The 275,476-nt window shown below is 40.1% G+C and overlaps 4 protein-coding genes and 3 long non-coding RNA genes across 21 annotated transcripts; 3 read left to right on the top strand and 4 right to left on the bottom strand.

The window, feature by feature from the left end:
• Nucleotides 1-13,519: 13,519 nt before the first annotated feature.
• On the bottom strand, nt 13,520-17,120 carry LOC138109159 (uncharacterized). Of its 2 annotated transcripts, XR_011150318.1 has the most exons (4): nt 16,877-17,120; nt 16,188-16,364; nt 15,754-15,886; nt 13,520-14,790 (listed from the first exon to the last, which is right to left on the bottom strand). It is a non-coding gene; the product is annotated as an uncharacterized lncRNA (long non-coding RNA). The 2 variants fall into 2 exon arrangements; XR_011150317.1 differs by lacking the exon at nt 15,754-15,886.
• A 17,187-nt stretch (nt 17,121-34,307) lies between these two features.
• Nucleotides 34,308-40,200, bottom strand: LOC138110016 (uncharacterized). The gene is made up of 3 exons (XR_011150758.1): nt 40,043-40,200; nt 39,851-39,947; nt 34,308-39,742 (listed from the first exon to the last, which is right to left on the bottom strand). It is a non-coding gene; the product is annotated as an uncharacterized lncRNA (long non-coding RNA).
• A 104-nt stretch (nt 40,201-40,304) lies between these two features.
• Nucleotides 40,305-44,809, top strand: LOC138109158 (uncharacterized). Its single transcript, XR_011150316.1, has 4 exons — nt 40,305-40,530; nt 42,400-42,584; nt 42,830-43,010; nt 44,088-44,809. It is a non-coding gene; the product is annotated as an uncharacterized lncRNA (long non-coding RNA).
• Nucleotides 44,810-47,314: 2,505 nt separating this feature from the next.
• ZFYVE28 (zinc finger FYVE-type containing 28) lies at nt 47,315-197,853 on the bottom strand. 10 transcript variants are annotated; one of them, XM_069014601.1, is made up of 14 exons: nt 197,553-197,853; nt 130,339-130,479; nt 110,237-110,374; nt 107,534-107,736; nt 105,710-105,799; nt 103,228-103,317; nt 100,343-100,444; nt 91,127-92,491; nt 79,568-79,672; nt 64,388-64,542; nt 63,705-63,821; nt 62,030-62,134; nt 50,761-50,864; nt 47,315-49,824 (listed from the first exon to the last, which is right to left on the bottom strand). In XM_069014601.1, exons 1-14 carry the CDS (start codon nt 197,589-197,591, stop codon nt 49,693-49,695), a joined length of 2,886 nt encoding a protein of 961 aa, XP_068870702.1. In that variant the 5' UTR covers nt 197,592-197,853; the 3' UTR covers nt 47,315-49,692. The 10 variants fall into 10 exon arrangements, with proteins under 10 accessions (XP_068870702.1, XP_068870703.1, XP_068870706.1 ...); XM_069014602.1 differs by having other exon boundaries at nt 64,388-64,539; XM_069014605.1 differs by having other exon boundaries at nt 197,659-197,853.
• A 552-nt stretch (nt 197,854-198,405) lies between these two features.
• Nucleotides 198,406-253,605, top strand: CFAP99 (cilia and flagella associated protein 99). 2 transcript variants are annotated; one of them, XM_069014595.1, is made up of 16 exons: nt 198,406-198,497; nt 201,144-201,271; nt 212,295-212,439; nt 214,442-214,536; nt 218,711-218,823; nt 220,963-221,143; nt 225,705-225,785; nt 228,876-228,941; nt 229,875-229,934; nt 233,926-234,014; nt 236,291-236,495; nt 238,242-238,383; nt 239,524-239,675; nt 245,530-245,735; nt 252,678-252,837; nt 253,438-253,605. In XM_069014595.1, the coding sequence occupies exons 2-16, from the start codon at nt 201,152-201,154 to the stop codon at nt 253,603-253,605; spliced, it is 1,983 nt and encodes a 660-aa protein (XP_068870696.1). In that variant the 5' UTR covers nt 198,406-198,497; nt 201,144-201,151. The 2 variants fall into 2 exon arrangements, with proteins under 2 accessions (XP_068870696.1, XP_068870695.1); XM_069014594.1 differs by lacking the exons at nt 198,406-198,497; nt 212,295-212,439 and having other exon boundaries at nt 201,207-201,271.
• LOC138110012 (uncharacterized) lies at nt 252,239-259,930 on the bottom strand. Of its 2 annotated transcripts, XM_069014596.1 has the most exons (4): nt 257,677-259,930; nt 256,127-256,295; nt 252,649-252,741; nt 252,239-252,438 (listed from the first exon to the last, which is right to left on the bottom strand). In XM_069014596.1, exons 1-2 carry the CDS (start codon nt 258,857-258,859, stop codon nt 256,177-256,179), a joined length of 1,302 nt encoding a protein of 433 aa, XP_068870697.1. In that variant the 5' UTR covers nt 258,860-259,930; the 3' UTR covers nt 252,239-252,438; nt 252,649-252,741; nt 256,127-256,176. The 2 variants fall into 2 exon arrangements, with proteins under 2 accessions (XP_068870697.1, XP_068870698.1); XM_069014597.1 differs by lacking the exons at nt 252,239-252,438; nt 252,649-252,741 and adding an exon at nt 253,511-253,596.
• Nucleotides 259,931-260,013: 83 nt separating this feature from the next.
• RNF4 (ring finger protein 4) lies at nt 260,014-274,952 on the top strand. Of its 3 annotated transcripts, none has more exons than XM_069014600.1 (9): nt 260,014-260,025; nt 265,088-265,168; nt 265,514-265,677; nt 266,130-266,250; nt 266,996-267,075; nt 268,351-268,360; nt 269,468-269,633; nt 271,791-271,839; nt 272,183-274,952. In XM_069014600.1, the coding sequence occupies exons 3-9, from the start codon at nt 265,669-265,671 to the stop codon at nt 272,330-272,332; spliced, it is 585 nt and encodes a 194-aa protein (XP_068870701.1). In that variant the 5' UTR covers nt 260,014-260,025; nt 265,088-265,168; nt 265,514-265,668; the 3' UTR covers nt 272,333-274,952. The 3 variants fall into 3 exon arrangements, with proteins under 3 accessions (XP_068870701.1, XP_068870699.1, XP_068870700.1); XM_069014598.1 differs by lacking the exon at nt 260,014-260,025 and adding an exon at nt 260,041-260,373; XM_069014599.1 differs by lacking the exons at nt 260,014-260,025; nt 265,088-265,168 and adding an exon at nt 260,041-260,373.
• The last annotated feature ends 524 nt before the right edge of the window (nt 274,953-275,476 follow it).

Here is a 275,476-nt window from a genome sequence, read left to right as displayed (position 1 = left end):
TTGGGGGTCAGAGGCTGCGAGCAGCTGTATTTTTGGAAAGAAGTCCTGTTCTTAGCTGGATTCAAGCACAGAGCAATCAGGACAAGAGCTTCATAAATTCATTTCCTTCTACCTACCTCACTCATCACGGACTTGTTCCCACAATTTTTGGCAGCCTCTAGCACCATTTTTCTTCTCCCCACAGACTTCTGTGCTGCTTCTGTGCAGAGGTAAGCTGCACAGAAAGAAAGACAGAAAGAAAAACAAACTTCCAAAGTCCATATTTTAAGAATTATTGAATACATTCTGGTATCACTTATTTCTTAGAACAAGAAATCATTTGTATATGTCAAAAAACTAAAGAAAACCCTGAAGTGCTGAATCTTCCCTTTCTAGCATAATAGTTATTAAAAGAAGTTACCATTTGCTATCTGCTTCTTACAACACTACACCCAGGTGGTCTTTCCACTTGTCCCAGAGTTTGTCCTGAGGTGCTGCTGTGCTTTGCTCATTACTGCTAATGCTGTTGTTCTGTGGGGTTATGACAAGATGAGGCAACACAGAGCTTTTCAAAACCAGGTTTCAGGAAAAGGAGAGACACATATCTCTCCAGTCTGTTGGGGAAAAGAATGAAAAATAAATTGCTCTGGTGATCTGCAGTTGCTGGCTATTAATTCCTTTGAGGATTTTGTATTGCTTCCAAGGCAAATACAAGATTAGCTGATGGAGTAATGGAGTAGTATGGGATACGGATCACATGGGGGTTCTTGTAACACAGATGTTGTTTATTTAGCCTATGCAGAGCAAACCTACTTACAGATGTAATTCTGTATGTTCAACACGATGTCTATGTGCCCAGTAGCTCCCCACTATAACCTGAGAAGTCAGGGATCCTGCCTTTGTGAGCCCCCAACTCCCAGGCAGGGACAGCTGCCCTTACACCCACCCCTGCTCGAGCGGGTGCCCCATCAGGGAATCACTTGGCAAAATGCAGAAGTGAGCAGCTAAAAAAGCAACCTGGCTGCAGGAAGGCAAGTGGAAAACAGGTCTCAGTCACCTGAAAACTTCCTGCTGATTCACCCAGCTGCAGGGGCTGCTCATCCCAGCTGCACCAGTCAGTGGTGGTGCTTGGAAGAAATGCTGCTGCTGCTGTAAGAATGCCTCTATTTTGTAAAAGCATTTTCAGGATCTTCCAGTGCCAGATATCCAGACGTGCTAATGCAAAATGCATTAGCCCAAGCAGCAGGAGCTCCAGGGCTGCTGGCGCCATTGAGTTCCACTCATTTCATCTTTATTATAAATACTGCATTGTCGTCTCATTCTTTTCTCTCATCCTCTCTTTAGAAAAGAATTATAAGGCTCTAGTTGACTGGTCCCTTTGACTTAGTACAGTTGTTAAACCACAGGCAGTAAATACCTCTTTCAATTGTTTAAGGCGGATGTATTTATTTAATTGGAACAACCGAAAGAAATCTGTAAGAGCTGAAGAATCCCCCCTTTCACGGCAGCTCTGCTTTTCTACCTCTCAGCTGAATGCAAAAGGAACTCTTCCTTAAACCTGCCGCGTGAAATCAGCCCACCTTCAGGCTCCCCACTCTCAGCTTAGTTTATTGTGGTTCAAGAAGTCTTGCAGCCTCCAAAGACTCACCGCCTACTTGTAAATAGTGATCTTTCACCAGGCAGATCTCAGCTGACAAATGTTAATTGTTATGCAAACTATCCAGAAGATGAGCTCTTCTCCCAGGACTGAAGGGCAGCCACCTCCCAGATGAAACAAGGCAGCTGTTTAAACAGTGCGGGGTGCGCTGCCCCGGCTGCCAGAGCAGCGGGAGAGCCGAGTGGTGCGAGCGGAGCTGGAGCTGTGCCATGCCACCATGGTTAACACCCCCGCTTTTGTGGAGAAAACCTCCACAGCACAGCTTGAGAACTTTAACTGACCCCACGCCACCAGGAAGATGATGCTGTTTCAGTGGAAAACAGATATAAAAAGTGTTTCTTTGGGCTCGTGCTGGGATGCTCCCCCCTTCAACCGGTAAAACAAATCGTGATTGTTGGGGCAGCATAGGGACGGGAGAGCAACACTTTTCCCGAACCAGAGGATTTGAAAGTGACCAAGGATGCTGAGAATGCCATGCAAACCTTGTTCTTACCAGGAGGCAGGTCCTTGCCTGAGGCAGGTGGTGCTGTTGGGCCGTGGCTCCCACTGGACTCCCCTAGGAAACTGGGAACCAGCTCCCCTTCTTCTGAAAGGCTCCATTGGTGCTGCTCATAACTCCACCACAGGCTGAAAGGAGTTTTGAACGTGCTATCAGCTCATTTTTCCTTCCAGTCCCATTCCCTCCTCCACTGCTTCTTCCCTCCTCCACTGCTCCAGTGCAGGGTCCTTGGGATCACTATGAAGAATAAGAGTCATCCCAGAAAAACAGAGGGACTCACCACAGCTTGTAAAAACTGTCCTGACAGGGCTGGTGGTAACTCTGTGAGCAGCAAATCTTGCCCTTTGCCTGTGCCTGTCCAGCCCACAGAAAGCACAGCCCCAGCGCTAAGGAGGTGGTTCAGCAGTGCAGAACAGCTCCAGGAGTGCACGGTGCCACTTGCTGTTCCCATGCCTTGGGTCAGGCTGGCTGCAGAGAAAATTTACATTTCAAGCCCTGTATGAGCCACGCATAGAGACCGCTAGTGTATGTTGCCAATTTATCTGTTATCAGCCACATCATTGTGCTTCTGGGGTAAAAACCCCACTTTTCTGGCCACCAGATAACGTGGAAAAATGTTTATTCCCTGGCAGTTACGTAGGATAATTTTCAGGGGTTGCTGTGTTCCTGATGAATACATGGAGAACTACTTCTCTATGTGGCTTTGCTGAATTTCTGAGCACTGAACCAGGGCTTCATGCCATCCTGTATTCCTTGGAGTGGTTTCAGAGGTTTTGTCATTTGTTTGTTTTCATTTTAAAGACAGTTTTGTACTATTGCAGCAGGGAGCTTCAGTTTGGTTTTGTTCAGTTCGGGGTTTTTTAATAAATAAAATGCTTTATCCCTCCTGTACCTGCATTGTCTTCAGCTGTATAGGACTTCATGAGTTTGGCCCAGAGCATTATGGGACAAAAATACATAGAAAGGAAGAATAGAGGAAGGACTAAAAGTTGAAGATTCAGACAAGGAAAAGTTTGCAATTATTCTTACTTTCTTGAAATTGAATAGCAACATTTTCATTTATTTCAGTGGCAGCAGGACGGCAGTCTACTTAAAAGGGAAAAAAAAGGCATTTAACCAAAAAAAGCTGTTCCCTCACATCTCCTTCCCTGTTTTTGCATCAGTTCCCAGTATCAGGCTGAGCCATGTGCTATTTCCATGCTCCACTTTGCCCTTCAACAGCTCTCTTTGGCAACTTATTTTACAAAATATGGGAAAACTCCTTCCCCAAAGGGCTGTATAGTCATGGATTCAGTTGCCAGGGCAGGCCACCCATTCTTCTCAGCAAGGGCACTTGGCTCAGCTCACAGTGTCTATGGTTGTTTTCAACTGAGACTGAGCTGATAAGGGGATTTCCTTTCAAGTGGAAAAGCATTAACTATATTTATATGCAGATAATTTCCTATTTGTTGGGTTTAGCTTAACAGGCTGAATTTCTGGCCTGTCTCTCCAGTGCTCCCCAGCCACATGAAACATATTCACAATTGTCCGGGTGGGAGTTGTTTTGCCAGAAGCTGGAGAGATGCCACAGTGCAGCTGCTGTGGAAGGCAGAGGTGGAAGGACATGGCCAGTCCTCCTCACTCTGCTTTTTCTGTAAGGAAGTAACACAGAGCACAGCACCTGCCTAGCATTTGCTACCGTGTTCATTACAGGCACTTGTGCCACTGACCCATCATTTGCCCATTATCTGGGCAAAGTATATGTATTGTGATCAAAAATTTTAAAAGAGAAATCCCTGAAGTATAACTAATGCCTGCTGAGCCACCTTCAGGCCTCAGTGATTTTGCAGGCAAGTAGGACCATGCTCAGCTAAGGAACAGGAGAGATTTCATTACATGTGTAGTAGAGGAAGGATCTACTGAAAAAAACTGGTAGAAGATTCCCAAACTATTAATGCCCAGGAGGAAGGGAATATCAAACCAGCAGTACTTCATGTTCACCTGGGAAACCTACTCCATTCTTCTCTGCAGGGATTACCAGAGGATGAGACCCAGTTCACAGCAAACTGATAATTATTAGTCTTCTCTGTATCCATTTACATTTGCAAAACACCTCAGAATCTCTCCCTGCAGGAATTGTTCATGTTTATTGTATTATCTGGGGGTTTTATATTGCATTCAGTTCAGTGACTGCCAGGGGAGTATGCTCTTGAGGTTTAAAGATTAAGCTTTTTATTTAAATATAAATTCCTCTAATGTTGTACATCTGGTTTTGTTTAAACTCGCTTTAGAAATCCTTTGTTTTCTGGGTTCTTTACTGCTGGTCCATCTAAATCTCAGGCTGTGGATGTTACCAGCAGCTCTACCTGAGCCAATGTCCTTTCCAAGTTCAGGATTCTTCCAGTTTCACCCTCCTGGGAACTCATGTGGGGTGGATCAATGTACACGAAGGTTTTGCAGAGGAACATCCTAAAGTCACCTTTGTTTTATGCTCTGAAAGTCCAGAAAATAATAAAAATATCTCTGAAAAACAATAAATACCTGAATGCCTTACCCTTTCTGGGAACCCTTAGTGCTTCTTGAGTCCTTTGGATCGGTGTCCTTCATGAAACTGCACATAGCTCTGGCCCACCCATCTGCACACAATCTTCATGTTCTAGAAAGAGTTTTTTTCAGTTTTGGAGTGCTGCCTGTGCCTTCTGAAGTAGGATCTTGTCTCTTTATGTCTTTCAGTTTTGGAGTTTTCTGTTCTTTTCTTTCGAAATAGAAATGTTGTATGAAACCCCAAGAGCTCTGAGGACAGTGCTGATGGTCCTTGATGGGTTGAGTTACAGCTGAGATAATTCCTGTGCTGTGAAACGGTCATTCATCAGCCCTGAAAGTTAAAGTTAACAGAAGAAGTCTTTAGAATTCAAATAGAATTTGTGCAGACATAGGCAGGTCCCCTTGTGTGTGTATGTACATATAAACACATATGTATGTACTTACATATGTCTGCATACACATGGGCAAACATGAATGAAAAAAGTATACATGCTGCATTCCAGCAAGAAAAGTAAGCATCAATATAGAAAGTAGTATCAGAAAAAATCCAGTTACCATCACAGAAGAGACCATCTTCCTATTCCTGCCCACTAGAACTGCATAACCCTGACTCTATATAGGAATTTAAATGGTGTAAAATAGCAACATTTTTTTAGCTTTTGGTTTTCTGGGAACTTTTCTCTTCTAGAGTTTCTCAGCTTGAGAAAGTGATAAACCACACAGTGGATTCCTGTACCTTGTGCAGCCATGCAAATTACATCTAGTTTTCCCATGCCCAGTTTGAAATACAGTTCCCATCCTACTTAACCATGTCCTGCTGTGAGACAATACAGTATTGAGAAACACTTGAAGCTACAATAGCAGCAATGCAGATCTTTTGTTTTATCATTAAGTGGAATGAATCCCTGAGGACTCAAGAGAACTCCACAGAAGCCTGATGTATGCAAAAAGAGGCTGGTTATGGTAAACAAGGTTAGAGGTATGTGAATAGTCAAGATGCATGTTCACACAATGAGTAGACAAATGCCCAGTATGATGGGAATTTTGGTGAGGGAGCCTTCCTTCTTGCCTGTAATAGAGACAGAGGGATAATATCTATCACTGTTTATGAGATCTCAGGTGGAGGAAGGTAAATATATCAATGCTCCATCCATTTGAGGCTGCACATGGACCCTGACTGAGCTACAGCAGAGGCCGAAGTATTTCACCTTTAGCATGTGAGATCTCCAACTGAAAGTCAACTGTATTGAGCCAGGTAGATGTTTCTTGTTGCTCCCTGGCCCTGGTGAAAAGTTTGCAGAGGGGAATAAGCATGTCCTAACAGTGAGAGCTGGCTGGCATGAGAGCTGGGGACAAGCCTGGATCCAGAGCTCTGCACAGGAAAAGCAGCAAAGGGAGGTGGCATTCCACAGAGCTCTTAGAAACAGGCATGGAAATCCCAATAATAGGACCAAGGTGGCCACATTCAGGCAATCAGACCAAGCACAGGAGCAAAACCAGGTCCAGCCATAGCCTTTGACATGTCCTTTTTGAGGATAGCAGGCTCGAATCTTCTGCATCGACATCTGCAGTAAATATGTTTCTTTCTAAATGTCTGCAGCTCAAAAACAAAACCAGTCTACAAGATGTCAGTGCTCATCTTCCGTGAGAGGTAGATCAGTCAGGTTGTCAATTAAAAGCATTCATTGAAGGTGAACTGTGGATAAATTAATCTAATAGGAAAGCTCCATAGGTCAACAGCTTCCAGTCAGGGAGGAGGGAATGTCACAGCACATTGCTTGTGATTGCACATGATGGTAATGGTGTCTGTAGTCACCTGGAGGCAACATCCCTGGATATGTTAATGACACCTCTGCCTGCAGCCTGCGTGGTGCTGTGGTTCAGCATGTTTGAGCTGAAGGTTTGTTTCTGTACTGACCAAAGATCTTGTGCTACAGAAATGCCTGCATGAGCATCCTGGGTGGCTGTCTGTGCTTGGGAAGCATCTCCTCCTCATATACCAGAAGAGCAACTGTCACACACCCAAGAGGAGATGAAAATGGGTTGTTGTGTAGACTACTATATGGAACCAAGCTTACAAGCAGAGAAGATGCAGTCTGACACAGGACATCACCAAAATACAAACTGCTGGAAATCCTCACAGAGGTCAGCAGGATTCGGCAGTAGTTGGCTAAACCTCCAGGGATTAGTGGGTCCTGCATGCTCTGCAATCTGGTCCAAAAGCACCAGCTATGGACTGCGAGCTGCTCCAAGGACCACACAGCCTGAAGAGGTGGACTCTGACCCTTCACAGTGAAGCCCTGCCCTCTGAAGCAGAGGTGGCCCAAGATGACTGAAGATCAGTTCACTGGCCGGATGTCCAAATAAGAAGTAATGAAGATTTCCTGTCACCTCTGAAAAGCAGCAAAGGTGGAAAAATCTCAGGTCAGAAGCAGCAGGGTTTTAGGCATACTTGCTTGCAGTGATGCTTGAAAGTAGAACTCATTCTTCCAGCCACAAGCAAGATAAGAAGACAATTCACATCAAACACAGCTGAATTTGGGGAAATATTCATATGAGTTCGCAGGACATAATTTGAAACTACAGGACACAAAATTACATGATCACACACGCATGATGTGGGAGAAGCAAATCTTCACACAACCTACCTCAGAACTTCAGGAGAAGAGATGCAAAAATCCAGATACTCAGAAATACTCTGCTGGACACATGCCTCAGATGATGTTTTGTTGCTTAATATAATGTTTAAAACATTATATAATTGGCTGATGTTCCTCAACCAATCAATTCACATCTGGGTTTTTTTGTAAAACTACTTCATATTTATCCTCCCAGAGAATTTCTAAGCAGTAGTAGATGTTTTCAGAGATGCAAAAGGAATTCTGGATTCATTTGGTTGGGGTTTTTTTCAGGATGAAGAGGATTTTGAGAGCAAAATCAGTTTACATTTACTCACCAAGGTCTTTATTTTATAATATGGATACCAGAAATGGGAGACATGAATACAGAAAAATAATAATGGTTTCTCTTGTGAACTGAAAGGTACCTTTTATCCATAAAACATCTCAAAACAATTACAGTCAAGTAATGAAAAAAATCCTCGAATGGGAGACAACGGGTTTGTCACAATTCAGACAAATACTTGTTATGCAAAAGCAACTCTTATTTTAAAAGGCAGGGCAGGATATTTGGGAATGTTCTCAAGAGCTCTGTTCCTATCTCTGCAGAAATATAAAATGACATATTTTGACCATTTGCATCACAGCAACGGGTCAAGCACTCTGAAGGCACCATGGCTGGGTGCAGGAGCTGCTTCTGCCAGAAATCGTAGACATTTTACGTCATGCACATTCTGGTGTTTCCCGTTACTGTTTTCTTTCAGTTTAGGGATAATCCAAGATGTATGTGTCTTGCCATTTAAAACCAAGAGAAAAACCACAACAGTATTTTCCATGTAAGCCAAAATGTTTCACATGTGCCAACTGCCAAAGCAGACAAAAGAGCTTTGATCATAGTCAGACACCATAACTAGCTACTTGTTTTAATTACAGAAAGTTTTAGCTATTATTACATGACAGGCTGGCACATTCAGCACATGACATAATTTTATGAAAGCTTTTCATTTCTCTCAGCACAGCTCCAGCCCTAGGCTATTCCACTCACAGCACAAGCATCAGTTTGAATGAAGCCAGGGAGATACCAGACCAAGACCTACAAAACCCAACCATACACCAACCCCACTTCCAGCTGGGTTGGGAGAGCATAGTTCTCAGTGCCCCAGCCAGGGCAGAGCTGTGAAATGCCTAAAGATTATGTGTTTTCTTTTGTTCTTTTAATTTTTCAGGGTGAAACAATTCTAAATCTCTAGTTTTTTGGGATATATTGCCTATTGCTTTTACTTGATGTTGTCCTTCTATTTATAGTACAGTAGCTGTTTTAAGTGACTGATGAGCTAACCCCCAAAATATTGGGTGTTTTTGTGCCTGAATCACTGTCAGACCACCAAAAAAAATCAGCCATAGCACAGGTCAACCCAAACATTTTTATAGGTGTTCCTGGGCTACCACATGTTTTCATCTCTCTTAGCAATGATTGAATTTTTGGCAAAGCTTTCTGTGAACAAACTTGCAAGAGCACTGATGAACAGCAAATCAAAGGGGCTGTGACGGTCCTAAAAAAGGCTCTGTGATTTCTGTTTGAACAAATGCCTATGAAGACTCATTTTCTCATAGCTCTGGAGCTCTAATCCTCATCTATTCAGCCCATTGGAGAAAAATACCAAATCACATCCCCTATCACTGCATCTAATTTCAAATGAAATCAAATAAGCGTAGTAAAGAGAATAAACACAAATAATTAGTGGCAATGATAACATAGGAACTGGTTTGAAAGAATATCTTTCCTTTGGAAAACACTGGAAAGCAGTGTCAGAGTTTAATTTCAGAGATTTCTGTTTAATGTCAGAGATTAATTTAACAGCCATTAAAACATCTTATTAACTCAAGTGCTAATTGAGTGCTTGGCAGGAGTAACAGAGCACTGCCAACCATACACATAAAAATGGCTAGAATTTGAAGAAATTCTGTGGTTTAACATTTTATTACTGTTATAACTTGCCGTATATGTTTAGCTGGCTTAGGTGGCCTTACCTACCTCCTTTGTACCTGTTTGGAAGATGCCATGCTCTGATGGCACAAAGTCTCAGCTGCCCTTAGGAAAAATTAAGTCCATTTGCAGTCCTTTTGGCTGAGATCTTCCAGACTGAGCTGAAACACAAGCTTTGCAGTGATGCCAGAGTTTGCAGGCAGAAAGGTGCAAACTGCTGAGCTTTGGGAATTTTCAGTGCCATGACTGCTGACACAAAGGGCACTGAGGGAGGGAAGGTGAGCACTGGGGGAACAACTGCCCCAACTGTTCCAATAAAGGATCCATGCTGACCACCACCCTCCCAGGACTGGTACTGAGTTCCAGAGTACCACAAAATTTTATATTTCTCATACATGGAAATCTGCACTCTGTAGGGAGGAGTTAGACTAGCAATGCTCCTTCCTCTGTATTTGACCCCCAACAATGATATTTTGTGGTTGACACATGTTGCTTCCTGGGTCCTCTCATCTCTTGCACCCATAGCCTGTGAAGGCACCCTATCATGGCTTCAGACTGAGAGAGGATGGCCACAGATTGCTGTATTTTGCTTTTGCAGAAGCAGAGATCACCTCCACCCACTTCTCCACCAGCACCCATGGCGGGAGGAAAGCAAGTTTTTCCTGTTCGAGAAAAGCCAAGGCACCATATAGCCTGAATTTTGCTTGAGACCTCAAGGGAAGTATATCCTACCACTGAAAGTGTTACAGGGACACTCACCTCCAGACCTCTCCCCTTGATGATGGCAAATGGAGGTGGGTGGTAAGGACTTTACTCCTTTAGGGCAAGCCCAAACTTCAAGTCACACCATGTAAATTGAGCACAGGCAGGACATCATTTGAGCTCAGCCCACCCTAAACACACAACAGATACTTTGAGACCAAGTGAGAGAAAGCAATACAGATGAAAATTTAAGGGTCATGAAGTTTGTCATGTTTTAAAACACCTTAAGTGATTTTCTAGCCCTCAGCAGAGACACAGTCCTAGCAATTTGTGTTTAGATACACAGAAAGCAATGGATGAAGCCCGGATTTATGGGCAGGCCACTGGCTGACCCAAGCTCCTGACCTGTGTGTGGCTGCAGCACATGCTCCCAAGCACTGGGAGTCTTTGTTGTGATTGCTGTACCTGCAGTGAGCATGGCTTCCTCCAGCTCAGCAGCTGCAGCGATGGTGGTTTCACATGCAGCTGCCTCGAGCCTCTAGTCAGTAGCCCCTGAGAGGTTATTTAGCTCAGGCTTAAAAGCTGCCCTTGATGAAGCTCCAGTGAAGAATGAGCCAAGCAAGAGTGACCAGTGCAGGGCTGGAAGCTGTACCTGCGACAACATTCAGGTTGCCAGTCTTGCACAGGTACCCAGCACAGGTTATAAAGTGGTTCAGATTGTCTATAATCCACTGGAAACCCTGTTCAGAGGAGGGAGGGAGGTTGTGCTTCATGTCATCTTCCCCAGCCACCTAGATATGACCAGCCACCAAACAACTAGTGCTTATTAATAAACTTGCTTAAGGAAATTGGCTGGAGTCTTACTTTGCATTGTGCTGAATGAATTGAGCTAAATATAATCCAGAGCTCGTTTTGCTGGGTAACAATGCAAGAGAAACTTCCTGTTCTAGCAGAAATCCCTGAGTTTAAAAGTAGAAGCTTCTCTAGGCTGGGCGAAATTCTTCAAATCTCAAGAAACATTGAGGTCATTCTAAATTCCTCTTTCCTCCAAATGCAGATATTATTTTAATACTCTGTGTGAGGAGTAATGTAGTGTCTCTCTTAGAACCCAGCTGAAAGCACAAGTTGTTTTAATCAATGAGCTCTCAGATACAAAGGTACTTCTTGGCTTAAAACCCAAATTCAATAATTATTTTTTCAGCTGAACTGGAATAAAGGCATTATTTAAACATGTATCTGTCATCTCACACTGCCTGCGGCTGGCTGTTGGATATCTATTTCTCAGCAGCACCGTGGCAGCTCCTTATGTAAAGGGAAAAAAAACGTAACCATTTCCTCACGTGACTTCATTTTGGGATTATACCTCCTTACTCCTCCTTCCCTGGAGCATCCTGTCAGGAGACAGTTTCAGATGCTAACAGAGCCCATGGTGAGTGTGCAAGTGCATGCTGGTCTTTGAAAACAGGCCTGTTTGTGTGGCAGATGTGCAAAATAAAGGGCCTCAGCATTTGATTTTTTTGCTCAGTGCAAAATGAACCACAGGCTGGTTGGGCTGCAGGAGAGAGGGGATCACTGGAGAACTGGGAGCTCAGTAGTGGAACCACAGCCAGGGCTAGGATTCAGGAGATTGAGCCCTGTAAAAATACTTTAATCCTGCCAGGCTCCTCTTCTTCATTTTGCCATTGGTTACATTACCGACCCATCAACTTTCTGATGAGTTTTCCAGGATCAGCTTTGATCCCACAGTACTGACAGTGTGGGATCCTTGCAAAGACCTGTGCACTAGGAGAACAAGGACCTGATCTGTGAGTCCTTTTTTTAGCTCTGCAGGTGCAAAATCTGGTCTTTTCCCTTTGTGGCAGTGCATGCATAATGGACTTGAACTCAGTATTGCCAATAAATACTGACTGTTCTTCTCTTCTCTGTGTAGCTGCAAGATGGTGTTGGACTGCACTCAAGCCCCATGGGGCTGTTGTTATTCCCTTAGAGGAGGAGGTCAAGGTCGTCAGGTGAACCACAGTTGTTGTGGGTGGGGTACTGAACACCTAATGGATGGTAGACGTTTTTAGGAGGCTTTAAAGCCAGAATAAGATTTGGTGAGGCCCCTGGGCAGAGCCAGCTTGGTCCATTTACTTCACACACCTGGGGTCAAAGCACTGGATCAAGGGGCACAAACAAGGAGGAGGCAGAAACTGGTGGGGTGAAAACAGAGATGTGTGTTGCAAGTGAAGAGCGAGCAGGAGGCTGTGACCTCAGGGTAGGAGTGAAAGGAGGTGTAAATAAAGAGACACACTGGATACCTGATAGGGACCTGCCAGTGATCTCTTGGATGTCTCCTGTACAGTAAAGTTCCCAGGAGGCTCCTGGGAGGCCATGGGCTTGCTGTGCTCCTGTGCCATATCTGTAGGGCTTGCATAGACAGGTAGGTGGGTCTGCAAGATTTAACCATGACCGCAACAATGTATTTGCTAATCCTCTGCTTCTGAAGGGCTTCAGGTGTACATAGACAGATCACCAGCAAGATCTGCAAGATCTGAAGCATTGCTGGTCTTTTCAAGGCTGGGTGACAGCCACGCTGCTGTGGAACAGACTTAGGGGAGAAAACACCTCAGTAGCCTTCAAACCAAGGCAGCAGCACTCGGGTGCAAACTACTGCCTTGAGCACAATTCCACCTGAGCTGATCCTGCAAGAGAAAGTCAACATTATCAGTTTCAGTTGCTCCTGCAACACTGGTGAGTTTCATAGTTAGGAGCAGCTTTCAAAATCTGTATGTGTGCTCTCTCTATCACCTGTCCACCAAGTGGTGCTTGGCCTTTCAGCCTGGAGCAGCATCAGGCAGCACTCTCCCTCACTGTCCCATGGCTGTGATTCTTCACAGGGGACTTTCCCCACTGTGGGGCTACCTCTACCTGCTGAATGATGAACACGTAGTCTGGAGCTTGGGCTCCAGACAGAGCCTTGGACAGAACCTGAGGTGCTCTGGCACAGCCACAGTCCCTGAGTGTGGATACGGAGCTTGAGAAAGACAGGGCTGGAGAAAGACAGGGCACACTGCTGTCCATGAGTAACTGAGATGGCTTTTGTACCCCAGTCAGGCCCTGCAGAACCCCCCGAGCTGTGGCGAGTGGCTGGGGGATGCAGGAGCAGATTTCGTGCTCTCGCCCTGTGCTTTGATGCTCATGGCTAATGAGTTAATCAGCTGCTTGTTGTCATGCCTGAAATATAAATAACAATCAACAAGCAGAGGATGAACTGGTAAAATAAAAACAAACACAACCAGAGGATGAACTGAAAAGAGCAAAACATTTTCTGGCATGTGCTCCTTTGACTGCAACATCAAAGATCATATTAAGATTTTTGTAGAAGGTTATTTCTCTGGGTTTCTTAGCTCCAAAATTACCAGGAGTGTCAAAATCCATTTGCAAGAAGACCTTCTGGGGAGGAGGATGCTGCTAAAAGGGCAGAGATGTTTAATATTTCACGAAGGGCATGCACAGACTAACACACAGTTCTCAAAACATCCTCATTAAAATGCTTTAATTAACATTGGTTCAAACACTGGCAGACTTGGAGCTTCACATGTCTCGGATACATTGGGGGTGCTGTGCACTGCTCAGGTCCCAGTGGGAGCAACCTTTCCCTCTGCCAGGGGAAGGGATGCATCTTGACCCCCCTCACAATCTCCTTCTATCACCACATTGAATTTCCTCATCTTGAAGGCCCAATAAATATTTTTTACCCGACCACATGCCAGCTGAGTAACCATTTATGCAAGAGCAAACGAAGTCAACAGTGTAAAGGGAGCAGCAGAGATGATCCTTTCCCTTTCAAAGGCTATAGTTTCAGTTCCCCAGTGTCAATAATCTCATTAACCAACTACCTGGCATCTGGACATGGCACCCCCCTCCTCCCACACACACACAGGGAGTGCTTCCCAGCCTTCGGCCACCTTGTCTGTATTTTGGAGAAAGGACAAGGAGAGGGCTTCAGACCAAGCCAGACAACAGAAGAGCAGGGGGACAACCCCATTTACATGAGGTCTTTTTTAAAATGGAGAGAAGATGCTTGTTTTCTCGCCCTTAAGAGACAGAGTGCCTTACATTTTCTAAAAAACTGAGTTAATTCACGAAAAAAGAGATGTAAGGAAATGTGGGTGGAAAAATATCCCCAGTGCTTATTGTTCCTTGGGCGAGGAAGGGTTTTGGGGCTCTCCAGGGCAGTGCCCTGCTCCAGTGGTGTGAGGTTATGCAAGAGCTGAACATCCACAGTGACTGTGGGATACCTGGTGCTGCCCACCCCCCATCTGCATCATGGGCGCTCACTTCCATCCAGGAACTCCAGCCTGCCCTGACATCTGCAGTGGCACAGACCACAGGGAAAGGTCAGGGAGTAAAACGGCCAACAAGACCAGCCAAATTTCTTGACAGCAGCAGCCCATGAGGAAGTGCCCTTTGCCACCAGCCAGTTTATCTGTGCAGAGATAAGAGGAAGGGGTCTGCTCTCCAGGCAGGCTGCTGCCCTTCCCAAGCACTGCTGCCACCTCACAGCAAAGCCATTGAGGAGCTGGGTAGCAGCTTGTTCTGCATTGCCTTTTGCAGTGATTTTTAACCCAGGCTGGGGTCACATTCCCAGCAACTTCCTTTGGTCAGCACTGACCTAGCAGCAAGCCATGGTGAGTCAGGTCTGCTGAGTGGGTGCCATGAGGGCACACGGATGGGCTGGAAGACACCATCCCTGTGCATCAATCCACTGGAGGATGCCGCCCCTGCTCATGGATCAGCTGGAGGATGCCATCCCAGCAGGCAGAGGAGCTTGCACTTCAACCTACAATAGATATGAATTTCCACTCTGGAGAAAACACATTTTAATTATGCAAACTCTATGCACATTTTTAAAACATGGAAAGAAAAACAGGACCCTGTTCTTATCTTTTTGTGAAATCATTATTCATTTGAAATACATGGATAATTAACCACATTATCATGCAAATTTAAGTGAATTGAGCTGGCTGAATTAAAGAGACTTCACCTACCTAACCATAAAAATTGCAACACAGAGCTGTCCCAATGAAGCTCTGAGTGCTATTTTTAGTGCAGCACTGTAAGAGAGGGCCTGTGGGAGGGCATCTTCCAAAGGAATGCAGACGGTATCTTTTAGGAGGAGTTAATCCTTAGGAAACCATTACTAGCTCTCACAAATGGCCGAGAGATATTTTTCTGGCTGGACTGGAGTTTATACACAGAGAGCCACATCCACCAAAAAAAAATCATGACTCATTGAATATAAGGAACAATTTACTGAAGCCAAATTTTCAAGTGCTCCTCCCTCTGCTCCTGCTCCCGCTCCCTTGGCTCGCTGTCCTTGGGGCACACCAGCCCTTTACTGGTGACAAAAACTAAGTTAAAATTTCTTATTTACTGCATCTGAATGAAAGCTGTTTAGCTTTTTCAGAATTACAGTTCTACAAAGTGCTCATGCCATACTTTTATTCACCTAAAATACCCAGCTACTGAGACCAACCTCTTTCCATTTCCTGTGGTTTTACAGCATTGCATCTTTGACTACCAGGTCTCAGGCACCAGTGCTTGAGGAGGACATGCACATCTTCCCCTCATCAAAAAAGGAGCATGTTAAGGGTCCTTGAAAATCCAAAGCAGACCCTGAATGGTGATTTTTCCAAAGATATTTTTGTTCTGGTTTGGTTTTTTGGTTTGTTTTTTTTTTTTTTGCTCGTCCACAATTAAATTTGATCTCTGTAAGAGTGTACAGATCATGCTTAGGAAATACCTTGGTTCTTGTTCAGCTGCAGCCTTGTGTGGGGTACCCCTTCCTGGTCATCCTTCCAGGACACCAATAGGTATTTCTAGCACAATGGCATTGCAGAATCACAGGGACACAACATAGTGGCCGATTGCAGATGCTGTGTTAATGAACGTTGTCCTTAGATGTTCACAAACAGCTAAACCTGGCTATCTTTCCCCCAAATACCTTTAAAGACACAAACTGAGAATAGACCTGTCCAGGCTGATATGTTAACACATCTAAAGCATCAAAATCATTAAATGAGTTACATAAGCTCACATTTTACTGGTAAAAAATACTTAGCAGCATCACCTTTGAAAAATGTCACAAATATCATATAAATGGACATTTTGAGATAAAGTTTTTTCTGTGTTTTTAGATGCACCACCCTCACCCTCTTCCTCCATTGCATACCTTACCTCAAAAACATTTGACCCCAGATGCAGTATTCAGGAATCTTTAGATGAAGGAGCAATCAACATGCTTCTTCTTACAGGAGGAATCCAGGGGTTCCCATCTTCCTGAAAGTGACTGGGACTTCGGTTGCCCAAGTGACTTCAGCAAACAGGACTTCAAAGCCTTTCAAAATAGTACAACTGAAAAAAAAATAAAGTTTGTAACTAGCCTAGAATTTTCAAATGCTTAACGACTTTTTTTATGGAGCACGTTTGCACTTATCAGCCTTATCCAACACTTCAAAGGGCAAGCACTGGTGGTCGGCTTGGCTGCCCATCCCTAGCACCAGCCCTTCCTTCTAATTTTGCCTCCTGCTTGTTGGAACTTGTTTTCGATTGCACATCTATGGGGGAAAGATTTACATTTTCCTGCATGTCTGCAAAAGGCCTGCCACAATGTCTGAGCCCTCTAGATGCAATAATAATAATAATAATAATAATAATAATAATAATAATAATAATTACGAGCACGATTCCCAGTGTGCGCGGTGTGCAGCAAGGCAGCTGAGAGCCCGACCTCCAGCAGCTTTGTAGTCTGACATCTAATTACCAGCAAAGGAGAGGGTGGAGGAAGGCCAGCTATAGCAGAGGACAAGGGAAAAGCTCTAGGGAGAAAACTGGAGTGCTTTACAAGGTGGAGCTGCTCTACTCACCTGTGCTTAATGAAGATGCTGTGACTAAACACTTTTAAGGTATCACTCCAGAGAAATCCCTTTGTTTATGTTGGGAAAGTTTGTCTGGGTGAATTTGAGGTCCTTTTCTGCTGCTTAGGGAATTCCACAGGCTGGCATAGACCACAAAACACCCCTAAGCATCAGGAGAAATCAAGGAGCAGCAAACGAACAGGGATTGGCATGCCATCAGGGAATGCCAGTGGGTGGATACAGGCTGCACCAAGAGCAGGCACAGGAAATCTGCAGAGTCCCAAACCCCTCTGATTTATTGCCCCGGTGCAAACCATCTGCCCAGCACATGGTCAGTCAACCTGATGCCTGTAAGAAATCCCACCTGAAACCCAGCAGGCTGAGACATAGGGCAAAAGAGACCTCTTGGGTCATAAATACAGCTCTGTGTTTCTGCAGGGAACTGAGCTACATATTTCACTCAGAATGGTGAGCTGGGAGGGATATGGGTTGGGGTTTTGTTTTATGGGAAAAAATCTGCAATTTTGGAATTTGTTTTCTACTTCGAAGCAGGTAATAAATTTGTCAGGGACTGCAATTCCAAAATGGCTTCACATGAGGTACATCAAAGTGTTTGGTGTCTATGAAATCTGACATAGGCCTTTAAAAATCATAAATTATCTTTTTCTATAAGACAGAAAGACATTGAACCACAACATTCCAAAATATAGAAAAATCTGGAGCAATTTGAGTTTATTTAATTTTTGTCCAATTCAAAGCATTTCTTCAAGTGAATTCTTTTCTCAACACATCAGCATTTCCACTGGTCCCAATATTTCCCATCCCTGGTGTTGTTATTGCACCTCTGCCCAAAAAGCCCTAAAACTTTTGAAGCCAAAGAAGACAGCTCGTGCTGGCAGCAGCTTTGGGGAATGGTCCCCATGTGCTGATGTGAGCCCTGCTTGGGACATGCTGGGATCGCCTGGGATACCCAGAGCAGACACCCAAGCATTCCCCCAGAGCCTTGTCAGCCAGGCACACGCGGCCAGCTGGTTTCTCCCACCACAGGCGGAGCCGGAGGGCACCGCACACGCGGCTGCCTCTGCACACAACAGCATCCCGCCAGGCATTTTCTTGTCTCAACAAATTACCCTGAAGTGCCTTAAAATATTCAGTTTGCTGGAAGGAATTGGAGAAACGTGAAGACATAGGATGCGTTTTGCTGAGCTGAACAGAAAACTCTTGCTGCAAACAGTGAGGGCATGATACAGCACGGCAGCAGAAGGGGAGAGGGAGATGACAGCCCAACAAAGCAAATGTTTTGCAGTGGCATTTGTCCTGGAGTGTAAATTAGGAGCTGGAAGGGCTCAGTGACAGTCCAGCACACACCAACAGCAGGGTCTGCGGGTGCATCAGGAGCCAGAGGCGACAGCCCAGCCTGCAGGACCAGCTGCCGAGGCAATGCTAAAGGTAGTCTAAAAATAAAGCACTTATCAGGGTGAGAAGGGCTGAGTATTTCATCACTCTGCCTCAATCAATGACTAGCAAAGCATGAGCAAAGAGGATTTCTGTTTTCTTAGGAGCTGTGCTCTGATTCAGAGTTTGCTGGGCTTGGGCAAATACCTTCTGTTGACTTAAGCCTTGCGAGAACGTTGTGCGAGCAGTGGGCTGCACCATCCCCCACCCGCTGGCATCTCTGCTCCTTATGGTGCAGGACACCAAAACCGGCATTTTTATACAGAAAACACATAATACACATGGCCAGCCCAACACCTGTAAGAAGCAACAGGTTTGGTGCTCAGCTCTTCTTTTACCCACCTGCCCCGTAGGGAAAGCCAAGCAAACCTTTCCCTGCTGGGGGAAAAAAAACGCTTCACCCCATCTGAGTGACTTGACCAACTCTGCCCTAGGAGATTTGTTATTTAAGGGACATTTCACTGAGCACCCAGGTAGATTTGATTCTTAGGGCCTTGCATCCATGTGAGACAGGCTGGGAAGGGGCAGGGAGAGGAGCCTGGCAGGGGCAGAGCATTGGCAGGGCAGTGCTGGTGGCAGCAGCCACTGCTGGACCCACGGCGCCGGGCCCCTCTCCGCAGGCTGTGGGCAGGCTCTGAGCTGCACGGGGCAGCTTCACACCCTTGTCCACACGCTGGGACAACCTATATACAACCGTGGCATCCAGCATCAGCCACTCCTGCAGCACGGATCCTCGGGCTGCTTTCCTGCAGCTAAGCCAAGGAAAGTTCTCCAGCCCAGCGGCAGCGGGGCGCGCACGGACGCCGGGGGATGGCACAGACACGGTGACACGCTCAGCGCTGCCCTGCGAGGCACGCTGCCGCCGCACCGGGAGCCCTCGCCGTGGGAAAGCCTTTGATCTAACTACATCTCCCAGGGCCGCCTGCCGGACTGCGCTTCCACTTTGGTACCTGCTCTTGTAAACATCGGCGCCGGCGCACGCAGAAGCCACATCCTGTCATCCCCTTGTGCAATCTGCAGGGCCATCGCCTCCTTGGCCACAGCGCAGAGGGGTTGCGACACGCAGGGAGCGACACGTCCGTGTGGGGCAATGCAGGGCTGGGTCCCGTCGGGGCGCGGCCCCGGCTCCTGCCACCCGCACGCACCCGGCCTTTTATTTTTTAAGTGACCAATACAGGCTACGTGCATCGGGAGATGGTTTCTGCAAGTAATTCTCCTCTCCACAGGAACATATATCTGACTTTATAATTCATGCACGCCTGGGAAGTTCAGTCCAGTCCCACTGGAGCAGCAAGCTTGGCAGGAGTTTATTTATATAAAAGAGTGCATGCAGTAGCATGGAGAAAAAAAAATCAAATCTATCAGAAACCATAAGTCTTAATCCTAAACCAGCTTTGCTTTTCTTAGAATATGGTCTAGAGAAACTGCTTTTTAAATGTGGCTTCCATGTAGCTTTGGCTTTAATATTGCAATCCCCGCAGAATAGTGTTATAGTATAATAATTAAAACATTTACAAATGAAGATAATCTATGGCTGATCCAAGTTTCTATGGAAATTTGGAGGCTATGCTGTATGCAGCTGTTCCCAACTAATGCAAAGGTTGGCTGTAGCTTTACTTCCAAGCCTGTTTGTAACTTGGGGGATAATTTATCTGTTCTGTTTACACAGTTCTCAGCTTGCACAGCCCTAGAGTGTAACATTCCTATGATTCCCAAGCAAAAGGGTGCTTTATCCTCCCAGCTCAGGCTGAGCAATTAATGTTCTTAGGTTTAATGAGGCAGCTCTGCTGAAAGGTGTGGGTGCTTGCTCTGGTGTTGCAGATATTGCACTGCATGAGATCCACCAGAACAGCAGACACACAAGGGGTGGAATGCAAATCCCTGATCATGCTGGCCTGCTGTATCCCCAGACTTGGCAGAGGCTCTGCCAGATGATGGGCTGTGGGTATGGGCCCATCCCTGTGCCCTTGCTCCTGAGCTGATGGTTCCTGTAAATGGGTTTTGGTGAGCCCATGAAGGGTAAACACAGACCAGAGGATGCTGAAAAAAGGCAGTTTTCCCCCAGGATGTGGCTGGCATTTTAAGAGTAGGAAAGTATGTCTCTCTAAAGTTATGGGCACCCTTATACCTGTCACCCTATTAACACTTTCACAGACTCACACAGATCAGGGGAAGCTGTTGGATGACAAAGAAAAAGGGAAGAAACACCCGAAAAAGGATCTTAAATACAACGATGAAGGACTTTTGGGGCTTATACATCATAAACCAGGCTGTTAAAAAGCTGGACAACCTGCAACTTCTTGTGGGGGAGCAGAGAGCAGGCACTTGCTACCCACTCATTGTCGTGACATGATTATGTTTTACATTCACAAACCTATCTCCAGTTAGTCTGTGGCTGATATAAGTAGTTTTCACTTTGCAATGTTAAATTACTAATGAAGAAAGTATTAATAACCTCTAAGCAAAGAAAGTTCGCAGAGGAGCAAAGCTCTAGCAGCTACATGATGGCCCCAGGGGTGTAAAACCTTCAAGCCTCATTGAATCAACAGCATGAAAATCTGCTTTTTACAAAGAGAGAGAAAACTCTGCCATTCAGGAGCGCACAGAAGAAAATCTTTCAGCTGAAGTAAGGCCGGAGGTTCCCATCCTGAACAAATATTTAGTACCATTCACCAAGTGAATCCCTTAGCATTAGTTTGAACTCAAAGACAGAAAGTCATAAAGCTTCACAGTGGGAATTAAAAAAAAAAGCCCAAACAACTAAAAATAAGCCAAAATACACACAAAAAAGTCCCAATCCCAGTATTTTAATTCCTGGTTGTATTTAGCCACTGCAGGGCAGCTGAGTTACAGCTGGGATGGAGGTGGTGATGGCTCAAAAGTGTCATTGATTTTAGAGAATAACTGTATCCAGCGGTCCTCAGTCACTTCTCAGTGAAAATCATTTGCAAATAAAAATACATATCCCAAGACATTAAAAAGTCTGTTAAAGGGGGCCTACAGGAATGCTGGAAAGGGACTTTTGACAAGGGCATGTAGTGACAGGACAAGGGGTACAGCTTCAGACTGACAAGAGGGCAGGTTTCGATTAGAAGTTGGGAAGAAAGTCTTTATTCTGAAGGTGAGGACAAGAGATTTGAATACACATATTTGGTATTGCATAAGTATGTAAGCCAGGCTGAGATCAGCCTGAACTCCTCTGGTTTCCCAAAGGGCAGGATCAGTTCAGCCCCACCAGGCACAGACTCTGCTCTGATGGAGAGCAATGGCCTGTTCACCCTCTGGCCTCTCTGACTTGTGTGTGGGGAATAAGGAATGGGTTTTGATGTAACACCAGAGTGATTTCCTAGAAGACAACGAGATTTGCTGAGCTGCCTGTGCTAAAGGATTGTTTGCAGAAGCACAGGTCTCTCTGTGTCCATGCCAGGGTTTGCAGCAATAAATCATGGGTTCACTTGGATGCATTCCTTACTGCCTGTGGGAGCCCTGTTGCTAAGTCACACAATTATGTCACTGTGCAGCATCTATGATTTTTTTGTTCCCCAAAAGATCTTCTGGGCATGCAGGTTTCCTTAAGACAAAAATCTTAAATTTCCAGTTACATATTACCTAGATTTTGGTCATCATTTTACCTGCAACCTAGACAGCCCATGAAAATATGTCTTCATATGGTTCTGTGCTGGGTTATAACATTGGCCACCTCCATCAGAGCTGCTCACTTTCCTTTTCGGACAAAATAGATAAAATATTATGGGGTTCAGTAGTATCTGTTTCTAGCAGTCCTACGTCAGTTCCTGATCATCATCATTATAAACCATAACAATACAAAAATGGAACTAAGATTTATCTGAGATTAAGAAACAGGTCTCCTTCAATACCTTAAGAAATCCATTTGAAAGCAATTTGCAGTCTGCTTGCTTTCTGCCCAGAGAAGCTGTGGATGCCCCATCCCTGGAAGTGTTCAAGGCCAGGTTGGACAGGGCTTTGAGCAATCCAGATTAGTGGGTGGCATCCCTGCCCATGGCAGATGATCTTTAAGGTCCCTTCCAAGCCAAACCACTCTGTGATTCTGGTTTGCAGGACACCACCTCTCTTACTCTAATGGCTAGTTTTGTTGTTTCTATTAATACACTGTTTTAAAGCCAGAGCCTAGAAATTTCTGCACATACTTAAATCTCTCCCTGTACACATAAAGGCTTTGGATTTTTTAAAAAAAATATTTAGATTCTGGTATTTTCTTTGTGACTGCTACTGCTACACACATTAAACCAGCTCTGAAGTTAAACAGCAATTAGAGCAAATGTTAAGATCATCAGCCACTCAGGTCTATTAAAGCAGAAAACTATTTTTGAGGCAATCCAAGAAACACAGCCCAGCCAGCCAACAACAACACACCTTCCTCGTAAAGGCACAGGTTTTGGTGCAGCCAACGAGCAGCTGCATCTGACCCCTGAGCTCAGAGGAGCCCGAGCGCCAGCTAAAAATGCAGCTGCAATGTAGATACATCCTGGGAGCACATTGCCCTTCAGCTTCCTTTCCCAAAAAAGGGGGGGAGGTGCATGGTGTCCAACTGTGCTGTGAGCATGCCCACCTGGACAGAGAGATACAAGAGAAACCTGTTAAAAAGAGCAAACTGGAGCCAGACCTGAAACTGTGACAAGATGGTGCAAACTGGGATCCAGGAGCACATGAGCTTCTCGTGCAGAACCAGTTGTCCTCATCCCATGCAACTTTGGTTTCCACTGACAGGGAAGATCCTTTTTCTGTCATACATAGAAGACAGAGCACATCCTTCATCAGGCTTCAGCACTTGCATGGCAGAATGCATTCCTGATTAGAAATAGGCATAAACTTCCAATTAATTAACAGCTAAAAATTACTTTAAAGAGGTCTTTAAGATTCCTTTTTTAAACTTCCTCTGGTCCCCTTGAAATTTAATAACAGAAAAACCCGTGTGAAACTTCTAAGGTGTTTTAATTCACTTTAATTCTCAAATATATTACAGATTTTAAGAATAAGGGTTGTTGCCTAACGTTCACCCCGATGGAAAAGGCACCTTTCAGGCCATACTCCAAACTGCAAGGGTCCATTAAGGAGAAGGCTACATGAACACCCCTTCTCTCGTGTGGCTGCTTTGCTATGGTGTTCCAGGGATCCAGAGCAGAGGGGTGGGAGGGCAGGAGCCACCTGGTGGAAGCCTCTCAGGATCTCCACTGGCATGGTGGGAGCATGCAACCATGGTGAAACAAAGGAAGGGTTTTGGTAGCAAAACTGACCTTTATGAATACTGCTGGTATCATAAATATGTCTGCAGACCCTCAAAAGATGCCTGTGGGCAAGAAGGAAGGAGCAGGACATGGTGCACACATGCAGGGGCACACCAGGAGGCATGAGAACTTTAAGCACCTGCCTTAAATAATGCAAACCATGTTGTTTTCAATCCTACCTCAGGCAGGCTTCCAACGTGCTCCTGGCATCCACACACCAGCTTCTCAGGGTTTAGTCCTGCAGTCTGCATCCATCCTTCTCTATCCTGTTTAATCAACAAGTTTGTAAAATGCTGATTCTGCAGGGATTTTTCCATTTTTCTCTGAAATGACGCTGTCACATGGAAAGGAGAACTCATCTATTGTACCAGTGTGTGAAATAAAAAGGATGCCGATTGCAGAACAGAAAAATAATAATAAAAACAAAAAGACACCAAGGCCATCTTTAAAATAGAAGCAAGTGATATTGAGTAGAGAAGAGCTAAGTACCTTGTTTATATACATCTCAAGTGCTTTTCCTTTGTGGAGTAAAAAAAAGAAAAATAAATATATCTGGACATTCATACTCACATGGGGACATTACAGGTTCATTACACTTGTAGACTTTCTGTCTTCCCCAGTCCATTAACATCCCATCCCCACAGCTCAAGCAAGATTTCCCTAGAGATGTCACCTTCCTTCATCACATCTAATATTCAATAAAGACATAAGAGAATTTAATAACAGACTGCACAGGGGAGACTTCTGTTCAAACAGCCAAGGTTGCAGCTGATGGGTTTTTACTACAGATGCTGAAGAAGTATGAGTGACCAGGAAACCATAGGATGTTTAGTTTTGGAGGTCATGCCAGTGAAGCTACTGGCATCACCCCAGCCAACCCAAATTTGTATGAAACAAGATATAAAAAGCTTGTCCAGCCTTTCCAGCTTCATCTGATAGAGTCCAGTGCCCTGTCATTTGGCTCTATACATTTACGAAATTCCTAGGAGAAGTAATGCCTTCTCCAAAGGATCCTGAGACAACACAGCAAGTAAAAGAGACCAAAGTGGTCAAAGTGAACTTGTACCCATCTTAATCACAGTTCCTGAATTTAACAGAATATTCCTGGATTGCTTAAAAAAATCTGCTGCCTTACTTGAGAAACCAGCCCCTAGTTGGTCTTCTGCTGGAATAAGTACTTACATGAAGAGCATAGTGTTTTATGGCCCCTCTCTCCCAGCCCTGATATAGTTTCCACAGCCAAAATTTTCAGGAACGACTATTGGGTTTGGGTACTCAAATTGAAAAACCTTGAGAAGCTAATGCTTTTATGTTTTGGATCTGGAAGTGAGCAAGCATTGCCACAGCAGTAGTCTTGTATAAAACCATCTCAAAAATTCCAGAAAAACTGGGAAATGAAGGTTACAAAAATACCACATCATTTCTAAAAATTGTGGCAAGCTAAACTAAAGCACACTAACCTGAGAGCTGGGTCATGAGGTTCTGTATGGCTTATTCATGCACTGCCTGCCAGGTTCTTTGTCATTCACCTTTTACAAATCCATGTTCACATATTCATTTTGCAGAGGTGTACTGGAGTGTTTTCTATAAATGCTTTTGCTGCTGGAGATGGGCAACTGGCTTCATGACTCTTCTCAGGTGTGTGTTTAAATGGAGAAGGGAACAAGCCAAGTATAGACAGATGCTTGGTTACAAATATTATATATGTACTACAAGGTAAATATAGGTTAGAAATGGAAAATGTTTATTTGCTGAGAGCTGAGCCAGATAACCAGAGGCAATGCCCTTAAGAGTTAAGCCTCCAGTTTTGCCACTGGTTTGCTGAGGAGGACAGATATGCAAGGTGTTGATGGTAGCTGAACCAAGGTTATTATTAACTAAAGAACTCAGGACCCTTTCACTCCCCCTTTCTCACTAAATCTGTGAATTTAGTATTTACTACACTAAAAACATCTCAACTTTTTATTTTCAACTATTTAATGTAAATTGACAGATTTCTTGCATGCTTCAGGAGATTCCTTCCAAAATGGAGTAGGGTTGGTATTAATTTCTGGGCTGTTTTCTCCCAGAAACATCTCTATTTTTATTTTTCCTTCACAGGCTCAGTGATTCCCTCATTCTGGGCTCCCCACACTTGGTGCCCTCATCCTGCTTCTGGAGATCTGTCCTCACAGACCTGGTGCATCACACACTTGTGTGTCGCCCACTTCTGCCACCCCAGGGAGTCCTCACTGTTTTGCTGCCAGAGCATTGAGCCACAGGGAAGAAGAGGTTTGTAAGGTCCAGAAACAATCTTAGGGAGAAGAAAGGAAATGCTGAGTGTTGGCTACTTGGCAAAGGCTGCGCGTCTGCTGCTGTTGTGGAAAATGCCTGGGAGGCACCATTAACCATTGCTCTTTGCTACGGGCTGGCTTGTGTCCACACCACTAAGGACCAGCGCTCTCTGAAGGGCAGTGGTTACCTTCATGCTGTGCAGCACTTGGCCTGGGTCTCCTCTAAGCTTCCTGCAGAGCCCCACAGACCCCCAGTCAATAGTTACTGCATTGGTGATGGTTTTTTAAGTTTGAAATGGTGAAAGGAATGGGTGGCAGCCTGCCAGCATGATGTTTTTCAGCAGGGTGTGAAGGCATTTTGGGTTCTACAGCACAGCATGGAGGACAGTGGGCATGAGGTCTCCTGGGATGGCTGGAGGACTGTCCAGGGTACAGTCTGGTCCAGCTCATGCCAGGCTCTTCTGTCTGTGCAACCTGAAAAAAAGCCCTGTCAGTCATGTTGAGGTTTCTCCTTGGGAGAAACCAGTTGGTTTGCTCCAGAGCAGAGACAGGAGGGAGCTCATATGCATGCCATTGAGACAGCCGGTGAGCAGAGCCCGGGGGGAACAGAGGCAGCCAAATTGGCTGTGCAGACAGAAGGTGCTCTCATACCCCCACCATGGTCTCACCCAGCAAGATGTTAAACACAGAACAAACAATGCAATTTTTCCTGACCATCACCTGCAGGATCAGCAGCGGGTCCCTCGCTGGTCACTGTCACAGCCATCACTTTGGAGGTGACTCTGGCATGTACTTCTTCAGCCACTATGAACTCCTTGAGCTTTGGCAGATGAGGCCAACCTTCGTACCTTTGCTCTGCAATTTTTAAAGGTCAGTGTGACTAAACAGCAATTCTTCTGTATCTCTTTCAATTAGCCTTTAGTTTTGGGCCTGTCTTGGGGTTTAAACTCAGTCTTAACCTTAAGATGTTAAGATGCATGAAACACCTAAAATCAAATTAAACGGCACACAACTGGTGGATTTCAATATCCCCCCCCATCCCATTTACAGTCCATGTTTGCAGTTGTGCAGCTCTGGCTGAAACCAGTATGAGACAACGTTATTCTCTATCATACACAGTCTATTTACAGCAATACATGAAAATGTTTACCTTAAAATATAAATGTAATTATAAAGGTCTAATTACAGATATGCCTGCACCTCTTTGAGCCACCTCAAATTACAGTTTCAAATTATAACAATAAAAAAGGATCAAATTAATGACCTTGATTAATTTCATTACAGAGCAGAGCGAGCGCCACTCAGCACAGGGTAAGCTTACACTGCCTGACCTCATTTCATCCGGCCTCTTCCCTGCAACACAAGAGCTCCTGATGGCACATCAGGTGAGTCGTTCCTCCCAAAGACAGTTGCTAAGCAATCAGCTGCAGGGTTATAAATGTTGAGTGCTTGATATACAGCACAAGGGGGTAGAGATTAACTCTTTATTTTTTTCTTTTTCTTCCCAGGTATTAAGGGAACCAGGGTGGCTCACCTGAACTGCACTGGAAGAGTTTGGAATCAGAAATCAACCCAGATTTAAGGCAGCCTTCAGTGTTTGTGTACAGATTGAACTGATTTATCGTGCGTGCTATGTGCCGAGTTGCAAAACCTTGCTATATTAGTGATTTAAAAGCAGGAACAATTTGATTTGTCATTACTAATAGGATTGTAACTAAATTAGTCTCCCACATACTTTATGCTGATGAGGTCTTGCTTAGATTTCCCTTTGTAGATTTACATCCTCACTAGCTTTAATCACAGCTAAGAAATATATTGTATGAGTAATACTATTATGAAATACTGAAGTATTTTCAGAGGGGTTTAGAAACCCAAGAAAATCATAGAAGTCAAAATCAAAGGTAAGCTTTAATATTCAGTCCTATGTTGTACATTTGATTAAATATTAATTCACAGCAATGTGTTGGGTACTTGCAACCAAGCTCTCTTGACCCACTTGAAATGCACAGTCACGTATATAAACTTGGCATTTGAAAAAGGACAGGTCAACGCTGTAGATCCCACTTAAATCTTTTCTACAGTTCTTGCTTAATTAGTGGTCTAATCCTACTCCTATAAGTTGAGGAATTAGGAAAATATTGCTGTAAGATAGATATGCAGGCTTTGGGAAAAAAAAAGTCTCTCTCTTTAATACTTTTTTTTAGTGTTTTGATTGGTGTGGGGTTTTTGGGTTGTTTTTTTTTTTTTTTCTTTTTTTTACCAAAACAATAAGAGATGAAAGGAAGACAACCAAATCCTGGTTTAGTCAAAGAATATGACTTCTCCTACCAACAGCAGAATGTCTGGATGGGAACATTAGAAATTGGGCTGCTTTCTGGTTAAAAAGAGGAAAAAATGAAAAGCCACTGGGTAACTTCCTGAACTACTTAGTGGGTTACAATGTGAGAAAAGAATCAGGAGGCTCATTGTGCAAGCTGGGAAGCTGAAACATCTAGACTACAGCAAGACACTTCAGCACTTGTCTTCATCAGTGAAGCTGGGAATAGATGGTGCAGGTTAGCAGAGTGCTGCCTCTGCCCTGCAGCTCAGGGGGACATTACAGCCTTGGCCATGGCCAAAACATCTACAACTATCAGTGAGCAATTTGCTACTGTCAGCCCGTGCTTTGATGACCAAATAAATTCAGCACTGGGATGGAGCCACCTTTTTTTTCCATCCACAGTCATTCCTCAGTGCCAACTATCTTGCATTGAAATTTCTTTAAGGTTTTTGCTTGTGTGAAACTGTTAATAGCATTTCGTTTGGTATCAAAGCTTTGATCTCCCCACTTAAATACCACATTAATGCAGAGCTCCCCTGGGTGGATGAGTTCACAGTATTAGTTAACCTCTTCTGCTGGAAGTCCCAAATATGATTTAGAAATAATTCTGTGCATTGTGACAGAAACAAAAACTCATCCTTAATTAAAAGTATAAATAAAAGGGATTTCTATCCTTAGACTAACCCGAATTCAGACAGCAGCTTTGTGCTGCCTTTTCACTGCATTAAAGGAAAATTAAAATTCTGCATGCTCAGCTCGGGAGTCTAACTTCTGGTCAGAAAGCAGGGCATTTTCCTGAATAGCGTAAAGCACCTGTGAGCAATAAACTAGCTAAATCCTCAAAACATTTAGATTTTGATCCTTCTTTTGGGAATAGAAACTGAGCTGCGGATTTTTGGGAACACCCAAGTTTCATTACTGCTGTCAACTTGTAAATGTTTTATTGCTATTTAAAACCCCTTTAAGAAGAAGACCTTCAAGGGCTGTTGATTTGATAAACAAAGGGATCAAGCTCAAATTTTGCAAGGAGCCTCTCAGTCGCTACCCACAGATTTCTGACTTCTTACTGGGAATGTGCTTGTGGGTGCCTGACCACATAAATGCTGGTGGAGCAGAGCTGTCTGCAGCCTGAGCTTTCCACCTCTCTCTTCCCAGTAGCTGTTGGGTGTTCTCAAGCACAAAACCAAGTTTATGGGGACTTTACCACGCAGTGCTAGAAGTCTACTTTTTGTTGCCAGTAGCAGTCACTTCATTGCAGGATCCAGTCTATGCTTCTTGGGGGGGGGGAATGGTTTATCTAATTACATTTTTATGTTATATTTCCAGGTTCTGACCTGTAACCAGTCAATTGAATGCTGCAATCACTAAGAGCTGTGCTCATCCTTCTGCCCATGTGATTCCTGCCAGCCTGGTCCTGGGCAGCACCAAGGCTGCTGTGGAGGCTGCAGGGTCAATCCTGCAATCCTTCATCCCTGTGTATGGGCTGACAGAACCCAGAGCCCACATCTTCTTGTTTGGGATGACTCCTGCAGGTGCTGTATCATTGTATGAAAGTAAGAGCATCGCCACTAGCACATCCAGCAGTGTCCTACCACCGTGCTGCTAAGGTGAACTGAATCCCAAGTTAATTCCACCATCGATGTTCCTTTGTAATTTCAAGGGAAAAGCAAACCCCTGTTTAGAGTGGACAGGGCTGCCACCTGGAGGCACCCCAGGTTTCCTACATAGTCAGTGGAGAGAGGGAAGCGTCTGTGTAAGGCGACTGCAGCTTCAGAGATGTCTGACCGGTCCCGTAGGACATTTATGCAGCCACGTTTTGCAGCTGGGAGATGTCAATTTTGGCACCGCAGTTAAGCAGAGGCTCTATGCCAGACGCCTTTCTGGAGTTAAGGATTTAATCAGGGAGCACAGTGGTTATTTTGTTCCTAAACTCAGCCAGAGCACTCTCAGGGGTTTTCTCTCCAAGGCCCCCGTTCAGGCAGGACCCAAACTCCCACCTCCCCATTGATGTAAAACATAAATAAACAAGGAACCAAAGCACTTCCGTCTTCCCCAGTTACCTCAGGCATCTCACAACCCCCCTCATCTCTCCCTGATTCTCTCTGGTCAGTACCAGACTGTTTTCTTTCCCAGCAGAGCCTTGCAGAGGCAGTCCCGGGTTCCCAGAGGACGGGCAGGAGCTAAGCAGGGTTGCGACAGGGCTTGTGGCACCGCGATGCTGCGTCAGAGCCCGTGCTGGCCAACGTCAGGCGGTTTGAGCAAGAGGAAACAGCTTCAAAAACCTCAAACTGCTGCAGATTTCTTGAGAAGTCAGGGGCAAGAAAAAACAAAAATGCAACCAAGTACCCAGAAATTGGTCCCGTTAGTATATAGTATGACCTTCAGCCCACTCCCCCTCTCCTGCTCCTGCCCAGGCTGGGGGATGAGTAGTTTTGCCTTGCCCAGAGCAGGTTTTTTTTTTGTTTGTTTCGTTGGGATTTTTTTGTATGACATTCTGGGCAGCGAGGAAGCAGCAGAGCAAGGAGGTGGAAGGGAGTGGTGGTGGGGCTTGCTGCTCCTGCCATATCACCTGGCGTGTTGGCCGAGGTGTTTTCTCCACCTATATGACCACGGTTGTGTCCTGGTCCTTTGGCAATACCTAGAAGTGCAGTTCAGCAGCAGTAAAGAGAGGGGCAAGGAAAGGAGGGAGCCTCCCAGGAGAACACAGGAGGTCTGTGACAGGAATGAGAAACCCTTCAAACATTCCTGTCTTACCAGAAAGTCACCATCAGCCTCTGCTATTCAGGGTCATCACTGGGAGACACACCTGTGAGCTGCCACCAGTGAAGGCTGTTCACACAGAAATGTGTCTCCAAGGGTTTTTTTTCCCCTAAGTAACTGGTGTAGGGAAAAGGCCAGTGTGACTGTGCGAGTTCCAGGGTCCATGGAAACACCACCATTTTGGCATCCAGTTTTGTTTCATGTGCAACATGGGGAAGACAGAGCCTGATACCGTCGCACATTTTCGGCTGTGCCTTACCCCACAGGTGACATTTTGGGCACTGTCTGTAAGGACATGCCCCAAATGAACAGAGGTGCTGCAAGCCATCATCTGGCAAGCAAATGAATGCTCACTTCTTTGTTTGCTCAAAGAGAAGATTTATTCCCCCCACCTCCAAAATATTGATGAGTACAGGGTTATCCTCAAACCTCACAGTTAGCAGGACTCCACAGGGACCCATTTCCAGAGGAAAGGATGTTTTAACCCATCTCCTCCTAAAGCCCTCCCAGCAGGAGGGGTAGACCCCCATTACGTTAGCAAAAACTAAGAAAAACCAAACCAACCAACCAAAAACCCACAAAAACAAAATAAAACAAAAACTGCAAACCCAAAACAAAACAAAAAATACCTTTTTCCAAACCTGTTTCATTTTCATTTTTCAATATAAATTATTAAGGACATGAATTTATAGGCAGACATCAAGTGAATTCACTAAACTGGTTAGGGCCTCCCATCTATCTTGCTTGCCTTACCTAGAGAAAATCTTACCTTTTATTGTCCTTGCCCCTTGCCTTGCTACTAGTTTTCAATTGGCTCCGGTTTCTCCAACCATGTGAAATTTTCTCTCTCTCGCAGGGTGGGTGTCCTCAGTTTGCCAAGGCTTCTGTTTCTTGTGCTCTGTGCTTTGATGTTGAAAAATTTATGTGGAGATCAAGAGCTGAACACAAACCAGCAACATCGTGGGGCAGTTAAGGACTCTGAACCCAAATCTTATTTGAACATTCACCACCACATCTCCTCCCACAGCAGCAAAGACCTTCTCTGGCAAAATTGCTTCTTGACATCCCCGATTTGTACCTCATCTGAGGAGGGTCAGAGCAGGAGTCAGTCTGACATGAGGGAACTTCAGCTGAAGTGGAGGACAACAAATCACAAGGTCAAACAGCCTCCCCCAGCTCAGCCACAGGTCAAGGTGACAGCATTTCCCATTCCTTGTAAATGAAAGGTAGGACTGTACTGCACCACAGAGCATCTACACGCACAACAGCAGAGTAAACTGCTGCCAGCAGGATTTTACCCCCTAAGGTTCATGGAGTGTTAATGTACAAAACTCATTTTCTCCAGTTTGTTTGAAAACATTCAGTGCCTTTGGTTTTGTTTAATTTTTAATTATTATTTAATGTAATTTGTGGCTTGCTCCTCACAGCTCTGCTCCAGCATCTCCTTGGGCCTGGCTCCTCTCCCATCACTGACAAGCACTGTCTTTGCAGTTGGGTCTTGGAGCTAAAGGAAAGGCAGATTTAAATTCCCCTTCCACCTCTCTGAAGATGGAAGATTATGGAGGTATAGAAACACACAGGGATTTGAAAAGCAAGTATCAAAAGAAATCTTATTCTGAAATGTATTTACTGAGACTTTCTTTTAAAAGGAATGAAGATTTCTGTCCCATAAGAGCTTTCATTCAGCCCAGACTGGCAGCAGCCTTCTAAGGGGAAATCAGAACATAAATGGCAAAATAAATAATATTTCTCCATTCAAAATAGGTCAAAGATAAGGAAGTTATCCTTCATCTCATCCATGCAGTAAAGGTGGGTGCCCAGCCAGTGCAGACCAGTATGTTCAAGGGACAGTTGCGTCATTTAACTTGGCTGAGCTGGAGGTTCAGTCATTTCTCAGCAAAATCGGTCACTTCCATAAAATAAAACAAAAGAGTAAAAAAAAAGTTGTCATTTTATTCCTGAAGTAATGTAACACTGCCAGAACAACTGCCCTGGATTTTGTCAAGAAGCAATTCTGTCATCCTTTCAATGCCCTTTGGGGTCCCTGGGGCGATAGGGCCACATCAGGACAGTGCTGTGGGACAAAAACCCTACTGCTATTCAAACACACTGTCTGGAGCAGGGTTTTTAACAGGCAGTTTTCCACCATTTTTAGCTTGGGCATATCCACAGGTGTTATGAAAACCTGTGTGAAACTGTCCTTCAGAGGTTGCTGCCAGCCTAGGCCATCCATGCTCAGAGCCCTCACTGCAGACATCTCTCTCCTGTTGTCTTGAAGCGGGTGGGCTCCCTGCTCTTGGTTTTGATAGGAAGGAGGAAGAGAGGATGCTCTCCCTGACATGAGCTGGGAGATGTGCCTTAGAAAGGGCAGCTGCAATGACCTTCAAAGAGTTTTCTGTTTTTAAATAACACATCAAGATACTTTTTTTTTCATCTCTGTCCCCATTTTCACAAGAAATCCCAGTGTAATTTCCATGCTAATCAGATGAGAGCTTGCAAAATACGTTTCCTTCAAGATGTAGGGGAATGTATTACATTAACTCCAGGTGACCTGTGACTCTGTCAGTAACACACACTGTTTAAATCCATGCAAATGAAAACCTTGCCCACGCCACAGGCAAATACTTGGCTTTTCCCATGCTGCTCACATGGAGCTGGAAATGTTCGATGAGTGAAGTCTTAGTGATGCATTTCAGCAATAATTCATACGCTATACATAATTTAGGACCTCACTGCAGTCCCCTGTAACACACGCCGTACAGCATGTACACACAGGGCCAGACGGCAGCTTTAAGGAGGCTCCAGGCATAATCCACAGCACGAAGAAGTTTGATCCATCCCCAATTTGCACCTGCCAGATCATGAAGGGAGCTAATTGGATTAAAATATTGTAATTATCATTTCATTTACATGCAGTAAAACCTTAGGGAAACATTTTAAATGGCAGAAAATTTGAGGACGCAGTCTCTGAAGTCTGCTTCTTAAAAGCCTAATGCTCTCTTGTTCCTTCATTGCCTGAGACTAGACTTTTATTCCCAGGAAAAGGTGAGTTTGATGAGCTGCTGATGCAGTGTGCAGACCACAAAACACTGCTTGGTTTGATCACAGTCATATTTGTCAAGGCTACTTGGATGCTCCTGATTTCACCAGTCCATGGTGACTGTGCCCAGCTTTCCCTGCTGCCCCCACTCAGGAAAAATCAGCTTTAAAACACCCATAAAGGACTTGACTCTGATGTCCAACAGACATCCAATTGCAGGGGTGACTGTGAGTCCAAAGGAAGAGTGGAAAGTCCCTTCCTTGGGCTATAATAGCAGCTCCCATTTCTTCTCCACAGGGAGACAGTCCTGTGTTTTGGAGCCATGTACCTGCCCTCGGGGGGGCAGTTTAAAGCCAATGAGGGTTAAACCAGGAGCAGCACCTGGCCCCACAGACCTGCCTCACAAGTGGGACACATGTCCCCCCACAGGGCTGGACAACCACCCACCTCCTGGCACATCACCCAGGAGGGCGTTGAGCAGGTCCATGGCAGCCCAGCACTGCTGTGTGCTTGGAAGCAGCAGGGAGCAGAGATGAAGTGCTGAACCTGTGCTGGTGCTGTCACCAAAGAGGAGGGAGACCACACACATGGTGCCAGACAGTTCCAGAGCCTGATGAAACAGAGCACAAGAAAGGCCAAAAAGAACTCAAACCCTTGTCTCCTCACACCTAGTGGGTGCTCTTTAGTGGACATTACTTTGTGTAGGGCACTAGATTCGCTTGGCAGATTTACAAGCCAGAGCTGGGCTTTCTCCACTCCCCCACCAGCTGAATACCTCAGCCTGGATCAGGTGTGAAGCCACTGTTGCCTGGGTGCTCAACGGAGAGTTCGGTGTCAGAGTAAGTCTGATTAACTTCTGTTTTTCTTCTGGGACAGTGATTCAGGAATAAACGATCACAGCCATGATGAGAAAAAACATATAATGTTACAATGCTCTTGTTCTCACAATTGCCTCAGGGTCTGCCCTGTCTCCTGTGGAGCTGACACGGAGCTACTGGTGGAGAGCAACTTCAACCATCACTGAGCAGCCAGGCCTAAGCACATAGAATTTGATGTGCTCATCAAGAGCAGAAAGGTGGCAACAGGAGAACAAATTATTACCCTGATGAGGGATAAAAAAGGAAGGAAAGTCCCTTTTAGGGACTGTATTAACCCTTCACATGAGGACACAAGGATTTGAGAAGTCTAGTCTGTAATTGAGACCCCTGCTCATGCCACCAATGAAGCACGGGAGCACACAAGGGCAGCTTTAGCAGCTGCCTCAGCACCTTGCTGTTGGCAGCCTGGAGCCTACCATGGACACACTTACCTGGTCTCAGGGTTGTGGTTTCTTTTTTGGGACAGTCAACTCGATATACAATGCATGGATCTGATTTTCAAAGGGCAAGCACCCCACCCAGTCTGGAAACTGGAGACTTTTTAAGATGTATCCCATTAGACAGGCAAAAATCAATGCCTGCTCAGTCATTAGTCATTCTGGAAACCTCCGCCTTGGTGAGTCAGCCTGGTATACCTGGCAAGCTGCAAGGGAATCCAGTTTCGGGAATATTTTCTTTTTCTGCCACCCCAAAGTTTCCAACTTGATCTGCACAGGCAGAAGCCAACCTCCCTGGGAAACTACCCAGCTGGGAGCACAGTGTGAAACTCACTTCTGGTCTCACCACGTCATATCCAATGCATATAAAAATATTTAGCTGGTGAGTATCCCTTTCTCCAGAAACAGAGCAAACAAGCAATTCTCACCAAAGCAAATTATTGGATGATCTTTTGTTAAATGCACAAGCCCAGGGAAAAAGAACAGAAGTCTGAAAAGTAGGATTTGCTGTTACCTTTTTGTGGCTGAGATACCACCACGAAGGGCAGCACCAAAGGTAATTGTTCAGAAACACAGCAAACACAGCTGGATCAGAAACAGCACTGCCATTCAAGCGATGGTTCCTTGAGGCTTTAAGTCAACCATGACAGTTCTAGCCTGGATTTCTGGTCTCCACCTGGCCATCTCAGAAAATCATCATGTCTGCCCATTTCCAACAGGCACGGTCTGCTATGGACTGCAACAGAGAGTTAATCAGTGTAGTTCTTGTTACCAGAACAACCACAGCTGCTGTGGATGCACATGATATGTAAAGGCACCTTCAGCTGCTCACAAATGAATTTCCTAACCTTAGCTGACACCATGGGAGAGCCCTTCCAGGTTTAAGCCACCAACACACCTCTGAATGTAGTCACTGCATCCTCCCAGGGCTGGGGCATTTTGCATCCCCACTCTACAGGCTTTTGCCAATCCTATATCTGACTCGTGCTACAAATGTATGTTTGGTCCTTCAGGTCTCCACACTGGAACAGTGGTGATTTAAAACTGACTTTGCTACAAAAGACAAAGCAGGTCAATGCAAATAAAGCTTTTCAACATCTAGCTGACTTGGCAATGAAACCTCTCCACCTACTCTCCTTGGAAAGTACCAAGAAGACTCCCAGCAGATTGCTTCCCCAACAAGATGCATTTATATGGTCACCTGTGAAACGTGCCACCTTCTTGTGATGGGACAGGAAAAGGAGGTGGCTGCAACTGGGGCATGAAAAGGATATTCTTTAGCATAGGAAGGAAAACATGACAGCTAGAACAAGACTTAGCTTCTTCCTAGGGGTATGCCCAACTCCAAGCTGCATCAGATTCCTGCTCTTTCCAAGGGGAGACTTAGAGGAGAATGAAACAGGAACATAGATGGCCCAGTCTGGTCCTCTGTGCTTTGGAAAGGACACAGACATGACGAGAGAGCTGCTGTCTGCCACCCCGCACAGGAATTTTGCTTGTGGTGTGAACTGTCTGCCTGAGCGCTGCGGAACAGATCGCTCAAGGTTAAATTGGATTAAACTGTTACAGTTCCACTTTCCCACGTGTGGTTTAAATTTAAACTCTATAAATTTCATGGTGAGTTATTAAAACCTTCTTGGCAAGGAGAACTCATCTCATAGAAAAAAATTTTCTCCACGTTTGGAAACCCACAGGGAGGCTTTAAGTCAAGTTAACAGTGAGATTTCCAGGTGGAGGGGAAGGAAGAGCTGAGGCATTTAATCAGTGGTGTGCAGGAGCCCTGCAGGGCAGCCTGGCCCCACTCTGCCATGTCAGCTGCTCACCAGGTTTTCATGGTCAGCGCCTTGGTCCCACGTGCTGTGCCCAGCGGCACAGATGCTTCTGGAGCAGAAGCTGAGCACTGCGCCGTATGGCACACTCGGAGACAGCAGGACGTTCTGGGATGGATGCATGGAAATTTTTGTAAATACTTGTCAGCATAAATTAACAAACAAGTCTTGGGAGGCCTTGAAATGTCATTCTTCTAAGGAGTTTCATCCTGCCAGTTTCTCCTGGTATCACCCAGCCATGAAGTGATCTTTTCATGGGGTGGATGTAAAATGCCATGCTGAGTTTCAGTAGAAGCCATGCAAAGATGATCACAAGTATCACACACAGGGATGGCCAGTTCTGCATGGCTACTGCTCCTCCCTGGGCTGTGGATGCTCTCCAAGAGGAACCTCTTGCCCTATTGCTCCCTGAACCTATGAACCAAAAAGCATGAGGCGGACCCCTGACAAGTGCAGCAAGAGAAACAAGTGAAAACTGTAAGGAAAACAGCCCTAGACCAATGATTTGTGACAGGGCAGCAGAAAAGCAGAACTCCTTCCTGCTTCCCACCCCAGGACAGGACATTAAACAGCACCCTGGCAAGGACAGCACAGCAGACACACTCCTGCACTCTCCAAACTCTAAATCAGAGCACCACACTGCAAATCATTCAGAGCTGGTTTCTGTTCTCAGCTGTCACAGCACTGCAGGAGCAACACCAGCCCAGGCTGTCCTGTTCCACATGCTTCCAAAATTTGCCTTGGATATGATATTGTAGACGTTCACAAGGTGCTCGAGTCTTTCCAGTGGCTGAGTGGATTTTTTAGCCCAAAGTCTCCACCAGGCTCCCACATCAGCTGAGGTGGGCACTGTTGTCATCTGAGACGGTGAACTGCAAAGCTCCTGCCCTCACCCTACACAGCCAGCAAAGGGATGAGGCAGCCACACACACGGCTGGCTCCGGGCACAGCCAGGCCACGGAAACCGAACAGCGGCTGCTCTGGGCACTGAGTCTTGCCTGAACAACCTCAGCCGCCCACTTCAATTTCAAGATGGCTTGAGAATGGGAAAACACTAAAACGGCCTGTCATATCCAGCTGCAATTCCAAGGGGATCTGGAAGCCTGGTTCCATGGGGCTTGCTGGCATTTCCACGGTAATTGGCAAACAGCGCTGGAGCTCCGGCCGGTGGTGAGTGCCCGGGCTCAGGGGCTTGGAGGGGACTCAGGCCAGGAATGAGGTCTGTCAGCACTGGCTGCCCGGAGCTGAGCCAGCTGGGCGGTTTTGCTGTTTTTGTTGTTTTCTGCGGTTTTTTTAGTAGGGCTGGAGATTAACGGGGCCGCAGCCCTCCGTGCCCCCCGGGCCGCGCCCGGGCCCCGCAGGCCCCGCTCGCGGCCCGCACTGCGCCCGGCGGCCGCACGGGGTCACACCGAGACTGCGCCGCGCCCGCCGCCCCGGCCCGTCCAGGCCGCCCGGCTCCGGGGACAAGCTGTCTGCTCCGGGAGCCGTGCCTGGCACAGGGGACAAGCGCCGCTGCCTTCTGTCCCAGAGGGCTTGGGCATGAAAACACGAATTCCTGCTCTTACCCGACCTGGGGAAGCTGCGCCCGCCCCGCAAGGCTCGGCGGTTTCACGGTGCAGCTATGGGCTCACGGAGCATTGAAAATCTTACTTCTCACTTGAGGCAGGGGGGCAGCGGAGCTGGGACCTCCCTCGGTGCCATCCCGGGGGATCGGGGGCTCCGAGGTGCTGGCTCTGGTGCCAGACCCCGACACCGGGGTGCCAGCTGCCAGCGCCCGCTGGGAACAGGGGCCCCGGAGGACAGCGTGATCGATCCCTGCCACTGTGCCAGGTGGGAAAGCTTTCAGCACTCGAACAGCTTACATTTGACCCAAATATTGTGCTCTACGTTGGCTTTAACGCTTCTGCGTGACAGCAGAGCAGAGGATGGAAGGACTCGGTACTCACCCCCCCAAACACAATCGGCTTCCACGCAGCTCAAGCACTTGACCTAAAAGTCCAATGACTCGGCACAGCCAGAGCCCGGTGCTGGGACAGCAGGTAGAGCAGCCTGGCTTGTGAAAGTACTGCCCGCTCCCTGTCCCGCGCGGCTGGGACATTAAAGATGGGAAAATTGTGATTTGGCAAGAAGAATTGGAAGGAATAGCTTTGCTGCATTTTAAATATGTTTGTTTGGGTGGAAGGTGACTTTAGGATGCTAGAACGTGCCTTAAAAATACTTACAAGTCCCAGTGAAGAAAAATAACCCAACCTTGTAGCTGTTGGATGTAAAGGCTGCAATGTAGGAGCAACAGTTCATGCTTCATCAGAGCAGGGGGACGGGGGGCTATCGGTGAAGGCGGGAAGGAAGGGAAATGTTTCAGCACGTGGCAGACTTGGAAGGGCTTGTGCAAATCAGTCACGGCAGAGCAGAGCCTCCGCACGGCCGAACAGCCGGGACAGCGAGGAGCCGCAGTGGGGATCACTCAGCACGGCTGCGATGCGCTTGACTCGGCAGCAGCAGAACCTCCTGGTCCCGCGAGTGCGGGGCCACCCGGGCGCGGTGCTGTGCCAGGAGGAGCCCACGCCGGCACCGCTCCTGCTGCCAATCGCTGCACACAACATTTAGCACAGAGGGCTGGTGAAACAAGGAGAGAAAACGTGTTTGGAAACAACAAAACAATCAACAAGGGAGCTGGGAAAGCTGAGCGGCCAGAGATTTGGGTGATGGCTTGGATGTACTTACACAGCCCAGGATCCGCGGGGCAAGCCTCTGAAATATTTCCCTGAGCAGCTGGGCAGAGACAGCCATTACAGAGTGCAATTAACTGCTTCATTACCACCTAAGCAAAACAAACTCATCAATCTCTCCTGCCTTACCAAGAGAGACTGATATCAAGATACAAACACTGTGCTCCAGACTGCAGGCATGACTCACATCCTTCAGCCTGACATAGTAACTCTGCTCCCCAGACAGTCCCTGGAAGCAGATTTAGATATCCCACACTATTTCAGGTGTGCTGACACACACCAGTGAGCCAGCACTCAGCACCCTCATGAGCTGAGCTGCCCCATGGTGTTACAAACACCTGCTGAGATGGAGCTGTAGGCCCAAGTGGGAGTGATGGAGGTGAGAGTAGAATTTAGCCTTCTAAGGTCCACCTTAACCACTGGCACCTGTGTTTGATGCATCCATCAGGTTTTAACAAGTGAAATGAAGGCCAGAGACTCCTTTTAGACAAGAGCAGACTACCAAAGGGAAAGGGAACCTACAGGGCACTGATCACTTTCAGAGGATCAGGAGAAGCTGTGATTTTCCAGCTGAAGCCCTGAGCCACCCCAGGAGCCAGAGCCATGCTCAGTTTACATGGCACAACACCCTTTACAGCAGCATAGACAGCTCTCTTCTTCCCACCAGACACATCTGTAAGTAAGGCTCCAGGTGACAGGCAGGGAGCAAAGGGTCCCCTGGCATGCAGGAAGGACAGGGATGACTGACTTTGAGATCCAAGGTTAAGCTTCAAAGGACCACTAAAACATCGGGATCTGGAGACTTCGGCATCTCTAAAACCCTTGGTCCACTGAGAAGATTAAGGTCTGAGTACTCTAAGAAGAACTGCACTTACCTCTGTGATGAGATACAAGTGATTTATGAAAGGGATTATTCATGGATGCTTGAGATAGCAGGACAGGATGAGCTGATCTTGTGTTCCTGAGTATTTTAATAAGCTCTTCTGTAGCATGGAGATAACATACCTACAGCAGTGTGAGGGCACAGCAACCAGTACTGGTACTGTGGTTGGCAGGGAAAGATCAGGGGCACTGTGCACTGTGCAAGGTTGAGGAAGGAGTTACTATACAAAATCCTATAGACTCCACTGTGGCACAGTATTGCAACATCTCTGCTGTGGGGATGCCCAAACAAATGCTCACAACAGACCCTTCAGCCTGAGCATCTCTGAAGGGATGGACTGGGACGGGGGCTCGGTAGAAGCAGTGGGGGCAGAAGCTGCTTCTCATGCTCGGGCAGAGGAAATACATGGCTCCCCCCTCCAGACCTTCACAGCTGATGTGGTCTGCTGGGTGAGGATATGAATAAATCCCTGTGGTGTAAGAAATTTCCTTCCATCTTCTGTTGTACCTCACTGTAAGGTCTATGCAATGTTGGCCACTGTGTTCCATGCCTGATTCCTCAGGCAAGCCTGCTGCTCTGTATCCAGCAGTTGTGAAGGAAAAAAAAGCAGAAGGATCATTTCTTCTCTAGCTGCAGGCAGGGTTTGTGGAAGCAGTGTTTCTACACACTCAGCCATGCTCAGCTTCCACACGTGGCACACTGACGGTACCCAGAGCCCAGCCTGGCCTGTGCAGGAGCAATGTGTTCAGCATGACACCAGTATTGATTAGCGTTGCGGGAAATCACAGCCAGTTCACAGGGACAGGAGAACTGCTCTTGGCAAACTGGGAACTGATTCCTTTAGCTGATTGGGAATTGCACATAGGGAGATTTCTGTGGTCAGGGATTTTCCTTCCCCTCCTGTAGACACTGGGCTCCTAAATGGCAGCACATTTCTCCCTGCATCCTTCTTCCTTGTGTTTGATCCACTACCTTTCTTTTCCTGCTGCTTGTAACAGTCCAATGCCAGTGTGACTCCAGCCCTGGTACAGGATTAACTCCGGGGTGAAACAGGGAGATGGAGAGCACTGGGTGGCTTTGCCTGTGCCACTGCATCTCTCCTGCACAGCAGCCCACAGAGAAATCCCTCCTCTTGGTAACTTCCTGAACCAGTTTATAAACTGAGATGACCAGGACCCTGACCTCTGTCACAGGACAGCCCCACTGAGTGCTTATTTCTGTCTCAGTCCCAACACAGGTGGCTCCACCACTGTGCCTGGAGGAAGCACCTGATGTTGTGTTTGTTAAAAATACTTGTGATCATAGGTATAGAGTTCACCACAACTATCAGCTCACTGTTCAGCAGCTGGTTATGCACAAGATTTACGCTCTTCTTTCTCACCTGTGTTTGTTCAAGCTGGCTCAGCTTCTGGCCACGCGTTCCCTGTGGACCCCTGCCAGGAGGAGCCCGGCTTCCCAGACCTGTGCACCCAGTGTAGGCATTTACTGATGGTGTCTGCAACCATTATCTCTGACACATTCAATGGATTGCAACTCCAGACATTTCCAATCCCTTGGTCACTCCCGTGGCTTTTCCTTCACAGCAAAACACACCAGGAACATTTTAGCAGGCTGCTTGCTCAGCACCTTCCCCCATTCAGCTCCATCCTCCTTTGTGCCAGGTGCTTCAGCCACCTTACAAACATCACAAATAAAAGCAACCCTGCAGAGGCTGATGGAGCGAAACACCAGCAGCACAAGAGCACAGAGCAGCCAAGAAGGTACAATTTGGCAAGAACAGACTTCCTCTGGCAGCTAGTGCTGTGACAACATCTGAACCTTGGGAAGGCACTGGAAAGCACACAAGGTAGAGGGTTTTATCACATGGCACTGGTGTTCTCAGTGGCTTCTGAGCAATTTGTTCTCAGAGCAAGTGATTTCATAATTGCTTGATTTGGGGTTAATGATTTTTCTGTTTAAAAACAACCTAATATTATTTAATGACGGGTATTTATTTGCATTCTGCAATTAGAACACATTATGAGAATTATTTCTTGCATGAATGGGAATTTGAGATTTTCAAGTGAGTACTTTCTTCATTTCTTACTGCAGCAAGCAAGCAGCAGAAAATACACATAAAAATATAATCAACAAGCAAAAAGACAACAGCCTCTCTGTCCCCTCCACCTGCCAAGGAACAGTGAGTATTTCTTCAACACTGGTTGGGAAGAGAGAAGTAGCACACCGAATGGATTTTTCTCCAAGCTCCTTGAAAATACCCTCAATGCACTAGGTAAGATAACACCTTGCATTCCTCCTGGGAGTTGCTTTTAGCAAAACAGTCGGGGAAAAAAACCCTTTGGGCAGTGTCCCTTGGGCTGTCAGCTCCTTGGCTTCTCCCTCCAGCCTGCACAGGTCCCAGGTCCCCAGGTCAGGGCTGCACCACCTGCAGGCTCATGCCTAGCGGTGGCAGAGGCTGGCTCTTGTCTTGGGTACTTTCAGTAAGCACTCAAGATACCCTTAAGCTTTCACACTTTACACCAGCCTGAATTTTGGATTCTTTACTGCTGCATCTACTTTGTTCTTGTTCCAGTGTAAGTCAAAAGTTGCGTGGAGGGAGCATCTGGATGCAAGTCTGCATCCTCAGGTTTTCACAAAGCACCTTTTTGCGACAGACTGTAGACACAGACATATTTCAAACGCTCCCTACAGGAAAGAAATATGGAAACATTTTCCCTGAGACTCGGTTTAGAGTCTAACACCAATATCATTCCTTTAAAGAGGAAAAAGCAAGAAAGGGGCAGAAAGCAGAATGTGAGAAACAAACATGACAGAGGAAAACACCTGTTAGGGGTAGAGATGGGCAAGGTTTTCCTACTTTGTTCTCCAAGCAAGGCTGATGTTCTATCCTGAAAGAAACTCTGAAAGACATGGCAGTGAGAGGGTATAACAAAAGTTACTGAATGAATTTGTGGTAGCTTTATATTTTATTCCAAGACACTTGGAAAAAATTAGTTGAATTTTCTTATTTGAACAGAGCTTCTTTACATGGGAAGTAGAGCAATTTCCTTCCTTATTTTTTTAAATTAAGGAAGAGTTATTTCTAGACAAAGAAGTTACAATCATTGGTTCAAACCTGTAAGTTTTTGGTCCCCAAAACCTGTAGCTTTCCACCAGCTACAAGTCCTCCTAGACAAAAGCAGATGGTTTAGAGACGGACACCCAAGACTTTTGGACTACTTGGGGTTCAGTTTTTACTGTAGAATTTCCCAGTGTTTGAGAGCATCATGGGGTAGTTTCTTTTAAATATATTTATGAACTTGCAGAAGTGATTATTTTTCTGTTTATATCTTCAATTATTAATTTCCAGCTTTCTGCAGATAAGCCAAAGAAAGTGAAATCAATTAAAAAACCAAAACAACCCGAGACCAGCAGGCTTTACTGCTGCATAATAAACAGAAAAGCTGCTAGTGAAGCAGCAATCACAAATGGTCCTGACCAGAAAAAAGAATTATCAAGTGCCTCAAAATTTGATCTCAGAGGCTCCCCAAACACAGAGGAAGATGTCATGGTACAGGTTCTTTGGTAACAAAGCCAGGACAGTCTCAATGCTCTTAACATACCTGACAGGTGCCTTCTCATGACCAAGGGTCTGACTGGGACAGTCCATGCAGAGCCACTGGCCCTGTCCTGGAATGCTGAGGGACAATTTCTCCAAACTGTCCAAAAAGGCTGAGGCACTTGTGCATCATTTTCAGACACACCTCTTACGAAAGACAGACATTTTTAACATGTTTTACAGGACATCAGAGAGGTTACCAGCACAAATGCTGTTCAGGACTAGTTCTGATCATCATCATCTTCCACTGTACTGACAATCCCATTGGAACCACAGCTAAAAACCTGAAAGCTGGCCACTGCTGAAATACTATGCATTTCAGAAAGCAGTTTCCTCAAACACTCTCCCTGCTGCTGTTTTATATCTTTTTTATTAACTCTGTGAATAAAAGTCATGGCAGTAACACCAACATTTTATTGCCCTATGAAGAACTATGTAAAAGTGCAGAAATACATAAATAAGACTTTCTAGAGTAAGACATGAGTTTAAAAGTGCTTGCTTAAGTGGTGTGAGTGCCTGGCCTGGGATTATTTTCAGAAAATAAAATCTCTGTATTATGTGAGGTCGTTACAGTTCAATGCTTGCTGGGTCTGCCATTCCCAGGCACAGCAGTCCCTCATATCCTGGGCTGTGTCAGACACCTCATGCTCATAAGAGCAGATGGGAGCATCACTCAGCAGCTGGACACGAGCAACAGCCCCTCTGCAGTCACTTGTGCCCACAGGCACCTCTCAGTGCTCCTCAGGGGTGGGAGGCTGGGAGGCCCCACTGTTGGCTGCTTTGGACACAGGACTTTCTCTTTTGCAAACAAGCTCAGTCAGAGCCCCAACAGGCTGGTGACTGTTTGCAGAGAAAAACTAAGAAGAAAAATCAGCTTTATGCCTTTGAGTGAAACATGAGGGAAAATCATTCTTTACACTTCAGAGCCTTCATGTTTAGTGAAAACAAGAAATGAAATGAGTTCATGAAAGACTAATTGCCCAGTTTGTTTTATGCATGAGCACCAGCATTCCTAGCAGATGCAGTTACAGCTTGTTTTCAAAGAGACCAATTACTTCATTAAAACATCATCTTCACACTTCCAGGTCTGCTTTAACAAGTCTTCTCCTCTTCATCCTTCTGCCCTATTATTTTGCCATTTTTTGGTTTAAGAGCAAAGAAAAAAAGAGCCAAATGACAATATCTATAATTTATTAACAGCTATTAAAACCTGAGAATTAAGATCTATCCTTTTTCCTCCACAAAGGAATACCGCAGAACTTTAAACACTTTGGTGCAAGACCCATGGCAGCTAAGGCAGACAGAAAGGACCTGTGTGGCAGGATGCTACTGCAGGTACAAGGATACCAAGTAAAGGTTTGAAACAAGCCTGTGCCTGGGAACTTGAAGGCACAAGATCAGGAAGCAAAGAAGATGAAAGCTCTTTGAGTTGTCTTAATATTTCACAATGTGTAAGATATGCACGGAAGCCACACAGTAAGTCTAGTTTATACACAGCAGAAACTGAAAGCTGAGTGATGGGGTGGGGTAAAGGGTAAAAGAGGAGAAGGAAAAATAGCTAAACCCCCCTCAAAAGTAGTCAAAAGGATGCCTACAAAGATGATTTCTTCCCAACAAGCAACATAAAACATAATTCAGTGAAATGCTGTCATTAGAAAACAGAGTTCACAGTAAGCATTTGACTGCAGTACAAACCTTGGTTACAAATGAAGATGTTTGAGCTATCACAATCCCTCTGACGAAGCAGAAGGCAGGAGCCTCCATGCCTGCCTGTGCAGGAACAGAGTGCTGCAGTCTTGGCACTGGCAGAGAGATGCTATCGGGGGTTGCCACAGAAACCGGCAGATGCAGCCCCAGCAGCTTTGACTTTGCATGAACTGAGAGTTCAGCGAGGCACTGAGAGCTGGTGGTTTGCTCCAGCTCCAGGCAGGGCTGTGATGGGGCTGTATTTGAGGCTTTCCTACAGTCAATCTCCTGCTCCCACAGCCCCCCTTCCCATCTCCCCACCCAAGTACAGGTACAACCACACACGGCCTGTTTCCCTCCTTTCTTTCAGCTCAGACAACACACACAGAGGTCACTTCTCACCCATCACTTCCATCCAGGTTCCTCCTCACCGAGATGCTGTGTGACAGCTTTTCAGTCTGTTTTGAGTGTTCTGGACAGGGGTATTCCCTGGAAGTAGAGGTGTTTTACTGAAATTCCTTTCACTGTGAGGAAGCCTTGATATCCACCTGCTTTTACAAACTCAGAGAGAGCCAGAAACACTGTACAATTTGTACAGACCTAGAAAGGATCACTTCAGAAGTATTTTTTTCCCCTGAAAACAGCCGTGATTCCGAAGGGAATTGCCATACAGGAGAGTCCAGCACCAGGTGAATTATTGCGGCCTTTGCCAATGCAGCTCTTACCTTATTATCCTGTTCACTCCCATTGTGATATCCCCAAGAGGAAAACTGCTGTGGGACATGTTGTATTCTGGAGAAATCTCCTTTTTGATTAAAAAGTCCCTTTAGGATAAATTTCTACTGTTCACCTATTCATACACACATTATTTGCCCATAAATATTATGCATGTTAATTCAAATGCAATCTTACATTTGTGTCCAGGGTTCCCATAAAGTTTCCCCGTTGTTGCACCACTGAAGCCGAGATGTCAATGTCATGGAACTGTAATGTTTTCTGCTCAGTGAAATGGCATCCCAAAGCCATGCATTAAGTCCTCTGGAAATGAAAATTAATTCTCATAAAACCTTTAACAGCTGTGTCTCATACAGGGGGCAGAATAAAGCAGGACTGGGCATTTATGCTTCCCAAGGATAACTGTGCACGGAGATCCAAGGAGCGCTGTTTTCATTGCAGACTTGTATCCCCCACAGAAAAGATTATTCAGATGTGACACAAGCAGATCAAACATGTCTGATGTGTGAAGAGGCCATTGACACAAGATATTTTGGGAAGGGAGATTTTCAGCTGGTGGCAAGAAATAGCACAAGGCAATGCTAAGTGACAGGCTGGTATTCCAGCGTTGATTTACCACCCCTTCACTGTATGGGTGACTTCCCTTTTCAAATTTAAACTAATTTCTTTGGTGTTATTTGCGAAGTGAGAAAGAGTTAAGGCCAGTTTGTTTGACAGGATGGCAGCTGTCACTCCATGTAAACAGACCTCAAAATGAAAGAGCAGTCCAGCACATGGAAGTAGAAAGTCCTGACACTTTAATTATCTGAAGAGATTACAAGATGAAAGTCTTCCTTGAGGCAAATGTATATTAGTATCGATATAGTCATTGTGCTTTTCAGTAAGAGAAATAGGAGTCTGTATTTACATAAGAAACTATAGTGTCTGAGATCTTTAAATATCATATTTATGGAAATGATTCTGAATTACAGCATTTACAAAATAAAAACAAGCTTAAATAAATATTCAGTCCATTAAATAAGATTTTTTTCCACAGAAGCAACTTTTTGTGCATATTTATTTGACAATTGAAGTTTGTTGCAATTTTTTTACCCTATAAAAGAAGCATTAAATTTCTTGTGTGTTTTTTTTTTTCCTAAAAATAAAACTGCAATAATCATTGCAATGTGAAGCCTGAGATTTAAGCCTGAATAAGTATCATTGCTTGCACCGCATTACCCATGTCCCACCAATCACCCAACCCCATGCCTTTCCAAACTCTGCTGAATACAGACACTCCAACCCAAGGATTTTATGAGAAGGATTTCAGGGAAGTAATAATAATAAAAAATATAAATACGGTGAAAATAACACATCAGAGCTGACATTGTCTACAAACAGCATCATAAGGCTTGTGCATTACACATAAACTAAGTGAAGCTGTTTCATCTGAATCAAAATGACAGTAGTGCCAAACTGTAGCACCCTTATATGGCTCATTAACACTGAACAGTAAACCACTGAGCAAAGGGAATGTCCCCCCAAAAATAATTACATTTAAAAAATAAATTAACACTGGCCAGTTTTGCCTTACCATTTTGAGTGACAACCTTTCTTGAGCGTGATACCACAAACAACTTCCTCATCCATTTTTGTATTTGAAACACAGTGTGTAACACCATGAATCAGGAAAGGGGGCACAGCAAAGAGCTCTTGATCTCGTTTCCTCTGTAACCACAGCACACACTGTCTTGCTTTTCATGTGCCCAACTCAAAGCATGTCCAAATGCCTTTGAAACCTCAGTGCTCAGGGAGCTCTTACTGCAATAGTTCGTGCAAGATCATAGCATGAATCTGTGTGAGTCTTATTTCTTTCCTCTCCAAGTGGAGATAAAAATTATTTCCTGGTGTTTCAAATAAATACAAATGTCTTCTGAGTTGTTAGCATGAGTGAAGTACCAGTATGCACTATTTTACATGGTTACTCTGCCAAATGTGGACAACAAGTACCCTTTCTGACTGACCGTTCTGTAGGACCTTTTGGATACCTCATTATATATTTGCCTTTTAAAAAATACTTTAAAAAATCTCAGTATGGGAGAAATAATTTGTCTCATCTACTAAATTTTGCTGCCAAACTGTAAAAAATATCTATTTTAATATTAATTAATTTATTTGGTAACCACTTCCTCTGAAGTTTGTTAAGTTTTAAATGCTGATATAGAAACCAAACCTCTGTATTAGACTTTTACTAACAGGATTTAGCATAAATGATTCAGATTGTGAATACCTCCAAAACTCCAAACTATGGAACTGGAAGTTGTAAAAATTTTTAGAAGAAAACCTGGAGTTATTGCTCTGCTTGGTAAATGAAAGGTAAAAGGAATTACTGTTTTAGGGCCTTCAGTGCTTTCTATGGGATTAGCAGAAAATTTTGCCTTTGTAAATATCGAATACAGATTTGAAATAGATTTGCTTTTATTAATTCTAGCATAGGTAGCAAAAATCTAGTAACGGGGAAGTTAAATGGCAGCAGGTGGGAGAGTGCTGATGCCCACAGCCATGCTGGAATTCCAGTGGGCACAGGAGTGTCTGAGCTTTGGGACTGATCCGCTGGGGTGGACTAATTAACTGGCTACTCTGTTCCTAGCATGTAAGATAAGCAGCAATTCTCTGAGCCCTATTTCCTTCCACACAGTGCATTTGTTCTGCATATGGCATCGTAACATTAATGTTATAAATTTATGGAAGACTGTACTGTAGCCTTAGAGCTACAGACGCTTCGTAGTTCCCTTTAGCAGCTTAGTAAAATGCAATAAAAACTGTCTGTACAAAATTTATAATAATGGATGTCAAAGCCTACGTGCCCTCACTGGGTCCCTCTTTCAAGTCTTGGCTTGGGTCAAATGTATCAGTCCGTGTAAGACTCCAGAAGACACACCAGTAGTTTAATATGTCAGATACCAGCTCTGTCACTATAGAAAGGAGTGACATGGAACATGTAACAGTGAGTGCAGACACGGACAGGCTTCATCTGGCCATAACGAGGTAATGGAGCAGAGTGGGAGGAACAGCGGGAACAGAAGATCTGAAAAACAAGAGGGAAATTTCTCTTCAGTTCCTCTGAAGAACAGGATGGGACAAAATTGATTTCAAAGGAGGGGAGAGAAGATTGTATGAGCTGGCACCACCACTGTCCTCAGCACAGCAAGCAAAGGGCCTCTGCAGGCAATCCCTGCCCGATGACCAGTTTATCTGGCCAGGCTCAGTCCCTCTGGTGAGGGTTCCCAGCACTGACAGTAGCCAAGGCAGACCTGACCACCTCTGCAGGTCACAGGGGAAGGCAGTTTCATCAGAGGTGCAAAGAAGCATCTCTCCCCTGGTTTTAAAGAAAGACTAGGGGAATATTTGTGAATATCTCCAAATTTCATACTCCTGCAAGTCTACTACATGGTTAACAAAAGCAGCATCTCTACCCTTTTCCTTTTTAACTGGGACACCAGCCAGCAAGTGAAATGGGACTGCAGATTTCTGGCTTCCTGAGGTACATGACTGCTTTTTTTCTTCTTCACTCCCTCTTCCTCCCCCACAAACTTGCAAAGCAGCAGCCCTACACACCACAGTGATCCTACAAAGGTTTGGAAAGAAAGCAAAGGGACATACTGTCCCTGCAGCTCAGCTGTGTGCGCATCACCCCTGGCAGTGCAGGCTGCCCTTGGCTCATTAGAGCTTACAGCAGTAGCCCAGAGTGACTCTGTGTTCGGGTGGGGAGTGTTCTAGGATCTCAAGAAGGGAATTCTGCCTTCAGCTTTACACAGCTTATTGCTGTATAAAAGTCAAAACCCTCCCCAACCCTTTGTGAACGTAGGCTGAGAGTTGGCAGCCAAGGCACACAAAAGCACCTGCGAACTGAGAACCCTGGCTGAGCATGCACATTTTGCTGTGCAGCTGAGTTTCTGTGGTCCACATGAATTTGCTGCTCTCTTTGGTGGGTACTTCCTCACATGTTTGACTGAGTCATTACCTTGCCACAGCTCCGACAGTGGTGCTTCCTGCGAATGACTGTGAAAGGAGCCTTGCATGCAGTGCAGTAGCTGCAGACTTCATCTGGAACCCAGTCAGGAGGATCTGTCAGAAACACAGCAACAAAAGGGAACATAAATCAAAAGGGAATAAAACCAAACGTGTGATTACCAGATCCTCAAGGAAGTAGGGAGAATAAAATGTAACAGCAGCTGCTTTCATCTGCATTTCTCCAGGTGCTTTGCAAACAGCAGCTGAGTGAGTTCAGAATGCCCAGAAGGGCTCAACTCCCCCCTTCTCTGCCAGGCACCCACCTTTGGGCAGAGCACATCAGGCACTAAAATGGCCCATGAGAGCTTTGGAATCAAAATAAAATCTATCTTAGTCAAATGCAAGTGGCAGGAAAAAGGAGATAAGTAAAACAAAGTAAGAAGACAAGAGATTATTAAAGCAGAGCTGGATCACAGGTGTTTTTGTCAGTGTCACCCAAAACAAGCTTAGAGTGGAGATCATTCCCAGCCTCTTCAGCCTTCTCTACAGAAAGGCCAACTGCTTTGCTGCTGTTAGGCAAGTAACTATACAGGTAATAAACCTGAAGCCTGATTACCATCTGCTAAATTATCAGGACTCTTAATGGAAGTCACCAGTAACTACAGCAAAACCACAAAATCAAGTGTACATGGCTTAGCAGAGAAAGAACACACCCATTATCATGAACAGCATGTTTCAGTTGTTTGTCTCCAGCCTCCCATAAAAGACAAGCAGGGAAATTATTTGATTTTGGCAAGGCAGAAGGTATCGGGCTCCCTTCTGTTGAGCTGTTTCTGCTCACAACAGGCTGACATGACCTCAAAGAGTCTGGAGTTACAAGTGTAGAAATGATGAAGATGACTGCTTAATTAAGTTGGTAAAAATCTAATGAGGGCAAAGCAAGTTGTATCCAGAAGGAATCCATGGACACAGTGAACATGAACTAACTGCTAGGTGCATTTACCCAAGTTCCCTGTATGCAGCTTCTTTCTGAGTATTATTTACAGTTTGCAAGCCATGCAATTGCTGATTTATAAACCTGACAAGCAAGATCCCTGCCTCAAGGAGCATACTATCAAACAACAAAATATATAGTGCAGTTAATGCAGAGGTTAAGAGGGCTATAGCTACAGGCAGAAAGAAGATAATTAAATGAAAATCCACTCTTTTGTTCCAACATAACCATGACCAGCTTTCATGTGTTTGTCACATTGCAACATTTGTCAAATTAAAAGTACAAAGGATATAGCATTCAATGCAAGAAATTGCTCCAAAAGCAGATTAATAAAACCAAAGAGAACTTAGAATTTGACTCAGCTTTTACAGGCTTCTCTGAAACTACTTTAGAAGTTGAACTAGCTTAAGGAAGCTATCCTTCACTTAATTAACTCATTGGTCTGATACAAGTTACACCTACAGGGCCAGTAACCCAAAACCAGAAGTTGATGTGCAGAGAAATGACCAATGTGGTGAAAAAAAGGAGATTGCACATAGAAGCCTTCACCTCATCCCTGGGAACAGTTCACCAGAAATGTTCTGTGGGGACACAAGGCTACAAATTCCTACTTCAAAGGCAGGATTCCCTTCAGCAGCAGGGAGATGTAGGACTGCCAGCTTAAGTCAAGCATTAATAACAACGGAGCCAAGAGATACTCCTTTCCAATGCTTTTCCTTCTCTGCAATCTTCCTTAGACACTACATGGATCTTGCCCAGTGAAACTTACTCCTAATATCAGTTTATGACGTGGCTTTTGAAAATATGGTGTCACTTTCTCTGACCTGAAACCACGGCAAGCCTGATGGAGCATGCCCACGTTCTCCATCCAGGAGGCTCCTTGGGTTATCACTTATATCCGAAACAAAAAGTGAAAATATGAACCAACAACAATGTTCCTGTTTAAAACTTGTCTCTACAAAGATTGTGTTTTCAGAGAATTAACTGTCCATTGATTCTCACTCATTTTGAAGACAGCAAAATGTAGGAAGTTATTCAAGCTCTGTGCCACCAGGTCTCCCTCTGCAGATCTGGTGGAAGCAGGTTTGGTAAGATGCCCAATTTGATACTGATGCTTTATCAACTGTACTGCAGTGTGGGCTGCCAGGTTCAAATAGTTACTGATTTTAATATTCACAGAAAAGCCACTAAGCACAGGCCCTTTCTGCATCCCCTGCAGCATCCCAACCTGATGTGCCACTTCTGCAGCAGCTGGAGCCATCATCACTCCCTCCCTTAGATCACAGGTAGTCCACAGACATTATAAGCCAACACAACCTCCCCACAAGGACTCTGGAACTCATCAACAGAAAGCAGCTTTCTTATCAGCTGTTTAATTTTTGGTTTGGGTTTCTTTGAGGGGCTTTTTTTGTTAGTTTTGGTTTTTGGGGAGGAGGGACAGGGTTATTTTCTTCTTTTTTTTATTCCCTCTATTTTTTTCTGTTGTTGCCCTGTAAGTGCAATGCTGAAAAAGTTATTTCTTAATTAATCTTGCATGGATTTGCCTCCATGCTAAATAGAAAGAATAACTGAAAAAAAAAGCCAAAAAACACCCACCAAATTTTGATAAATAACGACTTTGAATTAATAATAATCATATGATCCATAATTCATGGTTACAGAATCACTTGACTGACAGATGAATTAATCTGAAAACTTTGTTTTTGTAAAAAATAATTCACAACTTATTGGCAATGTACAGAAACAGTAACAACCCTCTCCTCAGAACACTCTCCCGCAGCAGAGGGACTCTCTCTGCCTCCACGCTGGTGTCATGTCAGCTGATTCACTAAATTAACGCATCACTACAGTGGCTAAAGGGCACATTTTTCCCCAGACAGTGACTCATCAGCAGGGGTGCACAGCCAGTCCCGTGCCCCGTTGCCTCAGGGGTTTAGTGCCCTCCCAACATCCCAACTGCTCGAACCAGGATCTGCTGCACTGCAGCACACCCCCAAATAGTAACACTTGGTTATGTAACAGCTTTTAACATTCAAAATGCTGTACAAATGTAATTGCTTTAATCCTCATCACCCAGCTACAGTCAGTGTGTGGGGAGAAATCAGGAGAGGGATGTCTTGCACAAAATCATACAGTGGTGCAGCACTGAAATAACATTCAAAATAGGGAACTTTGGGCCACTACCCCAATGCTGCCTTTCCTTCCAGCTGACTGAAAATGGCCTTACACTGACTACAAACACAAAGTTGTGAGACTGTGCACTTAGAAATAAAATGCGATCCTGGACTGGAGCCAAAGTGCTCACCCTGGCAGGAAGGATGAAGTCCTGATGACTTGATCTCTCCGAGCCCATACAAGCCCCGGTGGCAAGAGGATCCCACCCCTTGGTTCCCCTCACCAGCCTCATCTCTCTCAACCCTGGGAGCGGCCTCTCTGACTTACACACATTAAGGATTGAGTCACTGGGCTTTTTATAGAACAAGCTTTTGAAATACTCTCTGAAGAGCACTCTCATGAGGGGATAAAGCTTCAATGCAAGGAGCAGAGAGTGTGTTACACAAATTAAACCCCGAGCATGAGCCTGAAGATGTGCTGGAAGCAGGGCAGCAGCACCGCATCCACAGGCTTTTTATGTTACAGTCCTTCTCCAGGCTGTGCCGCTCCATTAGCTCTGCATGCTGCAGCAAATAGCAACATCCAGTCTCTAAAGCATTATCTGCCTGTGCTTCGGGGATTTGGACAAGGAAGGGAGGGAAAACCTTGTTCGTGGGCTAATTGGCCCGGTGCTTTATCATGCAATGAGAGTTTGGAGAAGTCTGCTGGGAAATGGACGAAGTCCACAGCACAAACATCAAAGAGGAGGAGGAAGGGAAGGAAGGGATTAATGAGACAGACTACAGAAATACATTTTAGAAGAAAACATTAAAAGCATGCACAGAAAAAACAGCAGAGAAATGAAGAGAAACAAGTATTTAAATGAATAAGAAACAAGTTTAGAGAAAGGAAAAGGCAAAAGATAAAATTAAATAGTGTTAAGACTGAAAAAGGCTCTTAACTATTCAAACATCTTGCATTACAATTTCTCGTAAACCATGCAATTTTACAGTCTATTTATTTTATGTTGTAGCTTTTAGAATTCACCTTTACATGTCTATGCCATCTCATTAGCTAAAAACATTTTCTGCTCCTAAAGTTAAAAGTCAGATCAATCCAAGATGCTGAAGCTTTAAGAAAACCATAATCATGGATAAAAAAATCACAGACACTGTAAACTGTCAAAAAGAACACATTAATTAATTTTGCTTAAATATGTGCAATAGACCTAACGCAGTCTCATCTAATCTTAGAAAACCAAGATCGTCTCTCTGTCTCAGAATACAAGAGGAAGAGAACCTGGACCCGGATCCATCAACTGCAATGACTGAAACATTAAACCAGAAAGGTGAAGTTCATTCAGTGGTGCTGAGACACAGGAGACCGATGCAGAGAGAGAGAAACAATCCCCAAAATTGTTGGAGACTGCAGAAGGCCTAAGCTAGCAAATCTGTCCTCTGGTAGGAAATAAATCAGAAACATGACTGACTCCCAGAAACAACACCATGACTCCCTGTTGAAGAGCAGCTGCTCAACCCTAAGCTTGTGGTGGTGTTTGTGTTACAGTCAAACAATTCAAAGAAAAGACCTCTTTCTGCATCTTTTGTTTTTATCAAGTATTCCTAATGTAGAACTCCAACTGAAAGCTCCTCCTGCATTGATGTGTGTTGGATTTCAGAACACATCATGCAAAATAACCCTGATTACACTTCTACCAAACTAATCTGAAGAGGGCTGCTCCTACAACAGCCTGTGGAACTGACCCCGCTGCAGCCGTCACAGTGCATTAACCTCACAGCTGAAAAAAGGGTCAGATGGGTTTGCTGGAGCTCTTCTGATGAAAGCAGGATTGTAAATTCTCATGGTTTTAAGCACAGACAGTAGAAAACTAAGGTGACTTGACTTTACCCCTCACTTCAACTGCCACAGTAAAATGAACCTTTTTTGTCTATCATCACACCTCATTTTCCACACATCATTCTGGGCAATCTCTGACTCTGATGTAATATTCCTAAGAGGCAATTGTACCAAAGTAATCTTTGCCCTTGCTCAGTAGATTCAGTGTTGATTACAGCCAGCTTGCAATTAAAAAAAAAAAAAAAAAAAGAAAAGCATGCTTAATATAATTGGATGAAAATTCTGGGAGTGAGGGGGAAAAGAGGTACAAACTTCTGAGCTCAGCTCTTGTCAAATAGCTTTCTTAGGATGGAATTTCTATGCAAATCTAGAAAATTTTCACCAAAACAGAGCTTTGCAAACTTGGGCTCAAGCCTCTGCTCCCTGCCTGATTCAGTATCACCTTGAATGATGTTGTCCTGTGTCCATTCTGTCCAGGTACATGATCAGCAACTGGTTCTTTGGGCAAAATAATTATTTATACAAAATGGAGCAACTCTCATAGAAAACACTGGTTTCCATTGAGATATGGGTCAAATCTTTAAATAAGACAGAGCAGAGACTTGGATCTTCCAAATAAAAATTAGTAGGAATATTCTCTGTAAGACCTACCAACCATTATAAAATAACAAAAAACTTGATTATTTAGATTTACATACAACATACCAGAACACTCAATACATGTATTTATAAGACAAAAAGTTTCAAACCTAATCAAAATCCCAGTTATGATGTTATGGAGTTGAATAAGCCTGTGCTTTACAGTATTTAGGGGATATTTTCCTGTAAGTACTGCAAGGAAGTCTCAACAAGTTCCACATAGTGCCAACAAGAGGAATAGTCTTTGAGGGGGAAAAAGGGAAAAGGCTCTGAGCAAGTTCTTAAAACCTAAGTCAGATAGAATTATTACATTACAGCCTAAAACCTGTAAGAATCCTGTAAGTCTACATGCATGATTAAATATGTTCAGTTGATTATAAAACATTGCTTCTGTATGGAAGTTTGATGCTAGATTCCTCTCTCACACAGTGTAAGCAGAGCTGCTGAATAAGGAAAAAGTGAAAAGCAATGTGGACAGAACATGTTTGGCCACTGAACTGTGCAACAGTTTAATTTCTTTCAATCAGAAGGTGTTGCTGATCATCATGATAAGTAACAGAGTAACCATAGGCACATAAAGGACAAAAGAAAAACTGAAGCATTCAGCTGGGGCTGACAGCTAATTCTAGAGTCGTGGTGATAAGAGTCTGCACATACAGGAGCATGGGTGGGTTTTCCTGACCTGGTGACTTCTTACTGCAACAAGAACAAGAGCCTGAGCCTCAGAACTGTGAACTTCTAAGTTGTGCTTGTGCTGCTGGTTAGAGAGCAGTCAGGGCCTATGACTAGACAGGAGTGGGTGGGCTGGCAAGGGATCAGGGAGAAATAGTGTGTGTTGTGCAGCAGATACTAACACTACTTGGCACAAACAGGTATTTGTACTGGCAGCCACAGCAAATCCATTAATGTCTGGAGTTATAACTAGGTGGTTGCAAACAAGGCAATTCTGTGCAGATGCTAGAGGGATAAGGAGTGAAAATACACGTACGGCTGCAGAGAGCTGAGATGCTACAGCAAGTATTTTCATGGAGCACCAACAGCTTCATAATGCTTGCTTGTTTCCCTTGAGAAAAATCTTCAGATTTCTAGATATCTCATGCTTATTCTACAACAAGAAACATAACTCACTTTCTTAGCCTGCCTTTAACTTCATTAAATGGATAATTATAAATATTCACATTTCCCTCGGTTGTAACAGATCAATTCTCCTGAGTAGTAAGTTAGCCCAAAAATACGTGTATTAAAACTCAGATTTTCCTAAGTGTAGTATTAAAATCAGAACACTCACAAGGATAAATGTAATGCTCCCAAATATAGCGAGCAGCATCCCACTTACACGTGGTCCCATAAACAAACTGATAAATGAAAACATAAAAAGGCAGTAATTTTGAAGCCAAAGAAGTTAGGAAGATACTCTGTGTGTGTAAACCTATGTATATACATGGGAATCTGCTGGGAAATACAAAGCAAGTTTTCTGTTAGGGCTAGAAGTATGACACCAGATGCATAAATGGCAGGAAGACATCAAACTTCTACTTCCCCAATGTTTGGTCTTTCTAAAGCTGTACTGCGCATTAAGAACGACACAGCTCTGTCCTGACAGGGATGCATTTATACTGGAGTAAGAGCAATTTGCTTACCTTTTCAAACACAGAGGTTTCCTTTACATTGTGTGTGACACATGCTGCCCACTCTCAGTCAGCCTGTTATCCAGCAGTGGTTTGTCCAAGCTGGAGCTCAGGAACTTCCCAACAAGCTTCTTCCTGTGCTGGTTTGTAGCTCACCGGGGCACAGGGAGAAAGGCAGTACTATGGAAGTTCCCAGAACACAGCCCCTGTCTGCTGTTACTGCAATTCAGAGAAAGCACCACTGGCAGCCAAGAGCCCAACCTGCTCCCTTCTGAGCATCTGCCACTACAATTTGCTTTGAGTTTATACACAGAACTTTGTCCCCCCCCGGCCATAACCTCCATTATACAACCAGGACAAGAAATTTTACTGTATTTAAAAATTACTTATGGAATATTGCATAAATTAATATTCTACTATAGGAAAATAAAATTTGTTTTACATTCTCTCCCTATAAATAGATATAATTTTTTAATACTCCATGAAGTATAAATGTATATGCTTCGTGAAAAAAATCTTAGAGCATTAGGACAGCAAAGATTAACATACAGAGCATAGGCCCATGTTTTTGTTTTGCAATGCCAATTAATCTGTAGTTTATTGTATTTCAACCTTCAGAAGGTCACAGGATTTAACTCTTATACCCTTGCCAATGTCAGTTGGCTCATAATAAACATTCATATTTGTTTTATGGCCCAGACCAGCTGGTGGGTTTTATATACAATAAGAATGAGAAATCTGACAAAAACAAGTGATACATCTTCATAATCTGAATAGAGGTTGAAACCTTCAGTAGAATCTCAAAGCCATTTATTTGTTCAGGTTGCTGGGCTTGCTTTCCATTTTTGGGGTTTTTTTAGTACCATTAATTGAATACAATCTTAAACATTTGCTACATTTGTTTAGAGGGATTTATTTGATAATAGGGAAGAGCTTTCCTGGCAGATAGTTGGCTGGACCTTCTCAATTTGATACATGTTCTGCCACAATGGCAGAAGGAGGAGCTACTGATGTGCTCCTTTGCTTTAAATTGCTTTCATATTCAGCTGAAATAACTGAATGACTTGAGGTATAGAATTGATGTACAAAAAGGAATTAATTAACTTTGATGCAAGGCTCTCAGACGTTGCGTTGAATCCACTTACAGTGATAGCTGTGGTGTATTCCTATACTCCTGTTGATGGCCCATGGCCCATATTTGGCCTGAAGGACAAACCCACCAGGCTTACTGCAAGAAATAGGGCACAACGTTCAAGCAGCAAAAGTTGCCTTAACCACGAGACATCCTCCACCTGCACCGAAACATCACCCAAAGTCAGGGGCTGTTCCTTCCACAGTGACCAGCAACAACAAGGTACATGGGGAGGTGGTGTAAGGGGGAGAAGGCACATGGCTGCTGAGGTTAAAATCTTGGTGGAAGTCTGTGCCTCATACTGCATGCCTCAGGGATGGCAAAACCATGTATCCCATTAGCTATCCCTGCATACCTCAGAAAAAAGTCTGTACAGTGTTGCCAGCAATGACAACTTGTGACCTGGAGGGACAAGGGGGTTCGGCGTGTATCAGAGATGAGGGGTGTTTCTAAAGTTCCCATAAATTCAACAGATTGACCCACTTCAGATGTCCCTTTTTGTAGACTTCATGTGACTTCTTGTGTTTTGGAAGGTGGAGCTCATCTCCATACTCCCCAGCATCCTCTGTCTCTTTGGGATACATAAAACTCCTGCCCATCAGGAACAGAGCCAAGTCACAGCACAGTACACTCTTCAGTTTACAGTCAGAAGAGCTGTACTGGTTTGTACAAGTAGATATTTGCAGCATAACCACTTACACAGAAGCCAAGGGAGGCTCCCAGAGAAAGCCTGCAAGGAGACTGGTGCCACATGGCCAAGCCTTCCCAGGGAGCCTGTGTGGGTACCAAAAGCAGAATACCTGCAGGAGCACTGGCTAATTGGCTCTGTTTAGAGGATATGTTAGCATGGGACAACATTGGGCCAAGGTAGCCAAGCTCATTCTGGCATCCATGTCTACTTATTCAAAAGGGACTCGGTTTTCCCACAAAGATCTGCTTTCTACCACACAGGCACACATAGAACATCTGCTATTCTGGAATAAAGGTGCAGGCACGGGGTTGTTTTTGCTGAAGTTATCTGCATATGCTGTAAATACTACAGATCTGGTTTTGCCATTCACTTAGGGCAGGGACATAACTGATTCATGCTGCCTGGGTGCTGCAGGGACTTTTGCATTTTCAAAGATTCCCCTTAACTGCACTGGCTGTAACATCACCTAAGTATCCAGACTGTTGTCCTCTTATTTCAGTAAATAACATCCCAACTCACTTCTCTAAACATAAAACATTCCCCGTGCCAATAGCAGCTGCCATGAAAGGCTGAAGAACCTTAAAAGCTGAGCAACATGCCAGGAAGAGAAGTGACTTCACTGTGACAAAATGTACATCCACTGTGAGAGGGTCATTTAGCATCCTGCAGTTCAGAATAACTGGCTTTCAAGTTCTCTAAGTCAAATTCACCGACAGCATCAGCATCGATCCAAAACAAAAGACAATGAATTGAAATGGTAGAGAAGGAATAATCTCACACTCTTTTGCAATATAGCCTATACACAGTAAGGATTGTGCTTAAAGATTTGTTCCTTCCTGCACTTTCTGTGACATTCTGAATTACAGCACAATAGAAAAATCAATTAAAATGACTACTGAATAGTCCTTTATCTGCCTCCAAACCATCTTCCTCCAGAAGAGATAATATTTCTACAGTGCATTATACATGAATTAGCCCTGCTGTTCTAAACAGATTAGATCCTTTAGCCTGCAGCTTCAGAAGAAGGGTATGCAAGCAAACCATGGGTTTTATATAAGCACAAAATAAGTCATAAATATGTAGTATTACTCTAAATTCTAATCTTTCAGAGTTCTTTTTTTTCCCCCTGTGATTTCTGATTTTTATTACAAATGACATGAACCAGTAGTTCTTTTCTGTTGGTCACCACCCTCCACATACAAGCAGAGGCACTCACTGCTTATCACCCATATCATCCTGCATTCCAAACCTCTCACTGGCAGGACAGTAGTGTACATGGACAAACACATAACAATACATCAAAGTTTTAAAGCCCAGGGAAATTACTGCACACTAGAGTTTCTGGGAAGCTCAGATACAGTTTCATAGTTGATGGTTGTCTTGTACTTCTCACTTGACCACAGACATATTACTGCTCTGATAATTGGGCTCCTGGTGTGCTGAAACCACCACTTAGCCTTGGAAGATCAAAGCTGATTGCTTTCTTGTTTGCTCCATCTCATATATCTCTTCTCTTATTCTTTGACTGCAAGTGCTCTGAGATTTTTTTAATCCATTTTTTATACTGTATTTGCCATAATAGGACTTTAGCCTATAACTAACTCCAAAGAAGCTCAGATTAATAAAAGACAAACAACTCATGAGCTTTCAGAATACTGAAACCCCAAGCAGAACCTGGAGACTTACATGCTTTTTTCATTCTTACCATGTACTCAGAGAGATTTGAGCAACCTCAGCAGATTTACCTAAAACTGTCCTTTTCTTCGAAATAATGTGGTGAAGAATGTGGAAATATTAACCAAAATATCTTGATCAAAGACAAAAGTAAAGAAAATATGAAAGGTACTTCTACCTTGGGATAAAGCAGCACATCCACATACAGCAAATGATACAAAAACCCTCTCAAGATTTGTTTGAGAAGACCTTAGTTAGGGCTTTGCATATCATATAGCCCTCAGAAACTCATCAGATGTAACCTCATACACTGTATTAAAGCCTTTAATATATAGACCCTTTCTACACTGATACAGAGGAATTCATACTGAATATGACAATGTGTAGGTAAGTTTCATGAGGCTGTAAAGAAACATGCTCAGTTTACCTTCTGACTTTGTCTCTAAAACATAGCCTGACAACATTTTATACTCACCTTCCAGAGCCAAACACTAAAAGACTTTTCATTTTAATGATCACTTTTTACACATCAGTGTTGTCTCATTTTAATTCTTAGAAAAAAGAAAATACCTTCAAAGTCCCCATCTCTGGCTTTTGCTGCAAGTTCTGAGGATGATATACTTTCTTGACATAAAGCACAGTCTTCCAATGCTGCATTCCTTAAACCATGATTAACTGTAAAACAATTCAAAAAGTACTTGTATTTTTCCAATTTTCACTTGAAAGATTCATGTTAGAACCTCTGGGATTAGACTACAGTAGCACCTTCTTAGGCTTCTTGCTTTTTCTTTACCCTGACACAAACAGTGATTTACAAGTCTCCTATTCTTCTTTGGGATGACAACAGAAATGAAAGATGCTGTTATTACAGTACATGCAGTCCTCTTACTTCTGCTAGTTTAGCTGCATCCTACATTTTATTTCCCAGTTCTTAACTTGGATCCTTTAAAGTAAGTAGATTTTGAGAACGATGAGAGATTCCCAAGGTGAATCACACTCATCAAATCACATATATCAAAGAGAAACTTCATCCCAAAACTCCCTTTTTTCCCTGCTCATTTTGTTTATGCTTACTTTTGTCAATACCATCTTTTTTAATGCAAGAGTTCATCCATTAGAAATTATATCCATCCAAGTACTATTGACTAATATATATTTCCCAGTGATAATTCTTTACAGCTCCAGTTTCTTTATTACTCTTATTTGAAGGCCCAGGAGATCTTGTGTTCTCTCTAGCAATTCTGTCTAACCCCATTTATTTATTTATTTATTTAACAATAAAAAACCCCAGTCTATTGTCACATCATGACAGGCTGCCACCATAAAACTGTTGTGGAAGTTCCAACCAAAAGTAATAGAGGACTGTAATGCATGTTGTGCATTATCCCACTGCAGAGTTGGGACTGGAGTGTAGATTTTTTCTGCTAACTTGGTCCAACTTTTAACTGTTTCACATAAAAACCTCAATGCTTTTAAATGAAACTGGAGAAAGAAAACGTTTTCAATCTGTAGGAAAGGAAGTAGGAAAAAAAATAGAGCTCTGATCACTTTCATATGCTGGTAGTTCTAATCATAACAAAGGACAAAGGTAATTGCAGCCTTCCAGGGATGACATGGTTATTCTTAGAAAAGTTACCAGACTTGCTGCTTAGAAAAGAAATAATAAAAATGGTCATAGAGGAAAAAAAAAATTTCGTTGGCTCATGATCTAGTTCTGGTTCTGTTACTTTAATTACCAAGAATTCAAATGCGGTTATTTTTCTATTTTTTAGCCACATTCTTCAATTTCTTCAAGACAGGACAGATTTCAGCATCTCAGTGAACATTCCCATCTTATAGTCTGCTCTTTGGTAACTTAAAACGTACCCAAGTGTGAAACAAATCGGGGGGTGGGGAATAAATCAACAAAGTCCAAACCCCACATAGGTTATGGGCTATAAACTATATGGGCTACACACACAGTGCTGCTGTAACACACAGAAATATGTGAGCAGCAGATGGACTCTGAAGACTTTAACTCTTTAGTATTCACCTTAAGACTAACTCCTGCATTCCTATACAGTAACTTCAACCTGTTTACAGTCTGTTTCTATAACTTCATTTAAACTTAGGTGAAATCACTGTACAGTGAGTCCTGTCAGAAAGGTAACAATATGTTAAGGAAATTCTTGTCAAATAGTTTATGGAGCCCCATAGGGCTGCCAGCAGAAATTTGCTATAGAAAACAAATGTTTAGATCTTTTACCTTTCTTCTGCTTTTCCTTGTCTTCTGTTTCAGGTTTGGTTGCCATAACTTCAAACAAGGTCTTTAAGATACTTCTCAGATCACTAGCATAATTTGTCTGCAGCTGGTCAGCAACACCTTAAGAGTTTGAGAAAATGGGTAAATCATTTCTAGACTATTACACCATCCTTAAAAAAAGTACTTAACTCTGCCTGTTACTACCAGTAATGGCCTCACTTATTTTTAGGGGATCACTTGCTCACGTTAGGAATAAAAATTGAACATCTGAATAAACTAATTCTCCATAATGGCCAAGTTACATTCTGTTTTTTATGCTACCTGCAAGTCAATACATATCTTTCTTATCCTTTGGCAGGAAACACTGAGAGATTCATTTTGCATGAAAATAGAACTGCTAAGTAAAATTTCATTCCTTGAACACAATAAGGCATCACCAGGAAAAAAAACCTGATGTAAGTCCAAATTCTTCAACACTACAGGTCTAAAGGCATCAGCATGTCTGGCATCTCTCCTTCTGTAAGCTCCAAACAGGTAACAGATCCTTCTAAACCAGATGCAACTTAGGCCCCAAAAACAGAGTCTTCCTGAAACTTCCTCTCTAGTCCTTTCCACCATAACTTGATGGGCAAAAACTCAAAAAGCTCCCACCAAAAATCAGCTTATGCATTTAGTATTTCTCATACCTGAGATACAGACAAAAAGGCGGTGAATAAGATCATTACTGCCATGAAATCTAGATCTGATCTTCTCTCGTGTGGCAATTTTGGCAGCCTGCAAAGCGAGCTGGATTTCTTCCTGATCGATGTCATCAGATGAACAAGAACTTGTCATTAAACTGCTGTCAGAGAAAAAAATAATGTAAAGGAAAGTAATGTAAATCTTCACTCAGTTGTTCAGGATGTTCAGCAAATCCTAAGGGATTTATAACTCAGTCAAGACCCTATAGTACCAGAACTAATTGCTGTAAATTCTTGTTGAAGTTAATCAGCATGTAACCAATCACCATCACATTTGATTTTCACTCTGTGACAGCTGCAAAAAAACTTTAAGCAGAAAATCACTTGTCTGTATTTTATTGCATTTTTCCTTAGCTATTACAAAGTGCTGCACCATTTTTCACACTAAATTCTTCTAAAAGCTCAGTCCTGAGACCGTAACTCCACCAAAAATCCTGAAGGGGAATATCAAACTAAAAATGTGAAGGTGAGTTCTGAGTCAACTTAGAAATTTATGAACGTGGAAATTATTTGTAAAAAAAAGAAATTCTGAATTATGTTACCTTAAAATAGCAAGAGTAGAATCTAAATATAACTTCACCAAAAAATGGAAAGAGCAGCAATAAAATATGATTTACACAGTAGAGGTAGGTTAATTCCCTTATAAATTTAACAGCAGAAATTGCTGAAATGTCAAACTATTGTAAAGAATGGCTCATCAACTCTAAAGAGATTTAAATGTGTCACCAAATGTCTACTCAAAATTTAAATTTTCTTTTAAAAACCAGGTGCCAGACATTCCTGCACCTTCACCACCACCACCACTCCTACCACTTCCCTCTTACAGAGAAGAACATTGAAACAACCTGAGACAGCAGGGGAGGTCTGGGGGGAATTTTCAAATATCAGGAATTACCTTAAGTATTTGTAAATCAAGATGTCTTCTTTAAAACAGCAAGTACTTAAGGGAAAAGTAGCACTTTACTCCTAAAAACCCTTAAATGCGAGGAGAGCACAGGATGTAATTACACTGAAGTCCTAAGGATTCACTGTGCTGACCAAAGGAGACAGGAGCCTTCTTACTCTACTACATTCAAGTCAGAGGGAACACTAAACCATTTTTCTCCACATACTGGAAAGAAAGGAATATTGCAATTATTACAAAAATCTAGACTATTTCACTTATAATCATACTTTTGCTGTCCAAAACTCCAGCGCTCTTCACTTTGCAGACAACTACCATGTTAAAAAAGGAGTTAGTAACGATGTAAGTAGCATGTATAACAAAAGAAGTAATTTCTAACACATTTTGAGTTCAATCTGCTTTGTTCAGGTGCAGAAACATTCACCATCTTGCAGATCCCATCCTTATGGCAATACGCATGAATAGTTATTTTGGGGTAAGACACATAGGTAACATAATTATTTATAACAAAATTTCATAGGATATACTTTTCAAATTCTACCTGCAGGTTCCACAGGTAATCCTTTGAAATATAAAAGAGAAATAATTAGGCCATGCAATCTTAAAAGCCCTAGGAAAAACAGACTGAAAATAAATAAGTACTGGACGTTAGTTATTCATAGAAATATCGATGGAAGATGTGTAGCATGAGTATCTTAATTGGCCCCCCATTCTTTCAAACAGAGTGAAGAGTAGTCTTGCAGGAGACTCATTTTGTTCATGTTATCTACTGCTACTAACAAAAGAAAATTCTTGTAAAGAGATGTTATTTCTATGTTTACACTTCCAGCAGCACCATGACTGACTGGGCTTATCAGAGACACTGAGAATGAAGTGAGAATTCTCTTTCAATTTTCCTTTGCTTTTCCGTAGGGGATACAGTAGATATTACAACAGCAAGCCTATCAGCACGGAAAGGCCTGTTCAAGACAATGAAAAGGTCATGTACAAATGTGGCTTACGAAGGAATAAACTGAAGGCAGCAAGAGCCAGGAAGCGATTCCTGACTCACAAGGGTGTGCAGTCAGACGACTGCCTGTTCACACAAACCCTCTCACATTTAGATAAAGGACTGTGCCCTGCAACATGGCCAAATAGCCTCTACTTTTTTTTTATTTTATATAAGTATTTTCTTAGTGATATTGACATATGCACCATAAATTGCTCTCCAAGGTGAGCATGGACCTCCTGACAGAGCCAAATGCAGTCTGTGTAATTATATAACCCCAATACAAAGGTCTCTTCGAAACTCCCAATACACAGAAACCTTAGTGCAGGGGAAAGCAGGGCTGCTGAATCAAAGATGAATTTTCCCTCCAAATCACAGCTGAAGAAATATTTTGAAGTAAGGTGCTAAGTGGGCAGAGAGCTGTGAAAAGTGCTTTTCAAGAATACAAACTACTTGGTCCTTTGCCATTTTGCAGAAAGGAAGAAAGGCTCATTCCACAATTCTGACCAATTTTACTAATAATGTTTGCCTTTCTGAGCCTCCTCCAACTAGAGGAACACAGTTTTACCTACTTCATTCAGGGAACGTGGTTTGACCTACTTCTGTTGCAGACTACTCTGTTAGATTTGTAGTGTGTCATTAAGACTGGTCATGTCACCACAGGACTGGCTGGGACTGTTTTGTCCTCAAGATCCCCAGCACAGAGCACATATGAACTGCTCCAGCACTGTGGGATGGAAGGTCAGCACATCTGCACATTCCCATTTATAACATACTTCCATATGCATACTCACACATGAAGTACAGTACCCACATACAGGAGGTTGAGAAAAGAGGATATTTTGTACTTGGATTTGCTTGTGCTACTACAAAGAAAAAAAATGAATGCTCCAGAAAAATTTAAAACTGGACCTAAGAATTGCAACAGAGTTAGAAACAATTACTCTGCCTTTACCAACACAACCGAGTCTGACTTAGACAAAAATTACTCTCAAAGAACAACTAACAACCATCTGTTCTTTAAAGTATACCTTCCTGTTGAAGAACATAGCCAAAACCCCAAAATTGTATAGATAGTCAGAAATACTGTAAGAATAGAAACACTGCAATTGTTTCAGATAAACAGCAAAAGAGCCAGCTTTTTTTTTATAACAGGGTGTCCCAAACAGCAGTCATTGCATCCATGCAAATAGATTCTCATTATTTTTTAAATTGATATTATAGAAAACACACCTGAAATGTGATCTACAGGGTTCAGCCTGCTTTGTTTTGGTTTTTTTTCTATAAGGAACACCTTTCCTACTTGGCTTATCTAATACGGATAATTTGGATCAACATTCTCAGCCAATACCAGATGTTTAGGAAGTATTTCATTAATGTCAGACTATGCTTGGATCTGGAATGTTTCACAGCCAGTATCTGCAGAATCATGTCTCACTGCAGAATACAAACAGCCATCCTACTGCTGGAGACAAGTCCTCATTTTCTCAATGTCTTAGTTGAAGGGAACCCTGAATTACCCAACTAATTAAGTTACAAAGAGATAAGACCAAAATACACATGGAACTCCCCTTGTGAAATGTTTATCACATACACAATGCTTATCATGTATTTATTTTTCAGACTGTAAAAACATTGCAAAGTTAACACATCTGAAGGTGAATATTAAGAAAGAAGATGTTATGTCAAAGGTTGATTCCGAACAGTAAACCTGCTTATACCTTATAAAGGAACAGATACCCTGTGGCAGATAAATTAATCGGCTTTTTGCTTAACTTGGCTGCAGCTCCCCATTTTAAAATTACACTTCATTTATTACATTAGAAGAATAGTAAGACTCTTTCAACACTTTCAAGATGTATCTCTAGAATGGTTGCCTGGTCTCAAGGCTTTACTGTGAAATTTAGCCAAATATGTACATGCAAACAAAAGCCAATAATGTAATTGTATGTAATATCATCTTTCACCTGTGAAAACAATCTGCTTTACAGCTTTTGTGTTCCAAAGGACACTTCTGCACCAGTTCAAGTAGTAGTATGCATACATAATGGAAAACAGGACAGTGGAACAAGAAGGTTATGACCGACATTTTCAGAAGTGGACAGACATTTTAGGTAACCATCTGTGATACTGTAGGCTTTTTGCTGTGTCTGTTGGTCATTGACACTCATCCAAAACCAGTGAAAGCAGCAAAGTCTAAAACCAAACAACCAAAGTCAACTGATTCAAAGATGGTCCAAATTTAAATATTTGACATTTGTGCTCAAAACACACTCAACAGCTCTAGAAATCTGTCTGCTCACAGATGTCATCTTTCAAATTCGTCTGTTTGGTTCTTTAAACCTGAAATCTGCTCAGAACGAATGCAGAATGTATGAGATTCTCTGGAAGAATTTCTCATTATTCACAAACAAACCCTCAGAGTATCTTAAAAGATGCATTAAATATACAGCAGTGACAGACAAAAAATTTAAAAGCTGTATGTATCAAACACAATGATTACAAAAAAATCAACTGAATTTTCATGTTTTCAAATTAATCAGAAAAACATTTTTAAAAGAAATGCTTTAGTTTTGTTTCTTTGTCTTTCAAAATCTTGAATGAAAAGCAAGAGGGGGTCACTTCTTGCAAAGGAGAAAGCCCAACAGACCCATTCTACTGTATATCACAGAATCAGGGAATGGTTAGGGTTGGAAAAAGAACTTAAACATCATCCAGCTTCAACAGAAATATATTGATACAATTATGTCACCAAATCTAAAAGGAAATCAAGACCACCCTTTAAGTCTCTGATTTCAGGCAAGGTCTTCAATAACAACTGATTTTCAGGAATAGGTTTCAGAAAGTTGTCATTGGTGCCTGTAAACAAATAGGGCTCAAGTTTCAGCCACACAAACCCATCCCAACTAAGTTTAAGAGAAAAACTCTGTAACAATATTACAAGTGTTTACTAGAACAGTGTTAATATGTAATTCAGTGATTAACCTTACCATTTATGTTATCGAAATACCTGCGACATCAGGGATTCCTATTCACTTCCTCTGAAATCTCCAGCCAACTACACAAGCACAGGCAGAAGTACAATGTAATTCTCTGCAAGAAAACAGGTACCACCCTCCTGCTGTAGTGTGAATTTAAAGCTGGTGAATCCACTTCACAGTGAATTCAAAATCCATGCATTACATGGTACCATTCTGATGCAAAGACGCATTTTAAGACCAAGGTGCTCTCTAGGAAAGTTTGATAAGTGCTGTACAGTAGCAGGTGAGACCCTTGACAAGAAAGAAACGTGAAAACTTTGCAAAAAGTTTTCTGTGATTTCACACATTCCTCATGTTCTACATAAAAGGACATTACAGTTATAAACCATGTTGAAAGTTTTTACAAAGGATCAGTAGCCCAATTCTTAAATATAAATTAGAGTTCATTTAAAAATTTATGAAAGACTGTCCACAAACTATGAAGCAGTGCAGTTCCTTGGACTTAAATGATATAAATTCATTTGCACTAGTTGGCCTTAACAAATCTCTCATGTCCATTATTTAATGCCACATGTATTGAAAAACTGAAGATATATACACACGTAGGTGTCTCATGTATGTGAATTTCCCATATACACAGGTACATTTAGAATATTCTAGTTCTTACAATATTTCTCAAAACACATTACCATGAGCTCCCCAACTTCCATTTTTTTGCTCATACAGAGTTTAGCATAATGGCCACTTTAGGCTCTGTGTACAGTATCAATAACATACACTTTTTAGCCAATCGTCAATATTTAAGATTCTCTCTCATTTGAATTTTTTCATACTTATGGTAAATTAAAAAAAAACCAAACAAACAAACCAAAATGTTTGCAGGCAAGTCTATGTTATGGATCACATACAACTTCTAAAACAACTTCAGCAAGCTGGTAATTGCTCCCACTGATATTTTTGTAGGCTATAACAGGAAATCTCACCACTAATCTGTCAGCAAAGCTACTACTCTTACTCCTCTACTTCAGAGGGCTGTAGTCAACTCTGGGTTCCAATTTGCTAAAAAGAACAAACAACAACTCCAAAGGCCATGTAACGGATCAAACATGATAATTCAGGAAAAACAAAGACAAAGGTTGCATACATGAGGAATAACAAGAGGAAAATTAAAGGGGTTTAGGTAAGAGAAATGTAACTCCCATATCAGTAAGAAAAAACTCCAACTTACTTTGCATCTGCTTTTTGCAGTACCTCTAGTGTTTCTTTTTGGATACTCTCACACAATATGCTAAAACCTGTTGGTTTCTACCATGCACTAGTTTTGATATGGTTGGAAGAAAAACTGTGAAGACATGGCATCTTAAAATTATTTTAAGTGAAGTGGGTGGCTACACACTCAATTTTAGAGTCATTTAAACCCAAGCCAGAACATGTCCTAATATTTAGGTAATAGCATGTAGTTTTTTAGCTAAGGACTATGTTTTAAGGAATGACCCCAGAACCTACATTTAAAACAGACTAAAAAATGCTTTAATTCAGAACTTTATTTCTTGACTTTTAAACCCTAATATTTTATTAAGTCAAGAGGGTTTTAAAATGTAAACCCTTAGCTATTTCCCCTCTGTTTTAAGAGAAACAGCTAAAGACAGTGAAAAAAACCCTCCAACCCACCCACCCACCCTTAAAGCACACAAAGGCTTCAGAACAAATAATGTAACTGCATGCAAATCCCTCTAGCTAGAAATCACCAGAAGAACTGGACTTGACTAGGTAACAGTATTATCACACGTATGAGCAATGCCCAGCTCCATTCACAGGACATGTGCTAGAAGCCCCATCTGCTGTCAACCTTTTGAATTCCTCAGTGCGGGGGGGAATTACTTTTCCTACCCTGAAAGATTTACAGAAGCCTGTTCTTAGCTTCTCTTGTCCCTTTAGGGGTGGGCAATCTGAGGTTGGCTAATTAAAATAAGAAATATGGCTAACAGGATTATCCATACATCCCAGGTGGTATCTTCAGTCAGGAAAAAATCCTGAGCATTGAACTCTACTGATTTTGAAATCAACAGCAACTTCTGCTCCAGACTCTGGCAGCTTCTGAGCTGCCCACTCTGCTGGAAGAACATCTTGATTGTTTCCTCAGCTGTTCAGACCTCTAACTGCAGAGCATTTTCACTTGGACTTTGCAAAAAACACAGCTGTTTAAGTAGCATCTTGCTAAACAGATCCACTCTAAGAAACTCAGCCTAAGAGAACTTACAGCTTACTCAAACTCATTAACACTCTGGCCTGGGTTTTCAGATGAATGCAAAGATACAGTATTTCAAATGGAAATTAAAATAAACAGCATTGCCCATGCAGAATTTATCAACTTTAACAGTGCTCTCTCACAAATAGCTTTTTTGGTCATTATAGATAAAACTTCTGTAAATGTGCATATGAACAAATAACTAAAGAGCATTAGTAATCAACAGTGCTGCTTTCTAACCATCAAATTTAATGTCAGATACTTGCAAGGTACTGCATTTATTGCTTTTCCTAAAGTTTAAACCGAAAAGGGATAAAATCTGCAAGATAAAGTTATTGTAAAATTCAAGAGAAAATAGAATGGAAAAACCAAGAAGTTAGAACATTGCTTGGGTTGTACTATGACTTTTTTCAATTCCACCATGCCAATTTTTTCCACCACTTCCTTGTAATCAAACTTGCATTTAAAGCTCTCAAACATTCACTCACACTGCAAAAGGATAAATAAAATGAGATTAGAGAACAGAAATATATAAACTTCAAAAATATATACTGGACCGGAAAAATTGAAAGTGAAAACCATAGCCAGTATAGCACTTATGATGAAATGGTACATGAAACCAGCTCTGGTATCCAAGACAGGGACAGAGATACATCAGTCCCAACTTTTGCACTTTATCCAGGACTTGACAAAGGACAGGCAGAACTTGGATACCTGATACAAATATTTCAGGGCAAAGAGCAAATTCATACAGCTCGTCAGCAATGTCCTCTGCCATAGGCAAGCCACAGCTCGGCATGGCATTGCAACAAGTGAATTAATTTAGCATCCAGTTCCCGCAGATCCACTCTTGACTTGCAACTCCTGTGTGTGGCAGAAATGGAGATGGAGAAGCAGCCTCAAAAACACTTACCAGTACGAGGAACTCAGAGATAGGGAAATTTATTAGCACAACATTTACATATTGCTTCCATCTGTTCCCTCAAAAAATAATACAGAACGAGCTGCAGAAGCATTAATGTATCCTAGGGTCTAGGAGAATCCCACAGAAATTCAGTATCCACACGTGGGAGTCAAAGCTGAGAAAAGCTAATTAAAGTATTAGGTGGAATCTTAAAATTTTAATTAGAGAAGATCACTTTCTCTTTATTTTTCACCTTCAATGCCGCTGTAAGTATGAGGAAATCCTCTCTTTTTTCCTCCAATCTAATCGTGGTTTTACAGTGTATCTTTAGGCACGGACAAAAACTCTGTACAAACTGCAGTTACTATAGTGATTTTAATTACACATAATCTGAAAACTCCCAAACATGCTATTCTAAGGGTTTTACTGGGGACAAAAAAACCCTAATCTGTAAAATAAAACCTAATTTCTGAAACCTAGTAATTTTGTTCTATTACTATCACAGGCAACACCAAGTGACATTCAAAACCAGATTTTTCACACATCACTAAAATGGAAATGATTATAATTGTGGCCAAATTACTAAAAATTAAAATTGCAACTGAGCTGTGGAGAAACAAGAACACAAACCCATTATGATCACTTTGTGTCAGTCCCCAGCCATACGGTATGTTTGATATGCCACTTGGAATACAGCCCCCAAATGGCAAATTGTGAGGTGTCTACCAATTTTGCCAGAACAGTCTTACTGCCTCTACCACGGATGCCAGTCAGCCTAAAATACTGCCCTATTTTATTTGATTTACACAGAGAGCAATATATTCTATATTTATTTCAACCACATAAAACATTTTAACACCTCTAAAATATGAGGTTTATAATTTTAATAGGGAAAGACCAAAAAACTTCCAACAACTGAATTTTCATGTTCCCACTTTAACAAGCACTTGTTAACACTAGCTGCCTGGGTTATTCCTTGGAAAAAATAAAATCTGCATCCAGTTACTTGTTACTAAAGACAAAGATATGCATAAAATATAAAATACCTTGTAGAATATCCTAGAAATGAACACTATAGCTTAGAAAATGCTGCACCATTTTGAGATTTAATTTTTTTTTGTCTTGCAGGGTGAAGAACAAGATAGGCATGAAACACATCAAGAAGAATCCTGGTGGTGAAAACCCAGAGACATCTGCTTCAGTCACATATGTCTTGCTGACTAAAATCAGAAGCAAAAGCTGACAGACCTCATCAGTGCTGACTTTTTTGTTTTGCTGGTACTGCTCAGCTGGTTGTCGGGGCAAGGGATTTAGCAGCAAAACAAAAGGACTGTATACAGCAGCAACCTATTTATGACTGTATTAATACTGCCCTCACACTGCTTGAGTGACAGAGCTGTGCAAAACTGCACAGACTCTCAGTGCCTAAGAGACACACAATTTGCAGTTCAAAATCATTAGGCAGGAATAGCATCTATACTGGAAGTCATTCAGATTTGCTCAAGGTATAAACCCCTTTCTCTTCCCACAGCTCTGTTCACCGAGCTCTATTTCCAGGACTCCAGTACAGTACCTGTAAAGCCATTACTAACAGCCTTTTTCTGGTTATGAGCAGTCTCTCCATAAAGAAGAGCTCTACAGAAAAAAAAGGACAAAGAAAATCTACAGTAATGCCCTGATCAAACCAAAAATGACAGTAGCAAACATTAATGCAGAATGAATCTGTCATTTTGCATAGCTTCAATGTAACTTGATCAGGGTAACAAAGGTAGAAGTGCAAGACAGAAGAACTGGAGACAGAGCTGATCAGGTACACTGACACTTCAGTTAAAATGCATTGTTTATGTGTTTGCTGTCCTCCACATTATGATCTACAAGATCCCCAGAGTAGCTGTGATCTCTGTTAAAACCTGCAGGCATGTAATTTGTGCTGTAGCTTTGACAGCTTAAACTCTGAACTATGAAATGAAAGAACTGAATTCTTCTACTATAATTCATGGTCCTGGAGAATAATCAAGTTCTTTTCCCTTCTTCAATCCTTTTCGAGGCACTGCATTCTACTGATGAGAAAGCACTGTATAAAACTGGCTTCTGTAAGAAATTGTCCACCCACATCAATCTTGCTTGGTCTGTGAGATAGGCAAGAAACTGGCTCAGAGCTCACACTCAAGAGTGCTGATCAATGGTCTATACTCAGGCTGGCAGCCTGCCATAAGTGGGAATCCCCAGGGATGGACACTGGGCCTCACATGTTCAGCATCACCAAAACAATCTGGATGACAAGACTGTGAGCACCATCCCCAGGTTTGCTGATGACACCACACTGGGTGGTGAGGTGGATGTGTCAGAAGGACGAGCAATCTCACAGGACCAGGACAGGCTGGAAGAGAGAGCTGGCAAGAAGAGCACAGAGTTTAACAGAGACAAGTGCAAGGTCCTGCAGCAGTGACAGCACCAAAGAGCCTGGCACAGGCTGGGACCCTTTGCTGAGGGGAACCTGGGGGTCCTGGTGGACAACAAGCTGAACAGGAGTCAGCAGTGAAGCTGCTGCAGCAATGAAGGCAAATCAGATGCTGGGGTGCAGCCACAGGGGCACCACTAGCAGAGATGAGAGATGTGACCATCCCAAACTACCAAGAGCTTGTCAGGCCACACCTGGAGTACTCCTGTGTCCAGTTGTGGTCTCCACAGTTCAAGAAAAGGAACAGACAGACTGGAAAGCATCCAAAGGAGGGCCATGAAGATGATGGAGAACCTGTCCTAGAAAGAGATTGAAGGAATTCAGTATTTTATTACCTGGAGAAGAGAAGGCTCCAGGGGCCCCCACCATAGTACATAAAGAGTGGCTGTAAAGAGGGTGGAGGCTGACTCTCCACAAGGAGCCACATGGAGAGGACAAGCTGTACCAGGGGAAGTTTCATCTTGATATAACAAAGAAATATTTTACACTAAGAATCATCAATGTCTGCCCACATATACACAGATATTCTAACTGAAATATTCAGATAAATATCCCACTCTAATTGCTGGCAGAGTCTTGATGTTTTGGCATAAACTTTAGTCACAACTCATTGCAGATACTGACTTTTACAGACTGTAAACAATGGGCTAAAGCTTCAGCACCAATTTTTGTAAATGCCTAAAGCAGTAGAAAAGTATACCAAAACCCACCAGTATTCAAGCTGCAATGACATATCTAAAAAAAAAACCAAAAAACCTGCTGACTAGGGAGAAAGCATCTAGCGCAACATTAAGGTTAGTTTTAGGAGTTATTATTTGTATTAATTTATTGGCTCTTTATAAACTTAAAATGAAGAAGTAGAGTTTATCAGGTAAAGTTTACTCTAGGCAGGCAAACACTTGAATATAGATTCATCAGTATTTCTTCCTCCCTGGCACTCTTGCACCAAAAACCCCAATGAGACTTGAAATCAAATAATTGCAAATACCTTGTTCTTCTGTCATCTCACTTATTTTTCCTCATCATTTCCAAAGCAACATTTTTCTTGTATTTTCTAGTTCCAGTCTTTCAAAGAACCTAGGTCCAATCTCTAAGTGTATCAAGGCCTCTCAATCTGTTAGCAGATTAAGAGGATTCACTTAGGTTTCCACTCAAATTAATGGCTATGTCAGGATCTGGTCCAGTAATTCAAACACATGTTGAAAGCTGACAAACTCCTGCAGTTTATTTTTAAAAACTACTGACTTTACTATTTCAAACACTTAAATGGGTAAGATTTCAGCAGTGTATTTTATTAGCTGCCTGTCTACAATTTAGTAAGTTATAGTTACATTAAAAATGGTTCTAAAAATAACATTTATGGAAAGAAACCATTAAAAAGGAAAAACTGAATGGATGGTTTTTTTCATGAAGCTACTATAATCAATGGGCCAATTGCCACTTCCCTGCTGCAGGGCAATTTTCACTCCAGTCAGCAGTGTTATTCACAGTCACACTGATGTACAAAAGACTTCTGCATAGCCTTCAAAGTCTGCATAAAAACACAGTTTCTTAGAAACTTTCTAAAATACATAGAACATATTTATTCTTTGCTGAGAAAGTCGACTACTGGTATGGGCATCTCAAGTTTGGATACCGCTTAATGAACATTTTGCAAAAAATTATCTTCTGAACTGGGCTGAACATTTAACTTCTTGACCACCAGATCTCTGAGACCAGAAAGAGGAACCTTCTACACAGACCAGGTGCCAATGAAATCATCAACTTTCCTTAGCAAAACCATTTGAGAACCCTCTGTACTTTTATTCTTCTCTCAATTTGTGGTCTCGGAACCTTGAGCAAAGTTTTAAGTTTTTTTTCAAATTACTGTGTGAACCACCAGTAATCAAAGTGTGCAACCACAGTTCTCCTTTAAGACTGAAAATCTTCAGCCCAGACACATTTCAACAAATTACACACTTAACCAAGGTTGCCACTTTTCCCTATTGACTAAATAGGGAACCTTCAGGAACTCCAAATTTAGGTGTGTGAGTTTAGTGCCTAAAATTAGGTGGGATGAATATAGCTCAAAAAAATTACACAGCATTAGTTGATGAGGAAAAAGTCTAAGGTGGTAAATCACAGGCTGACTTGAAGCAGCCTCTTAAACTGGTCCCAAATGGCTCCTTACAGTCCTAACAGCTTTTTCCTCTCAATAAAAACCAAAATGGCAAACAATGATCCATGGGTTGAATGGTGCTCTGGGATTCAAAGAGTGGGAATTTTCTCCCTGGTTCTCCATTTGGAAAACAATAAATGTACACACATACAGAACTCCATATATACAATACTTCATTGTTTCAAATCAATTTAATCTATGCTATTTAATACACTATTAGTTCAACACTGCTACTGCAGCTAAAACCTGCTTTGCTACCAGAGCTAAATTTTCTGAAGTTATTCCCAAAACATGCTGCAATCTGACAACATGTCTCAGAACTAATTATTTAATAGCACAAAGGAATTGCTTATGTTTCACAGGAGGCTGAAAGGCCACATAAATGTATTTCAAGAATTCTATGTCTAGCCAATTATTTTTCAGATAAAATTGCAAATGTTACACTTAATTTCTAATTGTTGTTAAGTGAAAACAGCAAGAAATTAAGTACATTAAAATGGCATATTTCAGTAGAAAAAGAAACAAATTCCCAAATTAGGTATTATTTTGGATATGCATATGGCATCATGGAAAACTCAGTTATTTCAGAGAAGAACATTTTAGAGATTGTCTTTGCAAGGAACATGTTTGTTGTAGTAAACAAATAATGCAACTCTAGAGAAGCTGTTTAATGACCAAATAAAACTCTAAAGAGAGAACAGGGGAGCTCCTTAAAAATAACGTATTCTAAAATATGATACAAATAGATGCACTGAATATTACATTTTTATGCACAAAGATCTAGGAACATACTACTGTGAAACAGTTAGCTTTTGTTTTTCTTTTATTTCATTAAAATAAGTCGTTAAAAGAAGTTTAAACTGTTTTTCAACTAAGTCTTTTAAAAGGGGAAACTCCTGTCATTATAGTCAAGCAGGCACTTCGCTAGTTTGTTTTACTGGACCACAAACTACAATAGCTACATCTCTAGTAATATCCACTGCAGATATAGATGAAGAAAAATAGCCAACTTAGGTTTCATCAAGCCACCCAGGGCTGATGCAATGCTAAAATTCAGTGGACAAGAGCACAAAAGCACATGTAGAAATACTGCCTTATAAATCAAACTTTCATTCACCTAAGCATCAATACAGTGGCAACTGCAACACTCATGCACAAAGGCAGTACACTAAGGCCTTCAAAAGAGGTGGTGCATCTAATCAAGACTTATTCTTACTGCTCCAGATATTCCTGAAGGGTAACTGAGGCTACATCTACCATCCATTCAGACAGCTCTGTGTGAAACAGTCTTCGATGTGTACAGTATTTAGAACAGGGCAACTGCTGCACGCGGGTAAATTGGGTTTTGTTCGAAGAACAGTCAAAAGGAAATGTATTTCAAAATTAAAACAATGAAGAACAGTTTTTGTTGCATCTTTCTGCCCTTATTTTAAAAACATGAAACTCTAAAAAACTGAACTTGAAGACAGGTACATCCTAAAAAACCTCCAATTGTTATTTGTAGTATTGCATCTATCACTACTGGAAAAGCCATTTTATCTCCTCTTTTTATCCCCAAACCTAGATGAAAGTTGAAAATCCTGAAGTTCAAATGAAGTGCTGGGGAGAGAAAAACAGATGAAGAAGAGAGGACAAGAAGCAGTGGAGGATGATCTACATCAGCTGAAGCAGTGGTATTTCAATCTGTCTGTACCAGAGCAAAGGCGTTACTGCATACAGCGCACGCAATACATCTCATCCATGTGTGTTACGCAAACAATGAAAAATGCAAAGATCTCACTTTTATGCTTTAGTTACATTTTTCTGCCCTAACCTTAATTCCTCTATCACTCTCATTAAGTGCTTTGAATAAAACTAAAGTTAAAACTCCCATACAGTTTTAGAAGATAAGAAAATAAAATAGTATTGCTAATAACACCAAGGTCATGGTTTCAATCCCTGTATGGGCCATTTACTTACGAATTGAATTCCACAACCTCTGTGGGGCCCTTCCAACTCAAAATATTCTGTGAAGTCAGAAGCAGTTCTTCACTGTATTCTTACCAATGCTGGCCAGCAACAGGATGTAAGTTAAACTGTTGTTAACTGGAATGTTCCTTTATTTTACAAGGCAGAACAAAATGGAAAAAACATGTTTTCTAGAAAGTTAAGGGCTAGCTAAGAAAAACATTTGTAACTTGTCAAGCCACAACCTGAAGTGTCTCCTAAGAACTGCTATATGGATAAATAAAAGCAAGGTCATGGACATATGTAAGTGATTCCTGTATGCATTAAAAACTGTTCCAGAAACAGTTGCCTCACATTTGTCACAGCACTGAAGAAAGCTGGCAGGTTAAAAAAAAAAAACAACCAAAAAGCACCTGTTGTTCAAAAGGAAGAATACTCAGAAGTGTTGCTGTCACTTGATTAATTCAATGAAAATTTTTAACCAAGCATAACTCAATACCATTCGTCAAATCTGACTGGGAAGTGATGTTATTACCTCAGAGCGTATATGCTGGAGAGACTACATGTAGTGACAGAAACACTCTCATAGTCACTGCTGGAGATGGAGCTGAGGGGGGAATCACGTAAGCCATCCTGAGAACTGAAAAAACATACGGAAACAAAATGAACTGCTGAAGCGAGCAAAGGCAAAAACAGAGCATTGTGATAAGTCATGGCTTGTCATGGGTTATACAGAAACAAGAATAAATGGGCAGTTGCATTTTTTGCTCTTCAGAAAATGATACAAACCTCTTCTGCTTTCTTCCCAAAAGGACAGGCAATTCAGTAAAGTCAGTGGGCACACATCTTATAACAATATTCAACTTAATTCATGCCATACAGTTAAAATATTCAGAAAAGAACTGAGAATCTTACATTTTCATTGGAGATAGAGGGAATAGCATGCCCATGCTGCTAAGTGTGGCTATAACCTTAAAATGAAGACATAACAAAACTGAAAGTTCATAAAGCCATCTTGGGTTTCAGGCCAAGGCACAGTAGTCGATACGCTTCAAAAACTTCTGAATATCGTGACAAGTTTGACCCACGTTTCCTCCCCATTGGAAGGAAAAGGTTTGTTAGAAAGGAGAAAGATGACACTTTGGTGATGGAACTGAAGATAATACATCTGCTCCTGCTCCTAAGTTTGCTCAGTCCCTGTAAGGGCCACATATGTACCTCAAATTTTGTGCTTTGAGACAACAGATATCCAGGAAGGAGCAGTCCCATGGCAAACCACTGACATGTCTTTAGTGGAAATCCACTAGCTACTAAGTAAAAGGATATGAATAATTCAAATGAACAGTACACAACTTGTCTCTGGCATCCCTGGACTAATGAAAAGCCTCTAAATAACCATCATTTTGGATCTTACATCATATTATCAACATAAACTAGGATTAGAGAATTAAAAATAGTTTCATAAGCACTACTAAACTATCTTGTAAAGACCAATTTATTGTTTGAGTAATAATTTACTGCTCAGCTACTGGAAATTCCACAAGCTGAAAAAAATTATATGAGATATGAAAACATGTAATCTTGAGCATAGATATCAAAGCTGCATTGTCTCTAGGCGGTGCAGAAGATTCATTCAAGCCTGCTGAACTCAAATGTTAACTCAACAGAAATCTTTGGACAATGCAAAGAGAAACCTAAGAAACATCCCCAGTTAGAAGAGAGGTAGTTATATAGGTCAGGGTTATTTTACCTTACTTCTCCACAGTTATTAGCAGATTTTTTTAAGATCTTTTGCTTTCTAGACATATGCAACCCAGTTACGTTCCTAACTCTTTTCTTCTACTAAATTTACTAATACAGCTATTTTTTCAGCTCGAAGTCTGGAAGAATGCTTAAAGGGAATTCTTCAAAGCAGTCTATGGAAGGTATGCGCTTTAATCCCACTAAGAAATAATAGGATTTGTTCGCATACCTCCCACTAATCACTAGGAAAATGCACCCCTTCATGTTTCTCATTTCTGACTGCCAATTTGAAAATAAATCCCAAGTGTACCATGCTTTAGTTGAAAGCAGAGACTTCACAACTGGAAAATAATTTTATCAGACTTGAACAAAAATCTATTTAACTTTCATTCGTTTTATGTAATTTCCCTTGCTAATTCTGCTCATTACGAAGAGATATATGCATTTAAACAAAAGCTTACTCTTTTATAGCTCATCACCTTTACCCATCTAATCTTACAATATGGTCATGCTACTAAAATGTAGTTTTACTATCTGTTTTACAGCAGCTAAATGATATTAAAAAAACTATTAGCATACAATTTCACACCTTGATTAGGCAGGTGTGATGGTGTGCTCACCCCCCTTTTCTTTTAAAGCAAAAGCCAGAAATGGCAGTCCAGATGTCTGTACCCAAGCTGGGCTCTGGGGAGACACGTAACACCCCATGGCCAAGGGCTGTAAATCTTGCTCACCAGCTGAGGGCTACTTGAGCACGCACCAACCAAAGTACAATGGGCATGCATATATGACTCATCATAAGTCACTCATCTTAGCCCAAAAATAGTGGACATTCCAGAGCCTGTTCAACTCTTCTGTGCAGCAGCAGGCTGCATGCCAGGATCTCCCCTTGAGTAGGGATGCCTCTCATGATTACTCCTCAAGGCTGAGCGAATCCTTATCACATCAGATACTGAGGAAGCGAATTGGGAATAAGCGTGCCGAAATGTTGAAATATTAGCTAAGTGATAAAAAGATTGACTGCACATATATAAATAACCCTTTAGATATAAACCATTGATCACATCTGGGACTAAGTCCGGATGCAGCTGCAGCCACACTCCTCTCTGAGAAGTCTTCTCTGAACCTCCTGTCTCAATGAAAGGGTCTCCCTGGCAGTTTTGTCTGACCCTGTTCTCTATGCACTAAATAGTGAAGTGTATCTTGCCATCAAACCTTCTTAAACCGCTGTCACATTTACTATGGAATTTTCTTAACTCATTGTCTTACAGCAAATACATCACTGCTTCTCTCTTGCAAGTGAAGCACATCGCTCTTTTGTTCAGAATAAACTAATCTTTGAAGAGCAGAACCAGGAAACAAGAACAAGGACCAAGCATCTTCTTTTATGCTCTCTCACCTCCCCACCACTTCCAGATTTTTCCAGTGTAACAATCCTGCCAGCTGATCTGGGTAGTAATAATTTTTCTGAAAGATGTCAGGCTTGCTGTCCTAAAGTGCCTTCTGTGAATCTCTGCCTAATATATTTGAAGTCCAATCAAAACATCTCGGTTACCAGTATTTAAGAACTTAAATTCAATTTTCTTAGGTTCTAGTTTTCTACTTTTTTGTTTTGTTTTAAAGAATTTAAAGTTTTAAGCTCTTACACAGAGCCCAAAGCACTAACATTTTTCCTAAGAACTCAGAAGTTCTCACACATTTTTAGGGAGTTAAATGCTCTAGGCTAAAACACAAACCACTACCTTAATAAAGGACCCTAATGGTAAGTAACCCAATGAGCATCATGAGCATAATGGTCCACAACCAGCTGGCATTATCAACTATCTCAATGCTATCTTTATTTTCATCTTCACAGATGTCTTCTGAACAGATAACAAGCCTCACCTCATCTCTTCTCCACATTTCTTTGCCTTTCATTTCAACCTTCTCTCACCCCATACAAGTTTCTATCAGCACAACTTCTTCTCACCAGTTCCACCATCCCATCTGTTTTTAAGCCTTGTGTTAACACTGGTGGCCATTCTAAACTGCTTTATAAATGCCTTCATTTTCCACTTCTCCATTTTTCTCTTGGGGCACAAACCTGACCATGCTGAACAATCCTGATTTCAGGATTAGATATCCAACCCATCAATCATCATGCGGCAACGTAAACTGCTTAAACATGCTTGACACAAACATTAGTTTTTTGTAATAAATTACGTGTAGTTTAGGCAATTTCAACATGCAACCATTTTTCTTATTCCTCTGTATCCATATAGATTGAATTATTGTACCAGAAACAGTATTTATGATTAACAGTGTTTATTTCTGGTTAATATTCAGGCTGTAACTCTTCAGATAAGAAGTTCTGTGTTTATTTAGAACCAAGAAGAGGGAATCCAGTAATGCTAACTCTGTTTTATACTATCTGTTATACTAACTAGCTTTTAAAAAACCCCAGCAAAACAAAACAAAAAAACCACAACCAACAAATAAAATAGACTCCTGACATACTCGCTGTTTTCCCTCTCAGTACACACAGACTCAGGGTAACTGTAAAATTTTCTTCTTATTAATGTCTGCCTGAAGATCCTCTCTGCTTTTCTAAGGTGCTGGTAGAGCCTGAGGTGAATTGACCTGTTTTTCATATCTCAAGATTCCCATTATCAGCTGATGATGGCTCAGCACACACATTCATTAGAACAATTACAGGAGAAAATCTGTGCATTCTGCAGCTGAGAGCTGCTAGCCCTTCCTTCCCACATCAGCCCACAGGTGACCTGAGCTTCACCACATCATGCTCATTTGAAATAACGTTGTGTTGGATTGGGATTCATAGGACTGCTTAAACTCGGTAAGGTGGCAAAAGTTTTCATTTGTAGGCCTTAAATGCCTACAGTGCTCTTTTAAAAATTACATTCTAGCACTGGATAAGACCACTATCCATGCTCATCAAAACATAATTCTTCAACACTTCTGATAAAATTACAGAATAAAGATTTGAGGACACAGAGCAAAGTGACACGGGGTGATATGGCTGCCTCTTTTCATGGAATGCTGGCAGACTGAACTAATGAACCATTTATTTAAAGCTGTTGGCCACTTTTTTAAACTATTCTAAGAAAAAAAACAAACTGAAAGCCACCTTTTTTTAATCCATGTTTTTTTCTACTGGAATGTGTTTCTAGCCTCTCACATTTAATTAAACCTCTGTTTCAGGGGATGGTTTCTTCATGAATGCTATTGATTGAATACAATTACATTTCATAATACAATAGTTAATAGGCACAAGTGTTGTTTAACTAGCTCACTACATTAAAGCCTCATGTGTAACATCAAATCCACTCAAAAATTAGTTTTTAAAACTTTTTGATCTGTTATTTCAGGAATCCCTACATTGAAAGCTAATATGGTTCACTGTTGCTTTAATTGATATTTGGACCTCGTAAAAGGGAAGCTGGTATAAAACAGTGACACTTTCTATTTGCACACTAAAGCTTCGTAACGGCAGTCGTGTTATTGGATACTGCACAAAATCAGTGTTCAACAAACAAGGTAAAACACTGCCACTTCTAATCTGAGACTTGCATTGTAAAAAAGAAGGGGAGGAGGGACTGAAAAAATTAATTTATACTGAATCTGAATTTGGCTAGTTGCACAAAGGCAAGAAACAGAATACTAGAAGGGGAACAAAGAACTTCAATCAACAGCCAGATCAACGATTGCTTAAGGGAAGTTTTGCAGTTAAAAGGCTGATGTTTGGTTCCCAATCAACTACTATTTGCTTTTTGCTGATGAGAATTTTTCTTTCTCCTGAATAGCTAGCTAAAAGACTAATCAGTACAAGACACTAACAGACATATTTTTGTTTATGTGAACTTGCACAGCTGTCCATTAATTTTTTATGGAAAAGGCAACATTTTCATGTAAAAATATACAAAACTTTCTTAAGTCTTACTGTGATGGGAAAATTATAGAAAAGCATGAATTTAAGACATTTAATCAAGTTAATTTGCATTTCAATATCAATTAATCTAGTTTTGATAAAGGAGTACTTGTAGAATCAAAAGCTAGAAACTAAGACAAGCTAGAAACATTGTGTGAATTTGGTTTTGTTCTCTTAGCAAGTGTTAGCCATCCCCAAAATACAAATGGCTCTTTTCCATGCATTTATAAAGGTGGAATAACTTATCTTAAAGTTGCTGTACTGAAAATGCACACACATCCCATGTTGCTAAGGAGTTAACAAAATAAAGTACAGGCCAAAAACATCAAAATTAGAAACCAACTGTCTGAAACAGGTGTTCATCTTTTTACACAGTTATTCTAATATACTGAGGAAATAAAATTTTTAATATATTACATTACAGACAATTGTAATATATAAACATTGTACAATATATACAATTTAGGATTAAAGAATTGCAAGACTAAGAAATGAGACAACTTGAATACCAAGATAAAGAAAAATTATTCCTCTTATTCTAGAATTCCAATATAGATCAACAAATAGCAAAACACGCTTTTCCAAAGTTGCCTCATTCCTCCTCCTTACACTGCAAAAGCATATGGCAAAATATTCTATTTTTTAGCCCCCACAAGTAAACGCAAACAGCGCCAGCATTGAACAGCCTATGGACACAGCTAGAGCTTGCAGGAAGGGTCAAGGTAAGAAATTCTCCTCAATACCATTTTACAGCTCCTTTTGCCAGTTCTCAGGTGCACTGCATAAAGCTTCATCAAGAATACATTCAAACAGATCACGGAAAATGCAAAAAAAAAAAATTGTAAAACTTAAGCTAGACATTTTAAACAGACCTGCAGTAGAAAAGGGAGAAACTATGCTTAATAATCCCTTTTTTTATATCAGAGCTGTTTTGAAGTCAGCATGTAGATAAACAAACGTGCAACACAACCAGGTATTTAAGACTAAAACATGAAAACACCAGCATTGTATGACTATATCAAACAGGTTGCCAAACTTCATAAAATATTAGCAGGTTTACATGGACTTCTCAGCTCTGGAAAGAACAGAACGACAAATATTTACAAAACACACAAAAAAATTACCTTCCCTCTTTGTCATTTTCTTTCTTCTGTGAAAGACAGGCAGAATTTTACATTTAAATGAACATTTCTTTTAAAATCTGTACAGTTTGCTTCCAGTTGAAAACCAAGGAATACTAAATACAGATTTAAAGCTTGGTTTTGGTATTAACTTGTCCTTTTTTACCCCAAAACACCAAATGGTGCTTTGTCATAGTTTTATCATCTTCTGTTCTATTCTTACATGGCTTTCCCCCCTTAACAGTTTGTTTTGCTACATGACAGCCTTTATTTATCACATTATCCCTTCAGCAGATCAGATACTACCTCTTTGCTGGTGCTTTTCTTGTATTTGCATCTCATTAGCTCTGCTGCCCAAGACTCTCGTGCTGTTGGTGTTTTGTATCTTTGAGATACTTGAAGGCATAACATTAGCTATGACTTAAAAACCAAAGTAGTAGAGACTTGTCAATACCCAGTGATGGCCTTCTGTGACAGAGTGACCCCATCAGCAGACGAGGGAAGGGCTACAGGATGACATTTAGCTGCACTTCTGTAAAGCCTTTGACACAGTCCCTCAGAACATCCTTCTATGTGAATTGGAGAGAGATGGATTCAATGAATGGACTGTTAGATGGATCGGAAATTGGCTGGATGGGCAGATCCAGAGGGCAGTGGTCAACGGCTCAAATCCCGACAGACATCAGTGACAAGCGGCGTCCCTCAGGGGTCTCAACTGGGACCAGAATTACTTACTATCTTCATTCATGACACAGATGAAGGAATCAAGTGCACCCTCAACACATTTGCAGGTAACACCAAGCTGAGTGGTGCAGTTCACGCACCTGAAGGATGGGATGCCATCCAGAGGGACCTGGACAAGCTCAAGAAGTGGCCCACGGGAATCTCATGAGCTGTAACAAGACCACGTGCAAGGGCCTGCACCTGGGTCAGGACAGCTCCTGGTGTCAACACAGGCTGGGGATGAACAGATCAAGGGCAGCCCTGAGGACTTGGGGGTGCTGGGGGGTGAGGGGTTGGACACGACCCAGCCATGGGCACTCACAGGCCAGAAACTGCCCTGTCCTGGGATCATCCAAAGCACTGTGGGCAGCAGGTGAGGGAGGGGATTCTGCCCCTCTGTCCCACTCGGGTGAGACCCCTCCTGCAGAGCGACATCCAGTGCTGGGGTCTCCAGCACAGAAAGGACATGGACCTGTTGGAGCAAGTCCAGAGGAGGCCACCAAGATGATCAGAGGGATGGAGCACCTCTCCTATGAGGAAATGGCTGAGAGAATTGGGATTGTTCTGCCTGGACAAGAGAAGGCTTTGGGGTGACCTAATTGAGGCCTTCCAGTACCTGAAGGGAGCCTACAAGAAGGATGGAGAAGGACGTTTTACAAGAGCAGGTAGTAAGAGGAGAGATGGCTTCAAACTGAAGGAGGGTAGGTTTAGATTAAATGAAAGAAATTCTTTACTGTGAGGGTGGTGAGGCCCTGGCATGGGCTGCCCAGAGAATTTGTGAATATCCCATCCCTAGAAGTGTCCAAGGTCAGGTTGTATGGGGTTTTGAGCAACCTGGTCTAGTGGGAGGTGTCCCTGCCCATGGCAGGGGTTTGGAACAAGATGATCTTTAAAGTCCTTTCCAACCCAAACCATTTTACGATTCTATGAAATCTTTAGTAGAAAAGTGTTTAATCTGTATTTTAAACCCCACTGAATTTTGAAGCTAGACAGAGAAGCCTAAAATACCAGATATTTCAGATTATTACGGTAAACCAATCTGGATCACAGAGATTACACCTATAAGGTCATATTGTGTAGTAAGATGACTGACTTACTAAAACAAACAGTTTGTGTCACAATATACACATTTGAGAGCTGCTTTAGTCAAAAAAGGAAAGAAAATTTTCTTCTACTTGGTGACCGACAGTAACTAGAAAGTAAATACATTTATCAAGTTGATGAATGAGCCTATCCTGCAGCTATTCCATGTGTATGAGATTGCTTATTGTTCTAGCTAATGGGTCCATCATTCTGAAAATAATCTACAGTCTCCAACATTTCCCCTATGGTTAAGTTGGCATTCACAAGTATGTAATAGGGAGCAGTCACAGAAGTCTAATGTGATCTTCCAATTTAAAAATACCATCAAAAAGCAGTGATTAGTCATTGCCCAGGCAGCATGAGTAAGGAAAGGTCCACAAAGTTCTGGTTTGTAACTGAATTATCTCTTTTACTGATAACATGACTAGTCATTCAGAGGCAAGACCCAAATCTATACATATATATAAAGAAAAAATAGGATCTATCCACATATAAATTTTTAATCTAGTTCTCAGTAGAACCCCAGTATCTCCATCTTTCACAGAATATACCAAAGGAGTTGATATTAGAATGTGCCCAAATAAAGCAGCAACAATCTAGCAACAAAATACCTCCATCCCTACTTCTCTACTGTTGCAAAGGTGGAATATTTGCCAATTAATAACAGATGTACTGTAGTCTCAATAATAAATACAGCTAGTTAGAAGTAATCAACAAAGTAACTGTGTAAGAGGTTATGGTTAAAACAGACAAATCCCACTGACTTGTTGAAATATTCAAAAACACTCCCCCAATAGTTTTAGAACTCAAGAATGAATGAGATTAATTATTAAGCTCTCTTTTAAAACTTCCTTGATGCCTGGAGTCTAAAGGTGGCAATCCCTAAAAATAAGGACTCCATAGGGATTCAAACAGCTCTAGCTCTGTAAGCCTGATGATCATACCAAGCAACATAAAATGTATCAAAAGCTAAAATGAGCAGACAACAATATGAAGATCTGTCTGGGAAGAAGTAACGTGACTTCTGCAGAGGGAACCTCTTGGGAGCTCTGTGAAAGGGTCAAGAAGCTTGAGAAGAATAGTGAAGCATCTGTCAAGCCTCTGGATTTCCAAACAGGTTTTGTCAAAATACCTCATTAAAGGCTTTTAAGGAAACTAAGGAGCTAAAACATTAAGAGGGAAGGGTCTAAAAAGGATAAATAATTTTTAATCACAAAGGGAGAAGCTGTTAAACAATCACTTCTCAGAAGGGTGGGATGTCATGGCTGAGGTTCTTCAGCACCCTGGGAGCTTTATTTTTGTGTATGATCTGCAAAAACAGAGAGAGCAATGAGCTCTGAAAGGTTACTAACAATGCAAGATTATTCAGGGTAATAACCAGAACAGACTGAAGACCTGACCAGGATCTTAAAGTCTCAATAACTTTACTAAAAGGTAATAAAATGGTAAGACTTAACCGGTAAACACATGGAGAATAATTTTAGCATCAGATACAGAATGACAGCCTCTGAGATCACAAGCAGCATCTTGGGGCTTTAGCAGACAACTTCAAAAAGAACCTCAGCACACCACTTAGCAAAAAATCCCAAGTCAAATACCGGGAACCACTGAAAACCAGCAGAAAACAATTATGCCACTGTGCACATCCAGAGTTTGCTCATATCTTGAGTAATTGCAGTTCTGATTCACTTATTGCTAGGAGTAAATCGTATAACTGAAAACTTTTTAGGGCAAGAGAGAAGGCATGATCAAAGGTCTGTGGACAACTTCTGATCAAGTAGGCTCTGACTTTTCCAATCTGAAAAAGTAACCGCATAGACAAAATGTGACTTAGGTCTACAAAACCACAACAGGCAGGAAAGGCCAGACAGGAATCAGGAGCAAACAAAAGCAAGTGGGAACACAGACTTACAGAACTCTCTGTAAAAGGACAATTCTCAGATGAAGTTTTTAAACAATATTAATAGAGGCTGGACAAGTCAGTGGAGAAGTTAATACATCCACAAAACATGGGAGGCTGAAATAGTAGCTTATAGATACATAAAATTTTGTTATATTTTTCAGACCTGTTCTCAAAAATTTTATTTAACATCCTACCCAAGGTAAAAACTGGTAGACAAATAGTCTGAATTTTGTATAATTTATGAGGAAACTAATTCAAGACATTAATTTTTACATTCAAACACATTAAATTACTTTTAAGCAGTATTCCACTTGAAGTGTTGTAAAATCATGGAATGACAAAGGGATTTGTGAATAACGTCTTAAAATGAAGTTCATTCAGAAACACTGTTGTAAGGCCTTGAATATGATCACACTTGCAAGCCTAAGATAGTAAGTAGTCAGAATAATAAGATAAAATTTCCTTCTCAAAAGTCAAGTTTTGTGCATGCTAAGTTGTATTTAACCTGTAAAAGGAATTAGGTCCAGGACAAAGAACTCATGATTCTATTTCCACTACCAGTAAAATATTTCATAATTTAATTGGTACACTTTTTTCTGTATTTTCTGTATTTTTTGTATTTTCTGCCTTTATATTGTGGTTATGCTTCATGGTTCAAGCTACCGCCACTGTGTCATCTTGAGCTCTATGAACATAACAAAATGAGAGATCCTGCATCATACACACAAAGAAAGCCAGCTGTCACAGAAACACAGAGAACAAAGGTAACTCCTCTAATGTCTGCCCTCTGCTTCATGATATTAATACTGCAGGGAAACTGAGGACTCACCACGAAACAGGTTATCCTCTAAACAGTAAACCAAAATGAAGTCAGGTTTTCTACTGATCTCTGTAAGATCCCTAGTGTCTAATAAAAGTTGAACTGAAGCATGGCATTTGCTTTATTACAAGCATTAATTACATTATCTCCCCGCTATCAAGTTCCTTATTGTCATTAAATATGCAGAACCTTAACCCATGACCTCTATTCTTCTATCAGCTTTGGCTGAAGTGGTCCAATAGGCTTAGAAGCCACTTCTGCACTTTGTTAGGCTCCTTCAGCACACACACATTCACAGACAGATCTGTGCCCACAGGCAACATGGTCACATCAACCCCTTTCTCTCAAATGAAGCCAAGGTAAAATGTGTTTAGATCACAATTTAATCCCATGCACTGATGCAAAAGTTAACTTTTTAGTATTTGCCAGACACACTTTTCCTGTAAAACAGCAGAGTACAATGGAAGTAATGACCCAGGTACCATTAGCAGCAATGCCCTCTTGGATACGTTAAGCAGGTAATGTAACATTGATTTCAGTGATACAGAGACATTAGACGATTAAAATTCAGATGTTCTTCAAATCTTTTGCAGAAAAGCCAACATCCAATAAAAAGCTATCTGCATTAAAAAATAAATATGGGTAAATTCCTTAACCCTGCAACACTCTATTGTCCTTAAAATCGACATTAATGATGCACCAGTCACTGCAGTACAAGGACACAGGAATTTATGTACATGCAAATTACTACCAAGACATCAAGTTGCTCTTACCTTGAACTAGATCTTGACTTTACATCTTCCTTTGCTGTCCTTTCACTACTAGCATCTTCATTGTAGTCCATTTTTTTATCACACAGTTGTTTTCTCTTCTCCCATTTCTTCTGCTGATTTGAGATGCTTTCTGCTTCTCCTTGGGAGTCACTTTCTGCTCCTACCTGTGAACCTGAGGAATGTGCCAGGCACTTAGAGGAGATTGGCAGTTTTTGCTCTTCACTGCCAAAGTCTCTTTCTGCTAACAAAGCAGAAGTTTCAGGTTTTAATGGTTCCTGCTCAGGGACTGAATTGTCCAAGCTATCTACATGGTCCATTTCCTTAGACTTTACTAATGTGTATGAAGCATTTACAACACCTCCTGCAGAATGTTTAGCCTTTAAACCTTCAACACCGTCCTCCCTGCTGTCTTCACAGCTGCCACAACACACACAGGAATTAATTAGACAGTTTGTGGCAGCTATACTGAGTTTATGGGATTCATCCTCCTCCTCATTTGCTAATGGATTAGCAGATCCAGGAACACAACTAATAGCTGCTTCTGGGGTTGTTACTGGGGATTCTGAGCTAGAAGGAGATTTAGGATTGAATATTACAGTAGCAGATATTTTCATTCCCCCTGTCCTGTGAGCTATGACTTCCGCCGTTTCTGCGTCATCGGCATATGCATCCCAGCCATTGAGGTATAATTGTGAGTCTGGACCTTCTAGACAGCTGCATGAATTTGGAACTGAAATGCCAGACATCTGTTTTCCATCTTCAACATTATTATTATTGCTTAAGTCACCTTCAGCATCTTTTAAAAGCAAAGCTTCCTCTGTCTGATGGCCATTCTCATAAAGCAAAGCATCTCTATATTGCAGGTTCTGTTTTGAATCGTGGCAAGGGTTATTCACCCAAGCAAATGTATCACTTACTGAATCCAACCCAGCAAGAGCTTCTCCTGCTCCATCTAGGTCATCCATAAAAAAAACTCTGTCCTCTTCATCAGTTAAGTTGTCAAGATGGTGTCTTGTTGGTGAAGCTTCTGTGCTGGAACTATTTCTTAGGCTAGGTCTGTGAGCTGGAGACTGACAGATGCTTGGAGGGGAAAGCAGAGAAGACATTTCATCTCCAACTCTGTGTACCATCCTGTTCAGCTGCTCCAGCTCCTGCTCATCATACTGCATGGAACAAGCCAGCTCAGCCTCTGTGTTCTCAGCTTTTGCTGAAAGTTCCTTAGGAGGCAAAGCTGCAGTTATGCCTGGCGTAATGACAGAGGGTACTTCAGGATCTGCTCTGACAGGAAAATCTACATCTTGAGAGATGCAGAGGTTACGTTCCAGTGTGTGCAGTTCATCCTCGGTCAGTGTCTGAAGGAGATCCCTGAAAATGAAGAAATACACACATCACTTGTCATTTATAATCATGAGGCATTGATGTTACAGATTTTAAAAAAGCTTTTACTGTTAGTGCAGAAATCCAGAACTTGAGGGCACAGAGTACTTTCGGCTGTGTAATGCAAGCTGCATTTGGCATTTATATCCAGAGCATGTGACTACCAATGCCTGACTTTAAGATTACTCATGCAAATAGAGGGTATAAAATTACATACATGCTTGTAGTGAAGCCTCAAAATAAATCAAAACACACACACAAATGAAACTTTTCCCCTCCCCATCACTTATAGTGAAAATGTCACCCACAATTAGATTTATTTTGTCATTTTAATTTTTTAATTCACAAATTTGACTTTGATTAGCAAACCAATTTTCCATCCTTCAAGTTGATTCAGAAAATTATTCTGCAAAAGGGTACTGCAAAAGTTTCACAGCATTATACTGTCAGATGAAAGAATTCAATAAAATCGTAATATTGCTTATGTAACACTGGTATCTGGAAGCCTGATCACTGAAACAGGGATTGGAAGTTGGCTCCCTCCTGCCTCAAACACTGAACTCAGTGTTCTGGTTTTGACTGGCATAAGCCTACTTTTCTTCACAGTGGCTACCATGAGGCTGTGTTTTGGATTTGTGCTGGAAGCAGTACTGATAACCCAGGAATGTTTTGCTATTGCTGAGCAGGACTTAAACAGAGCCAAGGCCTTTTCTGCTCCTCACCCCACCCCACCCACGAGGAGGCTGGGGGTGCACAAGGAGCTGGGAGGGGACACAGCTGGGGCAGCTGACCCCAGAAGACCCAAGGATATTCCACACCATATATATGGCACCATGCTCAGTACATGAGGCAGGGGGAAGAAGGAGGAAGGGGGGGATGTTTGGAGTGGTGGCGTTTGTCTTCCCGAGTCACGGTTACGTGGGATGGAGCCCGGCTGTCCTGGGGATGGCTGAACACCCTCCTTGGGAAGTGGTGAATTAATTCCTTGTTCTGCTTTGCTTGTGTGTGGGGCTTTTGCTTTACCCATTAAACTGCCTTTATCTCAACCCATGTCTTTTCTCATTTTCACTCTTCTGCTTCTCTCCCCAAACCCATTGGAGGGGTGAGCAAGTGGCTGCATGGGGCTGAGTTGTCAGCTGGGGTTAAGCCACACCAGTTCATTAAGGAGTAAAGCTTCTGCATGATGTTAAGAACAAGGCAGATCTAGAAGCAAACACTGAGCAATTTAGTAAACTGTATTTTCTGTAGACATGCAGCATCTTCACTGTTACCAAGTGTCCTCAGTACTGCAGTTTAGGACTATGGGCACCTGAAATAAAAATGTTTTTAAGTGCTTGGTAACTTAAAAACAAATCCACAAGACACAGCAGCACTTAATTTTAGGTTTGAATTTGATTTACACTGTCCTTCTCAATTAGAAGCCACATACACAAATATCCTCTGTCAAGAACTGCTGCTATCATTTTCAAAGATCAGTAAGAGTATTTTAGCATAAATGAATGGATGGGAAAAGCAAAACCCGTTCAACAGAGGTTAGGAGGCCATTATTCCTCATGTGTTTAGGAATCATTTGTTAGCAGGTGACATACAGTTGGCATAATAATAATAATATGCACATATTAAAAGAATTCCCTTACAGGAGTAACTTTAGTGTGAGACTAAAAAAACAAAGAAACATTCAACATTTTGAATTTTTGAATCTTGATTTCCCATAAGTGGTTTACATTCTTAGCTTGTTAACTCAAAGTTCACAAGTACTACCAATTTTTCAAATAGCTCAAAAAACACATTACTACTATCTGACTTGTTGGGGTAACTTTATGATGTGTATCTCCTATCGCTTGCTTTATGCCCAGACATGAATTCTGTGCCTTTCTGTAAGGAAGAGAAGGGTGAGCCGGTGGAATTCTTTTGGCGCTTTGTTCAAAAACAGAGATAAGCTCGCTGGCTTCTCCTGCCCGGCTGCTCCACTTCTGCAGCAGGGAAGAGAGTGGCATCTCCCGCTTTCTCGTTAGCTTTTTGTTCATTAGCTAAAGCAAGGAGTTTCCCTGGAACTTCGGTTTCTTCTTCTTCTCTTCTGGACTGTTCAACAACACCAAAACATCGCTGGGAGACCTTACACCTCGGCCCGGAGGGGCCCAAGCTGACCCAGCTCTGAGAGGAGAAAGCCACACCCACACAAACAACTCTGAAATCTGCCCAGGTTTTCTCCACAGCGAGAGGTTCTATTATTTAGCATTATTCTTCTCCCGTGCCTGCGTGCATTGTGTTTGTTAAATAAGTAACTTTTTTTTTCTTTTTTCACTTTCCTCTGAAGAAAAATTCTTTCCAAACCTGGTGGGGGAGGGGTGGCTGTAACCTCCCTTCTATCAGAGGACATTCATTTCGGACGTTTCCCTTAATTTGTCTCAAACCGGGACACTTGTGCATCAGCTACCTGCATTTTGAAAAAGCTAACAGTTTAAATAAGCATGCTTAAGTCAGAAAAAAATTATGGCTATGTATATTCCACATAATTAGCATTTTATTTTTAAAAAAATCTTGCTTATATGAGTAATGTGACCCTGAAAAAAATTCTAAGCCTCGAGAAGTACCACCTTGTAAGAACAATTACACTACTGTATCCCCCCTTTTCACTGCTCACACTCTGTGACAGAGAAGTCAGAATTTCACAGAATCATTCCATACGCATCTTCAAACCCAAAGTTTGACAATTTTTTCAGTCATAAATGAGTAAGAAAGGAAAATGGGCAATCTTTGTTAGACCCACCTGCCTAGTAAGCTATAAACCAGTATTGCTATTTGGCACACTAGAACATTTTAAGTATCTATACACTCATTTCTTTTGTCTACATAGGATGTAATGATATCACCTTACTATTACTCGGAGCTTGTATTTAACCAGTGTCTGTAAGAGATTAAGCAACTTGAACCAAACCACTACAACACCTTAAAACCAAACAGACTGAGAATGGCTTAAGCTTTAAGGTTAACATAAATACAGTAGTATTATCATTGTTTATTTTTGAAATAACTATACCAATAGGATTAATAAAAACACAGAATAATATAATTGCTGCCATGAGGCTTTGTATTATGAATTTTCATTTTGTTAGTTTTTACAGAAACACTGATGTAGAATTTTATAAGCATAAACAAAGTAACATGAGATTTTAAAAACAGTTGGGAGTTCTCATTTTAAAAAAACACAACAAGAGTAAGCACACAAATGTAACAGTGAAGGGTTTAAGCCTGTCCCTCACATATAGTAAATAAATTGAGGATAGTAAATAAAGCCTGATTAAAAAAATAACAAGAACAAGAACAACAACCACCACCAGTGAAATCAGCAGACAGTCCTCATTGTCTTTTCAGGTGAGTCAGATCCACGCAGCCTTGGAAGAGTAACATAACCAGTTGAATTACATGTGGTAGTCTACCACTCCTATTATTTCAGTCGTGAAATAATCCTGCTTTAAATTCAAAGGGAATATGCTCATTTTCCTAATTCAAACACTGGAAATTTTGCTATTAACAAATACAGCTTATTCTAAAAGAGATTCAGGTAATTATCTTCATTTCTCTGGTTAAAAATTCCCTAGATTCACCAGCCATTTTTAAAGATGACAAACGTTTGGTCAACAGTTACCTTTTAGATATACTGTATATTAGATTCTACAGGAGTCACTGCCAACCTGCCATGTTGTAAAATGACTTGTTGTAAAATGAAGATACTGAAAATGAATGTTAACCAATATATGGACAGAAATGTGACATTTCACTACTAAAAAACTAAACATCAGGTGTCATCAGTAAATTGTAAGGTTTAATTAAACTGTAGCTACTTCAGGGGTTCATTTCCTTTTTGGTGAAGAACCTTTAACTCATTGTGCTCATATGGGCAAAAAGAATTTCTTCCTCTGCTTACACTATTCAGAAGCCACAGGTAAAGTCAGTTTCTGCAATCCACCCTGACAAGCAGCAGAGTGCCTTCTTCTCAGAGAGGTTTCAGAAAATACTGAATTTTAAAAAGTTCATGGTGAGGTTTCACCTGCTTTTACTCTTTTTGGCATTGTGTCACAGAAAGGCAATCTAGCTTTCAAAATACAAGGAACATTTTTCTTTCAGTGGTTACAGCTACTGGCACAAAAACAAAGCAAGTTCTTCAGATGTGCTCTGCCTGTTACAAGCAGTAGAAGAGATTTGCTCTGCCTACTGCAAAACCTGAAAACCACTGCGAAAATGAACATATTTTACTCTACTGCCAATATCCAGGGTACAGAAATGAGTTATTCAAACACATGAGGCCAGATGTCCATTTAAAGACAAGTTCGGCTAAACAGAGGACGAGTCCACCTTAATCCTGCACATTCTTCAAGCCTCCTCCGCTAACTTTGCTCCTATTCTGACTAGAATTTTAAACTGCCTTGTCAGAGAATAGCTTTGTTGTTATTGCCAGCCCATGCTTCAGTTCATGCTCCAAAGGAGCAAAACCAGCTGCCTCAATGGAGCTGCCACTGTAGGAGCCTGGAGCAGGTACACACACCCTCTGCACTCAGCTCTGCGCACCAAGTCCACAAATCTGTCTGACACATCCACGCTGAGAAACCAACACTGAGATATGTAACAAACAGCACTGGCACTCCATTACTGCCACAGTTTTGAATCAGTTAAAAGTTTTGAACACAGCCACCTTGGAAAGCTAGCCAGTTTTTCCCCAATCATTGTGCACACTCTAAAAGAACACAAATTTCATGCTGCCCTCACCCAATTCTTTAACACACAGCATGTATACTGCATTTTATTTCTAGTCAATGATACAGAAATGCTTCAGCATACTTAAAATGGTACAATCCTCTGATTCAGCACCCTGCACCACTTGAGGTGCAATTTGCTTGATTCTGCACCACCAAAAACCACAGGGACCCTGCCATCACTTGTAATGGTCCAGAAACAAGCATCAGGAAAGCAAGGAGCTCTGAAATACGGCAGAATTAAGGAGTACTGAAAAATTCCAAGTTTGCTGACTTTTGAAAATCTCTGTACAGCAGCCTCAGAAGTATATACAGCAGAGGTAGTATTTTATCACAAGAAGGTTCAGTGCCACAGGCACCTAAGTTACGTATCTATGCATAGAGCAGATGATGTGATTTGTATACTTCCTAAGCTGACTGCAGTAGTTTGGCAGAAGCAGTTCAAATGGCTTAGCTTCAAAGGCACAGAGGTAACACTACTATATAATTATGCATTGGTAGATGTATAAAGTACCAATGCTAATGTTTTACATATAAAATAAAAGTCAACACAAGTACCTGGCTTAGATATTAATTAAAACATTCAAAGCCATAATTTGCTGCTCGACCTTTCCAAAAACTAATCAAGAACCTTACTGCTTTTTCTCAGAGTCTCAACAATCTATTGTTTTCAAAGTTGTCAGCTACCAGGACACCAAAAATTTTCATACCTAATAGATATTTATCTTCTCTGCTAGTTCTGATTAAATTACGTGGATCAACATAATTAAATACAGTACTTATCTTTGCCTTATGGGTATTTTAGGACAATACAGTTTAAAACTTAATTACCTGTAACCCTACAAAATAATCAGCTCTGTATTCGATGTTACTCCATGAGCTATAATATTTAGTTGGCTAAAAAGTTATAGAACTTTACAGAGAAACTCACTGGGATGTGATCACATTCTGCACTAAGATGATGTTCTATATTCTTACAACAGGCACACAACTGCAATACAAAATGCAGCTCTTTCAACAGAAGACTTCTGAATCTACTTTCATGCCTTAACTACTGGTGATAGAGACCAGAGAAAAGACTCCAGGATGAAACACTCCTCTTTTGCTGGGGAGCAGAAATATCAGGATCAAGTATCTCATTCCATATTCTTCATAGGTTTCTATGAACATTCTCACAGAGTAGGGATTGCAGCCTGATGAGTCAAAAAAACCTTTGATAAGAAAAAAAAAACCTACACAGCTTAGGTACTTTTAAAAGTAATTCAATTATCCTACATGAACAGCACACTTACTTGTATCTCTTTGTTATTTTCAGTCAATATATTTTTCATTCAAGAATATTACTAAAGGATCTTTTTGAACTCAGTTCTTGCCAGTATTTGAGTTCAATTCAGAGACTGCCAGACATGGAATTTCATATTACTTCTTGCTTGAATTTTTGCTCTGATAGATGTTATCTCACTACGAACGTTTTGCAAACTTTGTCTCCTAGACAACTGAAATCACATTTTTTTAATGTTCCCTTTCCTTCACAGAATAAATACAAGTCTTAAAGTATATCAGAACTTTTCCAAAATTGAATCTGGAAGTCTTTTTATTTTCTAAAGTTTGCATTGAAAACTGTAGTTATTGAACAAACAAGCATTTCACAAATCTGTTCTCAACCCCAGAACTAAGTTTACAGTAACTGAAATGGACTGTGCAATACACTGACTTCATTGATTTTCATTTTCCACATTGTAAAATATGAGGATAAAGCAGAAAATACAGATTATGAGAAGCATATTAGCTTTTAAATATCCTTTTGGCTTTAGACAGCAAGTGGAATGTTGGTGAAAATATCTGCAATAGCCACATATTGGGAATAAGGTGTTTTAATGTAACTTCATGCACTTTTCAAGCTTCGGTACCAGTAAAGCTTTTTCCTCCCTTCTAAATTGTTTTGTTTCTCAATTCATGTTGTTGTTCTTAACCCAGTGTTTTATAAAACCATAATCACTCAAAAAACCCCAGCAAACCAAACATGTTGATTTGCCAATTTTAATTCTCAGATTTCAATATGAATATCACTAATGTACGTAAAAATAAGACTTCTAGACAAAAATACTAGGAAGTCTTCAAGGGACACAAGAGGATGTGGTCTAGATATTTATAAAGGCTCACTTCAGAAATAGCTCCCCCCCAAACCACCCCTGACAGAGCTTACATTCTCCCTCAGGAGATGCCTCACCTCTAAGGGATGAGAGAAGATCAATCTGGATAAACTATGTGAAAACTATTCTTACATCAAGCTGTCACCATGACATCCAGGGAAGGCGATAAACTGCTGAAAATTGGACACAGGGAAAAAAAAAATACCTGCCAAATTATGTCTAGAGATTTCTAGGAATAAAAGTTGCAGTTGGTATATAAATTTGAATTCCAAGAAAATAATGGGGCTTATGGATTAAGAAAAATTTTTAACACCCAGATAAAATACCTGAGGAGTGAACATAAAGATCGTTTAAAAATACAGCTTAATTTCTCCAAAGTAACAGATCACAGGTCTTCTAAAGACCTCAACTAAGAAAAAAATATTTTAATGCTCTTTACACTTGAGCCAAAGCCCACATCTCCAACGGTAACCAAGACTGAAGCATTATGGAAAGAAATATAGTGATTCACAATATGAAAAACTGATAGTCATTTCTATTAGGTTAAGAATTATCTGAGTATTGCATCAAAGCATAACGAGAAAATGTAATAAGCCTAGTTAAACAGAAACATTGATGCTAATTAGAAACAGAATCTCCCAAAAATAAACTATAACTTTAGTATTTCTGGCATCATCAAACCACAAGGAAGATCTGAAATGCTATAAAATAATACTCAAGAAAAAGAAACTATCACAGAGATTAGAAGTTCAGAAAACTACCATGAAATGAAAAACTACAGTTATTTCACGGGTGTATCAGGCTGATGAGAGGAAAATGCAGTTTATGGTTAACATAGCAAACAGAAACACTTTTCTAAGCATTTATGAGTTTTCAGGCCTCTGATTTTCACTTCAGAGGAAAAGCAGTTACACCTATCTTTTATTACTTGCCTTATTTTTCTTAGCAAAGTGTGAAAAGGTCTGAAGAGCTCAGACATATCTTCTGGTTTATGGTCCAAGTTTAATGGTCCCTCGGAGTAGACAACAAGGCCACTGTAATTCAAACACATGCATGAGCACACACAGAAATGAAAACTTTATTACACAGAGCAACCACTGAATAGTCAGAAAAGCAACTGTACATAAACATTAGAATGACATCTAACTACACCTCGTTATCTTATTTTTGTCTTATTCACCCACAGTTAGAATTAGATGCCATTTAAAGTAACAGGAAAAAGATTCTCTCCACTCTGTTCCCCCCTTAAACACGGCAGAAAAAGCAATGGAAGCATAAAGGGAAGAACACACATTTATTTCATTGCTGCAGCTGACTGATTAAAAAAAAAACAAAACAAAACCACAAAGGAAACCAAAGGAAACCTATTATCAAGTCCACTGGGGAAATTCCACTGATTTGAGATACTGCAGATGTCTTATTCTCTCCAGTCTAAATAATTTCCAGGTAAGGCAGTGGACTCCTGAGCTCCTAGTTTTCTACCTCTAGGATAAATATAACCTGGTATTGACATATAGTAAAAAAAGAAAACAGATATTCTTAATCACATAAAACATATGTTGAAGAAACCACACTTCTAAATCAACTCAGCAGTTGTACAAATTTCCCCGGAAACAGGTAAGTTCACAGTCCTGAGAGCCTCCATGTACTTCACTGTAGATATCTCAACAGCTCCTCCTGACCAAATCACCACTGCCCAAACCTGTTTGTGTGTCAGGGATTAAACAAAACTCACCTTCATATCAGCTGTACCATACCATACTGTGTCTGAGAGTGGATTCCCACCAGGCACCACTCCTCTTAAAACTGTTTAATCCTCTGCCCACTGCAAAAACAGTGTATGTTTCCCAAAGGCAACCCATTCTCACACCTGAGATGACATCAGTTTTCTTTTTCCAAGGCCAGTTTCCCCTTCCTGTCCATAGTGTCAGTGCTCTGTTACCCAAGGTATTTCAAAGTCATGTTCCTTTTCTTAAACTCAAACTACATTATGCTTCAGAGCTATCCAGCATCCAAATCATCCAGAGTAACAGGGATCCTCAGCTAACTAACAAGACTATCAAAGTACTTTGGCCACCAGTTATTCCCTAGCAAGCACCGTGTGACCACCAAAGCCTCTCCTGATGTCACAAGCTATATGAATTCCTCTGAAGTATTTAAAAAAAAAGACCAGGGGATTAGGGATTTGAGGGCAGGAGCAGGGAAGAGAAGATGAGAGAGAGAAAAAGTTGCTTCCTTTGCAAGTCACTTTTTTTTTTTGTGGCTTAAGACAAATTCCCTTGTTGCCAAGGGTACAGCATTTCATCTTTGTTTTCTGTGCTTTCCAAGCTTCAACAAGCAGGTTGCCACAAAGTGAAGCAGTTATTGCTGACTCATGTCTTATGTTCTGCATAAGCAAATGTTACTACTTTGCTCAGTGAAAGCTCAAGGCTACTCTCCTCAAACTTCTACCTGATGCCAAGTCACTGTTTCTTTGGCTTTCAGGCACAGTTTGCTTTCCATAGAATTTAATTCTCTGAAGAAGTTTTTAAAAAAAAAATAAGTGGGCTAGAACACCACAAGAAAAAAAAAAATAAAAGGATTATGAAATGGCTTCTGTATAACATTTGAAAGAGCTCTGAAACAAAGCCTGAATATAGCTGTAGCACTAAAAAGAATTAAAAATTGCTAAAAAGTGTGTCTTAATATTTCCTACAAGGCTTGTGTTTCTTCCAGAAAACACTGTATCTGGATGGGGTAGTTATTCTGTGGAACTTCACATGAGAGTGATTTCTTTCCATATCACTGGATAATTAGGAGCAGTTAAACTTTTTCTCTTCTTCTCTATCCTTCTTTGCAATTTGGGATAGACATGATCTATTTTCCAGAGAGTCCCTGGTTTTCCAGTTAGTCATGATGTGTTCTTCTTCACTGTGTCTTCCAGCAGCTTCAAACTGAGTTCTCACATTCCTGTTGTCTTCCAATAATCAGATTATTACTGTTATTATTTTTAGAATGACAGTTAGAGACAATATACTATTTAACAGGAACAATAGACCACAGAGATTTCCTGAGGAGAAATGTATTACACTCAGGATTTGAGGTTTTTTATTTCCCTCAATTATACTACTTATATTAGCTAACTTTAAAACATTCACAATGGTAAAATATTAAAAATATGCTGGCTTTACTCCAGAGAAGCTGCTGCCTTACTAAATCATGAAGACTCATTAGGAAAAATGCATCTGATTTGTTCAATATTGCAAAAACTGCATGAAGCAAAACCACTGTTGTAATTTAGTTGCCTTGAGTGGTCAATACAGGGTACAAATCTACACAGAAGTTACACATATTAATACTTTCCTTCAAGAGAATTAAGCCTAACTCAACAGTTACAATGCAGTTTGCCATGGTAATTCCTTCTGAACCTAGAGTCATTGAGAAAAATACACAAATTTAATTGAAAATTTGTCATTTTCAAGACTTGGATCCTTAAGTCAACTATTTTTGAGTGTCACAAAATATGTGCTTTCAAAAAATATTTCCAACAATATGACATTGCAAAGACTGATGTTTCTAGTTTTTAAAATTTGCTGGAGGATGCCTGATCAATGTTCCTGCCTTTATATTTAGAGACCTACCATCTTTCTTTGTGTTGATATTCTACATTAAACTGGTAATGATTTAGAACAAAACAACCCTCCTCTTTAATTCTTTTTAAAGAGCGTTAAAGCAAACTCATGTGAAAGACAGTCCATCAAAATTCTAAACACAGCTTTTCAAATCTTCAATAAACCTTTAAATGAGGCAGAGTAGACAGTAGTTAAAAATTACTTACCATACAATGGCTAATCTTGGAATTGTAAACATTAAAGCTGGTTCATAGTCATCTATCATATCTTGAGTGAGGTACCCAAGCCTTAACGCTCTAAGCAAAAGAATGAAATTATTTGGTAAGACATCAAACTCTCAAAGAACATATTTTGTTAAAGAAAAAACGGAAAAAAATGTTATAAGCCAAACCAAACTGACAGTATTTAATTCATGCACTGGTTTTGCACCTAAACCACTGTGTATATAACTGACTGCTTAAGTCTTTGCTTTAAAGAAAAAATAGTACAATAAAAACATGAATCCAAGAAAAAATCCCTTGAAACACTTAAAGCTTTTAGTCACTCAAAACCCAATTCCGTTTTATGAAATTTTCTCGATTTACTATTTCATGTCAAGCTTCAGCTTGATACTGAAGACCACTAGTGCTGACAATTTTTCAAATAAAACAAACGTTTTTAAAGTAATAGGAAAAGTATTTGGTTTCATTTTCAAATATAAATTGCTCTAATTATCAAGGTCATTCTCCCCCTTAACTAACAAAAAAACCATCCAAGAACAGCCCAGTTCTACACAGTAACTCTTACTGAAGTCTAAGGATTTAATATTTGGGGGAGACTTCATTGTCCTCAAATACCTTCTCAAATGTCTTAAACCCCTTTTAAACTAAACCCCATTTTGTTTGGATTTTTTACTTGGCTGTATTTTCCAGGTTTCTTCACAATTTCCAGATTTCACCATATGTTTCAATTTCAAATTTCTTCTCTGACTTGTTCATATCAGTGCTTAAGATAGCACTTAAAACTGCACATTAGCCCTGCTTTTGGTCCCCAAAAGAATGGAAACAACTTTTTCTTATTCCTTGTCAGCACTTTTCTGGCCAATACTGCTGGTGGTGGATGGGACACGACCACAAAGCAAGCCCTGGTTGGTGCCAATAGTGGATGGACACACTGGTGTGTGGCCCACCCTCACTCCCTGTTTCCTTCCTACAGCTCCCACAGGTTATCCAATGCTACAAGTAAGAAACCATCTTTTCCCTCTTACTGGGCAAATACAGAATTACAGAATTGTCAGGGTTGGAAGGGACCTCTGGAGATCACCCAGTCCAACCCCCCTGCCAAGACAGGGTCATCCAGAGCAGGTGACACAGGAATGTGTCCAGGTGGGTTTGGAATGTCTCCAGAGAGGGAGACTCCACAACCTCGGTGGGCAACTGTTACAATACTCAAAGTAAAGAAAATAAAGAAATTCTCCCTCATGTTGATGTGAGCTTCTTGTGTTGTAATTTATGCCCATTCCTCCTTGTCCTGTCCCTGGGCACCATGGAAGAGAGCCTGGCACCTTCCTCTTGACACCCACTCTTGAGATATTATTGTGCATTGATCAGATCCCCTCAGTCTTCCCTCATCTAAACAGGCCCAGATCCCACAGCCTCTCCTCTTAAGAGAGATGCTCCAGACCCCTCATTATCTTTGTGGCCTCTGCTGGACATGTGTGTGCCATAGGTGAACACGTGTATGTGTAGTACCTCTCTGACTGATGGCAGGTTAATTCCTCCTACTTGTTGTGACTTTTTTTGAGTTGTAATCCTGTCTTCCAAAATGCCTGAAACACCTCTGATCCTGGAGTCATGTACAGATTGTGGCAGCGTTCTCCATACTCCTCCATTTCTAAATGAAAGGATCGACCCCACCAGACCCAGAGTCCTACCTCACAAGCTTTCCTAAACATGACAGTAAAACCAACATTTATTTTAAGGGCCTTTTACAGTCAACTGGTGTCTAATAGTTCTACACAAAATATGATTCACTAATTTCCTTTTAAGAACACTGCTGCGCTGCTCAAAACCCCACTTAAGCTGAGTATTTCACATGCTGTTGCCCTCTACTGCCCACCTGCAGGCTAGTTAATCTGTCACAAGGGGGAAGAAAAAAAAGTTGTTCAACACATTACAAATTCACACTTTTCTTTGCACCTTATACTTCTAGAAGAACTTATGAATTGCTGAATTATTTGATTTCTTTCATCATCGCCCCTTCATAAATACAGAGCCAAGGACCAGTCCTTTGAGATTTTAAAGAACTTTTACAAGTTCTTTATGATAATCACTGGAGGTTCACAGATGATTTGAATCATCTCCCCATGTATTCTTGCATGAAATACCATTATGATGCCTTGAACAGATTTAGCTTATTTTAATGCTTAGTCTTCATGTACACATCTGGAACCAGGCATACCAACAATACTGGTACTGTTGGATTATGAACTCTCTTGTTTTGTATTTTCTTAATGTAGAAAACAAAAAAAGCACAGGCTTGTGCCTGGCAAGCGTGCTTAATACCTTTAAACTTTGTACTTGGATACTTACTAGAAAAGAAAAAATACCTGGTGTTTTATGACAATTCTTCAAGATTATAGTTAATGTACTTCTATAACAATCCACACAGAAATTAGACACAGAAATTAAGATCTAGTCCTTAACTTACCTCTCCACAGTTTCACAGAACAGTACGATCACCTCTTGCTGTACATAGTATTCTTTTGGAGACTTCACAGGTACCATGGCCGACACGTAACTACAAAAATTATAAAATAACGTACCACTGTTTCACATGCTTTAACAAATAAGATTATAAATAAAACCCAACCTAGGGCAAATAACCTCAGAAACCTGTACCAATCTCAGATTTCCTGTACCAATTTGTATTTATTTCAACAGCACTCGCTATGAAAACTGTACTGTACAAGAATCTGTAAGAAACGCAGCCAAATTCCTTATTGCAGTGGAACTAAGGCAGCGGAACTTAGTAGTAATTTAGAAATATAATTATACACATTTAGCTATCAGAACTCTGTACCGTGTGGCACAGGGCCTTAGAAGGATCTTTACTGCCCCATCTTGAAGACAGAATAGTTTGCTCTGCACTTCCTTAATAAAAAAAATAACCTCTGACTTAAACCAAACATTTTATCTATAAAGGTTTTACCTGAAATTAGATTAGTGAAAATCAGTAACCCCAATGAGACAATTTATGACACTTAAAATTTGGCCTCATTTCTATGTGGAATTCCTTGCAAAAGCACTAATTCAACAAGGTAAGAAACACCGGTAAAAGTTTAGTGGTTTTCTGTCACTGCATTACTTAATTGGTCATTTGATAAATACAAGTAACACAGAAAGGGAAGAAGCTGTTTGCAAAACAATGGTAAAGAAAAATGTTGTAAGTAGAGAGCTGGTATTGACAGGCCAAAAACTGCACAGACACTGCCAAGAACCAGTTACTGATTGTCATTGGTGTCTGCACTCAAACCCACACTTAAAAACATGTTTTTAGACAGTGTTTTCAATTAAAGTGTTTTCAATGTAACAGAATAATGATGCTTTTTCTAATCAGAAAAAAAAATGCTTACCTGAGTAAAAGAATACAAGAGAATACCAGTATTGAGGAAGAGCAAGCAGTAATGTGAGACATGACAGTCTATAAATTATTCCCAAGAAATAACAAAAGACTAGCCAATTGTAAGAAACATGTTCTGCTAAGGGCAGCAATGACTGTATAATATTAGATCCACAGATAATCTTGCCCATTATCTTGTCTGTGGCCGGCACCACAAACATCTAACACACAGGCAGGTAGCTGGTTACACTCTGAAGCACACTGTAAGACTGGTCAATGTGACCCTGAGGCAAAAAAGCATCACCCCAAAAAGCAGTTATTTTTGCTTAAGCTATAAACCTCAAAGTCATTTTTCAATCAAATTTTCAAATCAGTGAATTCCTGTGGTTAATTATGGCTTTTGTAAAAGCACTTCCTCCATCAGAATTCAATTTGTCTTCCTAAATTCACTGCATGCATCTTGCTTGTATCACTAAGCACAAGAAAACAAAACCTCAGTCTCTAGAATATTTGTTATCACTCTTTTCTTTTTAAACATCTCATATTTGTTGCCTTTTCTCTGACAAAGAAAACATTAAGAGAAGAGATTTATGGTTTCCTTTTGCGTCTTGGAAATTCTCCCTCAAATGCCATATGCCAGTAGGCAAATGGAAGATTATAGTTTAGTTGGAGAGAGCAAATGTTGATTGCTAAAAAGCTATTTAGTTTTCTTTTCATTATTGCTACATTGGAAGGAAAAATCTAACAATACAACAAATTACTAAGAATTCAAATACCATGATAAAAAATTTACATACTTTTTCCACTCAAAGAACACAGAGCAAAAGAGCCAATTTCCAAAAACCAACAAGCTACACAACAGCTGCAGTGGCCAAGATGTTGCTCACAACACATTGACTTCAGCTCTTTTACCTCAATTCAAACTCTGCAAAAAGGACATCAAAATGCTTGAGGGAATCTTTCATTTTTTCTGTGTAGAGGTTCAAATCCCTTAAGGCCTGGTCACGAATGATATTTCTGACTTCTTCCAGGCTTCGGGTCAGATCCTTGGCCAAGGGCCTCATAGCCATACTCTCAATTTCACGATTCATAATAATTGAACCAGCAGCCAAACACTATGAAAGATATGAAGAGATAAAATATTAGCTTTTCCAAAGTAAAAATACTTTTATACTTAGAAACAAAGCACAAGATTTGCTATTTAACAAGATGTGCTTTTGAACAAGGGCAGTACATTAGCCCCAGATGGCTGCAAATTATTAAACAAGTGAAAGATTTAACACTGGTATGTCACGAGTCAAAAGCTTTCACAGAAAAGGTTAGGGAGCAGCTCAGTGAGGGAGACATGAGAACAAGGGAAGGTTGAAGTACAAGAACCACAGGGCTGACAGAAGAACTAAAGCTATTCTCCCACCAGTTAGGCAATAAGCATTAGTAGGATAGATCCTCTATGCACACATGGATTGCTTGCATAAGAGAGATGGGAATCTAGCAAAACTACAGTTCCATGGACTGTTTTGATTTGGGCTAGACTGCTTGATTTTGTAAAATAAATCCATTCCTTATAAAACAAACAGAAACTCTGCAACTGTGATGTCCTTTACAGTGAGACTGCTCTTTTACAGTGAAACTGCACACTGGCTATCACCCAGAGATCCAGTAAGGCCAGTATCCTGCTTCCCACAGAAACCATGATTATATATAAAAATCAGGTCACCAAGTGATTCTTCCCTTTCAATGTCTGGAAAGCAGCTATTTAAGAGACTCTTTGCCCCAGGCAGTACACATGGACTCTCTCTGACCAGCTGACAAAGACATGAATGGTAGATTTTTACTGCAACACATCATTAAAACTTTTTATAAATCTTGCTATTAAAAACAACTGCTGGCTTTATTCTTTACAATGAGCACTGATAGAAATCATACTTGCTGCATTAATGGAAATACTTCTATTAACTGAAAATATACAAGGTTGTTCTCAAAGATCAGGGGCTTCTCTCCATTTTTAAATCTCCATTTGCAGCTGTGTCACTCCCCTCGCCCTGGCATCCTGTGGATGGGAGCCACATCTGCAACTCAGTATGAGGGACCTGCAATCCCAGGAAGGATCCTTTCTCAACAGCCTGATCCATTGATTTGTGTTTCAAGGACACTTGGAGAAGATCATGTTCTTACTTCTTACCAGCAAAAGCAGTATTTGTGGGAAAGTATGGATAAAGTAAGTGTTACCTGCTAGTAGGTACTTCTCAGTCTGATAACTCAGTGATTGTACTGACAAGGACACAAGTGTGTACTCTTAAAGCTCATACAACCTTCCTGCTACATGAATTTCCAGGAGGACAGTGTCTACAGCAGTAGGAGTTTGCATTACATCATCACTGCATATGTTACTTTCTCTGAAACCAACAGGTCTTTCCAGCTTGATGGTTACACCGTAGAACTTTGATTCGGAAACAGGTTTAGCTTATGTAACACAGCAGTGAATAAAACAAGACTGAGGACAGGATTACAAAGCATTGACATACCAAATTAATTTTGTAAATTCTATCTGAGACTTCTCTGACTAAGAGGAGCCTACAATTAACAAGTGTCAAAGCAAGTTTCAGAAATGGAACATATGGAGGCATATTGGACTGAACATGATGGGAACTCTTCATGGAGAAGATGCACCCAAAAAAGAAAGGAAAAGTTGGTAGAGGAAAAAAAAAAAGTCTATTAACAGGAGCCCAAGGACTGCTTCAAATACAGGAGAGGCAACGCTGCAAACAAGACCACAATGTGCTGTTCTGTGGTGGGATGTCAGACTAATCCCCCCTCAAGTCTAAACAAATTCATGGTGCCTTAAGTCACCTTCAGGCCAGTAAACTGAAGCATTTATCATTAAAGATACCACAATGATTTATTTTTTTTTAGCCAAAGACAACAGTACTAATAAATATCTTGCATAGCACATCCTTTTTTTCTGACACTTCAAGCTTCTTTTGGTTAAAATAATGAAAGCTTATTCACTACAAAAATTCCTTATTCTTACAGGTTGCTCTAGAAGCAAGTCTTTGAGAGAAACCACATAAGAGAAGAAAAGTGGACTTCAGTGTTCTGCACAGGAATTATTATATTTTTAGCATAGAAACAAAACAAGCAAGTTATGTGCAACAAATGACAGCTCGAAGTTATATATTTAGGATGAGTTATAGCATAACATAGTCATTAAAATAAAGTGACAGCATGCACTTCTATTTGTTGGAGATGAACTTTTGTCCTGAAAAAACTCCCTAATACACTTCTATTTGTTTCTAAGATCTTCAAAACACAAGATGGCCAATCAGCATAAAAAACAATAATATCACTCAGATGCCAACCCACAAAAGAATAGTTTTTACTATGGAATACTGATAGCACACAATTATGAAAATACCAGGGTATGCTGTTAGCCCAATGAAAACCACAGTTAAAGAACCCCATTTCTCTGAGCACCCAGAGCAAGTTCTTGCAGATGTTTACAACGCTCTGTAATTTTTTGTACCACTTCCAGAAAAGTCTGAAAATGTACTTGGGGCTTTATACAGCAAAAAAAGTGTCTATTAAGCCCAAGCAACAGAAATATGACAGACCTACCTCTGCTCCAAACCAAAGCTGTCCTGCAAGGTTGTCATGGCGTATTTCCTCTGGAAACTTAACACAAAAGTCTCGGTTGGCCCGTTCATGTGGAATGCATTCATCCATGATCTGATTTATGATGTTCAAAACATTATCCTGAAGCAAAACACAGGATAGCATATATACTGTTTGCATAGAAAACATTTTTTCTAGATTCTTATTAAAGTTTATTAGTGAGGTACCAACCAATTAAGATAGAAAATGCAGTGTTTAACCCTCAATCTTTATACACACAGAGAAAACAGAGGAGAATACTGCACAGAAACAAGAGCAGCAAACTTCACTCTCTAGTTTTCCCAGCAACCATTTCTCAGATTAATTGCACTTAATTTTGACTACTTCAATGGAACTTGTGATGAGGAGGCATGATATAAAGAGCTCATTACCTCCAGCTATCTGTATGTACCAGTAAATAAACTAGAAGTACAAGTGAACTATACTTCTTCCATTTCCTCTCACCAGCCCCAGCAATATCACTCCATTATTCCCGAAAAGAGCACCTGACAGGGTACCTTGGAATTGTTAGAAATTGAGTTATATTGGGACCATTGTGGTTGAATAGATTTTAATTCATCCTGGGAATCTAAAGCAGGTAGTTTACACACCTGAATCCCAAGTGGGCAAGGGCTGGCATACTCACCTACCACCTCATCCCCCAGACACCCAGGAGGATAAGGGGACACCACACAAATTAGAGCCTTAATAACTGCTCTGATCTACATCTGCACCAGGACAATGATCAAAGACCTATAACCAGTTTCTTGAAATGCAGTAAATAATCTGTATTCATTTATTTGAAAAGATAATTTTCACATACGCTTGCTGGAAACTGCATGGAATTTGATTAACGTAATAAAGGTAGATTGAGAGCATGAAAAAAGCTGAGTGCTTTCATTAAAGATGTTTTGCCTGTCTCAGGCTTCTTCAAGTATTCACAGAATTCACATTCTATTTAATATATTTCTCAAACAAATACAACCAAATCTGTCTGTACAAAATTCTTTAACAGACAGAATTGCTTTAAATCTACACTTCACTGTTTTATTTTCACCTGCATTGAAAAAACAATAGAAGACAAGAAGACAGGAATTTTGAAGAACCCTGCCCCTTTAATATGTTCCCCATCAAAAAAGACAAAACCTACTTTAGCTACAAAGAATGATCCACATTTTCTGCAATTTCTGCACAGACTGCTGCACCTGCTGTTGCCACAAAATAATCTTAACATTAATGCTGTAATTACAGTTGTCTTCATTCATACTAAATGAATAAATTAACCATCAGCAATATTTATTACACACTGGTATAAGGTACTTGATGTGTTAACAATTAAAACACTTATACAATAAAGTATTTTTTGCAAGGCTGTCATGAGATAATATGTTTCATTTCAGTAAAGTTGTTGAAAACAAACAAACAAAAACACCTCATACAGTTAAAACACAGGAGTAAGTGTAACATTCAACCACATTCTCTGGAAATAAGTCTGAAAATCAAATGCCCTGTAGTCCCTCCAGGGCATCACACCACAAACCATGGCCAGCAGGTATGAGAAGAGACAAGAAAAGAAAACCAGAATCACTGACACATAAAATACCTTCTTTTAGAGATGCACCCCTCACTCTGCTGGGCCTGCTGTTCTGCCAGGATCAATATGGCATTAGGATCCCTCAGAATCAAAAGAGATGCTCACTGGAGAAACTGAGGGAAAAACCAAGCTTCAATATTCCCTAGTGTAATTGCAAGGAGAACTGAAGTTCAAATCCTGGAAGAAGAGAGAACAGAGCAAAGATGCCCACACCCTGCTTTCAGCAGCACCATCCTGAACCACTGGCTGAAGAACACTTTCACCACCTCCTCTCTCCACAACAGCATGGAGTTAGCCAAGCAAATCCAAATCAGAAAGACACTTCAGGATCAGAAAAAACAGACTAATATGAAGTTTCCTATTCTCCTTCCATTTCTTAATTCATGGTATTGAGTATACTTCTCTCACCATTATTTAGCTAAATCTAGCTGGGGAACCAAAGTATTTTGAAAGTAGGTCTTCTAAGAAAAACAACTCCTAAACTACCTACTCCTAAACCCAAAGTTACAGAGCAAAGACTGAAACTGAGGATAAAAACATTTAAATAGCAGAAGGGCATGAGTCACTCACGAGGTATTTCAAATCTGTTATTACTAATCTATTTTGAGACCAGGTGCTTTGCCAGTAGCTCTCGCTTTATCACCAGAGCAATACAGGTTGGTCTTTATCATTAGGATGAAAAAGCCAGATTCCTGTTTTCAGAGAATTAATCAAAGTTTGCAAAGGCCTTTTTGCATTGGAGAGATACAGTGATAAAAAGCAATCTTAGCAGTTAAAATTTTACAAAAGTTTCAGGAAATACAAAGAAATATTAGGGCAGGGAACTCTGAGAAGAACACTATTCAAATCTGGTTATATCAGACTTCAAGTAATCCAATTACATTATATTTTAGGACATGATGTTCCAATTTATTTTACTTGCCACCAAACTTTAATATGGGGAAATGCAATTTTTCCCCTGCTTTTTTTTCCTCAAAAGCTACACAGAATAAGACGAAAAGCCCTATTGAAAACCTTTCCTCCCTAAATTTTATTTTACTTTAATGGATTATTTTTTAAATGCAATCTTATTTGACAGCAGCTACAAGACAGATTGAATTCCCCTTACAAAATCACCTATATACATACTCTGAATTCCTGATGTATCAAAGAACATTTTAAGCAAATTGAGTAAAGCAAGAGGACTCATAGCTGGTATGCAACTGTTCAATGGTTTTTTTTCTGTTTTTCTACTCATTATACCTGTTAAAAAGCACTAAGATCCTGTCTAAATCATCTCAGGAGATAATTATTACAAGCATCACGAAATTTTATACCTTAATGCACTTAAATACTGCAACTAAAGGCAAGATGATGCAATGAAGATAATTCAACTTTTTACCATATACTAACTTTTAAGTACATAATTTATTTGTTTACCACCTAAATGATGTTTAATTCTTCCTCATTTCTTCAACATTCCTATGATCTCTAGATGCTTCTGATCCAGAGCACCCAAGATCTACCAACACACTTCCATGTATGCCAAACTTTGAGTCAGATCTCTTTTTTTAATATGTGCAGTACTACTAAGTTAAACCACAGGTAATTAAAATTTTAATATACACTTTCCAATGGACATAAATCACAATAGCTCCCTCTCCCGTAGCAGTTGTTTGTATAGAGTTACCTGGCTTCACAGGGGCAGCTGGTCATTCTGTCAGAGAGCTAAGTGAAAAAGCCAATTAAAAAGATGGCCATCTTTTCCTGCTTAGTCTAGCAGGGATGCAGGAAGATTAAGGAAAGAACAGCTGATGGAACTTTGCTATACAATGTACAAATACTGAAAAATTTCTACAAGGTAAATTGCTTTTGCAGTTCCAAGATGTGCAATTTCCCAAATTCTCTGTTGTTCTACAGGGCTTATTTTATTCTCCCACAGAAGGAAAAAAAACCAAAACAAACCAACAATTCTCCACCACTCCCGTTCCCTCCTCCATTCTTCTTATGGCACTCAGAGCAGAGTAACTTACATAAGAAATCTGGAATATTTGCTCCCATAATAATTTCAAATCTCAGCTGCTTTAAAGCTGGAAGGATGCCAGCCAATTTAGACAGACTATCCAATGCATTGTAAGCAAATTATTCTTTCCTTTAGAAAAGCTTCAAGAAACATTCAATTTATTTAATTACAGTATTCTGCTTTGTAAGCTAATAACAAATGGGTTTGGATACATAGCAGCACTGAAATTTTTCTCTAATTTAAGCAACAGAAATCAATTAGTTGGAATTGAAGTAGTAAATCTTTCACTTGATCCATCTTCCTACATAAAAGCCTCCAGATTTTAATGCCTCCTTTGGTGGCTTTATCTGTTATCTTTTGGTTTATCTGCATACTGGGATGTGCACAGTTTTGTTTCAGATGCTCAGTTGAGGCTTTACAGCAGCACAGGAAGCCACTGCAGAGATTCTGCTTTGGGATTTACTCCAACCTCCTCATTTCCTGGAAAACACAGCTCAGAGTTTCACATAACAGAGAGCACTTTCATTTCATTTCGATAGGAAAGATAATGAGTGGTAGTGAGACAATGCATGTAAGGTAGCCACAGTAGAGGACAAAAAGTTGGTTTATTTTTGGCCCAGCAGTAATTGGCCATATATTAAATAATCAGAGCATAAAGCTAACATCAACTGCTGCATTAGCTTCCAGAATAGGTACCCAAAAAATGCAAAGAAATTAATCTTTCTTATACTATGAAACATATATTTAGATCAACAAAAGGCAGACTTATCCACCCTTTTACACGTCCTCGATAAAATTTACACTGCTCTTCCATAACATTAAATTTAATATGACCTTTCTGAGGTCTTTTGCAAGACTTCTTCAAAGGAAGGTAACTTCCTGTGCTGTTCAGTACCTCTTTAATAGCCATGTTTTGAATTACCAGTAAAATCTCAAAAAAAAGTCAAGGCAATATGGTCTGTGATGATATCACCATGAGCTTAATAGATGATATTTTAGCCTCTTCATTTAAGTAAGTCCATGACATTTTTTGTTATCTTTTCTATCTTGATGTTAAGTTCCAGAACTCCTTCACGTCACATTATGACAATCAGAAGTCGCTGATAACCACAAATTAATGCCAAAAATAAAGGAAGATTTTATTGCAATTAAAGCAATTATCTAGTATTTAGGGTTTTATAGGCTACCTTAACAGAAGAAACAGAAGTAATAGGGTGGTGTACTCTCTGATGTAACAAACAGGTTTTCAAAGTACACACAGAAGTCCTGGCTTCTGAACCCAGACAGCTATTTCACATCAGAGATTCAAAGTCCCTCTAGGCAGCAGAGTTCCATGGCTTTCTGTCCAGTCCACCTTGCACAGACTGCAAAGGCTGCGCTTTCAGACTCTCTTTGCCTCATCAGCTAATTGAGTATTTCCCACTGGCAACGTAGCACCATGGAATTGTTTGGGTTGGAGACCTTTTGGATCATCAAGTCCAACCCTTAACCCAGCATTGCCAAGTCCACTGCTAAGCCACGTGCCCAAGTGGCACATCTACACATCTTTTAATTACCTCCAGGGATGGTGACTCAGCCACTGTCCTGGGCAGCCTGTTCCAACGTGTAACAACCCCTTCTGTGAAGGAAGTTTTTCCTAATATCCAATCTAAACCTCCCCTGTCACAACTTGGGCCATTTCCTCTTGTCTTATTAATTGTTACTTGGGAGAAGAGGCTGATCCCCACCTGGTTACAACCTCCTATGAGAGATGATTAAGGTCTCCCCTGAGACCTTTTTTCCAGGCTAATCATCCCCAGCTCCCTCAGCCACTCAGAAAACTTGTGCTTGGACACACTACTGCTGATCCAGGCCAGGTGCCCTTGGCCTTCTTGGCTACCTGGGCACACCTGGTTCATGTTCAGCCACTCTCAACCAGCACCCCCAGGTCCTTTTCCACCGTGCCCTTTCCAGCCACTCTGCCCCAGCCTGTAGCACTGCAGGGGTTGTTGTGACCCAGGGGCAGGACCTGGCACTTGGCCTTGTTGAACCTCAGACCACTGGCCTTAGCCCATTGATCCAGCCTGTCCAGATCCCTCTGTGGAGCCTTCCACTCAGATCAACACTCCCACCCAACCTGATGTCATCTGCAAACTGACTGAGGGTGCAACTCTTGATGCTCAACTTTCTAAAAGTAATGGGATTTTTCAATGTATGAACTTTGGGGAGCAGCTCCTAGTTCAACCTCGCCCACTGCAGAGTAATACTAAAATTCACTGTGACAAGGCATCTTGGATATCTAGCAATTTAAACTCTGTATTGCCCCAGCGTAGCAACAACTCTCAATAAATAAAAGAGGAATCCCCATTCACAGAGGGCAGAATGAAGGAGGTGTCATAATGAATTACTGCCATCTTCACTTTGCCTTTCCTCTGCTGCAGTGAAAGCATCCTGCATCCCCAACACATTAGCTGCTGAGTTGGCATGGAGCCAGCTTTCTTCCCTATGGTTCTCTGCTGCAAATTAATTCCCTGACCTGCAGTGCACAGCATTTTCATTCCACTCTGTCCACAGTCTTAGATAACAGGCAGTTTCTCAGAATGACCTACTTGATCCGTGTGAGCAAGTGGAAACACATGGAAAAAACTTATTAACATGGGAAACTACAATTTAAGACCACAGTATTAAACATTATTAGGATCCTTTTTTCAAAGAAAAAAATACCGTAAACATTAATTACTCCCTACATCAATAGATCAAATATTAAATGTAAAAAGGAAATAAAATTACTGTTAGTTGATAGCGTTGAAATGATGGCCCAACTTAAAGTCAAGCATTTTACATTTTATAGCCATTTGCTAATTCTATAGTGACCAAAAGTTCCCCAAAAATTATGAAGAAAAGCTGTTAAAAATATATTTAAAGAGACACAATTATTTTATTTACTGATTACAAATGTTTAACTCTGCACATATTTTTTACATATCTGTAACATTCCACTGATCACTTGACATTACTGGGGAAAAAAAGGCAAATTTAAGATCTGTGAACCAAGCCCAAGAGACAAAAAAAAAAAAATCAACTCTTTTGATACTTATAGGTTATTTAGTGTATTTAGAACAATTATACTCAAGTTCATTTGCAGTGAAGTAGAGTGAAAACATATATGAAAGGGTTGACAAGTCTGCCTGCATACAAAATAAATGTTAAGAGCTTTCACTCAATTGCAAACCCAAATAGCAAACAGGTACCTGACACCAACTGTTTGAAGATGTCAGGCAGCACAGAGAAGACATCTGTTAGAGCAGTGCAACTCACACAAGTCATCATGACTGGGAGTAATGAAATGACAAATGTTGCCATCAGTTACAAAACAACTGAACTGGAGATGAAACTCTAAAGGAAAACCACCCAAATTTACAAGCTCTATTATGATAGGAAAAAAGTAAAGTAGATATGTGCATTGTCTCAGATTTAAGCTTAATCTTGACATCATCACTTTAAAATGGCTTTTCTCAGTTTTTCTTTTTTATCTAGACTGACACTGTCCCCACCTAAGTTAAATTGGAAGACACTGTATGAAAGAAAATAATTTTCTTTGAATAAGGCTTAGCTCACTCTCATGTCAGACAACTGCCTAATCCTGGCACAAATTTCTGACATTCCTACCTCTGCATCAAGTCTCTTAAATACAGACCATATGAGAATTTTTCTAGAGTTCACTAGCTCGGTTCCAGTTTAGGAAAAGCCTTAAACACAGATACAATTCAGAAAACAACCACATTCCCTCCTCACCACAGATCAGTGAGGCTGGACAAAGTCTGCTCTTGGTTCTTACTCCTTCGTTCTGTTGTTAAAAGGTATCTTTGTCTACTACAGTTTCTAAACTTTGTGAACATGAAGGTTTCTTTCGGTGAACTTTTTCCCTTGATCTCAATAATTACCTTGATGTCTCCTTCACTGACCTCTACTAACGTAACTAATATAATGTCTCCAGGGTTGCAAATTAAGCAGGCAAGAGAGACTTGGCCATTACTTTAGCTAAAATACTCCTGGTTCAATCCACACTGTTTAACCTCTATATCCATTAACAAAATAACATCAGGAATAGATTCTTGCCTACTTCTAACAGTCATTAGGGTTCAGAACCCAGCAGGGAGTTTCTTTCAGTTTTGGCTAATTTGTCTCCTTTAATGAGATCTATTTTTGCCTAATTCTACAAGAAAATGTTCTTCAATGGACAGATACAATCAAACATGAAAACACTGCACCTCTGAACTGCCTCATTGTTCACTGTGATTATGGTACATACTCCCAGCTTGCTCCTGTCAAGAATGTTAATTATACAATTAGTATTTCTTAGATAACTCACTGCCAATCCACTACAGCACTGTCCTTTGAGTTCTTTAACAGCTCTTCACACATACCTTTTCTATCAAGGGATGCTTGTTGATGCTGACTTTCTTTGTAAAAATTGCTTCTCTTCCACATGGATACAATTCAGATAAAGCACAGAACGAAAGGGCATCTTTTTCCCCCCCCAGAGATTCCTTATTCTCAGACCACTTCAGCTTATCAGATATGAGGAGATACCTTCAGATAAGTTGGTGTTTTTTAGACCTGAAACAGAAAGCCACTTTTCATCACAGACTGGCATCAGGCCATTTTGCAGTGCTGGCCTTTGGCAGCAAGGCCAGCTCAAGAACTCAGCCCTTTATCTCACCATCTCACCTACCCTGCAGCTGCAGCCCCTGTCCCCACCTTGGGGCTGTCACAGGGTCTCACCAGCAGTCTCAGTGCTCTTGTACTGGGGGCACTTGTAGAGGCTTTCAGTGCACTGATTCAGAGTAACCCACGTCATTTCACTGCTGAACTTCACAGCATGACTCTGTAAATACATCTGGGCATCGGTACAGCTGAACAAGGGCTTCTAAGTGTAAAGCTGACCACAGCTTACTTAAACTGGCCTTGGGTAAGGATCTAAAACCTCAAAGCCCTCTCAAAGCTGTGCTTTGAGGGGTGCCATGCTTAGGTGTGGGAATAGGAACAAGAATAGTGTAAATTTGGAATGGAAAAATTTACAACTGATGCTGCCAATGGACCGTGGAATAATGCCTAAGGAACTATGTGTGATAACACACAACTACACATTTGAACAGGGTTATTTTTTATATAAAAATCAAAGTTCATTTATCTTGTTTGCCCATTCTCAACTACATATCCAAGCAATAACGTTAAGATATTTATTGCAACTAAAATGTTTATAACATTTCTACCGAGTGCCAAAGGGCTTGCTTGAATCAAAGACTGAAAACCCACATGCACAGCTGCTAAAACTATCACAGAACTCTGACCAAAACCACTCAAATTTACAGAAACATTTCCTTCTGAAATCACTCTATGCCTTTCCACTAATATAATTAGTAAGCTCACTGGTAACCCACAGCACTGGCAAATTTAAAAGCCTTTACCTGCTAGGAGAGAAAGAACATACTTAGCATTAAAAACCAATGAAAAATCTAATTTCACTGAGTACAGAATTAATTGAGATATGCTGAAGTTGTGCAGCTGGTAGACAAAAGACAAAGAAAGGCCAATGTGAAATTATACCACAAATAAAGAGTTATGTCCAACAGTAGCTCAACTCAAAACTGTGGAGCCCAAATCTTTGGAGACTTTTATTCTAAGAGTGTTCAAGCTTCTAACAGTTTCTACTGTGTATTTTAAATGAGTGATTTAAAGTTCTCCTAAAAATTTACATCAAGATAATGCTGCTTCCCTAGTTGAGGAATCCACCCATAATTTTCTTTTCTCAACTATAAAATATGATATTTGCATTGCAGAATAAGCCAGACAACCACAACTATATTAATTAGATCTACTGAGAAAACTTGTCACATTCCAGCTACAGGGTTAAAATATTTTACAGTCAAATTTGCAAACTCCCTATGGAGGACAATTGTACAAGTAATAAATAAGGCTGGCACTGAGGCCAGAGGTTTGTACAAACATATGAAAATGAAAAATAATTTTTCATACCAGTTACCATGTAAGTCAAAAGTAAACATGACTCTGAAAGCCTGCTAGAATTCGTCTCTGATTATTTATGTCTGCATCAGACCTAAACAGAAAAAAAGCAAACAAAAAATATACCAAAAAAGACCTCACAGTATCAGAACAATTCTAAAGCAAAAATTACCAGAACTTACATCACAAAGGCAGTTTAGCTCAATGCCCCAGTTGCACAAATCAATTCAACAAGCTTTGCAGTCTCAAGATGATCATCATTTAACACCTCTACACGAACAATTACACTGTTTGATTATGAGCACTGTGTACGTGGAATAGCAACAACATAACAGTAGTTGCAGACACCGCAGGGCAATTGAGAAATCAAAGAATACAAATATCTGTTGCTAGGTATTTGCGTAAGTAATCTTCAGGCACAGAAACCCTGAGACCTCTAGAGAACTGAAAAGGTATTCTCAGGGCAAACCTAAGAATTTATATTGTGTAAATCATATGTTAGCATCAAGAGCACTACATTTTCTGAATTAAATTCTGGGCTTTTCTCAGAAATACAGAACAAAGAACAATATGAGCATGTAGGAAGTATCTAGCTTTATTTCTTCATGGTGTGAAGAACCATCTACTCGGGGTAATGCTGCTGCTGTTCATCTCAACACTACTTTGAGAAGTATTGAAAAAATAGCACTATATTGAAAAAAATTAAAAGGCAGTAGGGGAGAGTAGGTGGTATAAGCAAAAAGGTAACCTTTCTTAACCAACAGCACACTTTCTGCATAATTCATTTCACACGAGAACAGACTTCCCCAAGCCTTTAAAACGGGAAGGTCTTAAGTGTGCAAGTAGTGCAAAAGCATGCAGCAGCAAAGCCTACCATCTGAAGCCTGCTCTCCAACAGCAAATTCATCCATCCTTATCACAAGCTGTTTTCAGATCAATCATTTCAAACTTCTTCAAACCAACACTAGCTTGCTAATACATGTGGTATTTTCAAAAATGAGTAATGTTTTTAATTACTGTCTTAAAGTCTGCATTGTTTTTCACCAAGAATGCTGCGCAGCAATGAGCTAACACAAATTCCTTCTAAAGCATTAGCTGGAGGCAGAAGACAACCAGTGCATCTTTACTCCAAAAGGAACTTAAGAGTTATGACTGAACTATTTAAGCTTCTCATTCTCTCTGGCTAATTATAAAGTTACAATGACTGAACAAGCCACCCTAATGGCTAACAATTTATTTTCTTCCCATCACCTTAAACTCCAGCCATTCAATTAGTAGTTTAATGTTAAATTATACACTAAGAGTAACAGAAGGGCAGTCTGAAATTAGTCTATTCTCTCAAACTCCAAAATATTTTGTAATCCCTCCTTCCAATATGTAGAAGTCCTTGTTGTGTCCAATGTTTAACATAAGTACATAAACACCTTTTAGGCTTTCATCTAAAGGTGCAGCATGAGGATCCAGCCAGAAGAGCTCGAAGCCTTGGCCCAGTCCCAGAGATTTGGCATCACTGGCATAAGCAAAACCTGGTGAGATAAGTTCTGTGACTGGAGCACCCTGTTGGATGGTTCCAGGCTTGACGGGAGGAATGGGCGGGGCAGGTGTGGCAGGGGCTGGCACTGTGTGTAATGGAGAAGCTGGAATGCACAGAGCTTGTAGCTGGCAAAACCTCGGGGGAAGGACTAAGGCACAAACAAATGAATTGGGAATGCTGTCCCGGGATGAGGAGACTGAGGGGAGACATTGCAGTTACAACTTCCTCATGAGGGGAAGGGAAGGGGCAGACAGATCTCTGCTCTGTGGTGACAGTGACAGGACCCGAGGGAATGGCCTGAAGCTGTGTCAGGGGAGGTTTAGGTTGGATATTAGGAAAAGATTCTTCACCCAGAGGGTGGCTGGGCACTGGAACAGGCTCCCCAGGGCAATGGTCACAGCCCCAACCCTGACAGAGCTCAAGGAGTGTTTGGACAATGCTCTCATGTACATTGTGATACTCTTGCATATGGTGCTGTGCAGGGCCAAGAGCTGGACTTGATGATCCTTGTGGGTTCCTTCCAACTCAGGATGTTCCATTCAAGGATTTTGTTTAATGAAAACTTACTTATGACAACCTGACACATGAGAAAACCAGATTGCACAATATTACTACAAAATATTCTTCGTAATAATCCATTATGAAATGAATTCTTTCTTATTAAAAAACAGACTTTAACTTCCAAGTATGTTAAGGTCACAATGAAAATTAAATTCCACTGCTAAGAACTGTCTTGAAAAAATTAATAACTTGCCTTGTCTTTCTTATCATACTTCCCCAGCATTAAAGAAAAAATAAAGGGACTTCTCTATATGATTACGTGAAAAGGCTTCTAACAGAAGAAAAGAGACTTAATCCCCAAGTACAGAAACATCACAAAAAAAAAATTTGCATGTATTGTTAATCTTGCTAACGTGATGCTACCATGTGCATATGGAGGAAAGAAGGAAAACTGCAGCATATTTGTCATGAGACTACATAAACAATTCAGTGGCTGATACTAGAATCTATCCTTCTTTGCAACACTAAAAAAAGAAATAAATAAAATTTAGCCAATCGCACTCTAGCAGAGCTGACAGCAATCCTCTGCTGGCACTGCTGAAGAGTGTGGAACAACTATAAAGGCCCTGATAGTCAGACACATCACATTACATTAATTCCTACATAACTGGATCAGGTATAATCTCTTACTTCACAAATGCTGAGAAAAGTCAGGCTTAAAATGACCTGGGCTCCATTGTCCTCATTTAGCCTTCAAATGCTCTGGGAATTATACCACTGTGTCTCAGGTCCACTGCCAATATTCATTCAAGGTACCAACGTGCCAAATATTAGCAATAAAATAAACTATGATTGAGGGCAAATAATCATACATTAAGAAATGAAAAATCATTTTATCTTTTGAAACTAAGTATTTGAAGACTCCAATACCTCTGAAATTAATTGCCTTCTGTAGCTGGGTTCTCTTTTACAAAGAAGAAAATGTATTTCTAAATTTGAATAAAACTTGTGACCAAAAGAAGAAACTGCTCTAATTGAAGTACAGATGAAATATTCATTTTGCTCTCCTGTTACCACCTCATGTGTTATATGGATGACTACCTCATCTTCCACCAAAGCCAGTGGTTTTCCACAGGAGTGGAAATGTGGTCATCATGAGCAGATGGTACAGTATAACCTTGCATCACAGTCTCCTTAGTAATGACCTATGGCTTACCCCAGCATGCAACATTTAACATAATATAACCACGTCTTTTTTCACTGATAAAAAATTAATTGTGTTTTGTATACAAAGGTAAGTTCTCTTTTAATTATTTAACAACTTGTCAATCCAGATTCAGTTTCACCCTTGTGCATTATTGATTACCACCCATGTTGTCATTTCATGCTACATCAACTTTTATTTATTTTTAAATATATATAATAAGAAAACTCAAATGTCCCACACTGAAGAGCCTTTCAATTTCCCACAACAGATAAATCAACGCATGCTCTATAACAATTCACTCAGCTCAGTCACGTTTCTCTTCCATTCTGGAAATGTTACTAAAGCAATCTGCAAGCCCTGCAACAACTTCAGAGTTCTGTGTGATGGTGTAGTGTTGAAAGTTTTGTTTGTTTAGGGTTAGATTTTTGCCAGTCTGGTGTTTTCATTTATTTGGTTTTGTTTTGGTTGGTTGTGGTTTTTTGTTTGGGGGTTTTTGTTTGTTTGTTTGGGGGTTTTGTGTTACTGTTGTTGGTGCTTTTGGGTTTTCTTAATAAAATAAAAAACCAATACAGAAATCTGCCCACATACAGAGTGCAAGCTGATGTGAAAGACAACTGGACTGGTATCCCTGTATCAGGCTGAAATTGGTAACCACCTCCTGAAGTGACCCATTATCAAACATTATCACTGCTTCAGTGAGACACTACACAGTATCAGACAAAGAGCTTCCTCCCCTTCTAGACTTGTCTAATCCATCCATCTCCATCTTCACAAAGCAAGTAACATTTCTAAGCTTTTAAGATACACAAAAAGCATATTTCAGAGATAAAGAGCATATATTTTCTTTTTGCATTACAATTTTGATTCAACAAGGCCAAGTGCAAGGTCCTGCCCCATGCTGGAAACATGCTCAACACCAATACAGACTGGGTGATGAGTGGATTGAGAGCAGCCCTGCAGAATAGGACTTGGGGGTACTGGTAGATGAAAAACTGAAAGAAGCAGCAATGTGCCTTAGAAGCCCAGTAAGCCAAAATTATCCTGGGCTGCTTCCAGAGAAGTGTGGCCAGCAGGACAAGGGAGGTGACTGTCCACTTCTATTCTGCTCTCCTGAGACCCCACCTGCAGTGCTACATCCAGCTCTGAGGTCCTCATTCCCCAGGTCTGTCCCTACACCCAGGGTTGCCCTGTCCCAGGTGCAGAATCTGTTTCTTTCCCTTGTTGAAACTCATGTGGCTGGTGACTGCCCAAACCTCTCATTTGTTGAGGTCTCTCTGCAGGGCCTCTCTGCCTCTGAGGGAGTCAACAGCTCCTCCCAGTGTTCTGCCATCTGTGAACTTGCTCAGTGTCCCTTCCAGGCCTGCATCCAAGTCATTTATGAAGCTGTTGAAGAGCACAGGGTCAAGGATGGAGCCCTATGGAACCCCACTAGTGACAGGGCACCAGTCTGATGTCATCCAATTCACTATAACCTTTTGTGCCCAGCCCATGAGCCAGCTGCTCACCCATCCCATGATGTGTTTGTCCAGCTGTGGGATGGACATTTTGTCCAGAAGGATCCTGTGAGAGACAGTATCAAAAGTTTGACTGGAATCCAAAAAGACCACATCAACTGGCTTCCCCTGATCAACTAGATAGGTTACTTTGTCATAAAAGGAAATCAGGTTTGATAAGCAGGATTTTCCTCTCATGAAGCCATTCTTAGATTGTTATTAGGAAAACAATTTACTGTGAGGGTGGTGAGACACTGGAACAGGTTGCCCAGAGAAGCTGTGGCTGCCCCATCCCTGGAAGTGTTCAAGGCCAGGTTAGATGGGGCTCTGAGTAACCAGGCCTAGTGAAAGGTGTCCCCACTCATGGCAGGGGGTTGGAACTGTGTGATCTTTAAGGCTTCTTCCAACCCAAACTATCCTATGACTCTGTGATGTTACCATGTCACTCTGTGACACAGCAGATTCCCCAGTTATGCTCCCAGCTCCTTTACTCCTTGTTTGCCATATTCAATTTATACCATCTTTCCACACCCCACAGTAAGCTCCTTCAGCCTGTAACACATTCCTTTGCAGTGAGGGCAAAGCTTTGTTTCCACTGACACTTGTATGTCAGCTTACTTCACAATGATGCTTTCAGTTGTTAAATGGAGCTTGAAGAAATATGGAGATAAGTGTGGTTGAAACACAGCATTTTTGATAATATTCACTACATATTTTGTATTGCTACAGAAACTGAGACAGACAAGTGATAACAACAAAATGATGAAATATGATTAGCTTTCTCTAAGGGCTCCAACTCCTCAACAACATTTACTTATTCTACAGTAAATAATCAGGTTCAGATTCACAGGTCCCTGCTTCTCAGCACTGTATGAAGGACTGATCTATACAGGAAGCAGTCCACAAAAGGCTACATTTTAAAGCCTAATGTTACAGCAAATTGAAACTGCTAAAGCTGACTTGGAAATGCTGGGCTGCCATTGCAGTAATTCAGGAGGTGCTTCCCAAGAAGGCAAACAGCAGGAAAGGAGCGAAGAACCAGTGTAATGTACTACCAGTCAAAGCAGTGTCCATCACTCCTACCAGTGAGCCAGAAACTGTCATATCTCACAAATATCACGAATTCCCCATTTTACTATTCTGTGGAACAGTGCAAATGGACAGCACAGCCGGGAAAGTCTATGGTTTGCTTCAGGGCAGTGCCCTGATGGGGCAAATTCCTTCCTCATGCACCTCAGCAGATCGAGTGACACACTGCTGAGATACAATCTGCAGGAATAATGCTGACAAAACCCTGCTGGAACTGACTCATGTGCTATTCTGAGACCTCAGTACTGTACACAGAGAAATAATTCTCAGTGTACTGAAACAGCAAGCAAGAACTGTGATCCTAAAAACATTCTCATGATGTGAAGTACTTATGCACAGGTTTGTTACCTGTCAAGTCTTAAAAAACTCTCTGCATTAGAAACAAAGGGGGTTTTTTTACTCTTTACTCTTTAACAAAACCAATGAAGTTTTGTAATATTTAACAATAAGCCTAGCTCCATTTAAATAGCTGATAAATTGTTTTAAACCAGTTTACTAACTCAACTAACAAAATACTGATCAATGTGAAAAAAACAATGATCAAAGCAAATAAATTTAGAGAATGATCGTGAATGCATGAGTGAATAATTCAAAAGTGTACATGAGTTACCATCACTTCTTGTAAAATTCAATACTGTGTGATGTTGTGAGTAGCAGAGGAAAGGACAACTTGTTATACCACAAAATACAAAATACTGCAATGATTTGTGTTGCGGGGGGGAAAAAAAACCTCACATGAACTAGCACTGCATATCACTGAACACTGACTAATGCAGAGATGTTTCTCTTAAGGGGAAAAAAAAATTTTCCTTCTATAACCATCAATCAAGTTCAATAAACCAAAGTATGACATTCTACCTACCTTTTCGTTCATTTAAGAAAATCTTAAACAGCTTTTCATCAAGCATCTCAGCATACTTTAGGTATTGTTAATCTTAACAGAAACCAGTAGAGAAGTGTTTTAGTCTGTTGAATAGGTATTAATCACACAATAAATGCAAGATATTGTATTGATAGGTATGTTCTCACAATATTTTACCACTGACATGCAAACACCAAAGCAAAATAAGGCATGGCATTTTTATAATAGGCTACCATAACTGGAAAACAGTGTTACATCACATTATAGTGAAAATGAAAAGTTAAGCTTTGAAAACCATTATCTTACTCATCTTACCATTCTTACTCATGGATTATGCTACTCAGCATCCTGCTGTACAGTCAACCCACAGCATTTGAAAACCAAGCTGCAAGATGTTCAGGAATTTTGAAAAGTTAATTTACTGTAAAAAGTGTGATTCTTATCAGCAGATAGTATCATGACAAAGCAGTAGAAGACAACATTCAGAGCTGCAGTTTTCTAAGGAAGCATCAACATTCTTGAAGACTGCAGTTCTCTGCACATCCACAGGAATACCACAATGCACCACACCTTCAACTTGCCTTGACTAATACTGCCAGTTTCATTAAGGTAGAAAACATTAAATATGTCCACTATAAAGTATTGTATGGTTTAGGCAGAGACCTTCTGGTTTGTCTGAGTCTGTTCACACACTACAGTAAACTTGGAGATCTTTAACAAAACTATCATAAATTCAAAGTAGACACAAAGATTTAAAACTGGGCTCTTCAGATATGGTTAAGATCCAACATAACACCCAACCTCTTTCCAAGAAGAATCACAGTTTGTAAGACTTGTTAGCATTAAAAAAAAAAAAAAAACAAAAAAACCACACTAATTTAAAGACATTTCCTTTTGCTAGTTGATAAAAATAAAATTCAAAAAGCATCATCTGTTAATCAAGCAGACACTATCAGTAAATGATCTGAAAATAAGCAACCCAGGAACAATGAATTAATTTAAAAGACAGATGCCAAGATAGAAGGACATGAAATTTTAGAAATCTTTGTCCCTAGAAAACACAAAAATCTTATAGAAAGGCTACGCCTCTGTAAATTTCATGGAGATAAAAATTGGGAATAATCTGGAAATCTTAAAACTTAAGGTTTCCATGGAAAAACAAGGACAAAATAGGAAAAAAAAATCCTGCAAAGACTGGGAGTCTGGTTAACTGTTCCGAGGCCACAAAATAGTTTTCTAAAGCATTGCTTGAAAAGCCAGCAAGTGCACATTACTAAATAAAAGGTCTCAGAATTGCATGACTGTTTTTGCAGACATCAGAGGTACTGCACAATGCAGCTGCCACCCTACTTTTACATGCACAACCTTCCACCACAACCTTCTGAGCCCAGGGCTGGCTGTTGGTTCTCCATCATTCTCAAACCCCACCACACCTTAGGCTAAAACCAATTCCTCCTCCTACCATGCAATATTTGGTCAGCAAATACCTACATTTTGAATCCTTACTAAAACACTACTCCTTCTCTTGTTTGGCAATTACAGGACAAATTCTTAAAAGAAACCAAAAAACACTGCATTTACACAAAATACTACAAAATAATATAAGACCTAATTAGCAAAGCTGTTTTGGACATGACATTCAACGATAATCTGACCTGCTCTACAGAACTTTACAAATTACAAAAATAGCTACATTAAAAAACCCCTCCATCTCTTCTTTCGGCTCTAGCAACAGATTGTTTTAGTAGCAGCAATCTGTCTGACAAATGAAATTACCAGACATCAGAAGATATTAAGAGTCACAAGGTAGTGAATCACTACAGAACAAGCCAAATTGACCAAAGAGCAATCAGAGTCTGCATTTCTTGCACTCCTACAAATGAAACTACTTTTGAGTAGAATTCTTTAGGTCTGCCTATAGTACGGGAAACACATCAGAAAACCTGTGTGCCTGCAGGGAAATAAGGAATAAGTTGTCATTGCTAGGGATAAAAAAACAAAGGAGATTTGTCTTACACAATGATACTGTTAATCCACCCTTATTATCAGAAAACCTTTCCTGCCAGTTTGGAAAGAATTTGACTAGAAAGTTTGTGGAACATTCACTCCTGGAGGTTTTGTACAAGTCAGATAAACATTGTTGAAATGTTTAGGTACAACTGATTTCTCACACAGAAGACTGAAGTCTTCCTCTAGCAATAACTTCCACTTTTTTTTTTTCACTCTAAGTCACTGCATTTTTAATTGCTAATAAACTTACAGCTTCCAGTTTGGTAAACCCTTGACTCCACATTTTTCTCTAGGAACGATGCAGTAGGAAATTGTGAATATATTCGAAGTAGACAGAAGTATTAAAGTTGTTTCTGACATAACAATACACTCACTGTCAACTCTTTCCCTGTAAGCACTCTTCAAAAAGCTGCACTTCTAAAATTTAGTTTTCTTGTGAGCAAACACAGAGCATCTGACTGTTTTTCTTTTCAACAGACTCTGCTAACTTAACGTGAACATTTCCTACAACAATCAGGGCACTCTTCTTGAAATTCATCTTAATATGATTAGTGAAGAAATTTTTTCCCATAATGAAGTTCAGTACATTTTATTAGGAGTAACAGGAGGAAATTTTAGCAAGCATAAATCAAAATGCATTCTTTACATTTAACTGCACCATATTTGACTTGGTGGTGATGCCTTAGGTTTTAACCTTTATACTTTTCAAATTCTGTACTGCTTGGTGCATGACTCTGAAGTTTCTTGTAGCCTGTTAATTTCTGCTCTCTCATGCTAGACAGGCATAACAAAGCCTCTCCAGCCCTGCTTTCCAAGGACATCAAGACTGTCCTAGGCCAAAAGTATAAACCAAAGAACCACAAAGGGGGGGGCAAGCTGAGGGGAAATCTGAAGCTTTAACTGGAGAATTAACCCTGCTATGCAAATGAACCAAACCTATAAAAGAGTGAAGAACTCGTGACTGGGGGTCCATCTCGGGGTCCATTTTGAGAACAGGTTCAGGCTCCCCTGGGCGTACCTTTGAAGGTCTTTCAAATAAATTCCTCTTTTAATTCTTTACTCCTGTCTAGTCTCTGTTTCTAGGAGGCCTCTCAAGGCATCAGTGGAGATGTAAATGTGTATTTATTACTATGGTCTTTCCACTTAAAATTTTCCTGAGGTGACAGCAAGCATTTACTTTTCATATAGAAATCCTCCTATCAGCTGAGCATCATGTATTTTAGACTTGAGCCTACTTCAGTTTAAAGTGTTTTTCTTGGGTGTGACTAGGAAAGAAAATATCAGAGCATGCATGCAAATAAGAAGTGTACAACAAAAGTAGTTTCTACCTCTAAAAATTTGAATTAGCTAAACACCATATAACCCTCTGAATGTAGTTCATTTACTAATGAAAAACTATCAGATTCATGAGGTGTGAAAGCTGAGCAGCTACAAACGACATGACTATTTTTTGCTGCTGGAAATTTTGAAATATTTTTCATGTCTTAGTAAGCTCTGTATACTTATTTTTTATAAAGGAAACAAAGTTTATGATCTCTATTCTTATTCAGGGAAAGCATGCACACTCTTATATGAGATGTAGGAAATTTCATTTATGGATAGTATTTTCAAGAATATACCCTTTAAAGTAAGGAAAGGCATGTATCTAAAGATGGTTCATTTTAAAAAGCTCTGACAATAAAAACTAATTAATACAAAAAATATTGATATAATACATTAAATGTACATAAAAATCCCACTGAAATCAGGAAGTTGCCACTTTGATTACCTGACAGGAGCGAAACTGGTTGACCAGCAGTGTACATCTCTGTGGGTCTTTTCTTCCATCCAAACTATCCAGTTCAGCTGCTACTTGATTTAGTTCCTCATCAGCATAGTAGAACTGAGCAAGGAGCTGTGGGTCTGTTCTCTGTATTGGAGACATGGGAAATATTACATTCTTTTTACAAAAAAACCAAACCAAAACCCAAAAATTAAACTGACTTCAAGGAGTTGTATTTACTGTGATTTTTTTAACATATAAGCCAGACAAGCAGTGCGGCAGCATGGAAAAGAATGATCTTGAGATATTTACATACACTTAGAAATTTGTTCTACTTTGAAGAAAAAAAAAAAAACAAACTCTCAAAAAACCTCTCACATAATAAATCTGAGATATTACTCAGCTACCATTATCTCCAAAACCACCCTGGCATTCTCACTACTTGTGACATAATTATCTGCAGGAGCAAACAACTGAATCACAAGTTTTGTTTATTAAACAAAAGTAGACTTCAGCTCCAGGCAAAACAAGACAAAGTTGATTTCCAAGTTAAAACAAACAAACCATACCCCCAAACCTATCTAGCAGAGGAATAATCTATCAAGCACCACGGTAACCTTTGCAGCATGATCTGGTCAGAATCCTCCTTTTGAGCATCACAAGAATGAAGCCACAGAAGGCAAAGGTACTGAATCTACCAGGGCCAAATAGATGCAAACATTTTACAAAACAAATAATAATATGACTAAACAAGGTATTACAGAGAGAAAACTATGTCACAAGTCTTTCAAATGGCAAAGAACAGAATCATCACAATGGATTTTTGGCCACATTAAAACAAAGCGGCAATTGTAATAAAAAGACCAAAAGAATGCTTCCTCAAAAACACTGAGAAATACTAATATTAATAATAAATATTAATAGTAAAAGTTTACATCATAAAAGGATTTTTTTAACATTAACAGCTAGGAATTCTGGTTTCAATATCTTAAGTGTAAGCTGACAAAAATCTACACTCTTGAATAATGTCTTCACTATAGCCCTGATATAAAGGTGCCCAGGGAGAAGGATAAAGCTTATGATATATGGTCAAGGAAAAAAACAAAATTCAAAATGAATGATAATAAGAGGGAGAGCATGTAATTGAACTACTAAATTTTATGTTGTTTAGTTCTAAATTTCTGTATTTATAGTCAAGATTAGTAAAGCATTTCTTTAAGCATTCCCTACCCGATTATTTTTATTATTTCTGGGTTTTATGTTTTCCTTCAGCATCTATCCACAACCATTAAAACTTTCTGGACAAAGCTAATAAACAAAGATGCAGGAGCCTGTGTATGGAATTGTGGCAAAGCACGACTGCTGATTTTCAAGCATCTAAACTGCACTGCAGAAGCAAAATAAGGCAATTTATTAAGACTGGTCTCAAGCAAGACAAGTATGCCTGAGATACTTAGCTCCCACGTGGCTGATTTTTTCAACTGGAGGAACAAAAGTTTTAATTGAGTTCTCTCAACTGTGTTATGTTTGGTCTGGATTAGTAGTGTGATCTTTGATTAATTTTGTCAATCATATGTGGTCCCTGGCAAGCTGAAACTGCATGAAACTCTAAATCTCTTCACAGGGGGCCACTTAAAGCAAATAACCACAAGTCTACAAATTCAATTTACTCCACTTGGTAACAGAAAATTAGGGAGGGTGCCATATTCAATGCCAATTTTTATTTTCAGTTTATGCAAAATATGGTTCAAATAATTTAATCCAAATTCCTTACTATTCCTTGGCAGAGGAAGAGTTAGCAATTCCCATCCCTAGATACTCAAATTAATAGAAAGACTTAATTTGAAAACACCTCATGGAAAACCTACCACTTATCTTGGCAGTTAGTTTAAGGAAATCATCCCATTTAACAACAAATTAATGCATCTAATCCTTGTTTTGATTTGCTGGACTTCAGCAACACTGCTCATTTTGCTTTATTCCACTACAGCATCGAGTACTTGCAGTACTTCTATTTGCCTGTTTCTGTATCCACTGATGGCAGTAACCCCTTTAACCATATCATCACTGTAGGCTGCACATATGGGTTTGGGATTTTTGGGGAGAATTTTTGTTTGGTTGTACTGGAAGTTTTTTGTACGTGGTGATATCGCTATTATCACCCCAACACCCTCCTGAGTATGAGCTCTCCAGGCAGGAGTCTCATTCTACAAGTACACCTTGCATTCCTTCTGCCTAATGCCTCTTTATATTCCACATATTCAGCCCCACAAATGGCCCAGGCTATCCTGAGTGTCTTTGTTCTCCAGTGGTGTGGTACATTGTGCTGGCACTATTCTCCACAGATTTGAAACCATCACTTCATATATGGGTCATAACTTACTATCCCCATTTGTATGATATACACAAACTATCATCCCAGCCAGTACAAATACAAGAATCAGCACACTACTAGTTAATAAAAAAAAAAAAACAAACAACCAAACAAACACACATTTAGCCATGTTATAAGATTACTCACTGAATATTTATTTAAAGGATTTTTACTTTTTATTAAGTTCCACTCAACAGGTCAGATACCAAAGTCAGAAGATGCCTGCCTACCATCCACAAGGTCAGTGTAAAACTGCCCATATGAAAAAGCTGTATTAACTATTGAACTGGTTACATTCTGGCTTTGCCCATGAAGGCCAACCAATGAACAGTGACCAGGATTAGGTTAGGTTGATTTATTGCATAATGAATTCTGACCTGATTTTTCAAACAGGAGTGGAATTAAATGGACTATAAGAGAATGCTAAAAAGAAACAAATTAAGAAACCTGTTAGCTACAGGTTATTAGATAAATAACAGGTCTGTAGAATTATTTATTGCATGTTATCAGAAGAAAAGATGCTATTCTCAATCTTGTAAACAAGCAGGTAGACCAAAACCAGAAACTATCCCTAAAAAATAGTGACAACTAACAGAGAAGAGAAATTCTAGCACAGACTTCCCAACATGGGACAGAGCCCAAAAAATAAACTATCAACAAGAAGCCAGGGTTCCAACAGACCAATCTCAAGCCACACAGTAATTCTGGAATCTAAGAATCACTTTGAAAATCACATTTATAGAAACAAGGGTGGTTCTTAAGCAGATGTCCTCTTTCTGAAAGAAAATTGCAAGCACTTTCTGCATGATTTTTAACAGCAGCTTTCAAGTATCAATACCACCTCTTTTTGAGTAACATAAAATGTGCGTCATCTTAGAACTGACAGCAGCCCATAATTTGAACATTAAAGGGAATGTTTCCCCCAGGTTTCCGTGATCCTTTGTAGAGAAGTACAGATTTTGTTAAGGCTTTTTCTTCCACTGAGATCACAACAGGAATGCAGCCACCACCACCGCAAAAAGAAGACATGATGATCCCAAATAAGCCAAAGAACAGACAGAAGCAAGGGAGCCATGCAAATGAGCAAGATTCCAGCTAGTGATAGCACTATCTTCTGAAGCCTGCCAGTTGTCCTCTGGAAAATAATATCCATCATTTTTGAATTGCTGATCTAAAGTCTTCAGAACAACAGCTAAAACCCAACCCTGCTCAAAATAAAGTCCACGGACTTGAGATGAAAGGCTCCAGATCTCCCTTTGTTCACTGGCACTCTTCCAGCACTAAGCATTTATGTTTCTCCCACACACTCAGGAACCCTGACTTGATCCCTATGGAAAGAAACTATACAGAAAAGCATTAATTATACGCCTTTGCTGATGGTAAATCCAGATTGCCTTTTGACATGGGAACAAAGCAAACCTACATCCACTGGGGTAACTTTTCAAGGAGCACTTAGTAAATGTATTTTACACACATACATATATTTTATTATGAAATGCCTTCACAACCACAGGACAATATTTGGTTAAACGTCAACTGCTTGTTCAACCATTCCTATTCTACTACAGCTCTAACAGCTGATGAGAAAAGTTTTAGAGGAAGGCTATCACATTCACATCAGTGGAACTGTCTTGAAGCTACACAGCCTCTTTTATTCCCCCTGTGGTAAGGGAAAGGGTGGTTTCAGAAGCCTGGACAGTAAGGAGTTAATGCATTGCTATGCCTCAAACACCAATGACCACTCAAGTGAGAAAGTTAGAACAGGATGTGCCTGGAAATGGGAGCTGTGCAAACATAGGGCAGCACCTTTCTGGAGCTAATTTTCCTGGTCAGGTCTACAGTGACCACACAAAATAAAGTGCAGAAGCACAGAAGTGGAGTCAAGGAGTGGGCAGGACCAATAGAGGGGGCTCAAGACCACCGAGGACCCCAAAGTACTCCCTCACTCTTTTTGGGAATTCTCCAGCAGAAGACTGTACATGGCCCATAGTGTTGCATCAGACTTGGAGAATCCCTTTCCCCAGGAAGAGACTCAGGCATTTCCATGCCAACTTGAATGTATATAACCTGACAAACTTTTTGTTTTGTGGGCCCCCACTCCCAACAGACCACATCTGACTACTAGTACAGCAAAACAGTGATCAAGTCTCATCACTGGATCCTCAGGCGGTGACATCTTTCCTCTCACCTATCTACTCTTATCCTTTCCTTCTCTTTCTTTTCCTTATGTATTTTGTGGTACGTTTATACTTCTATAGAAGAGAAACAAAATGCCCACATACTTTCCACTGCAATTGAACTGTTTTAAAATAAATCTGCCTCATAAATACACCAGCCACTCAATGTCTTTTCACTCTAATTCACCCCAAGGATTTTATTAACAGGAATCCCAGCCTGCCTCAGAGGCAGGTCATAACAGTAGTGTGTCTATTAAGGAGTTGTTCTCAGCCTAAATCTGTTGCCTACTGTATTTCCAGGGAAAGGAAAGAGGTGCAGGATCAACCTTAAACTTTCCATTCCCCAAAATATGTGCTGCTATTATCAGACAGTCCCAAATATGAACAATTACTGTATAGCACAGAAATTTTTAAAAAGGGACTTCCCAACTGAAAACACATTCCTTTTAGGATGAGAAATCATGAAAGCCATAGGTTAGAAACTTGCTTCTACTCTGCAGTGTACAGAAAATGATGCTTCTGTATTGGAAAACAACTCCTTGTACAAGATGGCAGCGTGCTCTGTGGAAAAGGCAGAATTAGGCCCTAAGCAATTTAAATAAAGGCACTGATGAGCCAACTCAGTATTTTCAAAACTTAAAAATAATGTTGCATGTAACTAGTCTTAAGCTAATTAAATTTAACTAAGACTTACATAACATTATAAGGAAAAAGTTTTTTGTTCAAAAGTAACAGGATTTAGACACAGAGTCCAAAGTTTATTTATCGCCATTGTGAAAAAGTAATGTACTTAAAGCAACAGAAACTTAATCAATTAAAAACTTTTTACACCAGTCACAGTTGCAGCAGTAGGTTTAACTGGCAGACAACAAATTCCAAAGACTGAAGGTCCTTCTTCAAAAAGGGATACCAGCAAGTTGTTACATCTGCTTATTTTTCAGCTCACATGTAAGCAAGTGTATTCACATCCTTCCTTTGGACAGGCACTTTGAATTTCTCATTGATTTCCAAATGCTAATAAATAGCAAGAAGACACAATAATTCTCTAACAGGCAGGTGAGTCAAAAATTCTGGCACTTAACTGTCAGAGGTCTAGCAGCAAAAATATTTCTTCATACTAAATGAAAAAGGAACTGCTGTTCCAAGCACATAGTTGTATGCAGAGGGGGGCTGTTTGGTTTTGGGGTTTAACTTAGTTTGTGGTATTTTCCTTTTAATCTACTGACTATCTGAAGTGCTATCTGCTAAAGAAAAAAAGGGAAAAAATTCCCTCAACAGTCATATTTTGTACAATGTCATGAAGTCTTAAGCTGGTGTTGCACATGCATAAAAAAGAAAAAGGACTCAGAGATGAAGACAACAATTGAGAGTTGGTCACGAGGATATGTAAAAACCAAGCATTGTGAAAAAAGCTACAGCCTCGTTAAAGCTTTGCCAGCTGCTCTGTGTTTATCTATAGAATATCATTACACAAGCAAGAAAGACAGGTGAACAGCTTGTTAACACAATAAAATGCTAGCAGCACCTTAAGCAAAAAGACAAAACAAACAACCCCAGTGAGCTAATGATTCATAGGACAACAAAAATCAGGTGGATAATCTTTTCCAATTTTCTCTACATTGGGTGTAATTCGAACCCCCCAAACATGAAAATGATAAGTTATGCTGAACTAGAGTACCAAACATCTGAGACTGCCACGCTGTCGGTTTTCACTCATGATAGATTAAGTCAGTGTACATAGTTTCTATTTTTGAGTGTTCATAATACTAATCTGGAAAAGCATGTGCTCCAATCCATATTTTCTGGGGGAAGCACATAAGCATATGCTGAATATAAATTACTGAAGCTTTCGGACATCTATTCTGCAGAACAGGAGTGCTCTGCAGCTGAACCACAGCCTCGATTTCTAGGAAAGAAGATGGACTCCAGAAGAGAAAAGGGTTTTGCTGTAGGGAAGTGATGGAGCAGCCACTTCTTCCAGGTGAAGAGTGGGTAACCTTCAAGGTTGCCTACTCATCCAGCCTATGGTGGGCTATTTTTAATTAGCAAGAAATTAACCTTCCCCATATTGCATCTGTTTTGCTCATGATGGCAACTGGTGAGTGATCTCCCTGTCTTTATCCTGACCCACAAGCTTTTTCATCCTATTTTCTTCCCCTGGCCTGTTGTGAAGGGGAGTGAGAGAATGGCTGGGTGGGCATCTGGCAGCCAGACAAGGTCAACCCACCCCTCTGAACTTGTAAAACACTTAACCAAAGCGTCCTCCAGCAGCTAATATCTCAGAGTTTGACTTAAACTAATCAGATTTCATTCTCAGCTGCTGTAAGAACATCAAGTTTAAAGAACAAATATTTACTTAGAAACAACAAATTCAGCTTGTCAGGATACATATTGAAATGTACAAACCACTCTTCATATTTTTTTTTCCTAAATGTTTTTATGCAGTTTGCTTCAGATTTGTCTAGATTTTTGTATTTGAACTCAAACATGACACCAAGCATCTCTTCAAATAAATAGATTCTGCAGTGCTTTTAGTGATTTGTTACCTATAAAGAGGAAAATAGCCAATTGAGCTCCCTGGGCTTGTTGATCGATTATGTTCAATTCCAGATGTACAGCTCCCCCCTTACACAGAGGAATCATGTGGCATTTGGAAGCAGCACCCAGCAATCTGTCCCCCAGCAATGCAAAGCATCCTGCCACACTACATGTCTTCACAACTTACCACATTAGAGGACTTTCAACCCACTCTAGTTATGTTATAGTCTAATGGATATGTCTAAATATTTATAACTCCTAAATATTTGGGCAAACAATGACCTGTTCTTAGACATGTCTAACATGTTCATTTCCCTCAAGGTATTACGTTGCTATAACCTTTTTTCCTTTCAGAATCAGACTTATATCCTAAAAACCCAACTAAACCCAACAAACAAAAAACCCCCAACAACCTCAACCAATCACTTAATGCAGTTAAAGGATCGTTTTGAAGACTCTTTTTGGTTCTGTCATCTTTTAGCACACAAATCCCTAAATTATTTTTTCCTTCCTAGGTCTATAGTTCCAATATTTTGGTCATGCTTAGCAGACCTCCTAAAACACAAATTTTGCTTTGCTGTTCAGAACCAACCAATTTTGAACAATCTGCCATGTACAGCTTTTTACCTCTATATCATAAAATAATTATCTTAATCAGGGCATAGACAAAACCCTAACAAGAGGGTAACCTGACCCAGCAAGTTCAAGCCTGATGACTGTGAAAGAGTTGCTCCATAGTCCTTCTCAGGTATCAACAGGTATAGCACATTCCTTAGTTTTTTCATGTTCAAAATGCATCTTTATTTTTCTTTGGCTCAGCAAACTCACTTAGGGTGAGTCTGAGGTGTTCCATATCATATTTTAACAAAAGCAGCATCATCTGTGTAAAGCTGCTCATATATACCCTCATTTGCCTTGTAGGAGACTTTCAATACGCTCAAGCTGAACACCTTGACAGATGCTTGGGATTTAACTACCTTGGCATTTTATCAGTAGCACAATCAATCATTGCAACAAAAAGATTTCATCAAAACTTTGTTCCAAAGTGCACCTGTTCAACTCAGTGATGAAAGAAACGGCTCATACAGCCCTCAGCAGAGAAACTTTTCCCAGCTTCTGCCTTCTGACAATAACTTCAAATGAATGTTTGCATAAGTAAATCTTTTGATCTTATTTCCACTATTTCAGCTAAATCATATAAACAAGTAGCTTTCCAAGTGCCATCACCAGTCAAACTGTTGTTTCCTACTCTGTCTTCCGGGCAACAGCAAGCTTCAGTGGATGTTTGTCCCATGCTTTTACCACAGCACCCATCTGTGCTCCCAATCTCTGAATGGGACATTCACCCATGTCTAACCAGGAACACACTCCAGACACAGTCCTCTATCTCAAGTATTTAACATCATCTCCCTTTGCAGAAAGTCTACACCTCCTTGTAGGCAGAGCCTACCTAAAGTTTTAGGGAACTTTTAGGAATTTCATTACTTTTAACAACTTGATACTGTGATTACTATCCTTTCTCCAAGCACACTTGAGCATGAATAGTGGCTTTGAAAACTACCAGAACATGAGCAAGAAGAAAGGGAGGGGAAAGGCTGACAGCAGGACTACACAGGACTTTAAACCATGTTTAAAACTTTAAACCATGTTCGACTCGAAGCAGTCGAACAACAACCAAATATATTCAAGTACACAAAAAGCACATATTTGCTGGAGACAGGAAACTGACTGGATGATAGTGCATAGCAGAAGGCTCCCATGCATCCCTGCTCCCACTCCCTGCTGAATTGAATATTTTTTGCTCAATTAGGCAATCCCAGGTCTTTTTAGACAATATCCTCAAGGTCTGTCCTTGGTCTCCTGGTCACGCAGAAAATCTCTCCTGGGAGACAAATGGGTTTGTACAGCTATTCCTGTTTTCTGTGCTAGCTCAGCATACAGTTTGAGTTTGACCACTTCTCATCAGCATGCATGTTGGATAAGCTCTATCAGTCTTCAGCCATTCTCAACCCCAAACTGCTCCTTTTAAAACAAGACACAGAATGCACAAAAACTAAGCAGAAGTTAAATGCAACCATGAATGCTTTTTGGGCTTACAGTCTCTCTATATCCATTTACTGAGAGGAACAATAAAACAAAAAATTCAAACAAAACAAAACACAAAAAACCCCCAAACCCTCTATTCAATACATATTAGTGATTCATACAAGGATTTAAAAATCACATATTGTTTCTTCTGGCAAGATCAAGTTTCTCCAACCTGGTTGCTGCCTGTTCAGGTACTTACGAAAAACCAACATAATTACGGCACTACCTATTTAATGAATGGACCCTCTTCCCACATTATCAACAGCAGCTTTCAGAAAAGCTATTACACATACACTCTATTGCCTATTACCCTTTATTGATCAGCAATATCACTTTCACATTCTAACTAAATGTTGGTTGTCCCCAAATGCATTCTGCAAACTTCTGGTTGCCAGGTATTTCTGTAGAATGCCAAGTGACAAAAGAGATAAATACATTAATTGCAGAACTGATGTTAAGTGGAAACGCATTACCAGTAATGCTTACTGTAATATTTACAATACCCTGGCAAGAATATGATTCAAACTAGTTTTCCTTTACTGTATTTGATAATAGTATTGAAAAACAACACTACACTGGAGGCACCACAAAAAGAGAAATGTGATGTTTGAAAAACAAAGCACGCCTAAGTAACGCAAAAGTATTAACTCATACAAGTAAAAATTTGCTTCTATTTCAATGTAAACACCTACTGAAAGCCTTTATCAGCAGGCACTAAGAATCTTTATCTTCCAGCATAGCCAAAGGATCTTCGCTACCATCCCTGCACTATACAGGCTCTAAACCCCAGTCAGGCTCCAGAAATGAACATTAACTAGGGACCATACCAAAATCACAGAAAGACTCAAGACTCCTCACACATAATGGGGCAAAGAACTCCAGTGCTTCCAAAGCCTTACGGACGGACACCTGCTGGGGTAGCTCTAGCTTGTATTTCAATGACATAACAGCTTAAATTGTTCCATTGGTTTCACCATGAACACTGCATTTGACACAAGGTTCAGCATAAATGCAGTCTTGGATCAAAGCTATTAATTGCTTTTCAGCTGCAACACAGTGAATATTTTTCTCTGACTAAGCAACATAAAATCCAAGTGTCAAAAGCTTCCTGACTATTCTGAAATCCAAGTTCTCAATTATTGCCATTAATTTTAAGACTGCTCTGAAAACAGTCGGTAACAGTTGCATCCAGCCTGACTTACACAGCTGTCTAACCTACAGTCACACGATTATATTACTTGCCTAAAACATGTGAATTTGCTCTAAAACAGGCAAGAACAACCACAGGCATCTCCTATTCCTCATTTTTTCTGAGCTCTAGCCTTTCTGTTTTGTGTAACAAATCCATAGTGAAGGTCAGAACCTGGAAGTACTTCCCCACGGTGGTCTTGCCTAAACAGACACGTCTCTCTCCAGCCCAATCAGATCTCCAGATCCCTCTAGATCTGCCAGGAGCATAATGGTACAATTTCCTTCTGAACGCAAGAGACACCAGTTCAAGCCTACTGAAACAAAAATCGCTTTTTTGCTGTTTCTTGCTACCTTAGAGACCAACTGCCTTGCATCCAAATTTAGCTCCAGTTTTTTCTGTTTTACTCCCTCCAGCAGTGGTTACACCACACCTGAGCCACAGCTCTGCTTTATTTTCCAAAATCTAGTGTATATGGCACAGGCAAGCCTGCACACTGAAAATGCCTGCGGAGCTTCAGGGACTACCAATGATGATCTAAAAAAAAATCTCAATGCATTATTAACATAAATCTCCTGCTTTTAATACACATGACCTAAGGAACTGTGGAAAAGTACTTAAAGGAGATGTATTTTACGCTTTTGTTGCTTTTTGCAAACACAGTCAAAGCAATTAATTGAAAAGTTTTACAGTAAAATGTTTTTGGTTATTCCTCCAAGCAGTTACCTCATCTAGTCAGGCAACAGTTTCCTCACGCACTGAATATTTTACAACTTCTAACACTATGCTGCTTTTCCTTACCAAGTTACAGGTGAAACACAGCATTTTCCTTTGAAAGAAAATGTTGTGAAGACTGACAGGGATTTTTTTTAAATGCCAAACATTCTTACCAATATACCATAACTCAGATTTTTTTGCTATTTGTTTTCCTTGATATATTTTTCACATTATTTTGAATTATTAACGATATACATAGAAAATCATTAAAAGATAGGCTAAAATAGAATATATCCAATTAAAGGTTCTGTTCAGAAGACACATTCACTTCAGAGATGATGTTATCACATCCCAAAATTATGCTGTGAACACAAACACCATTCAAAACCATGAATAATATCCATAATCAAAGTATGTGTTGAGAAAATTTTTATTCATTTCCTTTTCTGTTTATTTATTTGAGAGAAAAAAAGAAGTCCAGAATTTATCAACTGGAAATGACAGGCAAAAGAATATAACCTGGAACTCACGAAATCTGGGGATATGCATCTATTTTCAAGGGCCATTGAGAAATATTTATATTCAGCAAAACACAATTATGATTCTGAAATGGACTAAAAACAGAAACGTAAATCAAGCTGGCAATATATTTCTACTCTGCAAGCAGCTACTGCTTGATTGTTTGTGCTGCTATCTACACCAGCCTAAGGACTAGTCAGGTGCCAATACAACCAGAGACAAAGAAAGGGCATTACCTATAGGGGGTGAGTGGGTGTAATTACAGTAAGATGGTGAAAGTACTGACTGATTACAACACAATGACTCATTCTGGGGACATACATTTATATATTTATTCCACATACAGCGAAATAATCTGTCACAAATTATGGCAAAAATTCCCAGGTCTTTTATGAATGCAGATTGCTTCAGAAAGACCCACTTGAGACAGGCAGCTCCACATTTAAATTACACAAAATCCACATGTGAAATACAGTGGTCACTGTTTAACATGTCACTGAATGCTGGAAGTGCTGCAATGAGGAAGGCAATAAAAATCTGAAGTACAAGATGCAAAAAAGCATGACCAAAAGCACTCAGGCTAAGACAGAACCAAACCCAGCACTAGTGTTGAGAACAGAGCAGATACAGGAAACAAAGATACAACTAAAAAGATGGATTTATAAACCAAATAAAAACTTTCCTTTTTGAAAAGCATCTTGAAGTTCCACAGTAAACCCAGCCCTCCTCACTGGTAACTTCTGAGCATCAAATCTCAAAGCTAAATTCTATAGCTGTGATGAATGCAGGCCTCCTAACAAGATAAATCCTAGAGTGCCAGACCTTTTCAGTGGTGTCCAGGGACAGGACAAGCAGCAATGGCCATAAAATAAAACACAACAAGTTTCACTTCAGCATGAGGATGAACTTCACATTGATAGTGGCAGGACACTGATTCAGGCTGCCCAGGGAGGCCATGGAGTCTCCCTCCCTGGAGACATTAAAAATCCACCTCAACACATTCCTATGTAATCTGCTCCACGTGCCCCTGCCTTGGCAGGGATGTTGGACTGGATGATCTCCAGAGGTCCTTTCCAACCCTAAACTATGCTGTGATTCTGTAAATGAAACAATTTGAACTAAGAAAATTACTTTAATAGCCCTCGTATATACAAAATTGTATTAGTAAAGGAAAACTTCAAGAAAGATATGCAAGTTATTTTATTCCATAAAGGAAAAGCTAAATTACCTGTGAAGTGAGACTTGCTAAATTACCAGAAGAGCTACTACAAACATCTTTATTTCCCATGACATAATTTCATTACACAAAACACGAAAAACCAGGAGACTGCTAGACTTCCTAATGATTATATATGTTTCTTACCACAGAGTTGTTTGCACTTGTGAAGCACAGACTTAGAGAACCTCTCTTAAACACCCCAAGTTTCTGCAAAGGAGCTTAGTGAGGCTGTGCTCTGCCACCCCACACCCCAACATCATCAGGGTGCCATTTGTTCCTCTGTGGTAGCACACGAGTGACTCTTCCTGCCCAGCTGGACCTGCACTCAGCCCAGTATTCCAGGTGGCCCAACAGAGCCAAGAGAACAAAAGGGAGAAATTTCTCTTACACACGTAATTTCTCTCTGGACAAATCGCTACATAAGAACATATGCAGCACTTAGCACAAGATATACTGCAGAAAAAAATTTGAAAAACCCCAAAAATTAGAATTCAAAGAGAAAAGTTCCTTTTCTCTTCATTCTGTTCAGGCCAGCACTGATTCAGAGTTCCTCTGTGCATATTGTCCTCTGCAACAGATGGGAAAACTCTCCAGCAGAGCAGTGTAACACACTTCAGCAATTAACTGCAGAGGACAACGTGACTCTCATGCATTTCATTTTACATGATGAGGAATTTATTCTGACTCGCAATGGATGATGCTCCAATAAAGCCTTGCCTTAGTACCTCACCACAAGCATCACTCAGTACAGGAGACTGCAATTTGAAAACTAACACTGCCCTAATAACTAACCCACTCAATCAACTTCCAAAAAGCCCCACTATAACAAAATATTACCATAAAAACTTAATGTTTAACAGCAACACTAGAGCAAACCACTTCAAATTACAAAAGCAAGCTTTTCACTCATTCTCTGGAACACCCCAAAGTCCCTTTCACACTGCCACAAGACAGATGCAATTAGACTGTGCAGCTGGCAGCATATACAAATTTGGTTTGGCACACTGGTTTGCCTCGCTCCCTGAACTATCTCTCCCCATGTGCACCAAATGCATCTGCCTGCATTGTACCTCCAAGTCTTTCTACAGCATCACTCTTCCATTTTTCAACCTCCCAATACAAAACACAGTGCTCCTCACCAAAGAACCAAGGCTTTTGTGCTGTAAAGGACTCAACAATGTAAAATATGGAGCGATACTCCAGTGAGTGATTTTTTTTGGAAGTCATTTAAACAGTACTTATGATGACAGCAAGAACACATGAAAAACATGTCAACTGAGCATGGGATCCAGAACATGAGATTTCTGTCAGAGGGAATAATTATACCCAAGGCTGCATTGTTGCTTGTAAAAACCATAATAGAACATGGTATATATCCACTGTATCCGATTATGAGAAAAGGTTCCGTGCATAAGGTATGTACATAATGACTATAACCCACTCCATGCCAGCCCACTTCCCCTTAAAACCAAAAGAAAGTGTGCATTCAGTGCTCTACAAAGCTCTTAGTTCTCAATCACAGACTATCACAAATTTACCACCCCAGTCATTAATATTCTTTTATATACTTTGAAGACATATGAATATACATCCTTAGTGAGAAATTAAATATGTCTGAGTTTCTTAAGGTGGTAGTTTATTGATTCACATTCCCACATGACTTACTGAGTCCTTTCAGAGGTTTCTAAACCCTTTCCCAGCCTAAGCAGAAACTCTGTTATTCCTAGACTGGAATAACATGCTCTGAGAATTTTTTTCCCCATTCATAAAATCAGCACAGTTCCTAGCTGGGAAGAGAATCAAAAGTAGCAGTTTTTCAGACTGTTTCTCAGGTTTGTCTGTCAGCTTGTGCCAAGAAAAATTTCACAGCACCCCAGAAAGAGAGTAGAAAAAAAAGTATAACACCAAACAGTCCTGAAGAAAAACTAAGTTTGGTAGAGTCAAATCACAGCCCTTCACCTGAGAACTGGGCATTAAGAATCTGCTCTAGTTTTAATGAGTCCACACCTGTGCAGGAGAAAGGCCTCACATGAGATCATGAAGACAAAGTAAAAAATCAAATCTTGCAAAGACAAAGCAGAGCCTGGGACCAACATATTGCAGACACTGCCTTCAGAACTTTTCAGTTCTAGGCAGCAGATGGCTTAGCTACGCCAAAATACTCCTGAAGTACAAGATGTGTTCATTCATGGAAGCTCTTGTTACTTGATTTTCCCATTTGTCCTCTAGGATCAGGCTGCTGAGGCAGCCCTCTGCCAACATGTAATTTCTTCTCAGAAAAATACTAACAGACTGAAGTGGAGAAGCTGACATCATACCTGATGGCTCCAAAATTACACATGGATTAGCACCCTTGGTATATCAAAGAAACCCCAAACAAACAACAAAGAAAACAAAAAAGCAAACCAAACAAAAAACAAACAAACAAAAAAAAACCAAACCCCCACCAACCAACAAAAAAAAAGCCATCCCAAAACCAAAAGAACAAACAAATAAACCAACCCATCCAGAAAAACAGGTAAAATGTGAAGAACCAAGGCTAATTTTAAGAAAAATAGTAGTCATGTGCTAGGGGAGATAGATGTACTGGTTTAGCTGGCCACTGCCATAAGCTTGCTCTGAAAGCTTTGCACCAAGAAAGAAGCCTATGAACTCACATGAAACCAATCAAGATTAAAACACTGGTGGACAGTGATACAAAGAGAGAACAGCAGAGAGAGAGAGAAAACCCCTGAAAACTACATCTATTACTGGGGCAAAGTATCTGTCAATTTTTTTCCCAATAACTGATGGAATAACCTTGGATTAAAGCTCCATTCTGCCTGTAACACAGCTTCACTGAATATGTGAAACATTCCAAAAAAATCTAATCCTTATTTGTATATTGGCAATAGCTCATTCAAGACAACACCAATGTTCTTGCATCAAGCCAAAACCAACAACCAACACTTCAGGATTATTACTGTGAATTCATCAAGAAACCAGCAATTACAACATATGTTGTTTTGATTATAAGAAAGACAGAAAAGTGAAAAGGACACTTCCCATTCTGAGGAGAAAAAATAATCTAGTCAGTGGAATTTAATTACTTGCTCTAAATGTAAGTAGTTTTAGTAGTAACATATTGCAGGATGCATTCATTTGAGTGTATATACACTGGTGGATTTATTTTTCCTAATGCCTTAAAATCACTGAGTCTCCTGGACATGATGGCAAAACTTACAGTGCAGCAAATTCAGAGGACTGAGAAGAAGAGAGAAATATGAGTTCTCTTTAAAAGGAAAGAAGGTTTTCCAATATATTCAGGTTTATTCTTTTGCTGGTTTGAAATTTTTCTCCTTAAAATCAACATCCTAGTAGATTCTCATTAGAATGTACATCACCATAAAAAGCTGAACCATTTTATTATATACATTTCTAATACGATAGATGCAAAATAATTTTAGAGAATCAGATGACCCACTAATCCATCACAATTCACATCTGCACTAGGAGAAGTTCAAATACAGCATTAGGGCAGCGAGACATTCCTGAGAATCTTGACAGTTGGTTTCTAAACCCACAAAAAGCTGTTATGGTTATTTTGGCTCAGTTTAACAACAAACTACTGAACCTCTGCAGCATTCTGGGGAAAAAATGTTTAAAGCTGGTTTATGTGGAAGAGCCTATTATAATGCAGCATTATACATAAGGTTCCCCAGTGACTGCTTCACACACAAAAGGTTAAATTGCTTAGAGAAACTGCTTTGTAAGATGCTAGAAAATGAACCCATCCTGTTTCTTATTGTAAGCCATTGGCATTCAGACATCATACCACCCTACCAAGACAAATATGAACTTATTTGCATATACCCAGGTGAAATTTTGCACCGAGTAATAATAAGCTACAAAGAAATTTCCAAAAAATGCTAATTAGCTTCCACTTCCAGCATTCCAGAACATAGTAAAATAGTTCTGTCTAAGAAATAGCTGCATTCCTGTTCTTTCAGCATTCTGCAGCATATGGATGAACAGCCAGGCTGAAGGCAGACTTTGACAGATTTACTGATTTATATACAAGGGGAAAAAAATTTTGCTGGTTGCCATTGGAAAAGTTCACATAAAGCACCAAACTGACAGATTGAACTGATTTCTGATAATGAACTGATAAAACAGAATGCCTCTAACAAAGCTCAAATAAAACTTCTTCTTAACTCTTTGCTCGTCCTATTTATCTCACATACACAGAACAGGTTTTTTGCAACATCTACTTTTCAGTGGCATCTTGAAAGAGTGACTATAAAAACAATTCTAAACACATTTCAGATGGACATGACAACAAAGTATTAATACAAAAAAAGCAGGCATTCATAGGTTTTATTCCCCTGCTTGTAGTTCTTATCTTCCATATTTTTGGCTACTGGCAAAACAACTAATTTCATTCCAGCTTGGCAATAACCTAAGTAATTACAGTTTTCGAAAAACTGCTGTGTCCTTTTTACAGTTTAATAACCAACCTTAATATAATATTTATATTACCGTAGGCTTCATCATGACCTAGCTATGCTGCAATGCTCCCCAATCATTCTGAGAAACCATCTCCAGCTTCAAGACTTCAACTTCACAGCAAGTATTAAAGAAAAAGCCAGAAGGAAGAAACCCAGCAAACAGAGAGCAAGAAACAGACTGGCTCAGCAGACCTGCACAGGCCACCAGCTCCACGCTGCTCTTCCTCCCTTGCCCTTCTGCAACACTGAGTGAATTCCTTGTCTACTCAGGCGCTCAGTTTTGCTGTTGCTCACCTCCTTTTCAGAAATACCTTTTTTCTGCATGATATGTAAATGCGAGTTCTAAGAACATATCAGACCCAGTAAGACATTTTGCTTTCAGAAGCTGGCTTCTGCTTGTAGGTATAACCTTCACAACTATTTGTTGCAGAGCAACAATTACTTAGATTTGTCTTCTTTGTCAAGTGGCTACGGACGTGTTACTCTTTGAACATTCAATAACGAAGGAGAACAAAAAAGACAACCAGAAGTTGACACTTCTGCTTTTACCCAAACCTCCCCAGAAAATAAACCAACAAAAACATTGTATTCCTGTAGCATTTAGCATATGCTTGGCATCAGATTCACAGGTTCAATGATGACAAGCAACTTATAGAACACAGGAAGACAGCTCAAGTTGCTCCACATTTTCTTTTAATCAGAAAGCAACTGACATTTTGCCAATTTATAAAGCAGTGCTACCCTTTGACAAGGTAATCCACCTAGTTGATCAAGGGAAGTCAGGTGATGTAACCATTTTGGATTTCAGTAAAGCTTTCCATGCTATCAGTATCCTTCTGGATAAAATGTCCAGCACACAGCTAGATAAAAACATCATGTGATGGACATCTTCATAAATGACTTGGATGCAGTACTGTAAGGGACACCGATGTTCACAGATGATACAACACTGGGAGGAGCTGTTGACTCCCTCAAAAGCAGAGAGGCCCTGCAGAGAGACAAAATGAGAGGTTTGGGCAATCACCACTATGTGAAGCTCAACAAGGGAAAGCGCTGGATTCTGCACCTGGGATGGGGCAACCCTGTATGTACAGACAGACTGGGGAATGACAGGCTGGAGAGCAGCACCAAGGAAAAGGACCTAGGGCTCCTCATCAACAGAAAGTTGAACATGAGTCAGAGTGCTCTGGCAGCCAGGAGGGACATCAGGCACAGTATCGCTAGCCAGGCAAGGGAGGGGATTGTCCTGCTCTGCTCTGCACTGGGGCAGTCTCATCTCGAGTCCTGTGTGCTTAATACTTGGCTCTCTCAAGCAAATAATGAAGAAAATTTGCAAAACTGTCTGTTCTAGTAACACAGTCTTTATTGGCATCCTCTGCTGAAAGGATGCTGCTGCATATTGTTTATATCAGAGGCAATGTAAATAAAAATATTTTTAAATACACACTGACACTTAAGACAGGTTTTTACTTGCAGACTAGAAATTGAATAAAAAACCCAAGAAATCAAGACAAATGACTGGAGCATACAAAGTATAGAACTGTCATAGCTTAGCAAGCATAGTCCTGGAAGGGATGTCCTTGCTAAGGGGTGCTTACAGCTTCCTCTGGGACCTGATAGAACCTATCAGCTGGCCAGTTTGAATATGGACAATTCTTTAAGCCACTTAAAGTTGTGACCGCCTCTGTGATACACACTTAAGAACAGACAAACCCCACCCCAAGCTCTCTCTCGTTTCCGGCGCTGGGACAGGTGGCTGCAGGCCCCGTGCAGGGGCCAGCGGGCCCGACCAGGCCCTGCTTGGGCCAGGCCGGGCCGGGCCACGGCCAGCCTGGAGCCATGGGCCTGTTCCAGCCATGGAACCCCCCCACTGCCTTGCCGTGGGCGGCCAGAGAGGCTCGGAACCCCCCCCTCCACTGCGGCCGAGATTCAGCAAAGCGGCACCTCTGTCCGGCAGAGGTCAGGTGACCAACTGCGATAAGCCACATTCCAGCTGCAAGGCCGAGGTGAGATTAACCCTTTTATTGCTGTGAAGAGCTGAAAGCCTGAGGGAAGAGAGAGAGGAGATGCTTAAAGCTGAAAGTCTGTTGTGAAGCTATGATATATCAGAGTATCCTGTTGTAATTTCATGAAGATATGGGGGGTGGAGTGTTCAACTCGTAAACAATAGGCAGATGCTGACGCAGCTGTAATTTCATGAGAAGTTTGGACAGAGAGAGAGATGAACCAGATGAGCCAGATGAGGACTTTTGCTCCAAAGAGGAAAGGAGAAAAACCTCAATTCCTAGAGATTCTCCCAGAGATAGTCTTAAAGATGAAGATAAGAAAGACCCTTTGCTCCCAGGGAAGGAGAAGGGCCTCTGTTTTTTTGTTTCTGAACGGCTCAACCTTAAAATTGTACCCCAAAAAACTTCAAGAGTGGACCCTCAAAAGCAATTGCAGGAAAAGCTGCAAGTCGGGGGAAGGGACTCACATGTGAGCAGAGAGACTCCTCTTCCTAAATGGACTGAACAATATTTGGAAGTGGGTGGCTGTCTCGGTGTGATACTGTTTTCATAGCAGGAGCAAAAAGAGACTTCTCTTTCTAAATGGACTGAACAAGGTTATTATGGAAGTGATAAACTGAACATCTCAAGGGTTGTCTTTTCACATTGTCAGTGGGAGAAGGGAGGAAGGTGGAGGGAGGAGGAGAGTTCTGAAGGTGGTATAATTTTTTTTCTTTTCTCCTTTTAGGTCTGTTATTAAACTTCTTTATACTCTTTTCAAGTTGGTGCCTGCTTTGCATTTCTCCTGGTTCTTGTCTCACAGAGGATGAACGGTAATGAGTGTTTTGGCCCAGACCACTACAAGAACCCATTAAGTCTTTTTTATCTATATATAAGAAAAACGTCACAATTCAAAGGACCATCACACACCAACTCCAAGATAAGCCAAAGGCACACAAACACAAATAATGTTTAAGCAGGGAGAAGCTTAATGAGTGACTTCACAGTGAAATGATGCCCTTTCAGCCCAACATCCTTGGAGCCCTCAGAGTGGTCAGAGGTGGACTGTTACCCCACAGAAAGACCCAAGCAAGGCCTGCATGAACCAGCAAAAAGCACCACCATGAGCCTGACACCTCAGTTATTTCACCCCTGGAGCTGAGTAGCACTTACACAATTTAGTGGCAATCATACCAAGTGTTTTGCAGTAGCATTTGTTACATGCTTGAAAGCACAAAAGAAAAATCATGACTCAGGAAAAGGAGGTAAGAAGCAGGCTTTCACAGTTAATGTGTGGCAATTTAATGCACAATAATCTCAGTTCATGATCACATATTTGAATTAAAATGAACCTTCAAGACAACAAATATTCTAAGAAATTTGCATTTTTAGCACAGAAACCAGTGGAACTGAGAATTGCCACTAAATTGCAGAACTGGAAAATCCCATTTTCCTCACTGTAGGTGAAAACAGAAAAAATGTGGACTTATTCTGAGGAATGCGACTATACAGCAAGAATTAAGAAAAAGGAAGTATTTTGGGCAAAACAGTGAGAGAAGTCTTCATACACATTGGAAAATAAGGTGTCAGGGCAGAAAAGGAGCCAAAATCCAAACCTGGAAATAGGAAGTTACAAAACTTATTTTCAGATTCATCTACATGTGTCACTACCTCGCCAAAGTGGAAGCATGGAACCAATCAAATTCACAGTTCATCTTTACAGTGTTACATACAACTTTCCTCATTATTTACTCATAAAATTAAAGAAGAAAAAAATGGTATGGCAGCAATGTAAGTAATTGAATTAATTCAAGCTTCACAAGAAACTTTTTCCTCTTTGTAAAAAAAAAAAAAACAAACAAAACAAAAACAATCTAGACTACCTAAGAAAACATGGAACCTCCATCTTTTTTGATGTTCTGCAGTATTGCCATTTCTTTCTCCTTTCTTGAATTCTTCACTAGAGTCAACTTCACAGACGTTCACAGATACACAACTGTTGATGCAGCATGAGGATTATAGAAAACACACCCAACACAACAAATAAGATATCCAAACAAGAAGCCTTCACATTTGTATTGACTTTCCCTGTTTATACAGAGGTGTTCACATGCCTCTAAGGAAATGCAGGTCCTTTCAGTGAAGAATATTTGATGGGAAGCTTTCTTATTCTTTACTCCTTTCATAAAAGCTTGGTTATAAACTTCTGTGTTTCACAGTTCTCAGCTTTGCACACAAGACCCCCCCTTTGCTGAAATCATGTCTCCAAGAAACTTACTCTACTGGTTTCTTATTGAAATAAAATTGTTATTCCACCAAAGGCTGCCCAGTTTTGGGGGAAAAATACATCATTAAAACATAGCAAATGTTTTCATATCAAGTTCTCTGCTTTTTACAAGTGCATTATTAAATGGCCATGTTGGGCAGGTGGGAGCAAAAACCAGTAACTCCAGCTACAGTTTTAGGCAGCTGACGTGATATAGATTGTAACCTGAAGCACTGCTAGGCTGGTGACATTTTGGTAAGGAACCATGATCTAAAGAAGCAGTAAGCTGAAAACTATATTGATTAAATAGGACAAGGGGGAAAAAAAAGGAAACAGAGAAATGAGGAGACGCCCAAGGAAACAGCATAACTTGTGTCCTCTTAACTCTTGCAGCTGAGATTAATAGTATCATTCAGTTAGTTTGTTTTCTCTTACTGTGTTTCTTTCAGGTTTCTAACTTCTATTCCAGTGATTAAACACTGAAGTTCTTTAAAAGCCATTTTACAAACTTTTTCATTACTCAGAGGCTGTACAAAATAGTATTAAAAAAATAAGATGACAAAGCAGGATGAGCCAACAAATGGATTAAACAAGGAATGGACATCCCCGATCTTAATCCTATTTTAACTTTCATGTCTGGTGAACGATGAGAAAACTATCAGCTTTGGGCCTGGCAACTGCTGCATCAATGTCTGCTACCAGCATTAGCACTGAATCCCTCCCTGACTGTGGAACAGTTCAAGGACTTTAACAGTATGATTACAGCCTTTAATTTCTGCCTGCAACTGTATGATTAAGTTTAATAAAACTGTGGTCTACACTGTGACTCACATTCTCATGTCATCATGAACGTTTGTTGCCCTAGACACATAACATGCCCATCTCGTATGTGGAAAATTAAGGTAACATTTCACTCTCACAGTATTCCCTTATTGCAAAGCATCGCAATACAGAAGAACATTGGGAGAATGAAGCTGTGTTTATAAAGCACTTAAGAGATTTTTGGATAAAAGATATTATAATTAAAAATTACATTACTCTAAACTAGTGGGAGGCTTTTTGCACCTTTCCCTAACAGGGCTCATGCTCCCGCACACAGCACCACCACTACAATGCTCCTGCAGAGACAGAATCTAAGCTAATTCCAAAGTTCATCCCTGCCTGAAGTTATGAATCTGAAACTCTTGCAGCTGGGGAAATTCAGCTCTTTTATGTAACTAAAACTGAAACATGCTAAATCTGAAGCTTTCAGCCTCAGTTAGATGAGGAATCAATGTGGTAATCCCTCAGTGGGCTTAAAATGTATTGCTACCATAACTTTATAATTTCAGACAATAAGTACTTGCAGAAAAAATATCATGAATAAGCAGTATGAAAAGTTACTGAGACATTCAAACAAAAAAAATTGTGAGCACCTGTTCACAAGATTTTTCTTATCATCTGGCACTTTTATTACTTGCAAGTTAAAAAAGCCCAGAAAGCTTTGCTGAAATAGTTTTTCATGTATACAGCAATCATTTCATATGACAGAAGAGCTGTATTTCACATTTTAAAGCCCACTACATCTGAAACTCTATGCACACATTGTAATGGTCTCTACACTGGAAGTAAAAAGATTTTAAGGTGGCACTGACATAAACAATTTATTGCACAGCTACTCATATGTATATTATGTTTTGTCCTAAAAAGACACAACTCTAAAATGAGACTCTTGGCATTACTGAACATGGGGAGGACAGCAATAACTATAAAAATAACAGTTACACACACCAGCTGTTGCATAATTTGGAAGCATCAAAAGTTATCCCTTGTGTTTATCATCAAGAGAGGTATCTGGAAAAAAAGCAAATTCAGGAATCAGTTCAGTTAAGACCTTACAGGCAACTGAAAGTGAATGGGGAAGTTGATCTTTCACGTTTTTACTAGAATTACAAAGTGGCTTGGGTTGGAAGAGACCTTTAAAGGTCGTCTAGCCCAACCCCTCTGCAATGAGGGGTGACATCTTCAACTGGATCAGATTGCTCATACCCCACTCAGCTTGGCCTACAATATTTCCAGGGATGGGGGCATCCACAACTTCCCTGGATAACCTGGCCCTGGTGTTTGACCACCCTCACAGTATCTATTTCTTATATACAACCTAAATTGAAGCTCTTTTAGCTTAAAGCCATACCACAACAGGCCCTGCTAAAAAGTCTGTCCCCATTATTCCTTAGGGCTCCCTTCAGTACTGAAAAGCCGCAATGAGGCGTCCCTGGAGCCTCCTCTTCTCCAGGCTGAACAACCCCAGCTCTCCCAGCCTGTCACCATAGCAAAGAATCCTACAGCCCTCTGAGCATCTTTGTGGCCTCCTCTGGACTCACTCCAACAGGTCCATGTCCTTCCTATGTTGGGGGCCCCTGAGCTGGACACAGCACTACAGGTGGCATCTCTCACAGGAGCAGAGTAAAAGCTTAAAGCCAGATCAATGACTTGACAACATTATGATACCTAGGAAGTAATGGCTACATATGCCACACATTTAGGTAACTTCATTGGATACCTGGGTATGAAGCATCCTTCAACCGTGGCAGGAGTTCACAAATGCATGCTTGACAAGGGCAATCTAGATGCCAAAAATCAGAAAATCCACCCAAGACAGAAGATAATGATTTACATCAGTCAGCTGGTAAGACTTCACATAAAACTGCAGCAGTTCTGACCAGCCTTTTTTTCCCCTTCCACTGAACATGCAAAACTTGCAGAACAACCTTCAGCTTTTACACAAAAGTGCTGAGTTTTGGGCAGTCAGGCTCCCTCCTTACTTTTTTGGTTAGCCAAAACAGGAGAACTGCCTGACTTCATAATCTCTATTGACAAGAGAAACCTAACCTGAAAAAAGCTAAAGCATCCCTTCCCAACAGCCTTCTAAATGTTGCAACAACAGGGAAAGTAAGCTGCTGTGCTGAATACAGAACTAAAAAAACCCCAACCAAACCCATATATGTCTTTTACCATTACGTAACATTACATTCCGTCTCTAAAAGAAAAAAACAAACCAACAAAAAGCCACTTCACATAGAAACCTGGCAGATTTTACAAATATTATCTCCCTCCCTTTGCCATCTAAATAGGAAAGACAAGTAGTAAAAAACCAGCAATTGTTTCAAAACACATATAAATTTGAACATATTAACACCTGACAGAATCACAGAACAAGCTGGGTTGGAAGGGATCTTTAAAGGACATCTGGTCCAACCCCCCTGCCGTGGGCAGGGGCATCTTTCACTGGATCCGGTTGCTCAATAGATTTCCCTATTTTAAGCATTAAATTCTCTCCTAGCTTTGACTGGGTCTCTCATGCTTTTTCAGAGCGTATTATTGCTGTCAGTGGTTGCATAAGAGAATTACTGAGATTTTCAGAAATGCCAGCAGAAGTAAAAAACATAACCTTAGGAACAAAACAGAAATTCTATTATCTGCAACTATTCCCAGATACGTTATTTTTCACAAGCAATAATCTGGAAATATTTTTAATTTTAAGATCTACCCTCTAAAGCAAAACTCCTTTTTAAAAAAAGTATTATGTATTTGTATTTTTAAATATACAACTCACTTCCTACAACATCTGGCACATAAAAGCCAGACAAGTAATATAAGGGGCCTAGTGCATTTGTAAAGTTCCTTCCATCTTCTGCTAAAAAAAATAAAAAATGAAGAAAAGATCAGTTAGGCTCCAAACAGAGTTCTGCTGCAAGTCTAACGCAGGCCCTCTAGCAGCGAGATTATGTGATTATTTCTGGATGCCGCAGTCATGTGGCTGCACAGCAAAGCTTTTGTCGGAAACATGACACAATCCCATTGCACTCAAACTGCTGGCAGCAACTCACCCGATTGCATTTCCCTAAAACACACCCACAGTGACAGTAAAGAAATAACAGCTTTTCACTGCTACAGCCTCAACTAGTCAGGGAGTTTTTATTCCCTGTTGCAGTAAATCTAGAGGCTCCTCTCCCATTTTTCACTATCAGGGTATCAGTTTATGATTATCTACCCCAAAAGGCATCTACCTGGATATTGCATCTATTCAATGTTAGCCCTTCTACCAGACAGGTATGTTTTTCAAACATTACCATATAATCTCTCATTGTACTTTCCAGAAAAACACCACACCTTGTAAAATTATTTCACTGGATTATATCTCAAAGACCAACTCATTGTTTAGCTTCATTTAAGTAATTCTGCCTCTCAAGCTGTCTTAAACTCAGAATATTTCCACATTCAAGTGCAATAGTTAAAGCATATACAAAAAAATAGCCTGTAGGTAGGACAACTCCTGTAAAAACTGAGTACAAAATTAAGTATGTTAGATGTTAAATAACAAAATATATTTATAATAGAAGAGACTGAGAAATTTACATATTTAGTTCCTATCACGATTCACCACTAGTTTGCTTTTACCTACAAATATGACATACTTACTGCCAGGTACATGGAGTACTGGAAAACACAATCTAATTACCTGACTTCAGGATAACAGGCATTTGACCATAAAAAAAAAAATCAAATTTTGTAATTCAATACTTGCATAGGGTATTTTTGCAGCAGTTAAGCTTTCCTTCCAAAAGTTCATATGAGTAACAGTCAGCATCAAAACCAATTCCTGTCTAACAAAATTTAGCAAAATGCTATTAAACACAAAACCTCATTAAAAGTCACAGAAACATATAGCCACCACAGAAGTACTCCAGAATATCTGGGAAAGAAACTCCTATTCCCAGATTCAAATCAACTTTTTTAACCACCTCTGGAGTGAGCCTTCCTGTGTCTGTGAACACAGTTTACCCATCTTCTGGGGGACTTAAAAGCAATCCAAGAGCACAGTTCAATTACTACAGCCCTACTACAACAAAGTTCCTCAGTTGTGGCTGTAACACCACCAGTGGGGCTCTAGGCTGGAAGTGGAGTCAGGAGGGATTTACAAACTCTAATTCTAAGACAGAATTTATATTCCAGCCTTTGCCAATTCCTGCAAAAACATTTAAGTCATATTGGCAAAAAATGTTCTCTGCCCTGTTTGCTTGAGCCAAATTGAAGGCCATACACTGCACCAGCTCAACTCTTCCCCTGAAAACCTCCCCAAACTTTTTATAATATTTTTTTTCTGATATTTGTTAGAACTGCAAAGTGTGCAATTTCATCCCATTGCAGACCACGTCCCCAGGACAGCCAGGCTTTGCTGGTGTACCTGGCTGAACTCAGTGCTTGTCTGCACGCAGGAGCTCAGAATAGCACAGAGGGTGAGGCAGAGTTTAATGCACACTCCACTACAGCTGAATGCAGGAGCAGCAATTCCGGTTTTTTTCCTTGGGAACACACTAAATGAGCCAAGCTGTAACTTGCAATCGGTTAATGACTTAAAAGTTAAAACCTTTCAAGTTAAAAGTATGCCACAAAAAGCATCGTATTATTTTGACCTGTTTACAATAAATCACAAAGTAATAAAAATATTTTTAAAACAGATTCATGCAATTTGAGAAACACTTTTTTCCCAGTAAGATGAAATAATACTTGAGAGAGGAAGAGAAGAAACAGGTAGGATGAAAACCAAGACTGCTGCATTTTGAGAAAAGTGGCCACATGTATTGACGCATCATTAAATATAAAAGTTCCCTTAATTTTAGGATGGACTGTGTTTTTAAATCTAAATTTTTTCATATACTTTGCAATTGATTCCCACATGATCTTCATTCTTACACCTCCTAAGATTTTTCTCCCACTATAACTACATTAGCAAACTAAAGCTTCTTTATATCACTTCCTGACTTGCTGCTAGTACCTTCCTAAGGTGTCAAATAGAGTTTAGGTATTTACTGTGCATTTCAAAGGCTTTCAACTTGGAGTTTAACATCCAAATCCACTGACATGACACTTTGTAAAACTCATTCTGAACTGAAATACAAATCTGAAGATACAGTCTCTCAAATCAGGTCACCATGGAGTCTCAGGCAGAACTCTTCGAGAGAGGGAGAACTAATGCTGACTGATGGCATAAATACCATTCTGAAAGAGAAAGACAAAGAGCAGGTGGGACAATCTATTGGACAATCTAAGGTATTTTGCAGGGCAGGCTATTAATATTCTACTCAGCATCCTAAGGTGCTCTCATTACACACAACCTGAAAAAAATAACAATTACAGCATTAATAAACCTGCCAGAGATTACAGATTGAGAAGTGATTTTTTTTTTATCAATATGTAAAAGGTATTGACAGTAAAACAACTGAAACAGATTAAAAATGTCTATGGTGCTGTTTAGCTATTATGGACTCATCTGATGAGCAGATTAGTTCTGTGACTCTCAGCCCTTCCCACAGCTCATCAGAGTCTTGTAACTGCCCTGTTTGCCAACCAGTAACAGACGGTATAAAACTAAACCAAACAAGTTTATTTCAGACTTCCTTTTCTCACTTTCAGTAATTTCTCATGACTTTGCTTCTGCCAGACTAATTCAGCTATTTAATTCCTGGACTTCATGGCTATAGAACTGCATTTACATCTTATAAATATACAATTTTAACATCACTGAGTATACATCTCTAATTATGCTGATATGTAGCAATACGATAGCACAAATCTCCCAAGTAAAAACTGATGAAGTTGCATCTGGTTCATTTTAAAGGGAATTTGAACAGACCACTAAAATGCATCAAGTATCCTATTTATCTCAGGTGTTAAGATACTGAATGGAGATGAACTGTATCCTGCATTAAACATTCATCTGATGACCTAGTAATTTTATTTACTGTTGAACCTGCTCACCAACTTTAACTTTTAATTTTTCCCATATTAAAGTAGAAGGTCTGATACATCTGTTTACAGCTTAATGCATTTGCTTACCCATGCATAAAAAGAGCTCTACAGTCAGATTATATCAATTTGCTCACAAGACAGTCTGCAATTAATAATACCCTACACGGACAAGTCAATACAGCAATCTTCCATTCTGTAACTCTCACTCTGTAAATACAGGTTACAAAGACACAGCATTCTAAAGAAACAAACTCCAAATGCTCAAACACAGTCTCTCCAATAGTTTGTTTACTCATTCAGCTAAGCACAAAACAGTCTGACAGTCACCAAGTGACATCTGCTCACTATATAAACCCTTTCAAAAAGCAACAGCAGATACCACTAGCATCAACTTCCTCTGAAGAAACCAAAACAAACTGAAACCAACCACATATGCTTCACTGTATTGATTTCTTTACAGAAAACTTAGTTTAAAAGCCTTACCTTCAATACCACCAGCCTGGTCAGGACTAAGTCTGGGGAGCACAGAACAAGTGATCACCCATACTGGTTTCTATCACATGCATCCTCACCAGCTACACCAAACCCCGTGAGGATGCTTAAACATCCTTTATCTTGAAACTCTCCTGGTAAATCCCTGCCTCTGAGCAGCAGACTACATCATTTTACTTCATTGAACAGGTCTGCCCTCACATTCATCCTCAACCTGCAATAGCCTTTTGAACCTATTCAGTAGCAGTCATCCAGTGAAGGAGTTTGAAGTGAGTCGATTCCAGACAGCTGAAGAACACCCACCTGGCCATTAACCCACTCCCCTCTCCCATGGGATGAAGTGAAAAATAGAAGGAAGGTAAAACGACCCATGGATCAAGATGATGACAGTTTAATAACAGCATAAAGGAATTCATTCACTATTCCCCATCTGCCGACATATGTCCAGTGGCCTCCTAGGAAGAGGAGCCTCAGCACAAGTAACACTTGACTGTGAAGACAAGTATCACAGCCAGAAACATCCTCTCCCTTGCTCCTCTTTTACCTGAGTTTTCACTACTGAGCAGAGCATCATATGGCATGGCGTGTAACATCCCTTTGGTCAGGTGAGGTCAGTTGTCCTGGATGCATCCCGTCACAAAAATAAACCTTGTGGCCAGCAGTGTTTTAGCCACCAGTGTGACAAACAGCTCCACACAGGCTGCTATGCAGACAGAAAACTTCATAATACCACCCCAGCCAGACCCAGCACAGCATTACTACAAGATTTCTCTGAGATTCCAAGTGTAAGACTTTTCTTCAGTCCCAGGATCCTGGCTACAAAATGACTTCCCTTTACTATCCTGAAAAACAAAAGAACAGGATGGGGACCTTTAAAAGGGTCTCCCCATCTTTACAGGCATTTTCAGACACTTTTTAGCATGTTCATTGTGCATAATTTCCTTAGCTAGAAGTCAGTGACATTCTTGAAGTCACTTCATGTCCTGCTCACCAGACCAGAGGACCACAAATGGTGGAGGCAGACATGAGACAAAAAGGCTCACAGGAGAGACCTAGGACTTGCAACATGTAGGGTTTGTTTTGTTGGAGTTGTTGTAGCTTGGTTAGCTTAAAAAAATCCCACAAAAACATACAGCAAATTCATCACAGGATACATAGGCATTACTAGGCAGAAAGCAGAAGAGGAATGCATGCCTTTTTCCTATTTTCCTTTTCTTTTTAATCTTAATGCTTCTTCTCTGGGAAGCAAGAGTACCCCAAATGTGTATTAATCTGGTTGCCCTTTCAGGTGCTTGTTGGTGCTGCACTGAAAATGCCGAAAACAGTTTGCACAAGAATTTCTTGGCTGGAGAAGGTAAATATTTGACAGTCTGATGTGCAGAGTCAGTCTTACCTGGTTAAGCACAGGTTACCCAAAACCATTTTGTTATTCAGATTCAATTACCCTGAACACAGTTACTGTCTCTAAGGACCTGTTGAATAGCAGATATTCTAAACTTGTATTCAGTACTGAAGCCATGTGTTAATGCTTGCTTCATGACAGAAGGAATGCAGGAATCAACCACCTGTAACATTTAAATTCAGAGTTTTGCATATATTTTAAAGAGTCACTTTATTGTGACTGTCTCCATAAGTTAATACAAAAAAATTAAACTTGGAAGATTTCAGGCACCATCTAAGATCAGAATTAATGAACATTTTACTACAAATCTGGGAGAGATTCAAATTTCAAATGAATCACACTGTCTACTGCTAATACTCAAGTTGAACCACGACATTTACATTCAAGATTTTGCAATCAGCTGCCATATAGCTAATTCCCAGGATTTTTAATAAAAGTGAATTTGGAAGAGAATTCAATCCAAACTGACACCTATCTGCTACATAAACTAACCAGCTTTAGGCAGATTTCATTATGATGGACACTAAAGATGATGAACAAGGGGAGGCTCCTGCTTTTTTATAATGTACCTTTGCATCTTTTGTTTTCTTCCACAGAACTGTGAAACCTCAAAGAAGACAAACTATAAGACAACAGGACATCATTCTAAGTAAACTTTGTCGGGATGCTTTTTTCTTTGTTAAATTCTGTGTAGCTAATGACAACCTATTCCCCACCATTTCTTCCCTGAGCCATTACCATAATAAAACTTGGTGACATTTAGCACCAAGGAAACCCATCTGCTAACACATGGACAGCTAGTATCTTTGACAGCCTAATTTTCATCAAGGACAGGAGAAGAAATGATCTCTTGCTAACACTACATCTATCACAAATGAGATCAGCCTGTGCTTTTCATTATTCGACATGGATTACATTTGGAAAGGAAAATGTACTGCTGCATTAATACATCTCACTGTGCAAAACATCATTTGCAATTGTACAAGTCTGAAGGCAGAAAGAAGCACATAAGGGAAAGGGATTTCTTTGGGGAAATCAGGAAATGACTGAAGGATGACTCAAACTGATGAACTCAGATTTGTAACTTTCTTCTTATGTATAAATGAGATCTGTAACTTTCTTCTTACGTATAAATTAGAATAGACAATTCAAATTTCAGTTGTATGTTTAAATATCTGGAAGAGATGAAGATAAAAACCTGGAAGAGATGAAGACACACATTGTAGTCTGTAACAACTGGTCATCATCTTAGCACTGTATGTTTACAAACTCCAAAGGTACTATAAAGGTTACAGTAGAAGAGACAAATCTTCACAGAAGTGACAGCAAAGCCCCAGAGCTGAGTTTATATATAGAAAGATAAGAGCTATGTAAATTCCATATAGTTCTACAGAGAAAACAAAAAACATATTAAGAAGTGAAAGAAAACAGATCTATTGCACATTCTGTCATACTGCTACCATATGAGGCTGAGCACCCCCATCCTGCTTCACCCAGCTCTGGGGTAGGAGCAGTGCCAAGCTCCCCTCACATCCACTGAGTATCCTGTGACTCCCACAAGAACATCACATGCATTAAGAACAAAACAAAACAAAAAAACCCCAAAAGAACATCAAAATAAAATGAACAAAAAAACCCCACTCGTAAAACAACAGCAAACCTAACAAACACAAAGAGATCAAAGATTTCACATCTTCCCCTCCTCATCTCCATGTATAGATCCCTGAGCATATCTACAAGGAACATGTTAACTGAATAAATTTATTCATGTTACCATAGATTTTAGAATAGTTATGATATAGGAAGCAAGATTTTCTTTTCCCTCATGCATCAATAGCATTATTACCATACTTCAATTACAAAATCATCTGCAACTCAATTTCAAGGTGTCAAGTATTCAGGATTTGAAAATACTGACCTAAGTCTTGATTATATTGAAACAGTAACAAATAAAATAAAGCATGGTCATACATACAGAGGCTGTTTCAGTGCAAGTATGTGATTAACAGCTTATTTTGTTTGCAGGCTACTGTATCCTCTGGCCTCTGCATAAGTTGCTGCTGAACTTCCAAATCACCCCTTAGTAAGTTTAACCTTGCATTTCAATGCCCTGTGCCAGAACTCACTATGAGGCAAGCAACAATACTGTGCTGCTTTATAAATCAGTTCTTCATGGACAACAGTGGCAATAAAAGCCCACAACCAAAACTGATGTGAGGATAAATGCATTTTAAAAAGCCGAAACACCTTTAAATCCCCTTTAAAGGGACCACAGACAACACAAATTCATATTACTCAGTTTAGTTCAACTTCAGGATCACCCTTCATGCCCATTCACAAGAAAAAAGTCAAATAAAGGATGGTTGAGATCTCTTCCATCTTCTTTTCCTACAGCCTCTGTGGACACTAAAGAACACAAAGCACATTTACACAAAATCCCTATACCTCTTTTCATGGAAAAAAAATATTAGAGAAAGGAAAAACTACAGAAAATATGATGTATTTGAGTAGAATACAGAAGGGAAAAAACCAAAACCAAACTAACTTCTGATGAAAGTATTTTCTGTTCTCTCGGAGCCTCTGCACTTACATTAGCTTAAACGGTCTGATCCTTTTTCAATCTTGACAAGAGACTTGCTTTAGTGGCTGACACTCCACAAAACACCCCCAGAATAAAGATGTATCAGGATGGTAAATGTCATTAAAGCAAAATAGAAGGATGAGAGATGAAACAGGAAAATATTTCTAGGCAATTCTGGTACTAAAATGTTCAAGTGAAATTTTCCATTCTTTAAGTCACCAACTGTTTTGAAGTCCTCCTTACACATCTTATCCCTTCTCTCACACAACAGTTTCTCTAGATTAGCAAATTACAAAAGGTTAACAAGAAATTTAGTACCCTTAGCGTCCTGAAAAAAATTTTGATATAAAATTTTTTAAAAATCCCAAAACACGTTGTTCTATTTAGAATTTCCTTTAGTCCAGTAGTAACCAGAGTTCTTACTACTGATTTGAAATTATCCTTATGCCAGTACAGTATAAAACAGTAGACTTGAGGAATTTTTAAACAAATACACTCTTTTTTTGTATTTCCAAAGTTGTAATTACATGAAACACCAAAAATTTTTATGACTGACATCACTATCAGATTTGATTTACATTCCAAAATTCTCCTAGTAGTTATGGACATGCAAATCATTTTTTTACTTATTCAAGTACGTACATGAATCTGGAATTATGTGAACTAGGCATAGGGAATCTATGACAATCACTTGCAGGTTCAAAGCACAAATATTCAATGTTGTTGCTCTATTTTGTAATGTCTGTAAGATACATGTTCCTTACTGAAGCACTAAATATTCTCCTGTTTCATATTCTTACATAATTACCACATAATAATTACCAGAGTTTATTAGAATTAGGGTTTTTTTCTAAATGTATTTTTAAACTAGCAAATGCTGACACTAATTTTTTGTTCATGTTCTCACTGAATAGCATGTCAAATATGCCATTTGAGCTTTTAAATTTTTAGCCTTACAGTTTAAATTACTGGCCTTCAAAAGCCTCCATGTGGATTTGTAAGTGCTGTCTGAAGAATTCACTTGAGCAGCTTTAAAATACTCAGAAGGAGACAGCACAACATCTGTCCCTGACAAGCTGCTGAAAACCAGGCAGGAAGCCAAGCACTCCCCAAAGTTCCAGCCCAGCAAAATCAGGCAGTCTTGAACAGCTGTAAAGCAAGAACTGCTTTTAACATTAAATCAAAGAAATCAAAGCTTGTGATAAGCATGCAGCAGTTGTTCCTTGAAGTTTACCAAAGAAATGAGAGGCAAAGCTTAACTCACCCATATCAACGTATTACAGCTTATTACTATTTTACTGATGAAGTTGTTTCTATGTCTTTTAAAATTACATTAGATTTTAAATACGGGGAAGGCTTCATTGCTTTGCAAAACTAAACAAATCTCCCTCTGAGGACTTTACTATGCAAATGCACAGGAGAAAATAGAGGGAGCAAAACAGTAGAAGAAAAAATAACACCACAAACTAGACTTTAGGATGCTTTTGTTCATTAGGTTCATGTCCTGAGCCTTCCCATAGATTTCAATTGTCTTTTGAGGAGTTGTTTTGCTCTTAAGGAAACAACAGTAAAAGCTGTAGCAATAAAAACTACAGAAGAGATAGAGTGAAAAAGGCTTATAAGGTCAAATGGAGATAAGCAGAGGTCCAAAGATGTGAAAGAAAGAAAGAAAAAAAAGATATTGGGAACTATGACAGTGGAATTCTAAAAGGAAATTCTAAATGATGCTTAACTCCTGGTGAAAGCAGAAAGATAAAAATGAACAAACAAGAAAACCTGTCTGTTTTATTACTTAAAAGAATGTCAGAATGTTTCAAGAAGAGAATGAAAGTATCAACTCTTTCAAGATCAAAAAGAAAACTCACAAGGCTTTTTCTAGCAGTAAGAAGTACAAGTAACATGGGTTTGAACATATTGGATTAAAAAAAATCTCAGAGCATGAATTCTTGAGCTACAAAATAAATCTTGAGCAAAATTTTGCCTAAACATATGCAGTCCCATGTTTTGAGTAACTCAAAACAGTGTTCATCTATACATTTTTTCTTCTGTATTAATAGATTTACCTACATTTTTCCTCTTTCTGCCTTCTTCTGGAATCATGCAAGATTGAAGTCATGCAAGAAAAGAAAAATTATAATCACACAATCTTCAATTGCCTTCTGGTTTTATGCATGGTATCATGTATTAGGCTGCACAACAGTCAAGGGATGATGCACAGGTCACTGGGCTACCTGGGAGCTGCCACAGTACCAGTGAGCCTGCCCTGTGCTGCAGGTCAGATGCATGGCTGGCATCACACAGGGTCAGTGAGAACAGCTATCACAGCCCAGCCACACAGGAGTGCAAAGCAGAAACCACATGAGTGACCCTGATATTCAAAATGCAGGACACAAGTCTGCAAACCTACAAACCTGACTCTGTGGAAGAAGATCACTCTGGGAAGAGCCAAAGGAGAAACTGAAGGAAACCCCTGCAAGGCTGGGGTGTTGACAAGTGCAGTGAACAGGTCTGGCAACTTTAATTATTAGAACCATATAATAAAGTACTTTTCAGACACACATCCTGACTTCCTATTTATCTCCTGGTGTTTTCCAAGCACTGAGAGAGTCCTGTCCCATTACTTGTCCATGCTGCAGTAATAAGGTGAAGTGAGGTGTTCAAACTGGAGCTTCCAAAATGCAAATGCCTAGTGACAGGCAGCGTGCTCAGAAGGAACCTGCATGCAGTAATTACCTTCCCCATCAGTCTAAAACTAGTCAAGCATCATCTTTCAAAACTCGTACGAGCTCACCAACTTTTGTTGCTCTTTCTTATTCTTGTTACATTTTATTTTTTTAAGATTATGTGATACTTAAAAAGCTGCTCAATTGCTGTTCTGAACATCCTTCCTTGGTTTTACTTTCATCATGAAAGTTTGTTATTGAAAATTTCATACCTACCCTTGTCTGGGTATTTGAGTAAATGAAAACTAGCTAGATTTTACTTATACCATTTTAAATATAAAAGGAAAAGCATGTCCAAGCTTACTGACAGCCTGAAGAAAAGAAGACTTACTAGACTATCAGAGGGACGGAGGAGTGATTTCACATTAAATGTAAGAACCATCTAACTTAACTTGTGGCTGCCATGCAATGATGTCCTGGAGAACAACTCTTCTGAACATCATTCACCTTCAAGTCAAATTACTTGTCTTAGAGTGCCATGGGAAACAATACAGCCTTGAAGCACCACAGTGAAAATAAAAATAGCATCCACAGCTTTCCCTCCAATATAGCAGATATTGACAAACTAATTTTTTCCATTATTCTTCACAGGTTTGCACTTAACCTATTTGTCAACATCCGTTGCTCTAGGAACCAGGCCTATACCAATGCTGAGAAAGAGCTGAAGTCACAACAGGCAGCATTCAATCCTGCCCAGAGAAAGCACAAGTTAAAATTGTTTTAAAAATCTAACAAAAAAAAAATCCCAGAATTAATACCAGAAGCTTCTTTGGCAAAGTAGGATTTAAATGGCACATTTTCCTCCAACGGCAGCCATATACAATGGGATACTCCAAATGTCCATACAAGTTATGATTTTCTTTCATTTAGATCTAACTTAAATTACAATAAATATCTTTTTGTAAGTTGCTTTAGAGAGCTGCAATTAGACTACTCAAACACCATCCTAAAGCTACATAATTGAAATACTAAACTCCACAAAACTAGTATTTTTACAAATAATAACTCATCCAAGATTAGCAAAGTGGACTCTTTCTCCAACCCATCTTGCTGCTGGTTTTAGAAATTCTGTATTAGGTTTTCAGGGACTAATGGAAGGAGTGGCTGAGTGAGCAATGAGAAACCACAAAGAAATATTTGGAAGCCATTTGTCATTTAAAAACATACCAGGTATGCCACCAGGGATAAGGACACTCGGGATCAATGCTCTGCAATGTACACACTGTGCTTTGCTACCTTAAGGTTTAGGTTTTATGAGTAAAATGCTGATGGGAACTTATGACTTTTGCATTTATCCATCAGAAGACCTAAACTCTTGTCCATGCATGAAACATGATGATTAACTGTCACCTTCTATCATCATCTTGCAGCCTCCAAAACTTGGTACAAATTAACGTATTGGTAGAACTGCAAAGCAGTCTCTTTGGTTTATTTGAAACAGCATTAAACAAAATTACTTGGACAGACTGCAGCTTCTGTGAGCTACATAATGGTGGTATCTGAATACCAGTATTACCAGTATCCTACAGAATCTTACTGTTTCAAAGAAAAAGAAAATCCAAAACCACAAACACAAAACTTCATAAATATTTTTAGCTAGACTAGGGGAGATGAAAAGGGCTAAGATAAAGTTCCTACTCAGACACCTGGGCTCCACAAGTGTTTTGTGTTTATTTAAGAAAAAGGAAATAAGCAAAATAATAAGCAAGGTCTCCTGTTACTCAAAAGATCTGCCAGCAGCTGCAGCATTCCCTTTTCCCTGAGCTTCACCCAGGTGATGTTTCACAACTCTGGTTATGAAACATAGAATAAATTCCCTCTCCCAGCCAATAGTACTTGTTCTCATCTCTCACCTCTCCAGGATGTCCTTTTCTCTCCCAACTTACCATCCACCTCAACACTGCTGTGCATTGATCTGAACTTTCTGAATATTTGGAGAAAGAAAGAACTTTAGGATTTTTACATATGAACTGGGGAACGAGATATGCCTAGCATGCTAATTAATCCCAGAAGCAGTTTCTACAGCCAAGGTTTTTATGATTACACTGCAGGAGAAAAAAAACCAACAAGTCGTTCTTGTCAGGGAGCAGCAGGGAGGAAAGCAAAGAACACAAGCTGGGTATTGCTGTCCAACTGCAGAGCTGACCTTTCAATATTACACAAAACCTCCTACACATGCTGGAATTAGGTGGGGTAGATGGCTCAGGCAGGAAAACAAAGGAAACAAAGGAAATAACTTATGTGCCTGCTATAAGAAGGAAGAGGGAGACAGCGGAAAGCAGTTTCATGTAAGTATACATGGTCACAATAACCAATCCAGGTACTAAGACTGACCACATGAATCTAAATGGAAAATGAAAAAAAATATTTGGAGAAGTCAATTAAATGAATAGTGAATGAATTAAGAGACAAATATGGCAGCAGTCTGCTCAACATGTACAGGAGCACTGTGTCATACTGATCCGAAGTCAAAAGCACTTGGAGAAAAGGACACACAGATTAGAGACAAAGTCAATGCAGGGCCTGAAATGGCACAGCCAAGAGAATTGAGGGGAAAAATCAGGATGGATGGTGGGACTATCCAAAGAAAGATCATGAAACATGGCAAGCAAGAACTAATGTAGAAAAACACCTAGGAGGTACTGGACACATATTGAACTTGAACTGAAATGCTCAGAAGATTTTTTTTTGTGTAGTGAGTTTATGTACTCATCCTCTACCCAGGACAGAGAATGCTACAGGGAATGAACAATGAAAGCAAGGACATCATCTTCCTTTCTAGGTCACTCCCAGCATCCCCATCCAGCCCGGTGTCATCCTGTTGCAGCTACACTTCAAGACATCTCCCAAGTCTGAGCTCTACATCTTTCTGAAGGTGCCACAGCTGCCTGTCATCTCTTTGTTAACAGGGCTCACACCTGCAAAAGCTACCAGCAAATCCTGCATCCACCTCCCTGAGCCAGCCAAACTCTGGGATGGGAAGGGGCCTCCTCTGATGCCTCTCCCAGCAGCTCAGAGCAGGTGTGTCAGCAACACGTTCTCCTGCAAAACAGGCTCTCTCCAGCATTTCACCTACATTTAAGTATCAAGCAACTTTTAACTGCATCTTTTCAGTGACTTGAACTGTTAAATAAATAGAAGAGTAAAAAGAAAAAAGCTGTAAGACAAGCGAGATTTTTTAATACAGTGAAATTTCCTCTTTATAGCTGGGTGTAGAGTGCCAAGTTTATTTTTAAAATGCCTTCAGGGCTAAACTGCAGAAAATAGAGCTTTGCAGATAAGAATACCACTAGCTTCTTTAAAGGTGAATACAAGAAGCTGTGTACTATCAGGAACCACATACAGAAAAATACAGAAGACACAAAAATACTTTATCATTAGAAAGATTGTATTATTCAAAAAGACTTAACACTGCCTTACACCATGGAGTACCTACCACACTACCTGCCAGCACTAAGGGAATTTCAGGAATATTTCTATTAAAATACTGATGTTTTCAATTTATCACAACTCTCCAGAGCAAGCTTACAAATCAGTATTTTTAAAGAGTATCACTCACATAAACAGTATTCCTCACCCCTCAAAAATAAAAGGTTTAAACAAAAGTTCAGTTATGTTAAAGCAAGTGAGAAAGAAAAAAAAAATAACCTTCTCTCACAAAGAAAAATCTTGAAATGTAAAACAATTACAAGCAGTTCTAGTCAGTCATAATTCTGCACTGTGAAAGATCAAGTCTGGCATGTTAATATCTACCTCTGGGAAAGCCAAGAGACAAGCAAATTGCTCCATAAACATCTTGATCTTATTGCTGGCTATGATGATTTTATGACAACTCATTGCAACTGTGTTTTTTTTATAAAAGTACAGAAGCTACTGCGAAGCAGCATATTCACAGTAATATTTACAATATTCTACAACTTTCACAGTCATATTGCACCTGCAAGGAAAAGCCTGCCTGGTATTTGGACTTGACCAAACCCAACACATTGCAAGGTTCATTTTTAGGGTATTGTTTCTGTTAAACATTGCAGTTTTCTTACAGATGTCTCTATGAAATTTAAACCCTTTAAACAATAACCAGCAGAAGGTTTTTGTCACAAAATAAACAAATCAACATTTATCAGAATGATAATTAATTCCTCAATACTTTAGAGAGCTACATTTAATTGATAAAAGAAATTAAGAAAACTGGAAGCCTTAACACAGTAAGCAAAGGTTTTCAGAAGAGATAACTCAGGAAACCTTTACTACTTACAGTTAACGTCTGACATCTTTAAAAAGGCTTTATTTCATATCGAGATTAGCACTTACATTAGAGAATATGATCTTTAAGAGAAAGTCAGACATGCAACATATTAATATACCTGGATTATCACAATCCTTTTTAATCTCCTTGCCTATTCACTGGACCAAAAGTTTTCTTTCCAGATCCTCTCACAGTTGTTTATAAACAAAAGCAAAGTTAAAAGCAAGCATTCAGAAATCTTCTCATTTCCTCATAAAAGTGACCATTACAGTTTTCAGAAAAACAAGGGGAAAAAAAAATAGTTTCAAGCCATTCTGTATCTTGTCTCAGAATCATTCAAAATACCGTTTTATTGACAGCATTTATTGGTATTCAAAACACTGCGTTAAAAAGGTAACCATAAAAATGGGCTCAGATGTAATATAAAAGATCATATGGTATAACATTATTGGAAAGAGATTTCTTTAACTTTAATTCCAGTGTGTATGTTCTATAAAAAGCCTAATGTTCACAGAATTCACCATGAAATCTGAACAAGAAATTCCAAAAAAACCAGCTTTTCTTATTGAAGAGCTTTTTCTTATCAAGTAACACACAAGATTTTAGCCAGAATAAGTTCTTTTATCAGTCAACCCACAGAGGAGGTGAGATTGTAGTCAAGGTAGAACAGTAACTACTGTGTAAGACTGAGTTAAGGGATGCAAATTACAATCTCAGCTCAGCTTCAGCAAGCCCTATACCCTCCATTTCAGTTTTCCACTGGAGATTAGGTTCATCTTCATCTACAGATATGCCTTTCAAAGGAAACATACTGTATCAGTTTTAATCAATAAGATGCAATTTAAAACTTAATTTCTCTGAAGTATATCAAGAAGTCACAAGAAAGGGGATTCAGTTCTCCAAATCTAATTGCATGCATTTTTACTCCAAACCCAAGTCTCAATACACAAAACAGAATTTTCTAAAAAGATTGCAGATTTCTCTCTTACCTAACAAGCAGAGCCTACTAAATCAGACCATTAAGGAAAGAGAAGAATAAAGAACTATTTCATTCCTCCTTGAAGCTTGCACAAAAACAATAAAAACAGCAGGCTAACATCAATCCTGTAAAAGATCATTCAACTTCAGGTATTTTGTATTCCGCCTTATTTCTACTACAGACTCATCTTTTAAAACAAGGGTGTTTATATATTCATTTCTCTCAAAAAAAAGACATTTTCCATTAAAAAAATTCTGTTTATAAGCAGTTTATATTAATAATAATGTTTTAATCCTCTGAATACTAAAGCAGCACAAGGCTTCAAGTGGCGACGTGGAAGCCAAAACCAGAACAAGACACAGAAGGCGTAAATGGCACTGAACCGCACCTCATCTTCCTGAGGCCTGAAATGCAAAGAAAATCAGGAGAATACCTTGCATGCTCTTTTCTCAAGCATCAGAGTTTAAGTGCTCCTAAAAGTAAAGATGGAAAGTCAGAAAAATACTTGAACAAACCACAGAAAATACTCAAAGTATGTGACTTCTTCAAACAGATCTAAATCATGTTACAGCTATAATGAAATGCATATTTATTTTAGAATTTTCTCCTGTGAGTCCTTATTAACAATCATATTAACTGTAGATGAGTGAAAGTTAGGAAAAGTACAGGTATCAACATTTTACCACAGTGCATTAATTGCCATTCAGGCCATTAAACTCCTGCCCCACCATCCTACATCTCCTTGAAACTGGACAAGAGCTTCTTTATGAACTTCCTGAACACATCAAACAGACAGCTTCAGGACTCTAAAATGTGTTGTTTTTATTTACTCTGTTGTGGTTTTTTACAGCATGAAAGTATTAGAAAACTTCACATATTTTTCCAGAGCTGGGTTTGGAGGTTTTCTTTGAAACTGGGTACTTTGGGTTTATTTGGACACAGTTATATTGTTTATTAATAATAAAAACAAAGTATAAAAAAAGCTACAGGGAAAATGACTGAAAAAAAACCCTTCTGATGATGCAGTATATTGATGATATCCAAATCTGCAGTATACTAGGGGCTATGTCAGAGTTTCAGTGGAGGCAGGTACACAATTAAAACATTTATCTTCTATGTCTGTCTTACAGAGCATGTTACTTCCAAAACAGCTCCAGCTGATCAAGTTTTATGCTATTCAAGCTATGCAGAAAACTGAGGAAAAAGTGATCACTGTATCAGTCATGATAAATCCAATACAGAACCTGACATAAATAATATCACAGACCATCATTTTGTACTTAAATCATTCCAAAATTATAATCATCATGGAAGTACAAATTGCTTATAACAGCTAAAGCTGGAATAAATACATGAAATTCCCAGTTGCCCTACTGCAAAGCTGCTTATTTCAAGTTACTCGTGCATCATTCAAACTTCCAGCTTGGTACCTCTTCAAACATCACATTCACTGTTTCTAAATGTAGTCTACTTGTCTGAAATTTTTAACCAAGATACAAAAATCAATGTTATATAAAGAACTCTTTCCTGATACTGATGATGCACAATATGAGTCACCACTTCAAAGCCTCCAACACACCACCACAAGCCACATTCTTTTAAGTCACGAATAAACCCTAAAGTGGTTTCTTCTGTCTTCTAATGAACCATCCTCGGTTCTCAACAGCAAATTGGAAGTTTGACAGTCAAGAGAATATGAACTCCACAAGCAGAAATTACAACTTCTTAACAATACATACATCTCCTTTAACTCAAAATTAAAATATTTGCCGGACCTGTTATTTTAAAAGCTTTTTTTTAAAAAGGCTAGGAAAACAGTCACCAGTGAAATATTAATGTTGTATATTTGTTCATTTCTTTTCCAGGCTCTTTACAGTAGATTTATGGTGTGGTTCCATGATTTGTAACAGAAGGGGGTGGAGGGAAAGAGAGGGTTTGAAAGGTCAGTGTACACTCTTTACCAGTGGCAAGAGCCAGGCCATCAGAGGTGAGAATTCACTCAAAGACAGATAAGCTAAATAAGTTCACTGTTACAAGAACTGCTAGACATTATTTTGATGTGCAATAACCTGTTGATATTACCTGGCCCTGAAAAATAAGATAGGAAAGCTTTTTATTTGAACAGAAAAAAATTCTGAAAGTTATTCTTGCTGAGAAAATCATCATTCTGTCTTGGCAGGTAACAGCTTCATCCATGGAAAGTTTCTTCTCAAGCACTTGCACACCCTGCCCACATGAGCTGCACACACATGCACATGGTATGAGTGTCCAGACAGACATCTCCTTCAGCCCAGGCAAATGCTGCACATTTGGGCCACAAAGAGCCCAGCAATAAGAAGCCATTGCTGCAATAGTCCAGTTAGGTGTGGAAAAATCTCCCAAGTAGATTGTCCACCTCAAGCATACATCACAACTCACCACTTTATTATTACAAAATCCCAACAACATAGTCAACATATGGGTACAGATAAAAGTCCACACCTACATAGATGCACATGTAAGTCTCTAACAAATACACCTAAAGAAGTCACAAGAGAAGGGCAATAATCTGGATCGTTATTTCTGGACAACAAAGTCAAAGGATGCCCCGATGAACTGAAACAGCCCAGCCAGTGGAAAGCACACAATGCCAGGGATCATCCCAAATCCTCAGAATTGGGTGATGCAGCGCAAGAAGATACTGCTCCACTGGAAGAAGTAAATTTCAACAAAAAACCAAGAGAATTTCCTTTCCTAGGGAACTATTTTTGTTCTCTTTTGTCATGAGAGGGGCCAGTATGCACAAAGAACATCTCTACAAGCAATGACCCAGAAGAGAGAAGAAGCACTAGTGAGGTACTTACAACTGTCTGAATTTATTCACCACCAGGAATCATTTTAGAAGTATTCCTAGCAGTACAACCATTCAATCAAAAAGATGTTCTACCACATTTTCATCTTTTTCCTTCTTTAAGAGGAATACGTCCAGTTGGCGGAAGGTCACTATTCCTCTTATGATTCCCAAGATCCCAATCTAGAAAGGTCTTGCCTTTTATCACTGAAGCAAAAGCTAAAAATGTCATCTATGTACCTTAGATCATCTCAGATAAATACTGATGTTGCTTTTACACATTTACAGTGTGTAAATGCAGCTTTATTCTTGTTTCTACTAAGGCTATTTTGAAAAGGAAGCAACTACATTTCTCAGCTGTTTTCACATGCTTTCTGCTAAGGCCATCATGAACACCATGTGAAATTTCAGGCTATGAAGAAGATTGCTTTTTTCAAGAATGCAATGTTTTGTAATAAAACACAGCATTGTAAACTATCATCGATAATTGTATTTGTAATTCACACGTATAACATGGAAATGTGGCTTTTTGGTCAAATAATAGTTTTTCACATCCAAGTTTCTATTGCTATTTATAGCCAGAACAGCCAGAACTAACACAGATAAGAGCTGAGCTCTGACAACAGTATTGCACCTTGTGAATAAAGAACATCATCAGTTCTGCAAAAGTAACTCCATCAAAAATAACAAACTATAAATATATATATATAAAATCTGCTGTGAATGGTAGCAAAAGTATTCAAAAACTTGTTGACTGCACCAATTTTACATGGAAATCCCCACACTTCCAGCTATAGAATGGGGTTTTGGTTGGATTTTTTGTGTTTTGTTTTTTTGTTTGAACTAAGGCTTAAGCAGACATTATAATCTATTATAATTAGTGCACAGGTAGAAAGCGAGCTGAAATACCTAACTTGCTTCTCTCTTGCAAATTCATAATTTCAAAATCAGTAACAGGTTAAGGAACATTCCTCCTCAGACTTTTCTTGCTTGGTTCCTTCCTCAACCCTCACCCTCCTCTTTTTGCTCTGCAACTTCAGTTCTAGCACAGTGCAATTGCAACATCTCTAGAGAGATGCAAGGTGCAGGGAAGATAAACACGTAAGAATGTTAAATAGATGTGAATAACTTAAGATCCCAAACTGCACTAGGAACCGAAATTCTTAATATGTCTGCAAAGAAACCTCCAACACTTATCCACATAGCAGAAAGCCCAACTCATCTCCCTGTCCTGAACAATCACATGGACATTAGCCAATAAAACATGCTAAACTGGAACTTGCTGACACAAAAGTTCAGCTTCCTTCCACCAGGATACAGTAAACCAACAGGCAGCTGGCTGGGATGGTGTGACCCTGCTCTAGACAGCGCTCAGCAAGACGGGCACTCCTCATTTCAGCGCAGCAATGCAGTAATGTCATCTCTGCTCATCTAAAATGACCAGTGTCATGCACTGCATTGAACTCCAGGTCCTTGGTACACAGGCAGAAATCTGAGAGATCACTCACAACAGAGCTGTAATAGTATCTGTTAAAGAACCAGAGACAAGCTCTGCAAGGGGCAGACCTTGCTCTATAGACCATCACTGTACTTCTACACATAGCTTTTTCAGTTCTGATTTAAATAAACTACATATAGATAGCATATTATGGATTAAAAATCCCACATTACAAAATTTGCCACTACCACACTTCTTTAAAAGTTACACCGTATCAGAAAATCTACTGCAGAACTATGCTGTACTACTAATTTAGTTTATAATTTGTTAGGTAAATCTTTAAATTCTCACAGAATGCCAGCTGGCATTGGCTCTGCCAGATAACAAGGAAGCTTCTGGCAGCTTCTCACAGAAGACACCCCAGTAGCTAGCCCCCCAGCTACCAAAACCATGCCATGCAAACCCAAACCAAGCCCTAAAGCTACTGCTGAGCAAAGCAAAAGATTCTCTTCACAACATGAAAATGGCAGGTAATAGTTACTGCAAATAAATGATTGTGTCTTCCTGCAAGGCTTGGGTCTAATCATTCAGCGACATTATTGCAGTGTGTCACTGATGACAGCTGAAAGTTGGCACTAGTGCTGTCCATAAAGTTCTTTTTGGTACTCTCTGTTCTAAGTCAAAAAGCATAAAGAAAAATAAAAAATCTGCTCACATATCTCAACAAAGCTCATACTTCCTTTTTTTTCCGTTAAAACCTATTCTGTGAAAAATGCATCCAGTCTTACTCAGAGATAGGATTTCCCCCTATTCACTAGTATGTATTTTGGAAAAGTAGATCATACTTCTGGGGGTATGTTGCTCAGAGATTTTTAGAAGGTAAATCCAAATGACTCATCCAGATTGAGATTTTAGGAAACTACCTTCCAAAGCGTGTGATCATCACCCTATACACTAGTTAGTGGTTTTATGTGACTTCCTTACAACAAGCAAAATCCATTATGAAACCAAACACTGGTGTTCAAGAACTTCTGGCTTCTAGTCCCATGTAAAAATTCAGTAGTTTTAAACCCAGCCACAACACCAGCTTTAGCTCTTTGCTAAAGAAAACAAAGAGCATGAAAGACAATGTTGAAGAACATTCTCTACCTTTAAAAAGAAGCTACAAATCCTTTCAATCCACAAACACCTTGTTGTAAACTTATGTGGTGACTCTAATAGTCACATTTTATACAGAAAAGTTGTATTGTTTCGGGTACTTTTCAGGTGGATTACCCACATGTAGGTACCAACAGCAAATACAGACCATTCAGTAAGTAGCACAAAACAGTGCACATTTCAACAGCAGATATTCTGTTTAAACAACACAGGAGAGTGATTTTTCCAGCAAAAAGCACGGTCATTCAGTGGACAGAATCAAGCATTAGGAGGTTTTGCACACTCCAGGTACTTCACATGATGAACCTCACCATGACCAAGTCACCTCCACTAGATCATCACCTATCATCACATTTGCTCCAAGTTCCACAGTGTCTGTGTGCTTGAAAATTCCAGGCATACTCTCCCTGAAACATGAGAAAATAAGGTGCAATTTCAGTCCTTTGACATCTTGCATATCTACCTGTAGTGGCAGCAAGTTTTTGGGTTTGGAGGCCAAGTCAGACCTATAATGAAGATTCGAAGATCTTGGTTCGAAGACTCAGGAGATATCAACAAACTTCAAATTCACTTCTTCAAAGAAAAACAGTGAGGAAGAATACAGATTGCAACTAAGGGGTTTAGGACAGTGGAGTGCTGATGTTTCCGTTTCTGTAATTTAATTACAAAAGTCATCATGCTAGAGGAGAAAGCAGCACAAATACATTTGCTGTAGACTGACCTTATCAACAGGTGGCCTTTAACACTGCCCATGTATCAAGACTATGATCCTAACCAGCTATAAAATATGCACTGCTTATTGAAACAGACAGAAAAAGAAACTAGGAAAAAGACACAATTTATGAGTACTCTTTATCTCCATCTGCTGCTCAGCTAAGCATTTAAGAGAATGAAGAATTCCAGGAGACAAGCAGAAATCAGTTTAATGGGAAGTTTAGACATTTCCAAACCTTAAATTATCCAATTCTATTGTACACTGTTTTAGCAATGCAGTACACAGATTAAAATTTGCTAGACTATGCTGAGTATTCAGTTCTCACCTACAATAATCTCTTTACCTGGAAACGAACAGTATTAAAACTTATACCAGGAAATACAACAAACCTGTTAAAGCCTCAAAGGGAACAGAAGAAACCTGTATCAAATTCCCTGCAATCTTTGCTACCTGTACCAATCACAAGCAAAAACAATTTCAAGCAAAGATTCACTTATCAAGTTGTTGGAAACACTTCAAGTATAATAAAAACAATAAAAACATAACCCCCCCAACACATCTGACTGATTTTCAGTGAGGTTATTGTTTTAAAACACTGTGTTGATTTATAATGCCTAATAAGAGACTTGTGCTATTAAAATACAAATGAGACATTCAGGTTGCTTTCTACCTGTTGCATTATACTTGTTTTAAAACACATCCCTAAAGCCTACTGAAATCTGCACTTAAAATGCTAAATTGTAAGACTGAAAAAAGTGATTCAAGATTATATTTTCATCTGTGATTCTAAGTTACCCAGTTTCCTTGCATGAGTGCATGTTTGAAGATGTGTAACTACTTTCAATAAAGCCAACAAGTAAAAATCCATGTTAAAACCGACATGCTGCAACTAGAAAGCATTTTTGCAATTTATGTATCAGCCAACAGAACATGCAAATTATGTAAGCAAAGAGTTGTTAGACATTCAAATGTTTTAGTTTTATAAGTTATGAGAAATTTATTCAGACAATTGGTGATGGGCAACAACGCTTTTCAGCTCAAACTGCATAGTACAGATAGTAAGAAAACAACAAGAATATTTGATTAAAAGTATTGTTACTTGCTGAACTAGCTCAGACATGTTTCATGTTCAGTTGTCAACACACAGAGTCACCTCCACTTAGGATGTGCATTCAGTTTTTGTACTAAGTGATTTTATGAATTAATTACTGAATCTAATTTATAATTACTAATTACCTAAGGGGATTTACACATGCAATTATTAGAAAACACCTTTGAGAATAACTGAAGCTGTTTGATCTCACTGCCACAGTTTGAGGAATCAGTTTCTGTGTATCACAGCAACTCTTCCTGATGCTATGAAATTGCTAAATTGCAAAATTCTTTAATCAGCTGCACCAAATCTTCTATGAGCTGTGTCAGGGGCACCACAGGGACAGAAAAGCTACCAAAAAATCAGTTGCAGGGCAGGTAGATCACATTGTTTTATTTTTTTTTTATAAATAAAACATTAACTAGGCAGGCCTAGCCTCAAAGCCTTAGCAAAAGTAATACCTTCCAAAAGTTGGGTATGAAATTTTACCTTCAAGTGAAGCGAATGACAAGAGTACCCTTTGACTTTGAAGAGGACCAGGACATCACACTGAATAAATATGTATTTTTCCAATTGTTTTTGCACAATTTAATGCTAATCTAGTGCTGAATTAGGGCAAATCTAGTATTGCTGGAAGAAATGAATAGGTCATGAGTCCCAAGAAACTGAACTCATTAAGAAGGGCTGATCTGATCGCTTTAAAGCAGTTCAGAAGAAAATTAAACTCATGAACAAGGTAGATAAAAGACATTCCTAATGCATAAACAGAACTACATTTACACTAAATTTATTAACGGAAAAACAGAAGTAAGCAGCACCCATAGGCATTCAAATTTAAGATGACTACTCTATAATCAGACTAATTCCTATCCAACAGGCAAACTTCTGCATGTTTCATATAATGAACTGAGAGCTCTGCTCTACCATATCGTTACTTCAAGCAGTAACTCAATTTTAGTGTCCCATTCTCACAATATATTTTGCTTGAATTTACCAATTCTTTAGAAAAAGCCGCTAGAAACATCAGTTAAAACTCAAACCCTGGTGATGTCCAGAAGAGAGAGACAGTGGGGATATAAAAGAGGCTAATCCAGCCTTTTTGCATAATCTGGATTATTCCCCAGGGTGGTCATTTTACCCTCAAGGTTTACACATTAAATACATGAATGCAAAGTACCATAAAATATTGAAATCAATACAATTTCAGGTCACTTTGTTTTTAGAAGAAGGTCTAAATTGTGCAGGAGCCTTGACCTGGACATTTCTAAAAGTGCCTTTTATGTGACATTCATCTACCCAGACAATGATCGAAAAGGTCAGTGCAATAGACTGCCAAAACCTTGCTACCTTTAGCCAAACCAACACAGGCAACAGAAAACAAGATACTGAGGACAAGAAACCCCAGAAGATGCCCAACAAAATCCTGGTAACTCTTTTAACCCACAGCAACTCAATATTCATGCTATAATATAAGCCCTACTAGAGAAATCCCTTTCCTCTGCTAGGGGATGACAAACAAGAGCATGATAAATGGGGCCTGACAACCCTAACTATCTTTCCCAAGAAAGCTATTTTGGCTAGTTCTGGTATTAAGAAGAATCTGTCACAAACATTTTTAATTTAATTTAAGATGATGAAGGGACTGGAACACCGCTCCTATGAGAAAAGGTTGAGAGAGCTGGGATTGTTCAGCCTGAAGAAGAGAACAAGGTCTCATCAATGTCTGTAAATATATAAAAGAGAGGGTGCATAAAGGACAGAGACAGGCTTTTTCCAGAGGCTCCCAGTGTCAGGACCAGAGGCAATGGGCACAAACTGAAACACAGGAAGCTCCCTCTGAACATCAGTAAACACTTTTTCACTGTGAGGGTGACTGAGCACTGGCACAGCTTGCCCAGAGATATGGTGGAGTCTCCATATTTGGAGATACTCAAAAGCCATCTGGAGATGATCCTGGGCAACTGGCTCTAGATGTGCCTGTTTGACAAGTGGGGTTGGACCAGCTGAGCTTCAGAGATCCCTTTCAAGCTCAGCCATTCTGTGATTCTGTAGTTTAGGTGAGGAAAAAAATGGACATAGAAAAAAAGATAATGATCCCTTCTCAAATTTTCTCTGCAGACATGGCAAAATTAGCAACAACATTATACCTAGTAATAGAATACAATTCAGCACTTAATTTTGCTGTTAAGTATTATTAAAATAATAAAATAGAGTATTTTAAAATACAGTATTAAAATACAGTATTATTATCCTGAAAAGTTACTTTCTTTCAGCCATCCCAACTAAACCAAAAAGTTACCTTAAAATAGATGCAATATTTTCTAGTCCCTAAACAAAAAATCAGCCAAAGTGTGAGTTTTCTGAAACAGTAAGTGGATTTCACCTTGAGGCAGTGGCTGCTATTAGCAGCATTCTGGCACCAACAAGAATTCCATTTACAAAAGCTGTATGAAAGCACTCAAACCAAGTTTTGGTGAATCTCACTAAAAAGCTCTTCTAACAAATCTTTTCTTTTTATTCTTGGAAGCCATTATACCTTTAAAACAACTACTCAGGATACCTGATGTTGCTCTCATGAGACAAAAGGACAAAGTCAGAAGAGAAAAACAGACTAAAATAACATGATCATTATTGTGAACATTCTCTAGTGTCAGGCTACTGAAGTTTTTTCTTACAGAAGAATGGGAATTTAGGAAAGGTTAGAAACCGGAGGACTCCTGTGTAGCCTATACAAACTTTTAACTGATAGCTGACATTTCCATTCTCTGATATCTCTAAAATTTTAAATAATTTTGGTTTTGTGCAAAACACAAAAACACCTCTTCTGGAGAAAATACTACTACTTCAACTGCTGAAAGCAGATTTGCCAGCTCACTTTAGGAATTCCAAGAGGAGTACCCACAGAAGCAAACTCGCAGGAATGTGACTTGCTTTGCCTTGCAATCAGCAGAAAGAATGAGAAGAGCTCTTCTAGGAGAAAAGTCACACTAAAAACTAGCTACAGATGCTACAGACTGTCTCCTGCAGAAGTGTCTTTCACTTCCTCGATGTGGGAAGCAGACAAGCCTCACTAAGGCTAAAGTTAGCCTTTGAATAGTTTGGCAATACCTCTTCCCTTAGAAAACGGAGGCAGTGTTCCTCCCTCTCTGCAATTCTTGTAAGCCTACATAACTGCAAATACTCTCAGACTATTTGCAAATTGAGAAGACAGAAAAAGTCAATGCAGTTTTATTTTAAAGCTTTATGGTTTTAGAGACTAATGCTGTTCAAGGTGTGTTCCACGACAGCAGTACACGGACATTGAATGGGAGACTGGCAGAGGCAGCAGCAGCCCCGGCTCAGGCTCTCCTCATGTGCCAACACCTTCAAAGGAACCACCTGCAAAATGACTCAATTCTTGCATTCTTTCATCAACTCAGAGGTACCTTCTGGAAATCTCTATCACAATAATATGTAACAACAAACAGCTCCGCTCAGGATTTCAGCATTTTCATTATAGAGAGGAAATCATAACTGTCTCTTCAGAGAAAACCTTCTTTAGAGACTTTTCTAAAAACAGCCTAAAGCCTACCAACCTCTCATGAAAAGGAAACCTTTCAGGATGCCTCAAATAGATATTTTAGAAGCCAAAGCAGACCAAAACCTAAATCAGCAAATGCAGCTATATTCCAAATATCCTGAGTCAAAGCTTCTGTGTAAAAAAGCTATATTCCCAGATGAATTTCCCCACCAAAACTGATGATTCCTTATGCTCACCATAAAAAAACCACCCACACCATGCACCCACACATAAACCTGCCAAGAAGACTTAGAATGAAGCAGAATCAACTCTTTTTCAAGGTGTATGGTCCAATAACTAAGTATAAGTCAATGAATATGAAAAGTTAACTGTCAAAACCTGTCCTTCCTCAATAAAGGATTGGGAAAAAAAAAAAAACAATTACCCTTTTTACTTTCTGACATTTTTTTTAAAATAAAAAGAATATATATTAACTTCACTGCCTTGTTCAAAAGCTTTAGTTAGATCATGTATCTAGGTTGTCTCTCAGATCGTTCATCTTCTGCTTTTGACCTAAGGCAATCCCATTCAATATGGAAGAATGTGAGGTTTTTAATTGTGCTTTGTAAGAAGTTCATGAATCCATAGGCTTGGAAATGTTCATTTCCCGAATATTACAAAAGATTCAATTTCACTGATGAACTTTATTGAGTTGCTGTTGCCAAGAGTAATCCCACTTCTCTCAATCCTCCACCCCCACTCCTGCATACCTGGCTGGCTACCACTCAGTTCTTGGATGACTACAGCTCATCTGGCCTTTCACTGTCAAATTGATTCAATCAGCAAATGTGGAGGGAGAAGCTTTCCAAGGGGCAGAAAGAGGAATGGGAAAGAGTTCATTTTTCCCTACAAACCTCCAAACTGCTTTCTTCTAGGCTGAGTCAGCTCACAAGAGCTCCAACAAATGCCACAGCCAAAGCTGGGGGAGCAACCATTTTTGCCAATTTGAAGAATAAGTCAGCAACAGGCCCTTGCACCAGAAGGGCAACAGCATCCTGGGCTACAATAGGTAGAGCACTCCCAGCAGGCAGAGGGAGGTAAGCCTGCCTTTCCAGTCAGGACTAGGGAGGCAGCTGGAGTGCTGGGTCCAGCTCTGGACCCCCTAATAAAGGAACAGGAAGGACATACTGGAGACAGTTTATCTAAGGCTGAGGATTCTGGCCTGGAAACATCCATCATGCTAGAACAAAAGTAGAACTGTTCAGCCTGGAGAAAGCTCAGAGTGGATCTTATCAATGTATATAAATACCTGATGGGAAGGTGGAAAGAATACTCATACAGACTTGTGGTGATCCCCAGTGAGAGCAAAAGAGGTAATATATACAAACTGAAATATGGGAAGTTTCATCTGAACATCAGGAAATGCCTTTTTACTCTAAAGGTGACTGAGCAGTGTCACAGGCTGCTCAGAGAGATTGTAGAGTCTCCGTCTTCAGAGGTGTTTTGAAACCTGACTAGACATGGTCCTGAGAAGCTGAGGGGCATGAACTAGACAATTTTAACAGGTCCCTTCCAACCTCACCCTCTCTCCAATTCTGATTATGCATAGCTACAAATCATCTGTCATGTACAAAAAAGCTGTGATATAACAGCATCACCCAAAGCCAGGTAATTCTACACAGACAGAGAATTCCCATGTGCTTCATTACCTGTCATTAGTTATCATTACAATACCCTGAACGAATCCTTTAAACATACTGAGGGAACACAAAAAGGCTTGCCATGATCCTGGTATAAACAGTATGATTGATTTAGTAAGACATTATAGACATAAATTAAATTACTGTTGTACATTAAGAAGAGCATTCACCTATGAAAACAAATCACATGTTCATGGCTCAGCTGTGTAGTCTCTCAGGCCTTACACTCTTGCACAACCTATTGCAGCTCAAACTAAGGAGGGTCAGGCTGCTCAACAGCAAATCAGAAGAAACCCAAACATTTGCAACAAGGCCGCAGCATTGGAAATACATTTGGTCACATGCTTTCCCAACCTGACCTGAACCAGTATCCCAGCATGACACCAGCAATTAGCCAGTTGCTGAACATGGAGCTCTGACATGACTCATAGGTCACCAAATCCTGGAAACTTGAGATCACAAGGCAGTAAACTGGCAGTTCAAAAGGGAATAGTTCTTAAGCTTTTCTCCCCAGTTTGTTAAATAGCATTATAACTTGCCTGTCACACAGATCTAATTCTCACACCATTCCCACTGGCCATGCTATTATTTATTTTTCAGTCTCAACTTCAGTGAACCTACAGCAACTGCTGCAAGTTTTCTTTTCAGGAGAGGTACAGTAGGATAACAGACACAAAAAGTCTACAACATGCTAATTAATTATTTTCGCTGAGGATCTACTATTGTATTTTGATGGGCCTGAAGAATAGCATAAAGCACCTCGACACTTAATTTTTCTTTCTGAATATTCATTTGATTAATCTATCACCAGAAAAGTACAAAGCTCATTTAAATATTATTATGAGGCTGCAGAGGGTGCTCCAACACCACTTAATAGAGTTTCTATTCAATCCCCATATTCCTCAGCAAATCGCTTGCTGAAACAATTAGAATTTGGGAATAATTCTGAAGGCTGGTTAAGAATAGACTCCCCTTAACATCTTGTTTTATCCAGAGAGAAAAGTAATATGAATCACAAAAATAATGCCCCTTCCCCCACCAACAGAAGGTGTTACCAGTGGAAATAACATCAAGAAGGCAGCCCTTTACCACATTGACTTTTTCCTGCACCTAATTGCTCCATATGGATCTAATGGACTGGGGAGCAGGGAAAGCAGGGACATAGATATGGAAACACATTATGTAATATTACCCTCCATATTGCTTTTAAATTGCTTAAGCAAATAACCACCCTAGAAGCAGCTTCTGCTGCTCTAAGAGTTGCTCCTCAAGAACAGCAAAACTTTCAGCTCTTTTTGTGATCACTCAATGCCACTATGAAGTGGCGCAGTGCCACTCAGTGCAGAATGCAGTGACTTGTGCAGGTACTGCTTGCTTTGCTGGAGAGGTGAGGGCAGGAATCTACAAAGAATACCTCTACTTGTATGTCCCAGATCTTGCTTTTTAATTCAGCTGTGCAGAAGTTTTATTTGCTAGCTTTCAAGTAAACAAAGTGCACAGAAAGAAAAAAAAACTTCTTTTGGTTAAAATTAAGAAGGATTTGTATTCTCCTCTTTCTTACAGTTTTTAAAATCTCATTACAGTAAGCACACAGTGAAAAATATTACAGTATCTGACAATACTGTCATTTCAATATATTAATTCTGAGCCAGCTGATGAAAATTAAATAGAGGAAATGCTTTTAAAGCATTTAAATTTTTTTTAATGTTGAAATAGTGTAATTAGCTGATCTTTTACTCCACTGGTTCCAAGCCCCAAATTAGCAGGTTTTACGCTTGACAATTCATATATGGAACTTGAAACAGAGAACAGATATGCCAAATGCACAGTAGAGCATTCACCAAATACATTGACAGCTCTTTTCAGTAAGAGCAGATAGCTCAAAGCACCACACACTTCACGAATGGAAACCCTGCCCTTTATATAGCTCACTGTTTTGCCTTGGTACTTCTGCAGAGGTTTGCTTCCAGCACATGCTATCTGTGCCTCCATCACTGCAAGATTCCTTGCATTAACATTTTATACAAGGTCTGCACCTTAATGCCACCTAAAAATAACTTTGGGTGAGCCTGTTTTATGCCAAAGAATTGAATCAGAAGTCCAGCTCTCAGTCCCACACGACTTCACCTGGGTTTCTGACTGGCCTCTGCATTACAGAAATTAACACCTTCCACACAAAAGGAGCAATAGAATTGGTGCAATTTGGGTTAAGGTTTCATTTTACCAGTATTTATATCATGAACAGAACGTAAGACACAAGCACTTAAGACACTGAAGATGCAACGCCGTAGTTGGTACAAGATAATATAAAGACTATCCTGCCACCAAAGGAGAAGTTCATGCTGCCCTCTCCCCAATTAAGCTGATAACTGAGCCTGCAAAATTATATAAACAAAGCAAGGAAGTTTCCACCTGTGCCAGAAAGATGATGCAATGCAAGGCACAGCTACACAATTTCCAACACCAACATCAGGGAGCTAAGACAGGAGCACATGGCTGCAAGCTGAAGAACTAGCTGAGCACAGCAGCATTCCTGCATTTTCCTTACTGTCCACGTTGACTTAAAATTCACAAGGAGAGTGCACAAAAGTTCTTGATAAGAGTCAGGTATCCTGGACACTAGAGACAAGCATGTATGTCTCTCTTTGCTTTAAAGTGATTGCTATTGCACTAATACATTTGATCATATCTTATTTTACAGAAGATTTAGGTCATTTCAATAGAAAAGTTACCTAATAAGCAGTAAAAGAAGAGAGTAATAAACAGTGTGTAGTAATAGAGTTCAAGTAACCAGACTGTGAGACCCAGTAACTAAAATCCACATCCTGTCATGAGCTGCAATGAACAGGTTCAAAGGTTAAGATTAGTCATTACTGATAAAATTTTTATCCAACACTGTAAAGCCTATTTACATCACAGGTACCAGCATTCAGCATCTAATTCCTGTTATACTATGCAGCATTACATCAGCAACTTGATTTCACTCAAAGCAAACAAAACACAAAATCTGGAAGTAAAAGGCCCCACCTCAGTTGGGACTCACACCCTCCAAATTACAGAAGCATTTCAGTGGAAGGAAACAGGTTTTTTTCTCCCCTCAGAAGTTTTGCAAGTCCACATACACCAGAGATGCTACCACGAGGGGGAGATGAGAAAGACAGAACTGACTGGAGGGATGGTTAGTGAGGTATCGTTTTAACCATGACTAATTAACAGTTGAAAATCACCATTACCTATCTCCCATATGTTCTCATTTGTAAGCAAGAGCTGGACACTAAATCTAACATATGGCAACAGTAAGTTGCACTCCAATCTTTGAAAAGCAAAGTACATACAATCTGGTCCATTGCTTCAGCTGTAAAACGATACTGTAGGGTAACCTAAAAGGAAAATAATCTCATATAAAGCAGTGGATAGCAAGAAGTGGCAAATGAGGAATAAAATGGTGGACAAAATCCCCAAATTATGCTTTTATGGCTAGTTTGGCTATTGGCCTACATTTAGGGCACCAAATAACCTCTTCTCACCTTCATGCCTCAGTCCCCCATTTCAGAGATAGGAAGCATGACTTTGTATTTGAAAGATGCACAGATGATAGACAAATTTTGGATCACACACAACATGCAGACACGTGTGGATATATATGACAGAGAAATAACTATAAAAAGAGCTGAAACCAACCTCTCAACATTTCACTGCTTGACCTGACTGATAACAAATGACTCTGGGCTTAAGCAAAATTGTGCTTATCTTTCCTACAGTAAAACTAATGTTTCCAGGAAAAAGGTTGTCACCTATTAACTCTTCAGGATTACTCATGAAGTATTATTTATGACAGCCTTATACAGTTTATGATTTCTTAAGAAGTATGAATTTCTGTCCATCAGACACATTTTTTTCTACTTTAATCAAAAACCTGATCAAGGTGATCAAATGCACTGGTCAACTCAGATGACATTATACAGTAGACAACTTCGTTTCATGCAGGAAACAAACACAATGAGGCACCTACAATTCACCAGCACTGATTTGTTAACATCAGAACAGTAAATTATATATCCATGAAGACAGGTATACATACATTACACTAAGAAATTAAAAGAACATTTCAAATACAGAACAAAACATGCTTTTATTTTTTTCACACTGAAAAACATGTCATCTTTAAAAAGATTCACTCATTTTTGAGGAAATTGCATCCCAGTTCCATATCTAAGAATAGTTCAAAATTCAGATGTAAGAGCTATTTTAACATTAACTTATTGGTGGGTTGTATCAACTATACCTACAACTGTCTACTATGAAACTGTCAAATAGCAACTCTCAAATTTCAGTAGAAAAAGAAATAAACTGAAAAACAGTTACAACTTAAGGCTTCCTGAAATAAACTAACTGTCAAAGCAAATAGTGTGGCCAATTAATTGTATAACTTTAAAAAATAACTGGACAAAAAAATTAAGTTGCCAACAGAATACAGGCTCTAAAATAAAGATAAACACCTAAACACTCCATAAGAAGCCTTGCTTCCTTGTCTCTTCTAGTGAGAGAAGTGAAGAGAAAAAAGCCTATTGCCTTTCTGCTTCTGTCCCTGTCTTCCTACTGCCACCACTACTATCAGGTCCAGTATTTGTCAAGTATCCTGACTGAAATCAAGAAGGAAAAAAATTTATAGCAGGTTTGCAATTATGCATAAAACCCCACCAAAAAATCTAGGTGGGAGTAATGTTAGGGAAACAGAAGGCATTGAAAGCAGTAAACAAAACTTTTGGACAAGGATATGATATAGCCTAGGAAAAAAAATTAAAGAAACCAACAAAAATTAAAAAACAACAACAAAGCAAATCAAAAACCAACCACAAAAACCAGTCTTACTGAAAATGAGAATACTTGCTGTGGATATAATACTTTCTTCAAATATACTTTGAACGGCTTCCACAAAACCATTAGCAAAGGAATTATCAAAATACAATAAAACTACCAAAGATGCTTTTCCATAAAATAAATCCAAAACACCACCACAATGAACCTGAAACCAGGTTCTCCAACATGAACACATCAGATCTCAAACACTTTGATATAAAGAAAATATTAGCCAGATTAACAATTAACACCAGTGAGCACCTGTCAGTGCCCAATATACACTTTCTAACATAAGGTCTCTTCCAATTATTTGCTGCTGATCATGACATAACTTCCTTATGCTCAGCTTTATACAAAAAAATAGTAAGATAGCTGTACAGTGCACAGGAAGATCATTCCTCAAAAGAACCCACTGCTACCTATGGTCTTCAAAACGAACCTTTAGATCCAGCCAAACTCACCACCATGAACATTCAAATCAACTAGAAACAGACTTAGAGAAAAATCAGTGCAAAACTAATATGTCTTTACAACCACATAAACAAGGCATGTGTGTACACTTGCAAGAAACACCCATGGCACCACATCTCCTTACAGAACCTCATATAACCACACAACCACCATCCATCACCAAGGAGAACAGAAAACCCATCACCAAGTAAAACAGAAAAACCGAGCTGCGATTCCCACTTCATCTCTTACACCTCAGTGAGGACCTGCAAGATTCCTTAAGATACAAAGCAAAATACGTCATGGGTCCCAGATGAGATTTGAAGGCCCTTTGCATTTTTGCCTGTTCCTTCCATTGTATTAGCTCTTCTTTATTCTTTAAGGGCTTACATCCATCCATCTTGCACCATAAAATGGTATAAATTCCATCAAGAAGTTTTTGTAAGGCTGTTTACTAGATCAGGTATACTGGGCCAGCCTTATAAAAAATACCTAGAAAAAAACATTAAATGTTTAGCAATGCAGACATTCACTCTTTCTGTCTCTATATATATGCATCTTCAAAATAAAGTAAAAAGCAGTGCTTTGAGAGTATTTGAAGGGTTTTATAGGAAGAATGCTGGTATGTTCTCATTTGTATGGTAAGAGCACACAAGCTTCAACAACTGGACCAAGACAGTAAGGTAATATTTCTGCCTGGAGATTGGTGCTTACAGAAGGAGAATTAGACAAAGAGACATTACTATGAGAGCCCATACCATTCATAAAGAAGTTTATTAGATAACAAACATCTGAAAGCCACTTATAGACAAACATGCACGACCCCTTTCAAGCTCAGCTCCTTTCCTGACAGGAAACAATAACCTGAAAAAACTGCATTTTTGAACATCTGATGAACTTCAGAACGTCAGGAAATGTTTCCTACATTAAAAGGCTACAAAGGAAGGTGAGAATTAGAAGAATGCAAAGCAGAAATGCAGAACACCCTGAGCATCCGGTTAGTTTAGCTTCAGCCACCTATAATTCTCAGAGATCAAAGTGCTACTTGATGACAGGAATTAACACATTCCAGCATAAACATCACCCTAATTTAAATTAACCTGTGTTCCATTTCAAAATAAAGAGCAGGCATTTTGAAAGAGTAGGAGAGTCATCCTCCCTTTTTCCTCTCTCAAACTATTTTTCTTACATTTCTATGCCAAGTCTTTTCTTCAACCCCATCTTCACCTGTCTCCTCCAGTTCCTTTTCCCCCATTTACTTCCCTTTCATTCGTTCATCCAGAATAGTGTACCCAGTAGTGATGTGATGCCCACTCTTAGATTATTCATTCTGAATGACTATCAAGTATGAGTAAAGACCCTATAAGAGAAGAAAAACAAGCTTATGGCCTACCAAGACCAAGCAAAGCAGAGGCACAATTCAGTTCCTGTTGATCAGCTTTCCAGGGCATCTTAAACAGGATCAAAAGCAGTAACAGTAAGGGAGGAGAGGGTCGTGGATATAGAGGGACCACAGGAAGAAGCACCATCTATGGGATCAGAAAGGTCAAGAGGAATTGTCAGGCTAGAGGCCTGAGTAGTAATGCAAAAAAGCCACTGACTACTGAAGTGACAAGCAGGAAAATCCTACAGCCTGCAGGGTAGAACAGAAACACATACAGGATGTAGTAGAGTCTGACCCACAACATCAAAATAAATAAGAGCAAGACCTTCCAGTCGCACCAGCAAGGTATACTGAGTCAGGAATGCTTTAAGTTGTCCAAACATTTTATCTCTCAAAAAACCTCACTCTTTGCTATATCTTAAAACTAGACCTCTAGAAAATGCCTTACAACTTTTGTCACTCACCTGTTTCCAAACAGCAGGCCACTGACACTACCTCAAAGGAAAACCGTATCCTATTACACTGAGCTGTCCACCAGACACAGGCTAAGCACTTTGCTTTAGCTGACTTAGGGGCAGCTCAAGTCTATAGGATGCAAGAGCCTCAGCTAGCATGGAATGCAGCAATTCTCTTCCTGAATGCAAGCAGGGGGCATATGGCCATTACACCTGTGATCCCAGCCTGTCATTTGAGATACAATAAATAGTTGGAATATTGTGTACTTTCAAGATGAAAACAAAGACTCAGCTGAGAACAGGTAAGACAGACTCAATTTAGCATCATCCTCCAGTAAAACAACCAAGCTGGAGAAACTTGCTCTTTCACATGCACTGTGAAGGTAGGTCAGCCTTCAAATGTGAGCCAAATAAACATACACAGCCTTCAATTAACTTATTTTTAACACCATTATTTAAAAATAGTTTTAGTGAATTAATTTAAGTCAATGTTGCCAGTGTAACTGCCAGGAAAGTAGATCATCATAACTATTAAAGCAGTTAAATGAAGCACATCAACAGCATTTGCATGGTTTACTTTTCACTTAGTTCAGTAAGAAAATATTCTTCTGTGGTCCTGAGAATATTCTTAGTGGGGGTTTTTTGTCATACCTCTAAAACAACCTAGGAAGAATGCATTGTAATTTCTAAGGAGTCATTTTTTTTTAATTCTGTTAAGTACCATGACATTGTGGGAGGAGAGCAACAGAATCTAAACACCCAAATCAGGTTTCCATGAGAAAGATCAGAAGATAAGTCTGCAGGACAAGGGACACATCAGGTCACACCACTGGCTGTTTGAAAAAGTTTCAAAGGAAAATGCTTACCTCAACTGGAATCAAACTCAGCTATAAGCACTGAGAAGCTAGTAGGTATTATGGAAACCAGAAATATAAATTAATTGAAAAATTATTAGTCATTTAAAAGAAACAACTTCATAAGCTTTTGAATTATAAGAGCACAATCTATAGCTCAACTCCTATGCTGCACATTATCAAATTTTTAAAAAGAGCCCAGAGGAAATATCACTTTCTGTTCATCTCATCTTTGTCCCTAGGCATCTTACAGGACACAGAAAGAGATAACCACCAGATATCACACCAGGCTAGACAGACCTTTGATCTGATATACCATGACTCTGCTCACAGCAATCCACATCAAAAAATAATTTCACAAGGTACAAATACATTTGACATCAGAGTAATTACCAACAACCAAGCAATTATCTTAATTGTGACCTCCTTCCCTTTTTCAGCTACAGGTAAACCAAGGCTAAGAAACAATATGACTGCAGGTAATTGTCCTGATTTAGCTGCAGTGCTACAATACATCAGCAAAGAATTATTAGCTCCCACGCTTGTGTTCAAACCACTAGATGGTGCTTCTAAAATGAAGCAATTCAGTATGCAAAACTCTGAATAATGCATGATGATTTATAAGTTGCCTTTCTCAGGATTGTTATCAATAACACTGATTAATGAAGTTAAATAGCTGCAGCCTCTGATCAGAGAGGGGCAACAAGAATAATTACGCAGATCAGTGAGATCAAAGAGCTGATCATTAAAACAGTGACTTTTCAAAAACCCAGTAACAGCTGTTTTCTCAAGTAAGAAAAACTCCTCAATCTTCTGTCTTGGAAAGTCATTAGTTGCTAATATAAATATTGCATTAAATAATAAATTTTGTTGACAAACTGCTGTGCCCAAAGGCTTTGAATACTGTATGGCACCAGTCAAACAAAAATAAGTTATAAATAGCATTTACCTCTTCTTTCAATCTTCACTCTAAGACATTTTTCCCAAGAATAAACTCACTCTAATTCTCTTCTGTGAACAGTAAACCTTTCACTTTTAAGATTCGGAAATCATAGCCAAAATAAGATGCTATCTGCTTTCCATCTATCACTGGTAGATCATGCTACCTTTTCCATTCACTCCCATAAAACTAGTATCAGTAGTTGCTTGGCTATTCCAGCAGCTTTGTCCTGTTTCATCTCTGACCATTTCCATCCACTTCTTAAAATAATTCGCTCTCTTCCTGCATCTCATTCTACCAGCCCAATTTTAAAAATACTTTTTGCATTATGTTAAGCACAGTTGACTGTGTACTTTTTTACTACCTTCCATTCTTCTAACAAAGATATTTTAAATCCCTTTTTCCTACTTAAAATCTTTTCCTACAAAAAATCCTGCAAACATGTTTCTTCTCTTACTGTTAAAAAACCAAATCAGCTATTTCCTATTGTATTTCCCATCTTTTACTTTTTGGAGTCAGCTCTGCCACTAAGCAACCCTGACAACCCTGCTGAGAAAGATTACTCTATGTGAAGTTTTTGATGTTCAACATTCACCTAGGACTTTTTATTTTTTTCTTTTTTTTTTTTTTTTAAACACTTCTGCTTTTGCAAAGTAATACAGAACCTCCTAGAGGCTATTTGGCTATTTTTGAGTTTTGCCACTGGCTCTCACTTTTCTACTTTATGTGATTGCTCTACATTTGCTAGGCATACTCTCTTCATCTTACATGCTTGAAATCTTGTTCCAAGATACCATTTTACTATCTTTTAAGCCATTTTTAAATTAGCATACCTATCTGCTGTTACAGTCCTTTAAGAACTACTATTAGCAACAGTTATTACTACCTATGGCTTACTTTCATAGAAATATAGCTAAAAAGATCCTTTAAAAAGAAAAAGGCACTAAGCACAAACACAGAAACAAGCCTTCTCCAAGTACCTGCCATTCCACTTATCCCTAAATGCTATTTCTGATCACAGAGCACCACTGCAGACACACACATTAACAGGCAAAAAGAACATCTTGAAGATGTATCTGCTAATCCAGCTGCAGAAAGTAATTATCAGATTTAAGAACCAATGAACAGTATTTCAGAACGAACACACAAGAAGAAAGTAACTACAATTCTCAGCATCTCAGGCACTCCAGGGGGAGAAGATGCACAGCCTCTGAAGGATGTGAGAGAGCTGCGCTGAGTACCCACTTGTCAGTAAGTGCTCACTCCTAGCTACAAGTTGGGGCCATTTCCGTAAATCCACCTTCACATCCCCATGGGAGTTAAACAGCCTTTTAAATAAAACAGGCACTAAGGGTACAGCTGCACTTCGGTCAGTCTTAGAGGAGAGGGGTGTTAAAAAGCACACCTACAAAACCTCTAGACTTTATGCATACTTTGTGAGCATCCTTTAACTGCAGCAAGGCGTTCACAAAGCAATACCTTTACTACCAAAGACTATGAATTTTGACTGAATTACAAGAACATAAAAAATTCTTCAACCTTAACTGCTAGAAGTTCGTATTTACTACGTCAAAGAAACTAGGAGCAAAAAAAAAATCAGAGATATAAACACAAAACAAGCAATATTTTTTAAAATAAAGATATGAAAAATAAACACAAACTGAAGGTGTTTCAGCCTGCTATGATAAACAGATTAAAAACATATTCAAGTTGTGGTTAGAGACAGACTTTTTTTTCCTACCATACACAGAACAGCTCTTTCAAAATACCAATAAACATGTGCTCAATTTAAAGCTGGTACCCCTGTGAGCTAGTTACCCACGCATTTTTCAAGCTAGTCTCCAGATATAAGCAGCAGCATTCACAGAAATTATCCTGAATTCTTTGGATATCAAATGCATTTCAAAACACTGCAAAACCAGTCCAGTTACGTATTTTTGCTGGACGCTCAGACCTGACTGGGAGCAGGTTCTGACCAGACACCTGTGGAATGCTCCAGCAGCAGACAGTACAAGACAAGAAATTCCCTGAAGTGGCAAGGAACATTGCTATTATATCTGTGTATACAGGTAAGTATCTTGATTTAGAAGAGATCATTCTTTTGTCTCAGGAAGACAAAAGTGCCTGGCAAGCCTGCAGTGTCCTGAGGACGTCAAACAGAGTAACTACTGCTCCACCAATGCTGCAATTCAACAACACTACTGCTTCAAATCACCCCTCTGCAAAAGTGTTCAAAAGCAAACACCAGCTTCCCTCCAAACACTTAAAAATGCATTGACTCCACAGTCCCCAAAAGCAAAACACATATTACAGACAACATTTTAAAAATTAAACAACAATCGATGTGGCACAGAAGGCTGGAAACAAAATCTTGTCTCTGCTCTGTCTCCAATACATCAGTTAAAAGTCTGCCTCCTAGCAGCTCTACAGATCACATCACTGCTATTTATTTCATTCTCTGGTTACCTCTACCACTGGCATTTGATCCGGTTCATTAAAATCTGGCATATCAGCATACCTGAGGAACAGAGCTGGACAGGAAGAACACTGACTGAACAAGGATCTAGGGAAGTCGTGCTGTTCTCGTGACATGCTCACAACATTAGTCAAGACATTCCACTTCCTACACCCACATTTTCTCTCCCATTCTTGGTATGTTCAAACAGATGCAGCAGTTACCAAGTAAATATCCTCACATCGATGCAGACCCTGCATCTTGCAGTAACTGATGATTATCCTAAGAGTTTTGTGATTCCACCTTGTTATGCACTCTGTTCTATTCAATTTCCTTGTCTCCACCATTTTAAAAGATTAAACTGAATTAATTTACATATTTTGGGGCTGTGTTTTTTCAGGGATGAATTATGAAATAGTTCCCCTAGGATTAAGCTAAACGATATATTCAGGTTTCTGAGCAGGCTGTACTGTGAATTTGCTGCACTCTGATGTCATCCCACCCCTCACCTTCAAAAGTACCTCTAAATGGCCACCAAAGCTCTAGGCCAACCATCCAGTGGTATCAAAATCTACTGCCATGCAGAAGTCCTGTTATATGGCAGTAGGACCCAGAATACTTCAGAAGCAGCATTCCCCATCACTGGGAGTAGCAAAACCTAACTGACAAAATGCATCTAGCACCCATAGTACCTAACAGAGGGTTTTAAGTAAGTAACATAAGTCCTGAGTACTGAGAACCCCTACCAGAATAAATATTCAGGAAAGCCATCTTCAAAATGTATTATATTCAAAAGAGACCCTGGAACCCATTGACCATATGGGAAGGAATCCTTGCAAATTCCTTGCAATAGGAAAGCAAGTAGTACAACCAGGAAAGGTACAGTCCCTATATGTGAGATCCTCTGTCTCACCTTCTATAAAAGAAGTGCTATTTAAACTTTTGTGTATTTAATGACACGATCCACACCCATTCAACAGGCACACCAGGAAAAATGCCTTTTTCTGAAGCTCTTACAATTCACCAGCAACCCATTCTGAACACCAGAACAAAAATGATGTTGTAAGCTACTGAAACTAAGAGAAACTAGGCAAAGAAGGTATAAATATACAACACAATGCAGTGGTACTGGTTTTAAACTAACAGCAATAGGTGTTCCTGATTTATGAGGTCCAGTGTCATGCGACAGGCTTGAAAAGTTCCTCCACCACAGAGAAGTCCCACTGAACTTTAAGTATACCTTATTTGATACAGCCCCTGAATGCCAAATACACACCATACAACAAAGAGATATATTAAAAAAAAATTTTATCACAAAAAGATGAAATCTCCATTAGAAAGAAAACAATGTGACGGCTAATGAATTTAGGTTAAAAAAACAGTGACAAAAGCTATATTCAGGATGATTTCTTTTGCATTTAAGATTACCAGTATTTCTTTTTGTTCATTAACTCTTCTTCTCTTAGTTTTTCCCTTGCATAAAACATATACAAATAACATTTCATAAAAGTTACCTCTAACTTGTTACCATATTTTCAGTTACTAAATTATCTCCCTTGCAGCTATTAGCAGCCATATCTGACAAGTACCTGTTCTTCAGAAGTACTCAAGTGTTATGACTACGTGTAAAATCCATAAAGCCAGCATAATATGAGCTTATATTTTGCAGCTTCACCTCGGCTTTTTTTTTTTTTAACTGCAACACACTGGCCATAATTCAGCCAAAAGAACTGAGTGCATGGAAGATTTACAAACTGAGACTCAACACTATTACTGATAGTAAAGCATAGGAAAAAAAGGGTGACAGTGACCAACAGGAACCGAAATTAAATCAAATACTTCAGAAAGTGAATAACTATACTGACTGATGCGATGTCTGGACAAGAAAAAGATGCTGTAGATGTTCAAAACCAGTAATGTCCTTGATTTACAATCCGAACATCACATGAGAGACAAGATCACTCTCCAGACAGTTGTTACTTAACTCGTGCCAGAAGATGATAATTTCATTGCAAAGCAAACCGCGATTCTTGGATTCCTTCCAAGAATTTCAAAGCGAGAAGGGCACACGATTCATGCGTACAGAGCACCTTCCAATAAACCTCCTAACTTATAAAGTTCTCAGGTGCACACACACAGCGTTACCAGCTCAACAGGAGCGCCCGAACATCTCCCCAGGTCCGGGCTCCACGCAGCCCGCAGCGCACCCAGGAGCGCTGCCCGGGCACGGGCCGGGCACAGCCGCCAGCTCCGCCGCCTCTCCGCGGGCTCCGCGGTGCGGGGTAGAGCCCCGAGCCCGCCCTGGGCCGCGCTCCCCCGGGTCGGAGCAGCCCCGCGGCTCCCGCTCTGCTTTGTCATCCCCCGCCGCAGCGGGCGACGCGCTCCGCGCCGCCGGAGCCGCTCCCGCAGCCCCGCTCCGACCGCGCCGCCGGGACCCGCGCGAGCGCCCGCGGGCTCCGCTCGCCCCACACGGCACCTCCCGGCCGCGGGACCGGCGCGGAGCGACCCGCGGCTGCGCGCCGGGATCCGCCGGGATCTCCGTCCCGACTTCCATCCGCGGGGTGAGGGTGACCCCGGGGAGCGGTGCCGGGCAGCGGCGGCTCCTCGCAACTTGCCTTGGGTTTGTACAGCCACTTTCTGAACCTGTTCATCATCACCGCGGCCGCTGACACACCGCTGCCGCTGCCGCCGCCGCTGCCACGGGGGCTGCCGGCTCCTCACCCGCGCCGCTCAGAGGACAGGAGCGACCCGTGCCCCTCGCCGGGAGGCTTCTCCGGGTTGTGTTCTCCCCCCGCTCCGCCGCCGCCGCCTCCTTCCGCGGAGCGGCCGCCGGGCGCTCCCGTCAGCGCAGGGACCGTCCGGCGGCTCCGCGCGCTCCGCGCCGCCCCGACCGCCCCCAAAACATTGCGCGGCCGGCGGCAGCGCCACCCCAGCGCGCATGTGCGACACCTCCCCCGCGCCCTCCCCTCCCCACCCAATCGGGGGGCGGCCCGGGGCGGGCCCTCGCAGTCGCCCCGCCCACCCCGCTGCTCATTTGCGTAACACGCGAAGGGGGCGGGGAGACTGCGTACCGCGCAGGCCACGCCCCGGCGACCGCCTTGTTGCAGTGGATGCCGGGAGTTGTAGTTTTCTCGCAGGGCGCTCTGCGCGCGTCCGCTCTGGGATCGCAGGCCCTGTCTGCGCCCGCCGGCGCTGCCGCTCCCCGGCAACCGGCGGGTCACCGACCGCTGGCTGCCCGTGAGCGGAAACACCGGGGAGGCGCGGAACGAGTTCCTTGGCAACGGCGGCAAACAACCGCCGCCATCTTGTCTCCCTGATCCTGTAGTTCCGCGCACCCAGTCGCGCCGTTTCGCTACACTGAGGAGGGCTCGCGAAAGGACTACAGCTCCCAGCAGCCCCCGCGCCCTTTGGCAACGGCGCGCGCGGGGTCCGTCCGGCAGGAGAGACCGCGCCGGGGTACGGACGGCACGCGCCCGGAGGGGGCAACTGGGAGCGGGATCGGGAGCGCCGGGAACAGCCAGGGACGGGAACCGGAGCGGCGGAGCAAGGCAGATGTGGCCGTACGTGACACCTCCGGAAAGAAAGCAATTCCCGGTGAAAGTGGCGGGTGCCCTGGCCAGGCTCGTGACTCCTTCGCTCCTTTATTTTCATATAACCATAGAATCACCGAATGGTTTGGGTTGAAAGAAACCTTAAAGTTCATCTATTTCCAACCCCCTGCCATGGGCAGGGACACCTTCCACTAAGCCGGGATGCTCAGAGCCCCATCCAACCTGGCCTCGAACACTGTCAGGGATGGGGCATCCACAACTTCTCTGCCCATCCTGTGCCAGTGCCTCACCACCCTCACGGGGAAGAATTTCTCCCTAATATCTAATCTAAATCTACCTTCTTTCAGTGTTCATATTTATTAAGTCTTTATAAGTACAATAGAAAAGATCAAGGGGCCTGTGTTACACTGTGGACAGGGTTGCTGGGCATTGCTCCCTGAAATTCTGGGCAAGTAGCCAGCCTTGGTGTCCATTTGCTAGCCCACCTCATAAATATAACACAACGTATTTGCAGAAGGTTTTGTACAATATGTATTTAATTTTAAAGTTATACAAGATAATAGATAAAAAATACCATGTCATGTTAAGGAAAACAGTTGCAGTAGGTATGCAAAACATTGAAATATAGGAAAATTAAAATTAGGATCCTCAAAGTGAACATTTTCCATCTGATCTGTCTGAATTTTGAAGGGAGGTTTAGTTCAGCTGTTTTTAATTATGACACCTTTCATCAGAGGAAATTCAATCTCAGTCTTTCTAGGCCAGGAACATAGGAGCAGATGTAAAACCTGAAAGAACCTTTCAGGTCATTGAAACCAATCCCTACAACTGTGGCCAGTCTTATCCTATGTAATTGCTTTCAAAATATCTCCTGGCTCCACTCTAAAATAAGGTTAAGTCAGGTTCTCACCTCCTTTAACTGAAATCTACAGCTGATAATGGAAGAAAATTTCTACCATTTTATACACAGTATAAATTTGTATCATTTTTGTACATAGTAATTAGAGTATTTTTCTAACCAACTGTGTGGAAATTAGGTGCATAACATACCGAAAACTTTATTCCTGATGTGTATGTTTTAAAACAGTGGCAATAATAATAGCAGCTTCTTTAATTAGAAGTGGGGTTCTTTCTGTTAAGAACCTGTGTGTGTCCAGAGATCTGAAGGCATTACTATACATCGTAGTTTCCACATTCCAGTTTTTGGGTTTAATTATTGTTATTTGCGGGGAGGGGTGAATATCAGAGCATGAGAGCTCAAATTTCTTACTGCCATGCCAGAAGAAAAAGCATTTGTTACTGGTAGAGGTGTTGGAGCCTGAATTATGATTCAGCTTGAAGTACAGAGATATTTCTCTCTGGCTCATCCAAAATCCCTTGTAAGAACCTTGGCAAGTTCTTACTTGAGAAACAAATGATTCTCAAAGGAGCAGAGTAACAGTGATTCCCCTGCACAGTAGTTCCTCTTTCTGTGTTTGTCATCCCTTGTCACGATCCAGCCCTGTTTTGCTGAACCTTTTTTTTTTATTTGGACATTTTTTCTTGATCATAACAGGTACCTAAAAGGCTAAATTGAACATAATCACAGACAAACTCTTTTTTTCAGTGCCTTGAGATTAGTAATGAAAAGTGCTATTTAGGCAATTATTACTGAGTAAGATAGCGCTGAAAGGCAGAGTACAATACCACTGTGTCTGGAAATGTTATGATAATATTTTAAAGCAAGAAATGAATTATGTTTACCACTGTGGGAATGAATCATCTTGATCAAACATTCTTTTCTGACATCAAAATACAATGATATTTAAAATACAAGAACTATTTTCAAAAATCCATTTTTATTTTCACCATGGAAAGTTACTTTTGTGCTCATTTTTTTCCCATTGCTAAACCAGATTAATGACTTTCAGGCCTGATAATTGCTGTCATTGGTCTTTCATACACAACAACATGTGCATGTGTAGGAACAAATGTATTATAGATCTTGTCATCTGAACATTAAAGTCGAGGTAACCAGTCCTACATATTCTCAGACATATGGGTAAGACATCATTTGAGATAGACAAAACCAGTCATTTCATAAACAAAGCATCAAACATAACAAGTACTCAACTGCTGTGCCTTCAGAAACCTTGGCAGTGGCCCAGCCCACTGAAGAGCTGTGATCACGGCCCAGCCTGCTGACCAACAGTCATTGCTTCCTTATAATTCCTCTCTGTTCCTATTCTTTTGTTGTTTTTGAAAAACAGGCTGTTGACAGCAACATGTGATGAGATTTAAGACTAAAATTTTGTTTTCTGTTGCATTTCACTGGGAAGAGCAGTGTGTTAAATAGGACCTGTATGCACACAGGCAAATATCCATGTTTTTCTCTGTATCGTCTTTAATTATGTTTTGTCAAATAACCTGGTGCAGTAACCATTTATCCTTAAGGTATTTTGAGATACTTACAATATGTAATTATGTCTTCTATTTTTTTAATGTTTGTACTGTGTTTTCATTTCTCCTGTCAGCTGTTCTGACTGTGATCTTGAAAGCCTGACCTAAATGTTCTCTTCTACATTACTGCAGTGTAACTTCTATATGAGCTTATCACCATGCATTATGCCACAACTGAAGGAGGCATGAAAAAGTAATGATTTTCTGTATTTATAGGATTCTCCATGGTGAAGATGGTCAGCCATAGAGAACTTATTGCACTAATAGTGCAACAGCTTAACAAGTTTAACCCTGAAAATCAGAGCATGGAGGATTTCTTGAATGAATCAGCTATGATGTTGCAGGTATATTAAGTTTCAGTTCATCTTACATGGTTTACTTTGTTATTATGTGATTTTAAATGTAATGGTATCTATTTTCTAACATGTTGTTTTACCTTTCATTAATTACTCTTACAGTGACATTTTTCGTTCATGAGTAAAGTCCAAATTTCTTAAGGTTATCACCAGAAAACAAGGCAGTAAAGATCAGAGGGGTTGAGAAACTGCTTGGATAGCAACAATAAAAAAAAAAAAAAAAAAAAAAGGGAAAGCAACAACCTTCTAAAATTGATCAGGTAGTGATAGAGAAAACTTCTGTCCCACTTCTGACTAAGCTGTTTTGTAGTTTCTTATTCCTTTCTTCCTTCCAAGTACAAGTTTCTGGCAGCAACACCCATTTGCATGTACAAATGCAGTTCAGAAGCTGAGTCACAGGGTCAGGTATTCTTGCTATGAGGACATAAGTGACCACCAGAACAGTGGCATAGGACAGTGACAATAAATCAGCTACCAAATTCTAATTTAATACTGCAAGTAACCAGACCATGATTTGCTATTTTGTATCTGTTCTGGCTGAAGCAGTTCCCATCCTTTCCTGACCGTAGTCTGTCATCTCTTCCCATCTCTTTGTCCTCAGTGTCACCCTGACTTGTGCTGAGGCAGCAGGTGCATTGAATCAGCTTTAGCAAATCACTAAGGGAAGACAGTAATATTGTTTAGATTGCTATTGTGTGCCGTGTGTTATCAAATGGCATTGTTGGAGGCCTGATTCCGCACCGCCATGTAGCTCCAGTGCTCATTTCCAGCTCTGACAATAAGGTATAAACCACTGCTATTCCAGTTAGATAGTATTTTGTATTGATTTTGCATAAATACAAATGACTACAAGAATATAAAATCCTTCTTTTTCACACTGTGGAGGTGTGATATGAAAGCCAGGGCCTGAGCAGTGGCTCCACACCCATTCCCCGGGTGCTTGCCTTCTGAAACAGTTGCCACTCAGACGCCTATTTTCCATCCCTGCCCTCCTGCCTTGTAGTACTGGCATAACTCTTCGTGTATTCATATCCTGAATTACATCGAGGGACTGATCCAGTTACAAAATAATCATTTTTCACTGGGCAGAGAGCAGGTAAATTCAGCTACCACTGCTGCCAAAATAAATACCTATAAAAATGAGTCTTCAGATCATTGTTCTTCTCAGCCCAGGAAAGGTGATACAAAGAAAAAAGAAGCAGTAACTCCATTAGAGAAATATGAATCTGAAGTTTCATAATAAACCCTTTCAGAAGGGGAAGGACAGGAAGGATAGCTGAGGCCAAAGGCAAGGCCAAAATCTTTCTCTGGGCTAATTTCAGGTCACTTACTACATAGGATTTATCAAAGAAAGTAAAAAGTAAGATCTATGTTTATATAAAATTCAGTTTTGTTTCAGTACCCAATGGGTGATTAAAATTCATCATGAAAAATGAACTTCTTTCTTTTCTGTTTCATAAGAGACATATGATCCTAAAAATATTGCAGCATTTTTGTACACATGATTTCCAGGCTTGGTCACTTACCAATTAGCCAATATTAATTAACCCATGCAGAAACTTCTTCAGTTTGTATCCTGATTAACACCCTGGCTCTAAATCACAGCCTAGATTCATGCCTGTTTGTCTCATGACAGCAACACGACAAATAGCAAACCTCATGTTGTCTACTGACTAGAGAAAAATCAGGAGAGTCAGATTCTAAGAGACCAAATCTAAGTCATTACAAGACACAGCTCTATATTTATTTATGTTCTGACTTAGGTATGCAGTATATCACACTTGACTTTTCTACAAGTTACAATCTTCTGTTCTATGAAACTCTTTTAATTGGTTAATAGTTTTCCATCCCCTTAAAGTGCAGTCAGATTCCAGTCATTGTTAACACTGTATGTTTAATTCCTAATGTATATCTTTATTGTATTTGGATAGTTTAGAGTCTTTATGTCTTCTAATGTGATATCTGAGGTGTCTTGTTTAGTTCTTTCATAACTTGTTGATGACGTCCATAAAATATCCTCCTTAGCCAATTGTTCACCTGACTGGGGATGTTCCTGGTGAAACCAACAATTTTGGGCTATATTATTTCCCTCAAAATAAAAACACAGTACATACAAGTCATTCCAGAACATGTTCAAGAGAGTTCAGCACCCCAGTAGGGTTGCAGGAGCCACTGTGATGCCAGTCTTGTCAAGTGCCACATCCTCAAAATAAGTACCTCTGACAGCCACGCATGGTCACCTGAACTGCAAGGAGCCAAAGACACTTTGCAGAGCAAAACCTCTGTCAGAATAAAGTAGATTTTAAGAGCAATATATGTAGGAACTGATTGAAATTAAACAAAATTACTTCTTTGGAAATCTAGTAAGGGAAATGAGAGGATGGGCTTCCTTGGCTGATCAGGAATGGGTAAGGCTTCAATAAAGAGTAAGAAATTAAAGGCAGAATGGAACTGAGTTGTGAAGCATCTTGACAGGCAGCTTCAGTTTTATGTGCTAGAATCAACTGTGAGATGGTAGGTGGAGTAAGTGGGTCAAATCAATGGACTAGCAGGATGAACTCAACAGTAGCATTCCAGATGGTTGATTTACTAAAATGGGATTAGTTAAACCCACAAAAGAGACACTTATTTCAATAAAGTATAAAATTCTGAGACACTACCTTAGATTTTTTTAGCTATGAAGTGATAGCAAAATACTATTTGAAACATTTTGTTCAAAAGGAGCAAAAATGTGCACATAAACTGGTGATGATATCCTGGAGAGTAATCTGCATGAAAAATGACCTCTGGAGTTATGGGCTTGACAGACAGGCAGGGTGGCAATAGAACCAATTATTGAAGAAAGAAGTAGCATGAGAGTGCTGAAGTTTTGTCTTTGCAGTGTTGAAATTAAACTGACAACAACGACAAGGAAGTGTCACAGAGAGAGGCCAGCATCCTAGACTGAAGTTTATAAAGGGTTCTTATTTGTCTACATGATAAATGGGAATATGTTATGAAAGGAAGTTGGATGCAGTCCTGTGGGAGGGAGTCTGGAAGGTGCAATCTCTCTTGATCCAAATATCCCTGTCAGCCGTTTACGAGCGGCATAAGACCATTCTTGTGGGAATCCTTGCAAATTAAAGCAGTAAAAATAGCTGGTGATCCGAGGCACAGGAAAAGAAGTGGAAGTGGGCAAACAATTTCATTTTAAAATGAATGGCTTTGCAATATAAATGTATAAAAAAAGAAAGAAGCATGAAATAAATTGGGTTGAAGCCATCAGGTTGAAACTATACTTGCTTTGCAAATGATGGTAAGAAGGAATTCATAGATTTCCATATTAGATCTTTTACTAAGTATACAATCAGTCATCGTTGAATATTCTGGTCAAAATCTGACAGGTTTCTTTTGGTTTCACTGTGCTACTGCAAAAATGACATAGTTCAGACCATAGTCAATCTTCAGCAAGATTTTATTTTTAATTTCTAGATGCACATAAGGTTACGTAAATAATTAAAACAAAAGTCAAAATACATGATTATGTGAAATAATATATTTTGGTATTTCATAAAGGCTGTGTAGAATTTTTTTTATGTTGAGAGTACACAATGGCTGTACAGTAGAGGTTTGGAATACTCTGGTAGCCAAATATTGGATGGATGTCAAAGAAAGATATGAGTTCTGTTCTATGCTCATCTTTCTACCTCTGTCCTTTTTCTTGCCCTCAAGTTTACTTGCCCAGGTCTCTTTATTTAACCTGTCCCAGTTCCATCTCTTCAAGTGGTTGATTTCATTACTATTGTCACTGTGCAGCAAGTCCCACTCACCTCTTTGGTCTCATTCTACTCACCTCAAAGTTCTTGCACATTCAGTTCCAATCTCTACCTAAATCAAATGAAAAATCTCTCTCTCTCTTCAAACTGAAGCCTACAAGAGGCAGATGCCACAGAGAAGAAAAGGTGAGACAGGCTCTCTTCCTTCAGTTCGAGCTCCCAGACTGACCCAGCATGGCTTGTCCCAGGCTCACCCCGTATTGTAGTGAAAGCTCTGCTTGCCCTGGGCTGGGCATGGCAAGGGCAAACAGAATGGAGCTTACTGCTACAGTTTAAATTCACACCAAATACATGCAAATGGCTATTTTTCACTTGGCAAAATGTGCATGGATTTTCTTAAGAAAACCAGAAGCCAAAATTTGTTGACCTCTGCTGTGACTGCTGACCTCTGTGTGCCGCTTTGAAAATACATCCCAAGCTCTTTTCCTGCATTTGGTTTGAAACTACTTAATATTTCCAAATTGTTAGGTAAAAACCTGAAAATTTGACAACTTCCTGTCAAAAATCAGTTACATGTATGACACCATGTGAGCTGCTCTCAATTTGTTCCTCTCAAATAACATGGGAGGTTATCCAATAACTTCAGCAGAAGCAGAATCAATCTCTTGATTATTATTTTAACTTCTTAATGCATCTTTATAATTTTATTCAAATATCAGTGTTCGACCTGAGCATATTCTCTCAGTGTAGGAAATCTCGTTTCAAGCTTTTAGACAGAAATCCCCTTGAAAAACATTTGGCTGTACAGTCTGCTTCCAAGTATATTCCAGAGGGACTGCCCAAAGTCAGAACCATTACCCTGTACGTGCCTTGGTGTACATGAGATAAGTAGTCTGCCATCTTTATTTGTAGGAAATGATGGCATTAGATACTGCTCTCCAGAGGTATGGTTTCTCCTAGCTGTATGTGGGATTTAGCTTTACACAGCCCATTTACAGCAGCTATGGCTGCACTTCTAATCCCTGTGTGCCGCTTTGAAAAAGCACCCATCTTTCCCTGCATTTTTGTAATTGAGGTAGATAAAGCAGATACCACATCAAATAACCACTGGGATACATTTTTCACTTGTTGCAGTTTGCAACCACTCAGTGTTTCAATATACAAATAGGTGATCAGAAAATTAGTGCTAAAGGAAAAGAAAGTGATGTTAAAGAAAGGTAAACTATTACTGAGACAGTAGTTCAGGTCTGTCTGAACCACTGTGTGTATAAAGACAGAATGTTTTTTTGGTGTGATGGAAATGTATAAACAAACTGCTGAGTGCCAGGTAGTTGTCAGTGTTTAAAACCAAGGTGTCAAGAGAGAGCATAATCTCTACAAGGCCACTCAGGAAGCAAGAAAGACATGTTCTAATCTCAGTTCCTATCTTCCAACTCCTAGTTTAGACTTCTGTATAAAAGTGGAGGTCAGAAAACGCACTCATTATTAGCCTCTTGTTTTTAGAGAAAAAGAGATGAAATATAGAAGGATTTTTAATTATTGAATAATGGGAGATGAATAACACAGTTTCCTCTAATTAGAATGTTATGATCAATATCAGTCGAGAGGTGTTAAACTCCATACATTTTGTTTCTGCTACATGTAAACTTTACATCATAAAAGGAATTTCTGTTTATTGTTCTCAGTGAATGATCAGACTTTATTTTCTTCCAGGAAGAAAACTACACTTTGAGTCGTAATTTAGTTTTTACAGTCTTCTTGTTTATTTTATTGTAATTTACAATGTTTATAAAATAATATTGGACTTGTTTTTCGCTATAACAACTATAAATAACAATAAATAAAACTATAGATTCATTAGCAATATGATGGATGATTCCTAATTGCAACAAACAAGCCCTCACCTTCAATCACGAAGAATCATATTATTCCCTCAAACCACCTAAAATCAAGTAAGTCCAGTTAAATTTTTTTGCTTCAATATTGTGACTTGTTGCTATTAAAACAGAATTCAATTTTAATTATCCTGAATAACACGTTAACTGAAAATAACTCCTAAGTCTGTCTCAGATCTTTAAATTATTATATATCCACATTCAAATTTATATCTGTTCCTGTTGTTCTTCATTTGAATGGCCAGATTACTTCTCCTTGTTTATCTTCCTAAATGCTTTTTAATACTCCTTTTATCAGACTGATGCCATCCAGATAATATTTTCATTCTTGTGTACTAAACCCCCTTCTTTTTATTAAGCATTCTTCACTTAAATCTGTCAAAAATTATCTATATCCAAAGTGATCTTTCATCCAGTGCACGTTGTACATAAGGATATCATTTCATCAGACCATTTCTAGAAATGGACTGCATCTGTTCATTTTGAAAAAAGATTACATTTTTTACCTAACTGAAGCATTGTTCTTCCTTTTGACTGTTAGAATCAAGCTTTTGCTATGATAACAAGAGACAGATTTTAACACAGGAGTTATCATGCAATGTTTGTGCCTTTCTCTATGCAAATAACTCACTTTATTTTCAGTGGAATCATCTGCTTCAATTAGAGTTGCAGGATCAGACCCATCATATTGACCTTCCTACATACATCCCAGCTACAGAAAAGCTTATTTCTGTAAAACCAGAACTGCCACCCCAATTCACTGTTCTGCTCCTTTATCCTTCTCATGTTGACAGCAAGATAAGCCTGTTTATGAGCTTCCCATTTCACAAGAACATGGTGTGATTTGGCACAACTCTTCATAGTTCTCATTTGTGCTGGTTCAGCTGTGTCTCACACATGCCCACTCAACTAATTTTACTCAATTGTGAGTAAAATTCCCAAATGTCAAAAGTCATAGATTTCATTTTAAATATGAAGACAATGTAATGCAAGAATGATAGCTTTGGTGAACAAAAATCCTATTAAATTATAGAAGTATAATTTGTATTATTAGTTACTGACATAAATGCAGATTAGGATTTTCTAAGGAAATGATGGAATCTGAGTTTTCTGTAGTGTTCTAGGATTTAATATTAAGTACAAGGGAAAATAATGTTAACTGTACCTCTTAGTACAGCATTGGTCAGCACTGTCTGCTGAAGATGAAAAACACTAGCTTGTGACTGCGACATACACTGTGAATAGTAGAAGCAGGATATTTTCCTACTTATATCCAAAGATCCCAGGGTTTTTTTCCCACTGACTTCAGAAAGAAAGAAGACTGGGTTCTGGTGACTGATTCAAACTCTGGTGACGTCAGTAGGAATATTTTCTTTCATTTTCACAGCATTTTGATTAGACCCTTGGAGAGGACTAGCACTCATATCTGTAGCACTCTAAGCTAATCAGACTGTATCTTCAAAATGTGCACATTCTGCCTAGAAGAAGACAAGTTCACTACACACTATTGCACAGTTCTCTGAGGAGGTGAAAGCTATTTTATCTTTTCATCAAATATTATCTTCTTTCTAAAATGTTTGTTTCACCTAAACTATATCCTTAGCCTGAGAAGTCTCAAACAGAGCATGGCTGATACATCTTTCTTTTTTTCTCTCCAGAGAGAAGAGCTTTTCCTTCTCTCCTTTTTTGATCTCTCTGCCCCTTTCAAACAGGTCCCCCTGTAACCAACCTTATTACGATACCCTCACGGTGGCAAAGCTTGTCTTTTGCAGATATTTCTCCATTTAATTCATGCTATTTCTTGTACTAACCCATGTTGGAAGTTGTTTGTGTTCAAAGCCCTTCTTACACAGTCTCTTCTCTCCTTGAGGAAATTTGACTGATTTCCAGCTACAGCTGTGAGTCAGAGAGCAGGAAAAATTGTCCATGGAAGCAGGCTACAGGTATTAGGGTTTTCCCAAAAGGGGGAGGTAACACCAATCAGCACATAATTAGACAAGAATCACATTTTTTTCCTTGGGATCATTCAGGATAAATTCAGGCAGAATCCTTTTTTTTACAACTTAAAGACTTAATAATCAGAAAAAGCTGAAATTCAATGCCATAGAGAGAACGCTGTTAGATATTTGTATCTGTTCAAGGTCTGTTTTGTCTTCTGATATTTTTAATATTCAATGTAACAGAAGATGATCACTACCTGTGTTACGTTCACCCAAAATAATCTGGCCTTCCTTATGTTGAAGGGCTCACACATACTTGCAAACTTAGCTAACTGCTAGTTGTTCCAGAGAAATATGTGATTAAAGTATACTTGAAAAGGTAAATAGTTGCTCTGATGGACAGAATAAATGCTCACAAATTAGTGTTTATTAATTCTTGTTGGTACCAATGACTTAGTGTGTTGCCTGGGGCAAATCTCTCACTTGCTCCATGCCATAATTCCTGCATGTACAAAATGATATTAGCCAAAAGTAATCTCATTAAATACAATAAATGCTAGTAAAGTGTTTTGAAAACCTCATACGAAAGGTTTAAGATATAAACATACAATCTGTCATACTGTAACATTTCAGGATCACTTGACCCACTCTGAAATACATCTCACTGATATGAAGCGCAGCACAAAGCCCCACAGAAAGAATGCATTTAGGAATTAGTGCTAGAAATTACACCTATCCAACGTGTTACTTTTCCAAAACCTTTATTATTTCAGATATACTGATAAACTGTAAATATCCTTGATGAAATTTGTAGAGGACACAGTGCACTTTCTATGCAGAGAGTATCCTAACTGTTTAAAAGCACTGGCTCAGGTTTTGATTCACTAGATTATCTGCAGGGCTTAACCAACAACTGGCTCACCTTTGGGATTTCCCATCCAAGTGCTCCTCCTGCCCAGTCTTGTTTAGTTGATTGAGTAGTGATATCACTTCCTTAGGTGGTGACACAGCTTCAGGCTGCTCAACTATTCTTGTTTTGTACATGTAGAAACAGAACATTAGTACCTTCTGTGGCTGAAAACAGATTCAACTGATTATGTTTCATGACAAGACTTTTGGCCTGTGGTCCCCAGAGCTGCCAATCAGTACTGATGTTGTGAGGCACAGCTGTTCCCAGGCTGCACTTCTTGTCACCCTGTTGCTTGTCTCAAGGCCATGTAGTGGTTATGTACATTCTTGCTCAAGGTGTAAGCAAGATCGAGAACTTCTGTGTTCATCCTAACACTTTTCACTGACTTGTTAACTCAGAGCAGTAGAGTAAATGTTGGCAGACAATTACATTTTTATGCCGTAGTCTCTATTGTACAGCAGATGATTTGTGCCCAAATCATCTGCTGTACAATAGAGACTACGGCATAAAAATGGTGTTCTGTTTTCACCTGTTTATCTACTTTTGGTCACCTCTCCAAAGTACATTTGAAAAGCACAGGTTTGCCATAGCACTTTATATCAAAGTACACAGAACATGAATGCAAAGATTCTAATCTAATAAAGATCTTGAAAACAACTGAAATTTTAGCTTTCTAGCAGAGATGGTTGAGAGAGTTTTTGTTGGGCTTATTTCCAAGAGGCTTGGCCAGTTTTACGATGGACTTTCTGTTTATTACCAGAGTGACTATGTTCTGCAGTTTCTCCATGAACAATGCCATTTGCTCAAGGAGAGCAATTGTTTTAGATTGAAAATGTCACAATCCTGCTTTCACTGGAACAGCATCCTCTCTCACCTTGCCATTCAGTTATTTAGGTTTGCTTTTGCCTTTTGTGGTGAATTCTTAGAGATCTCATATCAAATATGAGATATAGATACATTTAATCATTCAGTGGGGGCTTACATTTATGGTTTTTCTTTGTTAGTTTTATGAAAGAACTTCCATAAATCTTCATCTATAAAAGGTATTTTTGGAATTAACTTTGTGACTCACAAAAACCCTCAGTGCTTAGCAAGATGGAGTCCATATTTCCCTTTTTTTTTTTTTTTTTTGCATATTTTAATATTTTTTCATTCTTTTTCCTAATTTCTCCTGGTGATGATGCACAAATTAGAAGGAATGAAACCTGGGTTTTGAGCAGGAGTAGTGAAAAAACTTTATGCTTGCTCTGAATGACAACCTGAGAAAATACACTTCAAATTCTTCTGCATAATTTTTTACATTTAAATACTAGAATGGTAATTTTAAAGTTTTGCCTTGTATTTGCTCAATCTCAAAGCCCTGTATACTGTCACACATCAGAAAACTCACAGAGTTCCATCCAGCAGCCTCTAATAATACCCATAAACTAGAAATTAATCACATTAGGGAAATAAAGCAATCAAGAGGGTAGCAGACAGCCTACTGGGCAAGGTGAACATCTCATCTGATATATTATTGCAGTTCAGTTGTTCCCACACCTCAGAGCTCTGGGAGAGATCATACATCAAATGTGGACTACATGTTTTCAGAAGATGCACTTAGCCTTTTTTTCTTGGCTTCTTGTCTAACCTCCTTAAATTGAAGGATCATTATTGTTTGTCATTTTCTCATAGCTCAGCTGGCCATTTCTCCTTCATGTAATAACAAACTGTTCTGGGCCTCAGATTTTATTGCAATGTTTAAAGGTGGTTCATACTAGAAGTTTATCTCGTATAGTAGCAGATATTCCATAGGTTATTTATTATGCTTGAAACTGTCTGTAAAGTTGAGGAGCATTCAGACTTTTTAAAGGGATTATGGGGTAGGACCCAAAAGGCACACAGTGAGCATCTGACTCTCCTGTTCTCTTGGGATACTGCATGAACATTACAAGTGACCAGGAGCATAACAGGATAAGAACCAGTGTGCATTAAAAAGAATCCTGGCACTCACAGGTTTAGCTTAAATTAGTCATATTCTCCAAAGTAGGTTTCAGTAGCAGATAAGAGTCTTTTCAATAGTCTCAGTCTGAGCTTCTCCCCTCAGTTTAGTCTCCCTAAGTAGCACAGACTTCACTGACAAAAAAGAGGTTTCCTGAGAGAACACCAAACGCTTACTGAAACTCTCTCATACTGTTGACTAAGTTAATCATTGCTCATAGCTCAGAGACTTCAGATTTTCTTTGCATCAACTGCTGACATTCACACATCAAGGTCTTTTAATTCAATGCATATGTCAGCAGATAAAATGAACACTTAACAGTGAAGAAAGTTACATTCTACTTAACAAGGGCCATTAGTTTGCTAGGACTGCCCTTATTTGATAGCATTAGAAGGGCAGCAGCCCTACCAAAGGCACTGCTGTTCATTGTTTATGTTTTCCAGTTACTTCAAAATGATTGTACTTTTTGTACACAACTGACATTTTCTTTCCAGAATACATTAATCATTATTAATTTTGTATCTCTATAGACTCTTAATGTGACAGAAGAAAAATTTGTATTGGATACACTAGAAGGATGCACAGAATATAAATCCATATTGGATGTAGTAGTCAATGCTTTTTATGCTCAGGATGGGAGATATTGCCCAATTTCTGAGCGTAATCTCTATTTAGGTAAGTTGTCTTTACAATACCAAATGTGTTTACCACAAAACTTCAAAAAATATCATTTTACTAGTGTAGGTCTTGGTATTATATTACATTGGAAGCATTGTCATTGTGCCTAGTGCAGTGTGAAGTACAGGACTTTTTCCAATGTCCTTATGATGTGAAGTCTAAAACCTGCAATTGTTATTTAGTCCGAACTCTCACAAGTGTTAACTGGAATTTTACCTAAGAAAGTCAGGTAAGACACAGGTGGAAAATAGCATCCATGTCTGGAAGAAACATCTTGGAAGTTTAACTATCCATTTCAAAAATGTTCTTCAGTGATTTCCTTTTATTCTCTATGCAACCCAATACCTCTGCCATTCAGATACAAAACTGTGTAGCAAAGCTCTGTGTGCTGTGTTCCTCAGCACGTCTCACAGTATGCAGACACAATTGTCTCTATCCATACCTGTATTTCTTCATTACTGACCATCACAGTGACATAAGTAGACTTCTGTCTGTCTCTGGGAGTGAAGTCAACTATTTTCATTTTATTAGTTACTTTGTTAGAATCAGTTATGATGTAACTAGATCTGATAGTATGAGCTAGTTAATTAGGGTAGTTACTACTCCCAAAGTTATTTCTAGTATTGAGAAGTACATGAAAAATTAAGTAAAAAACATATTTTATACTATTTATTTAATATACACATGCTGAGGTTGATTTATTAAGTCCTTAAGTAGGTTGGAATCACAAATACCCCGTCACTGGTTCTATAAGTCAGACAAGTTCTGAATCTTTGTGGGTATATTTAAAAGTTAATTTAATTCAAAGCAGTTGAAAAATACAAAGAAACTTATTGAATATAAATATGTCTACATTTTGTGTTTTAAAAGCTACTACATTTTATGGCAATTCTGGTTGCTTCTGTCACAATCTGAAAAAATACAGAAATCTAAATCAAACAACAAACAAAATGGAACCTAAACTGTCAAGGATAAAATTATTAGTGTATTGAGTTTATTTTGAATGGTAATGCTTCATTGTCTTCATTTCTCCAGTGCCATGTTTTTCATTGTCTGGGGCACATAAATTAAACCTTTAAGCTGAGTGTTGCTATAATTGGATTGTCAGGACTGGTCCACTCAAAAGCCTCCATTAATCACAGGCAGAGGGTAGGCACAGAAAATTTTCCTTTATCAACAAGTTGAAAGTCTAAGGTCATTGGCTTACATTTTTTTAAGCTGCTTGTGATTCCCTTTGCCAAGCTGCAATGACACTTAAATGATCAAAGCTGCTTATAAAGGCTGTTGCTATGTGTGAGCAGATTTGAATTTAATAAAGCTTGTAGGAGATAAATGTATATTCTGCTAAGACTGCTTAAATACGTTGCTGTACTAAAGCACATCAGATTGAAGCCTAAAGATACACTGAGTTGGCTGCAGCACATTGGTCAGAATTTACTGATTTTACCATTACAGTTTGGTGACAGCTAAAACACTGCACTGTAAGTGAAGCTTGATTGATCAAAGTGTGGACAAATGAAAGCTGATACAGGAGCCCATGAACTTTACAGGTCTACTAAAATTTCACAGTACTGACTGTGCTTCTTCCTGTATCATAGAACAGAATCATAAATCCTCTAAGATCATTGAACTGTGTACTAGCCATAGAGGGTGCATGTAAAACTTGATTTTATTCCAATTCAGAATAAAAACAAAGGTCACAACATTTTAGGCAAAATGGTCACTTGGAAAAAAAGCAAAATAAATACTAGAAATATTATATTTTATGTTTAAATTTTTTTTTATCTATAATGTTGTTATGTATAATAAACAATGAATTTGTAACAGAAGAGTAAGAGCTGTCCTCTCCAAAAACATTAATAGCAGAGTATGTTGAAAAATTCACTATCAAAATTGTTTAAAATTAAGGTAACAGTCTAAATCCTACAGTATGTTGAGTATAGGGTATAGGTTTATTAGAACTGCCTGCTGCATTTTAAATGTATGTATCTTTTGATAGTTATCTGTTATCTAGCTACTTTTCAACTAGAAGAGATTGGTCTTCAGCACTTCAGCAGAATTGTGAAATCTTTGGACACTGCAAAAATGCAAAAGGTAACCAAAGTACAAAATATTTTTTTAAATAATTATCTGTTCATTGTGTGTGATTAATCAGATGAGTTTTCTCAACTTTGAGAATAATTTACATGGAGAAATGAGTGTTATTTTCTGTTTAAATTCAGAAATTGAATTAGTATTTTGTTACCACAAAACCCTTCAATTTCTTTACTTACAGCATGATTTTCATACTCAGTCAAAGATCAATTTAAAATGTATTTTATATAATTTGAGAAGTTAGAATAATCACACAATTTATAGTTTATGTAATTTACAGTTGTCCCTCTAAATGGCACAATCACTCTTGCCTCTGCTCACATTCCTCCTTTGACTTTAGACAGAAGATTTTTTTCTATATGCAGTGAATCTATTGAAACTTGCAGTTCCTGCTGTTTAGTGTTCTTCTTCCCCCTGAATAACCCACTGCCACTTTCATTATCAAGCCTATTGTGCTTCCATCACTTTTTCTCCTTCCCAAAAAGCACTGGCTGGCTTGGAGCTATGTATGTATCAATTGCCCCAGTACAGCATGCAACTGACCAAACCACTGCTGCCAAATAAAAAGTGGGACAACAAAATTCTGCCTTTCTGTCCTTTCCTGGAGTAATGAATTTGGGGTTTGCTCCACTATTTGTTTGCTATTTTTCATTATAACTGTAGAAATAGAAATATCCTCTGCTTCTCTTTCAAAATGAAAGTGCTAATTATCTTAAAAGCTATGTTACAAAGAGGAGCAGAGGGATAAACTGAGCAGCAATACCTTCTCATAAGCTCTGTTTTCTCAGGAAAATGGGCTAAAAATTAAATCACTGATGACACAGCATCTATAACCTTTGATCATCCAGATGTTTCAAAGCATAGTCCAAACACACTGTTTGAATAACAAAGACGGAATTAAAGAGATAGGCAAATTTTAATAATTAATACTCAAAAGACTAAGGTTTATCCTTGTAGTGATTACTTTGAATGTTCATGTGGATGGCAGTGTCTCTTTAATGAGTAGAGTTGCTTTGCAGTATATAGGGAGAGGGTAGGTTAGGTTGTCTGGTTTTAGATGGACTTACTATGGAATGCTTATTAATAATTCCATTCAGAGACAAAAATTATATATTTCATTAACAGTTGGAAAAAACAGAGGAGTGGCTGGAAGAATTACCATAATCTGGTAGACAGACAAATCACTCTGTCTAAAATGCTCTCCCAGCCCCTTTTTGGTAAACATCTTAGACACAAGCTACTGGATTGGATGCATCTTGAGCTCATTCAGCTAGCAACACAATTTTCCCACTTCATGCCAGTTATCTCTTGTTGATTCTATTCATCTAGCATTATATAGCTTAAGCATCAGTGCCCTGATGTTCTGGTTTAGATAATGTCTCCTTCCTTATCTGGAATAACTCTTTTCTGATAGGGAAGTGCTGCATATTCCAATGGTGTGCACCTGCTATCATTGTAGCAGGTGTAACTTGGTTTGCTTAAGTATCTTACCAGATCCTCATCACCATGGCACTTAGTTTTTCTTCTCTTGCATTAGAACAGTTTCTTTGTCTCCAAAGTGATGCTAGATTAAATCATTGCACCTGCAGCAGAGGATTTAGAAGCAGCATTCTGTCCCCCCAGCAACAGAGATAAAACAGCAGGAGGCAGATCTGCAGCCCTAGCAACAAAAGTTACCAGAAATTTGGAATCAGGATGTTGACCTCTAGATTTTGCCTGATGACTATTGTGTCTGTGTTTAGTTAAGACACTGAAAAATATTCACATATATTTACCTAGGACAGATTTACTTTAATTAAAAAATAAATTTAGCACATCACAATCTGAGTGGAATTTTCTTCATCATGCAGATGAACCTCATTCAAATGAATAGTCTTCAAGTGAATGAGTTTGACCTGTGTGAGATTTAAGACCTTTCTCATAAAGACCTGTATGATGGAATCCATTCAACACAAAGGCCCAATGTTTCTCTATGTTTGAAGAACGTTCAAATATTTTCATTTAGGCAGAATAACAATGGTACCTCACACATGTTCATCTGCTTGAACAGAAAATCACAAGCTCTCATTCTGTAATATTAAGAATAAATGCAAAAAAATTTTATGGTGATATAATTACAGAACCATAGGATAAAACACAATCTCGTAACTTTAATGTGAATATCCTTTTAAGAAAGTAGCCAAGCCTTGCTAGCTCAAATCTGTTTTTGTATTCTATCATTCTACATACTATTCTTCCATATTTATTTTAAAATTTAAGGATTTGTGTGTTAGAGAAAATACACTGTTGAAAAAAAAAGTTGAAGTAAACAGCTTTGTAATTTCCGAATTGCCTTGTAAAAAATACAAAATACATAGTGTTTTCTTTCTGGCAGTTGAGAATCTGTTGTTTCTGTTTCATGCTTTGATTGCTTCTAAAAGCAGTTCTAAGGAACTGAGATCTTCGGAGGAATATCACTACATAAGGACTGGGCATTGTATAGCTTTTATGATGAGGTGGGAATTGCAGGACAAGATCAGCCTCATGGTGGATGGTGGGTAAAACCAGTCCAGGTTGGGTCAGTAATGTTTCCAGGCAGTGGCTGATCTGTATGGAGAAACAGAACATGCTGTTTCCCGAAGTTTCTTCCTTAACTCAAGAGTCAAAAGCTTATGTCGTGAATATAAGCATTTCAACTCTGCAAATGCCTACATGGGTGTGAAGATAATACGAGATGAGGAAATTTCCCATTTTTAATTTGTTTTCTAGGTGTCTGTACGATCCCACCGTGTAAAAGTGCATTAAGAATATTATGTTCAAATTCTTAAAAGTAAGGTATTAATTCAGCCCACCTGTAAAAATGCATTACAAAACAGTCTTTAATTATACACACTTACCTTACTACAGCCAGAGTATACATTAAAATATAAACATGGGTACAATTCATTGCTGGTGTAATTCCACCACTTCCAGAAGGGAAATAAATCTTGGTTATCATGCTCTGTGAGTCATGAAACTTTTTGAATGTTCAAGACAGAGAAGTAAGCAGAATAATGCTGTTGCCAAAATGACTACCAGGGACTTTGCTAAGGAGACAGAGCCTGGTAACATCCAAATAGAAATCTGAGAGAAGCTCCATTTTGGCTGCTTTAAAAGCAATGACTGCTGACATTGGGTTTTCCACCTGTGTCACATGTGGCCAAAGAGAAAACAGAATCCCCAGAATTGCTAGGGATTTTTCCTAGCAATTCCATTCACAAAACACAAAAGTTTCTGTTGTCAAAAAAATTAAATAAATAAAAGTATGGCTTCATGAGTCTTATTATGCCAATGTTCGCCATCTGTAATAGGGATTATCAAAACTAAGATTGTGGACTTTGGTTTAGGCACACTCCAGTCAGAAATTATGTCCAGTCATCCTGCATTGCCATTTGCAATCCCTGCAGTGCCTGGATGACCATTCCAGGGCTGCATTCCAAGAATTCTCTAGTATGATGTATATTGTGGCATATCCTTACTCTAGCATTTCTCTGGGGACTGTGAGTAAAACAGTACAAAAATATACATCACAGTGTTGACATCCTTTAATGGGAATATGCCAATTAATTATATTTCAATAAAAGAAGAAGCCACATTGTATAGCATTTACTATAGTTTTCAGCTATTCTCTCTGCCCGGTTCCCAGGGAGCTGAAAAGAATTTAATTAATTCAGGTGCAGTGCCAGTGCCACTTCAGGCATCACCTGACATGTTTCTGGGTTTCATGGGTTATCCAGTTTTAGGTAACCAGAAGTCCACCTTGGGTATATTAGACCCTGAAACTCTATTGTAAAATTATACTAAAATCAGTGTATTCCAGTAGTAATTAATTTTGCATAAAACTTTCATTTTACAATGTTTGAAGCAAATTAAAGAGGAATCAACACATCTGTGTTGTAGCCTCTAGTTTATTTTTTTTGCCACAAAAATTTTTTTTAGTATCTATTAGTGTTTTACAAAAGAGAGCTAAAAGACATGGGCTTATTAGTCCACCAGCTAATAAGAACCTAAAAATACTGAGCATCTATGGTTGTAATTACAAGGTAAAATACAAACAAGTTCTTCACCGGTGTTTGTAGTGAAAGCAACTATCTTCTTGTAGTTATATACACCATGTCTTCAACATTCATATTTAAAAGAAACCACTTATTATTAGTTTCTTAGATTCTTCTTCAATGACTTGTATCTGAACACATGGATAAAAGATGAATGGAGTCACTTCTACGACTCAGTGTATGTAAAAGAGAACTGGATTGATCCGCTGCTGAGGTAAGTAGTATTTAAGTAGCCTCTGGCCACCTCAAAGTTTAAAAGCTGGGGAAAGCTTCCCCTGAAAGCTCACATTTCTGTTCAAGTGTTTCTTCTATTGAAGTCACTCAGAGCCCTTCTTGTCTACACAAGTCTTTAGCAAGCCCTTTCACTTAACTAGAGGCAAGGTTCTCTCTCAGAAAAGTACTTTCACAGCTGTTGTATGTTTGCTCCCTGATGCCCCTGAATAGATAAAACATCGTGCTCTGAAAAAAAGTAAAATAGAAGGTTCAAATTATCTTAGAGTCATGCCTCCTCACTCACTTCAACATCTGTATGACATTAAGCATTTGAAAAAATCTTTGACTTCCCTGAGTTTAGCTTTATGCACAGACTTGTTTATACTGATGGTCATAAAATCCCTTCTGGGAAAATCAGATAAGCATATGAGCAAGTCTTCTAAAATTATTATTTATTTACACAGTTACAGCATCATATAACAGCTTAATTGCTCTGAGGTGTATCCACTCGTTGGTTAGGTGGTGATATGGTAGCAACTGCACCCTTGCCAAACTGGAACATTTTCATGTGGAGAAACAGTAGCTCTGCAGCCTACCGGGTCCCTTTTTACTCTCATTTTTACCCAGAACAGATAAATTACACCAATGTGGCTACAGTCACATATCCTTCTCAATGAAGTATAGATTAACCCAGAAGATGGTAAACAATGTTAGACAAAAATCTGCTAAAACAATGTCAGCAGAAATGGAGTTTGCATCTGGTTCTGCCATATCAAAGTACCTAGAATTAATCCTTTCACACTGCATAGTTTATTTTCACTTTAGCAAATGTATATCATAGATTTGGCTTGCACTACTCTGAATTCTGCTGAGTTCTACAGGGACCACAAGGATGTATTTGAAGTTGGAATTTGACTCAAAATATTCCACTGTAGTGATTGTAGTTATAGCAAATGCTTACAATAGTATAAAGATACAGATAGAGAGGTATAGAGATATACATCCATACCCACACAGTTCTTGCACATACACATTCATGCAAGCTGATGCTTAGGCCACTGCTTGTTTCATTAGCACCAAGCTTATTGGAGCTGTCCTTCAGTCAGTTACACTCAGTGCAATGAACCCATGTTTTGCCTGGAAGTGGCAAATGTAAATTATACAAGAATGTTAAAGACCAGATTTGGTTACTGGGTTTGAAACATCCTTCAGGGGTCTGAGGATGCAGTGATGAATTTAGTCAGTTCAGTAGCTGAAATTCTTTTAAATGTGTCTTTGTATTCCTCTTTCTAATATCAGTGAGGTTAATATAAAGGGTCTTACTTATTTTAGTGGAGCTTCATTATTTGCATAAGTTACTTGCAAGCCTCACCCTGTAATGACAGTACTACCTAAGGTAACAGTCATATAAAGAACTTACTGTAAATTTGCATTGTCATCTGCTTTTTAAGTTCTGGGAAAGATCCATTGCATATGTAATGTATAAGGATAGAACATATATAGAGGAAGAAGAACTGGCATGAAGCTGTCACTGTAATTAGACTGTGATACCCTGTTTGTGTTCTACCTTTAATCTGCATCTTCCTGTCAATACTTAAAAGAAGTCTGAACCTTGATGCAAGCCCAAATCCAAACACAGAAATCAAAATCTTCTTGGCTGCCCCTAAGGCTCACTGAGGGTTCATTTGAGAATTCACCAAACTCCTTTCATCTACTTTTTAATTAGAATTGCCTGTGTTTAAGACTGATCTGCATGTGCTCTGTTGGTACATGTGGCAACACTCAGACCACTGTTCATAGTCTCTTCATGTAAGTATGTTAAGTGTGTAATTAATCTATGACAGCTGCTTTTCTGACTCCTAATCTGGTCCTGCCACAAAATGAACTGGCAAGATAGTTGCTTATTCTGTAAAAACTGTGGCTATTTCATCACTAGTAATCTGGATGGATAGCATCTCTCAAGAGGTGAAATAACACAGTGTAGCTAAATCCTGAGTACAGAGCCATAGGTCAGTTTTATTAAAATTGAATGGCACAAAGCATTACAGAATTTGCACCAATGCCAACCTCATATACCGTGTGTAAGTTTGTATGAAAGAGAAAAACAAAATAAAATTGAAAAATTTGGTTTCATTTGAAGGTGGCAGCCAAAAGTGAAGCAACTGATTGAAAAGCTCACAGATAAATTAAGTAATTGTACCACCACTGTCAAGACTTCAAGAATCACTCAGCCAAAGGAATTTAATTTGACTGTACCCAAACCACATGCCATTCCTCTACCTCCACCAGCACCTCTGCCAGTACTGGCAAAAAGACAACCTGTAAGTTCATTTATTTTTTAAAAGATACTAAAAATCTTGTATGCTTGTGCACAAAATCTTGGTAGGGGAGTTAAAAATATCTTTAAAGCAATTATAGGAAATCTACAAACTTTGACAGATTGAAAAGGACCTTGGCAATTATCTATGTTACTAAAGGTCAGCTTTCTTAAAAAAACAACAGCAAACTAATTATTTTCATTTCAGTGAATGTTGTGTAAGCAATTTATAAGCTAACCAGAGAAAAGGTAAAGGTTGGTTCCTGTAGTCATTTTTTGACTTGCATTAGTAGAACTACAAAATGGGTATAAATTGATGACAGCATTGATAGGAGTGTTTCTGATAGTCCTCAGCTTAGGATGTTTGCTATGGATAATGCACTGAAAGAGGTAAGAAAAGGACAAGCAAATAAAAAAGTTTCATAAATTTAGATTTTTTTGTAGATGAATTCTCATTAAAATAAATGGAGAAGCAGTTTCACTGGAAGTGAGATGGACTCTAGGTTTGCAGCTCCTCCTTGAAGGTGGAATTTTATTTCTGTTTGTCTTAATGCTGAATCTCTAAAATTAACGTTTTCCAGTTGAAATTCATTGTTCATGTAAAAATGAGACTAGATTTGTCTTTGAAATGCAAAGTTATTTTACTTCTTGTCTCAGATTGTGATTTAGTTACACTGATACAAATCAGAGACCCACAACTGGTGTTATCTCACTGGGGTAAAGCAAACACCATCTGGGATCAAGCTGCTATGACTAACTTAATAAAGACTGCAAAATCATCTGTATTTAAATGTAGTGGGAAGTGAGCCTAGAAGTCGTAGATTTGGGCATTATCTGCCACCTTGTATTAGCACTTCAGGTTTTAAATAATACATGTGTTGAATGCTCTTAGAAACCATTTACACCTTAGGATGGCAGAGCAATTTAATGGTAGTGTGTTATACAGTTAATGGGATTTTACATTGAAACAGCTTAATACCAGGCTCTGAAAAACTGCATTTAATAACTACTTAATCAGTATAGGAATGAGTCATGTTGCTGTCATTTCAGAACTTTATTCTGTGCAGCCCCTCTTAGAATAAATTTGCTTTAATGCAGATGCAATTTAGTGAACTTTAGTGAAGTTCGTTTATGTTGTTTGGATTATACTAAATTTGGTTTACTTTCTGGCCAGGTTTGCAAATTTAATGCTTGTGTGAATCTAAAGCCATTAGTGTAGTAGTGGCATGTCTTCTACTCATGTCTGTACCTCTCTCAGCAAATTAAGCTTCACTTTAATTTGCCACATTGTTACCAGTATCACCAATTTACAGCTTGAAATGAACAGAGACTGAAAAGACAGCTCAGGTGGCAAGAAACAGTCAGTAAGGTGAGAGCCAGCCATAGGTGTGGCTCCTGTATGCTGGAGGGTTGTCTGTAATTCAGAGGAACGCACAGAAATAAAGCTCTTCCACATTACATCCTGTAATCTTCTGCAGAAACATTCTCATCCGTTTTCTCACTAAGGTGTTCATTTTATGAGATACCCATTTTTTACTCATGGTTTTCATGCATCTGTCAAAAGACTTGTCATGTGGTTTATCAGCAGGGACTATTGTAGTCACTACCCATAGTTACTGCTCGACATTGGAACAGCTGTACAGAACTATATGGAGGCATCTGGATTTTGAGCAATAAGTTATTGCATCCCTGTGGTGCAGTTAGCTCATTCTGATTAACAGGATTATAATTTTAGGTATTGCTTTCTATTATTATTTTATTCTAGGCATTTCTTTCCAAGTAAGATGAGATGTGTCACATACATTGGGTTCAGGAGCTGGGATGGCACTGCTGTCCCGTGTGCTGAACACACGTGCCCTTCACAGGGGAGGGCTGGACTTGTGTTATTGCAGTAAGCAGGGTAGTTGTCTTGGTGACCTATGATGAGATGGGATTCCCCACTGGCCTTGGCTCTGGAGTAACATCAGCCTAGAAGCTTAGAATAATCATTCATCATCATAAACATTCATCAAAAATGGGGGTCACTAAGCAAAAAGGAAAAACATTTTCATTTTGAGATTTAATAATGAAACAATTCACTCCAAATATTTGGTCTAAAGGTTTTAAACTTGTGTCTCCACTGGCCTTGGCACACATGCACATGGATGCAGACACAAGAGTGCCCATGCACAAATTCATAAATACAATTTTACAAGGAAAAATGAATGCTTTACCTTGAAGTTTGCAAAGGAAACAAATGGAGACAGGTGCATAAACCTGATAACATACAAAATTATTTAGACACATTCAACTTTCTTGGATACTTTGGCCTAGAGTAAAAAAATCCATTCTTTTAATATCAGCACTATACTAAAATAATAAGATTATACAATTACTTTATTTTTAGATTTCCTGTAAACCAGTCATATATTGAAAAAAAAAAAGGCTGCCCTGGAATGTTATTGTAACACCATTCAGCCAAATTTAATGTATTTGTTAGATGTTTTCTCTATTATTTCAGCTGTGCTTCAGTGTTTAAAATAATTAAATGGGTGAAATCATTTGGCCAATACAGATGATTTTGTTTGCAAATATACAGACCAAACAATATATTTGTGATCTTATCTATAAAAATAGAAACCCATAATATGATAGCATTGCATTAGCTTGCCCTTGTCCATCTTATGCCAGTAATTTTAAAAAATAGAAGAATGATGAGTACCTAAGTTCAAAGTGATTATTCATTTTGTTCTTCCTTAAACTTCTTGTGGTACCTACTTCTTAAATAAACCTCTGGTTAAGGGATGTCACACAGACTATGTGAGGCTGACCATGGCCTGGGCAGGGAAAGTGAAGTTGCTGTCTCTTATTCCCAACCCCCTTTTTTCACATTAAGTAGGTACAGTTTGGCCTTTTTTGATCTCTCTGTTGCTGTAATTTACAATTTACTTTTAGTGACCTTTTATCCTCTTCCAACAAATGGGTATTTGCTATATTGTCTGTCTTTCTGCTCGGTACTCATCCCCATGGGCTAAATCACATGGCAAAGAATGTTTTTGAAACAGCTGATTGAAAAGGCTCCTCCTTAAATTACTTGAAATAAGCATAGCAGTTTCTGAGGAAATATTCTCAGCTTACTCTGGCAGATGAGTGCAGTTTTGCAGGTAAAGCACATGAGTAGGAAGAAGAGTGAAATAAACTGATCCTCACTGCCTGTGGAACCCTTTGCAAATCTTCTGGGCTTTAATTTCTCCATCCATAAAAGCATAATAAAAATTCTTGGATACTGCTGGGAAATACTTTCACTTCTACTTCACTTTAAAAGCTCACCAAAATACTCGAGCAGTGTCACAAGTGCATTTAATTGCTAGGTTCTTCTGTTTGTGCATTTGTTTTACCTGTAGATAAAGATTTCACATAGCAAAGGCAGTGTAAAGTCCATCAGATTCATGATTTTTTGAAAGTATAGTTCATTATATAGTTCAATAAAGTTAGATGGGATTCCCATGTTCCCTGAACTGACCTCCAGTACAATACACAATATATACTTTCCCCATTAATTCTGTAACTTCTAATGAATCTAGCACATTTTTAGCAACATAAATATTTAGGCAGATGTCCAGTAAACTGTCAGACTATCTCACCCACATAGGAGGGAGACATCCAGTCTTTTTTTGGAGCTTACTCTGGGCTAAATTTATTGCTCAAGCAAATACAGAAATCTCCCCAAAGTCCCTAGTGTCCTGCTGATCCCACTGACAGCCAGTCATGTCCTGATCATTTTAGCTGACGTGTGATTGCTTTCCCAAATCTTTGACTAATGCTAGGAGGACCCTCTGAGTCTTCTATCTCCAAACATTTAATCCACACCTGCAATGGTTTTCCCTTACAAGGACATTAGGACAGCCATGGTAAACCAGAGCAAAGGCCCATTTTGCCCAGTGTATTTTTTCCATCAGTGCTTAAACTCTGATGTCTGGGAATACCAGAGGGATGGGACATCTGCTGCTTTTCTCCAACTGCCTTCTCAGGGTCCCATCATTTCAGCTCAAAGACCTCCTAGTTACAATAACATTCTCGGGTGTTTATTAAACTTCAAAGGATTTCTCTTCCCTGAACTTCTTTGGAGTCTGTAACTTGTTGCTACTACCACACAAGGTGCCAGAGAGCTCCACAGCTTAACTTTATTCAGCTGCCCTATCTGGCTTTTGTTGCTGTGGCTCTTAAATTTATGAAATACCAAACAGAACTGTTCCCATTCTGGCAACATTTTTCTCCCTTTGATAGGGCCTATAGGATTTATTATTGTTTTAGCCTTTCTTGTACTAGTTCCAAATTTGTCTTTCTCTCTGGTCTTTTGACCAGGGGTTATATTATATTGAACAGGACTGAAAAGCTGGGTAGTCCTAACTAATTGGAATCTGTCCCTGCCTTCTAGAGTGGCACTAATAGAAAAGAATCAATATTTTAAAAAATTACTGCTGCTGTTCTATGGTAAAAATGAATGAGCTTTTTCTCCCTGCAAGAATGTGTCACATGGAATGTTTTATATCCCATATTCTAGAGATTTTTCTCTTTTAATATAGGTTCCTCCAAGCATCTACAAGCCTCCAAAGGAAAGAAAGCAATTAGAGGAAATCAAAACAAAAAATATCCAAAAAGCAAAAGTAAGTGTATTTTGTTCTTGTTCTATTACTTCCTTTCTTCTAAACTGGTTCTTCTGTATTGTTTCATCTTCACAAATCTTAGAACTTTATCTGAAACATATCTGCTTTTGCACCTAAACAGCTCATGGCTTTTCCTCTAGAGTTATGAAGTTTGTATTCTCTACTCTGTTTTAGCACCCTTTTCCCATCTTCTTTATTTTATTATTAATTGTCTGAGACAAGGTCCACCTTTTACTCACTATATAAGTACCATAAGAGAAGTTTTGCAAGCAGCCATGTAAAGTAGCAGAAACATGATTACTTTCTTTTCTTCACAATAGTTCTTCTAGTCCCACAGGAGATGTGAATACTTAAGGTATTAATTTATTAAGGCTTCAAATTACAAAATAAGTTCAATATTTTGGTTTTTTCTGTAGTAAATGAAAAATAACCACATGTTATTCACTGTTTTAAAATACCAGCAGATTCTGACTTCTTTTATGTGCAGACTTCATACTCTTACATATTCATACGTTCCTTTCAGCAGACTGAGAGAGTGGGAAGTCATCCTGGTTTGTAAAGAAACAGAGTACATGGTCCGTGTGCTAAGACAGCAGGAGAAGTGAGAGCCTGGAAAATACAAACAGATCTAGCTATTTGATCCAAACTTTGACATGAATCTTGTTCAATGAGGTAGCTCATAGTTAAAGCAGATTGTTGTTGTCTTCTCCTTGGAAAGGAATTAATTAAATGTCCATTTCCACTTTCCTTCCCCTTCCCCACACTGCAGTCACCATATCCAATCAAATAACAGTACAAACTTGATAAAAGGTATGCCATGTGACACCTTTTTATCAGCACTGTCCCACCCTCATTCTGAAAATGCCTGACTCTAGTTTTCACTAGCCAGGACAAGTTCATTCATTACTGTTCTGGGCTCTCCTCATGTCCATGTGAGAGGGGCATTGGATTCTGTTCCTAAACTATAGTGAAAGATTTAATGTGTGACAGATTCTAGGAGGATAAACTTTGCATTCCTTTTGGTGGCCCATCACATTACCTATGCTTGATATTTCATTAGAAAACAATACACCATTATTTTTTATCCTTTTATCATTTCCATATTGTGGAAAAAGCACGTCTATTTGTCTGTGTGCTTATTTGCATGTTAAAAACTTCCTAGAAAAACTGGGAAAGAAAAGCCAAATATCACAATGCCTATACCATAAAAAATCTATGACAACTGTAAAATCACTTAACAACCAGCCACATTCTTCAGTAAAGAAAATGCATTAATACAAGAAACAAAGGAAAACACCCACAGAAATTATAACTGCAATAACAGCAGTTTTTGTCATTTCTGGAATGTTATTAAAGGCATCCAAAGCATTCACAAAGGTCAATTCCCTGGACTGTTTGCTAAGCAAGCTGAAATTATGGGTCCTAGCAGAAATATGCATGAAAAATGCCATTTGTTTCAGAGCAGTTTTGCGGAAACTGTAGCTGTAATGGTAAGAACCACGTCCCAGCATCTGTGTGGAGTGAGAACACTGGAAGCCACTCTCTAGACAGTTATAGAAACACTGATGTTATCAGCTGCTGCCCAGAAAGCCATTAGAAAATCTAATCTGCACAACTTTGATTAGAGGTTTGGTTTACAACCAAAATAAATATGCAAAAACTAGAAATGCGTTTGCCTGTACTTCCCCTTTCATAATGACAGGGAAGTTACTGCCAAGGGTGTGCCTACTCAATCAGCCCCTGGTGCAGTGATGCCCTGAGCATAATCCTCTAACATAACTCAAAACCAAAGCCATTGTTTGTTGGTTATCTGGAAACAGTTACTGCCTATGGTACCTATGTGCCATAGATAATTATGATGCTTTTACACTGAAATCTGGACAAGCAACATGTTTCTTATGGGCAGACCTATCAAAGGCCTGATGTCCTGTGCAAAGCAAACATCCAGGCAGAACTGTGTAGAAAATCAATACTTGCTTACTTCAAGTCTTTAATCAGGGATGAAAATTTATGTAAATACTAAGTCAAGCTTTTGTAATCCATCTTGGGACCAAGCGTTGTTTCACATCTTCATTAGTGACACAGAGGAAGGAATCAAGTGCACCCTCAACACATTTGCAGGTAACACCAAGCTGAGTGGTGCAGTCCACTCACCTGAAGGATGGGATGCCATCCAGAGGGACCTGGACAAGCTCAAGAAGTGGCCCACGGGAATCTCATGAGCTGTAACAAGACCACGTGCAAGGGCCTGCACCTGGGTCAGGACAGCTCCTGGTGTCAACACAGGCTGGGGATGAACAGATCAAGGGCAGCCCTGAGGACTTGGGGGTGCTGGGGGGTGAGGGGTTGGACACGACCCAGCCATGGGCACTCACAGGCCAGAAACTGCCCTGTCCTGGGATCATCCAAAGCACTGTGGGCAGCAGGTGAGGGAGGGGATTCTGCCCCTCTGTCCTGCTCAGGTGAGACCCCTCCTGCAGAGCGACATCCAGTCCTGGGGTCTCCAGCACAGAAAGGACATGGACCTGTTGGAGCAAGTCCAGAGGAGGCCACCAAGATGATCAGAGGGATGGAGCACCTCTCCTATGAGGAAATGGCTGAGAGAATTGGGATTGTTCTGCCTGGACAAGAGAAGGCTTTGGGGTGACCTAACTGAGGCCTTCCAGTACCTGAAGGGAGCCTACAGAAGGATGGAGAAGGACGTTTTACAAGAGCAGGTAGTGACAGGACAAGGAGGGATGGCTTCAAACTGAAGGAGGGTAGGTTTTGATTAGATATTAGGAAGAAATTCTTTACTGTGAGGATGGTGAGGCACTCGCACAGGTTGCTTAGAAAAGCTGTGGATACCCCATCCCTGGAAGTGTTCAAGGCCAGATTGGATGAAGCTCTGAACAACCTGGTCTACTGGAAGGTGTCCCTGTCCATGGCTGGGGGTTTGGAACAAGATGATCTCTAAGGTCCTTTCCAACCCAAGCCATTCCATGATTCTGTGAATATAGTGGTTGGGGCTACAAGGCATTTTGAGACATAAAATTATTCTTAGAGAATTTTAATGTACCACACTCTTTAAGTTAAGTGTTTTAATTTTAGGATCTGCTCCTGAAAGCAAATACTAACCAGTTCAGATGTGCAACCATCAAACCTGAAAAGAGAGAGGTATGGTAAAAGTACATGCCTAAAAATCCCCCAGGATGAAGATGAAAAATATCTGGAGTATTTAAATATATCTTAGAGTATTTGAAAAATTATGTTTATTTGGGCTTAGAAATTATGTGCTATGATTTATAGCTATAGTGTCATTTCACATCCCTATACCAACACTTGCCTCTTTGATGCACAACCCCCTTTTCTTATACTTCTGGTGCTGCTGTATTATTTTCCTGGTTTTGAGACAAGCAACCTTTCTGTGAAACTGCTCCAACAAATCTCCAAACTGGCAATATTTCTCTAAATCCACATACTATTTTTCCATTAACTTTGATGCCACAGAGCTGCCAAGCTGAGGGAATAATGGTCCTATTCATACAGAATTCTTGCTTTGGTTGATTCCCAGTTCACAGTTATGTCACCAAACTATGTACGTAATATATTCATTTCAGCATCAGTTCTGCATATTCTATTCACTGTGTTCACCCCCATGATACCAGGCAGTTTCACATCAGTATCTTCAGTATCTATAGCTAACATCATTAAATTAATAAGCATCAGTAGAATTCTACTACTAATTAATAATTTCATGAAGTGTGCTTTGACATCCTATTTTGTCTTCTCAGTATCTATTTCAGTTAAAAGCTATATGTTTATCTATATGTTTAAGTAATATTTCATAGTCAAACAAAGAATCACTGTTACTTCACAGCATTATTTTAGTCAATATTTGGACCTACCTTTGTGCGGTCATATGCCCACTAAGTTGCATGTACATAGCAAATTTTTGTGGATATTACAAATCCAAAATACATCCCCTGTGTATTTGTTGCTCTATATGAATATTCAAGTGTTAGCTTTGATAAATATCTAATATCTTTTGCTGCATAATTGAAAATTTGTTTCTGAAATGAAACAATGTATTTTTGGTCTGAACTGCAGAATATACATGACCGTATAGAGAGTAAACCAGCATTCAAGGCTCAAAAGATCCAAAGCAGGGTGAGTAACCTTTAAGGTACTGTTGTCAAATGTACTTGAAAATTTGACACACATGCAGATCCTGTGGTAATGGAAACTTGACTCGAATCCATGTTTTTACACTAAGGTCCATGGCCAGGAGCATGGGATGGATTGGGTCTATGGCTCATAGGTTTTGTCCTATGCACCATTAACAATCCACAAAGAAATGGTCAGGGAGCAACAAGAGTGGGGCTACTCCATGAGGGAAGGGAAATAAGGAGCCAAAGGTAATGCAAGCAGGTCAGCAGGCAGTGCCCTCACCAACCAGGATACAATACCTGAATGTGAGGAGGTTGGTGGCAGTGATGGGTTCTGCTGACAGCAAGTCACCCTTGCAGAAGACAAGGTAACAAGTCAGGTGTGGGGTCCACCCGAAAGTCCAGTCAGGAGACAAAGCTACAACAGCAACCCAGGTCTATGACAGCAGGACACAGAACAGGAGAGACAACCAGGAGTGGAAAAAATTCCCAGCACAATGGGAAAGAACTGAAACCCATTTCTGAGTGTAAGTGGGACTCCCAGACCAATGAGCAGATGGTGTGAGTGGAGGTCCTGGGTGAGGCTGGTCAGGGTGACTAAAATCTTTTGGTTCCCTGAGGTAAATTGTGTGCAGTTGCACAATGTAACCATATGCCTTAACAGTGTTTTCAGTTACAAAGGCAGAAGATTTTATATAAAACAGTATGAAATGAGAATTGTCCCCAGCAAAAAAAGCATTGTAAAACCTTGGTTTAAGACCTCAGCGTAAGGACAGAAGAATCTTGCATCAGTACCTTGCTGTACAAAATGAGATCCTAAAGAATGCTGAGCAAACATTCCAGCTAATGACTGTCTGATACACAATATACAATCAGGCTGGATGTTTGCCTTGTTTCCTTCAGACACATACTGAGGTCATGAAATCCACTATTCTGATTGCTTCTCTTCTAGAATTTTCAAGGGTCAGAGAATTGTAAACATGGAAAAAGAGCTGTTCAGCCTTAGCAGTGTAACACATGAAAACTCACATTTCTGTTTCTACAATAACTGCACTACAGATAATCGTCAGTCTTATATAGTTCAATCTGGCACCTTTCATTTGTTTCAAGTTCTTATGCAGAATAATTTCAGGTGGAATCTGTAATCTGTGCTTGTATTGTGATCTCAAATGTCTTGTGAGCAGGTCTGCCTACTCTTTAAAACTATGTACTTAGGTACAGCTCATAAACGGTGTGAAAGAATTGATTCTCTGCTTGGGGGACTGGGCATCTGGCAAGTATTTCTAAAGCCTGTCTGGCATTTATCACACACTGAAGTTATCTTTAGTAACAGTATCAGCTCTCAGTCTGCTTGCTTACAGTCCAGCAGCATTTAAATTACTGTAAAGTAATAAGATCCTGGTTCATTTTGCACAAAAAGAAGGAGAAAAAAACCCAAACCAGAAAACATTTACATAGTTGAAACAAACACACATGATCTGTAATTACGTGGGCTCAGTTCAAAACTCTGTATATTCCACTGCTCTTTCTGATAATATAAAATAATAAAACTTTTGTGCAGACTAACAAGAGTCAAACCATCTGCCTAAATTGCATCAAGGAAAATATGGATCTGGCATCCTCTGGCATTGATTAGGGCCACTTCTAAAACTTACTGGTATCTCCTCTAGATGCATAAACAGTTTTATCTTGTCTAAACACATTTGCCTTAAAGGTTGGTTAGGTGATATTCAAGATGCTGCTGTAACATTCTAGCTGAGATAGGCATATTGTTATTGACTTTTAAGATACTTTCTATTCCTGTTGCCTTCCTGCCTGTGCAACTCTCTGAGTAGACAAATCCTAAGAGGAAGGTTTATTCAAGATGTATATATAAAATTTTAGTCTATCTTCAAATTAATGAAATTATATAATGTTTTAACCAACTAGTATTTTGCTTTCCCCTTTTTAAAACACAATATATGAATTTTTTTTTTTCATTTTAGAGACATATATTATGTGCAGCAGCAATTATTTCTCTTGCTGTTCCAAAGTATCTATTCATCCTTTTCACTGGGAGAATGAGACAGTACAAATGCATCATCACTCTGTCTCAGTCTGCCTCTTACTCACATCATATTTGCTCTTTACATTTTTATTGGTTTTGGTGAGCTATTGCATGTTCATTAGGTGGCAATAGTGAATATGATATTTTTCCACAACAATTAGAGTGTTCAGCAATTTTCCCAGTTATTTCCATTTTCTCATCTTGAAAAAAGGGAGGATATTCCACAACAGGAAGAGAATGAGTAAAATTCAGAGCTTCCTTGATACTATATGACATAGAAGAATCTATTCAGTTATTTTACTTATACCTGCCTGCATATGTCTTGGGAGTCCTAGTTATTTTGACTATATTGCCATATTTCTGTTTCAATAAACAGCCATATTTCTGGTCAATAAACTGTGAAACTGAACTTAAAGGCATTTCCATAATCATGCTTAGTTCAGTTCTCTACCCAAATTATACTTGGTAAATACAGAACATGACATCTGTATACACTGAAAATTGTCAAAAGTATGAAAACATCTACATGTGTCAGAGAAAATGTCTACTCTAAGGGAACATTTTATACACAGTACAGGCGTAAAATACAAACTGTTCATATAATGCAGAAGGCTTTGAGATGTATTGTGAAGCAGATCAAAAGGTAGAACATCAATGGACATTAAGAAGTCATAGTTAGTCAAACAAAAGAAAAAAAATATATTGGTTTGGATTCTTTTCCTAAATTCTTCAAGTTATCATCATTTTATCAAGAAACTGACAAATAATTAATTTTTGTGCATTAAAATATGCTATCTTTGTAAAAACAGTAATTTTACTTAATGAATTCTAGGTGATGGAATGTGTTGCTCTCTTCAACCTACCTAATTAATATAAATTATAAAGCATGCTTTTTTCCAGTTAGCTTACGTATTTCAGGAGTCTGAAGTTCATATTTGTGCATACAACATTTGCAGTATGTAGCTTGAGTGATTCTGTGCATCTGTTTCTCAGCTACTCATTAAGTTCTTAATTTGGAATTTAAATATATGTTTTAATTCTGAACACAGAACTTGTCTGGATTTAAGTAAAATGTGTTATGAATAAGCTTTGTTTTCTGCAGGAATGATCCCAGTTCTTATTCCAGCAGCACTGCTTTGCCTTGGTTCAGATCAGGTCTCTTACATGTGGCTGCAAAGGTGACCCATTTTTTCTGAATACCCTACCTGTGCAGGGAACAATTTTAACTGGCAGAGAAATTGATCCCTTCCTCCCTCAGTATTTAGAAGTTGTCTGGGAGTCAGTCTTAACACAATATTTCAAAAAGTGAACAAAGCAGCCACAGGATCTAGTCCAAGTTACACTATGAGTTTGATTTCTCCTAAAAAGTCTGCATCTATTACTCCTGGAAGCACAAACAATGAAGCCTGAAAGTTGCTGAGAACTGTTCTTCCCTTCTGCTGTCTAGAAAATGGATATGGCAATGGGTGATTCCAGTTGTCTTGTAAATACTTTTACATTGTAATAGTGATTATTTATAAAATGCTTCTAAGATCTTCCTATGAAGGGTGCCACTTATGTTTTACTTCACTGTTTTGGCTAACTGACCGTCTTTCAGAGAGGCAGTTTGTTGTCTTTGTCCAAAACAGATGGAATCCCGTTGCACAATGTATATGAGACTGGAAAATATGAAAGGAAGTGAAGACGTTCTATGGGATTTTACATGGTCCAAGAGTGATTACAAATTTATAATCCACTTGGGGGACTTTGCTGATTTCTTAAGCAGCCTGAATGGTTTATGAACAGCATGCAATTTCATTCTGAATGTCAGATTAATGCTAGATGAATGCTTTAAGCAAAATTTATGCTGTCTTGGGTCAATGTATTTAACCCACTGAGATGTTTTTATACTCCGTTTTATGGTTTACATTACTAACTACAGAATATACCTTCCCTTTCCTGACAGATTGACAATATACCCATTAAATTAAACACAGCGGCTATTTTGAGGGAGGGTGCCCTCTACCAGCGGAAATTGGAAGAGGAGCTCAAGAGGTACGACTACACTCCACCCAGGACTGCTTTTCACATCCCTGGATATAGGATAATTATCCACATTAAAAATAATTAAGTAAATTCCAGGTAAACTAAACTAATGGATCTTTTGTAAGGCATTCTATTCTATAAAAACAGTTGGCAAATGAAGAGAGAAGTGGATTGAAGAAAAAGCCTACAGTAAAGTCATTCTTTTTATGTAAATGTTGTAGAATGTTATGGTGTTCTGATTTAGCACTCTGGCTAGTGTCCACTTGCAAAGTACAATCGGGATCACTTTTATATTTTTTCCAATTCTCCAGAATAAATAATGACCTGAATACATATCTATTTCTGTGTCCTTTGTACAAGATGCATCTATATTAAGCCAAATAATTTCATATATCTCCATTTTCTTCAATGGTTGTGGTCAACTACAAGCCAAGTTTGATGCTTGAACTTGTTTATATGTATACAAAAATACCTGTCCATTTCTATCACAGTAAGATACAGCACACTAGGAATGTGCTGTTCCTTAAAGCAAGATAAGCCAAGATCTGAGAATGACAGCAGGACATGTAGGGACAGTGTCCTCACTGATAGCAGCTCCATGGCACCCTGGCAGGCAGCGGGGCAGATCCAGGGACAGACAGCAGGGTCAGTCAAGGGTGCTGTGAAAGTCCAGAGGGATGAACTTGGGCCAAGGTCCAGCCAGGAAGCCAAGTCAAGCAGGCACAGTCAACTCAGCCCCAGGCTGGGTGCAGGCTGCTCTGTGGCATAGCTTAACAAGGACCAAGGCTGTTAACATGGACTTAAATGTGTCTCCTGGGAAGAAACTACACACACACCAACCAGGAGTTTTCATAGCTCTTCCTCACACAGTTCTTTTCACTCCAGTCCCATCCAATGTTAGACAATCACACTGCAACAGAGCTGTCTTTGAACACAAGCACTGAATCCATGGTGGTGGAGAAGGTGGCTAATAAGAGTTTTCAGGTCCTTCTGGTGCATTTAAGGCTCTAAGAAATTGTGACATAAGGATTCCTCTGGCATAAAGAATCCTTATTCAGCAACACAGGTTTTCAGAGGATGTTGACTAGGGAGAGGGTGACTCCTGGAAGGCCACTGCAGGTTGTATTTCATAGCTAGAATCACAGAACATTTTCACTGAAAGCCTTCACAAAGATAAAACTGTATCGTGTCATCTTGCATTAGTATTACTTCTAATCTACCTGTCTTAGCAGGCTAAGCACTAAATATAGTTACATTTTTAAATTTTAAATTTTAAATCCTGAAAAGACTGTGTAAGTTTGGATTTGGTCTTTGGACCTAGCAGGCTTTGGTTTCATTCATCAGGATTCTAGCAAGTTGATATTATACATCACTCAGGTTCTGTTATCAGCTACTCATGTATATTGAAGTTCTTCCATATTACATATGCTACCATTCACTCTAGCTGGCAGAATGTGTTCCACTCAGCACAGGAATAGATTTTCCCTGTAACTTGACACTATTTAATATTAGCAAGTTTTAATCTTCAGCTGTATTTAACACAAAACAGATATATATATAGATAAATACATATAGATATATAAAGAGATAGATGTATCACAGGTGTATGCATTGGGGAGCAACAGTAGGATGCAATTCACTCCATGTTTGTGTCTGTCCTAGTTATTGGCTCATTCCCTCCTCTGCTGCTGGACTTTGATGGGCCTGCCCCAGGGCTTTGCTATGCTTTTCTCTCTCAGCTGAGCACAAAAAATAGGGATGTGACTTTCAGCTTAACAGCTAAATACTTCTTTGCCTCATTACAGCAATATTATTTAATTGACAAAATACAAAACAGAAATTGTGTTAAGCAGAAGTTTTTTGTTCTCTGTGTTAAAGTGGACAAGAAGATTGCCAAAGAGAAAAGTTATTTGTTCTTTCTACCTCTAAGCAAAGCAGTGCTTTCAGAAAATGTTCATACCTTTAGCCTTATTCTCTCTGCTCCTTACGAGAATCCATATGTAGATAAAGTTTTCCCTCTCTTGGGGCTTTGTTTTACTGAAAACTTTCGGGTCCATGCCCTATGCACTTTCTTCCAGTTTGGCTTTCTCAGGCTTTCCACATAGTAGGAACACCTCTTAGACTGGAACTAAAATGTATCTGACAAACGACCTTGTGATGATTGCCTTTTTCTCTGCAGAGATTAAACACTTTCTATCAAAGACTACTGGAAATGTTTTACGAACCAAGGCAGGGCTACAAAGCCACATCCCTAGAACAGTATACTCTTTTTTCCTCTCTTGCAGAATTGAAAATTTGCAACAAGGGGCTGGAGACCCATCTGAATTCTTGGAATGGCAGAAACAGATGCGCGGAAAAGATTTGGAAGAGCAGCTGGCTGAAATAGAGTGTAGGAGGCTTCAAGGAAAACTGAGTCATGAAGAAGCAGTTCTAGCCCATCAGAACGTAATTCAAGAAAATAAGAAGAAAGCTGATCTCTTGAGAGAAAAGGTAATACAGGGATGCTCAAATTTTGTTGACCTCCAATCTGTGCAAAACATAACAGAGATGATACTTATTATAAGAAGGCGTAAAAGGTCTATGCAGTATCTTCGCTCACTGGAGTCTGCAAACAAAGAGAAAAGAGTGCTATAACTTTCAGATACAGCAGTGCTTATACACTGAAGTACTTTTTGCAAGTGTTTGATTTGATTACCACTTATGAAGTAAATTGAATAAAAACAGAAGGTCAAAGCATGGTCCACTATATTCTGTCCTTATGCAAACCCTTTTTGAACAGATACTGAGATACTAAGCACCATTGACAATGAAATCAACCATATATAACTGATTTCTTTATCTTGTTAAAATAAGACCCACAAATATGAAAGAATTTGTTTTCTTAAATAGATATAATTCAATTTACTTCGTATTATTTGACACATCTAGATCTGTCTTAGGGGAAAATTCAGGCAGACAACCCTCTTTGGACCCATCTATATGGAAAACTGAGTATTTATGCCAAGAAATATTTTCATACTGTTTTCAATCTGGCGAATCACAGTTTCTCAAAATCATTGCCAGATCTTTTCACTATTTTCACAAATCACATTACATTTTCCCAGTGCTTTTCCTATAAAATAAATAGGTGATCAAGAATCAACAAATACTATAGATTTTAAACTTTTCATAGCCACTATCACGGGCTTTTCTTTTCTATTAGTCCAGTTTGTTGCTACACCCTCTAGCCCAGTACTTGTCTCTTGACCATCTCTCAAATGTCTGTGAAGTGTCTCAACAACATAAAATGGGACCACAAATGTAAAAAATTTTCATAAAGACCATGCTGAAAAAGGAAAATTTGCTTATTGAGTTCCTTTTCTGTTCTATAAAACCTTTCAATCTTTTTTGTCATTGAGTCTTCATATTTGTTTAGAAAGACTATAGCAAGAAGTTAAAGTGAACCCCGGTGTGTACAACTGAGGATAGTGTGTTCATTCACACTCATTCCAAAATTATTGCAATTGTTATATTCACGTCAACTTCAGAGCATATGTGTTTTATTTGTTAGCAGAAATGTCCCAAAATGAACAGATTTGGGGATGTGCAAATAAAGCTTGTTCTAACCTGACCGATTCCACTTAGCTCCCTTTGCTTGTCAACAAGCAGGGCATTTCATCCATATGCAGATCTCGAAACGTACTGAGTACCAATTGCCCTTTCACCAATGTTCAGCTGTTGTGCTGACCCTCTTCCTTTTCCAGAGTTTTAAAACTCTGGTCTTCCATTTGAAACAGGAAGAACAGCAAGGAATCTAGTGTGGGAAAATCCATTTTCCCGTTTTTTGTTCCTTTCCTCTGACAAAGAAAGGAACATGATACCTAAAAGTGTACTTAACATTACAGAGCTACGACTTGGGCCCAAGAAGTTCCTGCAGGCACACAACCAGCAGTATATTAGATTTGCACACTTCCTGCTGTCTCACAAACAGATCCAGAAATTACTCTTTCTGTCTGCTCTTGGAAACATGTAGGAGGGAATCATGGAAAATAGCAGTGCAAATGTCATGCAAGACAGCTGTGTGTAAATAAAACACAGAAGAGGGGAGCTTAAATCTGGGTCTCTATCTTGTCCCCAGCTACTTTTGTGGATGATGTAATAGTTTGAATCCAATTGTCCTTGCCCTGTTTCAATGATTTGAGGCATTCAGATCACCAGTTATCAGGAGTTGTATTCACCTGTTTATTTGTGATTTAGAAAGCAGAGCTGATGCACCTGTATGCAGAGAAACGTCTACAGGAACAGAAAGAAATGAAAGAGCTGGTGGAACAGGTCACAGAAGGACACAAGAATGTAAAGCAAGTAAAAGCAAAGATCCAGGAATACAAACAACAGATAGGTATTTATATATTGCCAGAAAAATGAGAGGTGATGCTAAATATCCCCAAATTACTTCCTCTTTCTTTTAGTGGGCCGGTTACAATTTTTACAGAAGGGAAAGTGAAATTGAGGGAAAGATCCAGGCTATACATTCCCATGTATGTATGAATATGAGTTCAGGAATCAACTGGTAATGGGTAGATCAGAAACTCTAAGCTACTGGTCATGGGAATTACTCTTTGTTTAAGTGGGAGAAATGCATCACTAATGTTCTGCAACCAGTTTTCCTTCCATCTAAAAGTAGCACATGTAAATGACTCTACTTTTTGTCAAATGCAGTTATGAAGCTCAGATTCTTGTGCTTTGTATTATTTTGCCCGACAACTGCCATGAAAGAATCATGGCTCAAGATTGTTGTCTTCTCCAGAAAAGACCATCCGGAGAAGACTGTAACTAAGGAAAGTCATCTTTGAGAAGGACAATATCCCAAGGGAGAAGGATGTTGCAAATCCAAGACAGACCAGTCATTAGGATAAAGGGAAATAATGTTATTCCTATCCTTAGGAAAATTCTTCAGTTAATTCATTAGCCAGTAAAGCCCAGGCTGTTCAGCTGACATGGCTGTACATATCCAGTACTAACATCTACTGTATGAACAGACTGCCTCTAGGTGGGCATTATTTGGTGAGCAGACTTCTCTGCCTGTGTATCTCCATACTTGTACTCATAAGGATTGAGGCAGGCAGAGAGTGTTAGCCACCCCAAAATGGACTAGCAGAGCCTACCAGCCTTTGCAATTCAGTCATTTCTAGGATATACATAGCTTGAAAGACTATGAATATTTTCTATTGTATAATATCCTTTTATTAAGTAATGAAACAGTATGCACAAATGAGAACAGAAATTACAAAGCAGTAATTCAAAGTGTCTGTGTATGTATATAGTACGTTTATGTGCTGAATAGAAGGATAGATGGTGGAGGTGGGAAGTACTCATTTGTTTCTTTAATGATTCCTCCCACCAAAGCCAGACTGTTCCCTCAAGTACCTTTAGATCAGTAGTATTATTATCATTATTCAAAATGCATATGAATTTCCTTCAGATGGACTACTTGTTAAAATAGGCAAACAGCTAACTGAGATTAATTCTTATCTTTCAGTTCAGCAAGTTTGTGAAAAAAGTGAAGAACTTCTCCGGCAAGCTTTAGAAGAAGAAGAGGAAAAGAACAGGAAAAGATACGAACTAATTCAACAAATACGAGCTATTGAGTCTATACCTAACATCAGACACAAGTTTGTTGACTTAACAGAGGTAAGCTCAAAAGGAAAAATGACTGTTTTTACATAAATGTGTACTGTGTATGTTCAAAGGGATTGTGTACTGCATGCACATATATCACAGACTGGTACAAAGTGGCCCCATACATGTCATGTTTTGTCATATTGCATGAGAAAAGTTAGATCTGAAATGGAACACTGAAAAAGTTTATAAAATGACAGTTTTATCAAGAAGAATATTCTGATGGCAAGTGAAATCTTAGTCCCCTTGAACGTTCTTTGAATTTTGCCAGTTCTGGGTTTTCCAGTATCTTCCAAAAAGAGACTGGAAAGTAATTACAAGATGTTCTATCCATCTTCACAAATTCAAAGATTTGTCAGTCCTGGGTAAGAACTGAATCAACACAAAGTTCGGACTGATGTATACTTGTTCATATTGCAGTGGTGATGGCCATGGTAATCAGCAAAATTAATTTCTTTTGCTTCAAAACTGTCAACATTCAGGTACATGAAAGAGATTGTCAAGAGAACCCAAAACCTTCTGAGCTGTCACAAATATACTGTGTAAATGACTTGTGTGTGTAAGCCTACTATTTATAGTAACTGTATCTCAAACTTCTTGGACTTGCTGTTGGTGCACAACAACTGATATGCCTGAGATTGTGAGACCAGAGAGAGCTCGTCCCTGGCCTCCCCTTCGCGGGGTGCGGACTGATAAAGCTGCCTCGTGCGGAAAGTGGGGTGGGGCGGCGGGCGGGCTCCGCACTGGGACTGGCCTCTGTCCCAGGTGGAGAGGAGGGATGGGGAAGGGGGGGCAGGGGATAGGTTTGGCTGGGGGTTGTTGGCAACGTGACACGTCTGAACCATTAAATGAAATAAAGGGATAAATCGAGAGACAGAAAAGTCTCCTGAAGCTTGAAAAGAAGAGAGCTTCTTCTCCACTTTGTCCCAGAACGGATCAGAAAGGATAGAATCTCTGCTGACATCAGGAAAATTTCGAGATATCCAATTAATGAAAGATTTAAAATTTTTCTTAGAAAGAACACCCTTAGAGAATTTAAAGTTGGTTTCTAGGAGAGGATTTAGGAGAAGGGGGTATAAGTCTCTCTCAGGTTGGAAAAGGCGGGGTTTACCTTGCCTAGTTCCCTTTTTTTTTTTTTTGTGTTCTGTGCCTCCCTCAGCAGAAAAAAGAGAAAAAAAAAACAAAAAGGACTTAGAAAACAGTATTGCATGCGAAAAAGAGAGGAGAGCCCTGATTTTAAATTTACAAATCCCGTCTTCTGGTGAGGCTAGGTCCTGGTGAAGTCCAAAAAAAAACATCTGCTGAGCGGGGATCTGGCCCAGTTCAATCCTCAGGAGTTTCTGTCCCAGACGAGGGGCGAGTGTCTCGAACTGTCCTCTTCCGAAAGTCTCTACTAAAACGCAGATGGTCCTGTCTTCAGAGGAGCAGCACGCGAACGGCTGTTTCTGTCTTGAAGATGGTCAAGACGCAGCTCAAGCCGTGGTCTGTCCAATGGCTGTTCGGGCGCCAGATGAGGCGGCTGGTGTGGGGTCTGTAGCTCAGACCCAGGAAGCTGTGACCGGTCTGGAGAGATGGTCCCATGAGGAACCGTGTTCCCAGGGCCCGGTGTCTTCCCTCAGCCATAGCCAGAGTGCCCTTGCCGGGAATCTATCAGCTCTTCAGTGATTTCAGCTCTTGCTCTGCGGGGCAATCTCCAGGCCAGACCAGGAGGAGAGAGACAAAGAGACCCGTATAGCAGTTCTGCATGGGGCAGATTTATTAGTCCGCTCTCTCTGGTCTCACAGGGGCAGAGGGCTACATCTTATAGGGATACAGGGGGTGGGTGTCAGAGGGTAAAAGCCAATGGGTTAGAGAGGATCTGCATAGGTTCTCCTAAAGGATTCTGGGTCGTCTTCTTCTCACCATAACTGAAAGTAGTTGCCTTTCCAGGGGAGTTCTGCTGGGAGTTATGTAATCTCCTTATCTCAGCAGGCCTCCCTCCAGGGCAGAGGCTGGGCACACCCCACAAGGTTAGGCTCTGCAATGCCCAGACTTAAGCAGCATCCAGAAATCTGTTATCTTATTTATTAACTCAATCAGAAGCAGATCATCTGAAAATACTTTTCCATTTTTCTTGTCCACACTGAAAGAAGAAAAACATAGAGTAGTATAAAATGACACTAGCAATATTAAGTAATAGAATGCTTTGGGGTTTTTTTATTCCTTTCCTTTCTTTCATGAGTACTCAAATAAAGAACACAAAAAACACCCCATGGCTAGTCTGCAGAAATCATACAGAAGAAACAGGTCTTCCTTCCATGAGGCTGTTGGAACAGATAAGATGATGCTTTGGTTTTATAACTTGCTCTCTGAATAAAACTGAGCCATTCATTGATTCCAAAGCTACCTAACTGTCTTTGCAACCACCAGATAAATCCCCTACCTCCTTTATCAGATTTTAGAATGCATTTAACTTCAAGTGTCAAAGAAGTGAACAAGAATAAAATCAACTCCCCAGACGTCCCATCTTCCTTTAACTTTCTTTGGTTGCCTCTGTGGCTGCTGCCATCAGTTCTCCACTTCTTTTCCAGCCAAAGAAGGCAATTCTATTCTTTTAAACCCAGACTCCTTACACCCATTTGTGGAGAATGTTACTAAACTAAAATGGAAGAAGCAGGGGGGAAAAAAGTACAAAGAGTAATTGTACACCACAGACACAGTAAACAGTCTGCATGGAAATGCCAAAAGGTGCTCCAACATACAGGTGCTCTACTGCTTCAGGTAGAGTTGTACATTGCATCAACACTAAACAGAGCCTTTGGTATGGTCTCACTGCATGTTTGTTACCCTGATGAATCGGTCACAAGGTGTTGGCTGCAAAGACATAACTGTTTGATGTAGTCAGACATGAAAATGTCATTACTTTTTCTATCACAACTGTAAAATGGTGCAGGTCAAGGGAGGGGGTTCTGCTCCTCTGCTCTGCTCTGGTGAGACCCCACCTGGAGTGCTGTGTCCAGCTCTGGGGTCCTCAGGACAAGAGCAGCATAGACCTGTTAGAGGGGGTCCAGAGGAGGGACACAAAGATGGTCAGAGGGCTAGAGCAGCTCTGCCGTGGGGAAAGGCTGGAGAGTTGGGGTTACTCAACCTGGAGGCAAGAAGACTCCAGAGAGACCTTACAGTCTATAAAGGCACTTACAAGAAAGATGTTTTACCAAGGCCTGTAGAGACAGGACAGGAAGAAAGGATTTGAAACTGATAGAGGGTAGACTTACATTGGACATAAGGAATACATTTATTTCAATGAGTGTGATGAGCCACTGGCACAGGTTGCCCAGAGAAGTTGTGGATGCCCCATCGCTGGAAGTGTTCAAGGCCGGGCTGGATGGGGCTTGAAGCAACATGGTCAGGGAGATGTTCCTGGCCATGGCAGGGTGTTTGGACTAGCTGGTCTTTAAGGTCCCTTCCAACTCAAATCATTCTGTGATTCTATATCACAACTTCACTGTTCCATTATACTGACTATTACAGTAGCACTCTAGTGAATGGGCACACTTTTCGTGATAGCTTGCCGTGTTTTTCTTCCTACAAAATGCTTTTTCAGGCTTAGTGCAATTAAGCATTTGTCCATAAAATTCCCATTCATTCTCATAATTTTTAAAGTACCAGTTCTTCCCTTGATGGCATTTAAGTTGCGTGAACACCAGCAGTATCTACTGCATGAGTATAGAACTTTTCTTATTTTAGGAACTACTTCACTGGCTTCACTGAGCATTTTTGAAATGCAGACACTCAAAATATTGAGCTTCTTCCACTCTATGCCTTGAGCAAATTCTCTTTCCTAGACATGTTTGATGTCTGCTTGTCATGCTCAAACACTGCCACTGATATATAGATACAGATACAGATATATAGGTATATATACCCTTTTGCAAAACATTTCCCTTTCACTTTCTGTGAATACAACTTAATGGTCACTCACTAGTTTAAACTAGAGGCAAAGTATTATGGCACTTACTATTTGCAAATCATTTTAAAGTGAAAACTGAGAAGGAGATTACAGTATCATCAAGTCTGGAAGAGACCTGCAATATTATCCAGTCCAACTGTCAACCCAGAACAACCATAATACTATTTCATCAACCTATGGTAGTACATCTTTTTCAAAAGTACATCTTTTTATGTAAAAATAAAGACTGCATAACACTGAACTCTTTTAGCAATTGTCTACTGATGCTACTGGTGACCATTGTTTAGGTGATTGGCAGACATGCAGAGCATGGAAGCAGAAATCACTGAGACAATATCACACAATCAGCCTTTCAGTGAAAAAACAGAGATGATCTCTTCTTACTAACTAAACTTTTGGAGCTTTAGGAAAAGAAGCTATGGGGACCAAAACTGCTGGAAATCTTCCAGCAGTAGAAAGCCAAGCCTGGTTGTTTGTCATATTCTATTTTGTGGCTTTATTGCTCCTGGCCACTTATCTCCCACTCCCCTTATTGTCTTCTTCATCTCTCTTGGCTTTCCATCTGTTTCTTGGACCACTGCTCAGAAAAGCCAGAGAATGAACACTGGAGAATGAGCACCTGACTATACTACTTATATGGCATCCCAGACCAGAGAAGAGGAACTGAATTGCAGTCAGTTCTTGAAGGCAAACTGAACATCTGAGCATCTATCTATGATGGAGCATCCTTCTCTTTTCCAGTTTCTTTTCCTTCCCCTTCATGTTCAGTTTTGGCAAAAGCTCACAAGCAGAAAGGTCACTACTATTCTGTGAACAACTCAGTATTCAATAAAAGGGGGATTTTTTTTAACATGCTATGGTACAAGGCATGCACCAAAGGTGTGTACCAAAATTATGTTAAGATAGACAAAAGAATATTAGTTGGAGTGGAATGGATTAAATTTTGCAAAGAAAGCTACACAGGAGCTCACTATTTGTGTGGGTTTATGCAAGTTTTCCATACATGCAGGTGAAATGAGATTGTAGCAAGGTGAGTGTTGCTCTTTATTCCCACGTAACAAGTGATAGGACAAGATGAAATGGCCTCAAGTTGTATCAGGGGAGGTTTATATTGGGTACTAGGAAAAATTTCTTCCCAGAAAATGCTGTCATGCATGGGAACAGACTGTCCAGGGCAGTGGTTGAGTTTGCAATCCCTGGAGATGAGAAGTGGCACTTAAGGACATGGTTTAGTGGTTGGCTTGAACAAAGTATATGTAAGAGCAAGGGCCAAAAATTTAAAGCCTTGACAAAGCTGTTTGGAAATTATCCATCTTTGTTTGCAAACTAAGGTGCAGAAGTCTCTCATTAGATCTCAGAATCTCATTATCACTCACACTGCAAAGTGGATATTAAAAAGCCTTCATTAAACATTCAGGTTTGAATATTTTAAATTTGTGCATTAAGATCTGAATTTTCTGGGCACAAAGCATTGTTTAGTCCCAGTCATTTCAGATAAAAATAGTAGATACCATTATAGATCAAATGCATACTTTGGAAATAGATAAATACAAAAAATGTGTATTTTTTAGTGTAAAGGCTGTTCTGGTTTCACACATTAAAAAAAAAAAGTAGTTTTACACATTTTTTAAATTCAAAAGTCTAATTAAAAGTCAAGTAGAATTTTTTTGAGAGCAAATACATTGTATTTATGATTAATCTTCTATATATTTTCCAATGCTTTTTCTTTAAATGTTTTATGAAAGATATGCTCTAGATTTTAAAAACAGTTTTTAAATACCAGTTGGTTTAGGACCATCCCTATATTTCTGGAAGTCAGAATATTTTCAGCATGGATTGGAACATAATCAAAATATTTCATTTACTCTCCCCTTGGTATTTACAGTGTTATTTAAACCTATATTTCGCGTTCTCTAGACTGGTGGCCATGGTTTATTTGGTGAAATGTCAATAGTGGAACTACGTGAACGCCTCGCCCTACTCAAGGAAGCACAGAAGGCAGCAGAGGAAGAGAAGAGAGACCAGATAATTCATGAAAAACAAGCTAAGGAACAACTTCTTCTAGACAAACTGAACCAGATTTCCCAATTCAGAGCAGAACTTGGACAAGCAGCTGCTTTAAAGTCAGTATAAAACAGCATGTGACATTTAAGACATTACAACTTTGTTAATATTTTGCCAGCCCTTGAGGAGGAGAACAAGTACAGAGCAAAATACAGCCCTTCTATAAATCAGTATGACTTATTTCAAGGATTACACTGGAGCCAGGATTTACTTTTAATTCTTGAAAATAATTTTCATCAGATTTAACAAATCTTTTTCATCATTTATGGTTGAAGACACTCCATAGGCTAGTGTTGACAGTATTGCCCCAGGATTCAGAACCAATAATATATATTTAGAAAGAAGTTTTGCCTTTTTTCTGTTCCTTTTCAGCTAATCAGAACTAATTTGATGTTATTAGAATCATTCTAGCTTGCCACTTAAAGTTTTCTCTCATTCTCATCTAAACCAATATTAGGGCTGTAATTTTCTTCCTTGAATTTCATCTGTAATGTGAAAAGGAAGGTCTTATTCTAGAAGTTAAAAATATTTTAGGAAGATTTTGTGATGGCAATAATAAGTTTGAAATTAAATACATTATAGCATTAGATCAAAAGGGAAATCTTTGCTTACAGACTCTCTGATGAAATTCTGCATTCATTATTAATATTTATTATTAATTATAATATTTATTAATCATTGTCATAAAGTATCCATAACCATCAAAGATGCTTCACATATGCAGAAGACAGGATCCCTTCCACAAAGGTTTTAAAATCTAAGTTAAAGCTATTTACAAATAAAGCTGAGCAGGAAGAAAGCCTGTGTAAAAGTGTACAACATGGCACACCCCTTGATCTTATACCATTTTTACTGCATCTTAAATATTTGCCACTGTTTTCTTTCAAATTGTCTTTCATATTTCCGTTTTGTGGCTTTGAGAGATAAGTCCTTGTCTTGCCATATTTATTTTGCAAACTGATGTTCAGGCTGACATTAGGAAGATGTATTCTATCAGGCTACAAACACATGTTCTTAGACATGTCTTAGATTCATGTTTATTGCCTGAAGGTGGCTTCTCAGAGTTCAATTCATGTTATTCATTTATCATCCAGTTCCACATCTCAGTTACAGAAGGGAGTATTGATGTATTCCTTTCACTAGTTTTCACTCGTCTCAGCTCTAATTTGGTTTGTTGCTGATAGTTAATCTCCAAAGACTGGGGTTTTACTATGATAGTATTTAAGAAGACAGTTTAATGTATTTAATGAATCAATAACTGCAGCTGCAGTGGATTGACTGCACAGATCAGTGACCTTCTTTTCTATGGCATGTATCAAGAAAAGATTTTAAGATGTAAGAACCTGAAATGGAGTTGGAGCTGGAAATACACTCTCATTGCTAAACACTCAGTATTGTGAAAGCCTGTGCGAGCAACTTAAGCCACTGCTTTCCATTAGAGATGCAAACTAAGCATTAAGAACTTGTGTGCTACATAAAACCTGTTTCACTAGTACCTGCTTAAAGAATCATCTGTTCTGCTAGATGTGCAGTCTGTGAATTTTGTATAGGGCTGGGTTCCTTTAAACTACACTCTTTGGCTTAATTCAGAACTAAAACTCTTCTGATCCCAAAATAAGCTGTGCTTGAATGAGAAGCTTTGATTCACTTTTTGTTCTATCATTTGAAGTGTTTTTTAGAACAGACCAGCATGCCAAAGATAGTAGAATCCAAATTAAATTATACACTACATTTCAAGCTTCTGAATCAATCAATCAGTCAGTCTGGTCAGATTCTTGATAATTATACAGTAATTTTAATGGAGCCCTGTTTGCTTTCTAAATGAAGAAATACAATGTTTCATTATAGATGTTAGAAGACATTTTCCTTTCATAGTTCCTAGGCAATTTATGTGTGTAACTTGGAAGTAACTCCTATAAAAAGGCATCATCATAGTATACCAAAAATGTTGTTCTTTGGGAGTGTATTTCATGCATTTTCATCCAGAATCCAAATCTCTGGTGTTATTTCTGTTAATGCAGAAATATGGCATGCTGGCCACGGCATTTACAAATGTTAGACACTTCCATGCAGTTTTTATTTCTTTCTATAGAAACTATGGGCTCTGTGTATTAAACCTTATTTGCAGACCTTGAATCATAAAATACCTCTCAAATCAGTGTGAGTGATTAATTGTTTGGGTTCTATTCTTGATATGTTGCACAGGAGATGTAAAATTTTTATGTTTACAGAATTGATTCATCATTATAGGGATAGAATAGCAAATCTTACCAATGGTACTCATAAGTTAGCCTTATGCATCAGTATAAAATTACATGTTAGATCTTAAATTGCATATATTGAAGGCTACTGCTAATCAGCTAAAGTATGGCAGCTAAACTTCTGAACAAACCTGCTTTGGTGACAGCTAGAGTTTAATCTCTAACTTACTAAGCAGGCTCCTTTCAATATCATTTACAGACATACATCTACACAAAAGAAGCACATTGTGCAAGCATATAATGAACTATATTAAACAAAATAGGAAATAGAACATGAAAAATTACAGAGACATTGGCCTTTAATAGACTGCAAGCCATGACATCCATCACAGCAGTGGCTTTGTGAGTGCTTGCAGGATGGTATATATGCAGGATGTCCCTTTAACTGCTAGAATTTCACTCAGTTTGAAAATCAGCACTGTCATTGAAGTGGACAGGCAATTCTGTTCTCAGCTTTTTCGAGCACCAGCAGATTTCTGTGTGTTTGAACACATGCTAATGTACTCAAGCGACATGCTTGTGTATTACAGCTGGTGGTGGGGTCAGCGGCTCTGACCCAGGAAGAGGTGACCGGTCCGGAGAGATGGTCCCAAAAGGGATCGCCTTCCCGAGGTCCGGTGTCTTCCCTCAGCTGCTGGCAGAGGGGCCCTTGCAGAGGCTGTCAGCTCTTTAGTGATTATCAGCTCGTGATTCCAGCTCAGCTCTGCAGGGCACCTCCAGGCCAAACCAGACCAGAGAGAGACGAGAAGGCCCTTGTGGCTGGTTCCACACGAAGGTAGCTTTATTGTTGGTTCCCTCCGGCGAAGGGGAAAGCCAGGGACAAGCTCTCTCTCCCCACAGAGCCTGGGGGCTTCCTTTTATAGAGATACAGGGGATCAGTGGGGGACCAATGGGTTACAGAGGGTCTGGGACAGACCAATGGGTTACAGAAAGATCTGCATAGGGTCTCCCAAAGGATTGTGGGTCCACCTTTCCTTGCCATGACCAAAGTGGTTGCCTTTTCAAGGAATCCTGCTGGGCGATTGCGAAATATCTTGTCTCAGCAGAGATCCCTCCAGGGCAAGGGCTGGGCATATCCCACACTTGTGTACTTGAATGATGCCTTAGGTTCCCCTAAGGTTCTGTCAGAGGAGAGTGGCACTAATCCTCCTTGACTTCCTTGTATGTGAGGAAGGTGTACAGACTCCCAGAGCTCAAAAGTTCCCGACTTCCCCATCTCACACTGGGGTAATGGTGTAGCACGCTGGGCTCTCAGCACTGATGGTGCTCTCAGCAATGATGGTGTGTTTGCTAAGATGGCAAAGCACTCCTTTCTCTCCCTGCCACTGCCAGTGCTCAAACCCCTCCCTGAGAAGGGGCACTGACCACACACACTGAGAGGAGTGTAACCCCTCTCTCTTGGCCTGAACTGGGAAAGGGTGGGCATAGTGTGAAGGCAGCCAAAGGAGGAAAAGGAGGAGAAAGAGAAGAAGGAAGAGGAGGAAATGAGGAGTTCTTCACTATCATTGAAACAGAAGGGGGAAATTTAACAGCAATGACAGATCAGAAACATGAAGATGAGAAGAGATGCTGTAAAAAAAACAAAGCCAGGCTTTTCTCAGTGGTGACAATTAAGATGACAAGAGGAGTATCAGGAAACACTTTTTACTGTGAAGATGATCAAGTATTGGCACAGGTTGTCCAGAGAGGCTGTGGAGTTTCCATCCTTGAAGGTGTTCAAAAGCCATCTGGACAAAGACCTGGGCAACCAGCTCAAGGTGGCTCTGCTTAAACAGATGGGAGTGGTCAAGATAACCCCCAGAGGTCCCTTCCAGACTCAGCCATTCTGTGATTCAGTGACTGAACTTTGATTATACAGCTTCAAAATTTTTACTTCAAATAAGGAGAATACTGTTATGAATAACAATCACTTCCCCACCTAAAATTAGGTGCCTAATAAGTTAATTGTTTTGGGAGGGAGTCAGATTTTGAGTGCTTAAATTACTCACATTAGTACAAAATAGTAATCAGTCTTATAGTGTAGTGTTCTTATATGTCAAAATAGTGACTGCCTTAACAGTGAATTGTTAACAGTTAGATACATTCACCTTGCTAACTGCAGTAACTTAGAATTATATGGACAGAAAGAGGCAAGGTACTGTGAAGTACAGACAGTCCTACTCACTGAGACTATGAGAAAATTAAAAAAAATGTTTATTGCACTATAAGTAATTCTGCTATTAAAAAATATTTGTGTTTTTTGCACAAGACTCCTTTTTGTAAGCTGAGCTTATAAATGCAGTCCTACCTGCTTGATATTTTGGTGCCTAGAATGGCCAAGTGGTCATTTTTGCTCCACCTCCTACAAGTATTGAGTCAGTTAAGAGCTGTCATACATCTACCTCTTTATATTTTTGATGCAAAACTGGAGTTTGAAAATGTAAATGAAGAGCCAAATATAGATTATAGGAGGAAACCTCTGTGCAAATCTTCAAATTCCCCATTTTTTAAATATAGCTGAGAAGAATTTTCATCAATTGTCACATAATTTTCTATTGATCTAGAGAGGATTTTTCTATGTACTAGTCCATTCTGACTGGCTGTTACCTTACTTCCTTAGGAAATACATGATATGAGGTGACAGAGATCATAAGAGGTTTTTCTATCCTGAGTCCTCAAAGTTCTCAACTGACCACAGAAAACCAGAACTTTAAAATTCCTTTTTTCATTCCTTCCCCTCTTGGAATTTCTGTTATGATACGGTGTAGCATGTGAAAAACTATGGGATTGGAAGCTTTTTGGAATAGTGTAGATGACTGACACAAGACTACATGTAGAAGAGGAATGAATATTACTCTGGGAATAAGCAACTATTTACAATGTTAATACAGAAGCAGCTGCTGCTCCTTCATGATGTTAAACCTCTTGACATATTTCCTTTAATTGTATTTACAAGAATCTGAATTTGCATGTAAGGAAAGGTTTTGTTGTTTATTCCAACTGACAAGATTTAAACATCAAGTATTTACTTAAAACCTTACTGTTATATTCTCCTATATCCTTTGGAATGCAACACCTTGATACAGTGCAAGTAGAAATAACGCATGTCCTCAATTAGATTAAGTGATAGTACACAATTTTTAGATTTACAGTACAGTGTTAAAAATTATTCTCGGTGTAGCAGAGTATATCACAGTCTCAAAGAGGATAAGGAAATGTTATCCTAACCAGATAGCATGCCACAAGGAGCAGAGAGGTTCCGGAAGTGTCTCAGGAAAGCAATTGGAGATGAGAAGCCAAGCTTAACTGCATCCCTTATTCAGAGTTCACAGTCACATTTCAGAATGTAACATAGGTCATATTTCCCCTTCATCTAGTTCCTGAGGATTTGGGGATCTCTAGCCTGGAATGGCTGCACTGAAGGAAACCTGCTGCCACCGAGTTTCCTATAAGCAAAGATAAAGCTAACAAGGTGGGCAAAAGCCATCTCTCCCAAGATGACAAAAGTGTTTGGATCCTTGGATTCTTATACAGACACTTTTTAAAGGCAAATTGATGGGTTTAGAATCAGAAGGAACTCCTTCCTTCTTCCTCATCTGCCAGATTCTTGAGAAGAGTGTGTCTTATACTGAAAACACCCAAGATATAAGGAAAGAGTTCAGTTGTAAAACATTTCTTTTCAAAAGGAAACTTGTCTGTGAAACTTGTCCTGCCACTGGCAGAATGACAGCTACAAGATCAGCTGGACAGTGCCCTGGTGCACTCTACTCTGGGCCATTTGGAGTCTTTATCTGGTTTCCAATAAAAGCAATTGTAATGTTGCACCACTGAAACATAAAAGACCTTTTATAAAACTAACTTTGCCAGCTGTACCTAGCAGATCTAACATGGCTATACAATTGTGTGCATTCCTTGGAGGATCTGACACTTCCTTTACTTCTAAATCTGGCCAGAGAATCACAGCTTCTCATGACATAATATTAACTCTACAATTTGATCTTACTAAGCTAAATTCGAAGTCAATGTTGAATAAAAGAGAAAGTTGGATATTAAGTGAGTCACTATGTAACATGGTGTAACCTACATGGAGAAGTTGTGAGTAAATTGTGCCAATTGGGTGAAAGTATGCAAAACCAGCTAAAATGTAAATTCCAGAGGAAAGAAAAGTGGTAACAATAGAAGAGAAGGAAAAAGGAAGGCTATGAAATAACCTCTCTGTTATGCCTTAATTTTATGCTGCACATGTTGCTATCAATTTATGTTCACACAGAGCAGCTAACCTTAATTAATACATCACCATACCATTGATTCTGTATCTGGGCATTGGGATTACACAGAAAAGAATATCTTTTATTTGCCAAGGAATACAGCAATCAAGATGAATACTAATGATCACATAAGGAAAACTCCATAGTTTGCACAAGCAAAGAGCTGCGGTATCATTCCAGGTTTTGCACTTTATTTTTTTCTAAAGAATGTCATGTCAGGCTTGAAATACTCCAGATATTGTCATCATGGCATCCTGTGGGAAAAAAATATCCTATACAGTTTAGTAATGCTGTTCTGTAAACAACAAGAGGCAAGTTGTGAGTATCACATTAAAGATATATGATTTAAATATACGATTTATATAATATGAGTCTAGCTGGTTCTCAGAAGCAAGAGCAAATTCATCATTACCAAGGTAATATGTGCTCACATGGACTTATTCTGTGGGATGATATTATTTTACCTTCTCATTGTATCTTTTTGACTTTTCAGGCAAGAAGAAAAGAAAAAGTCCCAGTCTGGTGAAAGGCCCATGAAAGATGAACGCATTTTAAACCTGCAGAAGAAGATTGCAGAAAAAACAATGGAGCGTAAAAAGCAAGAAGGACTCTTAAAGATTATCCCCCAGAAAACCAGAATCGTGTCAAACAAGGTCTGGTTATTACATAAGGAGAAAAGCTCTGCAATAGACCTGCTGTTCACAGACCTTTGCTCAATTGCCAGCACTGGCAAGGGGGCAGAGGCAGATGGTGCCATACATGGCTGGCAATAGCAACACCCTGCCTCCTGCATAGGCACAATTTCTCAGCCATGGCCTTGACCTCACCTTTTTATCACACATTCTGCTACCACAGAGCAGGGCTCATCCATTCAACACCTGCCTTCCCACTCTTACCACCACACACCCCATCAAGACAGCATCTTACCCCCTCTCCAACTCTTGTCTTTCCCAGCTTTCCTATCACACCAAACTGGGATGCTCACCCCTGCTCTCACCCAAGGCATGTTACAGTTCATCATTCCCATGGTTTTGTGGAGAGTTGCAGCAGTGTTTAAGTCATCCTAAACTGGGCAACCCATTCCGCTTACCTTTCTATTCATCATGCTAGGTTTGATGTTAACAAGTTTCCCAATTGTTAGCAAACAAACCATGTTGTCAGCCAGCAGGATTATCAAATAGAAGTTCAGTATATTCTCTAAAGAGAACCACTGTATCACCTGCAGTCTGATCATCTCTGTGTCTTTCCTGCAGGATTCTTTCCAATGGAACCATTGGAAAGAACTGGAAGAGAGTCGGGAAAGACAGTTCAGAATCCTTCAGCATGGCTTCATGGACAGAGAAGCAGCTCAGAAAAGGGAGCTCATTGCAGCAGCAAGAAGTGGAGCCAAAGCCTGTGTATTGCGCTCTGATCTAAAATAAAATACATATGGAACAAATTCAGGCCTGCTGGAAATATCCCAGTGTACCTATTTACTACAAGGTTGAGTTTTATTCCTTATTTCACCTTTACAGTATGGTTAGAAAAATGTGGGTCTTACAGGCACAATAGAATAAAAATGGGGGGGGGGTGAGGGGTGGGCAAGGGGTTTAATATAATTTATGTTATTTTATAATGATATAATGGTTAATTATATAATGATTTTTTTCTGCTAGAATCAAAAGCTTTAAGAAACTGAAACTTTATCATCAGAGCTCCTACAGAATAATGGCAAATATCTGGGTAAGAATGTCGAGACCTGTATTTCTGGTTTTGTATACTATGCCATGGTTTGCTATGCTCATTTTTCCAAAAGAAAAAGATGAGGGCAAATGCCAAGGAACATTTGTTTACACATGCATCTTTTCAGAAGGCAGGGCCAACCCAAGTTCCTAGCACGTCTTCTAACAGGACTAACCATGTAAGAAGATTGCCAGTTTCAATGCTGTTTTAGAGGATGAGGGGAAAACTGTTTACAAGGTTTAGATGATGTGAAAGCATCCAGGAGCCAGTCTAGATTCAGTGACCCAGGCAGACCGTGCCTCTATTTGCAGATGCAAATGTCTTCAATCTTTAAACAGTGGAAGGAGAACATAACATTGATCTCTTTAGGGAGCTGCTTCCAGAAAAAGTCAAAATTCTGTTACTCACCTAGAAGATCATTTACCCTCTGTGACAATTTCTACACTGTGTAAAACAGCCTTTAAATCACAAAACTTATCCAGGCACAAAACCAAGGAGGATATAAATCGGAATTAAAGTCTGCAGCAGTAAGACTACGTAATGTATTTCTGTTTTAACTCAGTGCCAATTACTAAGTGTTTAATTATGGCTATTGCAAATATTTAAATTGAAGGAGACTGTCACTGACATTAGAGTGAGGCAGCTGCTTCTAATGTTCTCACAACATTGCATTTCTCACTCGTTATTGAAGGAGGTCTAATGGAATTCTTTTGTTGCCATCTAGCTGTGAAGATCACTTCCACAACCTGCAAGCTGATAAAATGTGCTGTAATTTTCACTCCACGTAAATGCTCTAGTAGTCCACAAAGGCCATGCAGGTAGGGCTTATGCTCCATAGCAAGAGTTAAGGAACAGAGTGAAAGGAAGGAATCATAGAAGCAGAACTACAAAGGGAAAAGAAAAGGGAACTTTGATACCATATCCAGTAGGGTATTGTAATATCTTTAAATGAAAAACCCTTGGCGGCAGGGAGTTTGTCTTCCTTTGTGGTTGTTCAGCATTCTTTTGCACTGTGTTCCAGAGCAACAAAGCTAAGTGGTGACTCTTACACCTCAATTTTCCAGAAGCCAGCAATTAACAGCTGACACTCATGGTCTAGGATATTGCATGGCTGAACAGTTCTTCTTAAACTTTTTCATAAGAATTAAAAGAATTAAAAAAAAGGCATCATTAAGCAGATATGGAGGTCAGGGAAATTTCAAAACCCCATCATACTGCAGACTTCTTCCCCTGTGATTTTGGACCAAGTTTTCAAAATTCTTACTGAATTGCAATCAAGCTGATTCAGAATTATTTCCTTCTCCATATTTTCTTTGCTTTCTAATGAAAGGACTGAGGAATAGTGGAATCTCAGTAATCCAGATGTGGAATTTTTTCCTTCAGAGGTCACAAGTAGCCCTATTGCTACTTTGGGATCTGATGCATAAAGTCATCTTCAGAATCAATGTTTTGAGGAATGTAGAAAAATGTGTTTTGAAGAAAATACCAATTTATTCCTATATTGGTATTTTTGTATCAATATTAGCCTATTGATTTTTCAGTGATGGCAGGTCTTGCAACAGAATATGCAGAATAACATAAAAAATACCACCTTCCTCATGACAAATATGTGTAGCTTGATGCTGGACACAGCAGATCCTACCCAGAACCACTCTGCCACTGGCTTCTAGAGCACATTCTCTAGTATTCCTGTGTGATACGTGGAAACCTGAGGTGATCGATGCAGAGCCATCAAAGGTCTGGTGGGACCTGTTAGCCTTGTGTTACGAAAGCAGCTGCAATGCCACTGGAGCCAGGTGAGCTGTAAAGCCACACAGCTCATTGAGACTTGCTGCCTCAGCTGGTGCCTGTGGCAGGGACCATCCACCAACCTGGTACAGCCACACACAGATAATTGAGTGAGCAATGCCTCTACACTTGCTTCATGGAAACACAGGTATAATAATTCATGAGTCATTCATTTACACATTTGTTACACCATTTGCAGTCAAGCAGAGGAGCCTGAGTGAACAAGGCTGACTCTGAAATCATGCATCAAAAACAAGAGTAACAAAATCAGAGGTTGCACCTATCTGATCATAGTGACAGACTCATAAGGAAACATTCATAGTGCTGGAAGCGGAACATTCCAGAGGTCTCTCGTGTCAGCGCAAACAGCCATACCATAGAAGCCTTCACATGCCACTACAGTGTAAGGAGGTGTAACAAGGCCCAGATTACCTGAGGAAGACCAGGGGGTTTTGCCATGTGACAGGCACTGGACATGGTGCTCACCACTCACGTAACACAGTCACTGCTTGGTGGCATTTGGCTCCCTCTTCCACATCAGCCTCAGGAATGAGGGAAAGCCCACGCTCAGTGACTGCCATGCCAGGTAATCCAACCTGCCCTAAAGAACACAGATGTTTTATTATTTAAATAAAAGACATAGAGATGGTTATGTAGGGATGGCAAGGAAAAAAAATACCTAGTACAAATCTCCAGCACTACTCATCCAGAGGAGAAGAAGGGAAGACAAGTCACCAGGGAAAGCTACCAGCTCATATACAAACAGCCCAATTGCCAGGCAGAGAGTGGTAAGAATCCAGAGGACAGATGCTCATTGCATGAAGGTAAAGCTGTTGGGGAAAACCCTTTTTGATAGTGAGGTGAGGGCCTTGAAACACCTCTGCAAGTGTTTATGAGTTAGACATTGGATCTGGAGTAATTGTTCCAAGAGTAACAATCTCCCACACTGATTGCTCTGATGAATTTTACTCAGTTTTTTGGAAACACACTGAGAAAAATAATTTCTTTACAGAAAGGGTGATTAGCTATCGGAACGGACTTCCCAAGGAGGTGGTGGAGTCACCATCCCTAGAGGTGTTTAAGGAAAGACTGGACATGGCCATGGTCTTGACACCAAAAATCACAAATAAAACTCCTTAATACCAATGTAGTATTAAGAAGCAGGCAGTACTTTCTTACGGCACCGGATGGCAACTTGGCCTAACATGCATGTCTGCCTCAGGATGATATGCATATTTATTAGCCAGGGATCACAGATCACTGAGTTGGAAGGGATCCACAAGGATCATTGAGTCCAACTCCTGGCCCTGCACAGGACGGTTAGAAATAAACTAACTTTAGAAATAAACTAACTTTTAGATACCATTATATGAGGACAAAGTCGTCGAAGCAAAAGAAAACTGTTTCTTAGTAACGATTAACCCGAGCCGGTGTGTGTCTCCCTCCCCCAGAGCCGAACGCACACACACCCTCCAACAAAGTGGCTACATTTTATACCCTTTCCCGGCCGAGGGTGGTCCCTGGCCCCTTTCCCATAGGCTGAGTACTCGGGACCTTATATTCCCTCCCGACCCCCTGCAGTGAAGGCTCTCCTCAGTCTCGTCCAGGCTGAACAGACCGGGTGCCCTCAGCTGCTCCTCATACAGCTTCCTCTCAAGGCCCTTCACCATCTTTGTCGCTGTCGTGGTTTGACACTGACCCAACACCAGGCACCCACGAGAGCCACTCGCTCACCCTCTCCTGCCACAGCTGGGCAGAGGGAAAAGGAAAAAAAATTAACAGACGATTCATGAGTGAGATAAGGACCGGGAGAAACACTTCAAGGGCGAAACAGGCTCAACTTCAGTTGGGATGTGAATTTATTACTAAGAGAATCAGAGGAGGATAATGAGAAGTAAAACAAGCCTTTAGAACACCTTCCACCCCCAGCCTCTCCCTCCTTCCCACCGACAGTGTAGGGAGACAGGGCACGGGGGTTTCACCGAGACTTCCTTCCGCTGCTCCGGCAGAGGAGTCTTCCCCTGTGAGGCCGTGGGGTCCCTCCCACGGGAGACAGTTCTCCTGAACTTCCCGGCGTGGGTCCATTCTCAGGAGCAGCAGCCACACCGCCCCTGCTGCAGCCTGAGCCCCTCCCACAGGCACACAGCCCTCCCAGAACTGCTGTGCTGGGGCTCTCTTTCCACAGGGTGCAGTCCTCCAAGGACAGGCTGCTCCAGCCTGGAAGCAGGGCCCTCTCTCTCTACTGCGTCTTCCACTGGATCCCAGCCTCCTCCAGGCATCCACCCGCTCCGGCACGGGCACCTCCCCACGGGCTGCGGGTGGATCTCTGCATCCCCCGTGGATCCCCATGGGCTGCAGGGGCACAGCTGCTTTGCCATGGTCTGCGGGTGGATCTCTGCATCCCCCGTGGATCCCCACGGGCTGCAGGGGCACAGCTGCTTTGCCATGGTCTGCGGGTGGATCTCTGCATCCCCCGTGGATCCCCATGGGCTGCAGGGGCACAGCTGCTTTGCCATGGTCTGCGGGTGGATCTCTGCATCCCCCGTGGATCCCCATGGGCTGCAGGGGCACAGCTGCTTTGCCATGGTCTGCGGGTGGATCTCTGCATCCCCCGTGGATCCCCATGGTCTGCGGGTGGATCTCTGCATCCCCCGTGGATCCCCACGGGCTGCAGGGGCACAGCTGCTTTGCCATGGTCTGCGGGTGGATCTCTGCATCCCCCGTGGATCCCCATGGGCTGCAGGGGCACAGCTGCTTTGCCATGGTCTGCGGGTGGATCTCTGCATCCCCCGTGGATCCCCACGGGCTGCAGGGGCACAGCTGCTTTGCCATGGTCTGCGGGTGGATCTCTGCATCCCCCGTGGATCCCCATGGGCTGCAGGGGCACAGCTGCTTTGCCATGGTCTGCGGGTGGATCTCTGCATCCCCCGTGGATCCCCATGGGCTGCAGGGGCACAGCTGCTTTGCCATGGTCTGCGGGTGGATCTCTGCATCCCCCGTGGATCCCCATGGTCTGCGGGTGGATCTCTGCATCCCCCGTGGATCCCCACGGGCTGCAGGGGCACAGCTGCTTTGCCATGGTCTGCACCACAGCCTGCAGAGCAATCTCTGCTTCGGCATCTGGAGCACCTCCTGCCCCTCCTTCACTGACCTTGGCGTCACCATGTTCTTGTCCCTCACATGTTCTTACCTCCTCTTCTCTGACTCGAATCCAAAATCTTGTGACTTTGTTTTGATTTTCTTCTTAAATACGTCATCACAGAGGCACTACCAACATCTCTCATTGGCCCAGTTTTGGCCAGCAGCATGTCCATCTTCAGAGCCATCAGACGTTGGCTCTGCCAGACATGGTGGGAAGCTTCCAGCAGCTTCCTCACAGAAGCCATTTTTGTGGCCCCCCTGCTACCCTAAAACCAGGCCGTGCCAAACCAATACAGTCACACTCCTTTGGATGCCCTCTATTAGTTTATTATCTTCCTTCTACTGTTGGTGTATACATTAATCAGAAAAGTCTTAGATATGAAGTTGCCTGGGTTTGCTCAGTGAGCCTCAGAAACGCCTCTTGAGGGTCTTCAGGAACCCCTGGTGGTCTTCCATATATGGTGTTGTTTTTCGCTCTTGGTATAAAAGCTGCACAATGTTTCTGAAGGAACTGGATCAGGCTGACTTGGCTTGTTGCAATATGCAGTAACCACCACATAGCATTCCATTAATTGCTTCTTCTGCATGAGCACTTTATAACACTCTGGTTGAGATGGTGGTGTTCAGTCTAGGTTGGATTTGATGATCTCAAAGGTCTTTTCCGACCTAATTGATTCCGTGATTCTGAGGTTCTGTGAAACGTTTCCAGAAGACGGACGGGCTGCGGGGGGACACCACCCTAGAGCTCACACGCACTCCACCTTCAGGTACAACAGCTCCGGAGAAGACAGCAAAAGCATGGTCTGGCTTCGGCCGCTCCTTTCAGGATCTGTCAGGGCCGAACTAACCCGAGGACCAGGAGATCTTTCCCGAGGAGCGGCGAGAGGAGGCAGCGGGCCCCGAGAGCCCCGCACAGGCCGCAGCCCGCGCGGAACTACAACTCCCTGAGCGCCGCGCGGCACCCGAGGAGGCGAGGCCGCCCTCTCACCGCCGTCTGAATGACGTGCGCGCCGGCCACTCGGCGAGGCGCAAGCCCGCGGCTCCGCCAATGGTGGGCGCGTGGGGGCGGGCGCTGCCGTGCGCCGCTGCCGGCCGGCTCTGAGGTGAGCGCGGCGGGCCGGGGGCTCGGCCGGGGGGAGCGGCGCTACTGGGCCCGTCCCTCCCGCTTGCCTGAGGGTCCGGGGCGGCAGGTGAGGGAGGGGAATGGGAAGAGAAGGAGGAAGGGAAGGGGAAGCGGAAGCAGCCGTCCCCGGCCGCAGTGGGGGGAGCGGAGGAGATGCGGCCGTTCCTGCCAGTGCGCGGGGCTGGGCCGGCGCCGCCCCCGCTCCGGCCTGAGGACGGTGCCCGACCCCCTTTCCCGGGTGCCGCCCTGTCTGAGGGGGTCCCCCGCAGCCCCCGCCGAGAGCCGCATGGCGGGTCCGCCCTCCCCGGCCCGGCCGGGTGCTCCGGGGCCGGCTCCGCCGCCGCCCGGCTCGCGGGGCGGCCCCGCCGCTTCTGCCCTGCCCTGCCCGGCGGGCGGCCGCAGCGCCAGGGTACAGGTACGGCTGGGCTACGGCCAGTCCTGCCCTGTCTTCCAAGGAAGACGAGCCTCTTCTCCGGAGGAACAGCCGGGGCTCGGTGGATGTAGCTGCATGAAGTTGTTGCTCTCCCCTCCCATTTTGTGTGACAGCAGGAGTGGGGGGAGTGTTCCTTTCCTACCTCAGCCCGCACCTGTACTTAATTACAGGATGTGGAAAGACTCAACTTTTTTTTTTTTTTTTTTTTTTTTCGTTCTTCTGTATTTGGTTTTTGGGACTATTGAAAGTGAGTTGTGGCGTCTCTCAAAGAAAGTTGTGCAAGTAAGAGCAATGAGGAGCTTTTCTTCTGGCTAGTGTCCCTTTTTCTTTGCTGTGTCTGAAATAGTATATATGGCCGATGAAAAGGTTTGGTGTGTTGTTTTGTTCCTCTGGTGGGTTTGGGGGATTTTTTGGTTGTTTTTAGAACTGTTTTGGGTTTTTAGGTTATTCGTGAACATGTCATATTTGTCTGTAGATGTAGCTGTCTGCTTAGAGCAGGCATACTGGTGTATCTCTGTGGTAAGCTGGTTATCTCTCATCTTTACTCTTTTTATGGTGCCTCTCACCAAGCTCTTTTACTATGGGAACGTTTTACCTAATTCGGGTAACACAGACTCAGTTTCTTTTCTCACTGAAGTTGGTGTAGTGCATTTGAGAAAATGAGAGTATCTTTAAAGGTATTGGAAATACAGGATAGGAAGCTTTAAAAGCGTAAAAGATTCGTGTGTTCTGTTGTTAAAAAAAATTGAGACTAGCACTCTGGGACTGGTATATGCATCTTCTGAGGACAAAAATCTTGTTATGCAGATGCATCTTTGATACAGTATTTCCTGTTGTTAGGGGTACAAAGAGACATCTGGAGTAGAAATTAGAAGCAAAGTCTTAAAGGCGTGGGATATCACATTTTGACAAATTCGGCATATAACGGTGTTGTCAGCTGTGCTTTGCACATTCCCAATGTTTGGATTGATATTTCTTTAAGTAGGTACTTCAGTGTATTTGTCATGTTTAGGATGAATGCGAACTTAAGTCTTGTTTGTGTTAGTGAGACACAGGGAAAACATCTATCTCTTGCTTCAGACAGTTTGCCTCCATTCATGTGGGAGACCAAAAATTTGTTTTGAGAGTGGTGCAAGAAAAGTTTTTAGTATTCTAGAGAATCAATTGGTTTTGAGTGGTAATTCAAACATGTTTAATTAGCTCAGCTTGAAGTCGGTGAAAATGTTGACTTTTTTGTAGAGGAAAAAACAAGAGACTTAAATGATTAATAGCAGTCGTTACCACTCCTAGTGTAAACATTCTTAATTTAAATAGCTTGACCTTTTTTTCTCAAGTACAGCGAAAAGGTGGTACTTGTAGTTTTTGAAATGCTATTTGCTATGAGATCAACGCTGCTTAGGAACAATAACTGCATGTGCAGAATTCTGAGTATGACAGGAAGGGGAGTGGCCTTTTCTGGTACTGTACCATCCTGCAGTGAAGCAATAAAACGTCTGTAAAGTTAGAAGTATTTATTGGCTTGCTAAGTTGATCTGCTAAGTCTTTACACAAAGAGAAGTCTTACTTTTTAAAAAGTCATAATTTTAGAATTTTGAATTGATGTCTGAATGCATCTTGCTATAAGTCTCACAGATAACTGCAGCTGAAGCTGTGAGTGAGGTCACTGGCTGTCTGTGGTGGGGGGAAGTTGTTGTAGTAATTCCTTTTATTATGCACTCCTGGGAGTCTTGGTGCTGGGTGGTTTCATAGTGACTGCTGGAAGAAGAGCATTATAGGGCTTATCATTTAACTTGGGCTGTCCAGTCCTGTGTAACAAATTTTGTTATTAAATTAAGTGGTCCTGCAGTTTTGAAGATTTTTAAGAAGTTCTTCCTGATGAGTGTGTCTCTTAACATGGCAATGTCTATACCTCTGTTCTTGTACATTGCTAAACTTCATCTGTGGTGTATTTAAGAAATTAAGCTCTGCTTTGTTTTCAGAACATTCGGGCAGTTGATGTTCAATGAGGTTTCCCAAGTAAGCCAGTAATGTGGAAATCTATAGCCCCACAGAAAAGATTTGTTCTTACACAACAAAAATGTTGCTGGATCACAAGACTCCTTCCATAGTCTTAATTAATTCCAGCAGTCTGATTTTCTTAGTAAACAGGACTCTCCTGAGATGAGTCATTTTGATACTGATGAACCTGCCTGTGATGATTTGAGGTAGTTTTACAGTGATGAGCTTCCCTGTGGGTATCTATTTTCAACTTAATTCTTCAGAAGCAGCTTCTGAAGAGGTTTAGATTTGAGCCATAGGCAGCTGGAACATTTGTGCCTTGTATTCACTCTCTGCTTTAATTATAAAGAAAGCCAACTGTCAATGTTCTAACATTCTGAACATTAAACCATCTGAATAGCAACGGTGTGCTCTGTCACTTAGGTCACAACGTGCTTCTGTCCTCTACTGCAGTTGAGGGCTGACACTAGATCCTCTGAGACATTTCCTAGTAATCCTGTAAATAATCTGTTTCTTGGTATCTGGGTAAAGAAGTGGGTGAGTATTTAAAGTGGGTAGGATGATCTTACCATGTCTTCTGTTGTGTGTTACTTCAGTTTTCACCATAACTTTAAAATTTAAGTTGGTTGGTTGGATGGCTTCATTTTGTCTTCTGTTACAGTTCTTCTTTGGCATTTAAACCACTCATAGCCAAAGAAAATCTGTGCAACATTTTTTGTTTGGAGTCACCACAGGTGTTCCCCCCGCGTTTTTTAACGCTTTCTAAAGATACTTGGTCAACAAACTGTTGCACTGGGTTGTATTCAGTGTTAAGTCTGAAAAGCACCAGGTCTTGTGAAACCTTCTGGGTCTTTTACATTCGAACCCATGCTGCCTGATGAATACAATAGGCTTATCTTTTGCTGTCTTTCAGCAGTGCAGATATGTCAATGGATCAGGTTGTTCTGAAAGGTTCTATTTAAAAACAGTTCTAACAACTTATAATTTAAAATAAGCTTATATAAAGTTCATTTCTGTATATTTCTCAGGAGTGTGCACCAACAAACATTTCCCAGCTTTCTAATGTCCAGGTATTTTTTCCAATTCAGTATCTGAGGAGAATCAAGAAAAATGTCTCTTGGCTTCCTTGATGAAATAAAACTTATAAGGAATCTAATGGCCTAACATTTTAATATACCTCATGTGTTGCTCAGTCTTATTCATCCTCTTGCTGTGTGCAGAAAACTGCTTTACCTAAGTAATTTTTTGTCTCATTTGTAGCTGGTCAGTGAAGATGGTAACTTGTCTTGAAGCAATTATTTTGAAAGAGCAGATGTGTAAGGTTTGGGGATGGTTCTCTCCCTTGCCCTTATCCCTCATTCCTTATGCTGTGTCTCTTCTCTCCCCTCCCTCTTCCCCATGTCTCCTAAAACCTCCAAGCCCATGAATAATAGTCATATGAAATTAGGAACTTGAACACCTAGAAAATGTGCTCACAGAACAGTCTCTCTGTTCTTTTTGGTTTTGTTTGGTTGGGTTTTTGGATGACTGCACCATTAGGCATTATCTTGTTTTAAAAGTTCTCATGCCTTATCCCAGAAACTCAGTAAAGTGAGTAAAATAGGATCTTCACAAGAATGTTGGTAAGGCTCACAGAGAAGCTTTCTTTCTTAACAAGTGAAATGAAATCTAGACCTTCAGAACAGTGGGATGAAGTGTTCAAAGAGAATTCTCATTATGTGGACACAGAATGTTATGGAAATGATTGCATAGGTGAGTCCTGCATTGAGGAAGCAAGAGACTGCAGTCAGTTGGCTTTCTCTGTTAGCAAGCTCTGAGCCTGAGTCTTCAACATCCCAGGTGACAACGTAAGACTATTTCTTATCTACCAGAAAAACTGAACATGTCAGTTTCGATTCCTAAAAACAGTGGGAGAGGGTGTTATCCATAACAGTTCCAAACATGAGATCTGTTGTGCCTGTGGACTCACTGAGCATTCAGTCTGGCATATGTAGTTCAACTGGGGGGAAAAAAAAAAAAAAAAGGCATATTGACTTTCATTTTGGCTTTTGAGCCAGTTTTAAAATGAAAAACTGTGAGAAAATTGATGAGTGGTGTATTGTGCTGCTTAAAACTATACATGAATATATCTTTGGGCTTAGTAATAAGTACCAAATTCAGTGTAAGCATTTTTCTCAAGCATGTTTTGTTTTAATAATACCACAGTTCAGTGTTAGTGGGTCTTTTAAGAAAGTGATTTAAGAAATGGAGTAAGTTGAAGCGGAAAAAGTTCAGTCAAGTTTCCTTTAATTGAAGGCTGTTCTATGCCACTGCATGTTCACGTTTCCTCATCTGGGAGTAGGCTGCAGCGTGTGTGCTGACCTTCGTGGCAAAAACTAGTCAGCTCTGGAAGACAGTTCAGCAGTTCTTGTTTAACATAGTTGTTATTTTCCTGGTCCCTCCACCGCATCCCCTCGTGGCCACCCCCAGCTCCGCACTGTGTTGGACACGTGGTAATTGTACCACAGCCAGGCTCTAAGATGGGACCTTCAGTACCCTGTCAGTTACTCCGAGCTGCCTTTATGCTTTTCACCTCTCCCCCTTGGCAGGTGGCTGGGCGTGCACATGTGCAGGTAACAGAGCAGCTACAGTGAACTCGTCTTCTCCTGCACATCAGCAAGTATTTTGAAACTGAAATTTGTCTGCTCACTTGCTTTAGATTCCTCTCAAGCTGTTTGGCTCCCAGCTGTTGGAATCTGGAGATGGATTGCAGAAGAGAGCTGTTCATCTGGAGTTTTAGGTTCTCTGAAGATGGCTGCTTATGACACAATTCCCACTGATTCTTGCTTACAGATACTGCCTCAAGCATCAATCACTTGCTTTTCAGTTCAGTGTCACTGGGATTTCTTAATATTCTTCTAGTTTGCTGTCAGACTCACTTATTCAGGTGTTTAGTTCATGGGTAAGAATGGCTGAGGCTTCAGGCCCAGCTGCTGGTGTCTGAGGCTCACATACTGAACTTGGGGACTTCCCTCTCCTCTGGCTTTGGGCAGAAATTGGTGACTCAGGAACAGGAATCTTGGAGCGGAGGGTATTGGAGAGTACAAGAATTGCGGACAGGTAACTTCTCTCTTCTCTTTGATAGGCTTGGAAGAACACCGTCCTCTGACCTTCAGAAACCTGGAGTTTTTGTCAGTGAGCTACCTGAAGGAATCTAAGGAAATTATAGCTGTAGCTTCATTGCCATTACTTTTTTGGTGTTTGTACCTCTTTTTCAGTGGTTTTAGATCAAGAAACACTATGAGCACAGTAAGTATTTACTACTAAATGCAAACCTGAATCTTGAAACATGTTTTCCATTGTACTTCTGCAAACTTTTTAATGAGTTTGTTGCTAATACACAGGAACATAACTATATTGAATCTTCATGTAAGTTCAGTAAAGATTTTTAATCACTCTAGATGCTAGCAGTAATTCAGAAATGCTCACAATGTTAGCAAAACCTGATAAATTGTGAACTGGTTTCTCATTTGCAAACCATGATGATAGGCTTTTTCTTGGGGAGGCAGCTGGTAAGAGATCTGAATTTGGAGTGATGTCTTTTCCTTGCTGCGATCGGTTTAGGTAGCATACCACCTTTTGATGAATATTACAGCCATTCCTGAGTGTTTTCTGTATCCTTGTGTGCTTTCATTGGTGTTGCAAAGTTGAGGGCTATGTTAATATTGCACAGAAAATGCTAAGTCTTTGTTTTCTCTTAGACTCAACGGAAGCGCCGCGGAGGAGCAGTTAATTCTAGGCAAGCTCAAAAAAGAAACAGGCTCGTGGCTTCTACTGCTGAAATGGCTTCAGAAGCAGAGCCAATAGAACTTGAAGAAAGTGGTAAGCTTTCTTTTGAACTGGTAAGAACAGAAACTACTTCTGGAGGGTTTGGGTCCAACTGAACATGTGTTTTTGTCAGTTTCTAGGCAGTTTACTGGGACGGGAAACCTGATTTTAGGAGTTGCCTAGTATGGTATTGCTAAACAACAAGCCTACTGAAAACTGATTGGTTTGTTACTGATCTACAATGCATTTGCCACTAGTCATAGATGGGCTGCATAGGAAAAGGTCCTCAAGAGCTGCTTGAACATCTGGATGTCTATTCAGATGAGACAGGAATTAGAGCAGCTGCTACTATGCAGAGTGGCAAACTAAATTTGGGAACTCCCAAGTTTGAAGAAGATAAGGAAAACTTTTTATCATTAATTGTGCCCCATCCCTCAAGGGAACATGCACAGCACAATACTGTTACATCCTATTATTATATCCTATATGATTCATGTTATTTTTCTGTGTGATAAACATTCTCCTGTGTCAGATGAATTGTCTATTGCTGTGTATTTGCAAGCTGTTGTCATCCAACAGAGCTGTGTGAGGAGTTTAGCTGCTCTTTTGCATTGCAGCTTGCTGAAGATAGGGCTGTTAAAGCTCTCTGTGGATTGCTGAGGGCAAAGCTTGAGTGAAATGTTGGACTTGTTCCGAAGAGAAGATGGACAGGAGATGGTTGAATCTCAGGCTGTTACACAGTGGGAGGCAATTTTCCTCCTTTTCAATTTCTGACCTTTATTCTAACTTTGTTTTTCAGCTGGTGAAGAAGTAGTAGATCTCACATGTGAATCTTCTGATCCTGTAGTCGTTGATCTAACTCACAATGATTCCGTTGTGGTAAGAAGTGAATAGCACACTTGCTAAATATTGTAGTTAAATTAGTTTTCTCTTGTGTTGCCTGATAGAATCTGACTTGAAGGGTAAGTTTTAAGCTCAGAATTGACTTGTCAGGGCATGAAGGTCCTGTGTTACAGATAACAAAGAAGCTGCTCTGGAGGTGCACTTGCAGTTAGTTTATAGGGTAGTATAAAATAACTTTTTGCTCCAGAACCTGGAGTTTATATCTATCAGTCATAAGTAGTGTAACATAAAAAGAGATGCAGTTGATAGTTGAAGTTCTTCTTGATATATCAACAATAGAATCATAGAATTGTTCAGGTTGGAAAGGACCTCTAAGATCATCGAGTCCAGCCATTCACCCAGCACTGCCAAGTCCACAACTAAGCCATGTCCATAAGCACCACATCTACATGTCTTGGAAATACCTCCAGGGATGGTGACTTCAACCCAATGCCACTGGGCTGCCCTGGGCAGCCCCTGCCAGTGCTTGACAACGCTTGGGGAAGAATTTTTTCTAGTATCCTTATAGGCTAATGATTTAAAGAAAAAGCCAAGGGAGAGAAGAGTAAGTCAAGTAAGTTCAGCTTAATATTCCAAGAAGTCTTAAAAAAAACCTTTTTTTTTTTTTCTGCTCTTTTGAAAGCTAGAATAGTCTTTGATCCAGCTGACAGTGTTGTTTATCCCCTCAGGTTTGGGATGCCACTGCTGCTGTGCCAAGCAGAAACAAGCAACAGGAATAGCATAGGGAGTATTTCTTGCTGGGGTTGTTCCTGAGCCTTTGCAAAGGAAAGGCCTCAAACTTAACAGCAGAACCTGTGTTTACTCTGCTCCAGTTCCACCAAGAGTGGGTTGGGGATTAGGCTTTTTTCTTCAGCAGCTGCCATAATATGAAGCATTTGTGGACATCATGGCTGAATTGGCCTGTTTGAGGAGAAAGAGGGAAAGATTCACCTGCAGCCTGAAATCTAAAGCATGGGACTGAAATGGGGGAGCAGGGAGGAGTGGATTCAGGTGGTTCATAAGGTGCCTCTATTTCTACTCCTTTGGAGCAGTGGGAGCAGAACCATCAGCATCCACATAGTTGTTTACAGAGAACCATTTAATATACTACTTTTAATATTCTTAATCAAAATAAGAGTAATAGCCTACCATTCTTAGCTTGTTTTGTTGGAATTGCTGTGCTTAGCTGGTGTTTGTATGTCACGCCAAGGGTGCACAACAAAGCCTAATTGTATTTTCTTTTCTCTCCCTTCCCTTATGTATTGATGCAAGATTGTTGAAGGTGAGTTGACATTTTAAAATTTATAATGGAATTCTCCTAAACGTAATTATTATTATTTTCTGTTTGCCTTTTCCAGTGAATTTGAGCAGCATTTATTGAAACTGCAGAGGGCCAAAAACATTGCTAAAGCATCTGGCCAGTGCCTTAGAGAATTAATCCAGTCTCTGTTAGTCACTATCAGAGGTTGTAGAAAGTGTATGAAGTAAAATACATCAAAAGCTCCTCTAGATACTTATTTTCTTAAGACAGAATTTAAGCCTCAAGCTGACCATAATTTTAATTAGCACTAGAATATTGGTTGTGAATAAAAAAATGTCAGAAGGTTTGTTTAACGTGTATTGCAGTGAAGGGACTAAAGAAAGTGATTTCTGCTCATAATATTCACTAGTCTAACATGCCTCAAATTTTGTAGTGCAAAGTATTAACTGTTTTTTTACTTTAGATGTTAAAATAGTTACAGGTCTAAAGAAGTTAATCTTTTACATCTTTCAGACCTGGTTCTGGTTACATTATTGGAGATGTATTAGTAGGTTGTCAGCTGCTTATCTAGAATGTAGTCTGTTCTGTGCTGTGAATGAAGCAAGAGTAAGTGAAAAATGCCTGCATTGAAAGTTGTAGCTGAACACTTGGCAGGAAGTGGCTTTAATTTTGTTACTTTTTATATAATTTTATTGATTAGTGCTTGATTATTTTTACATGGATACAGATAAACTTGAGTTTAGTCCTTTCTCTCCCAGGAAACACAGCAATTGTTGCAGTTCCTCACCATAGGATTGTAGCAGTTTCTGTCGGTAAGGATTGGGAGAGGAGGTATCTTCCCTTTATAGGGGAGATGGATTCACAGCTAGTGTAATTACATGGATCGTTTGACACTGAGGATCTTTAAGGTTGTTTTAGCTGTTTGTAGGGTGAAGAGAGCAAATGCTTTGTGTCAGTATGTAGCAGAATATTCATGTCTGAACATGTTCAGCTTTAATATTTGGAAACTAGTTTGTTCAAGATTGATTTTAACCCAGCTGAATATGGTCTAATCTTGCATTTCAAGGATAGTTCCAGGGAGAGAGAGAGATGTAATAGTATAGCTAACTTAACAAAATTAAATTACAGAGAACCAACGACAAAGGAGAAATCTGAGACTAAGAAGCCAGCGACAGTCAGACAGCTGTGTACTGAGTAGTGATGATGAGGATGAAACAAGAGATAACGATGTGTATGTGACTGATAAAGCGTCTCGAGAACTGGGACCACTGGAGGAGGAAACTGCAAGTTCAAAGTACGTATGCCTCATGACCCAGCAAACATTGAGTTGTGCTTCTTTTGAGACAGACAGGACTAAGTAGTATTTGTCATCACCTGACTTATCTTTGAAGTCTTCACTTACTCAGTTTCCTCTTTTAATGAGTATGACATCCCATGTTGCATGATAGTCAAATTATACCATTTTCACTTTAAGATGAAAAGCCAGCTCAAAAGAGATCTACAATTTTGTATACAGCCTTAAAGATGAGTGTGGGGTGTGGCAAGGAAGTGGGGATTAGTAACAGGCCAGAGCTCATAATGTATTGCATTTCCTTTTCCTACAAAGCTCCAGTAGTTACATTAGATATAAAATACTTGTGTTGGTGTCCATGAGGTTTGGTATCACAAGACTGGCAGGCAGCAGACTGGCAAATTCCAGTAAAAACACTTACGCATTCCCTGCTTTTTTTACATACTGTGCCAGTTGCTGCCTTCCTTGAAGCAGCAGCTGTCCTTCCCAAGGTATATTTGCAGGGTGATCTTGGAGGTCATGCTCTTATGGCCAATTCTTGTTCTGTCCCATGGATGTCATGGAGCCCTGATATGTTTGCATGTTGGATGGGGATCTTGCTGTTTGAGTCAGTAAAGTCCCCATTCTGCAGAGAAAGAGTAAATCCTGCTACACTGTGTTAGACTAAGGAAATGAAATCAGCTGTCTGTGTGACTAGGCAAGTTGAAGGACATAAGAATTGTGATATAAACTTCTTTTAAAGTGGCTTTTTTTTGTGGAGAGTGGGGGACATACTGAATGAAGGGTTGAATGAAGCTGATGTGCTTTGAGCCTTTTGGATTACTGAAAAGCAGTGTAGGAGAGAACTTGAGTATGTAGCTTTTGGGTGCCAGGTCATAAATACGCCACCAAAAGGTTCTATGCTATTCTAATCCATAGTGCATTTTGCCATTGGAGTTGTAGATGTTTAAATTTTGGGTGTTAAGTACTTCATAAATACCACTAACTGGATAATACAAAAAAGTAATAGTTTGTTCCTTCAGCCTTCTCTGTTAAAGATTGCACCTTCCTGCTCTGTGTAGATAAGGCTGGAAAAACTCAGTGCTGCAGCATTTAGCATTGACAGAAGGGTCCTTCCTGGTGCTGGGGATTGCCAGAGCCATCTGCAGTGTTGAACTCCTCATCCTTCTAAAATGATCATCAATTGTAATTTGTTACTGAAGTGTTATTATAGCTGCTGCCTCAAGAATTTGAGGAGTAAAAATCGGAGAATTAGTGGAGTTAAATTCTGTCGGTGAAACTAGAGGTAGATGTTAGTAGTGTTCTCTACTAAGATAATGACATAAAGGCCATCTCAAACTTTCTATTCATGTTTGATTAATAAATTACAAACTGTGGTTCAGCATGGGTGGTGATGTAAGAAAGCCATGTGTTTAGGGTAGAGAGTTCTGAAGATTTAAACTAGAGTTTGTAAAGAAAAGTGTCAGGAAGCTCTTTCTGTTTCTGCTAGCTGATATTATTCGTTACGTGGGCTGGGACGTGTTCCCTAGGCAGCCGAGCTGTGTCTGTTGCCACACGTATGTGCAGTACTGCTGTCCTGGAGGCTGAAGGCAGCAGAGGCACGTCTGGAACCACAGCTCAGTAACAGACACTGGGTTGGTCTTTCCGCCGTGGAACGAGAAATTTGGGCTTGAGTGTTTCCTCGTGTTAGTGTGTTCCTGACCTACATTTTATAAGGAGTTCTTGGAATGCATGTGTTACTGGGCTGTTGCTAAATTAGATTAGGGGATTTTTGAACTTCTGACAACCTCTTCCCTTTCTAGAATGACTCGTTTCCAAGGCACAGCTCAGTGCTTTTGTTACAGAGCTGTCATTGATGGCCTGTTGGAGATCAGTGCAGAACAGAGCAAGAGAGTGCTGTTAGTTCTTGTGCTAGACCAGGGTGACTGACTGCATCTTCCTCCTAGGGAAAACCTTTCCTTTAGTACAGGGAGACCCAGTCTTGTTATTACACGCCACCAACTGAGGAGTTAAAGTTACACAGGAATCTTGAAAAGAAACGCATCATGGCTAGTCGGTGCACTCAGATGGTGACATGACATTTTGTGTGTGCATAACCCTTGATTTGCAGTGGAATTAATGGCTGCATGTTCTTTCTTGTTCTGTTCTCTGTACCACAAGGCCGTCTGGCACTGTTAGCTGTCCTATTTGCATGGATGTCTACTCAGAGGTAAGAATCCACATGCTGTCATCCTTTATATTCTGTGTGAGGGAGAAAGGGGCAGAGGGGGAGCTGCACAACTCACTTGGCCAGTGTGGGATGTTACAGAGAGCTGGCTTGAAGCACAGAGCTTGCCTTGAAGCTCATAGTAACTTTTCAGTCCAAGTCACTTCTTGGTGGTGGGGGAAGAGGGAGGAACCCTTGCCAGAATGGCACTGAAAGATCTTCAGGTTCCTTATTATTCTAAGAGTAAAGGACAATTCCAGATATTCTAAGTCCTGTTTGCCTGATGGCAGTAGACCAGCAAAGTTGAATTCTTTACTCCAAATGCCTGTTGTGGTTTTTCTTCCAGATTGTGCAAAGTGGACGACTGATTGTGTCAACAAAATGTGGCCATGTCTTCTGCAGTCAGTGCCTCCGTGATTCCCTTAGGAATGCCAACTCTTGCCCAACCTGCAGGAAGAAACTCACTCACAGACAATATCATCCCATTTATATATGAGTACTTTTGTTTCTCAGGACAGACTCAACTGGATTTTGGGGGAAATGTCATGCTTTCAGTGCTCTGAAGATTTAAAGAGCAGCAGGTTGTGCACAAATCCAAATAAAACTGGGTTTTTTGGAGAACAACTTGTACGTATCTAGACAGCTTTTTTATGGTCCAAGTTGCTTCTTGTTATGTTCCTGGTTACCATGTTACATCGATGACTGTCTCTAAACTAGACCAGCAGCCTAGACCAGGAAGGAAGCAGTTAATCCATTTCCTTCTACTTTTTGTAGTGCTTAAATGAGGGGGTGTGAATATTTTGTTCTTTCTTACTCTATGAATTATTCCTACCATCCCATACAGGTGTGGAATAGTTCCCTTTCAGAAAACAGATTAGCAATTTACAATTTCATTGCACCTTTTTTTTTTCATCCTGTAAGAAGCTCATGACTCTTGCTTTCTTGCTTTCATCTTTGCCCAAGTAGAGTGAGTTCTGTACTGATGGGTTGTTTTTTCATAAATCAGTCTTAAATTGACAACAAAGGTTATGCAATAAAGTAACCTGCTGTTAACCAGCAGGTTTCAAGTGTTTCACTTTCAAGTGTTTCGAGCAGAAGGTTTGAACATGCAGATGTTTTTATGAACTCCATGAGATCCCAAGCACATAGACACATTGCAGCATGTACAATGTGAAAATAATTCCTTGATTATTTTAACTGCCAAGAATTCCTGTATATTTTAATCCCAACACTGAATTTATTTTCTAACATGACGAGATGGTCTCTTAGGTTTACTTGTGCTGTAACACTCTCGTAATAATTAATGAGTATAGTCTTCTCTAGGCTTCTTGGTGATGAATAAGAAGCAAATTCATCTGTATGCTGTCCTCTTGTCAGCTGAATACCAAACTACCTACAGATCTTCTTGCTGTATCAACTGTTCCCAGTGTAATGCTTTAAGTTCAGTGTGTTCACTTTGCTGTTCTCGCTGGTTGTTACACTGGCACCTGACTGGACGTAGCCTGGTGAAGAGCATTGAAAATTAAATAACTGTACTGCCTTTATTGAGTGGAGGCTTTAAAAGGTATTTGGTAGCAATGTTGACAGCTTTTTAGAGAAAAGTTTAATCTCCCTTTGCCCTGAGGGTTGTCCAGTTTGCTTTAAATGCAGTTTTAGAAAAGAAGTCAGGTATATCTCCTAGGAAAGACAATTCCTCTAGTTGAGAAGGCAGAATACGCCAGTTTATGCACTCTTATCCAGTCATTTTTCCTCAGGGCTGAATTCTAAATGTCTACTTCACACTTACAGCTAAAATGTCCAGGCTGATCTGGAATCCAAGGTGAGCTGATACAAAGAGATTTATGTAGACAAGATGATTAAAATCGGTGTTTTATGATCCATAGCTGCAGTAGGCGCATCTACGAAAAACTCCAGAATTAAACTTGGACACCTCTTGGCAGTTGGTTGCTTATAGAAACCATTACAAGAACCATTCTGTGCCCTGGTGCAGCACAACTGTAGGATGTTTAGTTGATGTTGGTATTGCATGTGTCTTTGCTAACCTGTCCTTGGGTTAGCAAGGCTTTCTTCCATGTCGGGAGCCTTTAATTAAAGAAGCTCTTCTAAATTAGCTGTCTCAAGGTCTGCCTTGCAACCCAAAGTAAAGTTGATTTTTTTTTTTTTTTTTAATTAGGTTGTTTCTGGATATAGTAATAGAAAGTTTTGTTACATAAAGGCTGGCTCAAGAAATGCAGTACCTTCCCCACCCTGGTTTGGACTAGCTTTGGTTCAGTGCTGTTAGCAGGAATATGCAGTTTCTGTATTGTGGCAATAGGGTGACTCCTACAAAGTTACACACACGTAGTTCCTGTGTGTTCCCATGGGTAAGATAAGCTACAAGCAAGGACTACGGCTGTCTCAGGATAGTGCGGTGACAGTGATGGCTGCATTTGTGTCCCAAAAAGCAGAGAGTTGATGCTTAAAGCATTAATTCGCCCAATCTTAAAACTGTAGAGATGCTTAAGGGTCACAGAAACTACTTTCTCCTAGTAGCTTAACAAAGAAACAATAAATTATGACTTTTTCCTGGGGTGGCTGCTGTGTGAAAGGAATGATCAGAAGAGGATTTAAGGGATTACTACTGAGGATGAGGGAGAGTCATTTAACCGTGCATCTTTCACAGTCTACTAGCCATAGCCTAAATGATTTTGCACAACTTCCTCCATGTAAATACCACTTTAGAGTTAGTGTCTCAATAAATAGATCTAATCAAAATTTAGATATCATAAACTATAATAAAAAGTTTTTAGCTTTTGTGTACCCTGTGAAGTGCCACAAATTTTGTGCATCTCAAAACAAATATTACGTCTCAGTACATGGGAAAAAATAGGAAATTCCTTACATGCTTTTTTCTTTAAGGGAAAAAAAGTCTGATATATTTGAGTTCCAGTATTGTTTCACATTGGCAAGAACGCATAGGTAAAGAAAAAAATCTTTATATTATGTAGATGTCTGTCTTGTTGTATATAGTTCAATTTTTCCTGTATTTAATTGTATTCAAGTTTGTCAGCCCATCTATGTTGAACTCTGCTGGTAGGCAGAGGGTTCTCTTAACAGGTGGAAATAAAATGATTGGATTGATCAATCACAAGTGCTTGTTATTTTCATTGCGCTGTAGTCATTGATTTGGGGGAAAAAAGTCCTGGAGACCAAAGCCTTTCAGGTTGTGAACCAGTGTGTGCTGTGTGGGGCAAAGGAGAAAGGCGCTGCCTGGGGCAGGAGGGATGTGGGGACGAGAGGGTGAAGTCCTGCTCGAGGCGGGGGGAATGGGGTGATGCAGAGGTGGGCTCGTGAGGGGGGGGAGCCCGGCAGCCAGTGCCAGAGAGAGAGCAGGGAAGAGGGTGGGAGGGTGTTGGGCCATCTCCCTGGGGGTCCTATTGCCTGCTGGGTGTGAAGCACCTGCTGGAGAAAGGGCAAGGAGGAACACTGAGGAGAGGACTGGGCACAGTGTAGTTTCCAAGTCACACTAAAGCTCACTTGATTATTTTCTCCAAAGAAACTAAAGAGATGCTATTTCCTGAAGGTCTTGGCTTATCCCTCCCAGGCAACCAGTGACAGTACAAGAGGACATAGTTCTAAGCTATGCCGGTGGAGGTTTAGG

Source organism: Aphelocoma coerulescens, chromosome 4, assembly GCF_041296385.1.
Source record: "Aphelocoma coerulescens isolate FSJ_1873_10779 chromosome 4, UR_Acoe_1.0, whole genome shotgun sequence".
NCBI classification, from domain to species: Eukaryota; Metazoa; Chordata; class Aves; order Passeriformes; family Corvidae; genus Aphelocoma; species Aphelocoma coerulescens.
This window is presented reverse-complemented; position numbering and strand designations above follow the sequence as displayed.

Coding starts and splice junctions, on each gene's coding strand:
- CFAP99 (XM_069014595.1), top strand. CDS start 201,152: ATGGTGAAGATGGTCAGCCATAGAGAACTTATTGCACTAATAGTGCAA. Junction 214,537..218,710: donor ACACTGCAAAAATGCAAAAG/GTAACCAAAGTA, acceptor ACTTATTATTAG/TTTCTTAGATTCTTCTTCAA. Junction 236,496..238,241: donor CTGATCTCTTGAGAGAAAAG/GTAATACAGGGA, acceptor TTTGTGATTTAG/AAAGCAGAGCTGATGCACCT.
- LOC138110012 (XM_069014596.1), bottom strand. CDS start 258,859: ATGGTGACGCCAAGGTCAGTGAAGGAGGGGCAGGAGGTGCTCCAGATG. Junction 256,296..257,676: donor AGCAGCGGAAGGAAGTCTCG/GTGAAACCCCCG, acceptor TGTGTTCTTTAG/GGCAGGTTGGATTACCTGGC.
- RNF4 (XM_069014598.1), top strand. CDS start 260,112: ATGCGGCCGTTCCTGCCAGTGCGCGGGGCTGGGCCGGCGCCGCCCCCG. Junction 266,251..266,995: donor AATAGAACTTGAAGAAAGTG/GTAAGCTTTCTT, acceptor TTTGTTTTTCAG/CTGGTGAAGAAGTAGTAGAT. Junction 271,840..272,182: donor GCATGGATGTCTACTCAGAG/GTAAGAATCCAC, acceptor TTTTTCTTCCAG/ATTGTGCAAAGTGGACGACT.
- ZFYVE28 (XM_069014601.1), bottom strand. CDS start 197,591: ATGATGAACAGGTTCAGAAAGTGGCTGTACAAACCCAAG. Junction 107,737..110,236: donor AGCTTTGGTTTGGAGCAGAG/GTAGGTCTGTCA, acceptor TATCTTTCATAG/TGTTTGGCTGCTGGTTCAAT. Junction 103,318..105,709: donor TTCTGTGAAACTGTGGAGAG/GTAAGTTAAGGA, acceptor TCTTTTGCTTAG/AGCGTTAAGGCTTGGGTACC.